The sequence below is a fragment of the Canis aureus genome, chromosome 9 (assembly GCF_053574225.1).
Source record: "Canis aureus isolate CA01 chromosome 9, VMU_Caureus_v.1.0, whole genome shotgun sequence".
In the NCBI taxonomy this organism is placed as follows: Eukaryota; Metazoa; Chordata; class Mammalia; order Carnivora; family Canidae; genus Canis; species Canis aureus.
Genome location: NC_135619.1, coordinates 31,703,983 through 31,955,514, shown reverse-complemented (window position 1 = coordinate 31,955,514; position 251,532 = coordinate 31,703,983). Strand labels below are relative to the sequence as shown.

Below are 251,532 nucleotides of genomic sequence, written 5' to 3'. Positions count from 1 at the left end.
AAAGAAGCAAAACCTAGAACCAGCAGAAGGAAGGAAATAATAAAGATTAGAGCAGAAATAAATGATATAGAAACTGAAAAAATAGGTCAATGAAACCAGGAGCTGGTTCTTTGAAGAAAAAAGGAAATCAATAAGGTTGATAAGCCTCTAGCTAGATTTAAAGGGAAAAGAAGAAAGCATTCAAATAAATAAAATCACAAATAAGAGAGGAGAAATAACAACCAACACTATAGAAATGGAATTATAAGAGAATATTGTGAAAAACTATATGCCAACAAATTGGACACCTAGAAGATATGGACAAGTTCCTAGAAAATATAAACTACCAAAACAGAATCAGGAAGAAATAGAAAATTTGGCCAGACCAATAACCAGCAAAGAAATTGAATCAGTAATCAAAAAACTCTCAACAAATGAAAGTCACTTGATAGGCAAGTTCTACCAAACATTTAAAAAAGAGTTAAAAATTATTCTTTTCAAAGTATTCCAAAAAACAGAAAAAGAAGGAGAAGCTCAAAATTTATCCTATGATGCCAGCATTACACTGATACCAAAACCAGAAAAAGACACTAAAAAAGAACTGTAGGCCAATATCTCTGATAAACATGGATACAAAAATCCTCAAAAGAATATTAGCAAAGCAAATCCAACAACACACTAAAAAAAAAAAAAAATTCACCACCAATTAGGATTTATTCCTAGGTTGCAAAGGTGGTTTAATATTTGCAAATCAAATCAATATGACACACCACATTAATAAAAGGATAAGAACCACATGATCCTTTCAATAGGTGCGGAAAAAGCATTTGACAAATTATGCCATCTATTCATGATAAAAATCCTCGACAAACTTGGTTTAGAGGGAACATATGTCAACATAATAAAGGCATATGTGAAAATCCCAGCTAATACCATCCTTATTGGGGAAAAATTGAGAGCTTTTCCTATATGGTAAGGAACAAAATAGGGATATTCACTCTCACCACTTTTATTCACCAGAGTACTGGAAGTCCTAGCCATATCAGTAAGACAACTAAAAGAAATAAAAGAGATCCAAATTGGTAAGGAAGAAATAAGACTCACTATTTACACATGACCTGATACTGTATGTAGAAAACCTGGAAGACTCCACCAAAAAACTACCAGAACTGATAAACCAATTTAGTAAAGTCACAGGATACAAAAATCATTGTGCAGAAATCTGTTGCATTTCTAGCCACCAATAATGAAGCAGCAGAAAGAGAAATTAAGAAAACAATATCATTTACAATTGCACCTAAATAATAAGATACCTACAAATAAACCTAGCCAAAGAGGTAAAAGATCTGTACTCTGAAAACTATGGAATACATATGAAAGAAATTGAAAGGGATGCAAAGAAATGGAAAGACATTCCAGGCTCATGAACTGGAAGAACAAATATTGTTAAACTGTCTATACCACCCAAAGCAATATACACATTTAATACAATCCCTATTAAAATATCAGCAGCATTTTCCACAGAACTAGAACAAACAATCCTAAAACTTGTACGGAGCCACTAAAGACCCTAAATACCAAAGCAATCTTGAAAAAAAAATAGCAGTGGTGCCTGGGTGACTCAGTGGGTTGAGCATCTGTCTTTGGCTCAGGTCATGATCCTGGGGTCCTGGGGTTGAGTCCCACATTAGGCTGCCCACAGGGAGCCTGCCTCTCCCTCTGTCTATGTCACAGCCTATGTCTCTGCCTATGTCTCTTTGTCTCTCATGAGAAAATAAATGAAATCTTAAAAGAAAAAAAAAAACTAGAGGTATCAAAATTACAGACGTCAAGTTGTATGATAAAGCTGTGGTAATCAAAACAGTACAGTATTGGCACAAAAATAGGCACATAGATCAATAGAATAGAAAAGCCAGAAATAAGTCCACAACTACATGGTCAATTAGTCTTTAACAAAGCAGGAAAGAATATTCAATAGGAAAAGACAGTCTCTTCAACAAATGATGCTGAGAAAACTGGATAGCAACATGCAAAAGAAAGAAACTGGACCACTTTCTTGTACCATACACAAAAATAAATTAAAAATGGATTTAAAACCTAAATGAAAGACTTGAAAGCCATAAAAATCCTAGAACAAAACACAGGCAATAATCTCTTTGACATCAGGCATAGCAACTTTTTTCTAGATGTCTTCTGGGCAAGGGAAACAAAAGCAATAATAAACTTTGGGACTACATCAAAATAAAGTTTCTGCACAATGAAGAAAACAATAAACAAAACTAAAATGTAACCTATGCAATGGGAGAAGATATTTGCAAGTGACATATCTGATAAAGGGTTCATACCTAAAATACATAAAGAACTTATAAAACAACACCCCCATAACAAGTAATGCAGTTAAAAAATGGGCAGAAGACATGAACAGACATTTTCCCAAAGAAGACATCCAGATGGCCAACAAACACATGAAAAGATATTCATTATCACTTATCATCAGGAAATGCAAATCAAAACTATGAAATATCACCACATATCTGTCAGAAAGGCTAAAATCAACAACACAGGAAACAACAGGTATTGGCAAGGATATGGAGAAAGGGGAAAGCCCTTGCACTGTTAGTGGGAATACAACCTGATACAGCCACTCTGGAAAACAGTATGGAGTTTCCTCAAATAGTTAAAAATAGAATTACCTTATAATACAGCACTATGGAGTATTTATCCAAAGAATATAAAAACACTAATTCAAAGGCATACAAGCATCCATATTTATAGTAGCATTATTTGAAAGAGCCAAGATATGGAACAGCCCAAATGTTCATTGACAGATGATTGGGTAAAGAAGATATGTGTGTGTGTATATATATATATATATATATATATATATATATACACACACACAGAATGGGATATTATTTAGCCATAAAAATAGTGAAATCTTGCCATTTGCCATTACATGGATGGAGCTAGAGCATATAACGCTAAGCAAAATAAGTCCGAGAAAGACAAATACCACATGAGTTCACTCATATGTGGAATTTAAGAAACAAAACAAATGAGCAAAAGGAAAATAAAAGAGAGAGAGACATGAATCAAGAAACAGACTTAACTGTAGAAAATAAACTCATGATTACTAGAGCAGGTTGGGGGGAGAATCGGTTAAATAGGTGATGGGGATAAGGAGTGCACTTGTCATGACGAATGTCAGGTGATGTATGGAAGTGTTGAATCACTATATTGTACACCTGAAACTAATAACACTGCATGTTACCAAAGTAGAATTGAAACTCAAAAAAAAAAAAAAAAAAAAAAAAAAAAAAAGGAGATAGGTAAATGGAGGATAGGAGGCAAAAGCAACAACAGATGCCTATGCAAGCCTCACATCTGGTTGTTCAATAGCTCAAAATTATTGGTCCAAAATGCAACTCTTTATTTTTCCTCTCAGTCTTTTAACTTAGAAAGTGGTAAAACTATTAACAAGTATACCAACTATTAACTCAGCTGCTCAGTCCAAAAACTTTGGAATAATATCAGATTTTTCTTTCTCTCTTTCATTAACAAGTCTTCTTGGTTCTAACTTAAAATTATATCTTCTGGGGTTTCTGGGTGGCTTAGTTGTTTAAGTGTTTGACTCTTGATTTTAGCTCAGGTCATGATCTCAGGGTCATGGATTAAGCCCTGCATCAGGCTCCCTGCCTAGGTGGGAAGTCTGCTTGAGGATTCTTATCCCTATCCCTCTTCCCCTCCCCCTACTTGCTCATGTGTGCTCTCTCTCTCTCTCTCTCAAATAAATAAATTTAATATATATATATATATATATTAAATTCAGTGAATCTGAGATTCAGATCTCAGTGTCATGGGATTGAGCCATTTGTTACATGACGGCTCTGTACTTGGCACAGAGCCTGCTTGAGATTTTTCTCTCCCTCTCCTTCTGCCCCTCCCTTTCATGCTTACTCTCTCTCTAAAATGAATAAACCTTTAAAAAAAAATATATATATCTTCTTTCAGACTACCTCTCACCACTTTCATTACCAGCAGCTTAAAAAAAAAAAAAAAAACAACTCTCCATTTGGATTACTCCAATTTCCTTCCAATCAGTCTCTGAACTCCCATTCCTGGTACTCTACAGTCTCTTTTCTTTATTACAGTAAGTTATTTTCTTCAATGTGAGATTTTGTTCTAATGCTGGTCAAAAACATATAATGAGACCAAATATAAAACCTAAAACCATAAAACTTTTAAAATATAGGAGAAAATCTTCATGACTCTGAGTTAAACAAAGATTTCTTGGGACACACACACAAAAAGAATGAAAACAAAATAAAAATTGATAAATTGGACTTAATCAAAATTAAAAGCTTCCATTCTTTGAAAGACATTGTTAAGAAAATTAAAAGACCAGCCATAGACTGGGAGAATATATTTGCTAAATACATATCAGATAAATATCCTACATCCAGACCATTAAGAACTCTTATAAAGCCAACATCCCATTAACAAAATGGGAAGAGACATGGCTGGTAAATAAGCACATGAAAATATGCTCAACATCATTAGGGAAATGCAAATTCAAGCCACAGTGAATGCCATTACACACCTACTAAAATGGCCATAATGAAAACTAAAAACTCACAATATCAAGGGTTAGCAAAGGTACGGAGCAATTGACACTCTCATATACTGCTGGTAGAATGCAAAATGGTACAGACACATTAGAAAACAATTTGACAGCATCCTAAAAAATTAAACCTATATTTACTGTATGAATTATCAATCCCACTCCTAGATATTTCCCCAATAGAAACGAAAACAGGAACGCCTGGGTGGCTCAGCGGTTGAATATTACTCTTAGAGACCCGGGATCGAGTTCCACATCAGGCTCCCTGCATGGAGCCTTTTTCTCTCTCTGCCTCTCTCTCTGTGTCTCTCATGAATAACTAAATAAAATCTTTAAAAAAAAAAAAAAAAAGAAACGAAAACATTCACCCACAAAAAGACCTCTATGTAAATGTTTAAAGCAGCTTTATTTGTAATAGCTCCAAACTGGAAACAATCTAAATGTCCATCAACTGGACAAAGTGTGGCACATCAATAATGGAATACTACTCGGGAATAAAACTACTAACTACTGATTCATGTGAGGATAGGGATGAATTTCAAATGCATTGTACTAAGTGAAAGAAGGCAGACACTGAAATCTACACACGGTATGATTCCATTTTCAGGACATTTTAAAAAAGGCAAAACTATAGGATCAGAAAACAGATCAGTGGTTAACAGGGTCTGAGAGGTTGCTTATGAAGAAGCACAGAGATCTTTTTGGAGAGATGGAAATGTTCCTCCTATCTTGATTGTGGTGGTGATGGCTTGCTCAAAGTATGTCAAAGCTCACTGAATGGTATGCCTAAAAAGGATACTTTTTTTTTTTTTTTTGGTACGTAAATTATACCTCTTTATATATCTGACTTTAAAAAGCACCTTTTAGGGGCTTTCTATTATTCTTAAAATAAACCTGCTCTTTGGCATAGTTTACAAAACCCTGCACCATGTGCCTGGCCTACCTGTTCATCCTCATTACTGTCACTTTCCAATTTGCACATTCTATTTCAGCCATATTGGTCTCCTATTCCTCCAAGCTCAGAAAATTTCCACTGTTTCTCTTGTCTGAGATATTTCTGTCTAGATTTTTAAATTGTTGATTGCTTAACTTCATTAAAATCTGTACTTAAGAATCCTCTCTTCAGAAAAACCTTCTCTTAATTACTTTACCTAAAGCAGTGATTGTCACCTGGCTCTATCCCCATATCCTGCTTTGCCTTTCTTCATACTAATTATCACTACCTGACATTACAGTAGGTCTTTGTTTACTTTTTTTGGGGGGGTATCTTTAAAATATATAGTTACAAAGTGAAGAATCTTACCTGTTTATTTAAATATCCTTCTCCCAGTACCTATAACAATGTCTTTTCCACAGTAGGTACTTAGTAAAAATTAATCAAACTGAGTAAATGTCAATACTGCCAATATTGGGGAGTCATTAAACAGAGGGAGACATGGAAAAATATTAAACAGGGGAGATGAGGCTTAGTTTTTTTTTTTTTTTTTTTTGAGGCTTAGTTTTTAGAAGGGGACTTTGCATGTCATGGAGGAGTTGGAAGGGGGCAGAGCCAGGGTAGGGAGACCAGTTTACCAGCTTTAATATACATGAGAGAAAAGGAAGACCCAAAATCAAGATAATGGGGATATCAGTGTAGAGGAAGAGATAGAGTGAAGAAAATGTAGAAGGCAAAATCAAGGACTAAAGGATTGGTAGTAGTTAGGGAGCAGGAAGGAAGAATAACTTAGGCTCTGAGTTCTTTGCCTGACTGGTTGATAAGATAAAGGAGGCAGCAAGATGGTGAGTATAGTTCTGGACATGCTATCTTAGTAGAGCTATTCAGCCATCATTTGAACCTACAGTGGCCCAGAAGAGAGGTTAAATTTCCAAGTATGGATTTGGTAGTTATCAGAATGCAGGAGGCAGTTAAAACCATAAGAGAGGAGAAATTGCCAAACAGAAGGTATATACTTCTTTAATAACTTATAATGTTTTTGGTATGCATGTTTTTTCTTCATGGCAGACAGATGATATGTATATATGTTTTTTAAAGTGCAAGGACTATATGACATTTTGTATCCTTTAAAATAAGTTCTTGTTGAATAATTATCTTTTTATATTAGGCCATGTGATCATAAATACAATTCCAGAACCTCTTGCTTGGGCCAGTATTTAATTAAAAAAAAAAAAAGCCATCTAAGAAAAGAGCCTTTTAACTCCAGAAATTAACACCTCAAAGTTGCAAACTCCTGGCAAAAATTACAGTGAGATTCATCCTAACAATGTTAGTAAGTTTGTGATAAATCCTTTACAACAAATGACACAGTTTGCAAATAATACTTTTCAACAAAGGCTTTTCTCCATTTCCATTTATAGAAGCAATTTATCATATAACCTTCAAAAGACTAAAATAGTCATAACAGTAGCTAATGTTTAATGAGTGCTTACTTGGTGCTATGCTCAATCCCAAGCACTCCACCAAGATGATCTCATTTTATCCTATCATGACCCTATGAGGCATAGTATATTTTTATAATCCTCTTCTAACAGAGGAGGGCCTGGGGCTCAGAGGCTACAAAGCTTAACAAAAGTTGTGCTGCTGGTAAAGATATCGAGAAAGAATCTGACACCACATTTGTCTCTTGAAGGAACATATGTGATCAATTAGTTAGTATGGTTTTGTAAAACCTCTGATCCTGATGTGTTTGCTGCTTGGCTCTACATATTTTGTCTTGTTTATCTAACAAGATTATAACCTATATAAAGTCAGCTATAGTGATTTATGCATCTTATTTTTAAAAATACCTAACATCCTGTGGCCTCAAAATAAAAATGTACTGATTGAATTGAATATTATCCTTCAAACTAACAGATCCCACATCCCCATTTGTCCTCTTTGAGGGATTGGGTATATGTCGCTTTAATGAAGGGTGGAGGAAGAATGAAGGTGTTTCTCATTCCACATATTTTTCAAAGGAGTAGGCTCCTTTGTGACGATAAATATAACCTTACTTGAAGTTAAATATATCAACATTATTACTTCATCTGCCTGCTACTATGTGTATCACCTGTTGCTTATCTCCAAATACCTAGTTGAAAAGCATTCATTAGTCACTTGCTACACATAACTTGAATAATTTATATTCTACTTTTATTTCTCATTGAAGATTTCTTAAAAACTTGTGTCTGGCACATAAACTTCTCATTAGCACCTCCAACTTTGGGGAAAAAATATGATGTGTGCTGGTCTGATCTACTCTAAATATGTATTTTCTTACTCTGAATCTGTACCATGTGATTTTTACTATAAGTGTAAAAGCCAAAAAGAAGCTAAACTGATTCAAAGTCTTTAGGGAAAAATTATGTATATATCAAATTTGTCATGACATTTACAAATTTAAAAAAAATTATGACATGAAATTTTACTTTTAAATGTATAGTTGATTTAATTTATAGGTAAGTACAATTAATGGAATAAAAGGATATTATAAAATGTAAATTCAACTGGCTAGTGATCAGTTATTGACTTAAATTCAAATTCACCATTTAGGTAGTTGTAGCATTACTATAGATATGCTATAGATAATGGTACAGATAGTATCAGTACCATTTTAGACATTACTAACTTTGAAATATGCAACCTTTAGTCAATAGTCAGCAAATATTTATTGAGCACCTACTATGTGTCAGGCATGTGTTCTGGGGTTACATTGGTAACCTAGTAGACGCAGTTCCTGTGTCTGTAACTAACCTACTAGAAAGACAAAAGCAAAAAACCAAGTCATTAAAATGACAAATTACTGCAAGTTGCAATAAATGTTAAACAAATGGGGGCTGGGATAGAGAATCACATTGGAGAATGGCTGGGCGTCAGAGTAAAAATGTTTTGATGCTGGCCTCTATAAGGAGGAAACATTTAATCTGAACATTGAAGAATGGGTAATATATAGGTGAAAGGTATATGTTATGTGTATGTGCGCAAATGCACGTGTACAATATTAGCAGGAAGCTGTGATACAAAGCTCTTGAGGCAGGAAATTCAGAGTAACTTCAGAAAGAAACTGGGTAGGGTTGGAAAAAGGTAGATGAATGAAGGGCAGTGGTGACAGGTGAGGTTGGCAACGTAAGCAGGAACAGGATTGTGTAGGGCTCTGTGAGTCATTGAAAAGGAGTTTGGATATTATTTTAAGTAGAATGGAAAGCCATTGAAAGGTGTTAAGCAGGGACATGACAAGATCTGATTTATTGTCTAAGAAGGACAGTCATTGTGGTGAGGAAAAGGTGAGGAAAACAGATCCACAGAGGAACAAGGATAGACACAGAGAGGCTGTGGGGAAGCCACTGTGGTTTTCAAGGTAGGACGTGGTGGTGGCTTGGATCAGGTTGGTAGAAGTGAAGGTAGAAAGACGTGGATAGGTTGCTGGTGTGAATGTGGAGATAGAGGGAGAGACAGGACTAAAGGCTGACTCAGTTTCTTGACTTGAGACAAATGTAAGTGAATGTGGGGGTGGAGCCATTTTGTGGTAGGATTGGATTGTTTTGAACATATGTTAGATTTGGAATGTTTGTAAGCCATCCAAATACAGATAACAAGCTTATTAGTGTGGAGTTCAAAGGAGGGGACAAAGTTAGAAATATAGTGTTGGGAATAATTAGGTTATAAACAGTGTTTAAAACTGTGAGTGTGAGCCACCTGGGTGGCTTGGTGGCTGAGCATCTGCCTTTGGCTCAGGTCATAATCCTGGGGTCCTGGAATCAAGTTCTACATCAGGCTCCCCACAGGGATCCTGCTTCTCCCTCTGCCTATGTCTCTACCTCTCTCTGTGTCTATGGTAAATAAATAAATATTTTTTAAAAAGCAACAAGAAAAAACCTCTGGGAGTGGATGAGATCACCTAGGAAAAATATTCAAACAGAAAAAGAAAAGCATTTAGAAGAAATTCCTGAGAAACACTGCCATTTAGAGACTGCTTATGAATCAAGGAACTTGCAAGGAACCTGAGGTGGCCAGAGAAGTGAGAAAGACCAGGAAACCCTCATAAAGGAACAATGTTAAGTAATTAAAATTTGGATAACAACAGTCTTTCTGTGCCTCTATTTCCTTATCTCTAAAAAAATATAAAATAAAAGGACTTTTTCTTAAATAAAAAAAATACAGAGTAGGTATTAGTTTTCTGTTGTTGCTGTAACAAAGTACCATACACTTAATGGCTTACAGCAACAAAAATGTGTCATCTTACATTTCTGGAGGTCAGAAGTCCGAAACAGGTCTTTTACCCTGGGTTAATATCAGTGTGTCAGCAGGCTTGTGTGGCTTCTGGAAGCTCTAGGGGACAGATAATTTGTTTCTTTGCTTTCTCCAGCTTCCAGAAATTGCCGACATTCCTTGACTTTTAACTCCCTTCCATCTTCAAAGCTAACAATGGAAGACTGAGACTTGACATCCCTCCAACCTTGCATCCATGTCTTTCTGACTCTGCCTTCTCTTTGCCTTCCCCTACCTCTTCCACTTTTAAAGGTGCTTGTAATTATATGTGACTCACCTGGCTAACCCAGGATACTCTATCTCAATGTCAGTGGATTAGCAATATTAATTCTATATTCAGCTTAATTCCCCTTGGCTATATAATATACCATACTCACAGGTTCTTGAAATTGAAATATGGACACTTGAAGGGGGCTATTATTCCACTAATCACAGATAGTAGTAACATATACCTCACAGGATTGTAATGAGGATAAAATGAATCAATACACAAAATACTTTCATCTGGCATATGGTCAATATCCAATAAACATTGGGTATTATTATTACTGTATTTCATTTCTATCTCAATCACTAGCCAGTGAGTTTCTCAGACAAGTGTTCTCTTCTATTCATCTTTATAACACAGATCATAGATGTTTATGAAATATTTTTTGAATGAATGCACAACACAAAGAACATTCAAGAATGTTTAGGGAATAAACAAATGCAAACATGTATACCTCAGATAGAGCTACAGAAATGTCCTACTAACCTTGTTTCTTTTGCCTTCATCAGAACTTTGTGAGATAGACTGGCAACCCTCCAAACCAATTCTTTTGTATTTGAATTCTCGGACCAACCATTTACTCATATATGAAACCTCAAGTATTTTTGTAGTATATGTTGACTTATTTCTACCCCATCTACTTCCTCTCCCATCTTTGGTTCCTTTTGACACTTTTCCCCCTTTATTCATTCAACAAACATGACTTTAGAGTGTACTACGTGCCAGGAATAAGGCTAGGCACCCCCTAAAACAAAGCTGACTTAGACATAGCCTTCAAGAGGAACTAAATTCTCAGCATTTTACTAGTTAATGTCTCCTAAGTTTCTTCCCTTTCTCTTCCTCCAACTACCAGCTGATTCAGACCCTTGTCACTTATTTAAGTGTTTTGTCTTTTCCTTAAGTAGAAGCCAGAGTCAGATTACCTAATTTTATATACTCTGTTTTTTAAAAAAATTTTTATTAAGTAATCTCTATGCCCAATGTGGGACTCAAACTCATGAACCTGAGATCAAGAACTGCATGCTCTACCAACTGAGCCAGATGGGTGCCCCTACATACTCTGGTTTTAACATATGGGAGATGATTTGGGCAAAATTCTTAGCCTGCAAAAATGTTCACATTCTGGATCATACCTGGTCAAGCCCCAAGTCTCAATTACAAACTCCTTGACCCTAAACCTGCGAGCTACTTGACAGTAGGCTAGCAATTTCTTTTAATTATATAAAATTCCCATAGTATATGGAGGGACCTCATCTGCTCCTGGAAGGATAGTATTCCATTACCTTGTTCTTTTACTTTGACTTGGGTCTTACTAAGGCCCTGGAATGTAAATCTCTCAAGTGCCTTAGATAATACAAATATCTGTTTTAAGATTTATGGCAAAAATAAAATTATTTCAGGGCTGTAGTTAGCTGGCAATGGTTTGCCTCAGAAAAACCACAAACTGCAAATGTAAGTGTTGTGTTGGTATCATTTGTAGAAGTAGGGCAGAAAAATTCTTGCGGCTTCAGAAGAAGGGAGATACTTGCAAACCCCCTTTGAACTCTGCACTGGTCTATTTTAAAACAGAAGAATGGTCATGTCATTCTCTGGCTCAAAAATTTCAAATAGCTCATTTTTGCCAACAAGATTAATCTAGACTTTTTGGCCTTGCCTGTAAGATCTGCCACAAACCAGCCTCAACTTACCTTTCTGGCGTTATGACTACCTCTCCTCTGCCAGAGCCACACTGTTTTCATTATTCTTTAAACAAATACACACATGCTATAGTCTTGCTGAGGCAGTGCTAAAATGTAATTTTAAAGGGGGAAATAGAAATGTCCCACTTCTTTTTAATTAGTTGATTAATTAGTTTGAGAGGTGGAGGGAGAGAAGAGAAGCGGAGGGAGAGAATCTTAAGCTGGCTCTATGCTCAGGGTAGAGCCCGATGTGGGGCTCTATCTTGATATTGAGATCTTGACCTGAGCTGAAATCAAGAGTCAGATGCTTAACCGACTGAGCCATCCAGGCACCCCAGTAATGTCTCACTTCTAATCTCAGAGTAGGTGATAATATTAATAATAGTTACTATATAACAAGCATTGTACAAAAAGCACTGTATAGACATTAATTCATTTTAATCTTTACAACCTAATCCTTATCACATTTTACCAAAAAAGGAAACTCAGGTGTTAAAAGAAAATTGCCCAAGGTCACATTTAGAAAATGCTGTAGCCAAGATTTCAACTGATGATGTAGCTTCATAACCATGTCAATCTTCTGGAGAGACTTGTTCCCTGCGGAGGGATTGTTCTGATGACAGCTGAACCTAGTCTAGGAACTTTTATTGCCTCTGCTGTCTTCTGCTGACTTTATAAAACTTTGCTGTTTAAAATTGAGCCTTCCAAATGAGCCTTAAAGCCTGTGTGCTCCGTAGAACCAAAGTGTGCTTTATAATTGGACTCTTTTCTTTCTTTTTTCTAAAAAGGACCAAACAAAGCTAGAGGTTTCCCTGTATCATCTCCCTTGCTGAGAACCTTTATTGAATTACAAATTCATAAGTGAAATGTTTATGTGAGTTATATAATTTAAGCTTTCCATGAGAATGCCCTGAGATAATGCATAACAGCTGTGAGTAGCTTTAATACCAACTTGATCGTACCTGGAGCGCCTTCATAGCCGGGGAGGCTGGCCTGCAGTGGTTCTCAGTCTTGGCTGCACATTAGAATCACAAGACAAGCAGAGCTTTTGAGAAACACTCGGTGGCCGGGTTCCTCCCCAGACCAGTTCAATTGTAGTCTGGTGTTCGTGGAAGTGCAGGGTGGGTGGGTAGGTGGGTGGAGTTAGCAGGCACTGGTAGTTTTCGAAGGCACCTCAGGTGATACTGATGTGCAGCTAGAGCCAGGGCTACAGGAAAAAAAAAAGGTGTTTATGTAGTTGTAGTGATCCAAAAGCCCTAATGGCAATCCCAACCCCTAATTAACTTAAATTCAAACAGTATGTGTCCTTCTTAACTGTCCAAAATGTGTATTTTTAAAAATATGACCAATGGCAGTTCTCTGAAGACATACATGAATTAAGGAAATACAAAACATTTTGGGGATGGGATGTCCCTTGGAGTTCCTCAATGTGTATTTGAATGTGGTTTGAGCACGTGCATCATCTGCCTCTTGGGAGCTGGTCAGAATGCAGAATGTCACGCTTTCCCCTAGGGCAGGCTCTACACACTCAGGCAAGAGCCACACATTAAAGTGTGAGAAGCACTGTGTTGGAAATCCTGTCAGCCACTACATTTCACAAATAGGGATAAAGGAAACAGGATAGCTACCAGCTGACGGAACTCCCACTCAGAGCCTAAACTCCCACACTGGAAGCCAGGAGACCATGTCTACTGATTCCTGGGCGTGTGACTTTTCCACTACATTATGCTGATATGCCATGAAAATAAACTATTTTGGGTCTCTTTCCCTGAGCAGATCCAGATTATTATCTTTCCTCTGCATCAAGGATGTTTCCAGGCTGTGGGATGGAAAATGGAGCTTTTAATGATCACCTCATGTTTGAAAAAGGGGGAAAGACTCTTAAGATAAAATACATACAAGTAGAATTGATCTGTAAAGTCTAATTTTCCTTGGCCTCAGAGAAAAAAAACTATAGTAAAATTACTAAAAAGTCATTTTTAAAGAAATACAAGAATGCTTTGAGTATGAAGCTATAAAATAGAATTATTTTCTTGAACTGTAGTTGGATAAAAGGGGCACCAGGGTGGCTCAATCGGTTACGTGTCTGACTCCTGACATTGGCTCAAGTCATGATCTCAGGGTCCTGGGACTGAGCTCTGTGTCATCAAGCTCCATACTCAGTAGGGTGTCTGCTTCTCTCCCTCTCTCTCTGCCCCTCCCCTCTCCCTTTTTTTCTCTCTCTCTCCCCTTCTCTCTTAGTTAAATAAATAAATCTTTTAAAAAATCTTAAGTAAAAAGTTTGGGTTTTATTCCAATAAAAGTTTCCATTTCAGCTCTGCTTAAAATCATTTGTTGGTATAAATTTTTGCCAGGCTACAAATCTTAGATGTGTGTAGATGTAATTGTTTATGACCCTCTATAACTGAAATTATTTCACTCTGTGGCACCCTATTCTGCCAATGGTAGAAGACTTAATATTATCAAATTGGGGTCACTTGAACAAACCACCTCCTTGTATTAAATGTGGAGGCAGGGATTCCTGAGTGGCGCAGCGGTTTGGCGCCTGCCTTTGGCCCAAGGCGCGATCCTGGACACCCGGGATCGAATCCCACGTCGGACTCCCGGTGCATGGAGCCTGCTTCTCCCTCTGCCTGTGTCTCTGCCTCTCTCTCTCTCTCTCTCTCTCTGTGAGACTATCATAAATAAATAAAAATAAAAAAAATAAATGTGGGGGCAAAAATCAGCATTACTTTCCTACGAAGGCTGAGGGTAAGGGCACTTCTGTAACATTTGGTATTAAGGCAGGTATAGGCACTACATGCCATCCCTATATAGCTGGGTGGTATCACATGGTCTAGTCTCATCAACATTTCTGGCATCAGCTTTGCCTGCTGCCCTCAGAGACAGGTGACCTGCTTTCACTTCATCCAGTTGTCGGTTTCTGCTCTAGGCTCCCAAAACTTGCCTGCAGGCTTGCCTCTTCTGCCCACCCCTCTCCTGCCTGGGCCCAGAGAGGAGGAATGCAAAGTGCTAGGATTTTTCAGAGACCCATGGCCCCTGAACCCTAGTTTCAGAGTCTAGGAATCTCTCTTGCCTTCCTGTTTGTTGAATGCCTCCCTTTCTGGTGGGAATTGTTCTTACATACTTACACATTTCTTCTGCTCTACCATTCACGGTATAAACTCCATGCTCCAATTTGGCCAGTTTGTGCTCTTGATATTTTTAAATTTTAATTCCAGTATAGTTAATATACAATGTTGTATTGGTTTCAGGTATACAATACAGTGATTCAACACTTCCACACATTACCCAGTGCTCATCACGACTGGCTCTTGATATATATATATATATATATATATATATATATATATGCTCTTGAATATATATATTCCCTTTTAAATATATATTTATAAATATATAAATATATAAATATATAAATATATATATATATATATATATATATATATATATATATATATAACTCTTTTTTACCTCAATGCCAGAAATGTATAGCTGGATAAGGGTCTCCCCAGGTGCTCAAAAGCCAGGTGGAGAAAACAGCCTTCTTTTTCCAGGCTGTGTCACCCATACCCTAAGAACAGCCTACAAAGAAACTCCTCAGTACTATTTGGGTGGTGGAGAGAAAAGCAATGGGGAAAACCTGGACAACACAGTTTTTGTTTTTGTTTTATTTTTTAAGAGTTATTTATTTGACAGAGGGAAAGGGAGAGAGAATTTCAAGCAGACTCCAAGTTGAGCTCAGAGCCTGACATGGGGTTTGATCCCACAACCCTGAGATCATGACCTAAGCCAAAGCCAAGAGTTGACAATTAACTGACTTCACCACCAGGGGCCCCTGGACAATACATATATATATTTTAAGATTTTATTTATTTATTCATGAGAAACACATGAGAGAGAGAGAGAGAGAGAGAGAGGCAGAGACACAGGCAGAGGGAGAAGTAGGCTCCATGCAGGGAGCCTGACGCGGGACTCCATCCAGGGACCCCAGGATTGTGCCCTGGGCTGAAGGTGGCGCTAAACCGCTGAGCCACCCGGGCTGCTCTGAACAATATATTTTTAAAATGAACCACAACCCTGCCCAAATCCCTCAGATTAAACCATATTTTAAGTCTAGTATGCTAAAGGTCTTTCAATTTTTCAGGCTTCTATTTATGAGAGGCAGAGAATTATATAAACATTATTTGAGGGGATCCCTGGGTGGCTCAGCGGTTTGGCGCCTGCCTTTGGCCCAGGGCGATCCTGGAGTCCCAGAATCGAGTCCCGCGTCGGGCTCCCGGCGTGGAGCCTGCTTCTCCCTCTGCCTGTGTCTCTCCCTCTCTCTCTCTCTCTCTCTTTCTCTCTCGAATAAATAAATAAAATCTTAAAAAAGAAACACATTATTTGAGTACCCTGTGCAAGACACTTCATAAGTCCAATGTGAAAGATATATACACTCCGTGCCCTCAGGTGTGTATTAGTTATCCATTGTTGCTGTAACAAGTTACAACACTCATTGGCTTAAAACAGTACAAATGTATTAAGAGTCCTAGAGGTCAGAAGCCCAAACCCAGTCTCACTGGGCTAAATCCTGTGTTCCTTTTGGAGGCTCTAGGGGAGAATTCGTTTCCTTGCCTTCTCTAGGTTCATAAGGCTGCCTACATTCCTTGGCTTACAGCCCCTTTTCCAAATTGAAAGGCAGCAAGTAGCACCTCCCTTCTCTGACCTCTGCCTCCTACTGATGTCTTTTCTCTCTGGCTCTGAGCCCCCTTGCCTCTCTATTAATAGGACACTTGTGTTAGGTTGGGCTCACTCAGATAATCCAGGATAAACTCCCTATCTCAAGATCTTTATTTTTATCACATCTGAAAGTCTCTTTTAGTATATAAGGTAGCATATTCATAGGTCCAGGGATTACGATGTGGACACCTGGGTGCCTGGGTGGCTCAGTTGGTAGGGCATCTGCCTTTGGCTCAGGTTGTGATCCTGGGATCCTGGGATTGAGTCCTGTGATGGGCTCCCTCTTAGCGAGGAGTCTGCTTCTCCCTCTCCTGCTGCCCCTCCCCCTGCTTGTGCTCACATCCTCTCTCTCTGCAAAATAAATAAAATCTTAAACAAAACGGATGTGGACACCTTTGGTTGGGGGGTACTATTCACCACAGGCCTCCAAGAGGAGAGGCACATGATAAAATATAATAGTTGGAAAATTTTCTGAGATACAAACCTATGTTTTTCTTCCTGTATTTTATTTTTTAAAAAGATTTATTTATTTATTCGAGAGAGAGTGAGAGAGAGCATGAGAGCACAGGTGAGAGGGGCAAAGGGAGAGGGAGAGAGAGTCTTAAGAGGACTCTGTGCTGAGCACCAATGGGGCTCAATCTTATGACCCTAAGATCATGACCCCGAGATCATGACCTATGCCAAAACCAGGAGTCAGACACTCAACGAACTTTGCCACCCAGGTGCCCTTGTTTCATATTCTTTATCTTCTCCCATTCAAGCAGGAAGCCAGGGTATGACTTGCCTCAGAAGGGCAGAAAGCAGAAGTTGTTGGCAGTACACTTCCCTTTCTGACTTTTGATTTTGTGAAGGCTAAGTGCACTGAGGAAATTAATCTGGGTGTTTCAGGGAAAGCTGAACAGGAAGCATGGAGACAGGGACAGGCTCCATTTTGTCTTCAGGGTGAGTGGGTGGGTTTAGGAGTCAGGTGTGAAGCTCTTGACCCCTGGAAGTGGTGAGAGCTCAGAGAAAGAACTGCATGGCTCTTGGCTTTGTCAGGATTCCTATGCTCAGGCATAGCCCAGAATTAGCATAGTTGCAGTAACCAAGAGTCTGTGGTGGGTTTCTGATGACTGAGGTTCAGAGGAACCTGTAGGGAGGTCCTGCAAGCAGGACCAAGAATGAACAAAATCAGAATACCCCCCAGCCTGTCAGAATGGGGGCTTGGAATAAAAAATAAACGGGTTTGAGGAGAATAAGGAAATCCATTATTTCTTGCTCAACTGTCTAAACCATAAATAAAAAACGGAATAAGATCACTACCCTAAAAGGAATATAAAGAAGACAGATGTTTCTTCATTCCTCCCACCTCTCTTTAAGTACAAATCTTCCTCAACCTACAACAGGCTTATGTCCTGATAAACAATTGTAAATTGAAAATACCAAAAGTTGAAATATCTTAAGTCAGAAATTAGGCATTTAATACACCTAGACTACTGGACATGATAGCTTGGCCTGGCCTATGTTAAGTGCGCCCAGAACACCAACATAAGCCTACAGGTGGGCAAACTCATCTAACACAAAGCCTACTTTATAATAAAGTGTTCAAAAACTCATGTAACTTACTGAATACTGCACTAAAAGTGAAACACAGAATGGTTATATGGACACAGGATGCTTGTCTGTGTATCTGTTGTTTATCCCATTGACTACCTGGCTGCGTGGAAGCTGCAGCTCCTTGCTGCTGCCCAGCATCACGAGCGAGTGTTGTACTGCATACCACTAGTCTGAGAAAAGATTCAAATTCAAAATTCAAAGTAAGTTTTCTACTGAATGCATGTTGCTTTTGCACCATCGTGAAGTCAACCATCGTAAGGCAGGGACTGTAGAGTGTAAGACGCAGTCAAATAACAGGGCTTCACACTACAGTGCTAGAAGAGTTCCTGGGAGGGAAGTACAGGGCAGGGAGGGGCACCTGATTCTAACTTAGAGGGTCAGGAAAGACTATCTGGGAGAATTGACATCTAAGCTGATTAGGGGATCTCAAGTCTTGGTGATTGGAAAAATAGTGACAAGAAAAGGGAAGGAGAGGAAGAGCCTCCATAGAAGAATGCCTGGCCAGGAGTTGAAGTTCAGCTAGTGCTCTGGCCAGGTGAGCCATACCTCTATTCCCCTGAAGCGAGGGGCAGTCATTTCTCTTGTTTTTCTCCCTTTCTCTCCCCCTCCAATCGCCACCTCTGGAGAGTTCCTTATTAAGATTCTCATCAGGCTCTGCGAAAGCTTCTGACAGCCCAGGCTGAGATGTGCCCCAGGCTGGGGAGCGTCTGTGTCTGGTGCTCAGAGGAGAAGTTGCACCTGCGGTCCAGGTTTTGATTCACATATGTAGGGGTGTGAGTTGGAGCTGTAAGAATCAGTAACCTGAATAAGGGAGAGAAAGTAGAGATGGAAGAGAGCAAAGTGGTGAGGAAAACCTTAGATTTGACTGTAGTTAGTGGCATTCAAATACCTCCCCTCAATATTTTTTTTAATCAAGAGTTGGTTTAGTTTTCCAGGCCAGTTCTCATAACATGACTTAATATGGCCAAACTATAATATCCACAGCACCAGAGAAACAAATCCCTCCTTATTATGTTGTTTCTATTTGTTCCAGGTTCCAACTGGGGATTTCAAGAACTCATTTTTCTCACAATCCCAAAAATAAAAGTGCCCCCTCCCTGTCTGTCACCCCCAACCCTACTTACACGGGCCTGGCTTTTTCATGGATCCCAGTGACAGTGGCTGGAGTTGGGCACTGGGGCTTCTTGGTGGGGGTGGGGCAGCAAGGGAAGAAGGGTGGCAGGGACAGCGAGGCAAAGGCCCACGGCTGCCAAGGCTGCGTTCTCAAAGAAGGACTGGCTCTCTATGGTCTGGCAGAGCTCTTCTGCTTTTTCTACAAGGACTACATGAAATAATCCATATATTAATGATTTCTTCACTTCTGACTGTGTCTCTATTCACCTGCCCTGGTAGATAAAAAATACAACATCAGGACCTCTTGGGTTTCTTGTCCCCTCCCCTCTCTTCTTTAATCCAGCACCTATGGCTGTGGATCTCAAGAAGAGGGCACTGGAGGTGGGAAGGAGCATGTGATCCTGGTCTACATTGGCACCTGTGAAGAGAAATGTCCATAGCTCCTGCTACCTGGTCCATACTTGGAGCACAGGAATTGTTCTTCAAGGCCACCTCTTCTTCAATCAGTTCACACCCGTGAGGCCTGTAGGTCAGGTTTAACCCACAGGGACTACAGTGGCCTGAATGTTTATGTCTCCCCAAAATTCATATGTCGAAGCCCTAGCCCTCAAGGTGATGGTATTTGGAGGTGGAGCTTTGGGAGGCACTTGGGTCATGAGTGTGGAGCGCTAGTGATGGGATTAGTACCCTTAGAAAAGAGACTCCAGAGAGCTCTCTCACTTATTCCACCATGTGAAGACAAAGTGAGAAGAAGACTGAAAAAGCAGGTCTTCACCAGACACTGAATCTTCTGGCACCTTGCTCTTGGACTTCCCAGCCACTAGACCTGTGAGAAATACAATTGTGTTAATTATAAGTTACCCAGTCTATGGCATTCCTGCTATAACAGACCTCATAGACTGAGACAGGAACATTTAATTTGACCCATGGAATTGATCCAGTTAAAAGTTAAGAGTTTGTAACTTAAACTTTGGATTTGAAAAATTGGAAGGTCTGGCAATGCTGGACCCCCACTCTTATTAGACAGCAGTTGACAGACTTTGAGTAACAGCTGCCTTGCAACATGGGCCATTTCACTCAAGGACACCTGAAGGTATCTTAGTTGTAATGTAACTCCTGGTTTAGAAACAACATTTATTTCCTGGAATCTTACCTATTCCCACCCCTGTTCCTTCCTCTACTCACCAGCTACTGAGAACAATGTGTGGATTATTTCTGCTCTAGTAACTCAAAAGATCTCCTCCCTCTGACCGCCTCTCACACTTTCTTTCATCACCTCAATCAAGTAGTGGCTCTTCCTAGTCTGAAGGACACTCTGCCTTCCCCTTGCTGCTGAATAAAACATTGTGTTTATGCACATAATAAATTCCCTTCCCCTAAGGGCTTGTGCTTTTGGAACACAAAGGCCAGAAAGGCTAGAAAGGCTATTTTTATGTTCTGTTACATTCCTTGAGAAAATGGACAGAAACCGCTCAAATAAAGGGAAGGGAATAAGAGGAGGGAAACTCCACTGTAAATTAATGTATAAAAATATTATAAAGCCATGATTACTTATTTAACAAAATAAGACATACTGACTGTTAAAGCTCAAGCATCACTGAGTACATGAATGTTCCCAGATATCCCACCACCCAGAAGTGATTGCCATTCACCTGTTATTTCATAAGTGCTATTTATGATTTTTTTCAGAAATAGGATCATAGTACTATATTATTCTGTACCTTGACTTTTTCCACTTAACAATATATTGTGAACATGTTTCCATCTCAACCCAAATTGATTTATCTCATTGATTAAATTGGCAGCAAGGATCCCTTTGTATGATCGAACCATTGTTTATTTCTCAAGTCCCCTTTTGGTTGTTTAAAGTGTTTATTATAAAAAAAAATAAATAAATAAAGTGTTTATTATAATAGAAGCAATGAATAGTCTTCTCCATACATCTTTGCACAACTTGTAGAAGTATGTCCTAGAAGAGGATCCACTGGGTCGAGGAGCATGTGCGTTTGAAATTTTTGGTAGATATTGACAGTATATCTCCCAAATTTTACAGTGTCTGTAGCATTGCATTAGACTTTCTATTTTTCCCACACTTTTGCCAACATTAAGCTTTATCCAATAAAACTTTTTTGAGTTATCTCTTGCTATTAAAAATGTGAATAAAATGTACATATTTTTTACCTTGGAGAGAATATAGTAAGTATATTGGCAATAATGGAAACTTTCATTAATGAGTAAGATTTTTGATGTGTTTCACTAAGGAGCTGCATGGTGAAAAATTAACAGGAAGAAGAAGCAGGGGTGAGGAAGCCTACAGAGGTCAAGTACAGCCTGGGGTGTGGCAAATAAGGCCAGCCCCAAACCAAGTGGTAGGGACCAAGGAAGCATATAATTTGAGGCAACTAGAAGGCAAATAAGGGCAGAAGACGATATATGTCCATGGGGCCACAGTCTATAGGGGAGAAGCAATATCAGTTCTGCACCATCTTTGCACTTATTAAATATCAAATACATGTCCAAACCCTAATTTCAGGATATATATAGATATATATGGATATATATATATCTATATATATATTGATTTTTTGGCAAATTCTAGCATAGCAAGAGAGAAGGTAAACACACACACACACACTACGCTGGGCCCTAGGTGCCAGTAGTTGGCATTTCAGAAATGAAACAGAAAAGAGAAAAGGGGAATAAATTAATAAATTCAACTTGCCTCTGAGATCAAAGTGTAAAATTAGGCCTGTGTTCTTGACACTCCAGATCAGAGCAGATCTCTGGAACCTGCTATCATATATCTCTCTGTTCTTTACCGTCATAGTACTCATCACAATTTGTGATCATTTTATTAATATTCACCTCTCTATTCGTCTATTAACTCTAAGAGTGTCCCCATTGCTTGACAGAGGGCCCATAAATAATAAAAAATGTTGTTAATAAATATTTTATGAATGAAGTGAAGAAGGAAGAGAAAGAGGAGGTAGAGAAGGAGAAGAAAGAGGGGAGGGGACAGGAGAAGAGAGCAGAAGAGAGGAGAGAAGAGAAAGAAAAAAGAGAGAGGTGGAGAGCAGGACCAAGCCATCTGGCTGATGTCCACAGCATGGAATAGAGTCCCAGTGGCTCCGGGTACCATGGGGAGGTGGAGGAACAGGTATACATTAAAGAATTGGGCAGCAGGGATCAGTAGGTCCTAGCTTCTTCATGTGAATAGTCTTCAAGATCACTGTGCTGCTGTTAGGGACTTAGCTATCAGACATGGGTGGAAGTACTGCATACTTGTAAATGCTCCAAGTTATCGTTAAGGATGCTTTTTATAAAATGCCCAGCTGGCTTTTGCATCTCAGTTGCCTGATATGGGACTAGGTCTGGGACAGAAGTTAGTGAATAGTTCGGCAATTTAACAAATATATTTTAAAAGTCAAACATATACAGAACTACCTTCTAGCTTTCTATTAACTATTTTTTTAAGTCAAGGTAACCTTCTGACTAAATATAGGATAAATATTTATAGGTAAAATTTATAAAGGATGGTCACATTCTTGGAGTACAGAATATTAAAAAACACCTGCAATCTCTGATGAAAAAAGCCGTTTAAGCTTTTGTTTACTTGTTCATATGCCAATTAAATTTTTTGTTTGGTTTCAAAGCTTTGGAATCAGGTGTTGTGGAAGATAAAAAGGCATTAAAAAGTATTAAAAATACTTTATTTACTTACAGTTTGATTCTAAGTGGAAGACTGAATTTGTTATTTATTTACTTAGTTGGAAGACTGAATTTAAGTGCAAAAGAGCTAAATAACTACAAGATTCGAGTATGAGAATTTATCATCACTAAGAAAAGGAACATCCATGCTGGGTGTTTCAAAGACATTGGGAAGATGGAGCGATTATTGGTGTGTACAGAATTCTGGGTGATGTGTGCTGTGAATTCTGGAGTGATATTGGTCTGGGAAATGAGAAATGGGAACTGATATTTATCTACTATTGCTCACATCGCAAGCACAAATAGTGAGACAGAAGGTAGACCATATTATTACCCAATTATAATTGAAAATTGTTTGATTTGCTTGGGCTTACACATATGGTGAACATTTGGAAATTCTAGACTTGCACATTTTAACGAATAGCAGTAAAATAAACACAGACTTTGGACTTTTAGTTAGATAAATTTTCTGCACACATGGCCATTTCTCCTTCACATTGAGAGATGTAGCTGGTAATCTTCGGAAGTTTGCATGAGAGTAAAGTTGACTCCAAAAGAAACTTGAACAATGTGAATCTGTGTTCAAAGTTCAGCCAAAATAAAGAAGTAGTTCCATGTCAGCATGAGTCGCCAATAATAATATTATAAAAAATGTTTTCCGGAAGCAAACAGTCTCTCTCTCTCTCTCTTTTTTTTTTGTCTGCATGAAATAACTCAAACCACACTTAGTCAACAGAAGTTCTGGATGTAATTTCAAACAGTGGGTCTCTATTGCGTGCCACACATGAATAGAAAGTTAAAGATTGAGAACTTACTCATTCAAAGGTCACTTAGAAGGTTTCCCACAATAATGGGATTTGAGTAAACAAGTATTCATTGAATGCCTTTTATGTGGGCAGCTTCATGTGGGGGATGGTGGAGGATGGGAAGGGGTACTAAGACCTGGTCCCTGGCTTTGAGGAGCCTTCACTGATTTAGAGGAATAAGCTAGAAATACATGAAACTGCTAAGTAACAATATAAAGCCATGTGAGGTTATGTATTTGGGTAAGTCACGAAACCCATTATGGATGATGGGTGGTCATGGAAAGTGAATGTAATGAAGACAGAGGGGGTTTTCCTGGACTGGACAGAATGTGGACAGGGAAATTGGACAGAAAGGGCATTCCGGGAGGCAACTAGCAAGGGTGGCATGTAAGGGAGGCAGGAGGGAGCTAGTCCAGCAGAGTGATTGGGTCAAAGTGATCGGGTCATTTTCTAGCAGATGTGTCTTTGCTTTCCTGCACATACCTGCCTCACTATACCTGTCCCTTTTCCTTTATACTCAACTCCACATGTTAAAATCATTTGTCTGTTCTGAATACTGTATTCCTTTCTTTTGGTCCAGGCTTGCTTTATGCTATGTCAGGAGTTGGATGGCTTGGGCTGAATCCTGGCTCCTCCACTCACCAGCTGGGCAAGTTATTTAACACCGTTCACCTTAGTTTCCCCATCTTTAAAGAGTAGTTGATAATGATTCAATCCATTAATGTATATAACGTTTTTGTAGCACTAACTAGTACATAGTAAGCAATGTTAATTATAATATTAACGATTCCTTGAAAGAAGCCCATTTCTTTTCCTTTTTTTTTTTTTTTTAAGATTTTATTTATTCATGAGGGACACAGAGAGAGGCAGAGACACAGGCAGAGGGAGATGCAGGCTCCCTGTAAAGAGCCCAATGAGGGACTTGATCCCGGGACTCTGGGATCACACCCTGAGCTGGAAGGCATATGCTCAACCACTGAGCCACCCAGGCATCTCAAGGAGCCCATTTCAAAAATTAAAGTTGTGACCTAGGTGATCATCTTTGGAGGCACTAATAATCATCTAGTGCCTGGGCAAGGGATGCTGATTGCGAGGGAGTCAAGGGCCATGGTGACTTAACTGCAGTGTTACTCCTATAACTTCTGCTAGTACCAGCAACACCCAGGTCCAGGTGAGCTCCCACACCCTTCAGAATCACTTCCACAGACGGTGAGAGCTGGGAGTAGAGGGCTGAGGAGATTGGTTTTGTTTATGGGCAAAGAAGAGACAATAAACCAAGATAAGATGAAAGTATCTTCTGAAAATAGTTTAAACAACTGACTCTAAAGATAGAAGATATGAGACTTGGAATCAGGAAATCAGGTTCATGAACACAGAATTAAGGAATGGGTGAGAAAGAGAAGTCAAAGAACAAGCAACCAGAGAGAAAAAAGGCACACCACTGAGGATGACTTTATGGAAGCCATGAGAACAGGTTCAAGCAGAAGGGATTTTTATTTGTGACCGAAATTGGAATATTTGATTCCCACATCAGAATCTGGGGCACCTCTGCCTGTGGTTTACCAAACATTTCTTACAAAGCCTAACATTCTGGGATTCTGTTGATTCTTTCTGGAGGTTCTTGTGGTTTTACTCATTATTGGTGAACGCTTCTGCCCACTTATCACCCTTCAAAACTAGAGAGTTGACCATTGACCTCAGACAGCCCCAGTTCACTGAGTACCCAGCACCACCCACTCTTTCTGCCACTAATTTCCCTTCTCCTTTCCCAAAGCAGAAAGAGCAATTTTATATGTAGTCACAATGATTTTGAAATTACAGACACGTATTTCAAATTCTTTGCATTTTAAAGGATGTAGTTCTGATATGTAGTTTGTAGAATTTCAGTTGACATCCCTTCCTCAGCTTTTGGATTTCCAGTTGCATTTGTGGTGGACTGATGGGTAGCTGCTGATTCAAAATGGTCCTCACAGCACATCATTTGGCCCTCTGTCCCAAGCTTCTCATCCAAGAAGTTACCAATTCATTTTTAATAAAATATTTCAGAACGATCCTGTGAAATAAACCTATTCCAAGGACTTCTAAGTTTATTCAAGACTCTCTTTCTTCCTCTCTGATATCATCTTTTGCTTTCCCAAGCTCTTCCTACTGTTTCCTAAATAAAGCACACCCCAGGGCTGGTGTTGTGGCTCTCTACTCTTCTATCATATATTAATCTACCCTAAGGGCTTTCTATATCTTCTCTTGCTGATGTCTTCCAAATCTGTATCTCTGCACGCCTCATCCAAACTCTCATTCTATATTTTCCGTTGCCCCCAGTAGGGTATGCTACTGTCAGTTCAAAGCTGAGCTAGTCTAGTCTCAACATGGCATCATCTTCCAGCCCCTGGGACTCTCATCTGAACTTTTCCTCTCCCACCTCATCCATATTCAGGTGACGAGCCCTAAAGCTTTTGTCCACTTGTAGCAAGGAAGTATCATATTCTGCCCTCTAAAGCAGTCCCTATTAGACTATAATTCCTTTTTGGCTTTAAGCTTTTTGAAGATAAGGATTCTATCTTGTTCACCTTTGAATTTCTATAATTCTATATGTTTATAAATAGCAAACATGCAATGAATACTTGTTTGACTTTAATAGTTGAGTTTCAAAGAGAGTGTTCAAACACATTTGTAAAGCACTGAGTTGAAGTTAATCAGAATTCCTTACTAGATTGTAATGATTATCAATGCCTTTTTTTTTTTTTTTGAGATTCACTTTTTTATTAGAAGGGGGCAGGAAGAGGCAGAGGAAGAGGTAGATTATTATCAATTCTTATAAGAGGCAGTATACTATTTGAGTCAGTACAAACCTAATCAATCTTAGGACTCATTTTTCACAGCACCAATTTGCATCTCCCTGAACAGAAGTCCTTAGAACAAAGTTTGTGAAATGTTATTCTAAGATAACTTATTAACTATTCATATACAAAAATACAAAGTACAAAATAAATCTGCATAGATCAAAATGTTACATAACACACACACATATACATACATACATATACAACTAAGAAAATACAGGTGAATATTTCTTTTTCTTGTGGTGGGGAAGACTTTCCCATAACCTGCACATCAGAAACCATAAATAGCAACATATTTGTCTATATATTTAAAATTTTAAATATTTCTATGTATTTAAAAAACTGTAGGGTTAATTCAAATGCTGGAAGATAGAAAACTGTGAATAAAACATTTGCAATGTATGTGATAAATAATGAATATCCCTTACTAAATAAAAAAGACTCTTAACAGGGTAAGAACAAGGATGAACATAACCAAAAGGCATTCTGTTATAATGCTAGTGGAAGCTCAAATCCGTAGGATTATTTGAACAGTTTTTATCAAGAGTTTTAAAAAGTGTGCCTTTCCTTTTACCCAACAACTCCACTTAAGGGATTTATGTTAAGAAAATATTAGAGCCAGTATTCAAAAATGAATGTAGAAGGGTATTCATCATAATATTGTTTATAATAGTAAAAGATTGGAAATTGCCTAGTTGTCCAATTACAGATGAAATTTCATACACCAACATTTAAACATTTAAAAGAAGTTTCTCTGGATTAAGGGTTAGAGATAACTTGCTTTATTTCTGTGTACTTTTTTTTATATTTTCATACTTTCTAGGTTCAGGATGCATTATTTTCTAAGAAATAAATAACTTTCAGTTACTTTTAAAAGCAAGTAATTCACATATAATGTAGCAATCATGTTTCTGGATGAGGAAATGGAATTTACTAAATGTTTGACAACATCATTTTTTTCATCTTAGTTTCCATTTTAATTTTAATTTCCAATTGTCACCTAGAGGGAGAGATAGAGAGAGAGAGAGAAACTGGCCTCTAGATAATGGTTTTCTAATTTCCCTACCACAAAATCCTTCTTTTCCCTAAATAATCTGCCCCTCTAATCTGCTACTATGTGAACTTCCTTTCTTTGAATCTCAAATTCCCTGGCTCTGTTTCCATCAGCTCCCACTCCACTCCTGAATCAAGTTGGGAAAGAAGCCCCACAGCAGTCCAGATCGGGCCTGTGGGGTCAAGGCCTGCCCTCTTTGTTGTTCTGACTCCCCTGACAGATGCACTGCCAAACCAGAGTGCCAAAGGCCAAGGATTGGCCCCATGAGTTGAGGAAAAAGAAAAGACGTGTTTCCAATTTGTCACAAGGTAACTGTCTCTCTGACATCAGGCTAATCAATATGAAAGTCATGGCTGATCATTCTTTGGCTTCTGTCACAATCACATTTTCCCTTTTACTCTCTGGCCTCTCTCCTCAGACTCCACTGGGACTCCTGTCTCTACCTGATTCCTAAGCGTACTGATTCCCAAGGTTCTGACCTTGGCCTTTCTCTACCACTTTCTGCCCAGAGGCCCCTTTCACTGTCACATCTGCCTGCTAATGCCATCCCAGGGTTTGTCTCCAGGCTGATGGCTTTTCTGGTTCCAATTCTACGTGCCCAACGCACTACTGAAAATCAATGCCAGGCTGTCCTCCTGGTGACTCAAGCTTAACAAACTATGTCTAAGGTCAACTAGCCATGTCTTCCCCAAACCTCCTGACCTTCCCGTTTCTGTAGTAAAACTGCCCCCTTTCCCCTTTTCACTAAGTTCTAAACATCCATCACTTTGGACTATTTTCTCATTTCCTTCCTCTCTGAAATTCTTCCCTACCTACCATTCTCCAGTCTGGTCAAATATTTCTTCATGCCCTCTCTTTCACCCATCTTTTCTTTTCTAGTGCTACCATCTCCCTAGCTTGACTCTATCACTCATGCATTGAGATTGGGGTGAGCTCTTAACATCTCTCTGTCACCCCACTCCTAATGCTTCTCCAACTCCTCACAGAGCCGACTTTCCCAAGGCACTGCCTGGATCTTGTCATTCCTCCATTCAAACACCGCAAGGAGTTCTAACAAACCCAGTGATCCAGGTCAGGCATTCAGAGCCTTCTATCACCTGGCCCCAACCTCCCTTTCAAGCCCCAATCCTACTGCTTTGTAATAGAAATTTAGCATTCAGTTCCACAGGTATTTTGACCATTCTACCATACCACCTTGTCCTTCTTGTCTCCATATTTTGGCAAAACCTCTTCTCTCATCTTACTTCTCCTCTACACAGGTACTGCTGCCTCCTCCTTAAGTTACCGCAGCCAGGTTTCTAGAGATTACTTTGTTTCAAATGGCACTTAACTCATTCTTTTCTGTATTACTGTTAGTGTTCATGTCTCGTCTCCCCCCTAGGGTTAAAGGCTTTGTCTTACATATCTATTTATACCTCACATCTCCTGGCACATATTAAGTACCGAAGGTATACTTGTTTAATGAGGAAATGAATGAACACTTAAACTTAGATCTAGTGGCCAACTTATTATTCAGCTCTTGTCTCTAATGAAGCAAAATATAGATTTTTATGTTTTAGTGGAGAATATGTCAGAAAAAAATTGCCGTAAAAGTAGGAGTGGGGCCAACTCTTCTGCCTTTGGTAGTTATTTTCATTGTCTGTATGGAATACCCTTCCACCTTCTTTCTGGTAATGGATCCTGTTTATTCTCTCTGGCCCCCATTGCCCACTCCTCTCAAGAATGGGAAGGTAAAGGTAGGATCCAGTCTTAGGAGTCTATTTTCACTTGGGCACTGGGCCCAAGTCATACCAATCATATCCTTCACAGAGACTTTCTGTTAGAGTTAGAAGGGAGGTTGTGCTAAGGAAGTTACCCCAGAACTACTAAGGACTACATCTCTGACTAGAAATCAATGGCCTCCTTATTGCCCAAATCCATGATTTGGCAATCCAAATACCATTATCCTAGGTTTCTTAAACTTTATACGTCTAAAATGGAGCTCCTTCTCCCTTGGATGTATCTGTTTCCCATTCTTTCACATCAAAATAAATGGCACCAGTATCCACCTGATTACTCAATAGAGAAGTTAAGAGTCCTCTTTGATTCCCCTCTCTTTCATCTCCTATAGCTAACAACAAATTCTATCGATTGTAGTTCCAGATCTAGCCCTTTCCTTATCTTCTCAGCCATCAACCCAAGGCCAAGGTGTATCTCCTCTCTGCTGGACCATTGCCCTCATTACATACTGGTATTTTGCCTGTTCAGGATGCTCCAGTCACAATGGCTTCCTCTCCGTTCTTCTCATGACCCTTTCTAATGATTCCACATTCTTTGAGCTTGTTCTTTCTGCCTAGAACATTCTCTCTTCTGCTCTGGAATAGCTGACCATCCTTAATTCAAATGTCACTGCTTTAAGAGGTCTTACCTGGATGCCCTATAAAGATTTCTCCCTCTTCCTTCTTCATCCTGTTTATTTCTTTATGGTTCTTCTTCTTCTTCTTCTTCTTCTTCTTCTTCTTCTTCTTCTTCTTCTTCTTCTTCTTTTGATTTTATTTATTTACTCATGACAGACACAGAGAAAGGCAGAGACACAGGCAGAGGGAGAGGCAGGTTCCCTTTGGGGAGCCCAATGCAGAGCTCCATCCCTATCTGGGGATCAGGCCCTAAACTGAAGGCAGACGCTCAACCACTGAGCCACCCCAGCATCCCTGTGGTACTTCTGACAGTGCTTAATTATCTTGTTTCATTTGTTGACTTTGCTTTCTTTTACTGGAATGTAAGTTCCCCCAGAGTAGACTCTCTTGCTGGTCTGTTCTATGTTTAGCAGGTTCAAGACATTTGATAAATTGTTAATGAGATAATTATAACAAATTAATCTGATATGCAAAATTTCCACTTTTTCTTTCTTGAAATTTTTCCTCCTTTGACATCTGAGACATAGTATTCTGTCTGTTTCTTCTCCTTCCTTCTTCTAAGAGAAAATGTTCTCTAAATACTTCCTGGCTGGAGTTCTTAGCCTTCATAGTTTCCGGCCTCCTTAATGTTCTTTCTCACTCAAGCTGATCTACTCTCAATCCTCACTGCAGACCGCTTCCTGCCTTCTTTTTCTAAAGCACTGTCCTACTTGAAAACATCCATTTTTCCTTGGAATGAATACAATCAAATCTGGGCTAAAAATTTAGAGGTCCTCATTACCTACCCCAAACTACCATTCTGGCTCATTCTGACTATACCTCTCCCTACCTCCTTTCACTTTCTCCTCCCTAGCAGTCCTGAATTAATCAGCATTCCTTGTGTCCATTTTGTGCTTTTCTTCTCTGACACAAGGACTCCTACTATTTACATTGTCTTCAACTCTTAGTTATATGTATTTCTTCTGGGACTTAATTCTGCTTTGTATTATACCTATTTGACTGAATTCTATTTATCCTACTAACTCATAAACTCCGTGAGCACAGGAACTATATCTAATTCATGTTTCTAACCTCCATCGGTCTGATACAATGCCCAGTACACAGCTATTGAATGTTGACATGCACTGTCAAAGAGTATTTAGGTGTGTGCGGAACAGGGTCTCAATTCCAGCTAGCTTGGGTAGGCAATACACCTCACTAAGTCTTGTTTTCCTGAGAAATTGGACGAATGGTACCTACCTCATATAGTTGCTGTGAGAATTAAATACAATAGTGCACACAGAACACGTGGTACCTAATAAATGTTACTGTCCTTTTCCTTGATCCTGTGGAAGTATAAAATATAGAGAACCCATGAAGCATGGAATCTGCTTTCCTTTTCACTACCCTATGTGTACCCATTTAATGCCTTGTGTTTATGAAGAGCCCAAGGAATTTGATGTCCCTTGCAGATGGACTAGGCCAACATAGCAGTCTCTCAAAGCTGCCTTAGCATCTCTGCTACTTGTGCTTTGCAGAACTAAGCACTAGGGTATCTGGCATCGTTATCATTTAGAGTTTCTTGATTTCCAGACCTTGCTCCAGTGGTAGTCCCCTTGCTGACTCTGTTATGTTTGGCCAGTCCATGTTGAGGAATTCCTGAGTCGATTCCTTTTTATTATTACTTCATTTTCTAGCTAAGAGCCTAGATCATTTCTTGCTGTCTATCGATAGATGCATGGAGAAAGCAAATGTGGTATATACATATGGTGGAATATTATTTAGCATTTTAAAAGAAGGAAATCTTGTCATTTGTGATAATATGAATGAACTTGAAGGACATTATGCTAAGTGAATTAAACCAATATAGAAGGACAAATATTACAAGACACCTCTTCTATAAAGAATCTAAAACAGTTAAACTCAGAAGTGGTAAGCACTGGGTGTTATTCTGTATGTTGGCAAATTGAACACCAATAAAAATAAATTTATTATTAAAAAAAAGAAGTGGAGAGTGAAATGGCATTTGCCAGTGGCTGGGGGAAAGGAGGGGAGGAGAAGTATCAGTTAAAGGGGACTAAATTTCAGTTATGCAAGATAAATATGCCCTTGAGATTTGCTGTACAGCATAATGCCTAAAGTTAACAATGTTGTATTATAAACTTACAAATCTGCTAAGAGGGTAGATCTTATGTGAGATGTTTTTTTTATCATATATACATACACAAGTAGTAATAATAACAACAACAATGAGGAGGGAAGGAGAAAACTTTGGTGTTTAAATTAAATAATTAAATATATACTGCTGTTTGACATACGTCAATCATACATACCTCAATTAAGTGGTTTTAAAGAAAACAGTCAGTCCTGACCTGATTCTCACTTTCCTTAGCAACTGAAAAAGAAGAGGATGATGGGTATGTCATAAAACTTCATAGCCTATTGTTCTGCTCCATTAAAAGGAGTATCCTAATCAGGTTATGCTTTTAAAATGTTCTGAAATCCTTGGTTGGGTGGAAGGTAGATACCTGTAATGTGCTCACTTCCTGGCTTGTTATTCTTTGATAGATTGAAAACTAGATGTTGTGTTTGGCCACAGAGGAATTTAACTTTCTATTAGTTGTGTAACTTGACTGAACAGCAATTCATTCGTGGTTTGCCTCGTAATTTCCAGGTTTCTCATAGCCCTAAGAAACATTGAGTAATATACTGTGGGAACAGACTTAATTCAATTGAACTCCCCTTTGGAGGAAAGGCCATAAGGACAGCGTGTGTCGGTTCTATTATTACCCAATTGCTCCTGTCCATAATGGATGTTTATGATTCATTGCTTATTGAGGAACCACTTATATGGAATGTTGCCAAAGATCTTTGGAAAATCTAAACAAAATGTCTCACTCCCTGGTTTTGGGATCAGAACTGAATGGCTCATTTTCAAGTTGCTCACAGCCACACATCAAGCTTTTGATAGAGAAGCCCAAAGGGACTTAGGAAGCTAAGCTTAGGCCAGAGAGTATGGAATGCCAACCTCAGAACCCAGGCCTTCCTAAAGTTCTCAGAGGAGAAGGCCTTCCTGCAGCCAGGCTGGGAGGAGGGGTGATGCAGGGCCCATAATAGCTTTTGTGGAATGTTTATAAGACATGTGAACCAGACAGCATCTATTTCAAGGTACCACTGGTCAACTTGATTCTGGAGAACTGGTCTCAAATGATGATCTGTGTAAATGCAAAGAAGTACAAGTTTGAGAAATGCTTGCTTAAGCAAAATTAAACATGTTTCTTTATTGTGGGATTTCTATGAATCTTTAATATTTTCATATTCATTATGACTCATTGTGAATTTCAGTAGAATATTACTTTTCAAATTTATTTGACCGAGATGTCTCCCCTTACATTTCAATAGTTCAGTTTTCAGAATTTGAAGAATCATTACTGGGTTTATGAAATTCCAACCTGGAGATAGACTTAGGAAGCCTGACCTATCTCCAAACTGGCTTTGATTCTGGGAGTCTCCAGGACATTTTGATGCCACTTCAGAGTGAATGGCAGATTCAACTTTTGGTTATCTTTGTCTTTCCCTCTGTGTTTTGGGCCTACAGTGGGACCCCAAAGCCTGTAATGGCTCCAAAAGAGATCTAGTTCCCTGAGGTCCTAAGACCACAGCAGTGTGTATCTGACTGGCCTGTCAGCTACGTAAAATACTGGAGCTCTTTAAAATAGTGAGGTTTAGTGCCTCAAGCTCTGGAGCTGTGTAACTTGGGTAAATTGCTTAATCTATGTCTCTATTTTCTCATCTGTGAAATGAAGGATAATTTTGGCATCTATCCCATGTGGTTATGTGAGGATTTGATGAATATATGTGAAATCACATAAACAGTGCCTGACACACCGCAAGTGGTAAATACCATCAATTATTATTAGTTCTGGACTTAAATCTTGGAGGCTGACCTATGTATGGTGATGATGGGCAGAGAAGCCTTTTGCCTCAGCATTTGCTCAACTCAGTGGCTCCCAACTGGTAGATTCAATCAGTCTAAGGACAAATTAGCAACTTTTCTCCAATACGCAGTCTTACCCCTCAAAATTGACCACATACAAATAGCATCATTAGAGAATGCCTAAAAACATATGCTTTCTTCTCAGAAAAAAATAAACTTTCTTTCTATCTGGTGAGACTAAAATATGAACACCTGGTCTCTATAATTGCTGATGGAATGATAGCCCTGTGTTTTTGAAATGTACAATTTGCGTGTACTTTCTGCATAGAAACTAAAAATACCTTTATCTCATTCCTCAATGGCCCTCGGAACTTGCTTGGTCAGTGTCATAGGTCTTGGTGCTTATATACACATTGTGGGTTGCTTCTTTTTGGTCCAGCTTCCCAAATGTAAGAGAATCCAGGGTTTTGGACCCATTTTCAAATGATATCAGGTCATCCAAAGTGAAAGGATATCTATGTAGTCAGGGATAGAAAACAGACTCTCCCATTCCTGCCACATTTAGTTGATCTAGCCCATACTTTTTTGCTAGATAATCCTATTGAAAGGTGGTCTAAATTGAGATAAACTGACTTCTTTTAACTAATTGAATTAAGTGACTTAAATAAACTTGACAATTTAGTGATTAGCTACATATCAGTTCTCATATCTTTCCCAAGCAAATGTGAATGGAAGAGTCATTGCATTATATCTATTGGAGATGGAAGACAAGACAATGACAAAAAAGAAAAAATCTAGCTGTGAACTCTTTAGAAAGCTCTTCATCAATGGATAATTTGCACTAGTGATTGATATACTTTGCTCCTAATGTTTGATTATTTTCTTTCCTCTCATGTATTTCTAGGTAATATATGATTTGCACATACAAATATTTAAGATGGTATGTTTTAATATGTTAATAGTTAAAATTGTTTATTAATTCCAAAATTTAGGTTTTATAGGTGACCTCAACAGGGTTCTAGACTAGTGGTATCACTGAAGCAGGTTTCCTTGAAGCAATCTTAGGACAACTAAAGTATTTTAAATTCTTGATTTACAGTGGAAATGCAATATACACAGTATGATAACAGAGTTATCTTCTAAAGATCCAAAACTCAGATCAAACAGTTCTTATTAATTTAAGAAAACAGATTAATTTACATGTGGTTTAATAGGAAAACAGTCTGTAGGTTATGAAAGATATAAAGAAGATGTGATTCCCAGATTTCTCCAGGGGAGCTAAGATTTGTTTTGTTTTACTAGATAACCTAGGATGAAGGGAGTGTATACCAACAAAATAGAAACTTGAAATTACAGTTATTTATGGTAAGTAAATTTTAATATACAAACCCATATGCATAGTCATTAACTGCTTAACAAAATTATAAATAAATAAATAAATAAATAAATAAATAAATAGATGTCCCACAAATAAAGGTATATTAATTATCTCACAAAATTAGAGCTCCCATCAATAATCCTTGGTCCTGTGAATCTCTCCATTATCCCCAAGGTCAAAGCAGTTTGAAGATAGATTGTGCACCTAAAGTTGCTAGAGTCACATTTTGATTAAAAGGTAGAATCACAGAAATTGTACTGCTTGGTATAAATCTTAGAGAAACTCTTGCATGTGTATACCTAAAGTAATGCACAAGGGTATTCACTGAAGCAGCATAATCTGTAATACTGGAAAGTATGTAATTTTAAAATGCCCACCAATAGGAGAAATGAGCAAATTATAGTATATTCTCATGTGGAATACATCCAATAGTTAAACTGAATAAACTAGATTTATGTTTATGAATCTTAGAAAACAATATTGTGATAAAAAGAAGTCGCAGGACTGATACTTCACAGTATGATAAGACTTGGGTAATTTATTATAAAAATTGCTTAAAGATGCACAAAACCATACTATATGTTATTTGTGGATGCATACTTCTCATATATATATATTCATATACTTTTCACCTATATATGAGATATATATGGATCTTGATCTCATGACAGGTCAATCAGGAAAATAATTGTCTCCAGGAGGGAAGGAGAATAGGTTTGAGGAAGAATATGTAAGGGACTTCAATGGTAATGTTTTATTCTTAAATAATAAATCTATTGATTGTATATTAAATTTAAACAATTATGAGTGGTAAGATATTGCATATTACTCTCCGAACATCTCATGTACAGTATTTCATAATTTTTAAAGAGATTTTGTTTATTTATTCATGAGAGACACAGAGACAGAGGCAGAGACATAGGCAGAGGGAGAAGCAGGGTCCCCGCAGGGAGCCTGATATGAGACTTGATCCCAGGACCCCGGAATCACAACCTGAGCCAAAGGCAGACACTTAACCACTGAGCCACCCAGGCACCTCAGTATTTCATATTTTTTAAAAAAGATTATATGATAAGTACAGACTCGTTTAGACTGTAGATTGTTCCATATCCAAGGACAAGGAAACAGAAAACCATGCTCTACCTTGGCTGTCCCAAGGAAGATACATTTACCTAGCCAAACCCGAGAGAATCCCATCTCTTCCTTTGGGACAGGATGCTTTATTATTGTTTTGAGAGAAGCTGGCTATCTTCAGTGACTTCTAGTTTATAGTTAATACTCCAGGAGTATTAGTTCGGGGAATTCAAGTAATGCACTGTTGTTTGTAAATAAACTAAAGTCTGACCTTTCATCCAAGTTTATGTGTATTTGGGTGAGTCCTGCCCAACATCTCTGGATTTTATCTTCCCCAGCTTTTCCCAGCTGGCGCTTCAGCTCTCTCCATCTGCAAATGCAGCTCCAGTAATTCCAAGCAGGAAGTCCCTTATTGGCTTCTCTCCCTGCCTCCCCACCTCTGTCTTGTCAGGCTTGGTAGGAGCCAGTTTTCTCCCTAGATTAATAGAGGATAAGGCCTCTTTGTGGGTCCCTAGAGAGGGACCTTTGGACACTGTCCATACCTGACTGAATCCTGGGCCCATCTGGAAGCTGACTCCAGCCCCTAACCTTTCTTGCTGCCAATAATTTAGCCAGTGCTGTTCATGAATTCCTAAGATTCTATTGCATTTGGGAAACAATACATTTGTCTTGTATTTGGCTTGACCATCACTTCCCCAGATGAGGCCAGATCTCCTGATGTTAGATGCTCTGCTCTAGAGAGCCTGGACTTCTTTGAGATCTCATCCCAGCTTCAATTAAATAATTAGTTTCATATTTGGTTTAATGTTTGCTTCCTTTGCTGTAATGTAGGCTCCATGAAAGCCTGGATTATGTTCCCGAGATGAACAGCACCAGTCACGGAATATGTATACTGATTAATGAATGCATGAGTGAAAATAAACTTCCCCTATACACAGAAAATCATATATTATTATTATTATTATTATTATTTTAAGAATAAAAACGGAGGGCAGCCCAGGTGGCTCAGCGGTTTAGCGTCGCCTTTGGCACAGGGCCTGATCCTGGAGTCCCTGGATCTAGTCCCATGTCAGGCTCCCTGCATGGAGCCTGCTTCTCCCTCTGCTTGTGTCTCTGCCTCTCTCTCTCTCTCTCTCTGTATCTCTCATGAATAAATAAATACAATTTTAAAAAAGAATAAAAATGGAATGTATTAAAATTTTAGTTTTTACATGTTGTTCCTTTTAAATTTTTTGAAATATTTCAAACATACATTAGAAGATAAATGATTACAATGAACTCTTTTTTAAAGATTTATTTATTGGAGAGAGAGAGAGCAAGAGTGAGAGCTTGAGTGTGATAGGGAGGGGCAGAGGGAGTGCAAGAGAGAGAGAATCTCAGCAGCCTTCCTGCTGAGTGTGGGGCCCAATGCTCGATCCCATAACACTGAGATCATGACCTGAGCAGAAATCAAGAGTTGGACTCTTAACTGACTGAACCACCCAGGTGCCCCAATTATAAACTCTTAATGTGAGTATCTCTCTAAGGGTATTAATAGTGATTAACAATTTGCCATATTTCATCTTTTTGAATTTATTTTTTCTTTGCTGAAGTATTCAAACAAAATTTGAAATATCAGGACATTTTACTCCTAAATACTCCAGGATACAGTTCTACCAAAAAGGGGGAAAAAGCTCCTTTTCTTAATGGCATCTAACAAAATTGACAATGATTCCTCCATCTAACATCCAGTCTATTTGCTGTTTCCTTGATTGCCTCTTTATAATTGCAAAAAACAACAACAACAACAACAACAACAACAACAAAAAACAAACCATCTTTCTGCAGTTGATTAGTTTCAGGATCAACATTTTGGTGAGAATACATTATAAGTGGCACCATGTCCTCCAGACTGCATCACCCAAGGATGGGTCATAGCCATTTTCCTCACTGTTAGTGTCGACAAGATTCATTAGTGTGGCCAAGGTAACAGCCTGTTCTCTCCAATAGAAAGTTTTTCATTTCTCTTCATAACCAATAAGAAATAAGTGCTTGGCACCCTGCAAATACCTAATTCCCACTGGCCATTCTTCTAGAATTTTATCATCTGTTGATTACCATAACCCAAATCAATTATTTCATTAAGGATTACAAAATAGATGTTTTTGGATTCTATCCTTCCTTCTACACTTATCAGCTAGAAGTGTTCTTTTAAAAAAAAAAAAAGATTTTATTTATTTACTCATGACAGACGGGGTGGGGGGGGGGGGCGTGCGGAGCAGGCTCCATGCAAGGAACCCGACGTGGGACTCAATCCCGGGTCTCCAGAATCACACCCCAGGCTGAAGATGGCACTAAACCGCTGGGCCACATGGGCTGCCCAGCTGCAAGTGTTCTATAAAACAGTACTTTTTGACATCAATTAGGACTACTCAGATACTTCGAAATATAAAATATTCTTGTCCAGGAAAGGCACAATAAATTTTTATCTTCTCCCTTTAATTATCATTGTAGAAATAGCTTATGCACAAGCTATTTGCAATGGGCCCAGATTATTTTTTGAGAGGTTTGTCTTTATTTGTGTCCTTTTGATGGGCATTGTTTTTACTGTTATAAACATGCTGTGTTGAAAATTCCTAGACATACATGTGCAAGTATTTCTGCAGAATAAATTCCTAAAAGAAGAATTTCTGGGCCAAAGTGTGTGCACACATTCAAAATTTTGATATATCCTGTCAAATTGCCTTCAAAGAATTATGTCATTTGCCCCTGCAACAAAGCTTGAGTGAGAATGCTTGTTTTCTCAAACACTCTCTAATACTATATGGAATCAATGTTTGTAGAGCATGTGGTTGGCTCAGTTAATTGCGCGTTTGTCTTCGGCTCAGTTCATGATCCTGGAGTTGAGTCCTGCATCAGGCTTCCCACTCAGCAGGGAGTCTGCTTCTTCCTCTGGCCCTCCTCATTCCCATGTTCTCTCTCTCTCAAATAAATAAAATCTTTAAAAAAAAAATCAATGTGCCCACTTTGGCTCATTTCTCTAGTCCCCACTGAGTCTTCTCACGAAATGATTGAACAGAAACACACTGGATTGCTCTGCCTAGAGGTAGTTTGATGGTACTACATGGATTTGTCATGGTACCTGGGGACCCCTGGGAGATGGTGTAGAATATGCCTCAGAGATATACCAACCAGAAATGAGGAAACTAGAGTATTTTTCTATCATTTTCCCATCTATAAATGAATCAAGAACTTCTCTCAGGTCATCTCGGACACTTCTGGCTCAGCCTGCAAGCTTGCTCCCTGTGAAGAGCAAGTGAAGAGTGTTCTCAGACACCAGTGAAGTGAACACTGAGAGGATATTGATGGGGACCAGCCATGTCGGCTGTAGATCTCTGTGAGGGAACCACACTTCATGCCCAGAGAAGCAAAATACAATAGTTTTTACATTGCCACAGAGGGCAGAACATAGCACAGAAACAGGTGCAAGATACAGGGCTCTTGAGGGATCCCTGGGTGGCGCAGCAGTTTAGCGCCTGTCTTTGGCCCAGGGCGCGATCCTGGAGACCCGGGATCGAATCCCCCGTCGGGCTCCCGGTGCATGGAGCCTGCTTCTCTCTCTGCCTGTGTCTCTGCCTCTCTCTCTCTCTGTGTGACTATCATAAATAAATAAAAATAAAAAAAAAAGATACAGGGCTCTTGAAACAGAGGTGTAAATGAAATGTTGCAGGATTGGCAAGTGCTATAGGGGAGGGGATGAAAGAGATTGAGAGAAACCATTTACTAAGTTTATCTATGGCAGGTACTTTGCAAACCTCATTTGTAACCCATGATAGTGATTTGGTACTTAAAGTCAACTTTGGACAATTCCAAATCATTTTGGTGCAAGGATACTGTGAGGTAAGAGAATTTGGGAGAGTGAACAGGGAGGGGAACATTTAAAGCAGACAAGAAGAAAGATGATTCTTTTAACCCCATCTGGTGAAGGTGTTCATCAACTCCTTAGAAAGGGGAAATTGGAAGTTTATGTAAGAACCTCATTGTACATTTTTATATAGTTTATGAGGTATTTTAAATTAACCCCAGTCATTCTCAACTAATTCTCCTATGATTTTCACATAAAGTCCTGAATTAAAGAACTCTTGTAGGCACTGTTGTTATTATTTATTCATAGGCTTAACTAATTAATTGTATTCTTTCATTCCAAAAGGTAAACTACTGCCCAGAAGATGGTTGAGGGATCTGGAGTCACACTACTTGCATTTGAACTCCATTTCTACTATCTACTAGATTGTATGACCTTGAGCACTTTTCTGAACTTCTCTGAGCTCCTGCTTCTCATCTGTAAGATGAGAAACCTACCCCACAGGAATATGGTGAAGATTAATTGAGCTGTCTGCCTAAATGCCTGGCATAGTATGAGTGCTCCATAAAATTTAGGTATTTGTAAGAATAACAGTTCTGGGAAGCCACAGTTCTAGAAGTTAAGGTTGAGGTGCTCTGAATAATTGGCCAACTGGCAGTCCTTACAGAAAGCTGCTTCATCCCATCTTACTTCCATCTGAGCCTGCCCACCCTGAAAGCAGGCACACGCTGTGGGGCCAGGGAGCAGCATTTCATATTGCTCTTTTAGGCCTGCGGACAAACTCAAAGTCATGCATTTTGGGGAAAAAGACTCCAGGGCTTTGAGAGTTTATTGGTATAATAAAAAGTAGAGGCTTGTCCTGAGGAAAGTGCGCCTAGAGAGGCCCAGAGGAAGCACATGTTGTGGGAATTGGCTGAAGATGTACTTGACTCTGGTAATAAACAACTACAGCCACTTTGTCAGACTGTGAGGTTGTGTCACATGCATGAAAGAATGACTATGGTGAAGAGAAAAGGGCTGCATCATGAGCATCAGAGCACAGTACCACCTGACATATTCAATACCTTTCAAAAACAAACAAACTCCAAAGAACTGCCAGTATAATTATTGTGAGAACATACTTCTATGGCATTAACAAGGGTCTGACTTCAGATCAGAAGGAATGAGATCTGTTTTCCTGACTATATCATGCTATCTAAGAAACCAGCCAAATAAGAATGTAGGTTCCTTGGAAGTAAAAGTCAATGTGGAGCCCAGGATTTCAAAGTCTGTTCTTTCATGATAAATAACTGATCAGAGCTTTGAGATGTGGATCCATTTCCTCTTGTGCCAACTTCTGCTCAATGCAATCTTTTCTCCCTCATTTCACCACTGAGGAAAATGGTTCTCAGGGACAAGAGAAATTATGAAAGCATCATAATTTAGTGAAAAATCTGTTGAGGGTTCATGCTGAGATTACAAAAGTCTTATCAATGTCAGGCTTTTTTCTATTCAACTCCTGGTAAGAGACATTTGAATAAGTGGATAGAAAATTTTCTAATGGAAAACAGTTAAAAATGTTAATGTCACAAGCCACTGAAGAAAAAAAATCTCATTCAAAGATACCATGTTTGGGGTGCCTGACTTAGTGGAGCATACAGCTCTTAATTTCAGTATCACAGTTTGAGCCCCATGTTAGGTGTAGAGGTTACTTTAAAAAAATACTATGTTTAGAGGCACCTGGATGGCTCAGTGGTTGAGCATCTGCCTTTGGCTCAGGTGGTGATCCTGCGGTCCTGGGATCGGGTCCCACATCAGGCTTTCCACAGGGAGACTGCTTCTCCCTCTGCCTGTCTCTGCCTCTCTCTGTGTATCTCTCATGAATAAATAAATAAAATCTTAAAAAATACTATTTTTAAGCACTGAAAAATCTTACTTTTTTATCCATACATACTTCATGGAAGATAATTCTGAAGGTCAGATCATGTGAATACCTGGGTTGGAATTTAAGGCAGGGGTGGAATGCTTAAGGAGATGGTGAGCACAGGGAAAGCTTGGCTTGACACTTCTGAAGGGATTATGTTTGGAGCAAGTCTGAAGATTAGGACTTTGCAATTTTGTAAAAAGACCACCCTCCCAGGAGGTGCCTGGGTGGTTCAGTCCATTAAGTGTCTGACTCTTGGTTTCAGCTCAGGTTCATGAGATGGAGCCCTGCCTTGGGCTCCACCTTCAGCTTGGAGTCTACTTGAGATTCTCTCTCTCTCTCTCTCTCTCTCTTGCTCTCTACCCCTGCCACCACTCTCTGTCTAAATAAATAAATAAAATCTCAAAAAAAGAAAACATCCTCCTTAAGACTTTTAGTCTCAACACATTCTCTCTTTGGGAAGAGGTTAAGTATGACAGCAAAGAGAAGAAAACGGAGTAAAGAACCCATCTAAAAAAATCAATTCTTGTCAATCTTTGGTTTCTGCTATGTTCTCTGGGATATTAAGAGTTAATTAGTTCATAAGAAACTACCACTCTTGAACTATAGTTTTTCTACAAAAAGCAGAAATATAGAACCTGTTCTAATTACTGAGTTTGTTGCTATTTTTTTTGTTTGGATTCTTTTCCCTAGTTTATGTTTCAGATATGAATAAAGTCCATGAATGGAATTTGGTAACATTCCACACAGAGACATAAACAACATGTAGTCAAATCCCCTGAGCTGTTAGCTGGAGTTTCATTTCCTAAGGCCCCACCCTCCCCCCTTCGCTGCTCAAATGGTCAATCCTCTGGCTCTTTTCTTTTCATGTGTGTCATGTCATGTTGTTTGTTCCTGCAGTTTTTAGAGGCTTTGTCCTTCACATACTCAGCCAATGTGAATAGTTTAATGGATGAGACATGGGCTCCTGAGCTCTCCTAAGTTCTATGCCTTCCAAGGCCAATGGTGTGGAGTGAGCCACGGTATTGTGTACACACAATGGCTATTGTCCAGTCCAGAGATAACATACAGTTGGTTCTATATTTGGTGAAATGTTAGAATCGAATCATTGCCTCCTACAAAAGTGGGCAGAGTCAGTAAACTGGGATAGAAAGAGATGGACAGTTCATTATTCTAATCATCATGTCCCTATAAATCATTTGTGTCCCTCAGATGGGAAACCACATGTAAGTGGAAAATCTGAAAGTTAAAGGAAATTTAAAGAAAGGAAATAAAAGGAAAAGTTTACATTTGGTGCCTAAGGTAAGTCATTTTAGATTTGTTCTTACAGGCATAGGTTCCAAGACTTCTTTGCAAATGTGGGAAATGCAGGGAATTGGAAGTGGAAGCTGATCAAGGTGTCTACAAAGTTCTACTGGTTCTTCAGGGCTAAAGGGAGGTTATTTTAGGATCTGAAATATGTGCTTTGGAAATGTGCCTATTTTTTGAGTTTGATTTTCCATAATTATTTCTCATGTTCTCCCTTATTTAGTCAAGTATTTTTTTTAATATCAATGACAAACTGCAAGAAAATTGGGAGTAACACGAGTATGCATTTACAAGGACAAAAAATTATTAAATAAGTTTCAACTGGGTTAAGGGGAACTAAAGAATGGGGGTGTATCTTTTGAGTCAGAGCTTTAGTTGGGGATTAACATGTGGAAAGCCTAAGGGCACTCCTATTCTGGAGTCACTTCCCGACACCATTATTTTCTGCTAAAATCTTGGACGATTTGTGTTTTACTCATAAGGGAGGCTGTTGACCAGTATAAGCTTTGTTTAACTTCACACATACAATACTAAATTATGTTTACAAACTGCTTAATAGAGAAATTGGAGACTTAAAGAAATTTTACTTCATGTTATCAAAGAAGAAGTATATCTTAGGTTACTGTTTGTACAAATCCAAATTTTGGTATATTAGGTTTGCTAAAGAAAGGCGGAAGGTAGTTAGTCTTAAGTGGTTTATCATCTGAAAATCTTAATGGTAGCTTTCAACTTGTTCTTATTTTCTTTTTCCTGGAAAAAACTTGTTTTTGATTTGTATAACTATAACTGCTTGTTGAGACCATAAAATGGGCAGAACCATAATATTTCATGCCCTTTTGTTTTGTAGTCTTGCGGGAAAAGATCTCAGTAATAACATTATTAACAGACTAAAAATGTTTCTCCAGGACGTTTGAATTTTAAAATTAATTTATTACCTAAAATCTGCAATGTGCAACTTTCACTTAAAATGTGATCTACCCTGTCACAATGGTGCCAAATGGCCTACTTCTGTCATTCCCTTAAGAGAAAACTTCTTCCTTCTTTCTTCTTTCTACCACCTCTTAGTCCAAAGAATTCCAAGTAGTAGCCTTGCTATATATTATTATGATTTATGGTAATGATTTATAATGCACATTACCCTATTTAAAAAAAGATCTGGGTAACTGTTTTATAGAAGATTTTGTCAAAAGCTATATAATGAATAAGAAGAAATGTTTATGGGTTTTGCAAGGGTAGCAGTTTGTGGAAGGAGAAATAAAAGAGGGTCACTAGAAGATGAAGATAATTCTTTGTGTAGCCATCCCTCTCCAGCATTTGTCTCACTCCTGAACGACAGGGGTCATGTATGGCCTTCTGGTGTAATCTTCCCTTCCAGGAACTCATAGTTCAGAGGAAAAGTGAGATAAGTACACAACTATAGTTCTAAACAAATTAGCAATTTAATAAGTTTTACAGCTTATTTTAAAAAGAAACACAGCTTTAGGATTGTCAAGTACAAAGAGTAAATGAATTGACTGCCAAGAAGTAGTATCAAATGTTAGTTACTGATGATGACTCAAGTTTTTGCTGAAATGTTAGACTTTTTTTCACCTTTAAATCAATCTGACACATTCTAACCGGTTTAAAAACAACCAATCTTAAATTTGGGTGTATGAAAAAGTTATTTCCTGATATTTGGTTGTTTGGGGTACATGTCACCATAAAAGGAAAAACCAGGAGGTTTTGCTCTGAATCAGGCCATTGTGGTTACTTTTCTCCCCAGTGATGATAGTCTTTGGGGACATAGAAAGTCTTTTGGGGTTAAGGAAGAAATCTTAACAGCACCAGAATATTCATATAAGCACTTCCTGAGTTCTTTCACTGAGTGTAAAGCTAAGAAATATCCCGTTAACGGAGCATTGGCCCAAGTGTTGACAAGCCATCCAGCTTATTGACAATTATATAAAGCCCAGAGAGCTGAACTGAATCAGATTTTAAAGCAATGAAAAGAGTGACACAGTTAAAACATAAATGTCTTCCTTAAAAATTGATCATTATTGAAAGAGAAAGTAGCAGACTGATGAAAGCTGAAATGTCTCAGGTCAATAATTGAGCCTCTGTGACTCTGTATGCATCTGGAGCTACATAAAGATGTAATTATGGGCCTCAGAGCATCTCACTTCAAAGCTTGTCTGAGGAGCTTTCCTGAGCCAGAGGACGGACAATATCTCCCAGAGCCAGACGGTAAGAGGGGAGAAAATCCACCCCTGGGGAAGACAAATGTTTTGTAATAAGTGTGAGCAATTGGCTGAAGGGAACAATTACTTTTATCTCTGCTACTGAGCCTCTGGATACTGCCAAGTATATTTATGCTCCTTGGCAAGCACTGGATTCTAATTTCTTGGCAAAACATACGCACAGAAATCTCTTTTACAATATCTAGTAAAAGATCCTGCTTTGTAAACACTCATTCTACCGAGTTTAAAAGCCACAGGAGGGATTAAATCACATATGCCTCCTTAAATCTTCAGAAAGAAAAGAATTTTTCATGAAAAGGGAACACCCGGGCAGTTTACAGGAAGGAGTCTCTTTTGTTGGGAGGTATTTGGTCTGGCTCCTCTCCTATTAAGTATTCTTACTGATTCTGTGAGTTTGAAATGTTGATGCTGCTTAAAAAACAGAGCAATACCCTCTAGCCCACCTTTTGGTTGCTCATCAGTCCCTGGACACTACAGGCTTTTCTTATCTTTCTTTCTGATGTGAATGCGACAGTGTAATTTTAGCATCATCAAGTCACCAAGAACACTGGAGTGCGTGATCAGTGAAGTTATTAAGTGTTACTCAGTAGAATTCCCTATAAAAGCCAAACCAAGGATCTGGGCATAAGTGAACGCCTGGCACACAGCACTAAACAAAACTGACAGAAATAAAACTTGGAGCTCCTGAAACCAACAACCTTCTCTTGTGAGAAAGTGCTCTGATAAGGAAAATGTTTTGAATAGTGACACAGACTGCCTCTAGGCTACGGCCATGCTACTGAGAAGCAGGCATTCTATGTGGGTTGGTGATTGAGGCCCTAGTTTTTTGTTCAAAATGAAAGATATTGGGTAGAGAAATCACCAGGTTGATTTTTTTTTATTTTTTATTTTTTTGTCTTTTAAGATCTGGTACGTGGTAATATACAGCACACCCACAACCTCCAAAGGATATACTACATGTGCAGTCTCCTCAGGGGATATCCCTTAATTCAGGTTCAGCTATCATTGACCTGGATTTAAATTTTCATAGTTTAAGCCCCATTTTGATAAGAAAACATGATTCTTCACACTCAACCATGCTAGTTCTACCTTTTCTAATCTAGAGTAAGTGAATTTGTGGCACATTGATGTCAGACATCATTGATGATCATGCATTCCAGTAAGCCTTCAGAGCTTTTCTCAACAGAGCAGTCTGAGCAGCCATCACCCAAAAGACTTCTCATAAGGATATGAGAGTATGTCATGGCAACCAAGGGCATGAATGGAGGAATGCCCTGACCAGATCAAGAAGCAGAAGGCTCTTGAAGCCTTTTCCTTAACTTTCATCTCTCTCTCTCTTTTTAAAAGATTTTATTTATTTGAGAGAGAGAAAGAGAGAGAGAGAGAGAGAGCACAAGCAGGGGGAGCAGCAGAGGCAGAGGGAGAAGCAGACTCCCCAGTGACAGGGAGCCCAGCCTGGGGTATGGCTTGAGCTGAAGGCAGACGCTTAACTGACTGAGCCACCCAGGCACCCTACCTTTCATCTCTGTTCCTCATGAACTTTTGCGGTGGGTAGGATAATGACCCCCAAGGTGTCTTAATCTCTGGAACTCTGAAGTGTGAAAATGCTACTTTATATGGCAAGAGGGACTCTGCTGAAAGGATGAAGTGAAAGACCTTGAGATGGGGAGATCATCCTGGATTATCAGGGTGAACCCAGTGTAATCACAAGGGTCCTTCAGGAAGAGATAGGAGAGAGTCAGTTAGAAGAGGAGATGTAGCAATGGGAACAGAGGCTATAGTGATGCAACCATAAGCCAAGGTATGCAGACAGCCTCCAGAAGATGGAAAAGGCAAGAAAGTAGGATTTCCCCTGAGAGCCTCCACAGAGAATGCAGCCCTGCCAACCCAGAAGTCTAAAAGACTTCTGAACTCCAGAATTGTAAAATAATAAATTGGCTTGTTTTAAGCCACTAAGTTTGTAGTAATTTGTTACTGCATCAATAGGAAACTAATACAGCATTGACTTTGTTTGGCTTTCTCTAGTGGCTAAGAGCCTGGCTGTGTTTTCTGCTTCTTAGTTCATGCAGCAAAACACAGCTTCCCCAGGTGCCTAGGATTACATGTTGCAGGTGCCATCACATACAGATTCTGACTCAATTTTCTTGGTTCCATTCCCAGATTCCAAAAGGAGAAGGTGACTGGGTCCGCTTGGGTCATTGGTTCCCCCTGTGGTTGGTCAGCCAACACCAGGTTGTAGGATCACATGGCAGGAACCCACTCCTATGGGTGGGCTGGGAAGCTCTCAGGGATGAGGGACAGGGCAGGCCCCTCAATAGGTGTCTACTACATTATTCATGCCTTCATTTATTAACTTCTTAAATTTAAAATTTCACCCTACAAATTCTATTGGGGGTGTTGGTGTGTTGTATTGGGGTGTTGTAGATTTATCACACTAATGGTCCCATTGTTTCATTCCTCTATATATTTATACTTTTGGTAGTGCTCTTCTGACCTGATCTGACCTTGGCCATGTGCTTTGCTTTAGCCAATAGGACAAATGGTCTTACAAAAGCACTTGGATATTTCTGCTTCTTCTCTCCAACCCTTATCCTAGTCTTAAGAGTAGGCCTAAGGCAGCTTATTGGAGGACCAGGGAGCACAGAACAAGTAATCCTAGCTGAGGTGATCCTAGACCAGCCAGTCCCCAGCCAACCTGAGAGCTGACCACAGATGTATAAGTGAGCCCAACTAGTTCAGCTTATATCAGCACAATTGCTGAGCCAACCTCTGGGCTTATAAGCAAGAAAAGATGTTACTGTAGAATGCCACTGAAGTTTCACAATTACCTGTGAATATACAGCATTATTGTGACAATAGATAATTGATATGGGGGAATGTGATGTTTAAATATTTTATGTCTTTAATTCAATTACCTTTAGGGCTAATTATTTTTTTAAAAGATTTTATTTATTGAGATACTGGGGTGGCTCAGTGGTTTAGCGCCTGCCTTCAGCCCAGGGCATGATCCTGGACTCCCGGGATGGAGTCCCACATCAGGTTCCCTGTGTGGAGCCTGCTCCTCTCTCAGCCTATGTCTCTGTCTCTGTCTCTCTCTGTCTCTCATGAATAAATAAATAAAATATTAAAAAAAGAAAACTTTGAGTTTGACAGACAATTAACCATCATTAAAAAAAATAAAGATTTTATTTATTGACTTGACAGAGAGAGAGAGATTGAGAGAGAGAACAAGCAGAGGGAGTGGCAGAGGGAGAAGAAGAAGCAGGCTCCCGGGTGAGCAGGGAGCCAGACATGGATGGAGGATGCAGGATGGAGCTGAAGGCAGACGCTTAACTGACTGAGCCACCCAGGTGCCCACCTTTAAGGTTAATTCTAATTATCCTGGACAAAAATGGCTTTCAGCATCTCAGCCAGAGATCAGACCTGATGCATCAAAAGGGATGGAAGGCAGACTAATGTTTTTTGCAAATCTCCTATTTATCCATCCCTCTGGCACTGTGCTAAGTGCTCTCCCAAAGCTTACCTTATAGAACTTCATAGCCACTCTGTGAAGTAGTTTGTTTACAGATGAGAAAATTGAAGCTCAGTGAGAATTAAGTAACTTGCTCAAAGTTGCTTCCATATTACATCCAGGAATTCAGATTTGATCCCAGATCTAAATCTCTTCCTGATATCAGGCTCTGCGCCCTTTAGTACCCAGCATGCAGCTATAGCAAGTAAAAAATATAGGACATTCAGTTAAATTTGAATTTCAGATAAAAAATGATTTCTTATTTATCTGACATTTAAACTAATTGGTGTTTTGTAATTTATCTGGCAACCCTACAAACATGGAATTTACTTGTTGGTGGAAGAGGGATATGTAGGAAGTGTGGTAGAGTTATTCTATTCTAGTAATAATATGTTTGAAAATAACTGATGGTTACACCTGCAGAAGAGGTCATGTATTTTCTGAGGGTTTACAAGGGAAAGATGCTGAGGTCTATTCTCACACTCCTGAGTCTTTAACTTTTTGTAAGTTCTGTGACCTCCAAGTGCCTCTGGTCATGTGCTGCTGGCCATATATTCTTTAAGCCACAAAGTGGGAACATCCATCCCCTTTGCTGATTCTTTTCTAGGCTGCTTTAAAGAGGAATGGAAAGTATGTAAATCAATTGATGTATGTTGCTGGCTATTAATGAATTAACAGCCTGAAGATACAGGATTTTTTTCTGCCTATGCATAAGAAATTAAGGGCAGATCAGAGTAAGTGAATAATAGCTAGCCTGTATAGTCCTTATGCAAGAATTTCTCTAAACATTTAAAATAGGTTAACTCATTTAATCCACACAAAAACTCTATGAGGCAAATGCTATTATCATCATCTTATTATATAGATGAGGAGACAGAGAGGTTAAGTTAGCAAACTAAAGTTGTACAGCCAGTAAGTGGCAGTGCTGCCAGAGTTCAGATGTTTAACCACCGTGCTATACTGCCTCTCACTTAGTGTCTTCTGAATTTCTGCTGTGTTCCAGGCATTGTCTGAACAATATGGTTTCTTCTCTATGAATCATACATTCTGATAAGGGAAGATAGTAAATAGAGGTGAAAAAATTTCCAATAGTGATAAATGCTATGAAGATATTAAGTCAGGATCATATGATGGAGAGCTTCTAATGAAAGTATGGCTGCATTAGAATAGGGAATGATTTTTGGAGGAAGTATCATTTGAGCTGAGATCTTATTTAAAAATGGAGCTAGCCATGCAAAAATCTGGAGGAAGAACATTCCAGGAAAAGGAGATGCTCTTGTGGGCCAGGCATTTGAAAAACAGAAGTAATGCAGTACTGCTGAGATAAAAGGGGAATGGAGAGAGGGCTTAAGACATGGCCTAAAGGGTGGGTCAGTTCACATCTGTGAGCCATGGTGAAGGAAGATTGTATTCTCAGTAGGGTGGACAAATATTGGAGTTTTAAGCATGCGAGGGACATGATATAGTCTTGAGTTCTAAAGGTCACTATAGTTGCCAAATGAAGAGGAGACCAGTGAGTCAGTGCAGGGTGGGTGTGGTTGGTAAAAGCAGAAGTAAAAGAATCAGTTAGGAGGCTGGTGCTGTAGCTTCTGACTGACATGTGATTTTGGACAAGAGTGGCCAAGTAGATGGATTTGGGGTATGTTTGTGTGGTGGTGTTGGCAGGACTCACTAATGGATTATAGATAAGGAGTTAAGAGAAGGTGAGGAAGTAAGGCCAATATGTAGGTTTTTGGCTTGAGCAGCTTGGTTGGTGTGGTGCCATCTAACAACATGAGGAGACCTGGGGAAGTTGCAGAATAGAGCTCTATTTTGACCATGTTAAGTTTGAGATTCTTAAGAGACATCTGAGAGGGACTGTCAGGGCATCAGCTGAACCCTCCTCCTTTACCTCCTTTGTCTGTATGTCCTTTCTCTCTTTTGCTCCATGTAAGCCCAGAAAAAAGAGTTCAGCATTTCTCTTAGATCCTTAAATAGCATTTGCTCACACAGTAATGTAAACTGAAGATTTTGTTCAGGAGATGACAGAGGCATTTTACGTCATAAATCTCATAGCAAACAGCTTAAACACTAATTAGGCAATTGTTTCCGAAAGGCCTCTCCTGGTCCTTGGCTATATCTTCCCAGGGGTTTCTCTCTCTGATATTTCTTCTACACAGAGCACCCTGATGTTTCAGGCTCTTCTCTTTTTTCAGATATATTTCTGCTGTGCCCCGAATTGCAAAGTCTTCTCTATCAGAACTAGTCAGCTCTGCCATCTTACTTATACACAAATTGACACACCCAGACCCATCAGGCTGCTTAGCAAAGAGTCTCCTTAGGTACCGTGGCCCATCCACCTAAGATCTGGAAACTTTAGGGTTATAAATGAAAGTCAGTGTTTCCTCTTTTATAAGTGTGCATATGCACACACATAAAAATTAAAACACACACCAAAAATTTTGGTCTTGTTCTTTAATATAAAGAATTATTCTTTAGAGATCAATGGATAATAGTTCATGAGTCATTTATCACTACACATTTTACTGTGAGATAGTCTTTTTTTCTAAATTACAATTACTGTACTTATTTCTTCAGATGTGAAAAGATGGTTTTCTTGATTGAGGATAATTAGAATTGTAGTAGTTTTAGTTCTTTTCATTGTTGTTGTTCAATCTTCTAAGACTAGAGGGGAGAACATGCTTCTTGTGTCTTGGTTAGATAATGCAATCCATGATCTATGTGATCATCTGATGTTTGCACTATTTTCAACTGGTACCAACGAGGTACCAGGCCCTGTGTTAGATAAGTAGGACCATATACCTGCCCCCAAGTTTATATTCTAACAGGAAAGGTTGTGTTCTAGAAAATTTTGAATAATGAGATATAGGAAAAGTTTATGAATTTTATCATTGACCCTCCTTATTTCAGAAAGCCTGCTATGCAAATAATAGTCATCAATCTGACCAAACAGAAATCCCATCCTAATGTAGCATTTACTGACATGCGATTTTGTAAGTTTGTGATGATTCTTAGGAACAGAATTCCCTGCTTTATCTCCTGTGGTAAGGCTCAAAAAACCCAAAGAACACTAAGTCAGGGCTTCTGCCAGCTAGCCCTGCATTAGGAAGGAGTGTTTATTAGTTTGCAGAAGTAGCGTATAAATGAAGCATTCCTGCATGCTGAGCAGGCAAGCAATCTGGATGCATCAAACCAAGAAGAGATCTGAAATGTAGGGCTGCTGAAATCTTTTGGCTCCTTTGTCAATACATTTTCATTTCTGAATGGCTGTTTGAATGTTAACTTAGTACGTGCAGCCCAGAAAATCAACAGCAAATTAAATGAGTGGTGGGAATATGTGCCATGTGTTATCCTTCAGAAAACGAGCTGATGTCAGGAGACGGTCTCAAAGGTAAATGGATCGGAGATCACTTTTTTCTAGTTATATTTATAGTAGCAAAAGTCCTCTTAAAACCTGCTTGATTCAAACAATATTTCTTATATCAGATTTAAGTCAGGAAGAAAATAAATGAACCCAGCATATGAAAAATATTGAGTTAGACAGGAATGGATGATAATTTTTGTTCTGAATTTGTTATTTGGCTACCTTCTCTGGAAGAGTAACAGGAAGTGCCTGCCCCTGGTTGACTGCAGGGTGTGTTTGTCCCAGGCAAACACACAAGTGTTTGGGCACTGTACTGTCCAAGGATCTCTGACTAGGGTGTGTCACCAAAGTTGTTGTTATGAGATCTCTCTTCAGAGAAACAGAGCTTGGCTGCTTCTATTGCATGGAACATTCTCTCTCTCTCTCTCTCTCTCTCTCTCTCTCACACACACACACACACAACTTATTAGTTGATTTTGTCACCATAGCAAAATTTACACATTTTTGTACTTAGTTTTTGCAGAGTTGCTTCCTACTTTACTTCCCTACATTAATGGTCTATTGGTTATTTTATTCTGAAAAAATCTTAGACTCAAAGAAAGCATGGAAAGTAATATAACAAAAACATGGGTGCTCACTCTTCAGAAATAAAATGCATTAACAATGTGTTTTATTTCCTTTAAATTTTTGTAAGACATAAAAATTAGAGACAATATTTCTTTTGTGCCACCTCATTCCTCTCCCTCCATCCCAGAGACAACACCATTGGGAAGTTGCTGGGTACCCTTTCCTTCTAATATTTTATATCTTTGCTACAGATGTCTACATTGATCACAACATTTGGTCCATGTCTGTATTTTAAAGCTTTATGCAAGTTCAGTTTATCCTATAAATCAGTCTTAAACTTGTCTTTTTTTAAAATACTTAATATTGTTTTTGAGAATTATCCATAAGGAAGCACTTATATCTAGTTTAGCCATTCATTCTAACTAATGTGAGACTATTCCGCAATTTATTTAAAGCTCTTTCCTTCTCCCCTCCCTTTCTGCAGTAACAAACAATGCTAAGTGGGCATATGTATATACATCTCGTTGTACTAAGATAATATTCTCAAGAGTATATTTCTAAAAGTGGAATTGCTGATCAGTACAATATACAGATTTTCAATTTTATCAACTGTTGCCAAATTGGTCTCCAAAATGGTTCTGATGTGTACTACTACTGGCCATGTATTAGAATTCTTTCTATTTTATTGCTATTTTCTCTATTCTATTCTGTTCTATACTTCTATTTCTTTATAACCTCACTAATACCAGGTATTATCATTATCAGACTTTCAAAGTATTACTTGTCTGATGGGTGCAAAATATATTTTCATTTTCATTTTCCTGATAACTAATGAGGCTAAACATTTTGTCCTACTTTTTTGGGATCATTTAGGTTCTCTTTTCTATAAATTGTGTAATGGTGTCTTTGCTCATTTTTCCATTTTTTTATTTTTTATTTTTATTTTTATTTATGATAGTCACATAGAGAGAGAGAGAGAGAGGCAGAGACACAGGCAGAGGGAGAAGCAGGCTCCATGCACCGGGAGCCCGACGTGGGATTCGATCCCCGGTCTCCAGGATCGCGCCCTGAGCCAAAGGCAGGCGCTAAACCGCTGCGCCACCCAGGGATCCCTTTTCCATTTTTTTATTCGTATTTTCTCATAGATTTAAGAAATACTTTTCTATATTCTTGATGTTATGCTTTTTTGCTGCGTAAGTGGCAAAAGTCTTTTAGTTTGTGGGTTGCCCTTACACATTATCTGTGATGTCTTTCACTGGATAAGATATATATTGCATCTTAATGTACATAATGTATCACTGGTGCTTTATTTATTGTGGTGAAATATGCATAACACAAAATTGACCATTAGTGACATTTAGTACAGTCACAATGATGTACAACCATCATCACTATCTAGTTTCAGAACATTTTCATCCTGCCCAAAGGCAGCCCATACCCATTAAGCAGTCACTCCCTGTTCTCCCCCTATATAACATGTTGCCTTTTGTGACTGGCTTCTTTCACTTAGCCTGTTTCCAAGCCTCATTCATGTTGTAGCAGGTATCAGTACTTCATTCCTTTTTATGGCTGAATAATATTGATTTGTATGTACCACATACAAAAAGTGTGGATTTATCCATTCAACAGTTAAGGACATTTGGATTGTTTTCACCCTTTGGCTATTGTGAATAATGCTGCTGTGAACATCGGCATACAAGTATTTGTTAGAGTCCTTGTTTTCAATTTTTTGGGTGTATTTCTAGGAATGGAATTGCTTAATCATAATGCCTATGTTTAGCTTTCTGACGAACACCAAAAATTGCATTCCATAATATTTACAACATTTTACATTCCTATCAGCAATGTATGAGGATTTTTACTTCTCCACATCCTTATGAGTACTTGTTATTTTCCATTTAAAAATTACTATTATTATAGCTATTCTAGTGGGTGTAAGCTTTACCTCATTGTGGTTTTGATTTGCATTTCCCTAATGGTTAATGATGTTGAACATCTTTTCATGTTTGCTTGTTGGCTATTTTTATATCTTCTTTGGAGAAATGTCTGTTTAAGTCCTTTGCCCATTTTCAACGAGTTGTCTTTTTGTTACTGAGTTGTCATAGCTCTTTATATATCCTGGATACTAGATGCTTATCAATTATATGATTTGCAAATAATGTTTTTCTCATTTTCTTGGTAGCGTCCTTTGAGATGCAAAAGTTTATTTTTGATGAAGTCCAATTTTCCTATATTTTAATTTTGTTACTTATACTTTTGATGTTATACCTAAGAAACCATTGCTAAATCCAAGACCGTGAACTTTTTACCCCTATTTTTTCCTAAGATTTTTATGGTTTTAGTTCTTAAAGTTAGGCCTCTAATCCATTTTGAGTTAATTTCATTTTGAGTTAATTTTTGTGTAACTCAACTTTCTTATGACTTACAGATGTTCTTCCTATATTCTCAGTGCTAATGTTTTTCTTGGCACATGGATGGCAAAGGCTTTTGTTGTATAGTATTACATTTTTTTAAAAAGATTTTTTTTGAGAGCAAGCGAGCGAGAGAGAGAGAGACAGCACCATTTAGGGGAGGGGATAGAAGGAGAGAGAGTGAATTTCAGACTCCCAGCTGAACATGGAGCCCAACTCAGGGCTTGATCCCAGGATCATGACCTGAGCCAAAATCAGAGTTGGAAGATTAACCGACTGAGCCAACCAGGTGCCCTGTAGGAGTATTGCATTTTAATGTATACAGTTTATTATTTGTGCTTTTGAGGTCTGTTTAAGAAATCTTTCTGAAGTCATAAAATTATTTGCCTGTATGTTTATATTTTCCTTACCTTTATGTCCACACAATTTATCTGAATTGATTTTCACATATTTCATGAAGTAGGGATCTAATTATTTTTTCCCCTGCATGGATAGCTAATGGTTTTAACAGTATTGGGCAGCCCAGGTGGCTCAGTGGTTTAGCACCACCTTCAGCCCAGGGCCTGATCCTCGAGACCAGGGATCGAGTCCTGCGTCGGGTTCCCTGCATGGAGCCTGCTCCTCCCTCTGCCTATGTCTCTGCCTCTCTCTCTCCCTGTGCCTCTCATGAATAAATAAATAAAATGTTTAGAAAAAAACAGTATTTATTGACTTTCCCTCCTAATATGTAATATTACTTCTATTGTGTACCAAGTTCTGGGTTAATACCTCTTTGTGTGTCACCCAATTTTTATCATTATAGCTTTATTAGAAGTCTTAGTATCTAGTATGCCAAATTCCCTCTCCTAGTTCTTCATCAAAATTGCCTTGGTGTGGTAGACAAAATAATGTCCCCATGGCCCCCCATAAATGTCCACATCCTAGTCCCTAGAACCCTTTTCCCTTCATGGCAAAAGGGACCTTGCAGAGGTGGTTAAGCTAATGATCTTGAGATAGAGAGATAATCCTATATTATCCAGGTGAACCCAGTGCGATCTCAAGGGTCCTTTAAAAGGAAAGCAGGAGGGTCAGAGTCAGAGAAGGAGATAAGATGATGGAGGCACAAGTCAGAGTGATATGGCCATGAGCCAAGGAATGCAGGCAGCCTCTAAAAACTGGCAAAAGCAAGGGATGAATTCCCTCCTAGAACCTCCAGAAGAAGCACAGGCCTATTGACACCTTGATCTTAGCCCTGTAAGTCTCATTTTGAATTTTGGACCTTCAGAACAGTAAAGTAATAAATTCATGTTGTTTTAAGTCACTCAGTTTGTGGTAATTTGTTACAGCAGCAATAGGAAACTAATATGCTTGATTATTCTTGCTGTTTACTCTTCCACACTTTAATTTTAGAATAATTTTATTAAGCTGCACACACATTCACAAATTCCACAAAAAAATATCGATTGGAATTGCATGGGATTTATAAATACATTTGATAGGAAATAATATCTGTACATTATTGTGTCTTTCCACTTATGAGTATAATATATCTGTACATCTAGTAAGTCTTTTATGTCTTTAAATTAAGTATTACTATTATCTCCAAAAATGGTTTTCATATCTTTTGGTAGAATTCTGCTGAGGTACTTTGTAGTTTCTGTTGTTCATGGAACAGAATTTTTAAATATTGTATTTTCTCATTTGTCATTGTTTTGTATAAGAACACCATATGTATTTTCAAATTGATCTTTTTCCCAAAAAACTTTTTGAACTTAGAAAAAAATATTGTAATAATTTGCCTAAAGTGCCTATTGAATTTTCCATATAGACAATCATTTATAAACAATGTATCTTCCTTTCTAGTCCTCATCATTCTTGTTTCTGTTGTCTAACTACAATGATTAGGCTTCCAGGTCAGTAGAATAAAATAGTGATAGTATTTCCTTCTTGTTCTAGTTGACTGGCTTTGTAGTTATACATATTTTCCCTCTATTTTGAATAATGAAGCAACTTATACTGTTCTGGGGATAGCCTGTCCAAACCATGGAGACTAGCTATGTCTTTTACACTGTCAGTTCTACAAAAATCTTTCTAGAATGAGCCTCCATCTTTGTACCATTTGTTTTCCTTGGCCCAAATGACAGCCTTCTTGGGAAAGTTGGTAGGTCACTCTTACAAACTCTGTTTATGGTATGAAGTTAAAAATATCCCCAAAGGGAGCAATAAGCCAAGTAAATCTTAATAACAATATTATCTTTTTCTAGGATTTCTTTTATTAGTCTAGGATATTCAGGATTAATAACTAGAATACTCTTTATCAGGCTCTCACCACTTTTTCAGTGATGTGACTGAATAACCTGCAGAAGATCTAGTGTACTCTTGGAGCAACACATGAGTCTGTTCCCAAAGTCAAACAAACTGAAGGAGATAAGCCCAGTCCCTGTTGGGGGTCCAGCGGGCTCAGCTGCTGTCCTACAGAGCTCTGGAAGGAAGCAGGAAACTGAGAGCCCAGCCTTCCTATGGGAACACAAAGAGTCAGTAAACCCACAACAATGTGTGTGAGCTGCAATGGTGCCTGACCTAACTCGAACATCCTAAGCTTGAATATGGCTGCTGCTTCACTTCTGCTTTCTAAATCTGGAAAAATTTTCTCTTGGGCCAACCTGAACCCAGAACCATGCAGAGAGGGAAATTCTGGGAAACAGTTTTAGCTTAACTACATTGACAATAAAAAGCCACTGTAATTGTTGTCATGCTAGATAGAATCTTATGTGTATCACATCATGTTGACTCCATACAGAATACCTTTACTGTGCCAAGTTTTAAAATTTTTTAATAAAAGTCTATGAAGGATTCATTTGAAAAATATTTCTTAGGTTTAACATTGGACATTGTCCATTATATTTTCCACAGTCCCTCATAATTGACAGTTGACTTTTTCTCTTTATTTGTATTAGATAAATGTCTGCCACATCATCAGTACAAAAGACAAGCAAAAATTGTTTTAAAGAAATATATAAAATTATACATGATTATACGTTGTATATGTGATTTACCACTATAACTTTCCTCAAATCTTTTCTGGAAGTAAGTAGGATACAAAAAATAAAAACAGAATATTTTCTCAGGAGTGTTTGATTTTCACAGAGTTTTCCAAAGAAAAGTTCAAAGAAGAATCCTCTTAACACTTGCATTTCTGAAGAAGAATCTTCTCAAAGATCATCTTTTATTTACTGATGTTTGGTAACAAGATATGTGATCTTAATGATCTCTTTCCAATGAAAGTACAAAGTCTCTCTTTATGTGTGTGTTTGTTAATTTTGTGTGTGTGTTTCTTTTTCAACCAAAGCTAGATGCTCTTTACTCAAAATAAATAGCCTGAATACAAAACAAAACTTTTGGATAAAGATTTAAAGTGGAAGCCTAGTAAAAAGTCTTTGGTATATGGTATCTGGCCTACTTCATTATTTACGTCACTTTTGAGATCTTATCTTTCTTTCATTCCTTAGGAAACTCAAACTACAGCCTCTAGTTTTAACCCCTGGGGGACTGTTTTTGACATAAGAAATAAAGATGCTTATCAGATATCAGCTTTATTTTATGTTTTGCCTTGAGAAAATTTCATGTAAAGTAATGTATCTAAGTATGACACCATTATTTCTGTGCTATAATTTATACTCAAGAAATCTTGGAATATGACATTTTGTGACAGAACAAACTGGATTTCCTCATTCAAAGTTCTTGTTGAGTTGAAAGATGATAAATAGGTTCACAGAGATACATCTGACTGAACTAGTGTTAAGTGTTTTTTGTATTTTTCCTAAAAGTTGGATATTCTTTGTACAATTATTTGCAGGGGGATAAACAGCTAGTCTTGGGAATGTTTTTCTGCCTGTATTCAGTTTCTTTTATAGATTTGAATGATGGTACAATTCCACAGGTATTGGTGTGATGCATATTATATTATCATACTTAGGATCTCAGAAGCTATAGTCTATATGGAATAGGATGAATTGTTTTGTAAATTAAAAGAAAACATTTTAAAGATATGTATTCAGAGGTACCTATAATGTGTGTATGTGTGTGTGTGTGGGGGGGGTGTATGTGTGTGTGTGGAGGGGTATATAGAGAAAAAGCAGGGGCTGGATTAATTTTAGTTGCTCCAGCCAGTTTTAGCAAAGAGTTATAAACCTACTATTGACCATAATGTTGAATTAGTTTGATTTTCATTAATGTCATGGTAGGAATAAAAGGTCAGGAATACCTCCCTCAGAGACTTAAAAATAGGTAGGTGTTTATCAGGACAGAGAAACAGAGAGACTGCAGACTGAGGTGAAACTGGAAGTATCTCAGTACTGAGACCAGACACCGCAGGTATCTCAGAGGAGAAGAGGGAGTGAGCAGCCCCAGCCCAACTTTCCTTGCCTGCTAAGGAGCTTGACTCTTACTCTGAGGATGATAGGGAGCCAGTGATGACTTAGAAATGAATTGGTTCTGGACAGTAGTTACAGGTTAGCCTACTAAGTCCTAGAGGTGCAATGTTATAGGGTGGTGTTCTATTTTTGGAAACCTATTCCATTAAAAGGAAAACCTCAATCATGAAAACAAACAGAAAAGAAAAAATAGAAAAATATATGCTTTTACAAATGTGTCTTAAGAGCTATGTTGTGGTGGAGGCTACTTTGTGTTTTTTTTTTGTTGTTGTTGTTGTTGTTCGTTTGCTTGCTTTGTTTTGTTTTGCATGAACTGTACTGAAGTTGTCTCCTTTCCTTGTAAATCCCCCTGTAGCAAACATGGGAACTTTTTTTCCCAAAGATCTTTGGCTCCAATTAAAAACTGGGTTTATTGGTCTCCAAACTACCAGCTGACAATTAGACTCATCCATTCATTTACTTAATAAACATTTACCAAACACCTATCATATGAGATATTGTTCTGATGGCAAACAAACAAACAAAAAAAGGACAAAAACCCTGCCATTATGGAGATTTTTTTTTTCCCATTCGGGAGAGAAAGACAATAAGCTCCTGTCCAGTTGCTCATACACATACCTCCTCCCTCCCCACTAAAATGCCAGGTAGTGGGAAGGATAATAAAGGTCATAAAGAAAAATGGACAGAGGGGAAAAAGGAAAGAGAGTGATGGGGATATTTTATAGAGTCGTTTTATATTAGTCAAGGAAGATTTCTCTGTAGAAGTGACATTTGAGCAGAGCCATGAACAAAATGAGAGAGAAAGCAATGAGACCATCTGGGGAAAAGACATGTGTGAATGCCTCCAACTGTCTTCAGGGCATGGAGAGAGGTGGGGCCGTGGCTGAAGTCACTGCTTTTTTGGTGATTCCTCGTGTGAGCAGTTGTAGATGAGATCACTTGCACCATCTCTAACTTCGCTGGACTCCTCAGTGTCCCCCGTCAATCTCAGTTTTGTTGGGAACATGTCATTAGATAGACACCAGCAGCATGATGTTTGTGTTGGTGGTGGTGGTGCTGGTGATCTAGGTGTGTATGGCTGCATGATAAGACAGTTTTGACCATCAGAGGGTTGGAAGTCAATACACTATCAATATGGGATCTTAATAATATGATCACATTTTCTTTAAAAAAATTAGTCATGATAATAGCAACTGTCATTTTTTTTTAAAGCACGTAAGGTGGGCAAGTAGTGTTTAACAGTAAATGCCAACAGTGTGGGTCAAACTGAGAAATAAGGTTGAAGTAGGGCTCCTTTACAGCTAAGAATGAGCTGATGATTCTGTGGAAGCTGTAGAAGTCCATGAACTCAATCATAGTATGGGGCAGGACTTCTAGTGGATAAACCGCTTTCTTTTGGGCAGAATCATTTTCTCTTATGATATCTAAAATTAAGTTGATGCTCAGACAGCTGCATTTGCCCCCAAAATAACTTATGTGAATTCAAGTAACAGCTCATAGTTGTAGAGGTGTTTGGTCTCCTTTTCCCTAAGGGGAATGTGATGATAAGTGTATAAAATTTTTAAGCCAAACCCATTAACATCATGTTGATGCTTGGCATGACTTGTTGGTGAATGGATTGGAAAGATTGAGATGACATGTCATCACCTGCCCCTGAGATATCTATCATTAATATCTGGTTTTGGTTTTCATTTCATAGATACTCATTCACAGCCCAAAAACAAAATATGTGAGAAAAACTGAATCAGAGTGATAGAAATTAGATTCTAATTTTAATTCACTTTGTGAATTTCTCCCTATGTACAAAAAGCATGAACTTTTTGTTTTTTTTCTCTTTTGCAGGGACTGTGCCTGCTGTTTCATTAATTTTTTTTAATGTTGAGATAATCATAGACTCACAGGAACTTTTTTCTTTGAATTATTTGTGATTAGGTTTCCGATGTGATGCATCCTTACCCTGGAATGCGTCGGAGTGTCTCCAGAGACATTCTACTGCATAACATTATTTAATAACCCAAATCAAAAAGTTAACGCTGCTGCTTCCTACCATCTGTTCTTCAAAACTCATGTAAATTGTTCTAGTTGCCCCAAGGTCCTTCATAGCCACAGGGTCTGGTTGAGAACCTTGCCCTGCCATTAGTTGTTCTGTCCATTTAGTTTCCTTCAATCTGGAATAGTTTCTCAGGCTTCTCTTGATTTTCATGACCTTGACTCATCTGAAGGCCAGACATTTTGTAGAATAGTATTCAATTTGTGTTCGTCCGGTATTTCCTCATGATTAGATTTCAGGTTACGAAGTTTCGACAGGGAGGAATACCACAGAAGTGACACCGTGTTCTTACTGCATCCCGTCCTCTGGCTCACAGCGTAAATGGGTTCCATTACTGATGCTATTTACTTGGATCCCCTGGCTAAATTACGGTCTGTCAGGATTTCTCACTGTAAAGCTACTCTTTCCCTTTTGTAATTAATAGTTATTTTGTCAGGACTGCTCAGAAACCGTATAAATATCCTGTTTATGGCACCCTCTTTTCTTGAACACTTATTTCTTGCACAATAAGACGTTTCTGGTTTTTCTTAATGCTTTTTTTGCCCTTGGCCTGGGGTCAGACACTTCTCCAAGGTTCCTTTTAGAGGAAATGGCATTTAGAGGTCAGGATTTGTGTAGTAGATTTGTGTAGGTGTATTTACTGCTCTTGGTTGGGGAAAGCAGTTGCTAATCTCAGCCTCAGCAGACAAAACCAGAAAACATACACACATACTTACATATGTATTTATTTCTATATTTATCTGTATATATTGAAAAATATCAGTTAACACCAATACCCCCAATTCCAATCCAGTACATACAGCATTCATTCTACTTTCCTCTCTTTTTTTATTTCTCTAACAGTGACAGATCTTGTTTCCATTACCCTTCATATATTTGCTTGTTTGATAAATCCATTTATAACCAGTCTCTGATCCCTACCATCACCCTCTTCCCACATCTCCATCTTTCTGCCCAATCTGCCCCAGTGTGAGTCCCAAACTGCTCCACTTGGATACCATCCTCACTCTGCCTGGGTTCTGATAGCCCACGCCAGGTGCGCCCCTCTCTGCCCCCAAATGGGTAACTTTTCATCATTTTCAGGTTCCTAAACCCTTTTGTTGGGCTGTCCTCTTGCAAGGATGCCCTACTCTCCCACTGAGGTTCTGAGCCCTTGCAACAGTTCACCCCTTGTGTGGCTAGCCTCTTCATTCTGCTGGGCTCTGATGACCCTTGCAAGGCTGCTCTTCTGAATGGACCATAAAATACTAAAACATTGGGCATCAAAACACAAGACACAACAATCTCTCCCTCCTGGAACTCACAATCTAGTGCAAGGAGACAGGCCACGAATGTTCTAAATATGAGGTATGTTTCAAGTCATTCATATTGGGAAAGGACAGAATCGGGTAAAGGGAATGAGGAGTGTGTGTGTGTGGGTGCAATTTTAGGAAAGGTAGTCTGTAAAGGCCTCACTGACAAGCTATCGCTGGGGTAAAATTTTGAAGATGAGGAAGTGAAGAGTTGAGCCATGGCTGTCTGGGAGAAGATCATTTATTAAAGGCAGCCTTTAATTCCAAATTGTTATTACAAAGGATTTCAAATAGTAATATTTTAGCATGGTCAAATACATAAACTAAAGTCAAGGCATTTAAAATAAAACTATTAATAATGATGACACAGGATAATTGTGTTTCCTCACTTAGTATTTCTTTGCAATCATTGTGGTTCACTATAATTGAAAACACAGAAGAAATCTGTAGAAGGAGGACAGGACTCTGTACTCCACCTTCCTTAGTTTTCCAAACTGGCATTTCATGGACAGATGTGAACATTTAAGCTAGTATTCCCTTTTAGAAGTGGGCATCTGAGTCCCTGATCACCATAATAGGTAGTCAAGAGAATAAAGATCCCTAGTTCATAGTTAAGCTTGTACTTCTTTTATTGGAATGCCTTCTTATACCAGCAAGATTTATTTTTACAGGTCAGAGTATTATACTACAGTACACAGCCCACTGTGTTTTGGTTATGTGTCTTTCATTTTACAAGTAACAGGAGGTCAGGTATTTTTAAAAACATGAGAAGTTAACGTTGGATTTTCAAAAGCCTAAGGCTTCCTGGCCTTTCCTCTGGGCTCTTCACAATGTGGATGTGTTAAGAAGCTTTCTTCAAGCTGAAAGATAGTCTCACCTGTGTCCTCAAAGGTGTAAGTGTACAGCTGTTGAATTTTAAATGTTTAATTCATGATTTGTCATGCATCCTTTTAGGACCAAGATGAGTATTGGTCAGTTAAACCAATTAAATCAAATGGCTGTGTGATGTCAGGTGGCAGGATCAGCACCATAATCATAAGGGGGATCTTATGAGAATGTCCTTAGTGAGGAACCCACTTCACCCCTGTGCTGTTTTCCTCTATGTAAAGTGGAACACCGTGCTGGTTTCATTTGTTGAAATGAACAATGAAATGAAGGTCATAATGGTATGACCTAATTGTTAATAAAGTTTGTAATACTCAGGTTCATTAATAGGAATATAATGTTCAGAGCAAGCCAGCAACTGAAATCTCTGAACTCAGTACTGATAAGACTGATTTAGAATTATGTATTCATGTTTGGTTTTGGCCCAGTAAATTAAGGTGGACATTGATAACTTGGATAAGATTTGGGGGAGGCACCAAAATGGTGAGGTGTCACATAAGTGACAGCAGAAGTAATCAGAGATATTTGCCTAGAGAAGTCCTGGGGCTGCTTTTGGGAATATGAAAGGTCATCTGTGGCACATGGGTTGGATTTATTCTGGGGATCTTTGGAGATGATGTGTAAATGAAATCTGCTCAGTTGCAGGTTTTTATTTTTTTAAGATTTTATTTATTTATTTGAGAGAGAGAGAGAGAGTGAGTAGGGCGAGAGGAAGATGGAGAGGGAGAGAGAAAATCTCAAGCAGACTCCTCGCTGAGCTCAGAGCCAGATGTCAGGGCTTGATCTCACGACCCTGAGACCCTGACCTGAGCTGAAATCAAGAGTCAGAACCTTAACCGACGAGCCACCCTGGCACCCCTCAGTTTCAGCTGTGTGATAGAGGGTTTCCAACACATAACATATCCTGTTTGAATAATGTTTCAGGTGCTATCCCTCAAGTTCCCCTACTTGGTTCTGTTGAGGGGACAGGAGCCATGTTATGTGTCCTGTTGCCCTTCTATGTCTCTTGGTCTCCTCTCTTTCATGATTACACATTCCTCTACACTGTCCCATGTGTGCCAATCTGCATTGCATTCTTTGAAATACAAAATTGTCCGACATGGTTATTATCACCATTATTCTTGATAATTAGCCAGAATCAACAAATAGATACCATGACCTCTAGTACCACAATTCCCGCCAGGAATGAGCACTCTGAGCCAGATGTGCATGAAGAGGTCAGAGGGGCCACTGAACTGAGTGTGTAGGATAATACTAATCTCTAACTTTATTCGCAATTACCATGTTCAGGCACTGAGCTGAATGTCCTGCATGTATTTATTCATTTGAGCTTCAAAATAATTGAAGAGGTAGATAATTTCATTACCCTTATATTATAAACAAGGAAACAAAGAGTCAGAGAGTTAAATAATTTGTCTGAAAAAGCCTCAGCAGTCTGGTAAATTCCTGAATAAATCTGGAATTTCTTGACAGGAGAAAGGTTGAGTGTGTTCATCAAGGATGACACGGGCCCCAGTAGTGGGCAGAGAGGAGACGGTTTGTGCTAGGAAAGGTGTGTTCTGGAAGGGGATGAAAGTAGGTGAGTGAAGGAGGTGTAGAGACAGATACTGTGGTAGTAGAAAGGGCAACTTTGACAGATGGTTTGGAAGTCAAACTTTGTTTACTCTTTTTCCATTTTGTTAAAATTTTCTTTTTCCTTGCACTTTTGTCAGCATTTGAAACTATGCAGAATTGCTGAATTGCTACATACTCTCTTTCTTTACTATAGCTGTATAGACTCATCCCTGCTATGTTAAATTTGGGAATGACCTGCCCTGCACTGTTAAGTGAGGTTTTCTTTTTCTTTTTTTTAAAGATTTATTTATTTATGAGAGAGAGAGAGTGCATGAGTGGGCAGAGGGGCAGAGGGAGAGAATCCTCAAGCAGACTCCCTACTGATAATGGAGACTGATGAGGGACTTGATCTCACAACCCATGAGATCATGACCTGAGCTGAAACCAAGAATTGGATGCCTAACAGACTGAGCCACTCAGGTGCCCCTAAGTGAGGTTTTTCCTGATTTTTCTCACTCTAGTGGTCCTTCTTAAAAATGAGGCTCCAGTTCATTTCTAGACCAGCATACATGGTTCTCTCTCTTTGTACTGCCTAGGGATAGCTATATTGCTATGGGTAGGGGAAAACACAAAGATGCTCTGGTCTCATCCCCCTTATTTTTTTTTAAAAAAAGATTTTATTTACTTATTTTAGACAGCATGAGCAGGAGGAGTGGCAGAGGAAGAGGGAGAAGCAGGCCCCTCACTGAGCAGGAAGCCTGATGCAGGGCTTCATCCCAGGATCCCGTGATCATAACCTGAGCTGAAGGTAGACACTTAATCAACTGAGCCACTCAGGCACCCCTGATCCCCTTCTGTTTCTCCAATTATATAAAATCATATGCTTTCAAAGTTAGATACATGTAAATGCTGAGGCACAGGAGAGCAGGGCTTAGAACCAATATTTTGATGAAGGAATCAATAATATTTTACCCCCTTTCATACATATGGGGCTGATTCCTAGTTCTCAAGCTTTTAGGGGATATTTGGAGTAGAAGGCAGGAAGAGAAGCTGCTTACTTTGTGGTTTCAATTTTTGTATTGGTGTAACTTAAAAAAGGGAGAACATATTTTTAACTGACTTTTGCTGGATATTCTCCACTTCCCCTCTAAATCTCTCTGCCCCTGTAATAAGGCCTTCATTTTTGCTTTAACCAGGGTCTCCTGATGTGTGGATTATAGTTGGGTTTGGCCAGTGGGGGAAATAGGCATATGAGTAGAGAGTAGGAGGAGAGATTCTCTAGGAAGGTAGTCCCCTTGTTCCCTCTCTGTGGTTGGGCAACAGCTGTTGCTTCCCTACTTAAGGCTACAGCTCCAGTTGGGTGCCATCTTCTAAAGCTCCTTTCAGGTAACTGCTCCTCCCTTGTCCCTTCAGGCAGAGAAGTGGAAGAGCTTGTGAGGGATGTCTCACCATAACTTTTTTTTTTGAAGATTTTATTTATTTATTCATGAGTGACACAGGTTGAGAGAGAGGCAGAGACAGCAGAGGGAGAAGCAGGCTCCATGCAGGGAGCGAGATGTGGGACTCGATCCCAGGACTCCAGGATCACGCCCAGGGCTGAAGGCGGCGCTAAACCACTGAGCCACCCTGGCTGTCCCACCATAACTTTGTTGATTCCCTTAAGTCTGCCCACCCCACTGTAAATACTCCTTTCATTCGACAGTCTTTGGTAACTCTTTGAAGCATGCCATCTCTTTTTTGCTAGAAACTTCGCTGATTTGACTCGTGGCAGATTTTAAAAAAGAAACACTTGAATCACAGAATTAAACCACCCAAACTGGACTTTAATAGTACATTCATTTTATAGGGAATAAAAAGTGTAATTCAAGAAAATTTACTTAACAATTAATTAAAAGAATTGTAAAAGCTACCAAAAAAAAGTAACTTTCTGAAATAAAAATTAATGCCCAGTACATGTCCTTGGTCCCCTGTATAAGACTAAAGCTTTTCTGAATAGCTAAAATAATATTTATTTTCATAGTGTGCATTTACAGTAATAAAAATGCTTTGTAAGTTAAAAAAATCAATTATAATGCTGTTAGGTGATTGGTGATTATAAATGTGTACTTGGAGAGGAAATCCAATGAAGTTAAAGGATGATGCATAAGGTAGTCATCAAATACTTAAGTTGCAACACCACCTGGATGAGTAGGCATTTTATGTCCATACATATAAACTTCTCATTTGCAGAGAAGACTGCTTCTCCATCTGTAAATGATTCAAAAAGAGGGCTCTTCCTAAATTCAGAAAACCATTAGCTTTGGCTAAATGAAAGAAACAAACCTTTACAAAAGTGCAAGCTAATTGTCTTCCCCTGCCTTTCAATGTTATCAAATTTTAAAACTGAATATATATATTTTTTCTTGATTCAAATCACAGCTAACATTGCATTAACCTTTTCAAAGTGCACTGGCATGAGCAGACAGGGATGCCAAAAATGTAACTGAATTACAATGAGAATGTAGTGATCCAGACCAGATTTTTCCTTCCCACTGCTTATAGCCTCTGCCAGCCTGGTGGTTTAGGGATGGTACTACTTCTAGAGCTTTTCTCTGGCTCTGGGTTGTCATGGGTCCAAATCATGTTGAGATTCAGGTCTTCTTTTATCCCAGTTCAGTTCTCTAATATACCAGGCTAAGCTCTGTTTTTTATTTAATTTGAAAATGAGTCAGTGAATGTAAACAGATTCGTCTGATGTGATGGGTTTTTTTTAGAAAGGAAATATTTATATATCTATTCTAAGTAATTTTTTCCATTACCTTTAAGTTGCAATTAATATTAGGTAATAGGATTTTTACATTCAATTCCTTCTTGTATATTCAAATCAAACAAGATTTAGCCATTTAACACAGTGCAAGAAACAGGAGGAGTATATTAGGAAACAAAGCTCTAGAAATCTACCTTTCTTTTTTTTTTTTTTTTAAAGGTTTATTTATTTATGATAGACATAGAGAGAAAGAGAGAGAGAGAGAGGCAGAGACACAAGAGGAGGGAGAAGCAGGCTCCATGCCGGGAGCCTGACATGGGACTCGATCCCAGGACTCCAGGATTGCGCCCTGGGCCAAAGGCAGGCGCTAAACCTTTTCTTAAATAAATGGCTTAACATATATATTGGGCTCCCAGAGTAAATTATTGTGCTCCCACTAGTGATACGATGTCCAAGTGTGCCTTTTTTTTTTTTTTTAAGTTCTCAGGCATTATATCAGAATTTTTGGAGGGTGGTGAGGTGGAGTGAGGATTATAGTTAACATTTTCATTTGGAGGAAAAAACAGTCATCTGATAAAAGAAATCAATCTTCCAGATTCAAAGTAACTTCAGAATTTTATGTTTATGAATTACCCATGAGAATAATTAGTCTTATTTAGAACAGTTTCTTAACTGTAGAATACTTGTGTGCAGGAAAGATTTATTTATATGTCCAGATTTCAGTTAAGTTAAATTTTGCCTGGTTTGTTTAAGTTAGTAGAAAAGCAAACCATTTATTTGCTCTTTTAAAAATAAGAACTGATTTGACATAGATTGTGTCTGATGCTAGATTGGTTTGGAATCACTTTAAGTGATTACCTAGTTTGATAACTACTTATAGGAAATGGTTTTGCGTAAGCAATTTGGTGAAACTTTGGAAAAAACTAACATCGCCTTTTTTTTTTTAAATAATAGCTATCCTGTAATAACACTCACTGTAAAATAAATAAATAAATAAATAAGGTGGTTCTACTCTTTTGAAGATCATACTATAAGGAAAAAATATCCTCTAAATACCAAGTACTATACTGAATATTTTAACATCTAAATGCAACCACACTTTAAAAATCTGCCAAAATAAATACAAGTTTTCCACTTTTATCTCATTAAAAAATACTATGCTCTAGAAATTGTTATTTGGGGAAATTTATCAAATACTATTCCATTTTGAAATTTTTGTTTCATAGTTTATTTTCGTGACATTTCAGATGAGTTTGTACAGTAACTAAGATGATTAAACAGTGCAAATTCACTGAAATATTTTGATGTCAGGTTTATACCATGCCAAACATTTAGATTTAGAAACATATTAAGATATGACTCACTGTTGTATGATTTCCTATATAGAATGAGTCAAACCATGCTTCCTGGATAAAAATGTAGATGCATGAATTTTGCTACAATACAGTCATCTTATCAAGTATACGTTAGTCATAGTCTCAACAGGAACAATAGAAGAGTTTCATGGTTTATTGAGAATTGACCAGATTTTTCAGTTTTTATTCTAATATTTAGCTTTAGACATAGCCACATAGCCCCTCCCTGGAAACAGAATGAAGAGTATCAATCAGAATTTAAAACTTTCTTAATAACCTATTATTTCTTGTTGAGAAGAAAATTCCAAAAGTGTTCTTGATTACTTTTAACATAATGGGCATTATAAAATAAATAACCTAATACGTTGACACAAAGCTTCTGGAGGACTATTGAAAAGGTGATGTTAACCAGCTGAGCCTACTGCTCCACCCATAATACCATAGTGACCAGAGAGTCCACCCACATACACAAATATGATGGTACAAAGTGCCTGTGATTTCCAAATTCATTGGCCAAAGAGTTGTTGAGCAATCACAGGACACCAGTCTTAGTTGCTTCCATGTATCATCTTCCTAGAAGATACACATGAAGTTTTGTCTTGTCTGACTATACACTGCATGTTTATAACAGCAGTAGCATAGAAGATTAAAATAGAAAATACAGTAACTATTTAGGGCTTTAAACAAATCACAAAACCACATACTTTCTCACTCAACAGGAAAGCTTAAATCAAAAGGAAACTGGATCTGAAAACTGGTCTTTTTCATCTAAAGACCAACTAACCTGCTCATTGCGGGTAGGTTTTATGGATCCTTCTGACCCTTTCCATGAAACGCCTTCTCAGCACCTCTGTAGCCCAAACCACTGCTGAAATGTTTGTTTACTCTGTCTTATTAGGTGGCTTCATTTGGTTTATAAACTTACTTTTTTCATTTCACCAAGGAGCCATTTCAAAATGATCTTCCAGAGTCTGGCTAATGAAGCACTTCTAACTAGTGTCGACAAAGGTCAATCTACTGGCGTTTGACTGTATAGAACAGGAAGTCTGTGTTGCATCTTGTGCTCTTAATGAAACCCGACAACAGAGGACTGAACGCATTAGTCTCAGAACAGGAGGCCTAAAGATGGCAAAGACCCAAGGATCAATTATTGAATTGATCGATAAAAATCTAAGAGCTTGGAGGTCCCATTTTTCTCTTCGTGAAGAGGTTTCATTCATATATGCAAAAATCTGTAAGAAGTAAAAAGGAAAAATGATATTAGTTTTATATTGTAGCAGTGGACAGGCTTAGATCACATGCAATTTCTTAATATTTAAGAGCAAAACATGTTTTTTCGTATGCCAGGGGTGGTGACAGCTAGGTAGCAAAATTTCAGTCTTCTTTCATATGTTTATTCTGACAAAAACTCTGAAATGTAAGTATTGTCTCCTTTTGACAGATGAGGAAGTAAACTTCAGGAGAGGTAATAACAATATGTTACGTTTACATCCAAATCTCTAATCTGATTTAATGATCACAATTCAGTGAGAGAAGGTACCTAGAGCATGGATTCTGGACATGGGACTGCCTGGGGTTCAATTCTGGCTTCATATATAACTTTGGAACCATTGGAAAGAAAACTAACTTATTTGTGCCTTAGTTTCTACATCTTTAAAATGGGTGATAATGATAGCAATATCTACCTCTTAGGTTTGTTAGGAAGATGACAGGAAGTGTTATGTGTATGTTATTTAAAACAATGCTCACTCAGTAAGTACCCTACAATGTTGTCCATATTTCCAGATTACCAGTGAAGACATCCACATGCAGAGAAGTTAGGAGACTTGCCCAAGTTCCCAAGGCTGCTCAGCCGGCAGACTCAGGACATAAATTCCAACGTCCTTGACACTAGGAAGGTGCCCAACCGTGGGTTACATTCAGATAGCCTATATTAGAACAAAGGCCTTTAGAACAATGTCCTAAATGCTGGAAACCTGACACATCTTTGCATGCTGACTGATGTTTTCAAACTGGTATACCAGCTCTCATCTGATTCCTTATGCATTTTGGGATCAATGCAACTTTTTGGTCAGATTTAAAGGATAGTACATGCTCAATAAAGATCAAACACTTCACATAGCTTACAGAAAAGAGGGAAACAAATGGAAATCATATACAGTTTTTTTTTTTAAGATTTATTTATTTGAGAGAGAGCAGGAGTGGTAGGGGTGAGTTGAGGGTGGTGGGCAGAGAGAGAAGAAGCAGACTCCCCATTGAACAGGGAGCTCAACTCAGGACTTGATTTCAGGACCATGGGATCATGATGCCAGGGGAAGACAGATGCTTAACTGACTAACCCACCCAGGTGCCCCTGGTACCCAGTCTTTGAAATCAGTTCTTTATAATGCTCTAGGGACTTTCTTACCAGTGGGAACATATGAGTTAGAGAGCTACAACTTCATTCCTCCATGCTTCTTTGCCAGAAAAAGGAATGGTTTATTTCCTTTTCCCCTAGTACTTATTTTGTAAGAATCTGGCAAGTGGATATACAAAGCAAATTAGAGGGAAGGACAAGAGTAGTCATCTTTTGGTTGCTTACGTTAGGACAAGAGCAGGAAGGTTTGGCAGCCATAGGTGTTTATGCCAGAGAAATCTTGGAATAGGGAATGGAGGAAAGAATTGGCACATGAATAAGGAAAAATTAGAAGTGATGGTAGATTTCCCTGATTATACAGAGAAGAGGAAAGTTAGGTGGGAATACACAATGAAGCAATAATTTTCTTGTCAACCAAATGATTTTGGCTGAGAAATAGTACTTAGATGATATATCTAAGGAGTGATTTGGGATTTTAGAAATTCAGGACAATACTGTACAAAAAGTCTAGTAAATTCAAATATATTAGTTCCTACACACACATACAATTGACACTCTGTTGGAGAAAAGGTCTGTAGAGCAGTTCATGATCGAGCTTCACCAAAGCATACGATGACATTGAATTAGCCAGCCATAATGGGCAGTGTACAGAGGGCTCAGCATTCCAATGTCACACATGGAGATGAGCCAGGTTTTCAGTGGTGCATGACCTGTACAGTATCATAGTTCCTGATGTCGTTAGAGTGTCACAGAGCAATGAGAAGTGAAAAATGGTTTTAGGGGATGAAGCAATTCTGTACTATTTGTTTCCTTTCCCTTTCATCCCACTATGCTGGGTCATTTTTAGAAATGCTTAAAATTTGCATTTCAGGAGGTGACCAAGATTTTGTAGAAGACAACGTCTTCTTTTACGCTGGGAGAAGTGACCCTTTAATTTCCCGATGTAAGTTTTGTCTTTTTCCACTTCCCCATTTTCCCCCCTTTGGTTCTTGTCTCTTGCCTAGAGTTCACTGTTTTTGACATTGTGGATCTTGGGTTTGTTTTTAATTGCAAAATATACATAGCATATAATCTATCACTTTAAATCATGTTTCAAGTGTGTAATCAGTGGCATTAAGTACATTTATATTGTTTGCAACTGTATTGGCTAGGTTCTTTATTTTCCATATAGCAAGATGTTTTGACATCTTAAAAGCTTTCTGGCTGGGAAGAGGCTGCTCCTCCCCCCAGGGCTAGCCATTCTTAAGAGAAAGCTGGGGGCTCATCCAGGAGCAGTCCTTTGATATGCGAAGTAACGAAGCTAGAGCCCCTCCCTCTGGCCCTCTATCCCTGCAGAAGCCCAGGCTGTCCTCCAACTCCTGTCTCTTCTGGCTCCTGACCCACAGTACTACTTTCCCTGTGGCCCTGGTGTTAGGCAGTGTTTCCTGTGTCTAGGACCTGGAAGTATGATAAACTATTTTCCTAGGCCTCTCCTGTGCTCTTCTTGTGGCTGTCCCTGACTGGCTGTCACATAAAAGAATAGCAACCATCACCACCATCCATCTCCAGAACCTCTTTTTCATCATCCTACACTGAAACCCTGTACTCATGAAACCATAACTCCACAGTTCTCTTTAAACTCCAGCTGATCCTAGATTTTAATTAAAGGCTGACAATAAATTGACATGTCAATTAATTAATTAATGGTGTTTCAGTGATATTCTGGAATTCAGCCTCAGAGGCTGACAGAGTTTATACACATGTTTGCATATACCACTAATAAACTTGCTAAGAGAAAAATCTAAACAAGTCAAATGAGTTTTAATTTCTTAGGACAGGCTCTCCCTATAGGGCTTTGCTAAGAATATAGTTTGACACCTACAAAGTGGTACAGATGAAAATCAGTGTTCCTTAGATTCATCTTCTATAGAATCCTTTCAGCCTCCCACAGAAATCTTCATCTTGTCACTGATGTGGGACTCTTCTTCTGAGCTACTTTCCTACTGTCAATGCAACTTCATCGTGGTTTCAGAATTTTAGAGCAAATGAGAACTTTATTTGGTTGTTCATTGAAATCACCTGAGGATTGTTAAGACTACTCTGATGATTTGCTCCCACCCCCAGAGACTCTGATTTAATTCATTGGGGCTGTAACATGGGTATCAAGGTTTTTAAATCAACCTAGGTGATTCTAATGTGCAGCTAAGCTTGAGAACCTCTGTTTTAGAACCTTTACCCAACATCTGAAACAGTTTAAAATTATTCAATTATTACACTTAAAAACAAAAGCTCCACTTAGACCTGGTCAAGCAAATGATTTTGAGCTTCTAGGATTCAGCCCCTGATCATTAGTATGCAATCTGATTTTCCTTTGGAAATTGAACCCTATGGAGATAGCAGTTAATATTTATTGAAGAACTATGTGTGCCAGGCATGGGGCTAAGCAATTTGTAAATTTTCTTGTTTAATCCTTACACGAACTTGCAAAATATTATTATTCCTGTTTTAGTAAGGAGGAAATCAAGGCCTAGGAGATTAGTTACCATATCCCAAATCACACTCCAGGTAAGTAGGAAAGCCATGGAGCCACACTCAAGCAATGGGATCAAAACTTTCCTTTTAGGGGATTCCCGGGTGTATCAGCAGTTTAGCACCTGCCTTCAGCCCAGGGTGTGATCCTGGAGTCCTGGGATCAAGTCCCACATCAGGTTCCCTGAATGGAGCCTGCTTCTCTCTCTCTCTCTCTCATGAATAAATAAATAAAATCTTTAAAAAATTTTTTTCCCTTTTAGCTACTACACAAACTACCACCTTCTACATATAAATCCTGTGATGTGAGGTGCCTGGGTGGCTCAGTTGGTGAAGCAATTGCCTTTGGCTCAGTCATGATCCTGGGGTCCTGGGATCGAGTCCTGCATCTGGCTCCCTGCTGAGCAGGGAGCCTGCTTCTCCCTCTCCTCTGCTGTTCCTTCCACTTGTGCTCTATCTTTCAAATAATTAAATAAAATCTTAAAAAAAAAAGCCTATGATGTAAAGTCTCATGTGAAGGTCACACTAACTTATTAGAGTTTTTTAAGAGCCTTGTTTGCAAAGGTGTCACAAGGATTTGTGGGTATGGCTGTTCCTGTTTATAGTCTGGAAAACCATGGTCATATCTACTTGTCTTTCTTTGGAGCTTTTCTTTCCTTCATACTTTGCACAGTTAAATTGCAGGCAGAGGATTTTATTATATGTTATTTTATGTTTACCTGCCTAGTGAAAGTCATTTGGGTGTCCTGGCTATGGCTTTATACAACCCATTTTTTAAAAAACTTTTGGTGTCAGCTATACTTCAAAAAAAATTTTTTTTAAACACAAAGCTTTTGGGGACACCTGGGTAGCTCAGTGGTTGAGTGTCTGCCTTTGGCTCAGGGCGTGATCCTGGAGTCTGGGGATCAAGTCCCACGGACTCGGTCAGGCTCTTTGCATGGAGCCTGCTTCTCTCTCCACATGTGTCTCTGCCTCTCTCTCTCTCTCTCTCCCTCTCTCTCGTCATGAATAAATAAAATCTTTAAAAAAAACACACGAAGCTTTTGGAGGGACATTATTTTCCAGTATATGATGTTTTAAAGAAATCCTTTCCCCCAAATCCTAGGTGCTTTGTGGTGGAGGGAACAGGAGCTTATGTCCCTTTGGAAGGAAAGATTCTGGCATAGATATGGCTTCAGTACTAAAGAGTGTTCCCTGCCCATGCTTCAGGTGATCCCAGGGCTGGATACAAAAGACAGTTAATGCTAAAGTTGAGAGCTACAAAATAGAGGACAGGATAAGCCATGGAAACTGAGCAGACCAAGTTGCAGATTAACTGGGTCTTAAACCTTTAGGTGAAAAGTGACTTGTCTTCCTGAAATACCATATCTCTGGAGATCAATCCCTCACCATTTCTTTCTTTTCTTTTCTCTTCCACTCCATTCCATTTAAAAAAATATTTTATTTATTTATTTATAAGAATCAGAGAGAGAGAGAGAGGCAGAGGGAGAAGCAGGCTCCATACAGGGAGCCCCATGTGGGACTCGATTCCAGGTCTCCAGAATCAGGCCCTGGACTGAAGGTGATGCTAAACTGCTGAGCCACCCGGGCTGCCTTCCATTCCATTTTTTTAAACTTAATACTGCGATGGGCTTTTGACATGCCAAAACAAACAAACAAACAAACAAACAAACAAAAAAAAGGAAAGGAAAGAAAAGAAAAGAAAGAAAAGAAATATACCATCTATAGAAGCTATTTTTCTTTAAGCTGAGGACCTGGTCTTAATCATCTGAAATAGCAGCAATGAACAACTTGACTGATGGTGTGGACATAATGCACAATTTCTTTTTTGGAAATAAGACTATGGTTCTTCCTGTCTAAATTTTAAAGATTCAGTGTCTTTATTCACAACCCGCATTTTGTAATGGCAAAGGAAAAGATGTCAAATGAAAACATTCATATAGAGAAATGTTCTCTTAAAAGGTCACATGTCTTAAAATGATTTCACTAATCCCCAAATATATTATTGGTGATGCAGAAATGATAAAGGGATTTCCAGTAATTCATGAATATAACTTAAAATATCACCAAGCAAATTCATTACGGTTATGCATGGAGAGTTCTGAATTTCTTTTTTACCCTTACTAGAACTATGGTTTTTTGCAGGTACATAATCAACAGATTTCATGAGTTTTACAACCCCCATTCATGTTACATTTTAAGTAAAGAGTTCCTGGAATGAACAGGAACCTCCAGTACTATTTACTTGAGTTTATTCTATATTTTTAAGATTATTTTTCCACTAATCAGGTTTGCCTACAAATTACAGCCCTAAAGGATTTCTAAAGATCCTTTTTGGAGTGATGCAATGGGGGCAGCTCCAGTGGCTCAGCGGTTTAGCGGCACCTTGAACCCAGGGCCTGATCCTGGAGACCCAGGATTGAGTCCCATGTCAGGCTCCCTGCATGGAGCCTGCTTCTCCCTCTGCCTGTGTCTCTGCCTCCCTCTCTCTCTCTCTCTCTCTCTCTCTGTGTCTCTCATGAATAAATAAATTTTAAAAATCTTTAAAAAAAAAAGAATGATGCAATGGTTCACTTTTGAAATTTTAGAACTGAATAATATTCTAACAGGAGGTGGAAATTTCAGAACTGAATAATATTCTAACACCAAATGGAAAGCAGTTTAAAATGACCACCAGCTGTCCACAGCTATTGGTAAAGTAATGACCAAGTAACTTGACTTGTGTTGGAAATTAATACACAAACAGTATCTGAGGCAAGAATGGTCTGATATATTTTCTGTGTTCTGTTCCATTTCAGGAAAAAAGTTTCTATTTATCTCTGTGAAATGATGGCAACAGCTGATCAACATAAGGAGGAATTCATTAATTTATACACTATCCCTTTAGTACATAAACAGTTTGGAATATGTTGTTGGTCCCATGCATGATTTCATATGGGGAAGCCGAAGTAACGCCATTTCCTAACCACAACATTTTTTTTTTTTTTTATCTCATAAGAAACGTTTCATGTGTACCAACAGAAGATTTTATGTGAAGGGTAATCTGATTATTTCTTAATTTAGACCAGCATTTATATTAGCCAATCTCCTCAAATCTTGGTCTTAGCCTTTCAATTCATAGAACTGTGGAGAAGAAAAAAGGAACCACACGCTTGGCCCTGGCTCAGTCCCCTTGATCAGCATGGGAAAAAAGGTCTTTGCCATTTCATTTTTAAAGCTAACAAGTTGAGGGGAGCCTGGATGGCTCAGTCGGTTGAGCACGTTGACTCTTGTTTTGGGCTCAGGTCCTGATCTCAGGGCTGTGGGATTGAGCCCCACCTCGGCCCCGTGCTCAGCAGGGAGTCTGCTTGGGTTTCTTTCAGTCTCCCTGCTCCTTCCCACCCCACCCTCTGCGTGTTCTCTCTCTCAAATAAATAAATAAGTAAATAAAATCTTAAAAAAGGAAAAGCTAACAAGTTGGAATTGAGACAAAGTGATCCAGATATTTATAACATCCTTACCATTCCTTTATGAATATCTTGGTTTAATCTTTTCACATGTTAACCCCTGAGGTAAGTACTTTTTTCCTATAGTACTGTGGTTAAGGGGATAGGCTCTGCGCATTTTTAAACTGTCTGGCTTTGATCCCTAGCTCCAACACTCACTAGCTGTAGAACCCTTGGTATTATCTGCCATATCTGTAAAACAGAAATAATAATACTATCTATTTTGCAGTTGTTGTGAAGATAATGGGTTAGTGTGTATAAACATTAGGTGCAAAATGTTAGCCGTTGTGTTGCTGATAATAATGATATTTGAAAGTTGAACTTGGGGACGCCTGGGTGGCTCAGGGGTTGAGCATCTGCCTTAGGCTCAGGGCATGATCCCAGGGTCCTGGGATCGAGTCCCGCATTGGGCTCCCTGCATGGAGCCTGCTTCTCCCTCTGCCTATGTCTCTGCCTCTCTCTCTGTGTCTCATGAATAGATAAATAAAATCTTAAAAAAATATATTATGGCTTGAAGGTTGAAGTTGATTTCATTATAGGGTGCTGGACATTTTACACTTTGATAGTTTTCACTTCCAAACATTAAAAGTCCTAGACTGGTGTTCTTGGAGGAAGCAGTAATTCTAACCTGTCCACACCTTGGGACAATGGCTGACTTGAGTAGTTCCAGGTTTCCTAAATTCCCCACTCCTCTTCTTCCCTCACTCCTGATGTGCTGGAAAAGACTGGTACCTCACTGGGTACACAGCTGTGAAATCTCCTCTTTACTGGGCCAGTGGTGTGGCCCACCTTTGAAGGACATAGAAAGCAGCTCTGTTATCCTGAGGAAGAAACAGACAGAGATAGAGTAGATTGCTAGTACTTTCTGGGAACAAGGAAGTCAGTTAGTTGGAATAGCTCATTAATAATCACTTACATTGCTTACATTTTGAAGTGATAATATTTTGGATATTGGGTTAAATAAAATATATTGATTAATTTTTACCGTTTCTTTTTACTTTTTGTTATTTGGCTAATAGAACACTTAAAATTCCATATGTGGCTCAACTGTACTTCTATTGGAGTGCCTATGTTCTGTTAGAGGAACAAAAGAATTTCTGAAGACCACCATAAGTCTTTGCCTTGTCTAACAGTTTCCCAGTCAGGATGTGTGGAAATGATTCCTGCCTTGTGTGGGAGATTGGTGTAGGCTATTTCTGACCACAATTTTAGTGTGGGCCAAGGAGACTAAAAGGACACAAGGGGAACGTGCCCTCCAGGGCCAGTGCAAGTATTCTGAAATAGCAGAATGTATGCACTAAACAGTAGCTATGACTTCGGAATCATCAAAGAAGCCTTCCATGAGATCACTGAAATCAAGTTACTACAGTATTTCATAAGGTTTAAGGTGCTATGTAAATGAAAGGTTCTAACAAGTACCAATAATTTATTAACAAATAAAATTAGTTACTGGTCCATGTAAACTTCCTTATTAAAAGACAATTTGATACTTCCCATTTAAGGTATGGTTCAAATATCTGTTTGGGGCCTAGTGAGTTATCCATTCTTCATCTGGATAACATGCCATGTTAGCCCCAAGACAAGGACCAACATGTCTGGCTTTCTGATTATGTTCACTCTAGGCTTTTCCCCTACTCTTTGAGAATAGAGTCAATGCCACTATCATAAAGTGCCCTCATAATCTTCATTGGGCATCCTCGAGCCATGAACAGGCAATCTAAATAAAAACAGAGCTTCAAAGCAAACCTCCTACTCCCCTACTCCTTTTAACCAGACTTCTAGCTCTAAGCCCCTTCCATTTGGCAAATCTGGAGCTGCCCCTGGCTTAATAGTAAATAAAGGGAGAAAATAAATATAAATGTGTGTGTGTCTGTGTGTATGCACAGGGAGACTTGAAAATCAACATGCAGCAATGATTGAGTTCTCATGATAAAAGGCAAATTTACTTGAAAACAGGGGAACCCATTGAAAATCACTGCCTTTATGTTTTATAATCCATGTTTTGCAGTGGGGTAGTCATGATCAAAGCAGAGATCGTTTCCTCCTGCTCTCTTCCCCTAAAGGACTTAGGGATACTAATTCTTTTCACAAGCATGTGGTCCCCTCTGAGCCCATTCCCAAACTATTTAAGTGGCTTGGCGTGGGGGGTATTTTAAAATATATGCTCAAAAATCACAAGACTCTAGGAACTGACCTCACAATTCTCACCGAGACTGGCACTGCCCAACTCAGAAAGGGTTTATGGCCTCTACATTGGATTCTAGGCTGTTTAGTGGAACTGGAAATTCTTTCTCTCATAGATATGTGTTTTGTGTCTTAGTCCCGACCCAAAAAAACTGATTTAACATCTAATACGTCATCAAAAATTTCTACCAGTAAAACAAAAGGAACACGTAGAAGCCATGCCGGTTTCTACAACACAGCCTTTCTGTTGCACAAACTCCCTGGTTCAGGGTGGAATGGAAGAGGCAGGTTCCCACGGTGCTACCTCGTTTCATAAGGGGGGTCCTTTCGTGTCACTTATCGATTCAGGTCAGCTTCTGCCCTGGTGGAGAATGGGGTAGAAGTGTGAGGATAGTGGCGATCAGGAAGAAGAGAATATAGCTATGAATCAGTTAATTTAGGAGGATGGGTATCCTTTCTCACCCCGGACGATGAGAGTATGAAGATAATCAAAAGCAGTGATGGAGACGAGAAGTAAGATAAAGATAAAGTAAGATAACAGGTCAGACCTGCTAATGGTAGGCACTATCTATCTCTTTCTTTTCTCCAAGACTGGCAGGAAGAAGTCACTGCCAACTGCTTACTCCCTGTAGGGTCAGTCCTGTTCTTTTAAAGAGTGGAAAGTGAGGCTACTCCAACTTCCAGTCCCCGGCTCCCCATAAGAGGCCAACACATGCTCAGACACCTCCCTGGCCCTGCCATCTATGTTATACTTGAGAAGGCTCAAACTCACAGTGTCATAGAACTAACTGCTAAGCTGCCCCCGGAACAGGATAGCAGTCATCCTCCAGCCTGGGCTCCTGTCTTCAGTTTTCCAGGCTGCCCCCAGCCCTCCTGGGTCATGGCATATGCTGGATATCCTGACTTTCCCATCCCTGAGATGGACCAGCCATTCCTGTGTGTTGCTTTGTGCTCATGAAGTGCGTGACTATACGTTGAAAAACACCTGTATATATTTCTGATAGTGATATGAAGAGGAGGTTTTGTGAGAAGGTACAAATGCCTCCTTGAGAGGGACCGCAAAAGCTGAGCAAGGAGTTTCTCCAAGCCACCCATCTTTTCCTTTAGTTATCATTAGGGACATAATATAATGTCCACATTTTTTATCCCCCTATGGTCACAAAGAGTTACGCTCGTAATATGTAAATTGGGAAACTTATAAACTCTGTGTTTGTTGAACTTTTAGGACAAGGAATGAGTGCTCTGAACTTATCAACACGGACCCTTCTCACCTGGGACCATTCTTCATGACAGCTGGAATGCTGCGAGTCGGGTACCACCTTTTGTGTTGCCAGAAACAAGGCAAAGCAAGGAGAACTTGGACCAGTGGGTGGGGACCACCTCGAGGGAACTGCAGCTCAGGGAAGTCAAGGTTGTAACTGACACACACACGCAGGTGGCAGGTGGAAGGGGCCGCCTCCTCGGGCACGAAGCCGGAGCCGAGCTAGCAGAGGCAGACAGCGGCTTTTAACTCTTTGGGGGTCTGGGCTGGCTTAGGGGAGGGCTGAGGATCCCTTCCGGGGGGGTGGGGGGAGCTGCTATGGAGTGTGAGAATCACTAGCACAGAGTCACTAAGGGCCAGCCGGGGTTAGGGGAGGAAAGAAGTGGCCTAAAGGTGGGAAGCCAGAGAAAGCGGTCTGGACCTCAACAATCAGAACCTATTTTTAAACGTTGCAAAGGTGGGGCGGTGGAAAGGGTGGGCGCGAGAGGGGAGAGTGAGAAGGCTGTCCAGAGCTCGGTTGTGGAAACGGAGTGGGCTGACTTACTGTGAAAGGCAAGGAGCAGATGGCGAAGGTGATGGTCATAATAGCCAGGAGAATGAGGTGGTCCGTCTCCTCTGCCACGGACACCCTTTCCCCTCTCCTGCGGGTCCCAGAGCCGTCCCGGCAGCTGCCCAAGGAGGGTCCGCAGCGACTCCTCCCGCTCCGACGGTGCATGCGGATGAGGTTGAGGATGACGCTGAAGTTGCAGGCGAGCACCGCGACGATGAGAAGCAGCAGCAGGGTGGCGTACAGCTGCAGGTACGCGGTCCGGCCGTGCCGGATGAAGCACCACGTCCCGGGGCAGTACTGGACGTACTGCCCGTAGCCCAGCAGCGGCAGGGAGCAAAAGAGCAGAGAGACCGTGTAGATGGTGGGCAGCACGGCCAGGCCGCCTCGGCGCGTCACATGGCGCTGGTAGAAGTAGGGGCGCCCGATGGACAGGTAGCGCTCCAGGGCCATGGCGAAGAGCATGAGCATCGTGGCCAGGCTGAAGAAGGTCATGGCGAAGGCGAAGTAGGTGCACGCGCGCCTCTCAGGCTCCAGTGCCATCAGGGTCTGGTTCCGAGCGTAGGAAGCCAGCACCACGGGGCTGATGAGGCAGGTCCCGAGCAGGTCGGTGAACACCAGCTCTGTCACCAGCACGTGGAACAAGGAGATGGAGTTCCCGCGTCCTGCGCGGCGGCCCGCGTCCCCCCGCCAGCGGCGCGCCAGCAGCGCCAGCGCGATGAGGTTCCCCAGCACCCCGGCCGAGAACATCGCGGAGCTGATGGCCGGGCTCTCGCCGGAGGGGAGCCACTCCCGAGACTCGCAGTCCTCCGACCCCGAGTTATTGGAGATACTGCCCATGGTGGAGGGCCAAGAGGAGAGACGCCCTCCTCTCCCGGCTCGTACCTGGGCGGAGGAGAGTCTGGGAGCAGGAGCGCTCGGGGAAGCCGCGGGGAAGGGGGAGGGACCCAAGTCCAGAGCCCCCTTCCGGCGCCCCGCGCGCCCCGGCCAGGCTCGGCCCCGGGGCTCGCGCTGCTCTCGGAGGCGCCGCTAGGCTGCAGCATCCGGGCGGCGCTCGGAGCTCCTCTGCGGGTCCGCGCGCCCGCCGCAGCCAGGAGCCCACACCCGGGGGGTTGGCGGGGGGGGGACGGGGGGCAGCCGCCGCCCCTTCTGCACCCGCGCGGGGACGACCAACTCAGACGCGGTGTCCCGGCGCCCGCAGGACGCCCGAGAGGTGGAAGGCGCGTCACACCCGGTGCGGGCACTTGCGAGTCCCTCAGCGGTGACCGGGAGGAGAGGGGCCCCGAACGCCTGCCCGGAGCGGCTCTGCGCGCGGGCGCGGTGGCCTGGGCATCCCCGCGCTCCGTTCCTCCGGGACTGCAGGCTGGAGGCGCGCAGGGCCGCTGGCCCCGGTGGGAAGCGTTCGGCCCCAGCAGGGGGCTGGGAGGGCGTGCAGGGCACTTGCGGGGGTTCGCAGAAGGCGACAACGGAAACCCAAAGTGACTCACCAAACAACAGAGAATTTAGAAGGACCCAGTCCGGGGAGATGTGTGTAAGAAGGGCGTAACAGGCACCAAAGACCGTTTGCAGTAGGACCCATATGCTCTTTTTCTTCTTCTTTTTCTTTCTTTCTTTTTTTTTTTTTTTTTTTTTTTGACATTCTCAGGAAGATAAACTAAGAGGGCGGGACCAAAATTAGGAGGAAGTGAAAAGTTCGGCCTGGTTGTCCAAGGAACCAAACAGCGCGCACCGCTGAGCTGCCTGTTGCACTGTTGCTTTGATTCGGTTGCCAGCATTTCGCCTTTTCCTATGTCAACACCATAACGGATAACCACTTGTTTAAGCAAGCAAGCAAGCAAGCAAAGAAGAATAAGAGAAAGAAATGTTCCTTGTGTGTAGAATTGTTTGTGAACACAGCTTGCAATCATTGCACATTGTTCTCTAGTCAAGTACAGCCTTGAAAGAAAATGTTGTTCAGGATTAATTTTTTCACATGAACGGTGCAGAGCACATCTAGAAAGACCCACTCCTGGTAAAGCTTATTAGTGAGTGGCCAGTTTTAGAAACCAGGGTTGACAAAAGTGGTCGTCTACCACCCATTGTCATAATTGCAGACTCATGAAAATGGGCTGGTGTTTAAAACAAACAAACAAACAAAATCCAGTTTGGTAGACAAAGTGAGGTAATTATATTCTCTCATATTCAGTTGGGGAAGGGAGAAGAACTAGGAGGTGAAGGATCTGCATTGGGAACAGGCAAGGGGTAAGAGTCATCATGGGAGAACAAAGAAAAAAATTACCTGCTGAAGAATACATTTTACCACAGCCTGCTTGATCTCCATGAAAAGTTTAGCCCACCTTGATAATTCTGGCCTGGGGATTAGAAATGGAGATGGGCTCTCAACAGAGCAGGTTCAATGGAAGTCTATTTTTCTCAAATAAGAAATCCATCAGTCACAGGCAGGTGAGCCTCCCAGGCCCCAGTCTCTTTCTGCTCTCCAGCCCTTCATTCCTAGCATGCTGGCTTTCTACCTACATGTTCTTCCCCATGTCGTCAGCAGTCGCTGCCTGTCTCAGGATTCAACCAAAGAAACAGAACCACTGGAAGTGATGGAGAATGAGAGATTTATTATTAGGCACTAGACCTGTGCTGTTCTATATGGTAACCTCTAGCCACAAGTGGCAATTTAAATTTAAATGAGTTAAAATTAACTAAGAGTAAAGATGTTGTTTCTCAGTTGCACTAGGCACATTTCCAGCGCTCAGTAGCCATATGCATGTGAGTAGGGGCTATGATATCAGATGGCTCGTATACAAAACACTTTTACCATCCCAGAAGCTCTGTTGGAGAGTGATGCATTAGACCCTACGGGATGGTGGGAGCTCCTGGAGAAGTCTACGCAAAGCTGTTTGCTGTGTTTGATTCCAGTGTTAATTGAACCAAGCCACCATAGGTCAGACAGAATGGCAGTCAGGGCAGAAAGCTGGATGTGGATAAAATCATGTACAGGCTTGGAACCTACAAGGGATAACCTGGAACTCATGAACAACTAGAATCGTCAACGACAGACTGGATTTCTGTGTGTCTCTCACCACCTCTTACCTCAATAATGCAGGTATACTGCGGGAGAAGCTGGCACCCTTCATAAAGTGGTGGCACCCTTCATGGAGAGGTGGATAAGTGACAATGTACTAGAGTTATCACCAGGCTGGGAGTCCTGAATTGTCCTTTGGAACATGACAACCATGGCTGCTGCTTCACAGCTGCCTTCTCAATCTCATTCATCACTTCTCCTGTGACGAATGTTGACCTTGAAACCACGTAGGACTCTGAAGAACAGATCATCCTCAGCTGAGTAGACACAGTGTAAAGCTACCACCCTGCCCCACAGGTCCAGGTATGAAGTCTGCATTGAAAGCAGAGAGTGAGAAACAGGCAGACTCTTGTGCCTGTTTCTTTCATCAGAAAAGCTGGTTTTCCAGAAGCACCCCAAAAGACTTCCCTTCATGCCCCATTAGGCAGAATTTGGTAAAATGGCCAGTCCTTAGCTCCAAAGGAGGCTGAGAAAGGGGATATTGAACATTTCCAGCTTCTTCCAGAGTAGAGGCAGGTGGGGGGATAGGGGCTGGGAGTGGCATTGGGTTAGCCAGTCAACATTGTCTGCTGCAGATCTACACAGTGGATTCCCCACCATCCCCTTCTTATAGCCAGAAAGGAAGTGCAAGAACACCGACTTCGAGTCCTTCATTTGCATTTGAAGAAATTGAGGCACAGAAAAGTTGAGTATCTTACCCAAAGATACACAAAGTTAGTGCAAAGCTAGGAATATGGAAGTCAGACCATCTCATTTCCATTACAGACCTCTGCATATTGCACACACTGTCCATTTAAAGCCAGAAAGGAGCACTTGGCACAATACCCATCTTTAATACCACATTAGAGCTCCCTGGCAAATCACTCAACACAATTTAGATGTTACTTTTTGCCTGAAGTATTGATAATGTTTGAAAAGATTACACATTTCCAGTATGACCAAAGAGAGAGAGAAATGGGCTCACTGTTGGTGGAAGTGTGAGTGTGGGTAAAACCTTCCTGGTGAGAACAGTTTATTAAATATCACAAACTTCGAATATGCTTCAGCCCAGAAATAATGTTATAGAAATGTACTGCCTCAAAGAGACATAATCTGACAAATACACAAAGTTGTCACATACACACACACACACACACACACACACACACACACACACCAGGAAGAATTTTCATCATTGCAAGAATCTAGAATTAGATGTCCTTCCGTAGAGGACTGGTTTAATAAATTTTGGTACACCTAATGCAAGGGAATATATAGTCATTAAAAAGGATGATGTGTATCTGTATTTCTTTCTTTTTTAAAGATTTTATTTATTCATGAGAGACAGACAGAGAGAGAGAGAGAGAGAGAGAGGCAAAGACACAGGCAGAGGGAGAAGCAGGCTCCATGCAGGGACCCTAATGTGGGACTCGATCCCGGGACTCCAGGATCATGCCCTGGGCCGAAGGCAGGTGCCAAACCGCTGAGCCACCCAGGGATCCCTGTATCTGTATTTCTTGATAATGATCTTTCCCACATATTGAGTTAAAAGCATGACATTATTTCATTCACATAAAGTTATATGCATAAGCATTTGCATAGAGCAGCATCTAGAAGGATGTTCAGCAAAATGTTAGTAGTAATTTCTCTGGGTAGTAACTTCTCCGTTAGGGCTATCTGCTTTGGCTAATTTTTCTATAAATGTGTATTACCTTTAGGAAATTCAAGGAAGCTGCTTTTTATTTATAAAAAAATTAATCATTGGAGGAAATTGTGTTTTCTACTTGGCAGAAAACAGAGAGTTGTTTGAGACTGAAGAAGATTGGAGATATATCTTTGTATTTTTCATAACAGTTTTGTAACTGTTTTTGTTTGAAGATTGGAAATTACATATTTTATACCATTTCTAATGAGATGATGCCCTGCCCTCCTAAAATCAAACGGCTTTGGCATCCCATAACCCAATTCTGATACTATCATTGCCAGGAAGTCCCTTTCCCATAAAGGTGGAAACAAAAAGTCAAACAAAGAGTTAAAAAAAAAAAAAAAACCAACCAACAACAACCACAAAATGCAGTCAATATAAGACAACTTTGAGATAGGTTCAAAAACTAAGGGTTAATTGTGAGTGGGTAGGTATAGAATCTTAGCAGAGAAATAAAAACTATAAAAAAGAACTGAATGGAAATTCTAGAACTACAATTTACAGCAGCTTGGAGTTGGCAGAAGAGTGAACTCAAGGACTAATCACATCTGGTCACCTTTCTTTCCATGTCATCATTACTTTTGTGCTAATTGGAAATATTCTCACTTTTCCCATATCATGTGAGGCTTGCCCTATTTTTACTCACGATGTGAGGCATGGGTTTTCTATGCTCTCAGAGCCTTCAAACCTCTTTGAGATCTGGAGTGCAGAGCTACATTGTCTAGGAAACTCCTGTGCTAACATTTAAGCTCTTTTGTTCTCTTGAACTTCACCTTCCCTCCTTCACAGCCTGTGGACACAGGTAGGGAAGGAGTGGAACAACGTTGCTCTTCCCCATTTCCTGTGACCTAGGTCTCTATGCCTAGTCTTTTCAAAAGTCTGATACCAAACATTGACACCTGTATTCTGTTACATTGTCCTTTCCCTGAGACATTCAGTATAGCACACCCCAGCTGCTGATAACACTAGGGAAAGGGCTGGACTAGCAAGTACTGGGGAAAAAAATAGGTTAATATGTCAAATTATAACATTTACATTCACACAGGTGTGTGTATATCCAAGGCTTGGTGGGACTTACTACAACCTCATAGGACTGTTTGAGAAACAATTTGATAAAGTCTTTGCAAAACCTGAGTCAATAAAAAGTGCTTTACAAATGGATGTAGGAGTACAATAGTTCTCTTGTCCTTAGACGGGAAATATCAGAACTGCTTATTAGTATGAGTTAGATCAAATGAGTTATTCCAATAATGTCAAGAAGGCAAATTGCCTATGATTCTAATTTCCTTTTTAATATTGATAGGGAACAAAGAATCCGAGATAGTCATGAAAATTCTCTTTTCTTAGAAAGGTTGCTTCCAAGGACAAAACCAACTGGAGGGCAGAAAAGCACATGTAACACAAAAATAAGGCTATAGTTATTCAATTTGCTTGTATAAAGTAACAGCTCATTACAAATATTTTTGGAAAATTAGAAGGAAGAAAAATTCACCCATGAATGTATATCCACAAAAAACTATCACTTTTAACATCTTGATGTGTTTCTTTTCACTTTCCTGCACTTTTTTGTTTTCACAGCTGTGATAATAGTGTATGTAAATTTTCCTATACTATTTTTTAAAAAAACCTTAAAAGTATATTGAATAGCTTATACTGCAATATGCATTAAAGGCCTTAAAAATGTTCATGCTCTGAGATCCAGATATTGCAATTCTAGAGATCTATAGTCCATTTATTTATTCACTCAACAATAATTTACTAAGGCCTATATTTACCTTAGTAAAGGTAAGAAGAGGCAGCAGAGTATAGTTTGAAGAGCAAGGGTTCTAGAGTCAGATTGCTTTGGTTTTTAAAAAGGTTTTATTTAGGGGATCCCTGGGTGGCTCAGTGGTTTGGCACCTGCCTTTGGCCCAGGACGCGGTCCTGGAGTCCCGGAATCGAGTCCCGCGTCGGGCTCCCGGCATGGAGCCTGCTTCTCCCTCTGCCTGTGTCTCTGCCTCTCTCTCTCTCTCTATGTCTATCATGAATAAATAAATAAAATCTTAAAAAAAATAAAAAGTTTTTATTTAAATTCAAGTTAGTTAACATACAGTGTTATATTAGTTTCAGGTGCAATATAGTGATTCAACACTTCGATACATCACCTGGTGCTCATCACAGCAAGTGCACTCCTTAATGCCCATCACCTGTTTCACCTATTTCCCTGCCCAACCCCACCATCAGTTTGTTCTCTAGTTAAGAGTTTGTTTCTTGGTTTGTCGCTGCCTCTCTCCTCCACCCCCACTTTTGCTTGTTTGTTTTGTTTCTTAAATTCCACGTATGAGTAAAATCATAAGGTATTTGTCTCTCTCTGTCTTATTTCACTTAGCATTATACTCCCTACATCCATCCATCCATCCATGTCGTCATTGCAAATGGCAAGATTTTATTCTTTTTATGGCTGAATAATATTCCATTATATATATACATATATATTATATATACACATTATATATGTATACATATACATATATACATATATATGCACTTCCATATATATATATATGCACTTCTTTATCTGTTCATCAATCAATGGATATTTGAGCTCTTTCCATAATTTGGCTATTGTAGATAATTCTGCTATAAATATTGGGTGCAAGTGTCCTTTTGAATTAGTATTTTTTGGTAAGTACCTAGTAGTGCAATTGCTGGGTCATACGGTAATTCTATTTTTAGCTTTTTGAGGAACCACCATACTATTCTCCAGAGTGGCTGCACCAGTTTGCATTCCCACCAACAGTGGAAGAGGCCTCTTCTTTCTCTTTCTCCATAGTCTCATCAACACCTGTTGTTTCCTGTGTTGTTAATTTTAGCCATTCTGACAGGTATGAGGTGGTATCTCACTGTGTTTTTTTTTTAAGATTTTATTTATTTATTTATGAGAGACACAGAGAGGCAGAGACATAGGCAGAGGGAGAAGCAGGCTCTCTATCAGGAGCCCGATGAGGGACTTGATCCTAGGACCCCAGGATCACGTCCTGAGCCGAAGGCAGATGCTCAACCGCTGAGCCACCCAGGCATCCCCTCACCATGGTTTTGATTTATATTTCCCTGATGAGGAGTGATGACAAGTGTCTTATCATGTGTTCGTTGGCCTTCTGTATGTCTTCTTTGGAAAAATGTCTATTCATGTCTTCTGCCCATTTTTAAATTGGATTATTAGTCTTTTGGGTGTTGAGTTTGATAAGTTCTTTAAAGATTTTGGATACTACCCCTTTATCAGATACGCCATTTTAAATGTATTCTCCCATTCTGTAGGCTGCCTTTTAGTCTTGTTGATTGTTTCCCTCACTGTGCAGAAGCTTCTTATCCTGATGAAATCCCAGTAGTTTATTTTTGCTTTTGTTTCTGTTGCTTTCAGCAATGTAACTAGTAAGAAGTTGCTATGGCCTAGGTCAAAGAGGTTAGTGCCTGTATTTTCCTCTAGGATTTTGATGGTTTCCTGTCTCACATTAAGGTCTTTCATACATTTTGAATTTATTTTTGTGTACGGTATAAGAAAGTGGTCCAGTTTCATTCTTTTGCATGTGACTGTCCAGTTTTCCTAATACCATTTGTTGAAGAGACTGTCTTTTTTCCATTGGATATTCTTTCCTGCTTTATTGAAGATTGGTTGACCGTAGAGTTGTAGGTCAATTTTTGGACTTTCCATTCTGTTCCATCAATCTATGTGTCTGTTCTTGTGCCAGTACTATACTGTCTTGATGACAACAGCTTTGTAATATGGCTTGAAGTTCAGAATTGTGATGCCTTCAGTTTTGCTTTTCTTTTTCAGGATTGCTTTGGCTATTCGGGGTCTTTGGTGGTTCCATAAACATTTTATTTAGATTTGATTTGTTCTACTTCTGTGAAAAATGCTGGTGGTATTTTGATACGGATTGTATTAAATGTGTAGATTTCTTTGGGTAGTACAGAAGTTTTAACAATATTTGTTCTTCCAATCCATGATCTTGGAATGTTTTACCATTTCTTTGTGTCCTTTTCAATTTCTTTCATAAATAAGTACTCTATAGTTTTCAGAGTACATATCTTTTACCTCTTTGGTTAGGTTTACTCCTAGGTATCTTACAGTTTTTGCTGCAGTTGTAAACGGGATCAATTCCTTGACCTTTCTTTCTTTCTTTCTTTCTTTCTTTCTTTCTTTCTTTCTTTCTTTCTTTCTTCTTTCTTTCTTTCTTTCTTTCTTTCTTTCTTTCTTTCTTTCTTTCTTTCTTTCTTTCTTCTTCTGCTTCGTTATTGATGTATAGAAATGCAACAGATTGATTTCACATCCTGCAACTTTTTTGAATTTATATATTAGTTCTAGCAATTTTTTTGGTGGAATCTTTGGGGTTTTCTACATGGAGTATCATGTTGTCTGCAAATAATGAAAGTTTGAGTTCTTCTTTGCCAGTTTGGATTCCTTTTCTATTTGTTGTCTGATTGCTGTGGCTAAGACTTCTAGTACTATGTTAAATAGTAATAATGACAGTGGACATCCCTGTCTTGTTCCTGACCATAGAAGAAAAGCTCTCAGTTTTTCCCCATTGAGGATGAGCTTAGCTGTGGGTCTTTTGTATATGGCCTTTATGATGTCGAGATATGTTCTATCTATCCCTACTTTGTTGAGGGTTTTTATGAAGAATGGATGCTGTATTTTGTCAAATGCTTTTTCTGCATCTATTGAATGTATCATCTAATTATTACCCTTCTTTTATTAATGTGATGTATCATGTTGGTTGATTTGTGAATATCAAACCACTCTGGCAGCCCAGGAATAAATCCCACTTGATTGTGGTGAATAATTCTTTTTATGTACTGCTGGATTCAATTTGCTAATATTTTGTTGAGAATTTTTGCATTCATTTTTCATCAAAGATATTGGCCTGTAGTTCTCCTTATTAGTGGGTTTTTGTCTGGTTTTGGAATCAAGGTAATGCTAGCCTCATAGAAGGGAGTTTGGAGGTTTTCCTTCCATTTCTATCTTTGGAACAATTTGAGAAGAATAGATATTAACTCTTCCTTAAATGTTTGATACAATTTCCCTGGGAAACCATCTGGCCCTGAATTTTTGTTTGTTGGGAGATTTTTAATTACCGATTCATTTTTTTTTTGCTGATTACGGTTCTACTCAAATTTTCTATGTCTTCTTGTTTCGGTTTTGGTAGTTTGTTTCTAGGAATGTGTCTATTTCTTCCAGATTGCCCAATTTGTTGGCATATAATATTTCATAATATTCTCTTATTATTTGTATTTCTGTGGTGTTAGTTATATTCTTTCATTTGTGATTTTGTTTATTTGGTTCCTTTCACTTTTCTTTGTGATTAGTCTAGCTAAGTGTTTATCAATTTTATTAATTCTTTCAAAGAACTAGCTCCTAATTTCATCTGTTTAAATGTTTTTGTTTCTATATTGTTTATTTCTGCTCTAATATTTATTATTTTCCTTCTTCTGCTGGCTTCAGGCCTCATTTGCTTTTCCTTTTCTAACTCCTTTAGTTGTAAGGTTAGGTTGTGTATTTAAAACTTTTCTTGCTTCTTGAGGTAGGCCTGTATTGCAATATACTTCCCTCCCAGGACTGCTTTTGCTGTATCGCAAAGATTCTGGACTGTTGTGCTTTCATTTTCACTTGCTTCCATGTACTTTTTTTATTTCTTCTTTAATTTCCTGATTAACCCATTCATTCTTTAGTAGGGTGTTTTTTGAACCTCCATGTATTTGAGATCTTTCCACATTTTTTCCTGTGATTGACTTCAAGTTTCATAGTTTTGTGGTCTGAAAATATGCACAGTATGATCTTAATCTTTTTGTTCTTGTTAAGGCCTGATTTATGACCTAGTATGTGATCTATTCTGGAGAATGTGCACTCCAAAAGAATGTGTATTCTGCTGCTTTAGGATGAAGTTTTCTGAATATATCTGTGAAGTCCATCTGGTCCAGTGTGTCATTCAAAGGCATTGTTTCCATGTTGATTTTCTGCTTAGATGATACATCCACTGCTATAAGTGGGATGTTAAAGTCCCCTGCTGTATTATTATCAATGAGTTTATTTATGTTTGTTATTAATTATTTTATAGATTTGGGTGCTCCCAAGTTGAGGGTATACATATTTACAATTGATAGATCTTCTTGATTGATAGACCCTTTATTATGATATAATGCCCTTCCTTATCTCTTGTTACAGTCTCTGTTTCAAAATCTGGTTTGTCTGATATAAATATGGCTACTCTGGATTTCTTTTGATGTCCATTAGCATGATAGATGGTTCTCCATCCCCTCACTTTTAATCTATAGGTGTCTTTGGGTCTAAAGTGAGTCTCTTGTAAGCATCATATAGATGGGTCTTGTTTTTTAAACCCAATCTGATACCCTATATCCTTTATAAAATGAAATATTCCATTTTTAAGGAAAGTATGCATTTCTTCTTTTTTCTAAAGATTTTATTAATTAATTAATTAATTAATTAAAAAGACAACATGAGCAGGGAGAAGGGCCAAGGGGGAGGGAGAGAGACAGCAGATGTCATGCTGAGCAGGGAGCCCAACAGGGGGCTTGATCCCATTACCCTGAGATCACAACCTGAGCCAAAATCAAGATTCAGATGCTCAACTGACTAAGCCACCCAGGCACCCCACCCTATGTCTTTTGATTGTACCATTTAGTCCATTTACATTCAGGATAATTCTTGATAGGTAGAATTTAGTGCCACTGTGTTACTGTAAAGTTGGTGGTTCTGTTCCTCTCTAGTTTCTGTTTCTTTTGGTCTTTTTTTTCCCCTCACTCAAAGAGTTTCTTTTAATATTTCTTTGAGGACTAGTTTAGTAGTCATTAACTCCTTTAGTTTTTGTTTATTTAGAAAACTCTTTATCTCTCCTTCATTCTGAATGACAGCCTTGATGGATAAGGTATTCTTGGCTGCATATTTTTCCCATTCAGCATATTGGATATGTCCTGACATTCTCTTCTGGCCTGCCAAGTTTCCATGGACAGATCTGCTATGAATCTGATCTGCCTTCGCTTGTAGGTTAAGGTACTCCCCCTTCCCCCCACCCCCTGCTCCTTGCTGCTCTCAGGATTCTTTCCTTGTTTGTGTAGTTTGTAAATTTGACTATGATATGTTTTGGTGATCACCAGCTTTTGTTTAATTTAATGGGAATTCTCTGTGCTTCTTGGATCTCAAAGTCTGTGTCCTTCCTCAGATTAGGGAAGTTTTCAGCTGTAATTTGCTCAAATGAACCTTCTGCCCCTTTTTATCTCTCTTTATCTTCTGGGACTCCTATGACATGAATGTTATTACATTTTAAGAAGTCATTGAGTTCCCTAAGTCTATTTTTGTGATCCAGTATCTTTCTTTCCCTCCTCTTTTCAGCTTCATTATTTTCTAGAATTTTAATTTTCTATATCACTGATTCATTCCTCTTCTTCATCCATCCTCACTGATATGGTATTCAGTCAGGTTGGCTTCTTGGTTATAGCATTTTTAATTTCAATCTGACTAGATTTTAGTTTTTCTATATCTGTAGTAGGGTATTCTCTAATGTCTTCAATGCTTTTTTCAAGCCCAGCTACTATCTTTACAATTGTTGTTTTAAGTTCTAGTTCGGACATCTTACTTCTATCTGTATTGATTAAATCCTTGGCCATTACTTCTACTTCCTATTCTTTCCTCCATCTTGTCATTTTGTCCAGGAAAAACAAAATAAAACAAAACAAAAAGCTAGATCCTAGGTGTGTTATGGTCTGCTTGTTAAAAGAAGCTAAATCCAAAAAATAAAAGTAAAATATTAAAAATATATATATATATATATATAAAGGAAGTTAGATCCTATTTCCTCAGGAGCTTAAGCTTTGCAGCACTCTATGATCAGTAGACTTGGTCCATGTGATGGGTTTGTTCTGGTCTTCTAGGAGCAAGCCTGTTGCACTGTCTCAGGTGGACTTGCTCTAAGGGAGAAGTGCCTACAGGGCATAGGGAGTGGGATTCTGTATTAAGTGACTCCATTCTCCACTTGGTGATGCCATTTAACTCGCTGGCAAAATGGTGGGGCTCCACCTTCTCAGCCTGGAGAGGAAAGCTCACACCCACCACTCTTCAGGAAACCCTTGCAGGAGAGCAAACAATCTCCTGTCTTGTGTTCCTGGCTTCCATCAGGTTCCTGCCTTCACCCTGTCTGCCTGCCAGGAGGCACAGTACTCCCGTGTTTCATCTCAGACACTTGGCTGGGTTTCTAAACTCAAATTTTAGGGACTTGTGTGGTGAGGTCCTGTGTTGATCCTCTGGGGTAGGGTCTTGCTGCTCTTTTGCTGTTTGCTGGCCTGTCCAGGAAAGTGGTCACACAACCTCCCAGTGGTTCAGAGTTTATGGTAAAGCAGAGCAGAAAGCCTGCACCAAGATTTGCTGCCCTGGAAATAGTGCAACATGTTGGCACCACCCATTCTCTTGTCCCCAGAGAGGCTTTGCCACAGCTACCAAATGCAATCCACGAAAGGGAACCATTTCTCCTCCTGCAACCCAGGGGATCCTCAGACCATGCTGTTTGCTCCCAGGTCTCCATCGTCCTTCCCCAGTGGAGCATCACTAAGCCAGGCACAACTGGGCAATGGTGGACTTCTAAAACTTCAGATTTTATGCTCTGTTGCTTATGATACCTTGTGGTCTCTGTAAGCAGGCTCCCTCTCCTCTGCAGCCCCTGCAGCTCTTATCTCCCCCAAATCACCTCTCCATAGATCCTACTTTCCATGATTCTACTTGTAGACTTGCAGTTTTATTCTCTCAGTCTTCAGATTGATTTCTTTGATGTTCAGAATGATCTAATATTTATCTAGCTACGTTCAAGGGATGAAGCAAACTTAGGGTCCCCCTACTCCTCCACCATCTTAACTCCTCATATTTTCTTTAAGATTAAAACAAAAAGCATTACCCACAGAAAATTCTACTCCTTGACCATGCTATCATTCTTTGAGTTCTGCAACTGCCAGAGAATAGTGTAACTTGACATCATTTTAAAAAGAGGTGAAAAATGAGTCAGCTTGTGCCCTGGAGGCCTGGTCACTTCCATTTCTGTTACTTGTGCCCAAAACCCAATATACAGTATCACAAATTATGAAATCCAACTCGTCACTATCCCTTCTCCTGAGTTTCTTTGTCTCCTGCAGTGTCCTCATATCAAACCCAGAAGAAGTAGGAGGGAGAAGAATGCAGAATCAAGACAGATAACAGATGAAAATGTGATTCATTTTTATTATCTGGGGACATATAGACATAGCCTATGATTTGACACTAAATTCTGTTGTCACATAGGGTGAGTTATAATGATATTTGTGTGTTAAAGGAAAATTCTACAAGATTCACTGCTGAATTCTGTTTTCTCTTTTCCATAGCCCTTATTGACTATATTTTTTCATATAATTTAATCATTTACTGTTTTTTTTTTCTTGTTAAATGTCTCCCTCTGATAGAATGTCGGTTCCTAGAGGGAAGGGATCTTTGTCTCTTTACTTCACTGGAGTGTCCGAAAGATAGAACTGTGTCTGGCATATAGTAAGCACTCAATAAATACATGTTGAATGAATAAAGAGGGCCTGGTAAGCTGGACTGGTGCTGCTGAGAAGTCTAACAGGATGAGTGCAGACAAGCAGCTACTGACTTTTGTTTTTTTTTTTTTTTTTTTTTTTTTTTAATTTTTTTTTTAGCTACTGACTTTTGTAGGAGGAACTTCACTGGTGACCTGCTAAGACTACTTTTGATCATGTGGGGGAAAGAAACCTGACATGAGAAGAGCTAGAAGAGAGAATGGAGAGAGAACCAAAGATGAGAAAGGAAAGAGCAGTGAAGACAACAATTTGGATGAGTCTATGAGGGGTGCTAAGAAATTTAGTGGCAGCTAAAGGGGTTTTGGGGTTGAATTTTCTTTTCAAAATGGATGGTGGCACATAGATGGAAATCACATGTAGAGAGGGAGAAAAAGATGATACAAAAGAAAATCAGTACTTGCCAGTGCAAGTAGCTTAAGAATTTTGAGAGAAGGATTTAGGCACAAGTAGAGGCATGTCATAGAGGGAACAGGCATATTACCCCCACTGAAGCTGGATGGAATTCAGTGTCTGTGGGCAGAGACGTGGGTAGGTTGGTGGAATCAGCTAAGAGGATGAAGAAGTTGTCCAAAAGAGAAGGATGAGGAAATGCTGGCAATTTCAAGTAGAAATAATATATAATTACCTCCTGCAAATGGCAATTGTTGGGAAGGTGGTTGCTAATATTAGAATAAGCATGGTGAAAGTCAGCATTTGTAAAGGCAGCTTTCCATACTCCCCCTCAAACCTGATTTTGCACTCATTGTTCTCCATTTCAATGAAAATGCATGCATCATTGCCCATTCAGTTGCTCAAGCCAGAAACCTGGTGTCATCCTTGGCTCTTCCCTCTCCCTTGACCTCTACATAATCACCAAAACCTGTTTGGTTGCTTTTCTGATCTGTCTGCTTCTCTCTATCTGCACTCCCACTTCTTACATCTCGTGACATGGATAACTGGTTAGACTGCAGGTTAGGAGGCTTCCTATCTGGTTTTCCAGGCTCTTATCCTGTTCACCTCTGTTCAGTTCTCCATATTACAGCCTGAATGGTTATCCCAAAAAAGAAGATCTGATCATTACACTCCCCTGCCTATGCCTGGTCAGTGTCTTCCTACTGCCTCAGGTTCAAGTCTAAATTCTTCAGCTTGGTATATGAAACCCATCATGCCCTGGTCCGGCCTACCTCTCCATGAAGACAAAGACAATAGAAGAAACAACAGCAAGATAGTTTTAAAAATTATAAAGATAACGGACAAAAATTTACTGATGCAGGCCAGAGATAAATACTTTTTATGATCATGAATTGTTAAGGTGACAACTAAGAGGTAGAAAATTGTTTACATGAGACAAAATACAGCTATATAATAAAAAATTTTACCTAAATTAATGACAGAAAAACATTGGTAAAAATTGTTAAGCATGCATTGAGGACTAGGAGAGAGCCTGGAGGAACAAATTTTATCTGTAAAATTTAAGTTAAAAAAATATGTCAAAATAGGGAGCCTAGGCACTTCTCAGTTACAATTTGAACATCAAAACTCATAATTATCTAGCAGATTTGGTAAAATCCTTGTGCCTATATAAAAATAAAAAAGAGAAAGTCAAAAGAGAACTCGTAATTCATCATTTGAAATGGTCTATAAATTGACTTCTTACTTTGATAATTGGTAATTAAGGATAATTAAATATTTATCCAATTTTTCCTGTAATAAATATATCTTAGAGTAACAGAATAGTGCCAACTGATAAGGGAAAATTCTATTTCACAGAAGAATGCTAGCCTCCAAATGTAGAAGGAATAAAAAATCAGAAAATCATCACTCAGTCTCCTCTATTAAAATTATTGATTTGGACAAAGATGTTCAGTTGCTATGAATACATTTAGGTATATGATTGCTAGGAAGTAGACATTCATATTAAGGACAAAACTAATACCACAGAGATCATTTTATTATTGCAAGGGGTACAAAGGGTATTAATGTTCAATAAAAGACTAAGACTCTTATCCTAACTCAGAGGTTAGGGTAGCAATCAGTTAATCTATTATAATAATGTATCATGTATAAAATATGTAATATGTTTGTGTGTAATAATATATATTAGTAATGTAGTTCTCTGACATGATGAAAATGTAACATGAAGCACATGTTACATTTATCTGTTATACATCCTAGCTCAAATGAACACTTGAATTCATCAACTCTGGTTTTAACTCTCAGATTTCAATTTCAGGGCTTGAAGAACAAGTTGAATGGCATGACAAGGTGGCAAGCAGGTAAACTCAGGGGACAATTGACATCCTGTAAGAGTCATTTGAAGATAAAAAGAGGGACTGTGCTAGATCCACACACTTAAGGGACATAATGGCCAGATGCAAAGCATGGCCCTGGATTGGGTTGTCATTTGGACAACTGAACTATAAAGGTCATTTTGGGAACAAGTTGTGGAATTTGAATCGGAGGTAGGTGTGAGGCAAGATGAAAATATGTTGACATGGAAAGTCGGAAAATCTTAAGTAAAATAAGCAAATAACAAAACAGGGTATAAAGTCTCATTTTGGTAATATATATACACAAATATCTGGAAGGACATACACTAAAGTGTTAGTAATAGTAATTTCTTGGTGGTAAAAATATGGTGTTATTTTATTTTTGCTTCTACTTCTGGGGGAGTAACTTTCTATCATGTAAACATTTCTTTAAATGATAGTAATAATAATATTATTATAAGGAGGAAGAGGAGGAATGCCTGGGTGGCTCAGTGGTTGAGCATCTGCCTTTGGCTCAGGGCATGATCCCAGGGTCCTGGGATTGAGTCCTGCCTCAGGCTCCCCACAGAGAGCCTGCTTCTCCCTCTGCCTGTGTCTCTGCCTCTCTCTTTGTGTCTCTTATGAACAAATAAATAAAATCTCTTTTTCAAAAAAAAGGAGGAGGAGGTGGAGAAGGCTGCAAGATCAAAGATGGGTGAGGAGGTGCCTTTGGGCAGGTGGTGAGGCACAGCACTTCCAGTTTGGCAATGAGTCCACAGCTGGGATGGAAGTCCAGGATTCTGGTCTCCAGTTTCATCCACCACACTGCCTCCAACAGAGGGAATTAAGACTCATGAGCAAGTTATCCCCAAATAGAAGAGTTTTACAGGCCATCACTACCTCTGGATTCTGTGAAAAGCAGTCCTACCTGCTGCTCTTCTATCTAGGAGCCCAGAGAGCTACTAGGATTTGTCATGATATCTGAGGCCAAGTGCCAGAAAAAAAAAACAAAAAACGTCTCAGGCTCTTACCACTCCCATCTTCATTGTTGTCTAGGTATAGAAAGATAGAGGAATAAATACTTCTGAGGCAGTTATGGCTCTTCCTTTTGTTCTTGGTTGCAAACAGCTCTGAGGCAAAACTGGGTTATAAGAAAGAGATTATGAATCTTAATTAGGGTTTTGAAATTTAAATCCAACAAACAGTATAGAGGGAACTCAGAGCTAGAGATCCAGATTTAACCCGAGGACTGCCCAAAGCTAAACTATTGCAAATGGGATCACAGTGGATCCCAAAGTGGGGTCCCCAACGTGGGCTCTTGGTCAGACTTGCCTTACCTGGATAGACCCCTCGTCAAATTAACCACACATCAAAGTCACAAATTCTTTCCTTTTCTTGGTGCTCTATGGAGCCCAGCCTCACTAGGATACCAAAAATGAAAACCAAAACCAAAATCATTAAATAAGCTGACAGATTCTTTCTTTTTGGAATTTCAGGGGAAAATTATTAGATTATAATTCTATGTCAGTAACTTTAGGGCTTTCAGAATAGTTTGCATATTTGATTTTTCCCCATGTTTACCATCTTCCTCTCTGCTGGGAACTTGCACTCAAGATTATATACTCAGTGTGAGAAAGTCTGTCATATAAAACCAGCACTAATGACAGAAAATAAAATGTTTTGTAGCTAGGGAGTGCCTTCTATATATCCCTAACGTTAAAACACACTAGATTATCTTTGAAGTCCCTTGAGCTCTAAAATGCTGGACTACAAGTACTGTTATAATATATTTTAAGTACTTGTGCTCCATCTAGAGGAGCAATATTAGAATATCAGGTCTGTCAGCTTTTGTCAAGAGTTTTAAAACTAAGTTCTGGTGTCATTTATTTTATTATATTTTTTAAAGATTGTATTTATTTATTTGAGAGAGAGAGAGAGAGAGAGAAAGAGTGAGAGCCCACGAGCAGGGGGAGGGCCAGATGGAGAAGCAGTCTCCCTGTGAGGCAGGGAGCCCAATGGGACTCTATCCTGGAATGCCAGGATCTAGACCTGAACCAAAGGCAGACACTTACCTGACTGAGCCTAGGTGCCCCTCTGGTGTCATTTAAAAGAGAAAGAACTCATTTGGAAATAGTCAAGAAAACCTAGTTTCAATTAACTATCAGTTTTTGATACTATCTAAGTGATACAAGTAATAATTTTCCATAATCATATCACTTTAATGTGATTCCTGTTTTTTTTTTTTTTTTTTTAATTTTTATTTATTTATGATGGTCACAGAGAGAGAGAGAGAGAGAGAGAGAGGCAGAGCCACAGGCAGAGGGAGAAGCAGGCTCCATGCACCGGGAGCCTGATGTGGGATTTGATCCTGGGTCTCCAGGATCGCGCCCCAGGCCAAAGGCAGGCGCCAAACCGCTGCGCCACCCAGGGATCCCGTGATTCCTGTTTTCAATTTGAAATGTGTCCTTCCAGTTTTGTCTGTTATACAATACACAGAAAATATTCTATCCTGTTTTTCTCTCTTACTGTTTTTGTATGTAGTATCAGTGTAATCATCGTCCCTCTGAGTAAATCTCAATCATTCCTCCCATTGCTGGTTGTTTGCATTATTTGATAACAACTACACATAACATCTTTCTTCCTTGTAGTATGTCCATGTTTGGGATTCTGTTCTAGTACTGAATGTCAGAAGTGAAATCACTGACTTGAAGTATATAATCTTTTTTTTTGAAATGACAGTACATATTTCCACATCACTTCCTAAGAGAATTGCGCCAATTTGTGTATTATTAGTAATGTATGAAAAATACCAATTCCAGGAAACTCTCCCAGCCCTGGGTATTAAATGTTTTATTTATTGTTATTAAAATGTTTTCATAATTTAGTAGACAAGAAATGTTATCTTATTGTTTCAATTTGCATTGCTTTGACTTTTGGTAAGGTTGAGCATTTTTCCTAGCTTAAGAGTTTTATTTCCTTTTTGAGAATTTCTGTTCACACTCTTAAGCATTTGTCTTTTGGAGACTTCATGTTTTCTTACTTTGTGAGCTCTTATGTTAATGACCACTGCCACCACCTCTACTAATTAGCTATCATTTGTTGAGCAGCCATAATATGTCAAAGATGGTGCTAGCAGCTTTACATATATTTTTAATCCTTTTCACATCCTGCAAGGAAGAAGGAAATTGAGTCTCAGTAGTGGTAAATAGCTTACTCAAAGGCCATATGACCTTGGACAGGTTATTTTCTACTATGGCTTCTGCCTCATGTAAAGATATATCTTAATTTTCTAACAAAGATATTAACCTTTTGCACTACTTTCCCTAGGCTTGTCAGCACTTTTATTTTAGTTATCGTTTGGACATACAGAAGTAGTAGCATCTAATAGTAAACTGTAAATCCTTTTCAAAGCCAAACCTATATGGGCTTTAATTAGGTAAGTACAGAATGGCTATTTAAAGTGATAAAAAGATAGAACATGCTTGGATTTCTCTAAAGACAAATTAGGGCCTAGTTTCAGATTGTTAAACAGTTATTTGTATATCATATATTGACTAATCTTTCTTTTTCTCATTGATTTATGATGCTTTCTTTGTCATTCATGTAGTGAGATCTATATTTGTACCTGTTTTGTTGATCTAGTTATCCTTTGTACAAAAACCACATTGTTTTAATTATCTTATCTTTGTAAGATGATTAAAACACAATAGAACTAATTCTTCCACACCTTTTTTTTTTTTCAGAATTTTCTTCCCTTTTTATTTTCCAAGTAAACTTTAAGATCATTTTGCCAATGCAGGCAAAAAAATATTTTTCTTTTTTTAAAGATTTTATTTATTTATTCATGAGAGACACACACACAGAGAGAGAGAAAGAGAGGCAGAGACACAGGCAGAGGGAGAAGCAGGCTCCATGCAGGGAGCCCCATGTGGGACTCGATCCCAGGACTCCACAATCACGCCCTGGGTGGAAGGCAGGCACTAAACCACTGAGATACCCAGGGATCCCCATATTTTCTTTTAAAGAAGGAACTCAAAGCAAAGAGATTTTGATTGGGGTTACATTAAATCCACAAATTAAATTCAGACATAGGTATTTTCATATCCAGTCTTCCTAATCAGGAATAAATACCTGGTTAACTTTCCAAGCCTTATTTTATATTTTTAATATAATTTGTATTATCTTCTTCATGTATCGCTACATACCTTGTTAAGATTATTCCCAGGCATTATATGTGTTTTAGTTGCCATTGTAAACAGGACCTATTGTATTTGTTTTTGTATAGGTTGCTGCTGGTATATAAAAATGTTATTGATTTTTATGTCTTTTATATTAAACTTAAATTTATATATAATACACAATAATATTACATTTTAAGTTTATATTTATAAACTCTTAATCATTTTAATAGTTTATCAGATGACTTTTAAATATTTTCTAGAAAAAATAATGTTAAAAATGATGCTTTCCTTCTTATAAAATTTTGTGTAGGAAAGAATTTATATGGTGGGTCTGAGACAGTTGTATTGGAAAGGCCTGCTCGCAAGGTTGGCCTGTGGTTGGCTTCTAGGCACTTGGATTTGGGGAGGGTTCCCACCATTCCCTAAGTGATAAAAGATCATTGACTGTGCCTACACTGTTTTTACAAGCAATATTGGTTTATGCTGAACACCTGCTTTCCTTCTAGGAGTCTGAAATTTCGGTATGTACCAGCAGAGGCTTCCAATATAACCAACCTCCGATGAAATGCTTGGACAGTGTGTCCCTAATGAACATCCCTGGAGGACAACATTTCACTAGGATCATCTGGAGGAATGAAGCATATCTGTGTAATTATACTGGAGATGACTCTAGGCAGCTTGTGCCTGGTTATCTCTGGACTTCCCTCCATGTGCTTTCTCCTCTTGTTGATTTTGCTTTGTATCCTTTCACTGTAATAAATCATAGCCATGAGCACAACTGTATGTTGAGTCCTGTGAGTCCTTGTAGAGAATCCTCAAAACTGAGGGTGGTCTTAGAAGCCTTCAGTGCAATTTATAATGCTTCTCTTTTCTGTGTGGTGTTTTTGTCAAGTTTAGGTATCAATATAAATGGATCTGCCCTGCCTGCCTTTAGATGGAGAAAGGTCTAGAACCTCCTGATTTCATCTCCTGTCACTCCTGTCCTATGCTTACTCCCTAGTGGCTCTGGGAGGTGAGGGGGGAGACCCAGAAAGTGACAAGAAACTGCCTAGAAGCTGCCTACAATTGCAAATTTGTATCAGTGCTATATCTCCTTTATCTTTAATTTTGTTTTTTGTTGTTTTCCCAATTAATTAGTTAAGTTTGTCTTTCTTATCTCTCTCCCCACTGCCAAAGAATCAGCTTTTAGTCTACTTACATATATTTTTAATCCTTTATTTATCTTTATCATTTTTAAATTCCATTTTGCTTAGGATCTGTTTTTTTTTTCCCTAAAATTGCAAATAATGTAATCCCTTTCTCTCCTTTTTTTTTAATATTAAAAGTATTTGTTACTACAGATTTATCTCTGACATGCAGAATTGACTAGATCCTATACATTCTTTTACACGTTAACTGATCTGGTTTTAATTATTTATTAGACTATATTAATGATCTCATTTAAGAGATTCCTTTCTTATTCCCACAGTTGTTTGATAGTTTGAAAACTTAAAAGAAGTCTTCTTTTGGGTAATATAGCAGGCTAGACTATTCAGACTAATCCTCCAGTTGAAAACAACTAAAAAATGTGCAAAGATTTCAAAAGTCTGAAAAGCATGAGAAAGATGATAAGATAGGAAGGAAAGCTTTATTTATCAGGCCAAAAATCTAAATAAAAATGGAAATTTAGAGGGAAAAGCAGAACACAGATGTTGCTTTTGCCTCTGAGGACATCTGCCAAATAAAGAAACTTGGTTTTTATTTTTATGTCTTCTCAGGACCCACAAGTTCAGAAATTCACATCTAAATTCTGGCAAAGATGGACAGTGTAATAGGAAACCTTCTCCCATAAAGCTAGGATTCCAAAGGGCCATTTTCTCAGGTTAAGAATGATCCAGAAGTAAACATATTCTTTTCCTCTCTAAACCTCACCCCCAGGAAACTGTAAGAATGATAAAATCTTTTGATGCTGAATAGTGCAGAGAGAGTAAAGAAAAGAAAAAAAACCTATCCTAGGGAAGCATAACCACATGCTGGCAGTGATTATGTGTTTGTAACCTCAATTCACCTTACCTGGATGGTCCAAAAAAAGCCTTACTCCCTGAATTTGTTTAAATTAGTCCTTAGATGGGGCACCTGGGTAGCTCAGTTGGTTAAGTGTCTAATTTGGACTCAGGTCATGATCCCAGAGTCCTGGGATCCAGCCCCACTGAGCTGGGAGCCTGCTTCTCCCCCTTCCCACTGATCGTTCTCTCTCTCTCTCTCTCTCTCTCTCTCTATTTCTCTCTCAAATAAAGAAATATCTTTTAAAGAAATGTACTCCTGGGCTGACCGTAGGCATTTGGCAAATGCAGTTCCTCTCTGGAGGAAGGCACCACTAATCTTAGGTGTCAGAGAATCTCAGAAGTATGAGCAGTTAGCATAATATCAAGCTCACTAGGAAATGAGGAACCAGAAACCAGAATCAACAGAAACACACCTATAATGGCTTCAGGTATCCTTCATTATCAAAATTCTCATTTTGAATTGTAGGAATCAAATAGATTTGGGTTTACTAGAATTTCCACACCACACAAAATTGTGCCACACCAGCCAAAGTACAAAACTCAAGAACCTAATAGATTCAGATGATGGAACTCTCAAATCAATAAGCAAAAGGCAGATAACCTCTTATAAATGGGGAAAGACTTGCACAGATCCTTTACAGAGGGATAGCCAAAGGCCAATAAAAATATGAAAGGGTGCATATCAAGAATATGCAAATTAAAACCACAATATGATACCACTGTATAGTCTTAGAATGGCTAAAGTGAAATAGACAATTTGAAGTACTGATGAGCATGTGAATTGACTAGAACTTTCATTATTTATTTTTTTTTAAGATTTTTTTTTTAATTTATAGAGACACACGGAGAGAGAGAGGCAGAGACACAGGCAGAGGGAGAAGCAGGCTCCATGCAACAAGCCTGATGTGGGACTCGATCCCAGGTCTCCAGGATCACACCCCAGGCTGCAGGCGGCGCTAAACCGCTGCGCCACCAGGGCCACCCTGACTAGAACTTTCAAATACTGCAGTAGAAGTATAAATAGATACAATTCATTTTGGAAGGCTGCTTGGCAGTATTTACTAAGGACAAAACCTTTTGACCTAGCGATTACTTCACAGTTATATCAGTAGAAATGCATGCATGCGCTCCCCAAAGATGTGTACCAGAATGTTTATTACCATTTGTAATAGCCCAGTTAGAAATAACTCAAATGTCCACCTACAACAGAATGAATTAATCTATTATATAAATTCATACTGTCGAATATTATACACTTCAATGATGAGAACAAAAACAACTATCTGGATAGCATGGATGGATTTCATAAACGTAATGTTCAGTGAAAAGTGCCATGTATATACTGTGTCATTCTATTTATACAGGACCAAAGGCAACAGATCAGTAGAATAGTAAGTACCGAGAGACTAGAAATGGACATACAAATCTAGAAACTTGCTATATGATTGAGATGATGTTTAATATCAATGGGGAAATAAAGAACATTTCAGTAAAAAAAGTTCAGTTGGAGACAACTAGTTATTTATATGGTAAAAATACAAAATTAGTTATCTACATCACACCACATTCAAAATAAATTATAGCTGGATTAAAACCCAAAAGTAAAAGGGTGCCTGGGTGGCTCAGTTGGTTAAGCATCCAACTTGGGATTTTGGCTCAGGTCATGATCTCACAGTTGTGAGATCCAGCCCCAGGTAGGGCTCTCTGCTGGATGTGGAGTGAGCTTAAGATTCTCTCTATACCTCTCCATCTTCCCCTCCTAAAAAACAAACCACAAATCCAAAAGTAAGATAAAACTATAAAGCTTTTATAGAATAATATAAAAAATATCTCATGATTCTAGGTTAAGAAAAAAATTCTCAAATAAGACACAAAAAACCTTAATCATTAAATAAAAGCTTAATAAACTAGATTTGAATAAAATGAAAACCTCTACTCATTAAAAAGCCACCCAGAGAGACTGAAAGGAGGGTTTACAGAATGGAAGAAGATTTTTGCAACACATAGAACTGACAAAGTAACAGTAGGTTAGACACCATCAAATCAATAAGAGAAGACATTTTATGAAAAATCTAGGCAAAAGACTTGAACAAAAACTTTATAAAAAGAGAACTTCCAAAGAGCCAATAAATGTATGAAAATGTGTGCAACATCATTATTATCAAGAAGGAAAATACATTAAAACCTTAATGAGATACCATTACAAACTTAGCAGAATGGCTAACACCTACAAAGTCCAAAAATACAAGTAGAGCAATGGAAACTACCAAATGCTGCTGCTGTGTGGTGTAAATTAGAAAACCATTTTTATAATATAGTAAAATCAAAGATGCACATACTCTGTAACGCCTCCATCTCATTCCTAGGTATGTACCAACATAATACATCCAACACAATACATGATAAGAATAGTCAAAGCAGCACTCTTTGTAATAGGTAAGTCTGGAAACAACGCAAATGTACACTGACGGCATATGATAGTCATACAGTAGAATGCTATTTGTCAATAAAAAATGTGTGAATTGTAGCTACACGTACAGCAAGGCTGAATCTCAAACAGAGTATAAAGTGGATGCTGTCCAGATCCCTTTTCCCAGGCCACTGCTCTATCCCTCAGCTCCTGCCTTGGTTGCTAATAGCTTGCAGATGGCCCCTTGTCTGGACAATTGCCCTTGGCCAAAAAGGTACCCCCGGTACACACTGGCCAAAGACTTTTTATGACATGCTGTCACAAGTATCTCAGTGGGACCAACACTGTGGTGCTTTCCATGCTCCAGAGCTCTGCTGGCTACCCGGCTGAAGCAGAAATCTCATCCTTGCTTAGCTCCTGTCCCTGTCCTGCTTCCTTCATCACTTTCTCCTGATAGCAAGAGCTTCGCATACACCTGAATCAAGTACACCTGAATCCCTGGCCTGTCTTTGCATGTGAGGAATTTGACCTGAGACATATTGCTAAGCTAGAAGGAAAGACACAAAAGGGTACATGTATCATGATACATATATAGGTGGGAAAATAAAGAAAAGCCAAAACATGGTCACCCCAAAAGTCAGAATAGTGTTTACCTCTGGAGCTGTGATCAGGAAAGGAACACAGTGTGCTGGTAATGTTCTATTTCTTGAACTGCATCATGTCTCCATGGATATTCGCTTTATAATCATTATTTAATTTGTTTATTTATGTGCATGTTGATGCACCATTTAGCATGTATAATATACACACAAAGAAGAAAAATTTCCAACTGAAGAGTTTTTTTTTGTTTCAAGCTCAATAAAAACGTATCAGAGAAGGTGAACTGTTTAATTCCTGCCTTATTACATTTGTTCAGATTTTCCTCATAGCCTAATATATCAAGGCTTGTAACAATTTCATGTATCATATTTATCAATAAAATATGCTATGGATTTTTTAAAAGATTTTATTTTTAAGTAATCTCTGCATCCAACATGGGGCTCACACTCACAACCCTGAGATCAAGAGTCACATGCTCTACTGACAGAGCCAGCCAGATGTCTCCAATGCTATGGATTTTTATGTCATTGGTATATCCATCAGTTTAATAGTAATGATTGTATTAATTATCTATGATTGCTGAAAAATTTACCCCCAAATTTAGCAGCTTGAAAAAAACACTTTCTCCCATGGTTTCTGTGGGTTAGGAGTCTGGGCATGGCATCGCTGGGTCCTCTGGGTCTCTCACAAAGACCACAGGCATTGGCTGGGACAACAACTACCTCAAGACTGGACTCCAAAGGCTCTACTTCCAAGACTGCTCATATGGTTGCAGGATTTCCTTGTGGGCTAGTTGAACCGGAGGTGTTACCTCTTTGCTGGCTGTTGGCTGAGTGACGTCCCTCAGTTTTTTGCCTTGTGAGCCTCTCATGGCATGGCAGCTGGTTTCCATTAGAGCAAGCAAGCAAGGCAGAAGCCAATCTTCTTTATTTACCTAATCCAGATGTTTACATCTCTGATGTTTTTTGCTGTATTCTATTCATTAGAAGTAAGTTTCTAGGTCCAGGTCATACTTGAGGGAAAAGATTACACAAGAGCATGAACACCAAGACGGGGATCATTGGCAGCTCTATGAGAAGCTGCCCACTACAATGATATAAATCACCAGCTAGTTTGTCCATTGTTGCTTGGAGAATCGCTAAACATTATTAAACGAACAAAATCCTGACTGATGCACATCCTAGATCACAGTATACAGAATTTTGCAGGCACAAAGCAATTAGATCACAAGCTAATATTTAACAGCCAGAGATTCTGTTCCTTAGGATTTTGAGTATGGGGCTCCTGTTTGAAACACTGTTCATTTTCTCTGCCCCCAACACTAATTTATATGTGGCATGTATCTTCTGCAGCAACAGAAGCTTCTTGTTGACACTAAGTTTGTTTGAGCTGCTCTGGAGAACCAAATCATATCTTTCTTTAGGTGACTTTAAGACTGCAAAAGTGAACTAACTGTAAGTTTATATCATAGTCTATGCTTAAGAACAGACTACCCTAAATATACTCTTCCTACTGAATACAAATCCAAGTTTTGAGTTACATGGCACCATAAATATAAATATATCTAGAAAAATATCTTTTTTGTCTATTTGATCTACCTTTGATTGATGGGGAGAGGAGCATGAAAATCATCCATGCCAATAGTGGGTTTTTTCATATTTTTATTGACATATTATTTTGTCAAAATAATCCATGCTGTAAGTAAGGAATTCACTACTGGTTGTGCCTTATAGACCCAAACTGACTTTTTAACCACTTAACCACTTAAAATGTTTACTGTCTTAAATTCTACTTTGCCTGATATTACTTTTATTCATATTTTAAGGAGATCTTTGGTCCCATTTTAGATTTTTGGTCCCATTTTAGATTTTTGGGGGTCATTTTATTTTGGACGTGCCAATTATAATCAGTAAATCATTGATTGCACTTTGTCTTTTTAACCTTATTGTGAAATACTCTGGATTGGTTTTAAATTGGGGGAAATTAAATTCATTATGAATTATGTTGCATGGCACTTACTGTTTCCATATCCTATTTTATACAAAATTGAGGTTGGCAAACTACCAACTTCACTGTTTGCCCAGAGCCAATACAATGCACTACTAGACTAATCTTAAACATCAGTTATGTTTTAGCTGGGATTTGACGTGTTTAAATATACGCCCTATTCTAAATGAGCACTGGGTATTATATAAGACTGATGAATCACTGAATTCTACCTTTGAAACTAAGAATATATTATATGCTAATTAGTTGTTTAAATTAAAAAATAAATAAAATTTTAAAATGCCCTATACTGCAGCATTTGGTAACATCTGCACTACATTGTATTATTTTTAACTTCTAATTTATCCTGGGTTTCCAACAGAATTCTAAGCACTTTCTATGAATTAAAAAATCACTAGAAGGGCTCTCTAAGGTGACTTAAAATATACTTTCTTATCAGGTTTGACTTGACTGTGCTTCATCCTCATTGGTTTTAGCAATTAAGTAACAAAAAGAAAAAAATCAAGTTCATTGCCTATTCTCCCTATATTTGATTCCATACACTCCATAACAAGAGCATGATGGATTCTGAACAATTTCACTGAAAATATTTTTAAGACTGGACTGGCTCCCAAGTACATGCAGTTTTAAAAACTGTATGGAAGACTGAATCTTCACCTAGCTAATCTCAGGTAAGACCTGCTGATTTGTTTTAATAAATTAGTTGTGGAAAGGCAGGGAGAACAAGCTCTAACTGTAACACCGCCTGTTAGCTGTGAGCTCAGCTTTGCTCCACCTGCAGGCAGTATTGGGAATAGCCAGACAGGCAATTCTAGCCCACTCATGAGACCTATTAAGAGCCAGGCATGAAACACTCTACTTCAGTAAGGCAAAATTGTTTTAACAGTCTTAAAACTGCCTAATAAACTCCTACATTGTTGGTTTTGTTTATTAAAGCTTACATTTCCTGGATAAAACTGAAGCACATGTTAATTTCCACAACATGTGACAGCAGGAAAATATAGAGCAAAAATATTTTCTCCTGCATTTATTATTTTCACCTTTGGATAGCCTAGGAGAAAAATCTTATATGCTGCAATGAGCACATTCCTCTCAGATACTGGGATTTTTGACCAATTTACAGCAGGCTCTCACTGAATTTACTGTTTTTAGGAAATCATGGGAGGGAGCACTTTTTAATACATATTTTTAAACCTTCTATAGTACATGTTAGTTATTAGGGGAAAAAAGAGAAAAACAAGTAAATCTCTAGTCCCCACATCTTTAAAAGCCTGGAAAGGAAGATGAAATGAATTATGTATTTTTTAAAATATTCACAAAGGTCAAATTATAAGTTTAAAGATAGCTTTACATATTTTATTGGAGCTTTCTATTCTATATAGAGAGCTAAGAACTATTATTAAATCCCACATGAAAGCTCATCTTTACATATAATCTCTGATATTTCTATGAATGAATGCCTTATGGTTGGTTTTCTTTCACAACAGAACAACTGTGGGTCTTGGACCCCAGGTGTATCTGCAGGAGGCTAAGAAGTAGCACATCTGAGGGAACACCTCTACCTCTTTGGGCCAAAGGCTCATCGTGCCATTGGTAGCGAATATGTGAAAGGGTCAGTGATGGCCACCTATATGCAAATGCTGTAAGTGCCTTAAGAACATTACAGGCAGGGCACCTGGGTGGCTCAGTGGTTGAGTGACTGCCTTTTTTTTTTTTTTTTAAATTTTTATTTATTTATGATAGTCACAGAGAGAGAAAGAGAGAGGCAGAGACATAGGCAGAGGGAGAAGCAGGCTCCATGCACCGGAAGCCCGATGTGGGATTCGATCCCGGGTCTCCAGGATCGCGCCCTGGGCCAAAGGCAGGCGCCAAACTGCTGCGCCACCCAAGGATCCCTGAGTGACTGCCTTTGACTCAGGGTGTGACCCTGGGGTCCTGGGATCAAGTCCTGCATCCGGCTCCCTGCAGGGAGCCCACTTCTCCCTCTTCCTAGGTCTCTGCCTCTCTCCTTATATCTCTCATGAATAAATAAATAAAAATCTTTAAAAAAAATTAGAGGCATTATGGATGGCACGTGATGTGATTAGCATTGGATTGACAAATTGACAAATTGAATTTAAGTAAAAAAAAAATACAGGTAAAAATGCTACTGGGAGGGGTGCCTGGGTCGCTCTGTTGGTTAAAACTTTGCCTTTGGCTCAGGTCATGATCTCAGGGTTCTGGGATTGAGCCCCACCTTGGGCTCTGCTTGTTTCTCTGCTCCTCCCCCTGCTCTCTTTCTCTCGAATAAATAAAATCCTTAAAAAAAAAAATGCTATTGGGAGTTATTTGATTACCTACAAGTGAAAAGATCTGACAGTCGGAGATCAGAGAAACATTATGTCTATTACATATTTTATCTTTTTTTTTTTTTTCCTTTTCCTTTTGCATGGAGCAGTGGTTCTCAAACTTGATCACCTGGAGGGTATGTTATAGCAGTTTGCTGGGCTCATTCCAAGAGACTCTGATTCAGGAAATCTGAGGTGTGGCTGCACAAGTTCTAGGGGTTGCTGACACTGCTGCTCCAGGACCTTGCTTTAAGAAGCACTGGCCTGGGGATCCCCGGGTGGCTCTCCGGCTCAGCGGTTTAGCGCCTGACTTTGGCCCAGGGCGCGATCCTGGAGTCCCGGCATCGAGTCTTGCATCGGGGTCCCGGCATGGAGCCTGCTTCTCCCTCTGCCTGTGTCTCTGCCTCTCTCTCTCTCTCTGTGTCTGTCATGAATAAATAAATAAATCTTTTTTTTTTTTTTTTTTAAAGCACTGGCCTGGAATATAGGGATCTCCAGTTAAATGGACAAGCTGGCTGTGTGGCTAGTGAGTATCTGGGGTCATCCAAGTGCTTATTGTTTGTGGGATTCCTCCTCTCTGCTAAAGGTTCAAGAATACTTGGTCTAGGCAGCCTTTGACAGATTATTGGAACTAAATTAACAGTACTAATAGCTTTTTATTAACTTGGGTGTGTAGTATGTAATTAAAAGCCACAGGTAATTCAGAGACTTCACTGGAATCAATAGCTGCAATCTTCTGTCCAGAGAAGTGGGGATGTAACAAAAAAGGGGGGGTACTTTTTTGTTTAGAATTTTCCCCTTTCCTAACTGTTCTTGAGTGTATTGAAACTAAGAAGCAGAAAATGGCCAAAAAATGCAACTTAAAGAAAAACAAGAGACATAGCTAAATCATCAGTTGGAATCCTTCCTGTCAGTTCTGCCTACTAAAAAGCTGTGATTCATGTCTCCCTCCTCACTGCTTGTGTTCAGCTCCTCCTTACTTCTCTCCCTCCCTTGTAGCAAGGCCCTCTGACGGTATCCGTATGGCATCTTCATGCCCCTCCAAGTAGAAAGATCATAAAAGGCGGCCCATTCCTCTGAGCTGATGCAGCCCACAGCCAGGTGAGCAGGGTTGGGCTGTATTTCAATCCAACTCAGTTAGCCAGCACCCTGGTCTAGTGTATGGACTGCACACCTGCACAGGACCTCAGCACACACACTCCCATCTGGTGCCCCACCTGTCCCATCCACAGCTCATGCCACCAGCATGACCTTCCTCAAATTCCATTCTGTGTGCATACTTGCTTCAAAGTCTCTGACCTTCCACCATTGCACCCAACATTCCATATGATATGAAACCTGCTTCTCTTTTCAGATTTTTTGTCACCTTTGCTCACAATTTCCAGGCTTCTGTCAAATGGAGCTACTAATGAAGCCTGAACATGCCACACTCCTTTATTCCTGTATGGCTTTGCACTACTATTCCTTTAGACTAGAAAGCTTTTCGTTCATGCCTTTCTCCCTATGTTTTTTTGGTCAATTTCTAGTCATTCTTTTAAAAAGACCATTTTATGTGAAAGAAACATGGACTATTTTTTTAAAGCTTTTATTTATTTATTCATGAGAGACACACAGAGAGAAGCAGAGACACAGAGGGAGAAGCAGGTTCCTTGCAGGGATCCTGATGTGGGACTCGATCCCTAGACCCAGGATCAGGACCTGAGCCGAAGGCAGATGATCAACTGCTGAGCCACACAGGCATCCCCATGGACTTACTTTAAAACTTGGAAAATGCAAAGAATTAGGGGGGAAAGTCCATATGAAAAGGTTAACTGTGGTTCACACTTCTGATTCTTTGATTCACTTTTTCAAGGTATTTTCTATGCATATATATTTATGGATCATACCTTAAAAGTTTGTATCATGCTTTTTTTCTTTTTAAGATCTTATTTATTTATTTGAGAGAGAGAGAGAGAGAGAGAGAAAGAGAGAGAGAGAGAGAAAAGACACAGGCAGAGGGAGAAGCAGGCTCCATGTAGGGAGCCCAATGTGGGACTCGATCGCAGGTCTCCAGGATCAGGCCCTGGGCCGAAGGTGGTGCTAAACCACTGAGCCACCTGGGTTGCCCTCATGCTTTTTTTCACCTAATATTACATTGTAAATTTCCTTCTCAATTTTTACAAATTATTTGAAAAAAACTTTTTTAATGGCTACATAATTCTCATGTTCATCTGTGTGCATACGATCGATCCTTGAACACAAGGAGGTCAGGGACCCCAACTACACCCCTAACAGTCAAAAACTTTCATATAACCTTTGACTCCCCCAAAACTTAACTACAAATAGCATACTGTTGACTGGAAGCCTTACAAATAACATAAGCAGTCAATGAACACATATTTTGTATGTTATATACTATATTCTTACAATAATAGCTTTTTCTTAATTTGTTTTTGTATTTCTAGTTAATACTAGTTTGTCTTTTTCCAAAACCAAATTGTTGCAAATCTCCAAAATTTTTTTCCAATATATTTGTTGAAAAGAAATCCACAAATCAGTGGATCTGCACAGTTCAAACCTGTGTTGTTTTATTAAAGATCAACCGTATAATGTATCTGAAGAGTTTGTTTAACCCTTGTTCTGGTCTTTGGATGTTTTTTTTTTTTCATTTTTTCCTATTATAAATAATGCTACAAGGAAGAGCTTAGTACATAACTGAGACAGCCCCTCTGAGTATTCTAGAGGATTCTAGAGTGGGATTACTGGGATGGTAAAAAAGAACACTTTTAGATTCTTGATATGCATTGTTGGGTTGCTATCAAGAAAAGGTGGTCAAATTTATAAACTCATCAGTCATGTTTCTCTCTTTTTTTAAGATTTTATTTATTTATTCATGAGAGACACAGATAGGCAGAGACATAGGCAGAGGGAGAAGCAGACTTCCTGTGGGGAGCCGGATGCGGGACTCAATTCCAGGACCCAGGATCACACCCTGAGCCAAAGGCAGTCGTTCAACCACTGAGCCACCCAGGGTTACTATTGAGATTTATACATTTCGGGGGTTTTAAACTTGATAATTTGACTTTAATTGTGCATTTTTTTGATTAGGCTGAAAAATTTTCTAATTATTAACCATATGTAGTTTTTCTTTTATAAGTTATCTCTTGGGGTCTTTTAGCCAAACTTCCTACTCATTTTCAATAGTTGACTTAAGCATCTTGTCACTGTTAAGTTCTCCTGACGGTCCTACAAACAACCCCTAGTTCAGACCTCCTCTTCTAATTGGACTGGGACTTCTGTACTCTTTTATAACTGCTTATGAATCTGTCTTCCCCACTCAACAATGAGAAACTCATGGGCCAGGGTTGAGTCTTATGTATTCTTTTCCTCAGCACCTAACCAATTACCTGACAAAAGGTATGAGTCAATGAAGCCTTATTTAATGATCTAATGAATAAATGGAAAACAAATAAAAGATCATTGAAGAGTTGACTTCTAAATTAATATGGATTTCATCAGGATGGTATATTTACATTTTGTATTAAACAGAAAGGATTACTAAGTCCTTAGACAAAGCTACGCAAACTTGTTTAGAGTAATATAAATTTGAATAGAAGAGCATATAAAAATTCATACTATTAAATAAACCCTAGAAAATGAAATACTATTGGCAACTGTTTATTCAAAAAAGAAAGCTAAACAGTTTTCTTTCATTTAAAGAAATTTTCTCTGCCAATACTATAAAATTATTTTTATTGATTCATCTGAGAACTTATCAAATTGGCTCGACAATTATCATACATATTTTCCAAAAGGAAAACACAAAAAAAGAAGTACTTCCTCTGACAATAGAACACGTATTATATTTACACATTAAATACACAAATGAACGTTACACTTGAAAACAAATCCATTTTTGTCATGTTATACTCTAAAATTACAACTTGTATATTCCTAATTTGGCCATTTCACAGTTTTGCTATACCACACAAAAACACACACACACACATATCTATCTAGGTTAATACATCTGTGAGATAAATCAGAGGTTGAAAATGGGGTTGCTGCTAAGATGGAAATACGACAAATATTCTTGTCTCTGGAAGGGATGGTTGAATGGAGGTCCTGGGACTATTCAAATGTAGCCAGCTCTCCAGCTCAGAGTCTTTGAGTGTGCTGGAGTACAAGGAGATCTCAGACGGGCTGAAACCTCTCTAACATTCCCGTGTGTTCTTTTACCAAAGGTGAACGTTCTTACCTACAAGCTGGGTTTAGAGTTTCTTGTTTGGTTTATTAGCTGCAGTTGTGTTTTCCCCACTTTCCCCTTTTGGTCATAGTGTTGCTAACCTCTGTAAACATTTAAATGTACAATTAAAGTGCTCAGTTGTGCTACATCTGAGCCACATCCTGCTCTGGTTTTGAAAGCATAGCTCTCAGGAACCTCAACATAATCTTACTTATTATGTTTCCACAAAAAGCTGAATATGGCTGTTAACAGGTAGTCATTGAGGTTGTTGCTACCATCCTCAATTAAGGCTGACTGAGTCCTGGGTGGACTTTGCTCTGTGCTGAATGCCCTGCTGCTTCACACAGAAAAATGCGGTAAACATGACGCTCTGATAAGTCATACATCACTGTTTTTCAAAAGAACCATGAACTTCTCCTGCAAAGAATCCATCAATATGATAAACCTATAAAATGAAGTTTCCAAAAATCGAAACATTTTGTAACCCACTCCCAAATTTTGATTCCTACCCTAACACACAAGAAACTAGACTTCAAAAGATAAAGACTAATTTTTCTTCTCTGGGTTGTGGGCCATACTCACACCTTGCCTTGCATCTGCTTATTTATGGATTGCCTCCCTACATGGGCCTCCTCCAAAGGGTGGCTGGGGAAGGTCTCACCAAACCCTGACCTGGCTATATTTCCCACCTCACTTCTCTGTGGAGCATCTATAATTCAGGCTATTATGCTACAAAATAAATCAAGTTTCACTAGAAATGAATAGGGTAGGAAATTTTAAGAATACACCTCGCATAACTGTAAACAGTGGTGTTTCTGTTGGATCTGAATAAAGACCTAGAGGTCTCTAGGCCTCTCTAAAATTTAGGGACACCAAGCACAAATGTTGGAACAAAAAGTATCATTGCTTTAAGACTTTTAACATTGGTTACAATATGTGAAATTGTAGTTGCTGTTGACAACTCGAAATGAAAACATCTACTGAACGGGCTCATGAATATAGAGTGACCACACATTGTTAAAGATGTTACCAGCTATCAAATAGTTTTGAAAATACATTTAGATGCTTTGTTATAGGAGATAACTTTTAAATTTTAAGTTGTTTCTTTTTTTTTTTTTTAAATCATGGTTCTTTGACACAAAGTATAACGTATTCGTATTCCTCAGTTTACCAGAGACTAGATGGTAAAACACTGTTACAGACTGGACTCCATGTTCGTTCGGCACGAATTGCTCGGCCAGTTTCTGTACATAAGAGGCCTTATGAAAATCTTGTGGAAAAACATCCGAAATACTGGTGTTCTGAAAATTATGAAAATCCAAGGATCCACAATGGAGATTACAGATAGAAAACGCAAGGCTCGGAGGTCTTCCACTTCTTCAGTGTTTCCATCTTTCTCATGGACAGTTTTAAATGCTCCATAGTAAGCACGATACTGTTTAAAGAAAAAAAAAATCCCATTATGATATTGAAAGGTTGATGGTAGAGATAAATGCACTTACCTCACTTTAGAAACATTAATTTCGTAGAACATAAAGACTCCGCTTGGAATATTCGTTTTTGGCAAATGTGTAAGCAGCAACGGCCACTGCAGCTACCGGGTGAGGCAGGAGCCTAGCAGGTGCAGGGCTGACCTGAGGGCTGTGTGGAAGGGAGGCACCCCGGGGAGCCCCGGGCTCAGTCCCTGGAGGCCGTTCTGCCTGCTGTGAGGCTGCAGGCCTGGGGTTTCCAGGTCCCTGCCACACAGAGGAAGAGCTGAGGTGGGGCAGATCCAGTCCACCCAGTCTTTTACAGACAGGGTCACCACATTTTCATAAATGCAGAGATTTTCTTTTCTTCAGTTCTTTCTTTCTTCTGCCTGCTTCCCGTCCTCTGATTAGCCCAGAGAGAAGCCTTACTTGTGAAATGTCACATGTATGGAGACAACAATGAAACAGAAACTTTTAATCAACGTGAGGAGACAGGAAATACTCCAGTGAGAAGATCGAAGGAGACTTACAAAAGGACCTGCTAACTTGAGTGAATTACTTATTCTCAGAATAGATGGTTACCTTTCTGTAGTTGACATCCTCTTTTCAGACTAGAACACACACACACACACACACACACACACACACACACAGAAATAGAAGCCTACTTACTTGGGCCTGATTCCCCTATTGTCTTGATCTTTCCTGCGGTGTCTGTGGAGTCCTGCAAACTGCCCTCTCCCGTGGCTTTTCCGGTCACTAAGCCACGATGGCCAACGCTTCTGCCAGCACTCCAGTCAGCTCCCACTCTGTTGGAGGCCAGCCACTCCATTCCCCATGCCTATCGAGATTCTAAATCCATAATGGGACAAAATGGACTCTAATGGGACAGAAAGTATATAAGCTCCACGTTTGTGGAGGGGGACATGAAAAACTGCCCAGACCAGACCCATTTGGGGGCAATCAAGGAACATGAAATGTGTTTTCTCATAATTGTTTCCTTACCTTTTACTCTCTTTTCTATAGAGCATTTCATTGGGCTCGGACATTGCCATCTACCCCACTTAAGAAGAGATACTCATGGGACACCTGGGTGGCTCAGTGGTTAAGAGTCTACCTTTGGCGTAGGGTGTGATCCTGGAGTCTTGGGATTGAATCCCACATCAGGCTCCCTACGTGGAGCCTGCTTCTCCCTCTGCCTATGTCTCTGCCTCTCTCTCTCTCTCTCTCTGTGTGTCTCTCATGAACAAATAAAAGAAGAAGAAGAAGAAGAAGAAGAAGAAGAAGAAGAAGAAGAAGAAGAAGAAGAAGGAGGAGGAGGAGGAGGAGGAGAAGGAGAAGGAGAAAAGATACTCATGGAATGCCTTAGATGGCTTAGTCGGTTAAGCATCTGACTTCAGCACAGGTCATGATCCCAGGGTCCTGGGATGGAGCCCTGCATGGAGCTCTGTGAGCTCACTGGGGAGTCTGCTTGTCTCTCTCCCTCTCCCTCTCCTCCTCCCCCTGCTCGTGCTCTTTCTCTCTCAAATAAATAAATAAATAAAATCTTAAAGAAAAAGAAGATATATTCATATCTAAACGCCCTCTCCTATCATAATTGATTACTACTACTAGTACTACTAATGGCTAATGCCCATGTAGGACTTAACTATATCCAGGTACTGTAAATAAGCATTTTATTTTAAAAACTTCATTTCACCCTCACAAAAATCCTATGCAGGATGATCATTATCTCCATTTCACAAATGTCAAAACTGAGCATTTCACTTTAAAATCTTTTGGATTTTACATGTCCAAATCCTAGCTCCTTTCAGGGTTTATCTCTGTTACAAAGTCCTTCTGGAAGTCTCTTGGCAGTAGTGGTTAAGCCCACTGGCTTTAGAGTCTGACTATGGGGTCAGATGAAATCCTCTCACTAGCTGTGTGAAATTGGGCAAATGATTCCATTTCCTCATCTGCATGATGGGGATAATTGTACCCACTTTCCTTCCATCACTGTTAGGAAGTTTGAATACGATGGTTTATACCTTGACGACAGCTCCCAGCACATAAGAACTCAAAAATTTGGTAGTATTATTATTTTATCAATTAGTAGTGACTCCTTTTCTCCTCTAAACTCCCTCATGGCCCCAATCACTCCAGCCCTCACTCAGTATCTCAGCTTGTGTAGGCAAATGTGATATTTTTCTCATTTTATATCCTCACAGTGAATTACAGTGTCTTGAATGTTGTAGGTACCAGCTACATGCTGAATTCAATAAATGGTTGACAATAGGCTATACATTTGATTTAAAAAGCAAATACTTTATGTAAGTTTGTTTTTACGTTTGTTCCTTCCTCTTGAAAGTGGAGTACAGTGATATATAATTCCAACTATTTCAGAGTATTCGATTAGTTAGGATCTGAGTAACTAAATGACATCTACATAACTGAAACCATTTTATTCCTATGCAGTATTCATCCGTGTCAGTTCTATTGCATATAACTAGGTTATTTGTATTTTCCAGTCACTTGATTTATATTAGAAATGTATTGTTCTACACCTGGCTTTTTAATTTTTTTACTGATCGAGTCTAAAAATGTGACAGAAATTAATTCATTTATGACAGTAATGAAAACACATAGTCTATAAATCCTGAAAAAAGTTATCAACTTGAACACAATTTAGACTTTCAAAAGATCTCTGTTGCTCAATACAACTCTCTAGAACACACTTTATAAACTTTTCCTATGAAAGATGATTGGATTAAAGAGTAATCTCAGATTATACACCACATATGTTTAAAGTCGTTCAATTCACACAGCTAATTGATGTGAGAAGAGCGCCCTCAACTGGAGTTGAGGAGTCCATTAAGGAGTCCATTTAGGAGTCAATTTAGGAGTCCATTAAGACAATGTTGCCATTGCCAATTTGCTGAGCCTTATATAGCTGGACATCCCTGTGAGGAGAGAGCTCTCTGGATTCCAACAGCCCCTTCTATCATGTTCATCCATCACAACACCTTAGACCAAATCCTCCGCTCTAGACCTTTAAATCCACTTTCAACATTTTTTCCTGGGTGTAGGTCTTGCCCACCATCCCTTACATACATCTGCCAGCTTTCTTTGAAAGGAGCATCTTACCCATTCTTTTTTGCCCACCAGAATGAATACATACATGAGTTATCTCAATATTTGTAGGATGTCCTTCATCACTTCTCTGACTCCATGGATTCTGATATATGCAATTACACAAGTTCATACTTATCCTTATCTGGCTTGTAAACCTCTCAGCTATTATTAGATCTATCTAATCTATCATTAGATTCCTTTCTCATCTGTCCCTGCTTCTCTACCTACCTCCAATACATTGTAAGCCTCTCAGGTAAATTAATTTTGATTAAAATATGTTATATGCATTAGAGAATTGCCGCAAACTGCTTCTAAAGCTCATTCGATATTCCCTGTGTTTTCTTCCCAAGAAAGTTTTCAAGTTGGAAATTTGAAAATTCAATTTGGTTAAGTATCTTGCTCTAATGCAGCATTATAGCAAAATTAATTTAAAAAAATCAAACCCAACATACTTTTCACTGGCTTAATGAAATACAATATTCATGCTATGAGTAGGGTTTTTTTTTTTAAGGTTCTTTTGTCCCTTCATATATAGCTTTACTCTTTCCAATCGTTAGACTCATTCCGTAGAAAAGCGATTTTCAAAGTGTAGAGGTTTTCAATTCTCTGTGAGTGTGTCTTCAGGGTCAAAACTATTTTCTTTTTTTTTCTTTTTTTTTTAATTTTTATTTATTTATGATAGTCACACACAGAGAGAGAGAGAGAGGCAGAGACACAGGCAGAGGGAGAAGCAGGCTCCATGCACCGGGAGCCCGACGTGGGATTCGATCCCGGGTCTCCAGGATCGCGCCCTAGGCCAAAGGCAGGCGCCAAACCGCTGCGCCACCCAGGGATCCCAAAACTATTTTCATAAAAAAGAAATTACTTGCCTTTTTTACTCATAAGTTTTATCAAAGATACCTGATGTGTAATGACATCATCACTTCCATGGCTAATGGAATATATACTGTGTATTCTTGTGTTTTTAGACTTTTCTAAGGTAGTTGATTTGGGGTATACACATATGTACATTTTCAGAGACTGTTTTCAATACTTCTGTGCTCTTAACACTTCTGTGCTCTTTTTCTGTTTTACCTGCTATAATCTCTATAATTTTATTCTCATTCTTAAATCATTGTGAAAGCCTAATGTTTTCCTTACACCTATGCATCTCTTTTGTTGCAAAAACAAAAGTACGTTTTGTTAACTTGTTTTGCAATAATACTTAAATTTTTTCTTATTTTAAATTTCAATATGATAAATACTGATAGCTATAATCTACAAAAATAAAAGTTCTTTGCATCCTTAATAATTTTAAGAGTGAAAAGGGCTCCTTAGACCAAAACATGTTAGAAAACCACTGCATTAGAAAGTAATGCCCACTGAGGATATTTGGAAGTGTTTGCTGAATCACTATATTGTACACCAGGAACTAATACTACACTGTATGTTAACTAACTGGAATTTAAATTTTTTTTTTTTTTAAGATCTTATTTATTTACTCATAGAGACAGAGAGAGAGAGGCAGAGACACAGGCAGAGGGAGAAGCAGGCTCCAGGCAGGGAGCCCGACGTGGGACTCCATCCCGGGTCTCCAGGATCACGCCCCGGGCTGCAGGTGGCGCTAAACCGCTGCGCCACCGGGGCTGCCCAACTAACTGGAATTTAAATTAAAACCCTTTAAAAAAGAAAATAATGCTATCTCCTGAGGAGATCATATTTCTTGGTTAATTTTCTATGTCCAGGAGGCAATAATAATAAATGGAAATCATAATTAATAATAATGGTACTAATTTTTGAGGCCAGACACCTGGTTAGGTGCTTTATTTTTATTCATTCAAATCTTCACAACTATCTTACAGGCAAGTATGGTTATCCTTGTTATAGATCAGAAAATTGATGTTAGAAAAGATACTTGAACCACTATCATAGCTAGTAAGTGATGAAGGCTAATTCAAACCCATGTATTATGCTAAAGCCCTTATCCTTTCTAGAAAGTTATAGTTCCTGTGAAGAATGCTGTCTGCATTGCTTATCTTTGGAACATTACAGTTTTTTTTTTTTTAATAAAATCATTTTCAGGGACGCCTGGGTGGCTCAGCAGTTGAGTGTCTGCCTTTGGCTCAGGGTGTGATCCTGGTCCCAGGATCGAGTTCCACACTGGGCTCCCTGCGAGGAGCCTGCTTCTCTCTGCCTGTGTCTCTGCCTCTCTCTCTGTATTTCTCATGAATAAATGGGAAAAAATCTTTAAAAAAATCATTTTCAAATCCATTATTTCTTTCTATCCTCACAATCCCCTCTAAGTTATTCAAGTCCCCTGAGAGACATGTCCAAATGCAATACTCACATTATACTCTATTCTGTCTTTTCTGCATTATTATTACCAAGACATTCCAACTGAGGACATGATATACATGCATTTGGCTACTGTCTGCTTTTTCACAGCACAGGTAATTAAGGCTATTTACTTAAGAGCAGAGGTCTGGGTGAGGGGCACTGAAAGGGGCACTTGACGGGATGAGCACTGGGTGTTATACTATATGTTGGCAAACCGAACTCCAATAAAAAAAATATACAAAAAAAAAAAAAGCAGAGGTCTGCAAACATTCTGTGTAAAGAGCCCAACAATAAGTGTTTTAAGTTTATAGCTCAAACAATAAGTGTTTTAGGTTTTATAGCTCAAGAGGCAAATGGTGAGTGTTTGGTAGGTACTTTTGTAACAAGAGAGAAACACATTTCCACAACTTTCATCCATGAAATTTAAAATGTAATAATAATTAAGTATTTGAGGGGGCAGTAGTTCATGTCTACTATGGAGAAAAATCAAAACCTTTTTTTTTTCTTGGAATAGTATTTGAATTAATTGGGGTTTAGAGTTCCTGTTCACTATCATCAAATAGATTGCAAAATCAGTTCATTTGTAAATACTATTCTTAATTCCACCCACTGTACAAAAACAGCAGGCAGGATGGATTTGGAGTGTGGGCTGTGGTGTGCCAACTTCTGCTTTAGAGTGTGGTCCTCCAAATGGGATCCCTACCAGCAGCTTTCACCTCACCTGGGAACTTATTAAAAGTAAGAATTCTTCAAAAACATCTGAATCAGAAACTCGGGAGAGGAGGCAGGCATCTGTGTTTTTCAAAGTCCTACTGGTGATTCCGAGCAAGTTAAAGTTTGAGAACCACTGCTTCATATCTATGTCTATATCTTACCTATTCATACAGATATAGATTTATTTATTTATGGGAATTCTGACCTTAACCCTGCATGATGATGCCACAGACAACTCTTTTCCCACACATGAAAGCCTTCGTTTAAGGAAAATCCCATTATATTTCACCTTGATCCAATCTTGAAAGTATCATCCAAAATTGCTACGTTGCCATAAGAAACTTAACATTCCTATTCACAGAAGTCTCAGCATTCAAAAGCACTGAATTAGCAATAAATTTATTTAAATCTTGCTCCTGTTGAACAAGCACCCTGGGGCTGGGGGCAAGTCTTCTCAGCATCGCATCAGCCGCTCCCAGAAGTGTTGGCTGGGACTCCAGGAGGAAATACCATCAAAACGACGAAGTAATTCAATCTCCACCACCACCCCCGTTAGTCAACTGAAACCGGAGATAATGGCTTTCATGTCACTTCGCTTGCCGAGACAGACACAAGGCCTGTCAGGACAGGCTATCAAAACGACACCATTGGCTGAACCGTGCCCACACACCTACCTGTCCAAACAACCTCCCACCTCCATGGCCACCATCCTCCGTGGCGGCAGCACCAGGAACAGCAGCCACCACTCCTCAAAGTTGACGTAGTTTAAAAAAAAAAAAATCTAGCTTTTCTCTCTCATCTGGGCATATCACTCTGGAAGGATTACATCTCCCCTTATTCTTTGGCCACGCTAACACCTTTTGCGGGAAAACTCCCAGGTACATTTGCCTATATCCGGTGCCACTAAAATCATGGGCAGGTCTAAGGACTGAAACACAGTGCCTAGCCCCCGGGAAGGGAAGAACTCGTACTGCCAAGGAGGAATCACATCGCGCTCTTCAAAATTCCGAGGCGCAAAAATAAGCCCGAGATCTTCCCAGAGGGAAGGAGAGGGGCGAGGGTACTGCTAAGCGGAGAGCTTCTGCGGGGCTACGAAGACGCGATCAGACTCTGTCTTTCCCTTCCTGTCTCTGACTTTCCCCGTTCTGGTTCAACAAACCCGCTTCTGTGTCCTCGGGGCTATGGAAGGAACTCAGATCTGGGCTCTGGAGGGAAAGCCAAGACACGCTCGGGGCCCAGGGAGCAGCTCCTCCTGCGCGGCGTGCAACAGCCTCCACCCTTGCCTCCCGCCCCCGCGGCGGGCCGCGCTCCTGCGCCGGGACTCACTATTAAAGGCAGGGAGCACATAGTGAAGAGCACGGTCATGAGGGCCAGCAGCAGCAGGTGGTCCAGCTCCTCCAGGGGCTGCGCCGCCGCGTCCCTCTCGTCCGCGCCCGGCTCCGCGCGGTCCCGGGCGCCCGAGCGCGGGCGCTGCCGCAGCCGCCGGTGCATGGCGTAGAGGTTGCGCATGGCGCTCAAGTTGCACAGCACGATGGCGAGGACCAGCAGCGCCATGAGGCTGGCGTAGAGCGCTGAGTAGCCCAGCACCGACCACGAGCGCTCCTCGTGCATCATCTGGATGAAGCACCAGGTGCCAGGACAGTACTGCACGAACTTCCCGAAGCCCGCGAAGGGCAGCGCGCAGAAAACCAGGCAGAAGGCGCCCACGATGGGCGCCACGAGCGCGCCGCGGCGCAGGGTGATGTGCCGTCGGTAGAAGAAGGGGTGCCCCAAAGACAGCCAGCACTCCAGGGCCATGGCCAGGAGCTGCAGCGTCGAGGCGAGCCCAAAGAAGGACATGAAGAAGGCGAAGGCTTGGCACAGCGAGCTGCCCGACGCGGGCGCCAGTCCCCACAGGCTCCGGTTCTGCGCGTAGGCGGCCAGCACGAAAGGGCTCACGAGGGACTTGCCCAGCAAGTCTGTGACCGTCAGGCCGCACACCAGCACGCAGAAGACCGAGGGCGGCGGGCGCGGCCGGCACGAGCCCAGCCCGGAGCGCGCCAGCAGCCCCAGGGCCAGCAGGTTGCCCAGGAGACCTGCGCTGAAGAGCACCGCGCCCATCGTCGCCGAGTTGCCCTTCTCCACCGAGGTGGTGTTGTGGCAGCGGTAGAGCGGCGGCCGCATGGCGGGCGGCTCGGAGGGCAGGCGCGGGGCTGCGGAAGGGCCAGGGGCCCCGGCGCCGGCGGGCGGGCACCCCCGGCGGCTGCGCGCGCGGCTCGGGACGGGAGGCCGCGCGGCCGAGGAAGCTGCGCGGGCTGCAGGGTGTTCCGCTCGGCGGGCGCCTCCTATCTAAACCCTCGGTCGCACCCCGCCCCCCGGGGCGGGCCGCTCGCGCACCCCGCGCTGGCTGTGCGGGGCCCCCGACAGCCGCCCAAAGATCCCCGCCCCGCCGCGGCGCCCAGAGGAGAGCCGAGCCCTAGTGCCCCGAGGCGGAAAGAGAGAAAAGTAGCCAGAGGCTGAGCGCCCGGGGCCCATCCTTCCTACGGACGAGGCAAGAGAACCGCTGGATTGGAGGCTGCTAGGGCGGAGAAGGGCGTGGGGACGCGGTGGCGGCGGAGCTGGGACACAAGCACGGAGGGCAGGCTGGGAAACACTACTGGCTTTTGAATCAGTGCGCTGAGGAAGGGTCAAGGTAACCCGCACTCGCATCCTACTCAAGCCTTGGCGCGCATTGTCTTCCTGGTCCGTGCAGGCTGAACCATGACCTCGATTGTAGAGGCGAGGAACAGGAGGCCTTGCGTGGTTAAGTTCTGTTTGCCCAAGGTAACTGCCAGTAAGCGGTGGAAGTGGTCCTGGAACCCTACCTTGTGTCGCTTCCGTGCCCTCTCCTCTGGAGAGGTTGGTTAGATTTCAGGGAAGTGGCTCCAGGCAAAACCAAGAAGAGATGTTGGCCCTGGGTAGGGGTATGGGTAAGAGCACTAATGCTGTTATCGTCTAGCCCAGGGTTCGAGTCCTGAGTCTTCTGCCTGCCACGCACTGCTTTTGTGACCCTGAGGGCCTTGCTTAACTTCTCAAGGAGTTAACATCTAGCCAGCCTGCTTGGCTCTTGAGGTATAGAGAGGACGTTTGTAAAGTGCAGACCCGCGAGGATGTGCTCAGTACAATGCCGCTGTCAGGATTCTCACCTGTCTTAAGGAAGGCTGTTTTGGTAGCTGAAATTTAACTGCAGTTTTTAGCATGGATTTGGAAACCAGAAAACAGTAGACTTGGTTTAGAGCTTTCTCACTCTGGTTTGTGACTACTAGAAAACATTTGTTCCCTTCTGGTCTTTGACTTGCCTGCATCATAGGGGCAAGGGAGTTCATGGTGATAAGTGTGATTTCTTTCTGTAACACTTGACAAGAGAGAAGAGCAACTGGCTTTGAGTGTGAAATTTGAGTGGGATTATTGGGACCATATTACACAAGCAAGTAGATTATGCTTGGCTTCCAGAAGCCTATACTTAGGAACAGTGCTTGTTTTGATGGATAGACTCCGACAGAGTGCAAGACTCTTGAGCTTTCCATGTGAAAGCCAGAGAATCTGCCTCCAGATTGAAAGCGTGGCCAGAAATTCAGGCCATGGGATAGAGATGAAGAATCTAAGCTTTGGAATTGGATAACTCTGGAATTGGATGGCTGTGGCCCTGAATTAGTTTACTCAATCTAGGTAAATCTCTGTGCAGATAGGATATGGGATTTATGCTGACCTCCCAAAGTTGCTGTCAAGTTGAAAAAACCCAAGTGTTGGCAGAGAGTAATAATAACAACAGTAATTGTAACAGCTAACATTTATAGGCCCTTATACACGCTAGGCACTTTCAAATCCTTTCACATCTGTTGACTCAGTTAATAGAAGGTATTCCATGGGGTGAGTTCCCTTGTCTTCCACCTTCTCCCACTCATCCCCACCTCCAGCCCTTAATGACCCATGATGGGTTTAGAATAGTCCGACTTGAGTTGATCAAGTGGAAGAAGGAACAGGCTCTGAAAACCAAAGACACAAAATCTGATGACATCTGAGGCCTCCTTTCCAGAAAGACAGACAGACCGACAGACACACAAGCACATACACTCACAATTTACACTAATTATAGTGTGTTACCAGTTTCCTGAAGTCCCACTGTGGTGTCCAGAGGAGGCCCCATGGACTCTAGCTTAAAAAACCTCCCCTAAGGGTGCTGTCCAGGGGTGTTCTCCGAAGCATACCTACTCCAATTCTTTGCAGCCTTGTTTTTCTGTCACAGCTGCCTTTACCTCTGTACCCTCCTCAGAAGCATACAAATGTAAGCAACTTTTTAGAAACAGCTCCGAAGAGTGACTGAAAGGAGAGCTGTGATCCTTGACAGTGTTTATATATGTCATGCCTCAAAGGTTGGTGGCCTCTCATGAGTACAATTCAGGAAACCACATGTTTCCTCCTGGCTAATGTAGCTGGCCTTTGCCATTGGGTTTCCGCTGCCTTCTTGCCCACTTTGCTCTTGTTTACCCTGCTCTGTTCTCAGGCATAACTTTGGAGTCTCCTAAGAATTCTGATTTTATGAATGTACTGTTCAGCTAAGAAAAGTGTAATTTGTTCATGCATCATGCATTTATTTTGAGCTCTTTGGTGCCGGGCATGGCAGTGAGGAATGTCAGTAGTGCACAGCAAAAAAAAAAAAAAAAAAAAAAAAAAAAAAAGGAAGGCAGATGTCATGTCCGGTGACTTTTACATAGTTACAGCTTTTTATATCAGTTTTCAGAATAGTAAGGCTAATTTTTTTTTTTCTGGTAAGAGGAAAATTTTTAATAAAGATATCCTGGCCCATCTTGGGCTTGGTAAGTTATCTTCATTATTTGCAGAACTGTACTGGGCAGCTTAATTGGCTTATAAAACAATCTGGGAAAATACGCATGGCATAATGTGAATATATAATTATGATTTTGTTATTGTAAAAACCATATATGCTCATGGACAAGACCTAAAAGTTGACATAGGCAAAGGAAACATTGACTTAAACTTGGGAAGAGATGGTAGAAAATTTCTTTTTGGGTTTCTGATATTTCCAATAAAGTATCTGTAATAATTATCTTAAAAGGTTTTAAACAGAAAGCAAGTGTATGCTCATGGCCTGGTTTTAGGAAGAGGAGGAGAAGGAAAAAGAATAGTTTTTCCTAGATCCTTCCTGACTATTTTTCTAAATCTTATCCATCTCTCACTTCTAATGAACTGCAAGCAATATTTCAGGTTGTGGAGTGTGAAAAGTGGAGAATGGAGAGAAGGAAAGATAAAGCTCTTTGGAGTCATATTGTGTAAATTCAACTCTCAGCTTGGCCCCTTACTAGTTTTGTACACTTGAGTAATCTTCTAACCTTTCTAAACCTCAATTTCCTTGTTTGTAAAAATGAGGGGAGGGTGGATAATTGTACTAAACCCACAGGGTTGTTATGTGGCTTAAGTAAAAGTATCTGCATAGAGCAGTATGCTCTATTCAACCTTGGCTGGAATCACCTGGAGAGCTTTAAACATTTTTGATGCTTCAGCATCCTCAACCAATTATATCAGACTCTCTGGGGATGCTTTCCCAGCTTCAATATTTTTGAAGCTCCCCAGTTCATTCTACTGTGCAGCGAGGGTGGGAACCACTGTTAGTTCATGTTTCTGTGAAGCATGGTGCTATGACATGCTTTGCATGGCTCTGCTAGTGAGGTTAATGTTTTCATTCCTGCCAGCCACACCAAAGAAGTTTTATTTATCTCCCTTTTTGCAGGTAAGGAAAACGAGACTCAGGTTAATAACTTCTTCAAGCTCACATAACTAATAAGTGATGAGGATACAATGGCATCTAGATTTTTGGATTCCTTAAGCCTCTGCTTTGGAGAAAAAGAAGAGCAGGGAAGGTAAGAAAGTGAGAGAAAAAGAAAGGACTCAGATTGCCTGTGTGTGCTCAAAAGTTGGGAGGCAGAGCTACCACCAGGATCAGAGAGCATGCCAGTCCCCTACAGTTCTGCTGGCCACATAATATCTTGTGGCCACGTCTGTGCAAATGTCATTTTAGCATCTGTTTGCTGAAATTTGCAGGTAGTTTAGTAAAGTCTTCATTTTGTCAGATTTGGATTCCAGCTTTATTGGGTCCCCCAGGCTTTTATCCAGTAAGAGATTCTATTTTGATATCTTTTGCTGCCAAAGTGAGAAATTAAATCCTTCAGAGATTCTAGGGAATGAGAGTGTCTTGGCCAACCTCAGTTGACCTTTTGTGACCACGTGTAAATAAGAATCAGAATCTCTGTATATTCAGAACTTAAAGAAATATACTCTCAGTTTTCACTTGACTGTAATTTAAACCCTGAAGATCAGCATGAATTTTTGAAAATATCTTCGGGTGTTGACCTACAAGTAAATAAAGGGTGGAGTAATACATTTGTTAACTCTATAGTTTGTGACTATAGTTTGTTCACTGAATACTAAGGTTTTCTGGCATTTTGCTTGTGGTTCCAAGGAAAGTTGTTGGAAGGTGTGGCTGGTTCCCTGTTAAGCAGACTCTGAGATGGAGATTAGCATGTAGGTAATTTATTAGGGAGGGCTTTTGTATTAACATCTGTGAAAGAAAAGGAACAGAAGAAGAATTGGGCGGAGAGAGAAGTTGTGTTGTGATACACTTTCATTAAAAGGTCTTACCCAAACCAATTAGAAACTCAGAAGCTGAAGGGGCCCCAGGTTATCCTGAGTTGGAGGTGAGGGCCTTTACACCTTGGGTGGGCCAGGCACTATAGCCTAAGGGAAGAGCACATGGCCTTGGGTGCAGCTAATCTCTTGAGACAAAGCAGTACTTGGAGGAGATTGACAGCTAAAGGCTACATGCTGATATCTGGGGGAATAAGTCCTTTTGTCTGGGAGGGGATCTGCATGGTACATTACAGTGACCACTACCAGTACAGTGCTGATGGGCATCTCAGCGGAGACCTAGGGGCAGTGGCCCCTAAGCTCTACCTATACCTATTTCAGGTTTAAAGGAGCCTCCATACACACATTTCTGGTGACCTTAGGCAAGATGGGCTCATGCCTAGGTCATAGCATTCAATGCTGTTTTTTTTTTTTCTTTTAAAGATTCTATTTATTTATTCATGAGACACACACACACACACACACACACACACACACAGAGATGTGTGTGTGAGAGAGAGAGAGAGAGAGAGAGAGAGGCAGAGACACAGGCAGAGGGAGAAGCTGGTTCCCTGCAGGGAGCCTGATGCGCAGGTCCCTGTGATTGTGACCTGAGCCAAAGGCAGATAGCCAACCACTGAGCCACCCAGGCACTCCTCAATACTGTTTTTTATTCAAACCGTTTTTGATCTAGCTTTCCTTAGCATAGTCTTGGATTTTTATTTCATCTCTCTGCTCACTCAACAGTCTTCTTCAGATTCTTCACAGGAGTTCCTCACCCTCATCCCCAAACCTAAGTGACCTCTCTTGGGCTCCCTCAAGTGTCCCATCATGTTTATTGTGTTGTGTTGTGTGTTTGCATTTTGAGTCTGTCAAGGGCAGGGGTCATGTCTTGTTCAACTTTGCTCCCTACCCCCATGTCCCAACACACACTGCTAGGCACACAATAGGCTCTCAGTAAATGTTTACTGCATGGATGAATAACCATGATACCTTCTATTTTTCCTTGTCCTGAAAGGCTCTATTCTTGAGTTTTAAGCAATTTTGATCTCTTATTCCTTTTTTTTTTTTATCTCTTATTCTAAAAAGCTAAGATATTCTTCTGTATTCAACTACCAGGCAGAAAGTCCAGCTCAAATAAATATAAGTTGCATGCAAGTATAATGTCTGGGTCTCAAAACTGTTTCATATGCCTGGCTGTGACTCTGGAGGAAGACCTAAAGGAAATAGTTCTGATTGACTTTTGGAATCAGTTGTTTCTCTGTACCCATGCTAATTTATATGGAAGATGAATTGTTTAAAATAACACACATTTTAGTAGGAAAACCTTGAGAACAAATAACTAACTGGAAGAGTCAGAAACTTCAGAGTTTAGGGATGAATTATTACTCTCAATATTATTGGGAAGAGAGGAGGAGAAATTTTGGCTTTTAATGTTCCTGTGATCACCTTGAGATAAACGTGCTCCTATTACAAAGTGATATAAATTGAACAAAGGGTAATCCACAGGCATGCCACTTGTGACAGTGGATCAAGGGTAGTCTGTAAACGTCATGTCAATGAGGAAGTATGGTAAGGGAACGTTGGAGAAGACTTTGATTTAGAGTCTGCAGAATGAGTGAAATGAACAGGAGAGTTACTGATCTGGGCAGTGAGACACTGTATGTCTTATAAACCTCATCTGTATTTTTCTTATATTTGGCAAAAAACATGATTGTGAACAACAATCAACAACTCAAATTTTGCAATTTTGACTCTTTGGGGATTTTAAATACAAATTCATAGTAAGCTTATCTCATCCATTTGCTTATCTCAGTAGTTTTCAAACTTAATTTTTTTTTTTTTTAACTATAAGGGCTGATGAGTCTGATTGTGAGTGGGAACTATTCTTATGTCATGATTTATCACAACAATAGTAAGAGAAACAAAATGTTGAGTGATTAACTTGTTAGGGCAGAGAGTAAAGAAGAAATGCTAGTCTTTGGCTTAGAGGACTGATCAGATGAAATTTTCTGCCTTGGAATGCACCGAGTCATGGATCAGGGACCGTGGCCTGTTCAAATCATGTCTGCTGATTTGGCTGAGCCAGAATCCATTACTGAATTAGCTTAGCTGTAAAGCAGAGACGACTAATTGCCCATCAAATCTGTTTCCTTTTCTTGGGCAGTCACATAAACTACATTTTTCTGCCTCCCTTATTGTTATGTGTCGCCATATAGCTGAGCTGTAGCCCTACATGCCGTCCTCCACACCCTTTTCCCATTTGCTAGCTGAATGTGAAAGACTTTGAAGTACAAGAAATATTTGGAAATATTGGAAATATTTGGAAAGAGCTTGGGTCCTGGAATGACCATGGAGAAGGCTTACTGTTGGCCAGGAACACACATTTTTCGTGTTGTGTAAGAAAAAAAAAAACAACTATTATGTAATCTGGTGAGAATTTAGAATTTGTCTGTTAGAGCAGCTGGCATTAATCTAACAAATACAAGCTTGTCAGCTTACATTTCATAAGGCCAACCCTATTGCAAGAGAGGCTGGGAAATATTGTTCCTTAGTTGGATGGATCACCACTTGGAATACCGTTGGAGTTATGCTGGTAAGAAGGGAGGAATAGGACATTCCCTGGTCAGCCAGCAGTCTCTGCCAGAGTGCGTAATAGTTTCAATACTGCAGAGTAATTGAGGAAAATGAGGACCAAGAAAAGATCATTCCATTTGGCAACTAGGAAGTCACTGATGACTTTCGGGAGCCCAGAACAGAATATCAGATTGCAGAAGATGAAGGAGTACATGGGCCAGAAGTCATTGGAAAGCAGCAGTTGGTTTGGGCTGTGAAAGGAAAGAAAGAAATGAAAAGTTTGACTGGCAGAGGGGTGAAATAAAGGCTTTTCAAACTGAGGTAAACTTATTCACACTTTTAGACCTGACATAGGAAAACCAGTAGAAAAGTAGAGTAAAAATTCTGAAGGAACAGATGATTGAAAGAAGACTCAAAGATACTGGGATGGTACTTGGTAAGTAAGAAAAGATGAGGAAAGGAAAGATCTTCTCCCATGATAGGGGTTAAGAAAGTGAAAGTGGTGCATGGAGAGACATATCTTGAGGTGAAAAGTGGGGTCCCTGCTAGAGTGACCCTAAGTAGCTTAATTTGGTCATTCTCCAAATACCACTATAGAAGGAGATGTGAATGCGAAAGATGTGGTCCTTGCCTACATGGAGAAGGGAGAGGTGGTCATTGAGCAATAAATTGCTTAAGCATGAAGAGTGAGGTGATGAGTATGTCTTGAAGGTAGAGGGTCAGGAATATAAAAAAGGAGAAGAATGGAGTAGCCAGGGTAGGGAAAACACTGAGCTATCACTAGGCTGTGGTGGTGGTGGTGGTTGACATACAACACTGACAGCACAGTTGAAGTGAGCATGAATTTGTACTGAATTCTTTCGAATACTTCTCTACTTTTGCAACATACACACTCTAAGACTTGAAGGCAGGAATGGAAAGAAAACACCAGGTCAGTTCAGGGAGTATTCTGTCTCTAATGTTAAGTGTGGTAATTTTGGAACAGTGGTCTGAGTAAGTGAAATTTACTCTATATGATAAATTATTTAAAATCCATTAGTTTTATTATCTTTGTATAAGTTAAAGAGAAAAAAACACTAATAGGGATAAGTTATACTTTAGTAAACATTAATTTTTGTTCTATATGCAAGTTGCTTTGAGCTCAGATTGGACATACATGAAAGAATTCTTAATTTTGGGCAGCCCAGGTGGCTCAGCGGTTTAGCGCCGCCTTCATCCCAGGGCGTGATCCTGGAGTCCCAGGATGGAGTCCTGGGATCGAGTCCCACGTCGGGCTCCCTACAAGGAGCCTGCTTCTCCCTCTGCCTGTGTCTCTGCCTCTCTCTCTCTCTCTCTCTCTCTGTCTCTCATGAATAAATAAATAAAATCTAAAAAAAAAAAAAAAGAATTCTTAATTTCTTGAGCATGGTTTGGAAAAAGTTAATGATTTTAAATTGAATTACTGTGGTAAAGACTGCCCACTAAACCAGTTTACTCTTTTTCCTGGACACTCAGCTAGATAACATCTCCCAGCCTCTTGTACATTCAGATTTGGCTGTTGACTGAGTTCTGGCCCACAAAATGTAGGTGAACGTAATGAACACCACTTGCAGACTCAATCTATGAAAACTAGCTATTCATGATCCTCTGGTCACTCTCTTTTTTCCCATGCTGGTTGAATGCAGAGCTTCTAGTGGAAGACTCTGAATCCCAGGGATTTAAGAGTATGGGCTCACTGAATTCCACATGAAAGGCTGCTCCCTAAAAATTCAGTTGAATTCTACTGAGCACAAAGTAAACTATTGTGTTAGGCCTCTGAAATTCTGAGGTTGGTTTGTTATAGCAGCTAGCTGGCATTTCTCCCCCTAAATAATCAAATTACTAATCAGATGGGAGGTGGGCTTACTTAATAATGATACAATTATCTAGTCTGAAATATAGCTAACCCGTCCTAACCTTAAATTTCTTTACATAAAATTTTAGTACATGCCAATAAAGAACAATAAAGAACAAATTTACTTAATACCTTTCCTATAATGGAAAATGTTGGATAATGTGTTTGTACATTTCTAGTTGCCAATATTAAAGATTAATGGGAAAGTTGGCTAAGACAAAAGGGAGGTGAAGTATATGTCAGAGACCGGGAAGAGGCCTTTGGAATTCAGCCATTGTAAAGTAAAAGAATCTGAAGCAAGGTCTTCCTGGATCTTGCACCTGCATTCCTGACACCACTGTGGGGAGATGGTTGAATTGCCTGAGGAGCAGTGTGCCAGTGTATGCTGGCAGGAAGTTATCAGGGGAATGCCAAGTTTTTTAAATCACAGGAACAGGGAAAGGGGTTTGAAAAATGCCCAAGTACCAACCTAGAATTCTATACTCAGTGAAAATATTCTTCAAATCGGAGAAAAACGAAGACATATATCAGCACGGAAAGGCTAAGAGAATTCATCACCAGAAGATTCACACTAAAAGAAGTAGTGAAGACAATTCTTCAAGCATAAGGAAAATGTTCCCAGACAGAAAACAGAAATGTAGGAAAGAAAGAGTAAACATGTGGATAAACCTAAACAAATACACACTATACAAAGCAGCTATTATAATGCCTTGTGTAGTTTAAATATATATAGAACTAAATGCAGCAGCTGCAGTCACAAAGAGAGAGAGAGAGAGAGAGGCAGAGACACAGGCAGAGACAGAAGCAGGCTCCATGCACCGGGAGCCCGACATGGGATTCGATCCCGGGTCTCCAGGATCGCGCCCTGGGCCAAAGGCAGGCGCTAAACCGCTGCACCACCCAGGGATCCCCAAGTAAGGAAAAAAAGAAAAAATATAAAACAGATAGGATCAATAAAGAACAAATAGTGAAATACAAATATATTTTCAATAATAGTAAATGTAAGTGACTAAAGTCATTACAGATTTTTCATTTGGAAAAGAAATTAAGCAGATTCTCACTGAGCAGAAGCACAGCATATACTAGGTACAGTGAAACTAAGAAAATTAGGAATCTATTTATGTATCATTTACAAAGAGGTTAGAAGTTAAATGTTTTTTTGAATTCTACAGATAAATCAGGCATTACTTTTGCCCTTGATCTTTCTAAATGAGGTCTCCCAAGTTTTGAAACAGAAGTCAGCAGTGAGGAGATGAAGTGAATTGGAGGAAACTAAGCCATAAAAGGGAAAGGATTTATGAATTTAAAAAAAATTTACTTCTAGAACTTTTGTGAAAGGCTGGCTTAAATATTTGAATTGGAACTAAGTAATCAATATTTTCAAGATATTAAAAAAGGAAATGGAATTAGAAGTTAGCATATCAAATCCATGAACATTAATAAAGCTTTTGAGGTTAGGCTCTGGGCCTCATGGCTAGGCAAAGAGTTTTGGGGACAGTCTTTTCTGAAAGTTTCTCAAACTTGGACTTCCATCCATATTTTCAAAGTTCCATAAGAAGTTTTAATTTTATGCTTTCATTTACATATTTAAAAAAATTTACATAAACTTATTCTGTCTTATGTAGTCATTATGACTCAATATTGCTCCCATATGTTTCTGTTCATATCACACTGGTGCCATGGCTTTCTGATGTCATGAGTCAGTTTAAGAAGAAATGTTTCACCCTTGTTGCCACAAAGAAAAGCTGTAAAAAGAATTGCTTTACCACGTGGCACATAGTGATATAGGTCCAGGAACCCAAAAGAACTTACAAGGCAGTAGTCAATTCCATAACCATATTTTGAATAGGTGTGGGGTTTTGTTTTTGTTTTTGTTTTGTAGATCTTGGATACCAACTCCACAAAGTTCATCATTAGGAGATATAGTAGTAAAAACCCAATGAAAACCTCTTTTGTTGAATTTATACTTTGGGGTGGATAAAAAAAATGAGCCGTAAAAATAATTGATCTGTGGTTTAAAATGAGTTCATCATAAAAAGGAGAAATAACACATAATAGTGATGGTAACTCATTACCTTCAAAACTAAGTTGTGGTATGTAGCTGGGTCCCCTCCTCTATGGTACAAATGAGAACTCTGGGAAAACTGGCAGAGTCCTAAGCAAGCAACCACAAGCATTCATACCTAGGGTATCTGGGCTCAGTGGAATCTCTAATGCTCTAGGGAAGATCAACATGAGCATACCCAGACTCTTTGAGTCCTTGGGAGATGAAGAAGGGTATAACCTCACTAAATGTAAGAGATCAGGAGATAACCAAGAAACAAAAACGTGTCCTCCTGGAAGCTGCCTGGTATAAAACAGCTGACCACTTAGGGCATGCAGGTAAACTGAGTCTCTATGAGCAGCTCCAAGAGAAATAACAACAAAGGTAGAGAGCCAAGCATTAGTGGAAGGGAAGAAGAATTAACATAGGCTCTAACACACCAGAGGCACAGAAGGCGAATGGTGATAATTTGAACAAAAGATAAGAAAAACACTTAAGGGGATTCACGTATAGCTCAAAAAAGATTTTCTGAAATTACAAACATGTTTCAACACAATTTAGTAGATGAATTGGAGAAACTGATTGCTTTTGAGACAGAGGTGCTTTCTTTGCCTGTGTCTGGCCACATATTCAAAAGTTCAGTACCTTCTGGGTGTTATGGTTGGGACTGTTCATATCTCCTTCCTGGACCCCATCATGGCCCAAGGGCTTTGTTTTTGAACCCTTTATTTAACAGTTCTCTGGGTGTATGCAGGTATATTTTTCAAACTTCCTTCCCTGTTCCTAGGATTTAAAGAGCTTGGCATTTCCCTGATAACTTCCTTCCAGCATACATCAGCAGACTGTTGCTAGGTAGCTCCGTTGTCTCCCCATGTTGATGTCAGGAATGCAGGTGCAAGACTCAGGAAGACTGCTTTGGATTCTTTTACTTTGCCATGGCCGCATTCCAAAGGCCTCCTCCCAGGCTGTCATTTACTTCACCTCCTCTCTCTTCACGACTTTTCCATTAATACTTAATAACTTACAACTAACATATATGCGATCCAAAATTTTAGAATTATAGAATTTGTTTGTGTTTTTTAACATATTCCAGTCCTTGGGTGAGATTCTCTATTCCATCATGTATTTTATTGAACATTTTAATTACAGTTACTTTAAAGCCTGTGGTGAATCGTTCTAACATTTCAGCCATCTGTAAGTATGTTTCCATTGTCTGCTTCTTCTCTTGGTCCTACCTAATATATTTTTGTTAAATATTGGACATTGTGTAAAAATACCGTAGAGGCTTTGGTGAAGTTATCTTGTCTCCAGAGAGGGCTCACCTAACTCTTAGTGGATAACTACAATAAGGGCAAATTACTATAATCTGTTCAGGGACCGAGCTGACTTGAGGCTGTGTTGCAGTTTTTTTGAAGCTATCATGGCTGTGGAAATGAGGGAGGCTTAAATCAACTATAACTCTGTCCCTAAGCCGTGATTCCTGCTGTGACCTGTGTCTGCACAAAGAAAAGGATGTTCTGCTCAACTGCCACAAGGAATGCATATAGACTAGTAGTTGTCCATTTTTATCTCTTCTCATTACTGTTGTTTTTGGGAAAACAAGCATGCAAATAGGTCTTTTATGGCAACCTCAGTTAATGACCCTGGCTTTCCAAAACCTGTATTTCTGAATTTCTGAGAAGCTTATAAGGCAAATATACTGAAAAGAGTGGCACCAGCCCCTTAAAAAAAAAAAAACAAAATAAAACAAAACAAAACACCATGAATGTGGAATTATTGGCATCATGATGCATTAAGCCTACATTTAATAATAATTTTGTAAAAGAAAAAACAAAAACATTGTCCTGAGATATTTTGATGTCTAATTAATTCAGGACAGAACTGAACCATGAGAAAGAGGCTGGGATAGAGAACAGATGTTATCTGAAAAGTGACTCAGGCAAGTTTTCTCCAAAATCCTACAGGTATGTTTAGTGAACATTTGTAAGCCTTGTTGGTTTCAAGATTATGGGAGCAAAGAGAAGAGAAGAACTGGCAAATAATTAGAATCTTGGCTGAAGCTGGAAACCAAGCTGACTCATCTAATGTGGTCCTTCAGGCCTGACCCACAATAGACATAAACAGTCAAAATCTTTTTTACTTATTTAAGTAGCTTTATTTGTACACATTTAGGCCCCCAACAACAAAAGTATCATTGAAAAGTAATCCTTGCAATAATTTTTGACTAAAGGAAGCACAACTTCACTGAGTGTTACACCTAAGTGATGAATCACTAAATTCTACTCCTGAAACCAGTATTACACTATATATCAACTAACTAGAATTTAAATAAAAACTTGAAACATGGAGTGAAGGAATGAATAAATACATAAATAAATAAACAAACAGGTAGTACAATTTGATTTAACCGGAATAAACTTTGCAATTATATAATATTTTCCATGTATTTCAATTAGGGTGAATGACATGAAGCAAAAAGAGAAGAGTGATGAAGCTTATATTGCATTTTTCAACTGTTTATTTTCAGGAGATATTTATAGGTGGCTTCTGGCATGTACCTTTGCACATTTATTAAAGTTTAGAATAATTTATGAATTTCCAACTAGACATACCCAAATATGAAAGAAAAAAATCTCTGGGAAAAAGTCTCTCTCATGATTTTTCATTATTTCTTAATGTATCTGTATCCTTTTCAGAGGTCTTCTCATTGCCCTATTCCATTTCATCTGGATATTCTCCCAATGACTAACGTCAGTTTAAGCAAGAAAGTATGTGCTCCTCCACACTAGGCCTCTTCTGTTCTATCTTTTCGATTCCCAGCTGAGGTCTGTAGATAGGGCATCTGAAATGGGAAGGAAAAGCTGCAAGGCCAGCCAGCATGTGACTCTCCAACTGTTCTACCTAAAAGTGGAGTCGATGGCATAAATTGAACCCTTAGTCCTTTGGTGCCCAAGATTTTAGAAATTGAGAAGCCCTTTCTTCTCAGAACTGCTCTCACATGACTCAAAATCCTAGCTAGAAATTCAAAAGCTAGGCCCTCCTTTCTTTGCTTCTTGGCTGTTTTTGTTGTATCTTTTTCCCAAGGCAAAGGCAGAAAGCCCTATCTGTTTATTCTAGGGGACAGGTAAAAAGGTTTACCATATTAGGTATCATACCAATACAACGACAAACACCCTTCATTATCTGGCAGAGCCTCTCTCCCTCTCTCTCCCTCTGTCTCTCTCTCTCTCTCTCTTTTAGCCTATTAGCTTATTCCTTTTCTTCCTGCCTGCCCACTCATCATTTATCCTGTAGTCCAGCTGTACAGAACAGTTTTCATTTTCTGAACATGCTGTGCACTTTCATGCCTCTGTTCTTTGCTTTTCTCTGCCTGTCATGCCTGCCCACCCTCTTTTGCCCTCCACTGCTGAAAGCTTACTTGATCTTTAAGGTTCATTTCTTGCATTACTTCCTTGGAGAAGCCTTTTGCCTATGCCTGTCCTGGGTTCTTCCTCTGTGCTTTGCCAGCATGTAGTCCCTACTGTTTACTAAAAAAAGCATGTATCATATCATTTTATGGTCAACTTTGGGTCTTCCCGACTGGTACTTAGATCCTAGAGAAGGAACGTTTTTCTAGGCATCTTGGAATCTCTAGTGCCTAGCACAGTACCCAGCAAGTAGGAAGCATCCTATTTATAGTGAATACTATAAGAATAGTGAATACTTAAAGAATGAATGGGAAAAAGTAGGGTTAGTCTGAAAGAGGAATACATTTAGGTAAGGGGGAAGCAATAATCAATTAGATTTTATATACATTAAATTTGAGGATACCAGTGGGGCATTCTGGCAGAGATTCTCTATCACCTAAGTTATCCTAGACCTTTCTTAGTCCTGCTACATGTGTCTTGAAATGATGCCAACTGGATCTATTCAAGATCGGGACTGTGTCAGGTTGTGACAGGAAAGAGATACCACATTTACGTGGGAAAATTGAAGAGGAGTTAATGGACTATTTACAAAGATGTTAAGGAAAATAACGTTTCTTGATCTTGCAAAGGCAAAGAGTGGTTACTGGAATTTATGCGGGTGGAGCCAGAACTGTCTGTAGCTGTAGGTGAGGCTGCTGGAGAGAAGTTGTGGTGGAGGGATGCAGCCACTGCCAGGCTGCAAGCACACAGGAGGGAACTTGAGAAATACATTTCCTGTCCTCTCTTTCCTACCTTGCCCCTAAACTTCCAGTCAGTCCTTCCCAGTAACCTAGCCCAACTGGACATCAGTGAGCAAGGGAACCTCTTTGATATTACTCATAGGGGTCAGCCTTCTAGGGCATGGGGCAGATGGAAAAAGCATGGAGAGTGGACCTGGAGGGCAAACCAAGACTATCTAGCACAGAGGCTATCTGAATCAGCTATCATAGATGCTTTGCAGCCTTTCTATGTGCTCACCTTTAATGGAGCATGCCTCTTGGGCATATGCTATGAAAGATTCTGAGGCTTAGTCTGGATTGAGCAAGTCATTAGCTTACAAAGCAGAGAATTCAAAGGGATAAATTGCAACTGTAATGAGTATGGAAGCTAGAAGTCAGAACTGGCAGCAGAACTAATACCAAACATAAATCCAAAGAGTGAGGCTATTAGAAGAAGGGAGGAAGGAGTTGGAATGAGAATAGGCATGAGCATGATGCAGAGGGCAGGACGACTGGTGGGGGTGGCCATTCAGTAGGGAAAGCACAGAAGAGGTGAGGTTGCTACACATGAGCTCTTAACAGGGCCTGGCGTCACAGCAGGGTACAGAGATGACCAGGTGAATTATGTCAGGCCAGACCCAACACAACTTTTGTTGACCTTTGACTATCATTTAAATCAGTACTGCAATTCTTAAGTCTCTGCTTCTAGCCCACCTTAACCTCTTTCAGCCCTGGCTTCAGCCTCTACCTCACCAGGGTGATTGGGGTCCTCAGGAGTATACTTGCTCAGCCTCTACCTTACTACCTCACTTCCTGTCTTCCCTTCCTGTTGTCTCAGAGGCAGTGTTATTTTTCTGGCTCTCCTCAGCTCTCCAAACCTTCCTGTGTCCTCAATCTCTTTATCCCAAACCTTCCCCGCCCCCACCTCTGCAAAAGGACTTTGTCACTTCAGTTATCTTCTCTCTTTAACACTTTTGCTAATGTTCCTCTACACAAATAAGCACAAATAGAGTTAGCCTGAAAAACAGAACCACAAATTGATCCCTCTTTTCTGGCTACTGTCTGCCCCTTCCTTACCTTAAGCACCAAAATTCTAGAAAGGTGACTGCCTCTCACTCCCACCCTTCTCCATGTTTAATCCTCTGAGTTTTGGTTTCTTTGACACTGCTCTGCTGAACAAGTCTCCAGGGACCAACAAATTATCCCTCCAAGGCTTTTTCTCAGTCTGGGGCTATGTCTAATAGATATATAACTATAAATGTCCTTTGCCTTCTTTTTTTTTTTTTTAAAAAAAAGAAGATTTTATTTATTTATTCATGAGAGACACACAGAGAGAGGCAGAGACATAGGCAGAGAGAGAAACAGGCTCCCCACGGGGAGCCCCATGCAGGACTCAATCCCAGGAACCCGGGATCATGCCCTGAGCCAAAGGCAGACACTCAACCACTGAGCCACCCAAGTGTCCCGACCTTTGCCTTCTCAAAACTCCTCCCTTTGTATCTATGACCCAGTGTTCCCCTGGATCTCTGCACCACCTTTCATACAGTTACCCCCCACCCCCGGCCTTCTCTGGCCACATTGGGCATGCTGTGGCTCTGAAGTCAGAATTATCGGGTTCAAATCCTGGCTCTGCAACTTCCTATTTATGCAGTGTTGGACAAATCAAGGGATCCTACTGTATCTTAGTTTCCTCGTCTGTTAAACAGAAATGGGAATGGTACCTGTTCCTTTGAATTGTGTGAGAATTCAATCATGTTAACATAAGCACTTTGTAGGCTAACTGGATTGTAATAAATGCTTAGAGTTAACTGTTAGCATTTCAATCTGTCTCTTGTCTTTGGTATATTTTCTTCTACCCAGCATACCTACACATAATTTTTTGGGCTTTCTCTGTGCTTTCCTATTTTACTGCTTATACTCACATCATTGCCTCTCCCTGGAAGGTCCACCCCCCTCACCTACTAAAATCCTTTGACCTCCTTCAATGCTACTTAGATGCCACCTTTCCCATGAAGTCCTCCCAGGTCACTCAAGCCAAAGCTGATTTGTCCTTCAGTGAAGTCTCATAGTCTTTTGCTCATTCTTCTGGCATATTATGACTTGTATTATAATTATTTAATTCTGTGATTTATCTTCCTTACAAGATTCTAAGTTCTTTGATGGAAAAAGAACACCTAGTCAGTTTTGAATAGTAGTAGATGATCATGAGTGGATTAATATGGGATCATGTATCCTAATACAGTGAGGAAAGCATTACATTAGATTCAGTGGAAATGCCTTTACAAAGTATCTACATGATCTCAAGAGACTACTGAATCACATTAGATTCAGTGGAAATGCCTTTACAAAGTATCTACATGATCTCAAGAGACTACTGAATAAAGTTCACTTGGAAGATTCTGAAATAAGATTATATCAGAACAGCAAAAGAATATTTTTAATGACTATAAAACTCTGGGAGAAATATATAGGAAGCTGAAGGTTGTAACCTTAGAAAACTATTTTATTTCAATACACACAAGAATGAAATACTGAGTCAGAGTCAGAGGGGTTTAGGAATTAATCAAGTAAAAAAAGAAAGTTTATAAAATTGAGTCCATCCATACTATTCTTAGAAATTCAGGACACAACCAAGATGGTTTGAATTTAGCTCAAGAGGGGAAAAGGGAAGAGATATTAGAGCAGATCTTCTACAGTCTTCAATATGAATGAATGAGCATATATTTGAACTTCAAATATGAGTGAACAAATGAGTTAAGGAATGAATTTGTCAGGGTGAAATCTTACTACTTCAAGATCACCATATTGCACAGAGTAGATTAAACTTGGTTAATTTGACTATGTGACTTTGACAGTGAGCAGTTTTCACTCTGCTAATATTTTCTCCTCCATATTCTCTCTTCTCCTGGGCTCTTTGAAAATACTTTCAAGATAGTTTTTTCCTCTTCTCTGGCCACCCATTCTCAGTTTCTCTTTCTTAGCATTCTATTCTTGGAGCGCCTCACTTTTCTCTTGTTCTCTACATCCTCTCGACTTAATCCATTCATCTGTGCCCATGGTTTCAGCTCTCCTTCATCTGCTCATAACTCTCAAATATGTATTTCCAGGCTCCACACACACATATCCAACCATCTACTTGAAATCTTCATTCACGACTGGGCTGAATTCATCCGTTTCCTCCCCCAGCCTGAGACAGGCCCCTCTTGGCTAGTTACTAACTTGTCACTCCACTTCATCCTTTTAAGCTTTATTTAGAATGGAGGCTGAGAACTCTTGTGAGGAAGGGTAGAGAATGAATTGTTACTGTTCCCAAAATCCAGCTTCTCTTCTATTTTTCTGGCCAAAATCAGCTTGGTCACAGACTTGGATATCCCACCCAGAGAAACAAAGCCAACATGGCTAATCAGAACCTACCTTTTCTTTTAAGGAGTCAGTTAGGTGATTTGCCATCTTGGGAGGAAAAGAGTCTTACTCCGATCTGAAGTGACTTATCAGAGTATTCCTTAGAGCTACATGTAATAATCTCTTTCATAGAAGTTCTGCAGACAGTTTTCTCCATCTCCTTATATTTCCAGCGATGTTTAGCGCCCCATATATATAAGTTCTCCAGGAAACCACCCACCTATTATGATTCTGCCCTAACTCAAGGCTCACTCTCCTGCAGAATTATCAATCTAAGTAAATGTTACCATATCACATATTTCCTTGAGTCAGAACATCATGTATCATTCTTATTTCTTCCTTCTCTTACCTAGTCACCAAATAAGATCTGCTTCTAAATTTCTAAAATAAATGAACTTTCTTATTTCAAATAACTTATCCTTAGATCCTCTTAAATTATTATTCAGAGAAGGGTATCATCTGTATCTGTAATGACCATTTTGTTTCTTTCCTTCCTATCAGTATGCTTTTTTACCTTTTCCTTGGACATCCAGTAAAATGTCAAATGGAAATAATGATGGCATCTATCTTATTTCTTCTCAAAAGGAAATGTTTCTAATGATTTATCATTGAGTATAAAATTTGCTCTAAGTTTTTCATAGATATTGTTTATCAAGTTAAGGAAGTTCCCATGTATTTCTAGTCTGTTAAGAGATTTTTTTTGAAAGTCCTATGTGTGTGATATCTTTTATCAAATTTTTTTCTTTTCTTTTTTTTTCAATTTTAAAGATTTATTTATTTATTTATTTGTGACAGTCAGAGAGAGAGAGAGAGACAGAGACACAGGAGGAGGGAGAAGCAGGCTCCATGCAGGGTGCCAGATGCAGGACTCGATCCTGGGACTCCAGGATCGTGCCCTGGGCCAAAGGCAGGCACTAAACCACTGCTGAGCCACCCAGGGATCCCCTATCAAATTTTTTTCTAAATATCTTGGGGTAATCATATTTTTTGACCCACATAAATTGGCAAAAATCATGCTTCTCTATTTATTCAGGAGACTGTTCTACATTTTTCTCTTCTCATATTGATCTTAGCTAGGTTTAGTATCAAGCATATACCTGCCTCATCACATAAGATGGGGGAATTGACCTCTTTTTTTCTTCATTAGGACAGTTTGTAGAAAATTGAGATTCTGTGTTTCTTAATGGATTGCTAGAACTCACCCATAAAACTGACTAGACCTAATGTTTATTTTATTTTTGGAAGGCATATTTTAATTTCTTTAATAGCTATAAGCCTAATCAGGGTTTCTTTTTGAGTTTCCTTTGACTAGTTTGATTTTCTAGGAATTATTCTTGAATCCAAGTTTTCAGTGTGTAGATATAAAGTTCTTCTTAGTACTTCTCTCTCTCTCTCATTGTGATATAATTTACTTCTTTAAATTGCTCAGTACCATTCAAAAGTGTCAATATCATAAGAAAGAAGTAAAGTCTAAGGAAATGTCACCCATAGGAGGAGACTAAGGAAAAAAAACAACTAAATGCAGTGTGGGGGCCTGAATAGGATCCTGGAACAGAAAAAGAACATTAGTGGAAAAGCAAGTGAGATTTAAATAAAGTCTGAAATTTAGCTAATAATATAGTGCCAATGTTAATTTTTTGGTTTCAATCTTTGTACTATGGTTATATAACACAAAGAGAAACTGGGTGAAGGGTAATATGGGAAATCTTTTATTTTTGCAACTTTTCTTTAAGTCTAAAACTAGTTTAAAGTAAAATGGTTTTTTAGGAAGACATCATTCTGGTAGCTGTGTAGAAAATAGACTGGGGGTGGGGACAGACTGAACATAGAGAAAACAAGTAGACATTCAGGAAAGGTGGTTTGGAAGAGTAAAGATGTTAGAAGTAAGATGAGAAGTGGTTTACTAATTTTTGAAACTATCATAGCTGTATATCTGTATCATTTTTTGACTTACAATATTATTAATTTATACTGTCTCCCTTTTTTAAATGATAAATTTTGCTAACATTTTATTGATTTTGTTAGTCTTTTAAGGAACTTAACTTTTAAAAAATTATTTAAATTTTTTCTTTTTTTTTTGTTATGTTCATTTCTGTTGTTTCCTCAGTAGATATTTGTTGAGCTCTTACTATATTCTAAACACTGTTTTAGGTGCTTGAAATAAATCAGTGGACAAAATTAACCAAGATTCTTAACATTAAGCCCATCAAGACCTAAGTCAGATGAGCACAGCAGCACTCCATTGTATGAGGGAAATGGCATAACTGGGGTCAAGCCCAAGTAGGACCACAGGGCATGAATAAGCTATATTAGCCAGTTATCCAGATCCTCATATCACCCCCACAGTTGCACCAGTGCCTCTGCCCCATAGTTATGGCCATATGGGACAGCTGAAAGAGGAGGCGGCATAATCCCAAGGTTGGTTTACAGATGAGTTGAGTTGGTACATTGTGTAAGCTGAAAATGAACAATGTCTGCATTATAGTTATATTCAGGAGTGGCCTTGAAAGACAATAGAAAATGAAAATCTTTCCAATTGGTGGAACCATGAGAGATGGACCTGGTAATCTACTTTATGTTGAAGAAGTAGCCTGAGCTGAGAATGCCTATAGATTCCTGAGCAACAGCCAATAATGGCCTGGCAGTCTGGAAAGGAAATGTACTAGAAAACCAGAGACAAGGAAGTCTGGTGTAGAGATATTTTTTTTTAATTTTTATTTATTTATGATAGTCACAGAGAGAGAGAGAGAGAGAGAGGCAGAGACACAGGCAGAGGGAGAAGCAGGCTCCATGCACCGGAAGCCCGATGTGGGATTCGATCCCGGGTCTCCAGGATCGCGCCTTGGGCCAAAGGCAGGCGCCAAACCTCTGCGCCACCCAGGGATCCCTGGTGTAGAGATATTTGATGGATCTATGGGAATAGGTATGAAGTGTGAGGATCTTTGTGTCATATATAATGCCCATGAGAAAGCATCTACCATGGAAGATGCTCTAAACAACCAAGTAGACAAAGTGACTTAGCCAATTGACATTAGCCAGCCTTCATCAAAAGGCAGCCCAAAATGGCATGATGGGCACACAAATGGAGTGGCCATGGCAATTGAGATGTAGGCTACAGCTCTGATTTAGCTACCGCTTCCTCTAAATGTCTGACCTGTCAGCAATAGAGACCAATACTGAGCAATTGGATATGATACTATTCCTTGAGACCAATCAGCCACCTGATGGCAAGTCAATTACATTAGGCTTCTTTCATCCTGGAAGGATAAGTAGCTGGTTTTCATAGGAGGGATACTTTTTCTGGATATACTTTGCTTTTCTTGCCCATAGAGTGAGTCTCAGTCAGTGTCCTTATCTAGGGGGTTATAGAATGTTTGATCCATAGGCATGGGAATCCCCTACAGCATAGGCGATCTATTTCACATTAAGAATGTGTGGGACTTAACCCTTGCCCATGGGATTCATATACCACCTCTCCCAGAATAAGCAGGTCTTACAGAATTCTGAAACAGTATTCCAAAGGCACAGCAGAAGCACCATCTCAGAGACAATACACTGAAAGGCTGGGTATTATCATTTAGGATGTAGTGTATGTGCTAAATCAGAGATCTCTGTATAGCACTGTGTTGCCATTAGAAATAATACACAGGTTAGGGAACCAATAGGTGGAAGCATGAATGCCTTTCTATTTCTCCCAAAGATCCACTGGGGGGCTTTGTGCTTCCTGTCCCTACAGCTCTGGGATTTGCAGGGTCAGAGACTGGTCCTCCAAAGAGGCTCTCCTTACCAGGGAACTGCCAAACTACAAACTCTCAAAGCACTTTAAATTCCTTGTATCCAGAGCCAAGTGGGCAAGAGGTATCACTATCTTGGCAGGAGGTAGAGCTGTTGTTACACAGAGAGGGCAGGAAGAATACATGTGGAACAAGACACTCCATTTGGAGCCTCTTGGTGCTTCCTGGCTGCTTGTAATGGTGAATGGACACATGCAGCAACCCCAACCCAAGAAGACACCTCAGGAATGAGGGTTGGGTCACACCACCAGGGAAGGCATCAAGACCTGCTGTGATAGTTGAGAGTGAGAGAAATTCAGAATGGATAATGAAAGGAGGAGATGATGAGTGTCTTGGTAGCAACTCCAACAATGCCCCTCTCTAAGCCTTCTCTTAAAACTAGAGGCAATGGGAACCATGAAAGAACTGCTCCCCAACTGCTTCTACTTACATGGAAAACTAGATCTTAGGGGGTAGGCTATGGCTGCCATGGAAATGAGGCACTCAGATCTGCTATGGGGAGTGTAGTTGATCTGTAAGCCCTCCATATCTTCCACCATGCTCACTCAGAACGTGGCACATGACTACACAGCTGGGATACTAGTGCAGACTTATTCCTGTAGGTCATGGAATCATTCTAAAGGGAAACTTTGGCTCAAAGACTGCAAACTAGCTGAAAAGAATAAAAAGACCACACTGAGATAGGTAGAGATGTTGTCTCACCAAAAAAAAAACCATCCCTGATGCAATGACTCACAATCAGGAAAGATCTTACAAACACAGAGTTTCTCCCTGAAATTGAGGGGTCTGTGGTATAAATCAGGCAGCTCAACCCTTGGGACTTGCACCAGAGAGACAAAGCCCCAAAACATCTGGCTTTGAAAACCAATGGGGCTTATGTGCAGGAGAATCATAGTGCCAGAATTTCCATCCTTAAAGGGCTCCCCTGCAGACTCACTCACCCCAGGACCCAGGACAAAAGCAGCAGTTTGAAAAGTACCTAGATCATACATGAAGGAGATTCATTTGCTAATCTTATAGTGTCTTCTTGGGGGGCAGGGGCTGTTAGGACTCCAGGGATAGAGGTACTGGCAATTGCCATTTCTTGTTTTCCCTCCATCTTACTAATGCTGGTAGGTGTCATTCTTGCACTCTCTCTCTAACCTGCTAGCACCATTCTAGCAATCTCACCAGAGTCAAGCAGGCAAGTACCCTGTCCCTGTATTGCCCCTGTGGCCTCACCAAAGCCATCAGACATGTATAGCTCATATAGGGGACTCCCCTTGAGCACCTGGCTCTAGTGGCCAGGAAAGATTGTGGTTCTGGACTCCATAAGTCTGAAATAATCAGAGATAGCTCTTGGCAGGCTACCACTCCCAGTGCACTGCTCAGCAGACAGCAGACAAAACACACCTAAGTCTTCCTGTGAAAAAGTCCTAGTTACTTGTCCTAGAGCTTTGGCCTGAATTGCATGCTTGAGGATTACCATACATCTAGAGGGTGTGGAGGTGTTCTCAGGGAATATAGGCTAGGAGACATCATGTTTACTGTCTCTATATAGTTCACTGATACCTCCCCAAAAGGCTCATATACTCTTCTAGAGCCCTGAAACCATTGTGAAACCATTGCCAAGGGGACACCTTCAGATTGTCTGGTCTGGAGGCCAGCAAAGTTTACAACAGCAGTCCCACAGAAGTGTATATATATTGCGTACCTTAAAAGCTGCTGCCTGAAAGATTGGCTTCTAATCAGCCTGAAACTAGGGATTAACTTAGATCACTCCCTCTGGAACACACAGGTCTTGACATGCTATCAACAACTGTGACCTGCCAAGAATAAAATGCTTAGACAAACTGCAAAGGTTCAAGAGACAACTAAGAGTTAGGGCAAGGTTAAACAATAAGGTTCATCTACTACACAGACCACTTCTTAAAGAACAGTAAAGAAAGCTGTTTCACCTAATACAGAGAAACAACACAGGGTTAGGCAAAATTAAGAGACAGAAGAATATGTTCCAAATGAAAGAACAAGATACAACTCCAGAAAAAAATCCCAATTAAATGGAGATAAGTGATTTACCTGATAAAAAGTTCAAAGTAATCAAAGTAAAGTACTTTATATCAAAGTAAAGATGCTCACCAAACTCAAGAGAAAAATGGATGGACACAGTGAGAACTTTAATGAAGAGAGAGAAAATATAAGAAAGTACCAAATAGAAGTCACAGAGTTGAAGAATACAATTAATGAACTGAAAAATACATTAGAGGAGTTCAAAGCAGACAAGATGGAGCAGAAGAAACAATCAGTGATCTGGAAGACAGAGCAGTGGAACTCAAACAGCAGCAAAAAAAAAAAAGAGTAAAAAGAGACAGAGAAGGTAGCATAAGGGACCTGTGGGACAATATCAAGTGGAATAACATTTTCATTACAGGGGTCCCAGGAGGAAATAGAGAGAAAGGGGCTAAAAAAATATTTGAATAAATACTAGCTGAAACCTTCCTTGGCCTGGAGGAGGACACATATATCCATATCTAGGAAGTCTAAAGAGTTCCAAACAAGATGAACTTAGAGACTCACACCAAAGAACATTATAATTGAAATGTCAAGGGTTGAAGATAAAGGGGATCTAATAAGAAGCAAGAGAAAAACAACTTGTTACATACAAGGGAACTCCCATAAGGCTATCAGCAGATTTATTAGCAGAAACTTTGCAGGCCAGAAAGGAATGGCATGATATATTCAAAGTGCTGAAGGAAAAACCTCCCACCTAAGAACAGACAAGATTATCATTCAGAATTGAAGGAGAGATAAAGAGCTTTCCAGACACAAGCTGAAGGAGTGCATTCACACTAAACTAGCCTTGTAAGAAATATTGAAGGGACTTATTTAAGCTAAAAAGGAAATTGACACTAAATTAGTAGCAAGAAAAAATGTGAAAAATCTCACTGGTAGAGGGAAATATATAGTAAAGGATATGGATTAATTACTTAAAAGGTAATATGAAAGTGATAAGGCAAAAGTAGTAAAAATAACTGTGGCTATAATACTTAGTCAAGGGATACAAAAAATAAAAGGATGTAAAATGTGACTTCAAATACAAAATCAAAATGGGGAGAATAAAGATGTAGAGTTTTAGAATGTATTCAAACTTGACTTGCCATCAACTTAAAATAGACCATTATGTTATATGTAGATATCATGGTAACCATAAAGTGAAAGTTTATAGTAGATACATAAAAGATAAGGAAAAAGGAATCTAAGTATAATACTATAGAACGTCATTAAACCAAAAGGGAGAGAGCAAGAGAAGAAGGAGCAGATAGGAACTACAAAACAACAGCCAGAAAATAATTAACAAAATGGCAGTATGCAAATACCTACCACTAACTACTTTAAATGTAAATGGACTAAATTCTCCGATCAAAAAGCCTAAAGTGACTGAATATATTTAAAAAAAGAAAAAGAAAAAAAAAAAAAAAAAAAGAAAAAGACCCATCTATATGCTGCCTATAAGAGACTCACTTCAGATGTAAGGACACACACAGTAAAAGTGAAGGGATGAAAAAGATGTTTCATGCAAGTAAAAACTAAAAGAAAGTTGGGGTACTTATACTTACATCAGACAGAGTAGACTTTAAAACAAAGACTAATAAAAGACAAAACTAGGCATTGCATAATGATAACAAGATCAATCCATCAAGAAGATACAACATTTGTTAATATCTCTGTACCCAACATAGGGGCATACAGCAAATATTATCAGACCTAAAGGAAAAATTGATAGCAATACAATAATAGTAGTAATACCCCACTTACATCAGTGGATAGATTATCCAGACAGAAAGTCAATAAGGAAACATTGGCTTTAAATAACACATTAGACCAGATGGATGTCATAGATATATAAGGAACATTCCATCAAAAACCAGTGGAATACACATTTTTCTCAAGTGCACATGGAACATTCCCTTGGATAGATCACATGTTTGGCCATAAAAAAAGTCCCAAATAAATCTGAGAAAATTAGAATCCTATCAAGCATCTTTCCCAACTACAATGATGTGAATTTAGAAATCAATCTCAAGAAGAAAACTAGAAAAATCACAAATATGTGAAGATTAAACAACATGTTACTAAACAATTAATGGGTCAATGAAGAAATCAAAGGAGAAATTAAAAAATGTCTTGAGACAAATGAAAATGGAAATACCATATGCCAAAATTTATGAGATGCAGCAAAAGCAGTTCTAAGTGGGAAGTTTATAGCAGTGCAGGCCTACCCCACGAAGCAAGAAGAATCCCAAATAAGCAATCTAACTTTGCACCTAAAGGAACTGGGGAAAAATAAATGAAGCCCAAAATTAGAAGGAAGAAAATAATAAAGATCAGAGCAGAAATAAATGAAACAGAGACTGAAAAGACAGTTAAAAAGATTAATGAAACTAAGGGCTCTTCTTTGAAAAGATGAGCAAAATTGACAAACCATTACCTAGACTCATTAAGAACAAAAGAGGAAGGACTCAAATAAATAAAATCAGAAATTAAAGAAGTGACAACTGAACCAAAGAAATACAAAGGATTATGAAATAACTGTGAACAATTTCATGCCAACAAATTTGACAACCTAGAAGAAATGGATAAATTGCTAGAAACATAAAATCTTCTAAGACTGAATCATGAAGAACTAGAATCTAAATAGGCCAATTACTAGTAAGGAGATTGAATCAATAATTTAAAAAATCCTTCCAACAAAAAAAGGCAGAACCATATGGCTTCCCAGGTCAATTCCATCAAACATTCAAAGAGTACTTAATACCTATCTTTCTGAAACTCTTCCAGAAAATTGAAGAGGAAGAAATACTCCAAATTCATTTTATGTGGCAGCATTTTCCTGATACTAAAACCAGACAAGGACAGTACATACATACATAAGTAACAGGCCAATATCCCTCATGATCATAGATGCAGGAATACTCAACAAAATATTAATAAACCCAATTCAATAATACATTAAAAATCCATACACCACAACCAAGTAGGATTTATTCCAGAGATGCAAGAGTGGTTTAACATGCACAATTCAGTCAGTGTGGTAAATCACATTCACAAAACAAAGGATAAAAATCATATGATCATCTTAATAGATGCAGAAAAAGCATTTAATAAAGTTCCACATTCATTTATTTTTTTAAGATTTTATTTATTTATACATGAGAGACACAGAAAGAGAGAGAGAGAGAGCCAGAGACACAGGCAGAGGGAGAAGCAGGCTCCATGCAGGGATGTGGGACTCGATCCCGGGACTCCAGGATCACGCCCTGGGCCGAAGGCAGGCGCTAAACTGCTGAGCCACCCAGGGTTCCCCCTCCATATTCATTTATGATAAAAACTCTTAACAACCTAAGTGTCCATTGATGGATAACTGGGTAAAGAAGACACACACGCACACACACACACACACACACACAGAATATACACAGAGTGGAATTCTTAGCCACAAAAGGAACAAAATTTTGCCTTTTGGAAAAACACAAATGAATCTTGATACTATGCTAAGTGAAATAAGTCATAAAGAAAGACAAATACCATATGATTTCACTTATATATGGAATCTAAAGAACAAAACAAATGAAAAAACAAAACAAAAAAACTCATAGAGTAGATTGGTGGTTGCCAAAGAGTAGGAGGATTGTGGGGTGGGCAAAATGGGTGAAAGAGATCAAGAGGTACAAACTTCCAGCTATAAAATAAGTCATGGAGATATAATGTACAGCATGGTGACTATAGTCAATAGTATTATATTGCAAATTTGATAGATGCTAAGAAAGTAAATCTTAGATGCTAAGAAAGTAAATCTTAAAAGCTCCCATCACAAGGAAAAAAAACATTTTTTTAACTTTGTGTGGTGACAGATGGCAGTGAGACTGTGGTGATCATTTTGCAATGTATACAAATGTCAAATTGTTATGTTGGGCACCTGAAACTAATATAATGGTATGTCAAATACATTTTAATTTTTAAAAATAATAACATTAAAATTAAAAAAAGACAATGGGAAGACAAGAATTGAAGAGGCTGAATATAGGCAACTATTTTGAGGAGATATTTTGCAAAGGGAAACTGAGAAATGATTTGGTAGCCTATAGAAAAACTGAGAAAAAGACCCTTATGATGTGAGAAGTCACACTATGCTGATGGGAATGATCCAGTAAAGATAACAAACTGATGGTGTAGAGGCACTTGGGTGGCTCAGTCAGTTAAGCACTCGACTCTTGATCTCAGCTCAGGTCTTGATCTCAGGATCATGGGTTCATGCCCTGCATTGGGCTCCATGTTGGATGTAGGGCCTACTTAAAAAAAAAAAAAAAAAAAAAAAAAAAGATGATATAAGCAGAGAGTGAAGCACTACCAGAGCAAGGTCCTTGAGTAGATAAGAAAAAATGAGTTCACTGAAGTCACTGACAGGGAATCTCTTCCAAGGGTCAGTGCTCCAATTCCTTGCTTCTCCCCAGCCCAAGCCTTGCCCGTGGTCAGTTAAACTCAAGTCTCTAAAATAGAAGGACACAGTTTCCCACCCTTCCACAGAGACTATTGCATCAGCTCAGACACTCTCCACAATTTTCAGTTCCCTCTGTGTTTGGTATCTAGGAATTCACTCTGCTGCTTGTAATTTTGACTGTGCCATTTTTTAAATGTCTGCACATTTCACGGCTTTATATTTGGATTTTTTCCCCCCCTGGCTATCTCAGTCCACTGTTTTACTGCAAATGAGAGTCTCCTAAAGTGATTGTGCTCAAGTACAGAGCTGCTTGGGCCCTATGTAAAATCCTTTGCTTGTTTACAGCTACCATCAGAATAAAATCCCGGTTTCTTATGATGAGCTAGAACACCTGTCATTCCTCTCTGGGCTTCTAGCTATCCATCTCTGAAGCCTCAGGAGACACCAAGAGTTCTTGAACCTACTTGCTCTTTCCAGTGTGCCTTTGTCTTTGCATGTACTGTTCTTTTCCCTGGAAAGGCATACCTCTTTCATATGTGTCATGTTTGCATATGCTGTTTGGACCCATTTCAGGAACTATGAGGCATCCTTGCAATTCCTTCTGTCCCCACGTCTGTCTTAAGTGCCTATCTCATGCATTTCCTCAGCTCCCATAAAGCTTTTCACCCTGTGCATCACGGTGTGTTTCCTGGTTTCTCCTGTCCAGGCAGTTCCTGCTGCATTCAGCACTCCCCTTGGTAAATGTTTGTTTTTGGTATTTGTGTTGGGTGCCATACAGTTTTCAATATGAGTCACATAAGTTCTCAAAATAGATTGGACTCACTGGAGAGAGAAGAATCATATGTTAACAATTTATTAATGTAAAAATGTATTTTATTGATCGCTACAAGTTTTATACATCATTGGCACCACTCAGAGAAATAGACTGTCACAATTTTAAATCTTGATTCATGGAGATCACTTAACCCATCTCCTTTATTTTCTGGGTAAAGAAATGTGTCTTTCAAAAAAAAAAAAAAAAAAACCAACCACAAAACAAAACAAAATGTGTCGTTCTTCATACTGATTTATGTGTCTATCAGCAGTGTACAAGAATACCTGTTCCTGCACACACATTCTCATTAGCCTGGGTGTTTTCAGTGTCCTATACCTCTGATAGCAAATTTGGGTATATTTATATATGTTTATCGGCAATATATCTTTCTTTATTGTGAGATGTCTGTTCATATCCTTTTCTCAGTTTTGATTGGGATGTTGCTATTTTTCATCTTTATTTGTAAGTACATTTTATAACTAAGGGATCACCTTATGGGAAACCCTTTGTTTCTGGTATACACATGCAAGTGTTTTTCTAGGTTTAACTTTCTTAGCAGCATCTTCCAAGCCAAATATGTCCCCTTTCCTTTTTGACTTCTGACCTTGGTGTCATTCTAGGAATGTCCTTCTTTATGGTAAGATTATAAAATTGTTCAATAGTTAATATAGTACACTGGATTTATTTTTACATTTCAGATTACAGTCCACCTAATGTCTCTTTTTTAGTGATGTGAGGAAGTAATCTAACTTTACTTTTTCTCACTTGTTTAGCTAATTGCTCCAGTGCCATTTCTCCAATTTTAACTGTTACTGATTTGCAGTGAAGGCTCTAGCATGTTTTCATTAAGAGCACAGAGTTTGGGGTCAGAAACGTCTGTGTTTACATAGTGACTGTCAGCTCTGCCTCTTCCCTGCTGCTGTGGGGATTCATGGGGACAGCTTATGTAACACCAAGGGGCATTTACTAATGTCATCATGTTGGGCATCATTTTGACTTAGTGGTGTAGCAGGATGATATGTTTTTGGGGGGACTTTATTCTATTCTATTGATCTGTTCATTTATAGCTGTGCCAGGACTGTACTGCTTTAATTTCATGCAGTTTCATATAATGTTTAATACCTAATGGGTAAAATCTCCTGTGTGAACTTTAACTTTTTGTAAAAAATGTTTAAAATCTTTTTATTGCACATATAATAATGCTTATCATTGCTCCTTTTCCCAAGTCATTAATTATTATAAAAGCATTTTAATTTTTATTTTTTAGTATTTTTGGATTTAGTATTTAGGATTTTAATATTCAGAATGTAAAAAAGGATTATAGATAATATATTTAATGAGAAAAGTTGAATGGTTTAGGGGTATTACATTGGCTAGATGTATCATGAAGAAGAAATTTACTGTTCTCCATTACTGCTGAGAACCAAAAGGGGAAATAAGTTTAAATTGCAACATGGGTTTCAGTTAAACCAGGTGTTTTGGGTTTCTTTTGGGGGGGGGGGTTCTTATGGTTTTATTTTTTTTAATATAAGTCAGGCTTGGGAGTGAAGCATACTTACAAAGAAAATGTTGAACAGTATTATGGGAATTTTGTTTTTTAAGGTCTGGTGCTTCTCTCTCTCTCTTTCTTTCTCTCTTTCAAGCTCGACTCTTATCCTACTGAGGGCAAAGGAATGAATTCCAGCTGATTGCTTGAGGGGTTTTCTAACTTTATGATTACATGAATGTTAACATTTCGTGCAGACTAACTTGGGGATTTTCCATGCATGTCAGGAATCCCGTCCTCATCAGAGTCACACTTAAGCACATAGTTTTACACAATACTATATATCTCTTAGAACACTTGTTCTCCTTCATTTTAACGTTTTCCTTGCCCTGTCATTAATATTTCAACCATATTACCAGGTTATTATCTCTTCACATTTTCTCCTAAAATAACAGCTTTTCCCTTGTTTGTTTTCTGCACATAGACCATGGCACAGGAAGCAGCAGGAAATGATCCTTCACTGACAGCTGTCATTGAGTGCTCTGTGGTTTCTTTTGCCACAGTTTTTTTTTTTTTTAATTTCACACTTATACTAATTTCATTAGTGCTCCTCCCAGCCTAATGCATATTACTACCGCTGCTTTACATTTGAGGAAAATATCACTGGTGAGCTGGAGACAGACAAGTAATGGAGATTCCTGGCACTGCAGTTTCTAGAAAGGTTTTAGTCTCTAGTAACTATTATTGGAGGAGGTAATCAAGAGGACATGACCTCCAGTTGACCTGCGAGCAGGACCCAGGTAATTGGAGGCTCTTCCCCCACCCCTCACCATCCTTGGAATGTGTGCGGTACCCATTGTTCTTACAGAGGGCATTGTTCCAAGGGCATAGACCTGAGACAGAAATTTTCTGCTGAGACTACCTGCATAGTATATACATAAATGCATGCAGTTAAAACCTCTCTATAAACTTCTAAGATTTGGCAAGTGGGTGTTGAGCTTTGCTTATCTGGTGGCCACCCAAGACAAACCTTGTAAACAAGTTCCCCTCTTTATTAACCGTGCCATCTACGAACCTGGAATGGGCCACCATTCTGCAGTCTCTCCTTGCCTTCTGTGTGTGAGTCCAGTTTGAGAATGAACGATTGGTGAGTCAGCCAGGAGACTGAAAAATAGGCCTTGAGAAAGAAGCAACCATGAAGGATATCCTGAGTTAGCCATTGACCTTTCTGTGGGAGGAGTGGCTTATATGTTAGATGCTTATGGACTGCTGCATGAGTATAGGAATGCCCCCCAAATGCAGGCTGCTTTAATGCGTTTGCTTGAGAAACTGCACCTACCACGCTGTGGCAGAGAAGGGAAGCAGTACACTGGCCTTCAGCTAGATGCTGAATCTCAGGTTAGAAAGTTGGAAGAAGGGATCCCTGGGTGGCGCAGCGGTTTGGCGCCTGCCTTTGGCCCAGGGCGCGATCCTGGAGACCCGGGATCGAATCCCACGTCGGGCTCCCGGTGCATGGAGCCTGCTTCTCCCTCTGCCTGTGTCTCTGCCTCTCTCTCTCTCTGTGACTATCATAAATAAATAAAAATTTAAAAAAAAAAAAAAAAAGAAAGTTGGAAGAAGAGCTGGAGTTAGAGAAGGATGTGTAGTTGTCTGCTACTCTGTTAGCTTCAGAACTGACAAACAAGGTGGGAGAGCAGGACAATAAGTTAGAGACCTCAGTGTGCCATTTTGCAAAACCAGGGGGGCACAAGCTGCCACAGATTAAGCTCCGAATGCTTGAGACAAAGCCTGATTAGAACACTAAGAGGTGGAATCTCTGGAAAAATGAGGAGAGCAAAGGGGAAGGTGTGATCAACAGTAAAATAGATGGAGTGCTCCATGCCATCCAACCCCTAATACAAAGAAGAATTACAAATAGCAATTGCACTTGACTTCTGATAATAGAGAAATATGCCCCAAAACTCCTAGGAGAAAATTTGCATTCTTTCTCTGTCCTTTGAAGTTGTTTATAAATCTTATCATGTAAATACCCCAGAAGATAACTAAAACAATGCCCACAGAAACTGATGGGGGAAAGGAGGAAAAAGAGCCTTTGTAAAGTATAGATCACTCCCTTGCCCAGAAATCTAGTCCACAGATTTTCATCTGTTATTCCAGATTATGGAATAATCTCCATAAGATTATTCATCAAGAGCAAATTCAAATCTTCAAAGTCTTCTCCGCATGTATTAGTAGAAAGCTTTAGCCATGTGAGTGGGTACCTGACTCATGGATAAAATTTTGGAATGAGAGCTGTAGGGTCTTGTTTGTGTCTGTCTCTATGTTTATGTATGCCTGTGGATACATATTATGTTTATTTGCTGTTTCTTTGCCTCTGGAGGATATTACCCAAATTGTTTTGTAGAAGAGCTCTATTTAATTGGCATAAAGAAAAATAAGCTTTAATATCAATAGTGTACTTATGTAAAGTGAAACTTAATTTTCTTTCATCTGCTATAAGGACAAGGTTTTCTTGGATTATCGGTCAGTTCTTGATGGGGTTGTGAAAAGTTTTGCTTTGCCTTTTAAGTAATCTCCCTAAAAAACAAAGGTTTTGTGTTTTATCAAAATAATTTCCTGTGCTTTGTGTTGTCTTTATTAGGTCTGCAATTACTTAAGAGTCTTTATTAAAAGACTAAAGTTTTCTCCTTTTTGTTTTTTTAACCATGGTGTAACTTTCTGTACTTGCCTTTGTCATTTTGGTTAAATAGATAACCAAGTATTGTTTTACAGTGACTTAGGATCATGTGCTTTAAAATCTTTTGGTTTTCATCAAGTGCTTTAAAACCTTTTGATATTTTTGACAAGCTTCCTAAAAACAAAATTCTTAATGAAGTCTTATTGATCTTGAACTTACTTTGGGTTCCAGAGGGTTCCTGGAAAATCTTGTAAGATGAGTTCTCTCTCTTTATGAAAGAGAGATATTAAACTGATTAAGCCTATTTGAGATGTTAAATTACATGGGAAATGTGGTCAAATAAGAAATGATGCTAAACTTTTTTTTAGGGTGTGGTTGTATGAAATCCCTAAAAATCTGGTATATCTTGATATAATTTTATCAGTCATAATTTAAAAATGTATGTCATAGAAATATCCAGATTTCCCTGCTAACAGCATTATAATGAACTCTTATCAAATCTTTGGCCATGGTTGTTTTTAAGTCTTTTTTCACTTACAGACATTTATTGTTTTACCCTGACACTTTTGCAAAAGTGTTCCTGCAAAAGTGCATTATATTTAAGGAGATTCATAGAAAAGACACTGATTGACAAGTACAGATTTCTTTATTCTTTTTTTTTTTAAGGACTTTACCTATTTATTCATGAAAGACACACAGAGAGAGAGAGAGAGGCAGAGACACAGGCAGAGGGAAAAGCAGGCTCTATGCAGGGAGCCCGATGCAGGACTCAATCCTGGGACTCCAGGATCACGCCCTAGGCTGAAGGCAGGTGCTAAACCACTGAGCCACCCAGGGATCCTGACAAGGACAGATTTCTGATAGCTAAGATCAATTTGCCTTTATGCGGGAGTGGCAACAATGGACCTTTCAAGTGCTTCTCCTAAGGCTACCTGTACAATCCCACAGTGTATCATGGGATATTAGCTCAAGAGCTCTTCCTGTTCTCCTCCTCCATGTCCACTGCAGGAGACTCTACAGGCTTTGCTGGAACATCTGTGAGAGAGAGGATGCAAGATGAACCTACATAAAATTCCAGGCTCAGGCACAGCCTTAAAGTTTTGGGGAGTCATCTGGTCAGGTGGGATGTGCATTGTTCCAGAAGCTGTGATGGGTAAGGTGCAAGGCTATCCAACCCCTTAGGACATGAACAAAGTTCAGGCCTCTGTAGGGATTTGGGTATTTGGGAAGATTTTTATTCCCCACCTGGCACAGTGCCTCCATCCCTTATATTGCCTGATAAAGAGAGAGAATGTGTGGGACTAGAATATCAGAGCAACAAGCCAGCTTCAGAAAGGCAAAAATACTAGTTAAGCCGATTAAAGCTGTGGGCATCTCCTACACAGGGCTACCATTTGAGTGATGTGTGTGACTCCGGAAGGTATGGATTGGGTACTGTGGCAGAGACAACAGAATACAGTATCCTAACAATTTTGGCCTCTGAGCTCTGGAAGAGGGTAGAAACCCAATATACCCTTCACAGAGCAAGAACTTCTGCTAGAAGCACACAGTGCTTCTCCAAGTAGAGTCTCTCATAGAGGAATGGTATATTGTGGTACAAACTTCCCTTCTTACCAAGGGGTGAGTTGAGAATATATCTCATTGACCCATTTCTGCCATGGCTCAAACTCCCACTTTGATTAAGTGGCATGCCTCTTTACAGCAGAGGAGCACCCTATCTGCCAGCCTACTGTCTCCAGAAGTGTGGATGATGCTCGACTTGTAAAGTATATAGATGCTCCAAATGCCCCTGCTCCTATTCCTGTGGTGGCCCTGCACCCTGGGAGTGAGGGCAATTCCCACTAATGCCTGGTATAGAGATGCCTGGAACCAGGAATAGACCAAAGTAGGTGGTGGGCTGAATTTGGAGCAGTTTGGCTATTGATTACTCATAAGCCCTGGACATTAACCCTTTGCAGTAACTGTTGAGCTGTTCTAAAGGGATTAGCCTTATGCTGGAACAATGACAAGCTGACAGGTAGATGATCATGAATAAGCCCTTGTGGAGTCAAGATACGTGGAACAATATTTGGGTTTGCTTGCAAAGGCCTGAATCAATCCTCACTGTCTTCCACATCTCAGCTCATAAGGCATTGACACTCTTGACAATCAGAAGGCTGATGCCCTAGACTGGGTATGAGTCCTAACAACTGACACTTCAGTAGATACAGCAGATTGGTTGCACAGGAAGAACAGCCATCATTATGCCCAGGTGAGATGGCATATTGCCAAGAATGCCAGACTGCCCTTAAAATAAAGTGACATGGGTAGTGCAGTAACAGTATGTCATGTGTATTCTAAACAGTGCCCAAGGCAACTGTCAAAGAGGTCTGGGGACATCCACTGGAGCTCCCAACCAGTGATGGATTGGCAAATTAACTATATTGGCCTCTTCCCTCTGAGTGAGGGTTCTAAATGTGCCCTGGTTTGTGTAGACACTGTGTCTAACCTAACCCAAGCTTTCCCCTGTTGCCATGCAAACCAGGCTGTCACCATTTGGAGATTAGAGAAATTGAGTATCATGTAAAGATACCCTCATTGAATAGACAGTGTTAGGGAGTCACATTTCAAAGGTCATCATGTGCAAGACTGGGCAAAAGAACATGATGAATGGAAGTTCAATCTCCCCTATAACGTCAAACGGCAGAATTGTAGCAAGGAAAAATGGAATAGTAAAGCAGCAGATTAAATTACTGACAGGTAAAACCATGTTGGCTGGGTGGACTGAAATACTTCCCCAGGCTACATTTGAATGAGCAACCAGCAGGGCCTGTTGTTCCATGTGCTAGACTGGGGACCACCACTGATGCAGACAATATTGAAAAAATGTGGAAATTGAGAGAAATAGCCATTGCCCTGCCTCTCAGTGTAGGTCAATGCAATATGCTGCTAAGAACATCAAGTGCCATCATGCCTGGGAAAGGAGGTATTTACAGGAATCTGGAATAGGATATCCACCAAGCTTGATACTCAAACAATTCATGTTTTGAACTCTCTGAATGAGGGGAAACTATTCAGTCTCCACTAGGATCCTATTGTCCTGCTGCAGGCTAGAAATGTTGAAACACACTATACCTGGAATACAACATGCACCATTAAAAGAGGGAAGAAGAAAAAAAAATAAAAGAGGGAAGAAGAGAGGGGTCCTGTTCCTGTACCCAGTCCATCTCCTCATGCCTGACAATGCTGCCTCCTCTGGCGAACATGTATGATATGCACAACCAGGTCACATTCCCAAAGCTGCCAACCTACCTCTCCTTGAGGCCTGGTGGGCATGTTCTGTCTTCCACTGTTACAATCATTTAACCACCATATTTTTCCCCTCCACTGGCCTGGGGACAATATATATAGAAGCCCCTACTACATTTACCCAGCAAGCCTTAAATGATAGCCAACAAACCCTTCCCTTACTGAATACTGAAGTGTCTCATATGAGAAAACTATCCTCTAAAATAGAATGGCCTTAGATATTATTATTGCCTTAGAAAGGTACAGCTGTGTCACTACCTAGAGTATTGTGTGTTTATACTTACTGAGTCTTCCCAGTGTATAAAATCTATTAAATCACATGAGGACCCAAGTGGACAACTCAAGTGATCCAACCTTCAGTCTTAGACTTAGTAAATCAATAGTTTGATTCCTGGGGCTCCTGGATCTTATAACTTATTTTGGGAATCAACTTAGCCTGAGTTTTCTCTCACATGTGTCTGTATTGTTGCTGTGCTGTCTACCTCCAGTGCAGCCAGATAGCCACCAAACAAGCCCCCTCCATGCTAGTGAAACCCCTTGCACACCATTCAGGGCACATTGTGGAAGAGGAGGGGATGTAAGATTGCAAGAACCAGTCACAAAGGGTGGAAAGGAGATCATCAAGATGACATGACTGCCAAATGACCCTCAAGCTGGACCCAAGCAACTGGAGCCTCCTTCCTTCCTCCCCTGTCCACCCTGCCTACCATTCCCACAGTGAAAGTTGTTCTGAGGGCATAGCCTCAGGAGAACGATATGTTGTTGAGGCCATCTGGAACTGAATATGTGATTGATCCCAGGTAAGGCCTCTACATAAACTTTTAAGATTTGGAAGCAGGTATACAGATCTACTCATCTTGCTCCTGCCCAAGATAAGCCTCATAAGTTCTCTGCTTGTGAAAACTGCCACCTACCAATCTGGGGCAGCCTGCCTCTTACTTTGGTCTTCCCTTGCTCTCTGCATCAGTTTGCAAACCAACTTCTCTGCATGAAAATCAAAGCAGTTATTTAGTTAAACATTTATCACTCAGCAAACACTTATTGAGAGCCACCTGATAGGAGCTGGAGATACACTGGAAAAAAGTTTGACACAAAGTTTTCAGTCTGACAAGGTTGGTAGACATAAGTGCTACAACTGCTATGAAAAAAAGGAGAGGTGACAAATTAATTTATTCAACACACATTTCTCGCTTTGTGCAAAGCATGGAAATGACCTAAACCAGGAAGTGGGTTAACAGGGGCTGCCTGTAAGAGGACATAAGCACTAGCTAAAATGTAGAGGTTTTTTTTTTTTTTTTTGAAGTTGTAAATAAACCAATTGCATCTTTGGTGCATGGCTCAAGGATCATGAAGGAGGAAGTGGGAGAAATCTCCCTTCAGTCTTCCTCCTGCCTGCCACCATCAGGGCCAAACATCACATGGACGGCCATTCCAAGGGGGCAGCTGGAGCAGTTATGGGAGCCACGTCAAGCTGGCAGGTGGAGGGGTCAGCAGAAGGGCCTGAAGTGGCAGTGGAGGGAAAAAAGGCAGAAGAGAAATTCCCCTGACCAGGGGAGGCTCTGAACAAGTTTCAGGAAGGGGTAAGTGTAGGTGTCCGTGAAGTGACCTCTGTGAAGTAAAAACCCATGCTCTTCCCACGCGCTCTGAAAGTGGGAGTTTTGAAATCCTTTCTAACTTTGCTCTGAGTCCTAAATCACATTGCGAGTCAGGCCTTCTGTCCTTTCAAACAACCATTCATTCAACCAACCATCAATCAAATCAACCAGCCCCAAACTCCCATTTCTCACACTGACTGGCCTTTCACATAAAGCTCTTCCTCTTTTTTTATCCCCTTTCTGGATGGTTTTCAACCTTGGATGCACGTTTGAATTATCTGGGGAGTATTAAAAACACGGATGCTTGACTTCCACCCCCTCAGACATTCTGATTTAAATGGTCTGAAGTATGGCCTGAGCATTATGGTTTTTAAAAACTCCCCAGGTAATTCTAATGTACTAACAAGCTTGGTACTCATTATTCTGAAAGTGTGATCAGTGCACCATCTAATTCACTAAAGGAATAAGAACATTGCTAATCGCATTCATCTGTTTGTTAGCAAAACTAGCACAAGCTTAAATTAGAATTACATAGGGTCTTAAATATATGTTAGATTTAGAACTGTTGAAAATAGTTTCCAGATAAACTAACAGTAAACTAAGAAAGAAGGTGAAGAGGTGTCAACCCAGATGAGAGTCCTGGGATGCCTATAGCTGCAAAGGGCAGCTGGTACATGGGTGTGCAGACAGTCTTCTGCATTACTAAGGCCATGCTTCTGGGGGCCCTATCCCAAAACTCCAGAAGAACTAGCTATACTGCTAAAAAAGTATAATAATGTGAATGGAAAACTAGAAGAAGTACCTGGTTGATGGCATGGGATATGGTGGTTACCAGGACCTCCCTGACCACTCACAGCAGGAATGTGGTCTGTAGTATGACTGGGACTAGGACTACCCAGACCTGAGGTTGAATTGGGGTGAACTCAGGCACTGGGACCTAGGTGCACAATCAGGAACCAAGTGGCCACACCCCCCACACCCGTTTCTTGGAATCTAAGATATAAGCAGCTCATCAGCTTACTAGCCTTCTTGCTGTTCATGTTTTAGGTGTAGAATTACCCCACCCACCAGCCCGTGGAGCCCCAAAGCTGTGTCCTTGTACTAATCTGCACCTGGAGCTGAGATGTTGCTCCCACCAGCAAGCCTATGGTTTGCTATGAGATTTGGGGAGGCTTTGTGTTCCCTGACTCACTCATTCCTAGAGATTTAACCTGAATGAAGTCCCTAATAATAAAAATTTGTCCTGAGGGATGTGGGTGGCTTAGTTGGTTGAGTGTCATACTCTTGACACTTCAGGTCATGATCTATCTCATCATGAGTATTATGGTTTTTAAAAGCTCCCCAGGTAATTCTAACTTATTAGAATACGTGGGTTAGAATACATGGGATAGAGTCCTATGTTGGGCTCTGCACTGGTGTGGAGTCTGGTTGAGATTCTCTCCTTGTTTGTTCCTCCCCTGCTTGCACACTAAATCAGTCAATCAATCTTAAAAAAGATATATGAAAAAACAAACTTTGTCCTTCCCCTTTGATACCTCCTCTCCACCAGATTTCCTTCCAAACTTTCCAGTCTGCTTAGTCTCAGAAGGTGACAATCTGAGGAATTTGTGTTATGAATGACCATTGGCTCACCTATCTTTAGGAGACAAGAATGCAAATGGCAGTAGTTTGGGATATATATGTGTGGTGGGTTTCGGGGGCAGTGGTTGTGCACAGGCCTAGGAAGAGCTTTTCTCTTGTCCTCAGTCCTAGGGCCAGGCAACCTGGAAGCCCATTTGCAAATTTTAATTTTACATATGGATGTAAGGTAAAAAAAAAAAAAAAAAAAAAAAAAAAAAGTGCTATGTATTCCTTCACCATGGATTTCTTTTTATTTATTTATTTATTTATTTATTTATTTATGATAGTCACACAGAGAGAGAGAGGCAGAGACACAGGCAGAGGGAGAAGCAGGCCCCATGCACTGGGAGCCCGACGTGGGATTCGATCCCGGGCCTCCAGGATCGCGCCCTGGGCCAAAGGCAGGCGCTAAACCCCTGAGCCACCCAGAGATCCAGGATTTCTTTCTTTTATGAACATAGGCAAGTGAAACACCTTACTCTTGTGTTATACATCAGGGATAATTCCTGTGAATGATAAATGGAAAATTCAGTTTTATCTTGGAAGAAAAAGTAAAAATGACATATCTTCAAAGTAGCAGAAAGAATATTTGTGTTCCCAGAAAAGATACCATCTGCTTCTTATAGTGAACACTTACCAACACAGCACCCAGAGCCCTTAAAGTTTCTCTAAGAATTTTATGACAATGGAATGTCATAAAAGAATAAAACTGGGTGTTTATTTTCTTGAGAAAAAAATAGCAATAGACTTGCTTCTGTGTGAAAGATTTTTTTAATCTTTTTTTCCCCTAGTTTTTAAATTGTCTTTTACATAATCTATCTGAATCTTGTAAATTAGACTTCTTTCCCCCACCCCATAGTAGAAATTAGTCTTTTCTTTGTGGAGGTGTTTTTTTCTCTTCCTTTGAGAATCAGCTCTCAAAACAGGATGTGGATGGGGCTCCTGGGTGGCTCAGTGGGTTAAGTGTCTACCTTCCACTTAGGTCATGATTCCAAAGTCCCAGATTGGAATCCCTGGATCAAGCTCCTTGCTTAGCAGGAACTCTGCTTCTCCCTCTGCCCCACCCCCTGCTCCTTCTCTCTTGCTCACTCTCTCTCAAGTAAATAAATAAAGTCTTAAAAAAAAAACCCACACAGGATGTGGGTAAGAATAGAAAACCCCTGAAAAATTGAGCTGCAATATTTTAAATTTCCCCCTAACTAAATCAAAGACTACCAGTTAAACACAAGTTAAATTTTTCTTTGCCCCCAAATGGTTAACTCCACCTCTGGTAATTCATCTAGGGTACTTTGCCTGCTTGATAAGTGGAAGAACAATCACATATACACACTTACACGTATGCACACAGAGCCTAGCCCACTCTCCGTTGGCCTCACTCTTTTACCTCCATTGGCTCTTTTTATAATATAAATTTATTTTTTATTGGTGTTCAATTTGCCAACATATAGAATAACACCCAGTGCTCATCCCATCAAGTGCCCCGCTCAGTGCCCGTCACCCAGTCACCCCCACCCCCACCCCAACCTCCCCTTACACCACCCGTAGTTCTCCTCCATTGGCTCTTAAGACAGATTTGAAAGGGGAATTATGATGAGGTGACAGTGCCCCAAATTTGCTTTCTTTGAGGAAAAAGGAGAAATATCTGAAGCTGGATGTTTCCACCTTATGATGAGTTTCCCTGTGGCACCACAGAGATTGGGCAGGAGAATGACCAGTTGGCGTATTGGTAGACAGGTTCACTCCTGATTATGTGGAATATAGCAAGGCTGTCTAACTTTCATGTATTTATGAACTACTGGGGATCTTATTAAAATATAGATTCTAGGGATGCCTGGCTGTCTCAGTTGGTAGAGGTTGTGAGTTCAAGCCCTACATTGGGCATAGAGCTTACAAAAAAAAAATAAAAATAAATAAACTCACAAAAATATATATAGATTCTAGAGCAGGGGGCAGCCCAGGTGGCTCAGCGGTTTAGTGCTGCCTTCAGGCCAGGGTGTGATCCTGGAGACCCAGTATCAAGTCCCATGTCGGGCTCCCTGCAGGGAGACTGCTTCTCCCTCTGCCTGTGTCTCTGCCTCTCTCTCTTTCTCTCTGTATTTCTCATGAATAAATAAATAAAATATTTTTAAAAAATAGATTCTAAAGCAGGGTTCTGGAATAGGGTCCCAGAATTTGTACTTCTAATAAGCTCCCAGGTCATGTAGACTCTTCTGCTCTGTAGCACAGAAGAATGCTTCTCCCTGACTTCCTACCTCCTCATCATCATAGAATTTTAGAACTGTAAGGGATCTTGAGCATCTTCTCTAATTACCCCTGAAATATTGGCCTATGGAGTAACCATGTTGGAATCACTGGGGTAACTTTAAAACCTGGATTTCCAGAGGTTCTGATTGTATAAGTCTGTGTGAGGCCCCAGGCATCTGTATTGTTCCTAGAGCTTCCCAGGTCAATTATAAGAGCAAAAAGACTTTGACCATTAACAACCACTTTATTTTACAAATAAGGAAACTTACCTGACAAAACCCAGTTAGTGACAGCATCAAGACCGGAACTTAGACCTTTTTCAACCTATCACCGTACTATTTCCTCTTTTGCTGCCCAGGGCAGTTGCATCTGCTAAGAAAGGAAAGCAATTTCCCACCTCTGAGTAGATGACTCTTAAGTATAAAATAAAAGTCAGGTCTAATGCTCTTTAATGGAGTGCTATATCACAGGAACACATTTCTGTGATGGAAGCAGTCCCAGAGAGGTTGAATGTGCATTTCTTTCTATCCTACTCTGAGAGGAAGTTGCATGGAGAAGTGTACAATAGAAATATTTTCCATTATATTCCCCTAGGAAATAATTTCATATTTAAAAAGTCTTTGTTTCTGGATTTTTTTTGATGCCCAGTGAAAATATTGATGCTTTCAGAGGTTTCCATATAATCAGCAATCCTAAAATGGACATGTCTTAACCCATATTTTTCCTTAGAACTTGAAGATTTTGTGTTTATTCTAATCTCATATGCCATATTTCTGGTATTGATTGGGTTTCCTTTACCCAGTCTCTGATTTTAGGTAAAACCCAAAAAAGCCTGACCTTTCTCCTTCCTTACTAAGCTGTGCCAACTCAGACAATGCCACTGTGGTTTGGGTTTTTCCTGCAGTCCAGGTAATTTCTGCTTCACCATTTTTAAAATTCTCTTTCAGAAGAAGAAAATCTCAATTACTGCTAAAGAAAAAGGTATGTTTGGTCTCATCCCCCACAAACAAGCCTGTTGTGAGGTTGAGGAAGATACTGTGGCTTTGGGAGGGTTTTCTCTGCAGTATTTGCATCTTGAAGACAGATCTCCTCTTCACACATGGTGAGGCATCTCAGCCTGGAGGTGTGTCCTCCTCTACCCTGAAGCCATACTGGTGTGCTTTGGCAATTGGACACAGCAGCCTATGGTCACCCCCCCTCCCCCCGCAGCTTCCTGGTAAACAGGATCTCTTGTGACCCACCCTTGGGTGTCTGTGATAGAGACAAATCTATTCTCACCCTATGAATGCTACCTCTGGTGAAAGAATAAACACAGAGCCTTCCTCAGAATGAATCTTCTTTCTAATAAGCAGCTTATAAGCAGGTGATCTAAGGTGCATTCTCACTTAACGACATGACAGACACTTCTGGGGCACTGGGTTTCAGCAGGTGTTTCATTTCACAGTGGACTGAGCCCTAAGAGTGAGACAGATGGCTGAGTGTGAGGTTCAGTTTCCCTTTCCCTCTGCATGCACAGGTGTGCTGGAGCTTCAGGTTTCTCAACCTTATAATGTGGATAATGTCACCCTGACCATTAAAACAAGAGGAAATACATAAAAACACTTGGTAAACTATAAACTCTGAGACAAATGTAAGGCAATACTATTATCACGTTATGTGTAATTGTTGGTCTTCTTCCCTCGTCGACTTTTATAAGCTGTATGGAAGGTAGTGTGGCAGCTATGTGGTGGCTACGACGGTTCTCCACTGACACAATTCCTGTGGGATCAGAGTTTTCTGGGATTCCCAGCTGCTGCTCTCTGACGTCCAGCACCACGTCAACACCAGGCCTGTTTTCCAGGGACTGCTCCCAGCTGATGGCTTAAGTGAGTCTGGGAGTCTAGGACATGGGAAACACAGGCTCCTTAGAAGTATGGCCTTGGCTGGACTTCTCAATAAATCTTGCCAAAACTTCCCTAGAAACCTCTTCACAGATTAATTTCCTCCCTCTCTCTGTCAAAGGAGCTGGAACTCACTGCAGTCTGATTGTTCTCCCTGCCTCCTCTACCATTCTCCTCGTATCTCTCCACTGGGGTTGCCTGTCTTCATTTCTTGACAATCTTCTTGCCTGTCTTCATCTTGTCTTAGCATCTGCCTCTTAGACTTGGACGAGCATAGACCATGCATTCAACTTACTGTGACTGTCCTGCAGGGCCTAGAGCAGTTGGCAGTGACAGTCCCCCCCATACCCTGGGAGTTCCCTTGGCATGTACGTCCTGGACTAGGGGAGTTGTCTGGTCCTACACAGCTATGAGGTACATGAACGGATCCTTCATAAGTGTCCTGCACTTGGCACAGCACTCACCGGGATGGAGGCCTAGTGCCCATTCTGGGCTGGGACCCACTGTCTACACTGCTCCTCAGCTTTTCCCTGGGGCTGCCACTTCTCTCTTTAGTCCTTTATTAAAAAAACCCTCATTTTGCCTTTTTTCCACACATAGGAATCCTTAATATTCCTGCATTAGAATGAACTAGGTTGCAATGGAGTTAAAAAAAAATCTAAGTGACTTAAAAAAACCAAAGGCTTATTTCTTCCTTGCCCTGCAAGTCTGACATGGGCTGGCAAGAGGGTTGTGCCCACCACAGTCATATAGGAACACAGACTGAAGCTGAGCATGTCCCACCCTGATGAGCAAGGTAGAGAAGAACAGACTATAGTCTGAATGCCCTCTGTAAAATGCCTCCTTCCAGAAGTGACACAGTGTTCTGCTCCCATTTCGTTGGCTTCTGCAAGTGCCTGGCCAAGCCTCATTTCATGGTTCAGGAAGTAATCATGAGCAAATGCAACATGTGATGCTGTAGTCCCTCAGGAAAGGTCAGTTTGAAGGAGCCCTGGTTTTTCACACAGAAGTTCTGGTGACTGTCCCTAGAAACATGGGACAGTTATGTTCCCTGAAGTGGAGAGAACAGTAATTCTAATCCTCCCAAGGCTGAGCCCAAAGATTTTTTAACAAGGCAAAAGAAGAAAAGTTGAGTTTTTCACATTCTGCTGCAGTCTGAATACTACAAATATCCATCTCTGTTAGGAGGACATGGCCAGCAAGGGGCTAGGGTTTGCATGAAGGAGTGGGGTTTGTATGGTTGAAATATTGCACCACCCATATCCATAAGGCAATATGCCAGCTCGTCATCTGCCATGACTAGGGTTCTACAGCTGCTCCCAGGGCTCCTGGAGGCAGAACAAGGATGTGGGCAGGGGAACTGCAATGCCTTGCAACTATGGTGGTGTAGCTCCACCCACCAGCGGGAGCTCCTAAGTAGGGACTGCGATCTCAGAAAGGAATGGAGAAGTCCCATGATGAAAATTGCCTGGGGAGAACTGAAACACCCTTTTGCTTAATCCCTTTGTGGGCTGCTTTTTCAGGGATCAATGTGGAAGGATTCTTTTCTCTGGCCTCAGCCAAATGACTCTCTGTATAGTTTGTCTGTTTGGCTCATGCTTTTCCTGTGGCGTGGGGAGGTTTTTAAGTGCTTTGGATTTAAAAGTGCCAAATACAATGTGGATTGAATTTCAGCTTTATCTGGTAAGTTGAATAAAGGGTATTGCCACATGCATGGCTCTGGAGCGGGCCAATTCAATAGAAAAATTAAATCAAATAATATTTTCATATTGTGCAAAACAGCAGCCTACAAATGAACTACAATATCCACTTTCTTAGTGGCCACACAAAATCAGTTTACAGAAAATGAAAATGCATTAAAATATGTAGAGTTAAAAACAAGAGTCTTTTTCTTTAAGGGGTAGTGCAGTATAATAGAAAAAAAAGGTTGGAGGATACATTAGCAAAGGAGTTAAGCATCTGTGAGAGAATTTTTAAAACAAATTAGCTTGAAACAGTATAATGAAACTCTATTTGTTTCAAAAGAAGACTTTAGGTCTCAGAGTTCATTTCTTCCAGACTACCACTGCAGTGCACTCTCTTGGTCCCTCTTGGTTTACAAAAAATCATTAAAAAAATATTACTATCAGCCACAAGCCAGGCACCATGCTAGTCAAGGAGGAATGCAGCCATGAGAGCTATTTACTATTTCTGCATAATTGGCTAGATGTAGCTTTCTATAATGGGCTCATACACCTCTTCCTGGTCACTGTTCATGGAACTGTTGTTCCAACAACCCAAATGCCCAATGTTGTTCGGTGAAACCAGAATCCAGTTAGACTTCCATGCATGGCACGGAGCAGCCATTTCTCCAGGTGCCATTTTATATCCATTCTTGCCAGCTTTTATTACGGGATGATGAATTCTTCTTAATGGTCTTTATTCAACCAGGAATGATAAAGACAAGGCCCATATTTGCCAAAGGAGGGACAGACAGGCAGGTTTCAGTCTGTCTATAAAGATTAGGAAAGCCTCTCTCAAGAGGCATTTTTAGAAGCACATTAGATCACCAGATAATGTAGCATTTTGTGGACCTAAGGGCCTTCTTGTTCCATCTTAGTGTAGGGTATAAACAGGTACTCGCTCCTATCTGTTTAAGGACCAGAATTTGAGGGAGATGCCTGGCTTCAGCATTATTGAAAATACCCATCTTTAAATTAGTATTTTTTTTTAATTTTTATTTATTTATGATAGTCACAGAGAGAGAAAGAGAGAGAGAGAGGCAGAGACATAGGCAGAGGAAGAAGCAGGCTCCATGCACCGGGAGCCCGACGTGGGATTCAATCCCAGGTCTCCAGGATCGCGCCCTGGGCCAAAGGCAGGTGCCAACCCGCTGTGCCACCCAGGGATCCCTTTAAATTAGTATTGAATAAAATATCTATTATTAATTTCTAACATGGGCTCTTAATTAGAAAATAAGTGAAATTTCCCCAGAGTTTTCTCAGAGATTAATTTCTTCAGTATTGGATGTGATTATTAATTCTTCAAGAGAGGATCAATGTGGGATCCCTGGGTGGCGCAGCGGTTTAGCGCGCCTGCCTTTGGCCCGGGGCGCGATCCTGGAGACCCAGGATCGAGTCCCACGTCGGGCTCCCGGTGCATGGAGCCTGCTTCTCCCTCTGCCTATGTCTCTTCCTCTCTCTCTCTCTCTATGTGACTATCATAAAATAAAATTAAAAAAATTAAAAAAAAAATGTAAGAGAGGATCAATGTATGTAGAAGGCATTTTCTCCATCACATTTATCTCAAGGTGGGGTTTTGGTGACACTGTTATTAATCATGGGATCTAATCTTCCAAAACAAAATACCAGTCATCAAGCATAGAGAATATATAATAATAATAGCTACAATTTGTTGAACACTTACTAGATAGCACTATGCTTGGTACTTTATAGGGCTTATCCTGTTTAATTTACCATCCAATATGTTGTGTAATTGAGGCCAGACATAGAAACCATCTGTGTGCATTTTGGTGGGAAGAATATAAGACAAGATAAAAAGAAGATAACTTGTGATTATCTGAGTCTGGAAACTCAAATATGAATCCTCTGAGATAGAAATCACCAATACATCCATCTTTGTTAATGTTGATTTTTTTCCCGCATGGTTGGAAATTATTTTCTAAGACCTGGATTCTTATAGGCGAGTAACAGAGTCCAAGGGATATGCAATTGAGAGTATTCTGTTTAGAATTGTGTTTTAGTTGGAATGCCTTTGGGTGCAGGTAATAAAATATCCTACTAACAGTTTTTAAACTAAAAACATTTAAGTATTTTATTTAATAAGAAGTGCAAAGTTAAATGATTTCAGAGTTGGGTTAGTGGGTAAACTATGTCAGAAATTGTTTTGGCTTTTCCTTTAAAATGTCACAAGGTAGTTGAAGCAGCCTTAAGTATCATGTCCTCACATGATAACATCCAAAAGATGAGGAAGGAGGTAGCCAGAGAAGTTGGGCTCTTTCCTCTTGTACCTCTCCTATCAAGCAGAAGATCTTGCCAGACACCTCAGACTTCTTACATCTTACTGGACAGAATGGATCACATGTTCCCCTCACAGACTCATTACCGTCAATGGTAAACAAACAGAATTGCATAGCTGGCCTAGACTAATTATGACACCCTTAGGACTGGTGTCATTGCCTCCTGTGATAGGCAAAATAATAACCTCCCTGGAGCCTGTGGCCATGTTGCCTTGCATGGAAAAGGGAAATTTAGAAATAGGATTATGTTAAAGATCTTGAGATAGGGAGATTATTCTAGATTATCAGATGGGCTCAGTATAATCACAAGGTTCTTTATAAGAGGGAAACAAGGGGATCCCTGGGTGGCGCAGCGGTTTGGCGCCTGCCTTTGGCCCAGGGTGCGATCCTGGAGACTCAGGATCGAGTCCCGTGTCGGGCTCCCGGTGCATGGAGCCTGCTTCTCCCTCTGCCTGTGTCTCTGCCTCTCTCTCTCAACTGTGTGCCTATCATAAATAAATAATTAAAAAAAAAAAAAAAGAGGGAAACAAGAAGGTCAAAGAGAAGGAAGTAATGGAAGTAGAGGTTGGAATTATGCAGGTCCACAAACCAAGGAATGCAGAGAGTTTCTAGAAACTAGAGAAGGCAAGGAAATGGACTTCTCCTTAGATCTCCATTGTAGACTTCTGGCCTCCAAAATTCGAAGAGAATACTTTGTGTTGTTTTAAGCCACTGAATTTGTGATGGTTTGTTACAGTGGCAATAGGAAACTAATACAACTCTCAAACAAAATTGAGATCCTGTCATCAAGAGTGAAGAAAGAATAGATGTGAACAGGTAGCTATGAGTATTTGCCACACTTCAGGAGAAGATTCTGAGTCACTGAAAGGCACAGTCTACTGAGTATTGGCTAAAGAAAAACCCAGTAGGTGTAGTTTAAGGGTTGATGGCTTGACAGCTCAAACCATCAATGTTTGACAGCTCTGATGTGTCTAACTCCTCTGATCTGAGCATTGTGACTGAGTTGTACTTGGGATCTAAGATTACTAGACCAAGTTGCTTGCAGAGAGGCCGGGAGAATCATTCAGGATAAAAAAACAAACTAGCACTGAGGAAGGGAATTAAACCTCTGTAAGAGGAAGCCTGGAGTGTAAACCCTCTGCAGATATTTGGAAAAGATAAAGCAAGGGTTTTAGACAATTCATGGGGATTTTATTCATCAGGAAGATACCATGGACCTAGTTTCCCTCAAGATGTCTGGTTGACCAATCTCAGGATATGGCTCCTGTCCAAGATGGCTGCCGGTAGTCCAGCATCTCATCTGATTATGGGAAAGCAGGATGAAGAAAGGGAAGAAGGACAAAGCTTTCTTCATTTTTAAGGAGACATCCCAGAAGTTCCATATATCACTTACTTTTACTTTTCACTGGCCAGAACTTGGTCACATGGCTAAATGTACCTATAAAGGAGGCCAGGAAATGCCATCTTTTAGCTGGATGGCAAGACACTCAATTAGAATTAGAGTTCTTGTAGAAATTTACAGTTATAAAATAAATAAGTGCTGGGGATGTGATGTGCATACAACATGATGGCTATAGTTAGCACTGCTATGTAGTAAACTTGAAAGTTGATAAGAGAGTAAATCTGAAAGCTTCTCACACAAGAACAAATTTTTTTTGTAACTACATGAAATGATGTATGTTAATCAAACGTATTGTGGTAATAATTTCACAATATATGTATATCAAGTAATTATGTTATACTCCTGAAACTCATACTGTGGTGTATATCGATTATGTCTCAAGAAAACTGAAAAAAAAATTATTATGAGAAAAGGGGAGAATAGATACTGAGACAGAACTAACAGTCTTTCATAGAGAGTAAACATAGTACTCTATAATTGTGGCACTTCTAATTTTTTGACAGTATGAGCAGTTAAGCAAGAAATCTTTCTTTTTATTTCCATGAATAGTGAGGTGCTTCCTATTTCCAAAGAAATCTATTAGTGTTACAAATTGAATACGTTAGACTGAGCCAAGACTTATTTCTACTCTCTCCACAAACTCTAGTAGAATGATACTGAATAAATTTAAAGGGGAGAGTGAGGTACGTAACTGAAATCAGGGGGATTGAGTGGAAGATTGCAAACTACATAGTGAAGTCTTTTCCTGTTCTCTTTCTCCTTTTGGCTATGCAATAGTTGGCTGTTGGATTTATTAGCTCTTGTCTCCTTTTCTCCATTTCCCCCTCCCCTCGCTAGGTAGAAGATTGGAAGGCTTTCTGGAGAAAATGACTGGCCTGTGAAATTATATTAACTTGAAACTTTAATTTGGTCCTGCTTAAATTAACAGAAAATAACAAGTTACATGGTGTAAATTGTATGTGATGAGAAATATGGAGCAAAAAGCACTTGGCTGAAACAAGTATTTTGGATTCAGAGTTAAGTTACTTGCCTCAGGTTAATGAGATATGGATAATTAAGGGATTCTTATATTTGATTATATCAAGGAAGGGAACAAAATTTTGAACAAAGGGGCCAAAGTTTATTTTCTAGTTTATACATGCTTAACTCTTTAAAATATAATTCTACTTCCTGTTACATTTTGCTTACTAGGGGCAGAGAGTGTCCTTGATATTTAATTTCTAAATACAACAGCTATGTTATGTGTATACTACATACACTGTAGAAAATTCTATTTGCCTGATAGAATTCTTTGTTCACTTAAGTTATAAATTTTATTCATTGTAGGAAATTGAATTCTCAGACCTGTTTTCTTATAATTAAACAACTAGTCATCACCATACTTGCTTTGTTATAGTTAACTGTACCAATAGAGAAGTTATGTAAATTCCCTAGATACTTCCTCCTTGTAGTTGTGAAAGTGAAAAATAAAATGGAGTTTATAGAATATTTATTTCTAAAACACAACACGAAATCTCACTCTTGCATAGGCTTTAGAGAAAAGCCCTACAAACATGACATCTGTGATCCTCTAAGCAGCATTCCCCTAGTCACACTGCAGGGAAGCAGCCCCTGGCCCTGGGACAAGTCCAGCCCATCAGCATGGAGTTTACAATAATTTTTTTTTTTTTTACAATCACTCTTTGTTTTAAATTGCCTCATTCTTTTTTTTTTTTTAAGATTTTATTTATTTATTCATGACAGAGAGAGAGAGAGAGGCAGAGGGAGAAGCAGGCTCTGTGCAGGGAGCCTGACATGGGACTCGATCCCGGGTCTCCAAGATCACACCCCAGGCTGAAGGGGGCGCTAAACTGCTGAGCCACCGGGCTGCCCTAATTGCCTCATTCTTAACTATAAATGGGCATCTGTGGGGCATCCAGATACTTAAGGAAATCCCCCAACATTTAAGGCAGAAAATAAAATAATCAAGGAGGAACAGTTCAGAGTAGAGACAATACAGCAGCAGAACATGTTAGGAAAGATATGGCATCCATAATAAAATAACAGACTGATCTAAAGAGGAAACATTCAGAAATAGAAAAAAAAAAAGAGAACTTTTTAGAAATTAAAAATAAGATAGCAAATAAAAATTTAAAGGATTGGAATTGAAAGTTGAAGATATCATCAACTTTAAAAGTGGAGCAAAGAAAGTAAGTGATAGACAATAGGAGAGAAAAGAAAATTAAATTACAAATTGATCCAGGAAATCCATCAGTCTAATTAGTACTAAAGCAAGAAAGAACAGAGCAAATGGAAAGGAAGAAACTATAAGAGAAAGGATTCAAGACAATTTTCCGGAACTAAAGGATCCAAGTTTCTTTCTTTTTTTTTTTTAATTTTTTAATTTATTTATGATAGTCACAGAGAGAGAGAGAGAGGCAGAGACACAGGCAGAGGGAGAAGCAGGCTCCATGCACCGGGAGCCCGATGTGGGATTTGATCCCGGGTCTCCAGGATCCTGCCTTGGGCCAAAGGCAGGCGTCAAACCGCTGCGCCACCCAGGGATCCCCAAGGATCCAAGTTTCAAATGTAAAGTGTCCACTAATCCCCAGCAAAATGGTTGAAAAAAGATCAACCAGAGCATATCATTATGAAATTTAGAGGCTAAAAACTAAGGCTTAATTAAAGTAGCTTTTAACTTTTTGACTTCAACATTGGACTTAGGTGGAAGTGGAACAATGAGGGAAAAGGGGTTTCAGCATTCAGAGGGAAAAGGAATTTCATCACCAAACTATAATTGTTCCCTAATATCCCTCTCTCTTTTCTTTTGATTATCAAATTCCTATGTTTTATCTAGGCATGTGATCACTCAGTTAGAACATTTCTGGGCTCCAATTAGAAGTAGATGAATGGATGATTAAGTTTTAGTCAATGGAATGTTAACAGAAATGATGCGTCCATTTCTGGGTAATGTCTTGCCTTTTACTTCCTCCTTATCCTTTTCCACAAACCCAAACATGAATGGAGCTTCAACAATGAAGACCAGATGCTAGGGCAGGAGTTTCCAACTATGATTCATGGGGCAAATCTAGTCTGCCACCTGTTTTTGTAAATAAAGTTTTATTGGAATAAAGCCACACCCATTCACTGATATATTATCTGTGACTGCTTTCATGCTACAGTGGCAGACTTAAGTAGTTATAACAGAGCATATATGGCTCATAAAGCCTGAAATATTTACTATTTGGCTCTTTACAGAAAAAGTTTGTTGACTTCTGTTTTATGTGATTATGGAGCAATAAGAGAGGAGCGTGGTTCTCCAAATGACCTAGTGGAATGGAGGCTCGTATTTGCCTGAATTGTCTGCCTATCTCTGGACTATTACCTGAGAGAGAAATAAACTTCTCTCTTGTCTGAGACTACTTATCTAGGTCGCTTTCTTATATCAGCTCATTTAAATTTAATATGCTACAAAAACAATAATTTAACAAATTTAATTTCCTAGAACAAATATATAATGAGTAAACTTAATGTTTCTGTAACCAATAACTGAATATAGCTTAGCCACAAGATTAGGGTTATATAAGACAACACTAATTACTTAAACGGCAGGATTTAAAGGGAATTCTTGTAATCATAACCAGAGAGAGAAAATTTGAAAACAACATACAGAATATGTATGTACCTTACAAGATGGGATCATGACTGTAATGTGGATTAGTATTTATATTAATAATGTTTTCAAAGTAAAATTTTTCTAAATATGCTCCAGTTTTTACTTTTATTTAATAAGACAAAGAAAGGACTGCCTCAGTCTTGTCTCCTCAAAGCAGCTGTCCACAGGGTCTACTTTCTTGAAGTTCATCAATAAACCCCTAATTGAGATTTATATCCTCTGATTTCAGCTATAGCTCTTAGCCAAGGCTGAATTTTAAAATATATGTCATATAATTTTCCATTTCTAAAAGAGACAAAGGGTTTAATCCTAAAAGAAATCAGAAGTCAATTATGGGGGGCTTAACAGGCTTGCCACAGGACAGAGTAAAAGTGAAAATGAATCAGCTTTTTCTTCTGCAGGGCCTGAATTATCCTCACAGCTGTCCCCTTTATGGCTGAGCTTTTATTTCGCTTGATAAACTAAAGGACAAAAATTTAGGAATAACATTTTTTTAAAAAACCCTAAAATTTACTCGGTAGAAATGAAAACTTATGTGCACATGAAACTCTGTATGTAAATATTTAGAGTAGATTTGTTAAAATTGCCAAAAGCTGAAAACAAGCCAAGTCTTTCAATTGGTGAATGGATAAACATTCTACTCAGTATTAGAGGGATAAACTATTATTCTGCAATAAGGATAAATGATTACTGATACATGCAACAACAGGGATAAATCTCAAATTCATCATGCTTATGAAGGAAGTTAGGTTCCCAAGGTTATCCACTGTGTAATTCCATCTATATTACATTCTGGAAAAGACAAAATTATAGGAATCGAAAGATCAATGACTGCCCGGAACCAAGTGAGGGAGGACTGACTCTAAAGTGCAACAACAAGAGAATTTTCTGGGGTAGTAAAAGTGTTCTGAATCTGGAATCTGGGCGTGGTTACATAATGCTAAGTATTTGTCAAAACTCACAGAACTCTAAACTGAAAAGAATTTTATATGTAAATTAAAATGCAATTTTTAAAAAAAAAAAAACCCAAAGCTAAAAAAAGAGTAAAATTAGAAACCTGTGAGAATACAACCTGTAAGACAGATGCTATCAATGGGCATTCCTTTCTTGTTTAAATTGTATTTTAAAATTCTTTTACTATTTACTGTATTCTTTTTTAATAAAACACAGATACATGAAACTACACAAAACGAACTCATGATTTAATGAACTACCAGAAAATAAATATCCTTGCAACCAATAAGCAGATCAAGATAGAATTCTCCAGCCACCAAGGAGCCCTGTCTTATCACAAGTGCTCCCTCCTACCATGTGACATTTGTAGTCATCACTTCATTATCTTTCTTTATTGTTTTATCATTCAAGTGCATCCCTTTGTCACTATAACTTAGATTTGTTTATTCTTAAAGTTTACTTCTTTAAAGACTTACAATCTATAGATTCTCCTTCTATACCCTTCTTTTCCTGACAGTTTACCCATTGAAGAACCTTGGCTGTCTAATAGACAGCTTTTTACAGTCTAGAGTTTGTGGACTACATGCTCACAGTGAAATTTAACATGTTTCTCTGTCCTCTGTATTTCCTGCAAAGTGGCAGCTGGACCTAGAGTCTTGATTTCTCTCCTCAGATTCAACCCTCTTAACAAGGCCACAGGAGGTACTTTGTTCTTTCATCAGGAGTCCTCATAATTAGAGGTGGCAAATTGATGATCCAAAATTCACAAAACTAAATATGTATAAAATACATTTAAATAATTAAACCTTTAAATGATGAGCTTTGTAAATTTGTAACATTTATGTCTGTGAAATTTTAAGTCTTAAAATTGCCCTAAAACTTTTGAAACATCCTAAATATAAAGAAAAAATACCTCCTGTGATCATAATCATTCTTGCAACTCAAATTCAGGCCTCTGGGTTTTTTATTTAATCTCGTCATTTTGTTATATTTGTATCTCCTTTTCTCTACATCCAAATTTTTGGCTCTCCAAGACACAAGAGATACAGAATTATAGTGTTAATATTTGACTACTCTTAACCATAACCATATACATGTATAATAACAGGGACAGGGAAAATATACACAATCTTGTGTAATCTACTTTTTGATTTTGAGACATTACTGATGAAATTAACATTGTACTGGTGAACTCTTAAGATTGTGTATGTGGAAACAAATTTGTCATCCATCTCAATTTTTTTTGTTTAAAGTTTTTATTTATTTATTTATTTATTTATTTATTTATTTATTTATTTATTTATGAGAGTGTGTGTGACCTGGAGTAGGGGCAGAGAGAAAGGGACAGAATCTCAAGCAGACTCTGTGCTGAATGTGGAACTCCATGCAGAACCCTATCCCGCAATCCTGAGATGATGATCTGAACCAAAACCAGGAGTCAGATGCTTAACTGACTGAGCCACCAAGGTGTCCCCCCGTTCAATGTTTTTGATTCAGCCTTTATTTAAAATTAATATTAATATCAGAAGACAAATAGGTTTTGAAACAGAAACTTGTAGGAAAATTTTTAGAAGCCAGATATCAGTACTTTTGTAAATTGCAGCACTGAACTATTATAAGCACCAGATTAACACTTAGCCTTCAATTAGTTCGATAAGGAAGATGGTGAGTGAATATTTACAATATGATTTGCCATAGAGTGTGGGTTAAATCTATAATTACTCTATCATAAAATTGCAATTTCATCTATTTACTAAGACAGCAAAGAGCTTCCTTTAATATTGAAAGTTTGTGTTAATAGTTTCAAAAACAGTTAAGAGATGAATATTTGATAACACATCTGGAATATGATGTAGAGAACTGGATTTTTTCACTTAAAGTTGTAAACTGTGTTTGCAATAGAAAGCTGTTGTCACTCACCACTTTATTATAACTAAGCAGTCATAATAAACTCAACTGTGACCTCACTAAATCAGCATTTTGCAAGTAAAATAAAGAATAACTCTAATACATAAATTTTAAATCATAAATATTCTCATCAATAGAGCACATTACATATCAATATATGTATTAAATTTTGGATATCAACTTCCTTCTGAAAATTAAATTTTATATTGGATATTTAAGTTTGGCTATAAAAAACTATCGATCTTAAAAAATAAAAGAATGAGTTATTTTACCAATAGAATGATTATTTGAGAATACCAGAGGGAATGCAGCTTGGGATAAGCAAGCTATGACAAACCATAGGGAAGTCCAGAGAACAGAGGAGAAGGACTTGCTTTCATAGGAGAAAGGAATAAGCCGGGTGGGGTTGTTTTGCTGTATTCTCATTGGTCTGTTGCTGGGAGAAGAGAAATTCTTCCTTTCTCCTCCTGCAGTCTGTAAAATAAGCTTCTTCCTCTTGGGGAATGTGAGGTATGTTTCCTATGGCAAATGGTAGTGCCTGAGAACTTCTCCTTCAGGGTTTCCAGACTTCCATTTTAAATTTTCTTTTTTTTCACATTTCCCTTTTTTAACCAAGATCTTTCCTCAAAAGCATAGCTGATTTAAAGTAGCATTTTGTATTTAGAGATTTAATTCCTCATTGCCAGGAAGGACCTTTCCTGGTTGTCATATCCCACATCAGGGAGAAAGTACATACATTAGAAAGCACTAAAGCCACATATGAGTAACAAGGAAGCATAGGAAGGAGGACTATCAGGCATTTCCCATCTGAAATAAGCATTGGAAATCATCTCAAAACACTGAGCTAGCATTTTCCTTTTCGGCTTATTATTTCTGTTTTTAATAATGATTTTACTGGGGGAAACTGCGTGATTCAGTTGGTTAAGTGTCCGACTCTTGGTCTCTGCTCAGGTCATGATCTTGGGGTCCTGGGATCAAGCCCTGCCTGGGGCTCTGTACTTAGAACAAAGTCTATTTGAGTCTCTCTCCCTCTGCCCCTGCCCCCACTCATGCACACATGCGGTCTCTCTCTCTCTCAAAATAAATAAAAAAGACAAACGAAATAATGATTATACAGAATAAGATGAGAAGCAGACATTCTTCAAGGAACCATCCCAGGCTAAAGATGTCTTTTCTAAAATCCTTGCAACAGTTAAATGAGTTAGGTCATTTGTATTTCTCTTGGGTACAGGGGAGCACAGTATTTAAATAGGGAAGACAAAGGGATCTCTGGCATTATGAACAGATTAGAGTTTCTGGTGACAGATCAAATAGTCAGAAAGGTTTTCCCCTTTTGCAATATATTGGGCCAAGAAAGAAAGGGAGGAAAAAAGCTAAGAAGCACCTGTGAGAAGAAGGTATCTAGGCCTAATCCAGTCATCCTGGGAAAGCTGTCCACTGTAGCTGTCGTTTGCTTCAGGTCCTGGAAATCTTTATTTTCAGGTCATCACTTGGTGTGCATGTCTAGTCAGGGTTTAGTGCTTCCTCTAGATGTGACACATGGATCCAAGAGCCTATTTCTTGGAGTTTGATAGCGCAAGGGTAGGTTAACAGTACCTGATAGGGGCCTATCCAGTGGGGTTGAAGAGTCTTCTGGAGAGGTCTTCCTCAATAGATGAAATCTCCAGGCTGCAAGATGTGGAATTTAAGGTCTTTGTCTTTTGAGAATATTTGGCAGATTCTTCTATGAAAGCATGGTTATTCTCAACAGAAACTTTTAGGCCTTTATGATATTGAATTGTGCCCCTGTTTACCAGTTATGGGTTGAAAGAAGCAGGAGCCAAGTATATTGAGCATCCAGTGATTATCTCAAAGAGTAAGAGTTTATGGTTCCAAAGAGGGTAGACCTGAGATTTGAGGGAGATTCCACAGGTAGGAGTAATCTTTCCTACTAGGAATTTAGCCACAGAACTAGTAATGGCTATCTACAAGGGAAGACTTAAGTTCAATGAGAAAACATACAAACCATGACCAAGACATAGTTATATTCATGAAATGAGGGTAGCTGAAAAAAATCCACTTGCCAAATCTCAAGTAGTCCATTGGACAATTTAAAGTGTCTGGGAGCAGTGTTAACAGGTTTTCTTGAATTCAGGCAGGGGGGACAAGCAAAGTAGGTGCTCTTTGCAGGTTTGTTAATGTATTTCTACCAGTATTGGTTCAGGAACTTTATCATTTTATCAGTAGACTAATGATTCAATGTATATATGGTAGTACTAGGAACTTCAGAGTCTCTGGCAGAACTGGATTACTGTTGGCCCAAGCCAGAGTTTTTTTTTTTTTTTAAATTGAACAACAGTTATTTGAATTCTAATATTGTTTTCCTTTTGGGGGGCCAATTTGGGCATCTCTAGTCAGTTTCTCTAGATTATCACTTGGGGGAACATTCCTTTGGACCATGACATAGGTTCACTCCTTTGAAAGCATTTTCTTTCTTTTTTTTTTTTTTTAGAAAGCATTTTCTTTGAAGAAGTATTAGCAAGGTGGTTTTCTTTAGCCTCCAGGCAATCATATCAGGAATGCCCAGGTACCTTGGAAATAGATAAAGCAGCTGGCAAGGATATAGCATCTAATAATTCCTGGACATTAAGTCTATTTTTTTTTTTTTTATCCCCACTGGAAAGGAAGAAACCTCACTAATAGCATGTCATTCCAAAGTCATGAGCTACTGCAAAGGTATACCTCCTATCAGTGTAAATGTTTACAATTTTACCCTTGCTGAAATGCAGGCCCAAGCAAAAATGTACAATCCAGCCTGTTGGGCCAATGTAGCTGAAGGCAAAGTTTCTGCCTTAACAACTCTGTAGGGAGTTGCAACAGAATACTGAGGTGAAAATTTACCATTTTCACCTTTCAAATAAGAACCATCAGTAAATCACAAAATGTCAGCATTATCCAAAGGAGTTTTCTGTAAATCATCACAGGGATGAGGAGGTGATCTGTTAGTCATGAGATGTATCATCCATAGCAGAGTGAAGAAGGATGACATGGTTAAGATTATTCCAGTCACAAAGAGTTAAATGAGGAATGATTAACAAGAGGATTTCATAGGAGGCAAGAGGACTGGCCAAAAGGTGTTGAATGTGATGAGAATGCAGAGGGTACTCCCACTGCATGGGGTGCTAGATTGTTAGAAGTGTTCCCATGAGTATGTTTCCAATGACCTTGACTAACAGGGTGGTGTCAGGAATGGCCCTGAGGCAAGGGGGATATTCTTGTGCCACAGGGTCTAGCTGTTGGTTATAATACCATATCAATTGATGGTGGCTTCATGGTTTTGGGTAAGTATCCCAAGGAGGTTCCCTTGTCTTTCAAATGTAAAAAAAAAAAAAAAAAGCAAAACAAAAAACTGAAGTTGATAATTGATATGGTCCAAAGGCAGGGGAATTTATCAAGCTTTCCATTAGAGCTTTCAAGGTTAAATTTACTCTTGTCTTCCCAAGTAATAGGGCCAGATTTGTTGTTTTTGATAAAACATAGGAGTTGGGCTGTATGAGAGAAGTTTAGAATCCAATTTTGGTAGTGGCCCACTAGCCCAAGAAAAGCTCGTAATTGGCACTTAGTTTTGGGTTTAGAAAAGTTCAGGATGCCAGGCAACCTATTTGGACCTAAATATAGCCCTTGTTCTAAAAGCAGGTGTTCCAAATATCTAACCTAAGTTTAAGAAAACCACAGTTTCTCCTTGGAGACTTTGTTGTCCCTGTGGCTATAAGTTTTAACAAGTGGATGCTCTCTTCCTCCAGAGGCCTGAGAAGGGGAGCAGAGACATCATCTATATATTGTTATAAAGTAGAGCCTCTAGGTAACTTTATATCATCTAAATCTGCTTTTAAGATTTGGAAAGGACTTTTGGTAAAGCCTTGAAGCACAATTGTTAGGTGTGTTGTTTCCCTTCCTCAGTAAAGGCAAAGAGATACTGGCCAGCCTTATCCAGGGATACTCAAGAGGGCACCACATGAATCTAATCTACAAAGTATGGGGATTTGGAACAACAGGATGATGAAGAATAACAATATTGTTTATGGCTCCGAGATCCTGAAGAAATCTCCATCTATGGCCATTGGGTTTCATCACAGGGAAAGTAGGAATATTACAAGAACTGGTGCAGGGAGAAGGAGGCCCTGAGTCTTATAATATTCTATTGTGGACTTGATGTCTTGAAGGGTTTCTTTGTTTATAGGGTATTGATTAATTCTGGGAGAAGTCTTTTTTTTTATAATTTTTTTTTATTTTTATTTTTTATAATTTTTTTTTTTAATTTCTGGGAGAAGTCTTGAGGGATATACTTAGATCTTAATAGGAGGTGCACTGTGGATTCTACCAGTTGAAGATTTTGCCCATAACGAGGGTAAAAGGTGATTCAATAGGGACAAATTGTTAGTGTCCTTAAAATTAGCTCCAGTGGCATCAGAGAAGAAGCAAAGATGTTGAATGGTCATTTGATTCACCTGGTTGGCTATTTGATTGCTGCTGTCAAATTCTAAAATTACCTTCCTCTTTTGGGAGAAAGAAATTCCAGCAAGATAGTTCTCTAAGAAATCTCAGCTTAATATATGAACAAGGATGGAGAAACTAAGGAGAAAATGACGCTTATCTTTCAGAGGGCCTAAACGAAAAACAAACAAAAAAAATGGGCTTAGAGATAGAAACCTATTTAAGTTTGTGAGACCCCCACTATTTGAACCATCTCAATACTTTGAGGCAGTAGATGTTTAATAACAGTGGGGTTGAGCAGCAAGAGTGTAGCTTTGCTGTCAATGATAGAGAAATTTATTCCCAGTCTAGAGAGTTATTTATCCAGGTTGATTATGAGGAAGGATTGGGAGAAGGCTCTGTGGTTTCTTGGAGTCCCCAGATTGGGAGTTAGGAGGGCATTGGAAACACTGGTTAGAGGGCCAAGGACACCCAGAGTGCTTACATTTGTAACAATCTTTCTTCCAACATCCTGGATTTTTGCAATAGTGGCAGAGATTGGAAGGGGCTTGGTTTTGTTTAGAGGCCTCGATTTATTAGAATTGAAAAATTCGTATTTCAATGGCCTTCCTGTTAATTGAATCCTCTAGGGTATGGTGAGATGATTTGCATTTTCACCAGAAGGGAAAGATCTTAGTTCATCCCATTAATGAACATAGAGTGGAAGGCTACCTCAGTGGATCAAACATCCATAGAAAGGCCAGAATTTTCCTGGAAAACAATTTGGAGTTGATTCTAATAGTTATCCACAGGTTCACTGCATTTCTGAGTACAGGCCTGAATCTTATTTCAATCAGTAGGTTTTGGGAACGCCTTAGGGATTCCAGGTGAAGTAGTTTAGGACTTGCTGAACCTAGTCTTATAACAAGGCAGTTACATGTGCAGTTGTAGAGATTCTGAAAACAGAATCATCCCAGTTAGCTGTTTCATCCCCTATTGGGCTTGGCCTTCACCAATGAGCATGTGAACTAGCTGGTACAAATTGAGGAACCTGGTTAGTAAATCTGGATGACTATATTAAGTCCTTGGCAAATCTGAGGATTTTCAGTAATTCTAGGAAAATCTTTGACTATGGCTTATAGTATATAAGGAAATTAGGAGCTTAACATGAGAATCCTCAGAGGATCTAATTTTAAAAGTGCAGGTTCTAATGGGGTTGGAGAAGTAGGGAGCAGGGAATGGTTCCAAGAAAAAGGAAAGCTCAGAGAATTAGAATGAGGAATTGGGTGGTATGAAGGAAGTACAGATTATGGGGATGGGAAAGGGGGAAAAGGCTTCAAAACCTTAGATTTCTTTTGTTTGTGTGCCTTGGTTAGTTTAGAAATGGTACTTTGTAAAGAAGTGATTTTAGAGACCTGGATATGCTTGGAAACCTCAAGACCCCTATTGAAATAGGCATCGCATTCAGTGTGTTTTAGTTTAGAGTCACGGCCTTCTAACTTGGTTCTAAGAAAAGTAAGTTTAAGGAGATGAAAAATCTCCCATAATGACCAATGGAGTTGTAAACTTTTTATTACATTGGTCCAATTAGTTAAAAATGTGCATGAGAAGAATTGTAATTTTTATATGTAAAACCAGCCAGGGTCCCAGAAGGAGAATGCTCCTGAGAAATTTTAGTAGATTGGGATACCATTACTCAAAACCTGAAGTTCAGAAAGCATAAGAGTACTCATCAGGAAGGCCAATTCCTTCATAAAAATGACAACAACAAAAAACTACATTCTGAGTAAAGTCAAACCAAAAGTCAACCAAAAGGAGGGAGCTCAGATCCAAGAGGAGACTCACTGAACTAAAAGGAAAGAAATGAACCATGGGAGCAGAGAGAGCGAGCACAGGAGTTCATGTGACTACCTCACACAGTTCTGTGGGTTTGTTAGTCCCATAAGGGTTTATCTCCTTCAGGTACCTTTGTGGTACCATATAATGTTGACTTTAAAAAACAGAAGAGCCAGTTATCTTACCAGAAAAATGAGCTTATTCAGAAATTTCCACAAGCAAACTATGGCAAATTAGAGATAAGTCTATAGAACAGAAGGGAAGGGCTTGTTCTTACCCCGGAAAAGAGCTAGGAGTGGGGGCTGTTCTGCTGGATTTTCATTGGCTAAGCTATTGCTAGGCAAGGAAAGATTCTTCCTTCTTCCTACTGTGGTCTGTAAAGTAAGCTCCTTCCGTTTGGGAAATGTAAGGTATCCTCTTAGGGCAGGTGGTAATAAGTGAGAGCTCCCCCTTTGGGGCTTCCAGACTCCATCTTTAATGGAGTTAAATTACACAGTTATACAGTGACACAGTTATACAGATTATCTTCTATCTGCCTGGCTTATCTTCCACTTTAAATAGTTTTTATACCATTTTCTTTTTTGAGTGTTGAATTGGTGGTTGAAGACATTACCGTACAGGTCTAGCTATATTGTATTTGCTACTTATTGCAAATATGTGTAACTCTAAAAAGATGAGATTTTAATAAATATTTAATAAAAGGGAAGATAAAGATGAATCAGTGATAAAATAAATATGAATCAATAAGGCAGAAAAGCTTAAAAAGAAATAATTTAGTGATCAATAAACAACAAAACAGGTAGAATGAGAAAGTTTAAATGATAAATGCTTAAACCTATAAGATAAAAATCAAGGTGAGGTTTGTCTCAAGTGTCAAATTCACTATTTCAGTTTGGGTGTGCAAAAAAAGGGAAGGGGGTTTTCCTTATATCTACTTGGCTCAATTCAGGCTTTGCTAATGGTAGAAAACTTAAACTTGCCAATTTTCATTGATTCACTAACTTCTACTTTAAAAACATAACCACTTTTGTCTAATGGCTCTGTTCATGTGGCATTCTCCTTCTCCCTCTTTTCCTTGCCTTCTCTTGGGGATGGCCTGAGACTCCAGGGGCTGGCATGGTATCCTGACACTGGGGGTGGGACACCTGTGGGTGGGCCTGTCTCTGCCCTCACTGACCTTTGGGTTCAGCCATGTGCTATGTCCACCCAACTCCCTTGCTGATATCTTCAGTTCTACTATGGCTTGCAGTCAGCAAGCCCACATACATTGCTTCTTCCTTGTCCCAATTGTGAACCTCTTCTATCTGTAGCCTTCTCTTGACCTACCTCAATGTCCTTCTTCAGGGAAAGTGATAATTCCAGAGGCTTTTCTGTGCCACCTGGGCATTTATGGTCCTCTGTAGGACCACTGTCAGGTCTGCTTACCTAGATACTGCCCTCAGCATTGCTAATTCATTGCCTTGAGTCAGACTGGACTTGGGGCTTCTCTAGTGTACTCTCAGTTTCCTCAGGCCACATCTGGGAAAGTAGGTACAAAGATCCTCTATTCTGGAGTCCCCCAAATCCCTCAGAAAGATCTCATTGACCCTGTAACATGGGAGCTCAGCCTACAGAGGAAGTAGCCTGGCTCCAGGCTCTTCTCAGAAACCATGCATCTCAGCTTGTATACTTTTACATGTCCCTCTTCTGCCACTGGTAGAATTCTCATCTCCTTTTGAGAGGGGAATCCACTCTGATATCATAATGCTCTTCTTTCTGCAGAGTCATAAATGGCTCCCTCTGGAGTGTCCCAACCCCCCAAATTAAAACACAAATAAGGCGCCTGTGATTCTTGGTAAGTAGGAGACCAGCTTAGGCCGCTGGTCCCCTCCAAACCTGACAGGGGGCCTCAGGGAAGAGGAAAGTATATGGGACTGAGAAAAACTAAATAAAATAATAAATGAATAAAGCCAATAATAATAATGAGTAAAATAGTAAATGACCAGAAAATGAATAAATGAATAAGGTAGGGGAAAATTTGAATGAAACCTTCATGGGTAGTTATAAGGGTAATGTAGCCTGGTATGTGAGGGATAAGAACAGAAAACCTGGTTGGATATAGACAGACATCCAACTTCTGAATATTTTTCCTCTCCTTCCATTCCTTGAGAGACAGGGGAATAGAATAAGGAAGAAAACTTTAAATAGAGCAGCCTTGGGGTAGAAGACTAAGTGGGGTTCCTGAGGCACCCTAATTTCCTTGTGAAGAGAAAAATAGGAATGATAATTCCAGTCTCTGGCACCATAGGCTCTGGTATCTGCCCTTAAACATATCTCTAACTCTTGCCTCTTAAACCTACCAGGAGAACACAAACTAAGACCCCAGTATTAACCCATCTCCTGGAGCATGTTGCTAATCATTGAAGCTATGAAGATGACTATAAATTGTCTAATATTCATTTTTAATATTTCCTAAGTTAAAATAAATGATCCATTTTTAGCTGGACACATGATTATGTGATTACCTAGAATAAATATGATGTTTCTCAGCCTTCTTTGTAGCTAATTGTATCCATATGGCACAATAGTTTTTCTAACTACATGCTAATAATACATTTGAAATCTATAAAAGTGAATTTCTGGTAAAAATAGAAAATACTAATATTGTCACAAAGAGATAACTTGAACAGGCTAATAATAGTCACTGAAGAAATGAAAATGGTAGTCATCAGAGATCTCCCCTCCAATTACCATAAAAGCTCAGGCTCAGAGAACATTATAAGTGAATTCCACAAAGCTTTCAGGGAATAGATAATACTTGTTTAATACAAGTTGTTTCTGAAAATAGGAAAAAAAAGATGCCTCCAACTCTTTTTCTTTTCATGAGTTTAATTTAGTCTTGTCTCCAAAATTTAATAAGGAAAGGAAAAGGAGGAGCACCTGGGGGCTTAGTAGGTTAAGTGTCTATCTTCAGCTCAAGTCATGATCCTGGAGTTCTGGGATTGGGTCCCACATTGGGCTCCCTGCTCAGTGAGGTATCTGCTTCTCCCTCTTACTCCCTCTCTGTGCTTTCTTTCTCTCTCAAATAAATAAATAAAATCTTTAAAAAAAAAAGGAAAAGGTAAGGAAAAAGATGTATAGGCCCATTTTCACTTACTTTTTTTTTTTAATTTTTTTTTAAAATTTATTTATGATAGGCACGCAGTGAGAGAGAGAGAGAGAGAGAGGCAGAGACACAGGCAGAGAGAGAGGCAGGCTCCATGCACCTGGAGCCCGACGTGGGATTCGATCCCGGGTCTCCAGGATCGCGCCCTGGGCCAAAGGCAGGCGCCAAACCGCTGCGCCACCCAGGGATCCCCCTTCACTTACTTTTTAAAAAGGTTTTATTCATTCGTTCATGAGAGACACACAGAGAGAGAAGGAGGCAGAGACACAGGGAGAGGGAGAAGTAGGTTCTATGCAGGGAGCCCGATGTGGCACTTGATCCTGGGACTCTAGGATCACACCCCGGGCCAAAGGCAGGCGCTAAAGCACTGAGCCACCCAGGTGTCCCTCATTTTCACTTATTAACAAAGACATAAACTTATAAGTAAACTATTAGTTAATTAAATTAAATAGTATATCAAAAATATTATGATCAAGTAGTTTCAAGAATGCAAGGACATTCTAAAATCTGAAAAATCAAACGGGGGGCAGGGCAAGATGGCAGAAGAGTAGGATCCCCAAGTCACCTGTCCCCACCAACTTACCTAATAACTTTCAAATCATCCTGAAAATCTATGAATTCGACATGAGATTTAAAGAGAGAACAGCTGGAATGCTACAGTGAGAAGAGTTCCCGCTTCTATCAAGTTCAACTTGTTTTTAGCCACTCTGCACTGAGCAAAATGACTAGAAGAAGAACTCACCACAAAAGAAAGAATCAGAAACAGTCCTCTCTCTCACAGAATTACAGAATTTGGATTACAATTTGATGTCAGAAAGCCAATTCAGAAGCACAATTATAAAGCTACTGGTGGCTCTGGAAAAAAGCATAAAGGATTCAAGAGACTTCATGACTGCAGAATTTAGATCTAATCAGGCCGAAATTAAAAATCAATTAAATGAGATGCAATCAAAACTGGAGGTCCTAAAGATGAGGGTTAATGAGGTAGAAGAACGAATGAGTGACACAGAAGACAAGTTGATGGCAAGTAAGGAAGCTGAGGAAAAAAAGATAAAAACAATTAAAAGATCATGAGGAGGGCAGCCTGGGTGGCTCAGCCCTTTAGCACCACCTTCCGCCAAGGGCATGATCCTGGAGACCCGGGATTGAGTCCCACTTCGGGCTCTCTGCATGGAGCCTGCTTCTCACTCTGCCTGTGTCTCTGCCTCTCTCTGTCTCTCTGTGTGTGTCTCTCGTGAATAAATAAATAAAATCTTAAAAAAAAAGGATTATGCACTGGGTGTTATTCTATATGTTGGCAAATTGAACACCAATAAAAAATAAATTTATAAAAAAATAAAAATAAAACCTTAAAAAGATCATGAGGAAAGGTTAAGGAAATAAATGACAGCCTCAGAAGGAGAAATCTACAATTAATTGGGGTTCCAGAGGGAGCCGAAAGGGACAGAGGACCAGAAAGTGTATTACAAATCATAGCTGAGAACTATGAGGCCAGCATCACCTTAATTCCAAAACCAGACAAAGACCCCACCAAAAAGGAGAATTATAGACCAATATCCCTGATGAACACAGACGCAAAAATTCTCAACAAAATACTAGCCAATAGGATCCAACAGTACATTAAGAAGATTATTCACTATGACCAAGTGGGATTTATCCCTAGGATGCAAGACTGGTTCAACACTCATAAAGCAGTCAATGTGATAGATCATATCAACAAGAGAAAAACCAAGAACCATATGATCCTCTCAATAGATGCAGAGAAAGCATTTGACAAAATACAGCATCCATTCCTGATCAAAACTCTTCAGAGTGTAGGGATAGAGGGAACATTCCTCAGCATCTTAGAAGCCATCTACAAAAGCCCACAGCAAATATCATTCTCAGTGGGGAAACACTGGGAGCCTTTCCCCTAAGATCAGGAACACGACAGGGATGTCCACTCTCACCACTACTATTCAACACAGCACTAGAAGTCCTAGCCTCAGCAATCAGGCAACAAAAAGAAATAAAAGGCATTCAAATTGGCAAAGAAGAAGTCAAACTCTCCCTCTTTGCAGATGACATGATACTCTACATAGAAAACCCAAAAGCCTCCACCCCAAGATTGCTAGAACTCATACAGCAATTTGGTAGTGTGGCAGGATACAAAATCAATGCCCAGAAATCAATGGCATTTCTATACACTAACAATGAGACTGAAGAAAGAGAAATTAAGGAGTCAATCCCATTTACAGTTGCACCCAAAAGCATAAGATACCTAGGAATAAACCTAACCAAAGAGGTAAAGGATCTGGTTTTCTTTTTTTAATATTCCCCTGGCTATTCGGGGTCTTTTCTGATTCCATACAAATCTTAAGATGATTTGTTCCAACTCTCTGAAGAAAGCCCATGGTATTTTGATAGGGATTGCATTAAATGTGTAAATTGCCCTGGGTAGCATTGACATTTTCACAATATTAATTCTTCCAATCCATGAGCATGGAATATTTTTCTGTCTTTTTGTGTCTTCCTCAATTTCTTTCAGAAGTGTTCTGTAGTTTTTAGGGTAGAGATCCTTTACCTCTTTGGTCCCCCTTAATATTTCTTGCAGAGCTGGTTTGGAGGTCACATATTCTTTCAGTTTCTGCCTATCTTGGAAGTTCTGTATCTCTCCTTCTATTCTGAATGAGAGCCTAGCTGGATAAAGTATTCTTGGCTGCATGTTCTTCTCATTTGGGACCCTGAATATATCCTGCCAGCCCTTTCTGGCCTGCCAGGTCTCTGTGGAGAGGTCTGCTGTTAACCTAACACTTCTCCCCATAATGGTTAGGGATCTCTTGTCTCTTGCTGCTTTAAGGATCTTCTCTTTATCTTTGGAATTTGCAAGTTTCACTATTAAATGTTGGGAGGTTGAACGGTTTTTATTGATTTTGCGGGGGGGGGGGGGGGATCTCTCTATCTCCTGGATCTGAATGCCTGTTTCCCTTCCGAAGTTAGGGAAGTTCTCAGCTATGATTTGTTCAAATACACTTTCTGGTCCTCTGTGCCTTTTGGCGCCCTCTGGAACCCCAATTAAATGTAGATTTCTCCTTCTGAGGCTGTCATTTATTTCCCTTAACCTTTCCTCATGATCTTTTAATTGTTTTTCTCTTTTTTCCTCAGCTTCCTTCCTTGCCATCAACTTGTCTTCTTTTTTTTTTTTCTTCAACTTGTCTTCTATGTCACTCACTCGTTCTTCTACCTCGTTAACCTTTGTCGTTAGGACCTCCAGTTTGGATTGCATCTCATTTAATTGATTTTTAATTTCGGCCTGATTAGATCTAAATTCTGCAGTCATGAAGTCTCTTGAATCCTTTATGCTTTTTTCCAGAGCCACCAGTAGCTTTATAATTGTGCTTCTGAATTGGCTTTCTGACATCAAATTGTAATCCAAATTCTGTAACTCTGTGGAAGAGAGGACTGTTTCTGATTCTTTCTTTTGTGGTGAGTTCTTCCTTCTAGTCATTTTGCTCGGTGCAGAGTGGCTAAAAACAAGTTGTACTGGAAAAAGGAAGGAAAAAGAGAAAAAAATGGGGGGGGGGGAACAAACAAAAAAACAAAAAAACAAGGAGGGAGGGGTATCCTCTGATTCTATGTACTGTAAGTCCCTAGACTTCCTCTGGAACTTTCCAGTGCTGTTTGGCAAGAACTGGCTCTTCCCCTGTCCTTCCAGCTGATCTTCTGGGGGAGAGGCCTGCTGTGCTGACTCTCAGGTATGTGCACCTGGGGGCGCTGTCCTACCCGCTGCCAGGTGCACTGCTCAGTGGAAGCTGTTTACCCGTGAGGCCCCTGCTCCCTGGTGGCCCTGCTCAGTCCCAGGTGCAAGGTGACACCAGGAGGAACAACCCCACTGGTGATGGACAGCTCTCCAGCCCTGGAGTCAGCTCCTGCAGTAACTACCGCAGCTCCGAGTCCGCAGGAGCCTGGATGCTCCGGGGGCGGGGGCGCTGATCTGCACAGCTCAGGGGCGCCAGGCAGCAGGAGTGTCCTCGCTGTCCTGTGTCCTCCCGGCCTCCGCCTGTCCCGGGGGAACGCAGGATCCTGGGCTGTGTCCCCAGTGCCCTAGTATCCGGGGGCCTGCGCTGCTGGAATCGCACTCCCGGGGCCACGCAGCCCCCTCCGCACAGAGCCGCCGCCTGAGCCACTGTCTGAGCTGCTCCGGAGGCCCCACCAGGCGCTGCAGCCCTTTAGGGAGCTCGGCGGCTACAGGGTGTGGCGGGGTCTCCCCTGGGATGCAGGTCCTCTATTAGTGCCCCCCGGGACCCTGAGGGCATCACTGCCCCTCCTGGGATCCTGCCTGAGCTCCCTGCGAGGCCTTTCCCTCCAGGAAGATTGGTGAAGCTCCTGCTTCTCCGGGACTGGGCTTTCCTGTCCTGGGGGCTCTCGCTGCCTGGCCTTAGCCTTGGCTCCTCGAGGGGGCCCTCCCCCTTGGATGCTTTTTTATATCTTTTTTTTATGTCTTCCTACCTTGATAGAAGTGCATACTCTTCTTACTGTAGCATTCCAGCTGTTCTCTCTTTAAATATCAGGCCGAATTTGTAGGTTTTCAGGATGATTTGAAAGTTATCTAGGTAAGTTGGTGGGGACAGGTGACTTGGGGACCCAACTTTCCTGACATCCTGCCCCCCTCCTTGCCTTTATTTTTAATTAAGTATAGTTGACATGTAATATTATATTAGTTTCAGGTGTACAACAGTGATTTAACGATTATATACATTACAAAATCCTCACCATAGTAAGGATGGTTACCCTCTGTTACCATACAAAGTTATTTCAATATAATTGACTATATATTCCCTCTACTGTACTTTTCACTCCTGTGACTTATTTTATCAATGTAAATTTTTAAAATAAAACATAATTTTTAAGGGCAATAAGAAACATAAAACACCAAGGAACAAATAACTGAATATGTACAAGATCTTTGAAGTGTTTTGACATTCTGTAACAAGGTATTAAAGAAGACCTAAATAGATGGAAAGATTTATACCTTTCACTAATAGGTAGACTTAATATTAAAAGGTTGATTTTTGCCAAATTATCCATAATGTTAATACAAATATTGGATTGGTAAGTGTTGATAGAATAAAAATTCCATTTTTTTGTGTGGAACTTAGTGTTCTGACTCTAAGTTTTATATAAAAGAGCAAAGGGCCAAGAGTCAAGAAATATTTTAAAGATGAACAAGCAGGGAGACATGTCTTATCAGATATCAATATTTATAATGAAGTTAAGTAAAACATTGTGACATAAATGCAGAAATAGACACATGGAATAGTAGGACAGCTTGGAGAGTCCAGGAACAGGACTATGTGCATAAGAAAACTTGCTAAATAAATAAAAGAAGTGGTAATACTGATTAGGAGATGGATTGTATACAAAATGGTCCTGGGGAAAATTGTGAATCATGTGGAGGAAGGATACAGCTAGAGTGCCACGACTCATCATACACAAATATAACTCCAGCTAATTTAGACCTGGTTGTCCAAAGCAAAACTTTAACTCTTTTGGAGAAAAATTTAAGAGAATTACTTTATGTCTGGGCATAAAAATGTTTTTCTAGGTAAGACAAAATAAGTTTAACCATAAGTGAAAGATTAGAAAATTTGACTAGATTTAGAAAAAAAATCTGTTTTACAGAAGATACCATGGGGGAAATGATAAGCCACAGACTGAGAGAAGGTATTTACAGTGTAGGTGATAGACAAAGGATTGGTATTTAATATGTAAAGGTTCCCAACATGACAAAAATAACAGATAACCCAATATAGCAACGGTAAAAGGTATAGTTAGATAATTCATAGAAAACTTTAAAAGGGGTTTAACCTGAAAAGTAATCAGAAATACAAATTAAAACCACAGTGAGGTTCTATTTTATACCTGTCATATTAATAAAAATTTGAAGTTTTACTTCTCTAGTAGGTGGGAATAATATGGGTTAACATTGCTGGGCTGTATAGGTGGGGAGCATAAATAAGGATCATCACTTAAAGCACTTTGACAAAATGTAGCAAAGTCGAGAATACTTATTCCCTATAATGCTGCAATTCCACTTCAAAGTGTATACCCTAGAGACTTGTTATAGGTGCACGAAAAGGCATGTACCAGATGCTCTCTGCAGCATTATTTGTAATGGCAAATAATTGGAAATCTCATTGATGCCTATGAACAGGAGAATAGAGAAAAATGATGTGTCTTCATACTCATTTATTGGCCATGTGATCTAGAGCTTAACCCTTTGTATCTTTGTTTCTGTACCCAAGGATGAAGATCCCAATAGTACCTATCTGATTAGAAAAGATTTTTAAAGGTAAAATGAGTCTGTGTTGGAAAAAAAAAAAAAACTTAGAAATGGTGTCAAACACAAATAAAATCTATCAATAGCAGCAGCAGAGAAGTGGGCTGAAGTGGCAGAAATAACAGTCCCGGGGAGGAAAATAGGATTTCATCAAAAAGATCCAGGCTGAAGCCAGAAAAATGACAGATTCTAAAGGGCAAAGTACTATCAACCAATGTCAAAGATAAACAGAGTTGAAGGCTTAAAAGCAAGAAAGAAGTTATTCAAAATCAAAGCTGTTGACAATGAATTTGGGTTGGAATTCCCACTTGGCTTAGAGAAGTTCATTTATAGACAGGGCATCTGGAAGGAATTGCTTCTTAAAAACCAAATGCTTTGTCTTTCTATCTGGAACTTGAGATCCATCACTTCCCCCCTCTTCCATTCATCTCCTTTTCCTCCTCTTCTCTCTCTTTTTTTTTTAATCTGGAGAAAACTTCCTTTATGTTCTGCCACTCAGAGAGGACAGATGTTAATATTTTATCGTATTGGCTTCAAATATTTTTAATCAAAGAGAATTACAGATAAAGTTGTCCCTCTCCTCAGTCCCGTTCATCTGCTTCCCTGCCCATGCACATCTACAATCATGAGTTTGGTGTAGATTCTTCTAGTCCACACTTTAGAAAATTTTGTTACTTCATTCATCATCAGGGAAGTACAAATCAAACTATGATGAGATACCATCTCACACCTGTCAGAATGGCTAAAATGAACAACACAAGAAACAAGTGTTGGCGAGGATGAGGGCAAAAGGGAACCCTCTTGCACTGTTGGTGGGAATGAAAACTGGTGCAGCTACTCTGGAAAACAGTATTGAGGTTCCTCAAAAAGTTAAAAATAGAGTTACACTACTAGCTATTTTCCCAAATGATACAAAAATATAAATTCAAAGGGGTACAGGCACCCCGATGTTCATAACAGCATTATCAACAATAGCCAAGCTATGGAAAGAGCATATGTCCATCGACTTACAAATGGATAAAGAAGATGTGGTGTATATGTACAATGGAATATTACTCAGCCATCAGAAAGAATGAAATCTTGCCATTTGCAATGATGTAGATGGAGCTATAATGTATTATGCTAACAGAAATAAGTCAGAGAAAGACAAATACCATATGATTTCACTCGTGGAATTTAAGAAACAGATGAACATAGGGGAAGGTAAAAAAAAGAGTGAGAGAGAGAAACTATAAGAGACTTTTTTAAAAAAAGATTGTATTTATTTACTTGAGAGAGGGAGAAAAAGCATGAGCAGGGGTAGGGACAGGCAGGGGTAGGGACAGATGGAGAAGCAGACTCCCTACTGAGCAGGGAGTCCCGACTCAGGGCTTGATCCCAGGACCCTGGGATTATGACCTGTGTGCAATGCAGATGCTTAATAGATTGAGCCACCCAAGTGCCCCCCATAAGAGACTCCTAATGATAGAGAAAAAACTGAGGGTTGATGGAGAGAGGTGAGTGGAGGATGAGCTAAATGGGTGATGGGTATTAAGGTATAACATCATCACTTGTTATGATGAAGCACCAGGTGTTATATGTAAGTGATGAATCACTAAATTCTACTCCTGAAATCAATATTACACTATATGTTAACTAACTATAATTTAAATAAAAAATTGAAAAGAAAAAATAAAATTAAAAATAAAAAAATTTTGTCACTATACATATGTTTTCCCACAAACAACATAATGTATTGCTTTTTGTGTTTTAAGAATAGAATAATGAGGCACCTGAGTGGCTCAGCTGATTAAGTGTCTGACTCTTGATATCAGCTCAGGTCTTGATCTCAGAGTCCTGAGTTCAAGTCCAGTATGGGAGGCTACTTTAAAAAGAGGATATATGTCATACTGTACATATTGTTGGACAAGTTGCTTTTGTCACTGAACATATTTTTGAGCTCTAACCATGGTTATATACATTGATCGAGTTTGTTCCTTTTAACTATGTATATTCATCATATAGCATACCACATTTTACTTATTCATTCTTTCCTGGTGTGTGTTTTATTTTCCAAATTTTTGCCATTATAAGCAGTGCTACAGTGAACATCTTAATATCCAGTTCTTCCTTAACAATGAAACAACAGTTTTTAGAACAAAAGAATGATAAACTATAATTCTGATTTTTTTTTTGGTATATTTTATGGGAAAGGACTAAGATGCATTCAGAATTAAATTGTGGGGCAGCCCTGATGGCCCAGCGGTTTGGTGTCACCCTCCGCCCAGGGCATGATCCTGGAGACCCAGGATCAAGTCCCAAATTGGGCTCCCTGCATGGAGCCTGCTTCTCCCTCTGCCAGTGTCTGCTTCTCCCTCCCTCCCTCTCTCTCTCTCTCTCTCTGTCATGATTAAATAAATAAAATCTTTTAAAAAATTTAAATTGTGTATGAGTTAAATGTGTCCAGATTTGACCAGTTTGTTGGTCCTAGATAAGACCAATTATTTTGGCAGAATTCTCTAGTGTGTAAGAATACAAGCTTGAGATCCAAGCTGCCTGGGTTTAAATCTTGTTTTAGTTTCTAATGAACTGAGGCTCATTGGCTAGTCAGAAAAACCTCTCCCCTTCTATTGTCAGCTAAAGAGTAGACTCAGGTCAGTTTCTGTTGGCCATCAGTACCTTTGAACATTTTCTTAATGTTTAGGCAGAAGAGTCCCCATTTGAGTCTCTATTTTCTCCTACTAGAAGCTAGAGCATAGACATATGTCCTGAGATCCACCAGTCAGCTACCAGAGCTCAAACCCTAAAGGAATGGAGGTATTCATTCTGGCAAGGTTAGGTGAGGCTCTGTCCTGTTTTCAGAGGGAGTGACATCTCAGGTTCTGACGTGGTAGCCAGGCCTGTTATCTAACATCAATAGTGATGGAAGCTGCATTGTCTAGCCCAGGGTGGAAGCATCATTGGTGACCTCTGCAGTGTGATTTGGGGCATGGTTACTGGTGAGGTTGCCTCCAAATCCTGTTTCTCTGATTATCAAAGAAATTTAAAATCCTTTAATAAATTATTTTTCTACTTAAATGGATCAGAGTTGTTTTCAGTTGTTGTTGTTGTTGTGTTTTCCAATTAAGACTCCTTTCTAAAAGACGGTGGATCCCACAGAAGACAGTCTTGGGTCTTCCCATTTTATCATGTAGCCTTTTCTTTCTCAGGATGCATTGGCACTCTGGTAAGGGCGAGCTAGAAGAGTTCAAGTCCGAATTCATGTGTTCCTCAGATACCTTGTTTGTCTAGCATTCAGGTCTGGTGATGTTCACTCAGTTAAATTGTCATTTCAAAACAAAACAAACTCACTTGTTTTCCCCTCTGTCATTTGGCTTCTGTGGCCCCTTCCAATCCCAATGAACTGTTATCAAATGCATCTATATATATATATTTTTTTAGTGCATCTATATATTATTTGAATTCTAATACTCTAATTGTGGAGAAAGATTAAATTCTCTTGCTGAAATGTCCACAATAGCCAAACTGTGGAAGGAGCCTCAGTGTCCATCGAAAGATGAATGGATAAAGAAGCTGTGGTCTATGTATACAATGGAATATTACTCAGCCGTTAGAAATGACAAATACCCACCATTTGCTTCGACGTGGATGGACCTGGAGGGTATTATGCTGAGTGAAATAAGTCAATCGGAGAAGGACAAACATTATATGGTCTCATTCATTTGGGGAATATAAAAATTAGTAAAAGGGAATAAAGGGAAAGGAGTGAAAATATCAATGAGGGTGACAAAACATCAGAGACACCTAACTCTGGGATATGAACAAGGGGTAGTGGAAGGGGAGGTGGGCAGGGGGTTGGGGTGACTGGGTGATGGGCACTGAGGGGAGCATTTGGTGGGATGAGCACTGGGTGTTATGCTAAATGTTGGCAAATTGAACTCCAATAAAAAAAAATTTAAAAAAAAAGATTCTCTTGCTGAAGGGCTTCTAGGCTCTAGAGAAATTAGAGGAGGGGGTTAGATTCCTATTTAACCCTATTTAGGTATCTAAATAAGGAGTGTTTCATTAAATAAAGGTCACCATGACCATGAGATCTAGGGCTACTCAAGTCTTCCTTTGACCATAGCTACCCTTCTGTGGTTTCTAAAGGAAGTATATGTACAAAGAAAAATAGCAAGAAAAAGAAAGTCACACTTTAATTTTTGTGTGTCTTAGACTCTAGTCCCTATTTTAGAGAATTCTGGTAAGGTGGGCTGCTCTGTGGAGCTCTCCTGTTATATAAGCTATTAGTCAGTATGGCCTCAGACCAAAGAAGCTGTGAGCCCTTTCTTTCTTTCACCCATTACTTCCTTCTCTACCATCCTCATAACACTCTTGGGTATCTTGGAGACTAATCCAACACACAACTGCCAGCACCTGACTAAATGTCACCACAAAGAGGATGGCATCCATGTACTTCCCCACAGTGTGGAGCTGAGCAAGGCCACAGCTGGGGCCTAGTCCTGGCCCAACCATGTGGAAGGATGGGGTAGAGGGAAAGAAGTTGATTTCCTTCCATGTGGGAATAAACTTTGACTTAGAACTGCATCCAAGAGGAAAAGGGAGTTTAAAGAAAGAGAGCCATATCCTATATGACTTTTAAACCTGGGACTGTACCCATCAGAAAACTAGGTCAAGGGATACCTGGCATGTGACTCATGATCTCAAGGCCATGAGTTTGAGCCCCACATTGGGCAGACATAACTTAAAATAAATAAACTTAAAAAAAAATGAAAGGAAATAAAAGTAGGTCAAAGCAGTGCCCTGGCAACTGACCAAACCAGGTTGATATTCATTTTCCCTAACGTGCAAGAATAAAGGAGAGGATCAAGGAGAAGAGGAGCTTTGTGAGTTATTTTGCCAGGGCAGATGGACATAAAGGTGTTGCCAATTTCTAGATCCTGGTGAATTTGGTTCCCACCTTCTTCTCAAGTTGGGACATTTGTTATAATGGTGAGTTAAATCTCTTACCCCAAACTAGCCCAGAAATCGTCAGGACAGAGAAAATAGAATATGCTTATAGGGACATGAGAAAAAAGGTAAAGGATGTCAGGAGTTTGTGTTTTAGTTCAATTTTATTCATTTAAGGGGATAGGAATTCAGTGAACAAGTATTTCATTTTTCTATCTATATGGCAGTGAATTAACTATAACATGTTTACATGTATAAATCGCTAACCATAAAATCACATCAAGATAGGTAAAATCAGACATAAAGTATTAAAAAGGGGTGCCTGGGTGGCACAGTAGGTTAAGCATCTGACTCTTGGTTTGGGCTCAGGTCATAATCTCACAGTGGTGGGATCGATGCTCAGCACAGAGTCTGCTTAAGTTTCTCCCTCTTCTTCTCTCTCTGCCTCTTCCCACCCCACCCCTTGTACTCACTCTTTAAAATAAATAAATATTAAAAAATATATTAAGAAAATGACCCCTTCATGTCATTCCAGGATCATGTTTTAAAGACTTGGAACTGTTCTACTAGCTGGCTCTTTCAAGTCCCCTAGGATTTAAACACAAGATTCAAAACTACAACTAATGACCTGGTAGTAATTTATAATCGTGTGGCCAGAATAATTAAGTTATCATTGATATAGAGATGGGAAGCAATATAAATTCTTGGATATTGCAGTGATCTTAAAATAATTTAAAAGTAATACATAAAGAAAAACTTTATCTAACATTTACTAGCACCAATGGTCCTTGTTTTTCAGAATGTCAGAATTTTCCTTATCTCTATTTTTGTGGTATTTTTTTCTCTTTTCTTAATGGATTTGATTTTTAGAGCAATCTTACAGCACAGCAAAATCAGGTGAAAGGCAAATTTCCAATATATTCCCCTGCCCCTACATATGCACAGCCTCCCCCATCACAAACATCCCTCACCAGAGCAGTACATTTGTTTTTTTTTTTTTTTGTATATTTTTTTATTGGTGTTTGATTTGCCAACATAGAGCATAACACCCAGTGCTCATCCCATCAAGTGTCCCCCTCAGTGCCCGTCACCCAGTTACCCCAACCCCTCCCCCCACCTCCCTTTCCACCACCCCTTGTTCGTTTCCTAGAGTTAGGTGTCTTTCATGTTCTGTCACCCTCACTGAGTGTTTTTGTTTTTCTACTGTTTCTCAATATTATGAATCAACAAGTTTTGATCTTTTAAAGGCTTTGCCATCTAGGTGGATCATCAAACTAGATGGTAATTTTCATTGACAATCTTCGTGTTACTTTCCTGTATTAGTTGAATACTTCTTATACTCAATGAACATCTTTTAATTCAGCCAATTATGGCTCAGTTGACTCTTTGTGAGAAGGCAGTTGGGGAAAGTCAGAAACCCCAAGCTAGGATTTCCCAAAAGGTAGGCAGTAGAAAAAGGAAGGATGTGGTAATCATAGGCAGAGTTTGAGCCACTGTCTCCCTCTATCAAAAAATGTTTTTTTGGGGAATATTAGTGTCATATGATTCTTCAGGTACAAGAGTCATATGGTCAATTAAGTTTGTGAAAAACTGCACACTACCTCTCTTAGAAATTTATAATGCACAGTAAAGGCTCCGAGAAATCCTCAAGTAGGGTTTCTCTAACCCAGAACTAGCTAAATTTATTTAGCCATAGAGGGCACTTTTTCTCAAATAATCCTGCTCCATTAACATTTTATTGAATTTGTGCTCTACAAAAATCATTTGGGAAAGTGCTGATCAGCATTTGGCCTAAAGTTATCCGAGATGAAGCCAAAGATAATATTACAAAGAGAGTCATAAGGCTAAAAAAAGTCAAAGCTCATGGGAGGCTTTGTTTGTTTTAATAAAGAATAGAAGTGTGAGCATGTTTATAGGCCAGGCAAAGGAACCTAAAGAGATGATGAGATGGAAGTCACAGGAAAGGGATAATCTGTTAGAGTCTAGTAAAATCTCTAATATTCCCAGCAGCCACATGAAATAGGCAATATTGTTGCACACATTTTGCAGATGAGGAAATGGAGGATCCAAGAGTTTAAGAGTAAGTTGCCAAGGGTCACACATCTGGTTAATGGCAGAGCGAGGCTGCAAGGTTAGGTGTGATCCCACGGACTGTACTCTTTCCACTGTGTAATGCTCTCTTCTAAGTCCTGTGATTTTTTTCTACATACTCTCCAAAATCTTCTCTTCCTTTCATTCTCCCACTGGAATACCAGCAGACATTGAGTCAAGTTTGGGGCATTTTGAATTGTGATTCATAGGAAACAGACTTCATTTCTTTCCTCCATGTCATCACAGATATCCCTCCCCCTGCCTCTGAATACTGGCAGGGTGCTTTCCCAACCCCCTTCTCTGCTTCTAGCTCTTTTCCCTACGATGGTGAACTCATCATAATTGTCATATACGTACACACACATTATAAATACACATGGAAAATACATATATATTATACTATGTATACAACATATGTATGTTATGTGTCTTTTTACACACATACCTATTTGAAACATACACGCTATTAATCTGTGATATAATTATTAGCAAAATCCTCCCCCACCCATTACATTTCCCTTACCTAAAGTCATCCTGTCTTGTGAATTTATGGTCAGCTGCTAGAAGAAAAAATGTAGTAGTTGTAAATTGAAGATAATGACTTTGGGTGGGGCTTCTAAACTCTTAACTGGAATTTTTGTTTGGTTATTTGGCTATTACTCTAGACTCCATTTTTATAGTTCTGTAGCTTTAATAAAATTTTATTATATTCTGGGAAGGGATGGGTTAATTAGAAATGTAGAGAAGGAGGAACTAGTCAATGTAATTTATTTAGATTTTCATAAGGCTTTTTTGACAAATTTCCAAAGCAAATACTGTATTAAAAAGATAATTATAAATTGATGGAAATATTTTGCTACGAAGTGAATGTTGGCTTAAAAATAAGCTCCAGCAGGGCATGGACATTTTTAACATAGATAACTGTAAACATTTTAATAACATCTGTTTCCTGAGCCACATGAATGTTTTAAAGTACATTGAGTAATGAAGATAGTGTTATTTCCATAATATGCCTACAAGCTTTAATTAAAAATGAGGGCACTTTCTTTCAATGCAAAAATCTCATCCTGTATAGAGCAATATGTTTTCATATGGTTACCACTGTCAATGGTGAGCAAATCTACAAATGACCTTGATCCACTATAAGCAGATCTTAGAATTAAGTCTTATCTTTACTTTCTTTACCTATATTGACTTCTCTTCCATCAGTCTCTTGTTTATTTATTTTCCCCTATTTATGTTCTGAGTTTTAAAAATCTTTTAAAATATTTGAAAAAAATTTTATATGAATCTGTGTAAACCTGTATATCCTAAGATAATTTAGGAATGAACTTAAAGATTTCCATTTCTCTATATTAGCACAGTTTATGTTGGCAAAGTTTTGTGGTTTCTTTTTGTGATATTCAAATATTCATAAATGGGCATTAGGCCATAGTCAGTGGGATGTCCAGTTAGCAGAGCAATCTTAAACAAAGAGCAATGTCTTGTATATACTAATAGGACTCTGATTTATATTAACTCACAAAACTAGAAATATGAAAGGATAATTTGGTGAAAATATCTTTCTGGTAGGTATATGCCTAGATGAAACAAAGCATGATCACTATACATATGCCAGCTGGACACTTGCAACTCAAGTGCCTCACCAACTCTCTGGGGGAAGAAGATAGCATCTCTCCCTTCACAAAGCTTATGGTTTATTTGGGAAGACAGAATTCTGGAAGGGGTTATGTAATTCAGTGTTAACTCTGTGGAATATACAGAACTGTCCTGACACAAAATTTTGACATTTGTTTAGCCTTATTTCTCTTAAGTCCTTATTTCCCTGCTCTTCTCCTCCTCCCTGGGTCTTCCTCTCTAATTTCCAAGACACCCAGAGTGTACCCTCCCAGAGTGTTCCTGCCACATCTGACTCATTTGCCTTATTTATTGAATTCAAGATGCCATCAAGCATAAAATATACCATAATTCTTTGTGCCACTATTTAAAAAAATGATGCCAATTAAATTATATCACACTCCTTTCTTATTTAAAAATGGAAATCAGGCAGCCTGGGTGGCTCAGCGGTTTAGCGCCGCCTTCAGTCCAGGGCCTGATTCTGGAGACGGAGGATGGAGTCCCACGTCGGGCTCTCTGCATGGAGCCTGCTTCTCTCTCTGCCTGTGTCTCTGCCTCTCTCTCTCTGTTTCTCATTAATAAATAATAAATATTTCCCACTCATTTTTTCTCCTTTCCCCTTTATTCCCTTTCACTATTTTTTATATCAGGGAGGGAGACAGAACATGAGAGACTCCTAACTCTGGGAAACGAACTAGGGGTGGGGGGGGGGCGGGGGATGACTGGGTGATGGACACTGAGGGGGGCACTTGATGGGATGAACACTGGGTGTTATTCTACCTGTTGGCAAATTGAACATCAATAAAAAATAAATTTATTAAAAAAATAAAAAATAAAATCTACAAAACTTAAACAATAATAATAATAATTAATAAAATAAAAATGGAAATCATTGGAATTACACTTAATTGTTTTACACCCAGAAAAAGGAAAATAAAGCTAATTAAATGGTTGAATCATTAAGATTTTCCCAAATCTTTACAACTTTGAATAAAATGTTGTTAAACTAATTTGTATGGGATTATAAATGACTAGTTATAGATTCAGTTTCATTTTAACACACTTGTTGTTCAACTTGAAGTCAACACACCTACACATCTATTGAACATTACTACATATACTGTACTACAGAGTATCAGGCAAGTGCAGCTAAAGTTAAATAAAGAGGGTAATATTTGAAGTGGACACTGTAGGATGGATGAGATTACACATTTGCGGGGGTGAGATGCAATAGATGGAAAAGGGGGAAAGTTGAAAAATAAACCTCTGTGATGTTTGATTATTCAGTTGTAAATGAGATACTACAAAAACCAGTTTTCAATTGGAAACAGTTCACTCAAGAATAAGTAAAATAAAAAACATGTGAACTCAGGGTTACCCATTAAAGCTATCTATTAATATCAAAATATCTAGATTGAAGTAAAGCTCCTAATCACAAGTAATAGAAGAAAGAATAGAAGCTATCACATGGAATATTATACATATATGTGAAAGTGGTATCATTTAGTATTGAGTAAAAAAGTGAGATGCAAAATTAAGTTACAGTGTTACTGCAATGTACAGTGTTACTACAACAATAAAAATATATTTGCTTGTAGCCCAAATTGCATAAAGAACTTAGGTAGGAATATGTATGGTCCTCCCATTCAGATGTTCTTTAATATAATCTTATATCCTCATTTTAATAATTGGCTTGAAAGTCCTTGTGAGGAAGGGTGGCATGAACAGGTTGGTGGGGAAGAAGGATATAATAGGTAAATCAAAAGGTAAATATTATGAAAAGAAAAAAATTACCATCAAAATATTAAATGCTAACATGGACTTATGCTTCTGATGCATGTTAATGTAATAATCTAATAAGTCACTAAAGGAAACAGAAAAAGAGAAATACGAGATAATAAAGATTGCATTAGTGCATTAGTTAAATGCCGTATGTTAGTACTTCATAATCAGTTATTTTTCCAGTCACAATCTAATGAATACTCAAATTTTTTTAAAACACAAAATTGAAAAGCTACAGTGGCCATTGACCTGACTGCCTAAACTTCTATATTTAGATTTTCAGATATATATATATTTTTTCAGAATCAAAAATGAATTTTCCATGTTATGTATTACCATTTTGCATAATCTTTATTCCTTTGTATAAGTCTAAGTATCATTTTCCTTCAACTTGAACATTTCTTGCAGTGCAAGTTTGCTAATAAGAAAATATCTTTATTTCACCTTTATTTTTTGAAGAATATATTTGCTGGATATGCAATTATAGGTTGATAGAAGTTGATAGAGCTCACTCCCTTCCCTCTTCAGAAATTTCTTAATGTCATTTCATCGACTCCTGACTTGCATTGGTTTTGATGACATCAGCCATGATTCTTATGTAATGTATCTTCCTCTCTGGTTGTTTTAAAGATTTTCTCTTATCATTGATTTTCAACAATGTAATTATAATATGATTTGGAGTGATTTTCTTTGTCATTATACCTTTTAGTGTGTTTGTTAAATGTCTTTGACCTGTGTGTTGGTTATTTTTCCTCAAATGTGACAAAGTTTCAGGCATTATTTCTCCAACTATTTTTTCTTCCCTACTCTTCCTAGAACCTCTAACTATGCTTGTGATACATCATCAGTATTGTTCCCAAGGTCACTGAACCTTTGTTCATTTTTAAAATTAATAAACATTTTCAAGAGCAATTTTAGGTCTCCAGAAACATCGAATGGAAAGAACAGAGTGTCCCCATAAACCCACACTTATTCATGCATACAGATACAAGTATTATTAATATCTTGCTCTATCTCATGTATTTGGCAGAGCAGCTTTGATGGTAGTGTGTGGGGGCAGGGAGAGAGTGACTGGATCCAGATGATCTAGATGGCAGTGGATTGAAGAGTAAATCGAACTTGAGGAAGTGAAGATAGGCATAGAGAAAGCTTTTGGGAGGCTTGGCTGAAGGGAAATAGATGATAGAGTAAAATGTAGGTCTATTTTTTTTTTTAAGATAAGAAAGTTAAAGCACATATTTAATATTGGGAAACACCAGCAGAAAAGACGTGTTAAAGACACAGAAGCAAGGTGCTAATGTCAGAAGGAAGGCTTCTGAGGAGGCAGGAGGGAAAGGAAACAGAACAGAGGTAAAAAAAACAAAAAACAAAACTAGCTTTATAGAAGCAAATGCCTCTACCAAGCTGATGGAAGGGCAAAACAGCTATAGATGTATAAATTTGATTGTTGGGGCTCAGGAAATTGAGGTATATTCCAATTGATGGCATACAGTAGAAGCTGAATTCATCTGCTGAGAGTATCAGCTGAATTCATCTGCTGGGAGAGGGGCCAGGAATTTTTGAAAGAATAGATGATGAAGTTTAAAATAGGTTTTGTGGGTAGCCCAGGTGGCTCAGCAGTTTAGTGCTGCCTTTAGCCCAGGGTGTGATCCTGGAGACCTGGGATCGAGTCCCACGTCAGGCTACCTGCACGGAGCCTGCTTCTCCCTCTGCCTGTGTCTCTGCCTCTCTCTCTCTCTGTGACTATCATAAATAAATAAAAATTAAAAAAATTAAAAAAAAGAAGTTAAGGGGCTCTAAGAGGAAAAGAAGTACTGAGGCCCCAACAAAGGTTAGAAACAGACATTCTACTGAGGCACCAATCTGTGCAGTGGAAGGGTTTTTCTTAAACACATTCAAGGTACTGGATGCTTATTATGTTTATGTCTATGAAATACATATTTTTAAAAGCTTAAAAGAAATGAGGACAATTTATTGTTTATTATCGTATTCTGTTGGTTTGGTGGTCTTAAGATTGGATAGCCACCTTTTGGGAATCTGAAAGGGGAAATTCTGGATTCAATGACAGGTCTCATTTGAGAACTCCCATTCTCTTCTGATTCAAAGATGCTCTAATAATTTAGCTTCAATTAGTATCAAATGCCTTAACTGATCCTATTTTCTCTCATCCTACTCCAAAGCATCTTGATCTGTAAATACTGGCCTTGCATACTAATACTCTTACTACTGCCATTTGGCTTTCAGCCAAATTTTGATTGCTGGATCTTCCATGTAACAACCCTGGCAAGGTCATGATATGGAGCATCCTCATGGGACATACCAGACCTTTATGATAATGGGATCAATCTCAGAGAAATCGGATGTGTTCTCAGTAGCTCAAGCTTCATTAGTCCCTAAATCCATCTCAGTTATGCTTTTCTCTGGGTGGTGACAGTTAGGAGTTTAGCCTTTAATATATATGGATTGTGAACATATATACATACTGATGTCGATGATGAGAAAAGTGATTCACTAACAGTTCCCAAATGTGCAAGGCAGATCAAAATCTGCCCTAATCCTGAACCTCAGAAACACCCCAGTGACTTCTGAATGGTGGTCCTTTGGAGATGTAGCCACTGTTGTTTATTTTCCACTGAAGTCAATGGAAAAAAATGACATTCCCAGGAGACGGCCTTATCATATCCAAACTAATTATGGAGGAATGGATAATAGTTTTCCCCTAGAAAAATATCTATGGCATTTACAAAAAGACAAATGTCAGTAAAGATGGCAATCTAGACATGAAATAATTATATCTTTTCTCCCCTTAATATTGAGAAAAAAATACCTTCTAAATTTTGATTTGGGGAGACTCTTGCCTAATTATCCTTTTATAGGCCAGAACTTCCCCTCATATTTGCAATAAAATGAATTATTTTCTCCTTTGTTTTGGAAAATAAATGGGATGAGCAAATTGTGATCAATGATTTTTTTTAATTAAGCCATACACAGATCTGTGTGTACCTTTGCCCAGAAGATAAATTATGTATATTGTAATGAAGAGAGAAAACAGAATGCTTAGGAAATAGCCAGGAGATGTGTTGCTTTTTCCCAATTTCAGGTACCTTAGAGAGAGCCTGCCTATTGATTTGGCCGCAAATGAACTGGCAGAGTTATGACTGGATGTGGCCATGGGAGGAATCAGCAAGTGTCAGGAGGCTTCCCCATTTGGTATCATTCTCGGAGTTTGTGTTCCAGGCAAAGGCATCTGTGTCTATCCTTATTTCCAGGCAGTCGAAGATTCTCATCTTAGCGGCAGAGAACTGAACTTAGCATTGTCTTGGGTAGAGATAAAAATAGGGAAACCTTTAACTCCTTTCTTGGTATCCTGAAACTCTCACCTCTGTACTTGCTATAAAGTGCAGTTTTTCTGAGTATGGTCCCTGACTAGCAGCATCAGCATCACCTGCAAACTTAGAGATGCATATTTTCAGCCCCACCTCTGACCTACTAAATCAGGAAGTCTGGGGATGGGGCCCAATAATCTCGGTTTTAACAAGTTCTCTGGGTGATCCTGGTGTATGCATATGTTTGAGAATCACTGATGTAACAAAAAAGACCTACCCCAGAGAAGATGGGCCGTAGAGAAGGAGAGCCAGACAGAAGGAAGGAATTGTTGTTAGTACTGAGGCTCATAGAGGTGGGAGCTGGGCAGCGTCCAGGCACATGAGAGGATGATTGGCCGTGGCAGAGAGAGACATTACCTATTCTGAAAAAGGAGATTTGGGGACAATTTTTTTTTAAGTTTAGAAGGGAGGAAAGTTAAGGACTTCATACTTGACTATCTCTATGTTCTTAGAGAAGTAGGTGAGCGAATGAGGAATGGAGTGGAGTTGGAGCCTTGTGTAGACTTTTGAATAGCCAGTGTAGATTTTGAAAAGGGATAATATCAATAATCTGCCTGGCTCAACATCCTTAATCCTTAGGGAAATGTAAATCAAAACCACAAAGAGATACCACTACTCACCTATCATAACAGCCAAAATAAACAAAACAAAAGACCTATGGTAAGTGCTATAGCAAGGATATAGAGCAACTCTCATATAAGGACATTTGCAATACAAAATAGTAGAGCCACTTTGGAAAACAGTTTGGCAGTTTCTTTTGAAGTTAAACATGTACTTATAATATAAACTACCAGTGAATCCTTGCCTGAACAAGTATTTAGTGTCTGAGCATGCAGAGTCTGAGAAGCAAAGCCTTCATAATATCTTATAAAATTATAACCTCAGGTAGTTTCAGCCAAAACACCAAGCATATTTTATAAAATATGCATGTGTGCAAATCTTATTTTTTATTACCTATATGTCTTATATTTTACATTAGACTTTTAAATTTAAAAATAGTATTATCTGCCTTCCAAATAAGCAAAAGGTGTAATATCAAAACCCAAGTTTACTGCTTGTTGATTCACCATTCAATCTATAATTTCATTAGTCTAGAGATAACTCATGATATTTAATGTTTGTTCTACTCTGACATTTGACACAGGAATTGAAACAGGATATTAAACCAATTTTAACACCTTTGAAACTGCAAGTTCTCTGCTAAAACAATTTTTTTCTAAAAATTTATTTTTTATACAGAGGATTGCCTGAAGAAAGATGAATCTCATGTTCAAGTTAGGAACATCCTAATAAAAAGAATTTGGGGGGAGGATTTTTTTAAATGGCTACAAAATCCAGATTTGAATGAATTCATATACTAGAAGAGAATTCTTGGGACGAACCAAACTCAAAGCAGAGTACCATAAAATGAATTTTCAAAGGAAAAACACTTCCCTGGACATGAACTCCTGAGCAGAGAGTCAGTGTAGTTCAGAAATACTTGTAAACAATCCTTTTGCAATGTAAAGGTGACTTTTATCCTCAAAAGTTTAATTTATTCATAAAAACTTTGGGGAATTGCCAAGGTCAAATAAAAATCACAGAAAATATCCAAATTAATAATTTTAAGCTTCTTTTAAGGAAGACAGTTGTTTTTTTAAGTACTGAATATTTCTTATAAGACATGATCATCATGAGATTTACAAAAATAGAAAGTTTAATAAAGGACAACACTATAACAAATATGCTAGTAAAAGGAAAATATTTTGGAAAGCTGGGCTCATCCTGGCTAGAGGACATAAATTCAGAGGTAGACCAGTAAGTATCTTGAATATCCTTCACAAAAGCATCATGGTGATGAGTCAATTAGACTGAAGTGAACCATCAAAGCAACAAAAGAACCTGGATACAACAAGCACCCAGAGAATCGGGGAGAATAGATGAGTACAAGTCATCTTCCATCTATTTGCTGATTACTTCCCACTTTTTTCCTAACTGCATATTTTTAATCCACTCCATTATAGGGCACCTGGGTGGCTCAGTGATTGAGTCTCTGCCTTTGACTCAGGTCATGATCCCGAGATCCTGGGATGGAGTCCTATGTTGGGCTCCCTGCAGGGAGCCTGTTTCTCTCTCTACCTATGTCTCTGCTTCTTTCTCTGTCTCTCGTGAATAAATAAATAAAATCTTAAAAAAAAAAAAACAAACCCAGTCCATTATATGTTATTCTTGTCTTCCCATAGAGTTAGATTTATACTGATGTCTTGATTTGGAAATTAAGACCTAAATTGCTTAGAATTTTAATTTGACTGTCAGAGACTTCCATCCTCTTGAACAAACAGCAAAGAAATATAAACTCCATTTATGCAACACAAAACACCCAGCAGGTTTGAATTATAGCTTTGTTACAGACTGATAGGCAAGCAGCTTGATCTTCCTGGGACTTATAAAACTTGATATTAATATTGTTTATCTTTTTGTATGATCAGCCCAGAAGAGATAACACATGACAGTTATTTCAAGTTTTCAGAAAGTATATTCAGATACAAAGTAAAGTGAAACTAATATTAAATATCACCCCATTTCTTGGGTAAACCAGCCATGCCTGTAAATTATACAATATGTGTTCTTCAACCAGACCCTTAAAAATAGTCCAAAGTGGATTTGTTGGTGTCTTCTTACAGTAGTCAACTTACTATGGCAAAATAAAATTACCATTACAATTACCTTTTCATTTCATTAGTATTTTAAAACTTCTTTGATTTTTTAAGAAACTAAGTAATCCAAATATTGTGATATTAAAAGCAAAATTCAAGGAGTTTCCTGTTGTTCCTTAGAAGGGAATGTTAGGAGCAGCTGTCCTGTTCCACTATTGTCCTCTTATTGGAAGTGGGAACTGCCTGCCTCTCTTGTTTTTTCCATTGCTTCCACAGACTCTTTCATGGCTTACCAGGTCTTTATCCCCATTCTGTTCAGTGCTAATGGTGTACCAGGAAATGAGAAAGTACGGGTACTGGGAAATGAGAAAGTAGGGCCATATGACTCCCCTCCCTCCTTCTGGGTAATTAATTCTCTCACCCACATCCCTCCTCCCAGGCCCCTCATTCTCTTACATCTCCCTGAATCTTCCTATCTTTCTCCTCATCCCAAAGCCATTCCAACCCATGCAAGCACCTCTGAGGTAGCTAAAACACTGGGCCCTATTATGGATGGAATGATATCCTCCCAAAATTCATATGTTGAAGACCTAATCTCCCAATACTTCAGAATGTGACCTTATTTGGAAATTAGGGCCATTGTAGATGTAATTAGGTAAGATGAGGCTAACCTGGAGTAGGAGGAGGCCCTAATCAACATTCTTTAAACATGTACTGATGTTTATTTTAGAGAAGGCAATGTCAGCTCCCATTGAAACAGATTCCATTTGTGTTTCCCCTGTAATGCACTAGAATTGTGCCTTACTTCTGGTTTAAAGGATGGATGTTTTATTCCTCATAAAGATCGACACCTCCTGGAGTCAGCCCAGCTTTACAGCATCTAATTCCCAGATGTCCTGCCTCAGAGTTTGATCAACCCAGGAGCTTGTTGACCTCATATTAATTTTAAGAGTATCTGTTTTGGTCTGAATTAGAGACAAACACTGTTTTAATGTGTTTTGTAGAATTATGGTTCTCAACAGTACCTGAATATCAAAGAAATCTTTGGAGCTTTATAGAGACACTTCTGTTGGGTCCTAGGCCTTGAATTTTGAGTCAGTGAATGTGGAGTAGGGCCAGGCTTTAATGTTTATTTAAAAGCCCCCTAACACTTTCAGGGACCATTATGCATAACCAGAATGGGCAACAGCTGGAGAATCAAATATGTAGTCCTTTGTCTACCTGGTCTAAATTAAAGAGAGTAAATTGAGGTATGGAGGAGACTATACTGTTATTATTGTTTTATCTCAGACTACATTCCTTTTGTTACTAAGACAAAAAAGAAATGCAATGCTTAACACATCTCAAAAGGCCTATATGTTCCCCCCTCACCAAAAAAGAGAGAAATAATGAGATTATTGTTAAACAGAGTGAAAAACAATTGTCAAAGGTAAGAAACAGGCGTGGGCAGTGGGAAAGGGAAGTAAGATAGTAGGTCAGTAAGAAACATCAGAGGTAGCTAGGGAGTCAGCTAGGGCCAAGACATGTCACCAGATAATAATCTTAAGCCCTGCATGGATTCCTAACTTTTGACTCTGACACCAGGAGGTTCATTCCTGCCAAAGCAGGAGGTGATTAGGCCATGAGGAGAACCAGCTGTAGATTGGTGGGGCTGGTCCTGGTGGTAGCATTTTTTGATGTCTCTATCTGTCCCACCCTTACCCTCTTAGAATCTAATTTTGGTCAAGAAAAGTAAACCACAGATACTGTGTGGTTCACATGTGGGTTGGATGAGGAAGGGTGGGAAGAGGCACCATGTACAACAGGATACAATGGAGATAAGGCAGTTCTTACTGAGATCTGTGGTTAAAATGATAATTTTAACTTTTAGTTTTTACGTTAAACTTTTAATTTGTGGGTAATTGTAGATTGACATGCAGTTGTAGAAAATAATCCAGAGTGATTTTCTTCACCTTTTACCCAGTTTCCCCAATGATAACATTTGCAGGACTATAGTATAGTATCACAACCAGGATATTGACATTGATAGAGTCAAGATGTAGAAGAGTTCCATCTTCACAAGGATTGCTCATATTGCTCTTTTGTAACCAACCCCACTTTCCTCCCACGCCTTCCTTTTCCTCTGTTCCTGACAACCACTAAACCGTTTTCTATTTCTCAATTTCGTTATTCCAAGAATGTATTATATTATAAATGCAATCCTGTATTATACACAAATATGAAAAAGGCCTTTTGAGATAGGTTTTTCACTCAGCATGATTCTTGGTCGGTTCATGCAGGTTATTGCATGTAAAAATCAGTCATTCCTTTTTTTTTTTTTTTAAGGATTTTATTTATTTATTTATTTATTTATTTATTTTTAGGATTTTATTTATTTAATCACTAGAGATACACACAGAGAGAGGTAGAGGCACAGGCAGAGAGAGAAGCAGGCTCCATGCAGGGAGCCCAATGTGGGACTCGATCCCGGGTCCCCAGGATCACGCCCTGGGCTACAGGCAGCGCTAAACCGCTGAGCCACCCTGGCTGCCCCAGTCATTCCTTTTTATTGCTGAATGTAATATTCCACAGTATGGAAGTACCATAGTTTACTAATTCACCCATTGAAGAGCAGCTGGGTTGTTTCCAATTCTTTTGGCAATTACGAGTAAAGCTGCTATCAACATTTGCGTATAGATTTTCGTGTGAACTAAGTCTCCATTTCTCTGGGATAAATGCCTCAGAGGGCAATTGTTGGGTATGATCGCTGCATGTTTATTTTTTAAATAAACTGTCAAACTGCTTTCTAAAGTAGTTGTATCATTTTGCATTCCTACCAACAAAGCACAAATGATTTTGGTTTTTCCACATTCTCTCTGACTTATGGAATTTCCTTTCATTTTTGTTCTAGCCATTTTGATAGATGTTTAATGGTATTTCATTGTGGTTTAAAGTGGCATTTTTCTTATGGCTAATGGTATTTAGCATCTTTTCATGGACTTACTTGCTATCTATGTAGGATGGGGAGCAGTGTGATGTAGGTCATGATCAGATGGAGATAAGGCAGTTCTTACCAAGATCTGAAGTTAAAATTATGCTTCAAATAGATTCCCCCCTCCTCGCACTTCCACTACCTCCACTGTAATCACCACCACACCACACACACACACACACACACACACACACACGCCACTCAGGTTTCAACAGGAAATGGAAAAAGGTACTGGAAGCACAAATAATGTGTTCTATTCTTTTCTCCTTCTTAAACCCTCACAAAAATAACCTATGAATTTAAGATTCTAAGAACCCCCCAAGTTAGGTTGGCTGGAAGGAACTCAAAGCTCTGTGTTGTACTGTTCAGGGAATAAAGCTTTGATGACTCATGTACCTCAACCAAATCTTTCAAAAAACATAAACTTTAATGTTACTTATACTCATTATTTTGATCAGCATGATGACCCTCTGGATGAACCATTTCCTGTGTTGGTTTATTTAATCTGACAAGGTAAATGTTCTCTCATCATTTTTTTGTGTGTTCAGTGTTGTATACATCATTTTGGGACCAATTAGAATGTCCATTGCCTTTATACCCAGATGTGAACATGAGTTAATATTTTAAAAATTCTATGCAAAATGGACTCAGATAGAATAACTTTAAGAATATACTTGGCAATATATAATAGAGAATACCTAGAAGAATATATTGCCAAGTAACAAAATAAAGAATGAATGGTGTTTATTTTATGTAAGTGCCAATTCAAACCACAAAATCCTGAGGTATGAGCTGAATGTGACAGCATGTTCAAGTTCATTGCTTTTGTGTTGAAAATGAAAATATAGGATCATTTTGTCTTATTGAAATCCATTTTGATGACCTTATAAATTCACCTCTAAAATGCATTAAGTGACTGAAACAATTTACTGAAATTATCATTTTTGTGTTATGCTTGATTAAAAAACACCGAACAACCCACCAACCCAGCCTAACCCTCAACATGCACAAAGAAAGTTAAGCAGATTTGGGACATAGAGACACAGCCTCTCAGCAGGGCTAATTTTCTGTTAGTTTTCTCAAGACTATTTAATTTTAGCTCTATTTCCCATGTGGGGCATGTACCAACTGACCAGATTTTATGGGGCCTTTAAAAAAATTTTTTTTTACTTTACTCACATCTTGTATTTTATTTCTTATCATTAATGGCTAATAAAAGGGGAAAAGTAATTGTAGCACCCTACTATTTTAAGACCACAACTACAACTTAAATACTAACCCATACAGTAAAACAGAGAACCTTCCCCTAAAGCTATTGTAGGCATTTATTTATGTTTCTATGACGCATTCCTTTAAGATAAAATATAGAAAGCATACAAATTTGGGTACAGAATGTTGAAAGGTACCTGTGCAAGAAGGAAACCTGAAGCTTAGTTAGCTTTGTTAGTGTCACAATAAATCCATTACTCTGGTAAATGGAAAATGGATCATGTGTTCCAGATGGTGTCTTACAAATTTTCTAATCTGATTTTTTTTTCCAGATAGTCATTAAATGTTTCTTGCATCATTAGGGAAGTATCTTTGCCTCTTCTTCCTTTTCTCTTAGCTACTGTCAGTTTGACTAAGCTAATCCTTTAAAAATCAAACAAAAATGCACCAAAAGCTTTTATATTTCTGACCATTTGGCTGAAAAATACTTTGAGCCAAATCAAGTCTTTCTTACTGTTTGTGCTTTTATCTCATCTATAATCTTAAGTGACTCATCCACTGTCAACAGCTGGTGGGCTGCAGAGCTGGAAAGAGTCATCATCTTCCAGTCTTGGAGTAGCTGGGAAATTTTTTTCTGGAATCCCCAAGGACTCTTATCCCATATGCATTATTGTTGTTATTCATTTCTGAGCTTAATAAGAATTCCTGATTTCTCTGATGACAGGCCTGGCTCTGCATCTTTGAGCAAATTGCTCAATTTCACTAAGCTCAATTTCTTCACCTCAGAAATGGGGATAATAACAGGCCCTGCTAAAAGGGCTGCTCTAGGGTGAAGTGCAGTAATATACAAGTTGGCCCTTAGGAAAGGGAGCATGTTTGTTTGAATACTCGTTCTGTAAGCTTGTGTATGAAAGACATCGAACTTTTCTCAATTTTACATTAACAAGGAATAAATTTAATGCTCTGGACAATGAAATGTTAACTTTCTTCTTGGTTATCTAGATACATTAAGTTGAATTTTCACTGCTCAGACAACTTCCTGTTTTCATATTCCTTCAGCCAATGATATCCCAGACCATAAATCTAACAGACACTTTTCATAGGAAGCTTGGTTTTTGCATTATACATGGTTTCTCCAGAATTATGAAAATTTGACCAAGATTGCTTAATATGTGGCATCTACTATTTTACTCTGGAAGGGAGTGATGTCAATCTTGGCTTTTAAAGGTCTAGATGAATGTATTCCTCAAGTAAATGTGTAATTGCATGCCTATTGTATAGGAAGCATTGTTCTAGACACTGAGGATACATGGGTGAATCAGATGGACAAGCTCCTGCTTTCATGGAGCTAAGAATCTAATGGAGATGGCAGAGAAAGAGAAAGAAGAAAAGGAGGAAAAAGCAAGAAAGAGAACATACCTAGAAGAGGGAATGATGGGAGAAAGGACCAAGGATGGTGAGAAGCTTATGTTGGAGGCCAATGTGTTGGAGAAGGGGAAGCCACAACAGGGCAGTCAGAGAGACAGGCAAGGCGATATCACATGGGGGCAAGGACCACATAGAGGCCAGATCATATAGAGGGCTTAATTCCAAGTCTGAAGAAAAGCCACTGGGGAGTGTGACAGTATCTGACATTGATTAGATTATAGCTACCGAGATGTTGCCTTATTTAATGTCAAAATTGGGTCGCAACCATCAAATCAGGGCACTAGTTTGGACAAAAGATGTGTGCAATCTCTGACTGTCTCACCTACCATTCTGCACTGTTGCTGCCTCCCTCCTGTTTAGCCTGAAACTGAGATTGGTAGAGGGAAAGCATTGATAATTGATAAAACAAATCAAAACAAAACCCTACCTGTACTGCTCCACATCTCCTTTAAAGAGAAGCTCTCAGTGGGTTCATGGAGGTGACAAAATGCATTCTGAGGATTGGTAGCAATGTTTTTGGAATAAGCAGTTCATTCTGAATTGCTCATGGGCAGAGCTGTGCCTTAATCACTTGGATATCCCCAACACCCGGTGCCTTCACTAGCCTATCAGTCTGTGTAAGCATTTGCTCTTTGTTCGGTGAACTAATGGACAATGCATTTTAGGACAGAGTACTTTGTCATTCATTTCAGATATTTATTGAGTGTCTAATATGTTCCAGGTACCATTCTAAATGCTCTGATGTAGCACTGAACAAAACAGATCTGAATATCTCTGCCCCTGAAACTTACCTTCTAGTGATAAGCAAGTACATCAAGACTTTCACATATTCCTGAGTATGGGTTGCAATGGTGGTGCATGTGTGTGTTTGTGTGTGTGTGTGTGTGTGTGTGTGTGTGTGTGTGTGAATATTTTCCCGGGAGCAGTGGGGTAAAGAAAAATAGTGGAGATTGATGTAGAAAAAAGTTATGACTTTCAGAGAGGATAATAATCAATCAGAAGCAGTTTTGAAACCTATATGCTCTGATTATAGAATAGAGGAATCCTTAGGTTTTGGAGGTATCACCAAGCCAGCATTATGGTGGTCCTAAGGACAGCATTTTCAGCATCAAGATCTTACCTGAAAAGAGTTGGAACTCCCTTTTATCAGCCAGAGCTCTTAGCTGTCAACCAAGGTCCTTCTCTAGTAGTTAGAACAGGAAGAGTATTTACTGCAGCATAGCTTACAGAACACTAGGAGAGCCAGAAAAATAGGCTTGGAGGCTACAGACTAAGAGCTACATCTACATTCCCCGCAGGACTGCTCCCACAGAGCACAGTAAACGCCAGGGCTGCAGCTCACACTGCTGATCAGCGTTTGGGACAACTTCCAGAGCTGCTGTCTGCCTTCTGGAAGCTCCTTGTCTCCCCCTATCTTTACCAGAATTGAGTTTAATTTTTTTTTAATGAAGAATAACGCACAAGCAAAAAATGCAGAAAACCTAAAAGAATGATTGCAAGGTAAACTTCCATATAATCACCACCCAGGTCAAGAAATATAACTTTAGAGCATCCTAGAATTTCCTTCTCCTCCCAGTCTCTCCCTCTATCCTTATCTCTCTTTAAAGAAGGAATAACTCTTCCTGACATTCTCTTCACAGCCAAAAATCTTACATCTGATTGGAGGAACCTGGGCTACATTCATATATTCTAGTCTCAAGAAATCTGGAAAGTGAGTTTCTGGCATCACCCTAAAGAGAACAAGATGGACATTACCCCCAGTATAGGAAGGGTTTACACAGATTTTGAACAGCTTCATAGCATGACAAATGGTTGCTGTGTTCTCCCGTGGGCAAAGAAATCTCTCAGCCTTGTCAGGTTTTTGTAGGTCAAAAGCAGTCCTTTGGCTCAGCCTAATAGAACAGAACAGTGTCGGTCTAGGCTCAGGAAACAGAAAATATCTGAGGGAGATGGGACACGAGATGCTGGGAAAACTGAGGACATGCTTCAAGCCAGCACCAATTGGTAATATGAGGCTCAGAATCCGCAATTTGCCTCATATATTACCCCCAGCTTCTCTTGCCACTGTATTTTTTTTTTTTTTTGCCACTGTATTTGAAGTGTGTTGAAGGAGATCAATGGCTCTGCGTGGTACAAGTATGCATTGTTTATTTTTTATTTTTTTAATAATAAATTTATTTTTTATTGGTGTTCAATTTGCCAACATACAGAATAACACCCAGTGCTCATCCGTCAAGTGCCCCCCTCAGTGCCCACCACCCAGTCACCCCCAGCCCCCGCCCTCCTTCCCTTCCACCACCCCTAGTTCTTTTCCCAGTTAGGAGTCTTCCATGTTCTGTCTCCCTTTCTGATATTTCCCACTTATTTTTTCTCCTTTCCCCTTTATTCCCTTTAACTATTATTTATATTTCCCAAATGAATGAGACCATATAATGTTTGTCCTTCTCCGATTGACTCATTTCACTCAGCATAATACCCTCCAGTTCCATCCATGTCGAAGCAAATGGTGGGTATTTGTCATTTCTAATGGCTGAGTAATATTCCATTGTATACATAGACCACATCTTCTTTATCCATTCATCTGTCGATGGACACCAAGTCTCCTTCCACAGTTTGGCTATTGTGGACATTGCTGCTAGAAACATCGGCGTGCAGGTGTGAACTGGTGCAGCCATTCTGGAATACTGTGTGGAGGTTCCTCAAAGAGTTAAAAATAGATCTGCCCTTCGACCCAGCAACTGCACTGCTGGGGATTTACCCCAAAGATACAGATGCAATGAAACGCTGGGACACCTGCACCCCGAAGTATGCATTGTTTAGCAGTGAGCACAGCCAGGGAGGAGCACTGTGAGAGATTTAAAAGGACTGGCTGTGAAACCATAAAACCGGAAGTTTAACACTTTGGTAGGTGCCACTGGAGAAACTGTCACAGCAAGGTAGAACTAACAGTTTGGTTTGAGACTTGCCCTAAAGGCAAGAGAGTGCATAGTGCTACATTTAAAACAGTTCTATTTTTAACTTTCTTTTTTTAATTAAATTTTTAATTTTTAATTCCAGCATAGTTAACTTATAGTGTTATATTGGTTTTAGTTCTAAGGAGCCATGGTTAAAATACACATCTTTAATTCAAGGAAATCATCAGATGGTACAAAGATGGGCTATAATTAGATTCAGCTCAACATTGCTTATTAGGGAAAAAATAGAAATGGTCTAGATGCCCAATTAGAGGAGATTTATTAAATAAATTATTATTTATCCATGCAATGGAATGCTAGGTAGTAGCTAAAAATGGTGTTGCAGAAGAATATGATAAAGATTGAATGAAATAAATAATAACATATGTAAGTTAAATATCTCTATTTTGTTAGTGATTTGAATGTCAAGCAGAGTCCCAAGTACCCAGTTATTTCTTCTTTCTCTTCCTCCAGCATCTTGTATGCATAGAAGAGAAAACACCACAGTGGGTGAACTATTTTTCTTTTTTTAGTTTAAATAAGTTGAATACAATATTTTTTTAAATTTTAGGATAATGATAAGATTATATACAATTTCAAACAATATCTCATTAACCAGAGGTTTCATAAAATATTAAGAGTTTCATTTACCAAAATTATTCTGTCAATTGTCCACTTTAATTATTTACATTCATCTTTCCAAAATGAACACCATGGCAAAGAATAGGAAGGAAACTTAGTGGGGAAAATCTAAATAACATTTTTAAGATGAATATTTAAGGTACAAGCAACAGGAAGTGGGTTCTGTTATATGTAGGTCATCTGTTTGGTATATTATTTTTCTTGGCACTTTTGGATATAAATCTGTTGACCACACTGCTGGTGTGAATGTAAATCGTAAGAGTTTTATTAAAAATATGCAAGGTATATTTGAGCTCTATAAATAACAAAATAAAAAATGGTACCTAATTTATGTTGCACTCGTATGTATCAGCACTAGTACGAGTTTTATTTACATTTTCTTGTTTTATTCTTACTATGACTGACCTCATTTTACAGAAAACCAAAGCTAAAGACACTAAGTAATCTCCATAGTTCTCATAGCTAGTAAATAATGGACATTAGATACAAACTAAGCAAATTTATTCTCAGACTTATATTTAAAAAAATGGAGTCAGGCCACTCATTTACACGTGTATACACACACACACACATACACACTGGAATATTATTCAGCCATAAAAAAGAATGAAATCTTGCCATTTGCAACAACATAGAAGGATCTAGAGGGTATAATGCTAAGCAAAATAAGCCAGTCAGAGAAAGACAAATATCATATGATTTTACTCATATGTGGAATGTAAGGAACAAAACAAACAAGTAAAGGGGAAAAGAGAGAGAGCAAGAGAGAGAGAAATCAAGAAATAGATTCTTAACTATAGAGAATAAATTGATGGTTACCACAGAGGAGTAAGGTGGGGGGGGAATGAGTGAAATAGGTGATGAGGGGATCCCTGGGTGGCGCAGTGGTTTGGCGCCTGCCTTTGGCCCAGGGCGCGATCCTGGAGACCCGGGATCGAATCCCACGTCGGGCTCCCGGTGCATGGAGCCTGCTTCTCCCTCTGCCTGTGTCTCTGTCTCTCTGTCTCTCTCTCTTTGTGACTATCATAAATAAATAAAAATTAAAAAAAAAAAAGAAATAGGTGATGAGGATTAAGGAGTGCACTTATGATGAGCACCAGGTATTGTAAGGAAGTGTGGAGTCACTATATTATACACCTGAAACTAATATAACACTGTACATTAATTGGAATTAAAATAAAAACTTAAAAAGAAAAAAAAAGTCGTTATTTGCAGGGGGGAAAAAAAAAAAAGATGGAATTAGGCCCTGGGGTCATTTTGCCTTTTTTCCAATCCTGCTTCCACCATTTATTGTGTGGCTTCAGGAAATTTACTTTCTCAGCTTAGGTTTTCTTATATGTAAAATGGAACACCAATAGTACTGGCATTCTAGGGTCACTGTAATAGTTCAAAAAGACAGTAAGGGTAAAGCTCTTAGTAAAATGGTATAGAGTTAGTGTTCAATAAGTGTTAGTTGTAATATATTATTATTACTATTATAAGCTACTAAATCATACTACTTTAAAAATATTCATGCTCATTGATCTAGTTCTACATTTTAAAATCTATTTTGGGAAAATAATTGGTCATAGGTATGCAGAAAAATTTCTGCAGAAGGCTATTCCTTGAACTTATATAAAAATGAGATTTTAGGGATCCCTGGGTGGCGCAGCGGTTTGGCGCCTGCCCTTGGCTCGGGGCGCGGTCCTGGAGACCCGGGATCGAATCCCACATCGGGCTCCCGGTGCATGGAGCCTGCTTCTCCCTCTGCCTGTGTCTCTGCCTCTCTCTCTCTCTCACTGTGTGCCTATCATAAATAAAAAAAAAAAAAAGAAAAAAAAGAAAAAAAAAGTGAGATTTTAGGAAAAAATTAACTTTGCAGCAAAAAGAATTAAATAATTAAACTAATTAATTAGTTAAATAAGTGGCTCCATATGATGGACTTTTCACAAATGTGAAATGTTTTAGAAAAATATTTAGTCATATGGGGGAATAGTTTATTATAATAAATAGATGAATGAAGAGAAATGAAAATCCATAAATACTACATTATCTCAACTCAAACCCATTTGTTCTTGCAAGAAGTATGTATTGAGTGGCAAATGTGGACAGGCGGTGTTCTGGGCACTGGAGATACAGCTCTGAAAAAATAATAACTATCCTTCTTGAGAAGCACATTCATCCCATTATATGTTAAGGAATCAGAAGAAAATACTTGTTTACAGGGCCTACCAATGAATATTGCAATATAGACTAAATAATAGCTTACATGTTTTTATATTTTTAAGTTCTTTCCTTTTATACCGTTTACTTTTATCCTTAATAAAGTAGCAGAGTGTATGTAACAAAATGACCATATCAACAATTACTGCCCCTTTTATGGAAAAAAAGAAGAAAAGGAAAGCTGGTCTGTAGATTAAAAGCATAAACTCCAAAGCCAAAATGTTTTGTTTGAGTCCTGACTTGGGCACTAATTAGCTTAGTAAGTGGGCAAGTTCCTCATCTGAGAAATTAAAAGAGTTACTATACATAAAGTATGTGGAAGAATTTCTAGAACATGGATGTGTCATCCATTTTTATGATCATAAGGTAACTGATGTGGTTTAAAGTATAATGTTCTCTAAAACATCATGTGTATTTATTTTTTCACCCTTTCAAAATTCCATTAAGATGACAATAAAGGAATTTTAAAAAGTGAAATTCCACAAAGAAAAAATAGAGATGCAGCACATATGGATGACAACTGGATCAATGTTCAAGTCGATATTTATCCAAAGTGAAGACTAACGTCAAATATCATCACCACTGATTGAATTCCCAGGATACAAAAATGAATCTGAAGCTTCATCAAATTATAAATATTATTTCGATGTTATGACAAAAAAATGTGGATAGTCAAATATTACAAATTTGACAAATCTATGCAGAAAAATGATTTGTCTGCACTGCCACCATATATGGTTCCTGGTATCACTCTATTGCAATATTAAAGAGATTGCTGGCTTATAATTACAGGGAGGGGGAAGTAGCAAGATTTTAGTAGTAGTAGTAGTAGTAGTAGTAGTAGTAGAGGAGGAGGAGGAGGAGTTATAGCAGTGGTAGTTGTAGTAGTAATAGTAGTAATAGTAGTCGTATTTTGACTAGCTGTACCAGTATAGGACATTGTTGGTTGTGATGTTATCACTGAGTTATCAAGGCTTTCTCACTCTGAAGAGTAACTGCTTAAAGTAAAATGTTATCTTCTCTATGATTCCTGCATGTTAAAACTTGATTGATGGTGACAATGTAATCTCATTGAAGCAAACCACTTCCTGAAAAACATTCTTAAGTATTTTCAGAAACAGACTTAATATCATTGCCTCATTTTTTCTTCCTTCCTTCCTTCCTTCCTTCCTTCCTTCCTTCCTTCCTTCCTTCCTTCCTTCCTTCCTCCTCCCTTCCTTCCTCCCTCCCTCTCCCTTCCTTTTTTCTATCTTTCTTTTCTGGGAATAGGCAAGCATTTGATGGTTTATCACTTGGGAAAAAACGTGTCCTTAAATCGTCATCTGCAAATGTGGAGTAATTTGATACAATTGGCTCTGAAAGGTTAAAAATAGATATGTTTGAATTGCCATCTATATCTCAACTGGCAGTGCATACGCAGCCTTTACCCTGGATAGAAGTATAGAAGGCTCTTTACTACAGATATCATATAAAAGATATTTACCATCTCAAGGCAGATCAGCTTGGTGTCCTTTTTGGATGCTTACTTTCTCTGCAAGCAACTGTTGAACTTTGGTCCTGTTAGGCTGCCCCCACCCCCAGCCCAATTCCTGAGTTATATTCTGCTCTGTTATCTTATGATGTGCTAATTCTGCATTTTGTACCGGTTCCTCAGACACGTTCTGTGTGACTCCTTGATGGATGGGTCCTGATTATTGAACTTTGCTTTTAATTTACTTGACTGCCAAGAGAGTTCTGGGTCTCACAGAACTAATATCACAGTGAATCTGACTGAAGAAACATTTATATAATGGAAAACTAGTGACTTAAAGTGTCAGGTAATTGTCATTGACAGTGTGACACTGCAGTAGAGGCTTCGGGCTTAGGAACCACAGGCATATGATCTGTTCACAGCCTTTAGAAAGTAAGGATAGCACAGTGAGGTTACGGACATCTTAGTGGTGAGCAGGAAGAGAGCGGGCTCCTCCTGTTACTCTTCATCTGATCCAGCCAAATAAAAGGGAATTAGGAACTGCCTTGCCATTCACTCTCTTTATTTAAGATAGAAATAGATGGCCATGAAGTTCAGGATCCACTTCTGGGTTCTCTATTCTGTTCCATTGATCTATGTGTCTGTTTTTGTGCCAGTACCACACTGTCTTGATGACCACAGCTTTGTAGTACAACCTGAAATCTGGCATTGTGATGCCCCAGATATGGTTTTCTTTTTTAAAATTCCCCTGGCTATTCTGGGTCTTTTCTATTCCACACAAATCTTAAAATAATTTGTTCTAACTCTCTGAAGAAAGTCCATGGTATTTTGATAGGGATTGCATTAAACGTGTAAATTGCCCTGGGTAACATTGACATTTTCACAATATTAATTCTTCTAATCCATGAGCATGGAATATTTTTCCATCTCTTTGTGTCTTCTTCAATTTCTTTCAGAAGTGTTCTGTAGTTTTTAGGGTATAGATCCTTTACCTCTTTGGTGAGGTTTATTCCTAGGTATCTTATGCTTTTGGGTGAAATTGTAAATAGGATTGACACCTTAATTTCTCTTTCTTCAGTCTCATTGTTAGTGTATAGAAATGCCATTGATTTCTGGGCATTGATTTTGTATCCTGCCACACTACCAAATTGCTGTATGAGTTCTAGCAATCTTGGGGTGGAGGCTTTTGGGTTTTCTATGTAGAGTATCACGTCATCGGCGAAGAGGGAGAGTTTGACTAATATTCGATAAAGGAGGAAAGACTATCCATTGGAAGAAAGACAGTCTCTTCAATAAATGGTGCTAGGAAATTGGACATCCACATGCAGAAAAATGAAACTAGACCACTCTCTTTCACCATACACAAAGATAAATTCAAAATGGATGAAAGATCTAAATGTGAGACAAGATTCCATCAAAATCCTAGAGGAGAACACAGGCAACACCCTTTTTGAACTCGGCCACAGTAACTTCTTGCAAGATACATCCACGAAGGGAAGGGAAACAAAAGCAAAAATGAACTATTGGGACTTCATCAAGATAAGAAGCTTTTGCATAGCAAAGGATACAGTCAACAAAACTAAAAGACAACCCACAGAATGGGAGAAGATATTTGCAAATGACGTATCAGATAAAGGGCTAGTTTCCAAGATCTATAAAGAACTTATTAAACTCAACACCAAAAAAACAAACAATCCAATCATGAAATGGGTAAAAGACATGAAGAGAAATCTCACAGAGGAAGACATAGACGTGGCCAACATGCATATGAGAAAATGCTCTGCATCACTTGCCATCAGGGAAATACAAATCAAAACCACAATGAGATACCACCTCACACCAGTGAGAATGGGGAAAATTGACAAGGCAGGAAACCACAAATGTTGGAGAGGATGTGGAGAAAAGGGAACCCTCTTACACTGTGGGTGGGAATGTGAACGGGTACAGCCACTCTGGAAAACTGTGTGGAGGTTCCTCAAAGAGTTAAAAATAGACCTGCCCTACGACCCAGAAATTGCACTGCTGGGGATTTACCCCAAAGATACAGATGCAATGAAACGCCGGGACACCTGCACCCCGATGTTTATAGCAGCAATGTCCACAATAGCCAAACTGTGGAAGGAGCCTCGGTGTCCATCGAAAGATGAATGGATAAAGAAGATGTGGTCTATGTATACAATGGAATATCACTCAGCCATTAGAAATGACAAATACCCACCATTTGCTTCAACATGGATGGAACTGGAGGGTATTATGCTGAGTGAAATAAGTCAATTGGAGAAGGACTAACATTACATGTTCTCATTCATTTGGAGAATATAAATAATAGAGAAAGGGAACAGAAGGGAAGGGAGAAGAAATGGGTAGGAAATATCAGAAAGGGAGACAGAACATAAAGACTCCTAACTCTGGGAAACGAACTAGGGGTGGTGGAAGGGGAGGAGGGCGGGGGGTAGGGGTGAAGGGATGACAGGCACTGAGGGGGGCACTTGATGGGATGAGCACTGGGTGTTATTCTGTATGTTGGCAAATTGAACACCAATAAAAATAAATTTATTATTAAAAAAATAAAATAAAATACATGGAATAGAAAAAAAAAGATAGAAATAGAAGCTGTTTAGTGTTAAAGGAGCTGTTTGAGCAAATTCAAGTCTTCACACTACCTTTGTATGTAATATTTCCATCCGAGTAGGACCAAAATTCTCCAAACTGATGTGCCTAATTTTTCTGGAAGGAACTTTGTACTTAGAATCCATAGCTTAGGCAAGTTGGAAAAAAATCTTTTGGGTTCAAACAAAACAAAATAAAACTCTTTTGTGTTCACTATTGAAAATGTCAATGCCTACCAATCATTTAGACAAGTTCCATTTATAGTTTTGGCCTTGATTACTAGAAATATTTCTTCTTTTCTTCACATGTTTATTACTCTTTATTATGATTGGATAAAGGATGACTTATGTACGCTGTAGTTCAGAATTTAATTTTTAAGTGGCAACGTTGATATTCTGCTTCCTACTCATTTTCACAAGATGTGAGCAATTCACAAATAGAAGATTTTCATGGAAGACTCAAGGCCTAATGAAATTAAGTAATTAAAAATGAAATACAGTTCCTTTAAGTTATTTTGTCTAGTTTTGCAAATGTCTGTGCATTAAACAATTCAATAAAAGATTAGAATTGTAAATAGTTTCTATTATTCTGCCTTGTGTTATTATTTAAATTCTCATACATATTTGTTGTTTCAGAAGGATGTATTTCGAGTTGCCTGAATGGCTCAGTCAGTTGAGCATCCAGCTTTTGATTTCAGCTCAAGTCATGATCTTAGGGTCATGAGTTCAAGCCCCACTTTGGGTACAGAGCTTACTTTAAATACATAGATAAATAAGTGAGGGAAAGAAGGAGTTAAGTCAAAGTCCACACATTAAAGAGAAAACCCCTCCTCCCTACCCCCCAACACGCACAATCAACACCAGCAGCCCTCTTCCCTTATCTTGATTCTTATATGTCTCTAAAGACAAAAATGAAGTTTCATTTTCTGGAGAAATAATGTTTAGGCACTGACATATATGTGGTCCTCCTAATGCAAAAAGTCTGTTTGTCAGCCATTGCCTTGCAGCAAAGCTGGCCATTTGATGAGCCCCATCCTCATACACAGAGTTTACAGCTAGCTTTGTAGGTCTTGCTCTTAAATGTGAAAAATTGGTCAAACCTCCTGAGGCATTTGAGGAAAGACTCCATCAGAAAACATATCAGACAAACAGAAAAACAAAACAAAACAAAGCAAAAAACCCCACAACCTCAGGAGAAACATAGTAATAGAAATTACTAGAAAATTTTTTAAAAAACCCCAGCAATCTATAATTCATATCTTCAGAGGGATAAAAGAAGATATTGCATCCATGAAATAAGAGCTAAATACTATCAGAAAAAAAATAGAAAATGGGAACATATTTAATATTACATATTCAATAGATTGGTTGGAAAATAAAGCTCAGGAATTCTTTCAGTATTTAAAATAAAATAATTCAGAAATGGACAATAGGAACCAAAAAATACAAAAATAAAGATTCAATCAAGGAATTTCAACATCCAGGGGAAGAAAGAACAGAGAAAATGAAAGGGATAATGTAATTATCCCACAAAGAGTATGAGAATGAAAGGACATGAGTTTCTGGATTGAAATGACCCATAAAATGTCCAAGACACACACACAAGCTCACGAAATACCCACACCAAACCATAATAACCATGACATTTAGAAATACCGTTGATGAAGAGAAGATCCTAAAACCTTTGAGATGAAAAAAACAGCTGCAAACAAACAAACAAACAAACAAACAACACAATTCCATGGTAAGGGTTGGGAATCAGAATAATACCAACCTTTAAAATACCCACATTGGTAGGGTGCCTGGCAAGCTCAGTCAAAGAGCATGCAACTCTTGATCTCAGGGTCATGAGTTCAAGCCTGAGCTCATTGGCAGGTAAGCAATAATGGAGCAATTCTTAGAAAATTTTGAGTGAAAAGTTATATTTAACTATCCATTAATCAAATGTAAATATAAAATAAAGATTTTTTATTATGCAAAATTCAAAATATCACCTGGCAGTGGTCTTTCTCAGGAAGTTGATGGAGGAAGTGGCCAGGGTGGGAGGGGTAGATTTACAAGATCTAGAATAGTCTCAGCAGTTTCCCATGTAAGTAGGGGGGCTATGATCTCATAGGAACTGTAACTGGTCCACTATCCATTAGTCTAGATCATTGATTTCCAGTAGAAATATAATATGAGAAATAAGATTTAAATTTTCTAGGGGGTACATTTTAAAAAGTATTAAAAAATGGGTGAAATTATTTTAATAATATGGTTTATCCATTTATTTTTAAATTTTTAATAATATAGTTTATTTAAACTTGTATGCCCAAAGCATTATCATTTCAACATTAATCAATAAATAACAAATGAGTTATTTTACACGTTTTTCATATCAAGTCTTCACAACTTGGTGTGCATGTCACATTTACAGCACATCTCAATTCAGACTAGCCACATTTCAAGTGTTCCATAGCCACTTGTAGTCAGTAGCTACTATATTGGACAGCATGTCTTAGGAAACATTATGTTAAATTAAATTAAATTAAATTAAATTTTAAAAAAGGAAACATTATGTTTTAGCTGACTGACATAATGTGAAGCATGGCAAAATAGTCTTTGAGGGACTAGGATGTGACAGGCAGATAATAATAGAAAAGTCTGAAAAATGGTATGCCCAGATAAGGTTCCAAATATGGAGGCCTGGAAATGGAGATGGATTCAGATTGGTGGTGCCAACTGCTGAGACAGAGCTTCTAGGGAAAGAGAGTCATTCCTCCCAGCCAAGGAAAATACTTCCTTTCATACCATGGATGCCATCCAATTCCTGTATCTTCTCAGGAACATTTTCCCACCATTTTTCTCTCTTCTGTATTTTCAGCCTCATCCTCTTTTTGGCACCCACATCTCTCCTGTTCCTTGTTCATTAACCAACTCTTTCCCAGCTGCTGTCTCCTCCTGTAGACCCACTCGATTTCAACTGGGAATCATCCTTTTCTTCTCATTTTGCCAAATTCCACTGACAACAGACTGTTGCCTGCTATCAATAATTTCAGAAATAATAAGGTGATGTAGGCCAATTGCAGCTCAAGGAAGAAAAAAAAAACAATTGGACATCAGACATCGCTACGTAAACATTATTTTTTAAAATTTGTCTACTCTCCCAGTTCCAGAAAATTTCCCTTTGGTCCTACCAACTCTCTTCTGGATGTCACTTGAATTGCTCCATCCATCTTTCTACCCAGTTATCTGAGGACTGCTTTTCAATTCATGTGAAGCACCATAGATCTCTCCCACCATTCCAAATGAGGTTTTGTCTTGACTTTGCATATATAAGAATTCATTTTTGGCTCAGCTAAGCAAGGAATTATTTGCTTTATGACTTCATCATGAAAAAATATAAAGAACTGGAGAAAGCTTTGAAACTACAGTTGTTCTCTAATATAATCCAGGATCAAATTCTTAGGCACAGATATTACCCACAGAGATCCCAGGGGTGTGGGCTGTTTCCTTCTTATATAATATCTTACAAACTTTAGAAGTTATTGTAATTATGTTTGCTCAGCTGTTCCCACGGCTTCCAAAGGCGCTCCACTGCTGGCAAGCTAAAGGGAAGCTTTTCTCTGGTTTCCATAGCACTTCTGGTTAAGCTTAGATTCTGCTTCTAAGTGCTTATACAGCTTTCATATCCCTAGATAGGTTGATTTTCCAAAGTTACCGTCTTCTCTGTTGAAGACTGTCAGCCTTAAAATTCCATCATCCTTTGGTCAAGGGCTGTTGGAGGTCTGCCCTGATATCTCCCCATCCCTAACATGGGTAAGGCATATGTTAAAGAGGTCTCAGAGATGACATACACCCACATCTTACTTCACTGATGAGAAATTGAGGCCTATGGAGACAGTTAGTTGATGATAGATCCAGAGCTAAGCCCAGAATTCCTAGCCTTGATTTCATTATTATTTTCACTCTATAAAATAGATGAGTGGGAGTAGAGTCAAGGAGGCAGGAGACATACTTAAGGGCTGCAAAATAGCACAGTTCTGGGTGAGAAGGGCAGAAAATCCAGAGGACTTTGAAAAGCCACTGGGTTAAGAGTTGCCAGACAGATTCCTGCTATGGAAATGACAGAGTGCCACCAGGAGTCTGATAACTTATCTTCAGTGTGTCCCAAGAGCAACATCTCCAGGCCACCATTAGTTCCCCAGGGCCAGACATAACTCCTGGGCAAAGAGGGTGATTCTGAAGGAGGAGCTATCTCCCCAAACAGATCTGTGGCTTCAGAGATGCAGAAATCAATGAAGCAAAGGAGCCAGGACTGAAATAGGACATTCTTCCAGGTAAGCAGGAGAGGAAATGAGCAGCCATAAAGGGGCAGGATTTGAACTAGGGCAGGGCTGAGTGTGGGAGCCTAAGACCCTGAAAAAATAGGGCCAAACATGCCAAATGCTGTATGAATCAGAGGTAGAGGCATTGGAAGATTGGAAAAGGTTATTTATCCAATTTGTTGTGATGGGAGTATAGCGAGATTGTGAGGGAAACAGTGAGGGGCTTGTGAGGGGGTTGGGGGTATCAAGAATTTATTACTTGAAGAAGCCGGTTGCAACATTATTCATAATATCCAAGACACAGAGTGTCCATTGACAGATGAATTGTTGAAGAACATACAGTATATAAAATAGAATATTATTTAGAACTAAAAGGAGGAAATCTTGCTGTTTGTGACAACATGGGTGGACCTTCAGGGCATTACACTGAGTGAAATAAGTCAAACAGAGAAAGACAAATACCATATGATCTCACTTATATGTGGAATCTTAAAAAAAAAAAAGGCAAAACAAACCCCCCCCCCAAAAAAAAAAAACCCAACAAAAAAGCTCATAAATATAGAGAACAGATTGGTGGTTTCCAGAGGCAGGAGGCTGGGGTTGACAAAATGGGTAAAAGGGACCAAAAGTTACAACTTCCAATTATAAGATAAATAAGTCCTAGAGACATAATGTATAGCATGATGACTACAGTTACAATTCTGTATTGTATACTTGAAGGTGGCTAAGAGGGTAGATCCTAAAAGTTCTCATTATAAGAAAACAAAATTGAAACTGTGTGTGGTGATGATGTTACCTAGACTCACTGTAGTGATCATTTGGTAACAGACACAAATAAGGGATCATTATGTTGTACACTTGAAATTAACGTAATGTTACATGTTAATTACATCTCAATTGAAAAAAACCAGCCTACTATAGACATCTAGGAAGGTTTAATAGATATTCTTAGTGTTTACCAATATCAGTTCAATATATGGTTTTGAGACTTACATGACATAAGGGTTGGGGAAGCTTCTCCCTTCAAGGAAGGAGTTTGGAGAAAATCTACCTTTGCTCCTCAAAAGCTGCAGAAAATCTGGGAGAGAGTGGGTGATCTTTGGTAGCCCTAGTTAAAATTTCAGGCCAACCTACCTTTTGGCAGAAGATAGACAACTGCCCTTTTATTTCCATAAGGGAATGAATGAATGAGTACTTGGAATAACATTTCTGAAAGGTTACCAGCTCCTGATGTAAATCTCATAAGGAACAGTCAATGACTGAATGCCCAGAGTTGGAGCAGAAGAGGTGTGGGAGAATTAAGGGCTCATCTCTCGGCTCTTGCAAGGCCCCATAAATGAAATGAGGTGAATTGAACTTCCCACTGGCAGTGGCCTCTGAATTCCCTACCTTGGAATTCCATGAGGAATGTGCTTTTGTTTCTCTCACAGTGTACTAATTGTGTCTTAAAGTGTGTGGAGAGAGGCATGGGAATGTTGCCTATGAAAACATTCTGCTGCAATTTGAGCTTTCAATTCAACAGATGGAAACTAAAAGAAACTAGATGGCTCTGTTAACAGGGGACATTTTCAGATGTTTGGTATGTGCTGTCTTTTGCTGCCCATTCCAATAAGGCCAAACAATGGGTACAAGAAGAACTGTGGTCTTCTGAGTGAAGATGTATGTCTATTTTTCTCTTAGGCAGAGCAAATGGAACCAGGAAGAGCTGGGCTACTTACCTGATGGTCAAAGGACAACTGTTTGACAGTTGGGGCAGTGGTAGTAGGAGATGGAGCCAGATCAGCCATAAAGTAGGCTGTAAAATTGCCAGGAGGTCTTTAGTTTTCCATTTTATGTCCCTCTGGTGGTGCAGTATGGATTCAAAGCCTGCTTTGACATGAGCTGTGCCTTGTACAATTTCCTGGATATCCCAGATGCTGGTTTCCTTGGTGATATCCTGACCCTACTCTTATCTCCAGATGGTCAGGGAGTGTATTGAATGTATAGAGTGTATAGAGTCTCAGGCTCTGGGGGCAGATAGACCTGAGTTCTAATTCCAAAAGAGCCTTGGGAGGAATCCCAGACCCCACCCCTAGACCTGATGAACCAGAATCTGCGGGAGCAGAGCCTACATCATCAATAAACTTTCCAGATTTCTTAGGCATCCTAAAATATGAGACCACTATCTAAGTGTTTCTCCTTTCCCCATCCTCTTCTATCCGAGTTCTTAACATCAGTTTCTTGCAGTGAATTCTTAATTTAAGCTCTTAGAGCAAGTGTTTTTTGTTTTCTTGTTTTTAACCTAGGGAGCTGGACTCTTTGGAGAGAAGAATTCAAAGGTCTTAGATCTTGGATAAGAAAAAAATTACTTTTTTTCCATAACCTCAAGCTGAAATTAGGCATTTCTTTCCATTACAAGCATAAGCAACACACTCCAGCAGCAATTGCTAAGTGCCTCTGACTTGACTCTCACCATGGGAGTTGCAGATATTTTCAGAGCACACTACGGTGGTTGCAGAGAGTTTAAAGATCATAAACTCTCATCAGGACTTTGACACGATGGATTAATAAAAAGGTACATATATTGTACCATAATTTTAAAAATTATTTTAATAACTATATTTCAATATCATTGGTTTCCCTTGTCATCTGTCTTAAAACATGCATTCAAAAATATTTTTCTGAGAAGGGGTCCATAAACTTCCTCCAAGTGTCATAAGGGCCAGAGCACAAAGAACTTAAGAATCCTTGTGCTAGACATATTTAATGTAATCCCTATCAAAATACCATGGACTTTCTTCAGAGAGTTGGGACAAATCATCTTAAGATTTGTGTGGAATCAGAAAAGACCCCGAATAGCCAGGGGAATATTAAAAAAGAAAACCAGAGCCAGGGGCATCACAATGCCAGATTTCAGGTTGTACTACAAAGCTGTGGTCATCAAGACAGTGTGGTACTGGAACAAAAACAGACACATAGATCAATGGAACAGAATAGAAAACCCAGAAATGGGCCCTCAACTCTATGGTCAACTAATACTTGACAAAGCAGGAAATACTATCCACTGGAAAAAAGACAGTCTCTTTAATAAATGGTGCTGGGAAAATTGGACATCCATGTGCAGAAGAATTAAACTGGACCATTCTCTTACACATACACAAAGATAAACTCAAATGGATGAAAGATCTAAATGTGAGACAAGATTCCATCAAAATCCTAGAGGAGAACACAGGCAACACCCTTTTTGAACTTGGCCACAGCAACTTCTTGCAAGATACATCTATGAAGGCAAGGGAAACAAAAGCAAAAATGAATTATTGGGACTTCATCAAGATAAAAAGCTTCTGCACAGCACAAGAAACAGTCAACAAAACTAAAAGACAACCCACAGAATGGGAGAAGATATTTGCAAATGACATATCAGATAAAGGGCTAGTTTCCAAGATCTATAAAGAACTTATTAAACTCAACAGCAAAGAAACAAACAATCCAATCATGAAATGGGAAAAGACCTGAACAGAAATTTCACAGAGGAAGACATAGACATGACCAACAAGCACGTGAGAAAATGCTCCGCATCACTGGCCATCAGGGAAATATAAATCAAAACCACAATGAGATACCACCTCACACCAGTGAGAATGGTGAAAACTAACAGGAAACAACAAATGTTGGAGAGGATGTGGAGAAAGGGGAACCCTCTTGCACTGTTGGTGGGAATGTGAACTGGTACAGCCACTCTGGAAAACTGTGTGGAGGTTCCTCAAAGAGTTAAAAATAGACCTGCCCTATGACCCAGCAATTGCACTGTTGGGGATTTACCCCAAAGATACAGATGCAATGAAACGCCGGGACACCTGCACCCCAGTGTTTATAGCAGCAATGTCCACAATAGCCAAACTATTGGAAGTGGAAGGAGCCTCGGTGTCCATCAACAGATGAATGGATAAAGAAGATGTGGTCTATGTATACAATGGCATATTACTCAGCCATTAGAAATGACAAATACCCACCATTTGCTTCATCGTGGTTGGAACTGGAGGGTATTATGCTGAGTGAAGTAAGTCAATCGGAGAAGGACAAACATTATATGGTCTCATTCATTTGGGGAATATAAAAAATAGTGAAAGGGAATAAAGGGGAAAGGAGAGAAAATGAGTGGGAAATATCAGAGAGGGAGACAGAACATGAGAAACTCCTAACTCTGGGAAACGAACAAGGGGTGGTGGAAAGGGAGGTGGGCAGGGGGATGGGGGTGACTGGGTGACAGGCACTGAGGGGGCACTTGACGGGATGAGCACTGGGTGATATGCTATATGTTGGCAAATTGAACTCCAATAAAAATTAAAAAAAAAAAAGAATCCTTGTGCTAGACAGTATCCAACTCACGGTAGCTAGCTCCTGCTTGTCTGGCAGTCCTCCTCCCTAACTGAAATAAACCACTAATGCATAGAATTTCTACTGGCATGAGGGAGATAATCGGAGATGGGAATGGCCATGAGAGTAGGAGCTTTCTATCGAATTTCACTTACAGCTTCCTGCCCTGACCAGCTCTAGAAGGGTTGCAGGGGCAAAGAACACCACTGGCACATTTCCTTAAGCTAGACAGGACTCCCCGCCTCTCATGTTTGGCCCTGCAGGAGCACCCATCCGGCATCTCCTGGAGCACCCTTGGCTATGGAGAAACTCCTCCATGAAAACAAAGAAGGAAGACCAGATGTTTGGATATCCCTGTCATAGATCCACGCGACTACTGAGGGGTTCAGTACATGCAGATACCCCATCCTACTCAGGTCCTCTATCCCCAGGACAGCCAGGTGCAAACACAATTGATTAGCCTGATAATGACAACAACACCAGCAGCAGCTTATTGTGTGTCAGGCACCACACCAAATGCTTTGTAAATATTGCCTCATTTAAGTCTTGGACCATTCAACAATGTACATGATATCAGTGCCCTTTTACAGTCATAGGAGGTGAAATGAAAAAAATAGTTCACCGCTACTTACGTCATCTTTAAGTGATATTAACATAGTTATCTGCTCTGCTCAGTAACTGCGGGATGCTGGAGACCATTGTGTAAAGAACTATGTGCACTATGTTGCAGATGGTAGATTATGCGTGTGGTCAGGTGCAGGTGTTGTGCTGGTTAGGTGTGCAAGCCCTCACATGGGAATCCTGGGGTTAGAATTCTGACTCCACCCCCTTGGGCAATGACTTTTCTGTGCCTCTGTCCTCATCTGAATCAAGGAGATAACAGTGCCTTCCTCAGTGGGAAGTGGGGAGGATGAAAGGAGATCATCTGTATAAAGCATTCAGCACTTTATGCTACAAAGCACAGCACTTGTAGGCAGTAAGTTCAACATATGTTAGTCATCATTACCATAATTCATACTTACATATTTCTTAGAAAGACATCAGGAAGTTGATTATCTCCAAGATCTCTGGAGAACACCAGAGAACAAAGAGATCTCTCCCATCTGGAGATAAGGTAAAACATTCCGGGCATAATTAATTCAAACTGACTTTAGTGTGCGACTCTTGTGTTTGCCTATACAGCATATGCCCACTTCCTCTGGTAAAACCACCCAGCTTTGCTTTAGGAAACGGCCCTTCTCCATTCTATGGGGTTCTGACTTGGTGCTTCCTCACCTCTGGCCCCAGGGACTCATTTCTGTTTCCCTCTGGATTTGCTGACTTTGTGGGATGAGCAGCTGGACTGTTGAGTCCTCTTACCCACGCTATGGAGAGAGTCTGCTCAAGGCATGGAGAGCAAGACAGAGCTCTGAGATCATTTGAACCTCTGGATCCATATGTGGCTGAAACTAGACACATATCAGACTTATGATTGACTAGTTCTCTCTTCTGCTTAACCTGTTTGAATTCAGTTTCCTTTTTTAAAAATTTTTATTTATATATTCATGATAGAGAGAGAGAGAGGGGCAGAGGGAGAACCAGGTTCCATGCAGGGAGCTTGACACGGGACTCGATCCAGGGTCTCCAGGATCACGCACTGGGCTGAAGGCGGGGCTAAACCGCTGAGCCACCCGGGCTGCCCTTGAATTCAGTTTCCATCTTTGTAATTGAAAGAGGCTCCAGGGATCCCTGGGTGGCGCAGCGGTTTAGCGCCTGCCTTTGGCCCAGGGCGCGATCCTGGAGACCCAGGATCGAATCCCACGTCAGGCTCCTGGTGCATGGAGCCTGCTTCTCCCTCTGCCTGTGTCTCTGCCTCTCTCTCTCTCTCTCTCACTGTGTGCCTATCATAAATAAATAAAAATTAAAAAAAAAAAAAAAAAAAAAGAAAGAGGCTCCAGATCTACCTATAAATGCTATTTGAGCACTTATAAGTGCTTATCCCTAAGTTCTGGGTATACTCCAGTTTCATATTTTATTACAGAAAATTTTATCTGCTCACTGCCTACTACTACTACTATTTCTACTACTACTACTACTACTACTACTACTACTACTACTAATTCCTATGCTTGATCTCTCTGCCAGCCTGACAACAATTATTAGGTTAAGTAATGTGTTCAAAGACTAAGGGGTGCAGGTGGGATTTAAACTAAAGTTTGTCTGATTGTAAATCTGTGAGTTTTCTACTATACCAAGCCTCCTCTTCACATTGAGCTAAAAATGTTTTCCACCTGAATGCATCTTAGACATGATGATGGAAGTCTGTGAATAAACAGGTTAATTTAACAAAATTCACTTTAAATGTCTTCTTTAAGTCCAATCCTTTTTGAGAATTGTAATTGGAAGTGGTGCTTTATCTTACATCATTCAAGTCCATCCTGCTAATCACCACAAAGTCCTTGTTTCCAAGAGAAAAATATGAAGTTAGTGCATATTTTACAGTGACTTCTATACAAGGTAAACTAGGAGGGAATGGGGCTGGGAGTGTCCTCTGCCAGCAAGTAGCTGGAACTCCTGTGGAGAAAATCCACCTACAATGAACTAAATCTCTTGCAGGCCAGTTAGCTATATGCCACCATCAGTACAAATCATGGGCACTAGCCACAGAGAAAGGAGTATTAGTGGGATTGGGTACCTCAGGGAGGGAGGACTTCAAGGAGAGGGAGCTATTGAGCTATGTCTTCAAGCATGAGAGGAATTCCTCAGAAGTATGTGTGCTCAAGTGATCTAAGAGTTCCCAAAGTGGGATCAGAGAGCACTCTAAGTTTTCACTGTGGGACTCCCATCTTCAAACACTGTGCTGGGAGCAGGAATACAAGAGGGATGTCAACAGTCCTAGCCTCACCATGCTGAGGGCATGCAGAATAAAGCCGTGAGTATGAAACTAGGGGTAAGTGTGGGGTGCAGTGGGAACGTGTGGCAGTGGCCCTGTCTCAAGCGGTCAGGACATCTCAGATGGCATCTGATGGGTGAATGCAGAGAGTGCCACAGGGGGACACTCTTCAGAGACTGTGGAGCAGTGGAAACCAGCCTGGAAAACTAGTGATAACATGACTTGACTCATTGGGGGAATAACAAGCTGTTTGCTAGAATATTTCCAGGTGGGCTGGAGCCAGGAGAGGCAGTGGAAAAATATGCATAGGAAGGATTTGGGATGACCTCAATCCTTCCCCTGCCTTTGACATTAGTATAAATGTGAAGAATTCCCCTTCTGTGAAATGGGTTAGAGGCTTGGACAAAGGACTACAGTTGGCTCCCACTTCTTATTTGCTCCCTTCTCTCTCAGCTCAGCCTGGCAGAGTTCTGAATTTCCATCTCTACCTTTGTAATTTGTTACTCATGGTTTCCAGCTTACCTTCAGCTTTGCACCCTAGTTCCTTACCTATGAATAACCCTGCTTCATGGGCTCCTGGAGACCAGAGCCACATGGCTTCCCTCCAGCTCAACCCTTCCCCGCAGCGTGTTGTGTCTTCCCTTCTCTCTCTCTTTTTTCTCCATCTTCTCTAGGCTATGTACAACAACTCCCCTCAGCCCAGAGTGCTTTAGCTCTCACTTCAGCACAAGTAGCTTGGCAAGAGGGGAAGAGAGAGGGAAGTGGGTAGAGTAAAACCCAAAGGCTCTTCTGCTTTCTCTGCCTGTGGCCCCAGCCCCAGGTCCCCTTCTTCTCCCCATCCCTCATTTCACTTTCGGTCCCCAATTAGGTGCTAGCTTCAATGATACATGGACCCGTCTGGTAACCCTAATCTTCAGATTTCTCTCAAACATCCACATCTGGCAATTCACCATAAAGTGTGAAGAGGGCAGGTTTTAGAACATCTGTGCAGATTTTGTTTTTCTTCAGGAGATCTCAGTGAAAACAAATGAGGCACAGAAGACAGCTTTTTAAATCCTGGGTCAGCCTCCCCTTTATTACTACATAGGAAGCCACTTAGAATCCTGCTTTTTCTCCCTTTAACTTGTTTTGGGCATAGAAAAAGTAAGAGGAAAAACTCGAGGATTATAGTTAGTTCCTCAATGGAAAGGTAGCAAAGGTTTTCACAGATAAAGGTAGCCAAGACCTGTGGTACCGTCCCCTGAGAGTAACTAGACCAATTATTTTCACCAGAGTCCCTATCCTCAGCCTTTATCATGATGACAATTTATTCTCCTGGGTTTTAGTCACTAAAGTATCAAACACACTTGGATCTAGAAGAGAATGAGGGAAGTATGGCTATAAAATACTGACGTTGCCACATCAAAGAGGAAACCATTTTCCTTTGTCTTACATAGAACAGTCCTGAAGGGGTAACCAACTATTGTATTGATGGTTGACCACAAGGGGGCAGAAGAAGATAAAAGTTCTCTTCAGAAAGTTCCTTGTAAACATTGGAGTATTGGCCTCCCCAGTTCTTTTCCAGCCTTTTCTCTATGTATGGTCTGTTTCAGAAGTTTTAGAGAAAATTACAGTGCAAACTTTGAGGCAGGAAGGTTGAGCAATGATTCTCAAAATATGATTCCCAGATCAAACTTGGGAAGCACTGAGACCCTTTCAGGAAGCCTTTGAGGTCAAAGTATTTTCATACCAATATCAAGACATTATTTGCCTCTTTTGCTGCATTGATATCTGCACCAACAGTGCAAAAACGATGATGGTCAAAAATGCTGTCACCTTAACATGACTCAAGATACTGGCATCAAGCTATTAGTAGTCAGTGTATTCTTCACCATCACATATTTGCAAAAAGGGGAGAGGGCCAATTTTACCTAAGAATGGCCTTAAGCAGTGAAATTATTAATTGTATCAAATGTTGACCCTTAAATTCATATCCTTTTAATCTTCAGTGTGACAAAATGGGAATACACATAAGGTAGTCTTGTTGCATGTCAAAGTAGAATGATCATCTTGAAGAAAAACACCCGTGCAGCCTAAAAAAGAGTCCCTTTTTTATTCAACACCATTTTTACTTAAAAAAAAAAAAAAAAAGAAAAAAAAAGGTCTGGCAAACAAATTATGGTTTTTCAAACTTCAGTGTTTGGCAGATATTTTATCAAAAATAAAGTGAACTTACGCGTTTAAGGAAAATAACTAACAGTATCTGTGCCAGTATTTGTGATAAAATTTGAGCTTTCAAGTGAAAATTAGAAATCCAGAAAACTTGTATCTACCCCAGTGTACTTCACAGGTTCTCCATATTTGAAGACTCTTCTGATTATTTTGATGATGGTGGTGACATTAATGAATTTGATATTTTTTTAATATTGTGTAACTAAATGTGTCAAAACCTTGGAGATCTGTATAACTCAGTGAACCACTTGAAGGTCTATTCAAAGTGCAAAATAGCTCAATGGATTTTGGTAAACAGAGTACAAAAAGTTCATTTATATGGCTTCAGATTCTATACTGTTACTAATGTTTAAGAAACTATCATTTGGTAGTTAGGTGTAGTATAAAAGATCAAGAGTCATAGGCCAGTGCTCACTTCGGCAGTACATATACTAAAATTGGAACAATACAGAGAAGATTAGCATGGCCCCTGCACAAGGATGACATGCAAATTCGTGAAGTGTTCCATAATTAAAATAAAAAAGAGAGAGTCATAGGCCGGCTGCCAGGCCGGTTCAGTCAGAACAGGTGACTCTTGATCTTGGGATTGTGAGTTCAAGTCCCAATGCTGGGTGTAGAGATTACTAAATAAATAAATAAACTTTAAAAAAAAGGGAATAAAAAGCCACAAGCAAATCTGAGAAGCTGTTGAAATACCTCTCCCTTTTCCAACTACTTATCTGGATGAGGTTGGATTTTTTTTTTTCACATGCTTCAACTTGAACAATAGAGCACAAACAGACTGAATGTAGAAGCAGATATATGAGACTCTGATAACCAACAACCACTAACTCATGTTTTGAATAGACATTCAAGGAATAGGATATCTTGATTTGTTCCCCGTCATTTAGTTATAGCAGATAAACTTGGCTTCCTTCTTTGTTTACAAACTCTCTTCTTTAGAAAACAAAGGTCTTGGTCAAGATAATTTTACTTGTCTATCTAGCCCTTACTATCAACAGTATGATCATATCACCTTACACTGTAAATATTTTGTAGTTTAGAAATACCATACAGTTTATTCAAAGACCCTAAGGAAAGTGTGGTCAAGATGGGATTTACCTTTAGTCATCTAGTAACTAGCAGAAGCCTAACTAAAATCCTGGCTTTATGATTCAAGGTTGTTTCCTCCCTCATTACACTGCTTACTTTGGAAAGTAGTTCTCCACAGCAGTTTGTCACAGGAGGGTGGGGAGAAAGGAAAGAGGCCAGTCAATTCTGCATTTGAGAAAGCTCAACACAGACAGGCAGGACTGAAGAGAGTGGGACTCTTGGGTGAGGTGGGTGTCAGAGTCAAACTACATGCAAACAATTCTGATTCTTTATTCAAGTGACTTGGAATTGTGGGACTACGGAGAAAATCCTATTTGCTTCATAATCAAAGGTAGTGCTCTTCTTTGTCCAACCCTCCAGAGGGCACTAGAGCTTTTAATCTCTGCCAAGTAAGGGAAATACCCTGATACTGGTCATGGGGTACTTGGATTCCTTTTATTTCTTATTTCTATTTTTTTAAATCTGTTAGAGAATTTTATTCTTAAGTAATCTCTACATCCACTATGGAGCTCAAACTCACAACCTTGAGATCAAGAGCCTCATGTTCTACCGACTAAGCCAGCCAGGTGTCCCTGGGCTGCCAGATACATTACTGTATCTTCACTCTATCCATTTGTTATAGCTTTGTTTCAAGCTTAAACAGAAAAGCAGAGTAAAATCAAGGGGGGGAAGCTATGTGTATGATGATTTCTTCAAAAGCTGAGAGTAGGTTATATTGTCATGCCATCAGTGTCTCTTCCATTTTTTCTCCCTAAAGACTTGGCAACTTTAACAATATTTACATTTATATGGCTCCTCTGAGTTTTCAAAGTATTTTTGTAGCATTTGTCCATTGAGCCTCAGGCTTACCTCTATGAGGAAAGTAGGCTATGGGGCCTCTGGTGAGCAGAATTGTTTAAAGGTGATAGAAAAGAGTACTCTAGACTGCCTGCACTTCGAGCTGGTAGGATGGAGAAGAACTACCCCAGTGCAGCCCCACCCCCTTCCAGATCCAGTATCATCACAGCAAAGGAATTGGCCTCACACCAAGGAACCAGTGTTTCTGAGTCAGTTAATTTAGGGCACAACTTGAGGATGTGCATTTTAATAAAATTCCTAGTAGATATTTCTGACTGGGGACTACACTTTGAGAATCTCTGCTTTAACTCATACCATATACATTTGCAGAATTGTCTACAACTTTGTTGCAGGGTGTATGGCATCCATGCCCATGATGGAAGCCACCTTTTATGAATGGCCCTTTTTACAGCTGAGGCAGAGAGTAGAGATTAAGTGATTGGTCAATGGTCACATTGATAGAGATTTGGTATAGTCTGAAGTAGCAAGGTCTTCTGATTTCTAGTCAAGGGTAGTTTCTAAGGCCATCAGTTTTTTGCAACTTTCTTTAATAATAGACAGCGATGGTTGGCGATTGTTATAGAGCATTCAATAATTATATGTTTAGTTGAACTTTTAGCTGAGCTTGATCTAAGGAAACAGGAAAAGAGAAAGAATCCTTCCTATTTTTATTCCTGACACATTGTGGGAAATAGAAGTATCCTTCATTATACTTGAGAACATCAAGTATAGAAACATATAAAATACTTAATTTCAGCTCTTCAGAATGATATGTCTATACTAAATGCTGTTGGGTTCTCAAAGATAGTGGATTTCTTTTTTATTTTTTTAAAATATTTTATTCATTTATTCATGAGAGAGAGGCAGAGACACAGGCAGAGGGAGAAGCAGACTCCCTGTGGGGAGCCTGATGCAGGACTCCATCCCAGGACCCTGGGATCACAACCTGAGCCAAAGGCAGATGCTGAACCCCTGAGCTACCCAGACACCCCAAGATAGTGGATTTCAACACAGTTTAATAAAAAAATATTTTTGATGTTCACTGTGAGAAATATCTCTGCTGGGGCTGTAAATAAGATCTAGTCTTTAACTTAAAGGAATGTATAGTTTAGTGGGAAAAAGCAGAATGTTCATAATTGACTCCAGTGTTACACCAGATGGAATGTGGTATCTACTAAAATGGAGCTTTGAACTGTACAGAGCAGGAGATAGAGGGAAGAGGTTTCACTTAGCAGCATTAATGAAAGTTTTGTGGAGGATGTGTCATCTGAACTGAGCCTCTAAAAGGTAAGAGGATCTTGTCTGGTAAAGATAAAGAGGAAGAATCTTCTGGACAGAGAAAACTGCATGGAAAGAGATGTAGCTAAACCCAGAGCTTGCTTGAGGAGTAGCTTCTTTTCCATGTGCTCTGGGAAGAGCACGCTCATGCACTATGAGATACCACTGAAATGTCAGTGGGAACAATCAGAATGATGGAACAGTTCTGGGCCGAGAGATATGTGATCAGAGGCTAGGTGGCCATGGCAGGTAGCAGTATGGAGGACAGATGGAAGGGACAAGAAGAGACCGGCAAGGAGGTGGACACCAGTAAGGAGGATACTTCAGAAGTTGACACAGTTGACATGAGTGAGAAAATGAATTTTGAGTCTTTTGTGGTAAACTTGGTTTTGAACCTGATTTCAACTTACTACCTCTGTTGTCTTAGGCAAAATACCACTCTCTTTGGACTTCAGTTTTACTATTTCTGAAAAGAGAGGGTAGATGCTGGCTAAAGTCTATGTACTGCAAACTTTCTGTGATTCTGGGAATCCTACTTGTCCTCTGTTGCAAATAGAATTTTGGATGATCTTGGTCACTTTTTAATCCTTCAATTTTGCTAATATGATTGTGCCTCCATTTGGGATCACAAAGTTGAAATAAAATACAATTGAAGGTCCCATTGATCTAGCCATAGTTTGGGGTAGAAGTGTGAAGATGAAATTCTTATTCAAACCTGCCTTATTTAGAACTTATTTCAATAATACCAACTTTTCAAGTAGGATTGATTTGCAACAGAGAAAATGTTGTCTTGCTGAGTTTACAAATTCATGGGACAGGAAGCATGATTTCAACTCTGAAAATGTGGTAGGTTACTTAGGTTACTTCTTATAAACACAAGGGTTTGCATCAGGGGTAGAGGCCAGATTTCATGACTCTGACTGGAAATATTAGGGAACAGATGAATCATATAATACATCACTTCAACCGGAAAGTGAATGTATCCTACTGTTAAGAGTTTATCTCAAAATGCTTTGTGAAATCTAAGGGAGCTGGAGGAACCCTAGCTCAAGGTGTGGGATGTCATGGTCTATCTAGCATAGACTCCAGCCAGAAGACCAAATGTGTGGCCTTTTGTTCTCTCCTGGGGGATGGGAAGGATATGGAAAACAATGCTCTGGCCATGGAGAAGATTCAAGGGAATAAAAATGAATCATCGCTGGCCGCCAGGAAACACTAGGAGTTCTCTAAATGGAATGAAGTCCTCCTGTACCTTGGGTGGGAGGAAAGGGATTGAGGGGAAACAACAGCTGAGGGGGAGACGGAAGCTGGAGAGAGGGACACTGCAGCAGCCCTGTGACTCCCAACCAGCACCACAGAGGAACAAACCCAAAGGCTGTGAGCTTATGCTGGTTTCCTGTGGTGTTCCTTAGGGAGGTTCCTTGGGTTTTTTTTGTTTTTTTTTTTTGTTTTTTTGTTTTTTTGTTTTTTTTGACTGCCTTTGGTGATTTCCTAATCAGCTGCCCCAGTCCCCAACCTCCACCCTATGCAATGTCATCTGCATAAAAATGTGGAGAATGTGACCAACTATTCACGCATGTCGGGAAGGGCTCTGTGAATTATGAGGCTGCACGTGTGGCCTGCTTTACAAAGGGTCTCCAACCAGCAGGCTGGGAACACAAATTGCTGCCCTAGGCAAAGGAGGCCCAAGGGTCAAGGGACATCTGGAGCTAAGTCCAGGCCCTGAACTGGGACTTTGGAAGAATTTCAGGCACATCGTGCTCCTTACTGGACCCTGAGGCATGGGATTTGGGCTGGATTTGTTCATGATTCTTGTGTTTAATTAACTAATGACTTAATCACTTTTTAAGCATCCTTATATTTCTCCATTAATTTCAGTTTTCTTTAGTGTTTCTAAATAATGTCTTTTTTTAAACTTTTGTTAATGTCATTTTCAAACATACAAGAAAAAGAATAGTATATATTGAAACTGTACCACCTGGCTTCAATATTTATCAATATTGTGCCAAATTTGTTTTACTTATATCTCCTCCACTTTTTAAATCTAGAGTATATGGTATTAAAGCAAATACCAAATCTCATATCATTTCAATTATAAAAATTTCAGAATGCTAGCAGATAAGGACTTTCATTAAGTAAGGCCTAGACCCAAAGTGGGCCTTGAACTCATGACCTGAGATCAAGAGTTACATGCTCTACCAACTGAGCCAGCCAGGCACCCCAGATAAGGACTCTTTTTTTGTAACATAATAATACTATCATATATCATATGTAAAAAAATTAGTGATTTTAAAATATCATACAAATATATGTCTTATTATACCACAGAACCCAAAAAAGATCCACACATAATACATATTGGTTCCTCTCTTTTTAAATTGCCATTTATTTGTAGGAGAAATTGGGTCATAAGTTTCTTTCTTTTTTTTTTTTTTTTTAAGATTTTATTTATTTATTCATGAGAGACAGAGAGAGAGAGAGGGGCAGAGACACAGGCAGAGGGAGAAGCAGGCTCCATGCAGGAAGCCCGCCCAACATGGGACTGGATCCCGAGTCTCCAGGATCAGGCCCTGGGCCGAAGGTGGCGCTAAACTGCTGAACCACCCAGGCTGCCTGGGTCTTAAGTTTCTATAGAATTTCCCACATCCTAGATTTGGCTCATTGCATCCTTGTGATATTTTTCCCATGATTCCTACTTCCTTTTCATTAGGAAATGTTATTTAGAGACTACCATCTGGGCTTGAAGGATAGTCTTTGCCACTGCATTGTCATTGTTTTATGAATTTTTAAGGGCAAATAGTGAGAAAATATTTATTTTTGAAAATAAGAAAAACTGAGTTCCTATTAATATTTTCAATTTAAGTTCATGGTTGCAGGGTTTTTGCTTACTTGATTTAAAAAAATAAAAGATTTTATTTATTTCTTTGACAGAGAGAGCATGAGCAGGAGAAGCAGCAGGCAGAGAGAGAGAGAGAGAAGCAGGCTCCCCACAGAGCAGATAGCCCAATGTGAGGGATGGGATTATGACCTGAACTGAAGGCAGATGCTTAACCAACTGAGCCACAAGGGACCCCTTAATTTACTTGATTTTGTAATTGTATCTTATTTCTCCTTTCCTGAAAAACTTGATTTTTATAATATTAACATAATTACTAATTAGTTGTAATTCACAACACATTTAACATAGGTTAAAATTTTCTTGCAGTAATTCTGTGGAAGCAGTATTGTCTCTTATGTTTCTGAAGATAGCAATTGTAGTTCCTTTTTACAATAATGTTTTCTTGTATTCCCCTTATTGTTTTGTTTTTACTACCTAGATTTTCATAAGTATTTGATGAACTATTGGCTATTGACTAAAAAATGAGAGATAGTAAAACATCAGTATTACTAATAACAGTAAGATTACTAAAGAGTATAAAACAAAGAAATTAAGTAAAAATCCCATAATCTTCCATTTGAATAGGAAATCAATATGAACTTATCTTTTTTCTTAAAATAAATAAAAAATGCACACTTCGTTGCTCTGTCCCTGAAAAGTGTGAGAAGCAATGCTAATTCAGTAATAATATGCATGACCAGCATTCAGATTCTGGTCTCTAAATACCATTCCCCACTAAGAGAAATCAGAACTTCCCAGTAAGAGAAATCAGAAACCATTCCCCACTATGAGAAACCAGAACTCTTTTGGAAAAGTGCCTGATTTCAAGACTAGGGCAGAAAATTAACAAGTAAGTCTGGGACATCATTTTATGTCAAGGAAGAAATAAAGAAGCCTTTCAAAACAAATGGAATCATATCAAAAGGACACAAAAGCCACCTTTGAGGCTCCCATTTGCCAAAGATGGGACCATTTGAGCAAGACAAAGAATCAGATATATAAAAATTCCTGAGTTTATGATGGTTTTCAAAAATATTTCATTGGTCATCTTTGAAGGTTGCTAGGGCACAGTAACATTGAAAAGGAAAGTATGAAATATCCTTCCTTTCCTGTATGTACTGTATTTCAGGGTAACCAAATTGTTGATGTGGTAAAGATCTTCGTAGACCTATAATTCTGACCAGTGAATGAAGAAAAAATGATAGGATTCAAAAAGCATCGTTTTGCACCCCTTTATGATCTAGGCAACAATTAGTGTTTGCTAAAACAATTAGGTTAAAAGTCAATGAAGACCTCCATAATGGAAATGTT

The 251,532-nt window shown here is 39.3% G+C and overlaps 2 protein-coding genes, 5 long non-coding RNA genes and 1 other non-coding gene across 9 annotated transcripts; 4 read left to right on the top strand and 4 right to left on the bottom strand.

Annotated features, from left to right (window-relative positions):
- The first annotated feature begins 8,840 nt into the window (after positions 1–8,840).
- On the top strand, positions 8,841–75,216 carry LOC144320588 (uncharacterized). Its single transcript, XR_013386209.1, has 3 exons — positions 8,841–8,934; positions 73,062–73,133; positions 74,962–75,216. It is a non-coding gene; the product is annotated as an uncharacterized LOC144320588 (long non-coding RNA).
- Positions 12,610–20,179, bottom strand: LOC144320086 (uncharacterized). The gene is made up of 4 exons (XR_013385669.1): positions 19,911–20,179; positions 19,235–19,431; positions 18,657–18,911; positions 12,610–12,999 (listed from the first exon to the last, which is right to left on the bottom strand). It is a non-coding gene; the product is annotated as an uncharacterized LOC144320086 (long non-coding RNA).
- Positions 69,973–83,284, bottom strand: PTGER2 (prostaglandin E receptor 2). Of its 2 annotated transcripts, XR_013386207.1 has the most exons (3): positions 82,173–83,284; positions 71,584–79,004; positions 70,930–71,066 (listed from the first exon to the last, which is right to left on the bottom strand). XR_013386207.1 is itself a non-coding variant. In XM_077909295.1 (2 exons), the coding sequence occupies exons 1-2, from the start codon at positions 83,013–83,015 to the stop codon at positions 70,824–70,826; spliced, it is 1,086 nt and encodes a 361-aa protein (XP_077765421.1). In that variant the 5' UTR covers positions 83,016–83,256; the 3' UTR covers positions 69,973–70,823. The 2 variants fall into 2 exon arrangements, 1 of the variants encoding a protein (XP_077765421.1); XM_077909295.1 differs by lacking the exon at positions 71,584–79,004 and having other exon boundaries at positions 69,973–71,066; positions 82,173–83,256.
- Positions 83,285–83,325: 41 nt separating this feature from the next.
- Positions 83,326–103,723, top strand: LOC144320587 (uncharacterized). Its single transcript, XR_013386208.1, has 3 exons — positions 83,326–85,551; positions 98,757–98,799; positions 103,460–103,723. It is a non-coding gene; the product is annotated as an uncharacterized LOC144320587 (long non-coding RNA).
- Positions 103,724–116,057: 12,334 nt separating this feature from the next.
- PTGDR (prostaglandin D2 receptor) lies at positions 116,058–126,386 on the bottom strand. Its single transcript, XM_077909294.1, has 2 exons — positions 125,504–126,386; positions 116,058–118,002 (listed from the first exon to the last, which is right to left on the bottom strand). The coding sequence occupies exons 1-2, from the start codon at positions 126,338–126,340 to the stop codon at positions 117,763–117,765; spliced, it is 1,077 nt and encodes a 358-aa protein (XP_077765420.1). The 5' UTR covers positions 126,341–126,386; the 3' UTR covers positions 116,058–117,762.
- A 64,062-nt stretch (positions 126,387–190,448) lies between these two features.
- LOC144320085 (uncharacterized) lies at positions 190,449–198,768 on the top strand. The gene is made up of 2 exons (XR_013385668.1): positions 190,449–190,833; positions 198,429–198,768. It is a non-coding gene; the product is annotated as an uncharacterized LOC144320085 (long non-coding RNA).
- A 26,024-nt stretch (positions 198,769–224,792) lies between these two features.
- Positions 224,793–236,077, bottom strand: LOC144320084 (uncharacterized). The gene is made up of 2 exons (XR_013385667.1): positions 235,687–236,077; positions 224,793–225,128 (listed from the first exon to the last, which is right to left on the bottom strand). It is a non-coding gene; the product is annotated as an uncharacterized LOC144320084 (long non-coding RNA).
- Positions 236,078–244,543: 8,466 nt separating this feature from the next.
- Positions 244,544–244,650, top strand: LOC144321502 (U6 spliceosomal RNA). Its single transcript, XR_013387145.1, has one exon. It is a non-coding gene; the product is annotated as a U6 spliceosomal RNA (small nuclear RNA).
- Positions 244,651–251,532: the final 6,882 nt, after the last annotated feature.

Excerpts from the sequence above, each read along its gene's own strand:
- PTGER2 (XM_077909295.1), bottom strand. The coding sequence starts at position 83,015 with ATGGGCAGTATCTCCAATAACTCGGGGTCGGAGGACTGCGAGTCTCGG. Across the intron at positions 71,067-82,172 it reads TCTGCTCCTTGCCTTTCACA|ATTTTTGCATATATGAATGA; the intron begins GTAAGTCAGCCC and ends TACTTCTTACAG.
- PTGDR (XM_077909294.1), bottom strand. The coding sequence starts at position 126,340 with ATGCGGCCGCCGCTCTACCGCTGCCACAACACCACCTCGGTGGAGAAG. Across the intron at positions 118,003-125,503 it reads TGTGCTCCCTGCCTTTAATA|TATCGTGCTTACTATGGAGC; the intron begins GTGAGTCCCGGC and ends TTCTTTAAACAG.